Raw genomic sequence first — 288,358 nt, forward strand, 5'->3', positions numbered from 1 at the left:
GCGCGCTCCCGGTAGTGCCAAGTTAAACACAAATGTCCCTCAGGCAGGCCGGGTCCCAGGACCGGAAGGAATCTCCCTCTGAAAACGGTGCGGCCGAAAACCTGCCACTCTCACCTCATTCGACACAGGGTCTGGTTACATCTCCTGTCACTCAGGGCCTAAGGGGGTGGGGCCTGGAGCTCTAGCCAATCATTGGTCCAGTATAAAAACTGTCCAATCAGGAGCGCAGCCAGAGAGGAAGAGGCGGCCTCTACAAGCTGGACCGGTCTTTGTCTCCTAGCGACCAGGCTCTGGGTTCAGTTCCGGTCTCCATTGTTTCGTCTCCTCTGCTCCAAGATCTCCTGGGTGACTCTACCACGGCCCCGTTATCCTGTGACCTGCGAGTACTGGGAGATCCCTAGGGAGGACTCCAAAACATCCAGAGGCTGGAAAATGGTGAGTGCGAAGGCTTGGTGTCCGGAGAAGGAAGAAGAGGCTGTTTGAATCTGGCGGGAACCGGCTGCGGTGGGATCCGGTCTTCCTGGTCAGCTCGAGTTTGTAGACCCGGGATTGCTCCGGCACGGCTCGGCCCTCCGTTCCCTCGGTCGCAGTTTAGGAACTCCGCCAGCAGCCAGATCCTGAGCATCTTGCCCCAACCATGAGCGTGAAGTGCTCCCCAGCCTAGAGCCCTTTGTGGGCATCTCTGTGGGCAACCTTGAGTCTCCTTCATATTGTGTGGGCATGATTGGAGGGAATAAGGGGAAGGAATCCCCACTTGGGGTCCGGAGTTTTTTCTTGAAAAAAGTAGTGGGCCCTGGGCGCCTCCAGTTCCTTCTTCCTCCTCTTAAAAATTAAATTGATGATATTTTTTTGAGATGGTGTCTCACTCTGCCACCCACGTGGGAGTGCAGTGGCACTTTCACGGTTTACTACAGCCCCCAACTCCCGGGCCGAGGTGATCGTTTCACCCCAGGCCCCAAGTAGGTGGGACTACAGGCGTGCGCCACCACTCCCAGCTAAGTTTTGTATTTCTTGAAGAGACAGAATTTGCTATGTTGCCCGGGCTGGTCTCGAACTCTTGAGCTCAAGTGATCCAGCCGCTTCTGGCATCCTAAAGTGCTGGGATTACAGGCTTGAGCCACTGCCCTGGCCTAAATTGAGGTATCTTTAAAATGTTAAGCCGTGATATAGTTTGGATGTGTTTCTCAGCCAAAATCTCAGATTCACATGTGATCCACATGGAGGTGGGACGTGGTGGGAGGTGATTGGATTATTGGGGCGGATTTATCATGAATAGTTTAGCACCACCCGTCTTGATACTGCCTCTCCAATAGTAAGTTTTTGGGAGATCTTGTCATTTAAAAGTGTATACCATACTCATCTCCCTTATTCTCCTTGCCACCTCCTACTTTGCCTTCCACCTTGATTTTAAGCTTCCTGTGGCCTCCCAGGAAGCAGATGCTGGTGTTTGCTTTCTGTACAGCCTGTGGAACCATGAGCCAATTAAACCACTTTTCTTACAGATTACCTAGTTCTGAGATATTTCTTTATATCATTGCAGGAATTAATACAAACCGTTTATTTGCCCAAACAGCAGTTTATGAATCAGAGAGCATCCAGTTACGGTTTGTTTGTGGACTCAAAGGTGGGACTGGAAGAAAAGGCCTTTGTAAGAAGCATGAGAAAGCAAAGCATATTAAATAATTGATTGGGTACAGTTAGATATTGCATTTGCATGCATCAGGTGGAAATGTCCTGGCTTTGTAGTCAGAGCTTTATTGGCAGTTTGTGGTTGGTTAAACTAACTTTTGTTTTTCTCTAAGTAATTCACAAGAAATGTCTCTGACATAGTTAGGTTTCCTCATGTAGAATCCCAGGGCATCATGACCATTTCAGTCAAATTGCCAGCTCTTTAATGCTCCACAGTGGGGGTGATTTTCCTTGCATTTTTCAAATGTTATGGCAAGCAGGGTTTCCAAATCCATACTTGTTCTCCCAGTCTAACTGTTCCAGGGCCTGTAGAAAATTCTAAATTTCCAATTTCTTTCCCAAATTCTCAGTTGCCACCTATCTCTCTCCAAATTACAGCATTATCAACTATTAGTTCTCTATTTAGTAATAAGACAGACAACGGTATTTTAATTGTTCATTTTCATTTCACAGAGTGGTGGTTGGCTCTTATTTTTCCGTTTGTGAACATTTCACACGAAGAAAAGCAAAGAATAATTGCCTGATACTCTACTGTAACAAATCTTTGCACCCTCTTAACCTTGCCGTGGCACACACACCTTAACAGAATGTCTTTGGGTTGAGGTTGCTTTTTTGGAACCTTTGCAGGGTGACATGTCCTCAGCCACTCTTTAACTGGTTCTGGGTTTTACGACTGTCTGGGGATGACCCAAGATGCTCATGGTGGCCCTGTCTCTTGGAGTATCTAGTCGGTATCAGCCCTTAGGTCTTCCCCTCCCAGAAGAAAGCCTGAGGTATTGGGTGGAGCCACTTAAGGGAGCAGCTAGATGCCCTGGAGCTGAATGCAGTTTCCTGATACTCACTTCCTCTAAAAAGCTAACTGCTTGAATATTAAGATTTTTTGGCCAGGTGCGGTGGCTCACACCAGTAATCCCAGCACTTTGGGAGGCCAAGGCGGGTGGATCACGAGGTCAAGAGATCGAGACCATCCTGGTCAACATGGTGAAACCCCATCTCTACTAAAGATACAAAAAATTAGCTGGGCATGGTGGCGCATGCCTGTAATCCCAGCTACTCAGGAGGTGGAGGTTGCGGTGAGCCGAAATCGCGCCATTGCACTTCAGCCTGGGTAACAAGAGCGAACCTCCGTCTCAAAAAAAAAGATTTTTTTCCCCCTCAGCCCCAACTTCCATTTCTGTCAGACACGGTTCTGGTACTGAGGAGAAGAGGCACACATGCATCTTATCCTCTGGTTTCTCTCAGGCTTGTGAAGGGAGAATAACTCTCCCAAAGTGCAAGGAAAACTCACCCTAATGAGGTAGTATGTGAACCTGCAAAGCAAAATACTCATCAGGCACAGGGAGTAAGGACAGTGGCTTCTGAGAGGGTGGTGATTAATTACCTTAGCAGGCTGAGGGTGGGAGAATCTCTCAAATGATTGACACACAAGTCCAATATGCCTGTGTTCTGGTCAGTACCACCTCTCCTTGTGTTTGTCACCCTGAATATATTTGTTCACTTACTTCAGATTTTATTAACTGTGTAATGTAGTTTATCATTAAAGCTTGAAAGACAAAAGACACAAATGTTTTTTAAGAGGAGGAAAAGGGATAGATTTCAGAGAAAATATCTCGTTTTATATTCCATTGGTTAAAAATTTTCAGCCGGTCACAGGTTGCTCACACCTGTAACCCCAGCACTTTGGAAGGCCGAGAAGGGCAGATCACCTGAGGTTAGGAATTCAAGACCAGCCTGGCCAACATGGCCAAAACCCGTCTCTACTAAAACTACAAAAAAATTAGCCAGATGTGGTGGCATGCACCTGAAATTCCAGCGACTTCAGAGGCTGAGGCAAGAGAATTGCTTGAACCCTGGAGGAGGAGGTTGCCATGAGTCTAGATAGCGCCACTGCACTCCAGCCTGGGTGACTGAATGGGACTCTATTTAAAAAAAAATATATATCATTTTTATTTTGCAGAAAGAATGTAGACAGATTCTGAGGTCTGTTCTATTTTAGCGTGATTTCAAACAGAATCCCAGGGCTTAGCTTTGGAAATCCTACCTGAGAAAAAAATAGAAAAAAATGTTTCTCATTATGGCTGAGGGAAAATAAATACATTTCTGAAAAAAAAAAAAAAAAATTAACACATGAATTACAAACATTTATGAAAACATCAGTTTCTCTCTTGTGCATGGGTAGAGAATTTTTGACAGTGGGACCTCAGTTCTGTTGTCTGGGTTTCAGTTTAATGCTAGATTTGGAATGAAACTTGACAACTACTAGAAGTTTCACATATTAATTGTTTACTATATGATTTGTTACAAAAATAATAATTAAATGACATGTTTATTGCCTGGAAAAAGATAGGTACTTTTTTTTGTTGAGGTGTAAAATATAAGGGCATTACAATTTCCTGCCCTTCTGTAACAAATACTGAGTTTGAGTACTTCTGTTGGATTTACTTATCACTAGGTATTTTTTTTTTTTTTGAGACGGAGTCTCTGTCACCAGACTGGAGTGCAGTGTTGCAATCTAAGCTCACTGCAATCTCCGCCTCCTGGGTTTGAGCGATTCTCCTGCCTCAGCCTCCCAAGTAGCTGGGACTACAGGCAGGTGCCAACACGCCCAGCTACTTTTTGTATTTTTAGTAGAGACGGGGTTTCAACATGTTGACCAGGATGGTCTCAATCTCTTGACCTCATGATCCACCCACCTCTGCTTCCCAAGGTGTTGGGATTACAGGTGTGAGCCACCATTGCAAGTGGTGTTTTCTTCATGAAAACCAAGTGAATATTCTTGACTTGAAAGTGGAGACATGAGGTTAGAGAATCCAAGCAAACGTCCATCCTAATTCTGCAAAAGGTGGTCATTGAAAGCCAAGTTCATTTTTCCCAGGAAGTCTTCACTGCAAGTATCCCAATCTGTTTATGTCAACCATGGAATGAGCTTTTTATGCAGAGTCCTGGAAAAATTGGGATCCACAGGGAAACTGGTGAGATTTAGGATGGAGGTAATGAGTGTGATGCCTTTTCTCAGGGTGTAATTGTCATTGTCCTGGGCTATTTCTAGATAATGTCAAATAAAGTAACTTTAAGTTAAGGTTAGAAGTAACTATTCTAAGGAAGTATTGCAGTAGGAAAAAGAACCAAATATGAGACCTGCCAGCATCTCAAAGTTTGGGTAGAAAAGCGTGTTTTTTTGTTTTTTTGTTTTTTGTTTTTCCTAGAGAGAAGCAAACAAGATTAAAAACAAGGTGGGCCGGGCGCGGTGGCTCAAGCCTGTAATCCCAGCACTTTGGGAGGCCGAGGCGGGTGGATCACAAGGTCAAGAGATCGAGACCAACCTGGTCAACATGGTGAAACCCCGTCTCTACTAAAAATACAAAAAAAAATTAGCTGGACATGGTGGCGCGTGCCTGTAATCCCAGCTACTCAGGAGGCTGAGGCAGGAGAATTCCCTGAACCCAGGAGGCGGAGGTTGCAGTGAGCCGAGATCGCGCCATTGCACTCCAGCCTGGGTAACAAGAGCGAAACTCCGTCTCAAAAAAAAAAAAAACAAAAAAACAAGGTGGGAGGGAGAGGCCAGGATGGAGGGTGGCAATATCAGCTTTGAAATCAGAATATATTATCCTGAAGTCAGCCTGTTCTTAGGAGGAGCAGGAGGGGTTGTATTTTGATTCAGGCTAAGGTGAGTCAAGAGTCCAGGAGCCTGGGGTAAGGAGAGAAACTTAAGCAAAGTTTGATTAATAAGTGTTTTGTTCTGACCAATGAAGAATTAGTTCAGCTAATTGTTCATGAGGCAAAAATAAAAATTTGCAGTGTCTGTGTCTGGTTTTGTCATGGGTAAATAGGGAGCATAATCTACGTCATAATGGGAAGGGTGTGTTTTTCAGTAAGTTGCTCTTGCTGAACACAAATGATGGGGGATTTCCTTTGTTACATCTTTCTACCAGGGTCACTTACTCGTCCCGTCTTCCCCCACCACTCTCCCTTGGTCTATGCATCTCTTTCATCTGGCTCTTCCTGAGTCGTGTACTTCATATCAGCTGGCAAACAAGTCAAACATTTGACTGAGTAAGTACTGCGGGTGGTTCTAACAAGTCACTGGACTGGAGGAGTTACAGGAGCCCCTGATTTATAGAGAGTTGCTCACAAGTATAGGTGGCCCCCAGACTAGCATCTGTAGTGGGGGCAGTTTGTGGGACTGAGCTCTGAACTTGTGTGGTCTGTGCTAACTCTGGGTGATAACAGAATTGAACTGATGGACAAATTGTTGGAGAATTGGTTTGCATTCAGCAAGCTCCACACACTTGCTGCCAGAAGTATTTTCAGAAAAAAGCCATCAACGGTTAGCACATTAAACTGACTCCAGGTGAGTTTTGTCACTGCTTAGAACTGATATCCTGAAGGAGAGAGCATTTTCGCGCTGTGAGAAGTGGACAGTAGGGAGTGTGGAGCTCACAGAATTTCATTTCCCAGCCGCTCAGTTTTTCTCCACTCACCATCTAGGAGTGAGCCACCCTGGGCTACAGTGAGAGTGGACATCAAGCTCGGAAACATGTTTAACCAACTCTGTGGTTTCTTGTGAAATATGAATATAAGAGGCTGCTTCCCTGAGCTCTTGTATTCACATTTCCTTTTTTACAAAAATAAAACCTTACTGCCATATAATTCCAGTGTGTCCAAGTATTTAAAAATTTTATGATTAGAGTGTAAGATTTTTATTTCATTGGTTGAAAATCTGCGTGGATTGTGTGATATGTGAAAAAGCAAAGATAATCCTTGGAATAAGTTGTTTGTTTTGAGTTTAAATAAGAATGTAACCTTTTATAGAATCACTAGGGGAATAAACAGGGCTCCTGCAGTTCTGGTGTTTTTCTGATCTCATCTACCTTCTGCACCCACAGGTGACTGACCAGTTCTGACATTTTTTTGTTGCTTAACTATTTATCATAAGCAGGGGTTTGCTTGCTTTTACCTTTTCTGAGTTTTCAGTAACTTAATGTTATCTTTAACATTCATTAATATTATGCTGGAGAGGTTTTTCTTGTTGTTGTTTCTTTTTCTCAGTCTGTTGCTCATATGTTTCTGTTTAGGCCTTAGCTCACTCCGTTGGCTTACCGTTTAACCCATTTAGGATTTGAGTTGTTTTAATTTAATTTTTTGATGTTGGCAATGTTATTTTTAGTTTTATCCCCAAGTGCTAATGCTTTATACATTTGTTAACCCAGAGAAAGAAACTAAAGCATAAAATAGAATTTTAAAGGGTTTACTTTAGCCAACGTGTGGTGACAGGTGCCTGGAAGTAACCAGGATATGAGCCCTATTTGATCTTTGTTACATGTAGGTTTTTAAAGACCAAAAGAGTGGGCCAATACAAAGTTGTTTGTCAGGAATTTTTATTGGTTCACAGAAATAGTGCTGATTAGTGGTTTACTCTAAATGGTTGAACTGTAGGTTATCAGTTATGGTGCACAGCATGTAGCATTGTTAGGTTCTTTTATAACTACTTTTTGTGTCAGTCTGGAATTCACATAGCAAGCAGCTGCAAGAAATGACAATTTAGCTCAGTGGTCTGGAGGGTGAGTGGGACATGACTGCAATCTTATTCCTTTGCTTCATTGGGCCTGATAATTTACAGGGGCTTGCTTTTCTTCAAATAAAATAGATTTTTATTTCCTTTTTTTTTTTTTTTAAGACTGAGTCTAGCTTTGTCACCAGGTGCCAGGCTGGAGTGCAGTGGCGCAAGCTCGGCTCACTGCGATCTCTGCCTCCCAGGTTCAAGCAATGCTCCTGCCTCAGCCTCCCAAGTATTTGGGACTACAGGTGCTCACCACCACACCCAGCTAATTTTTGTATTTTTTAGTAGAGATTGGGTTTTACCATGTTGGCCAGAATGGTCACACTCTCTTGACCTCATGATCCACCTTGGCCTCCCAAAGTGCTGGGATTACAGACGTGAGCCACCATGCCTGGCCAATTTTTATTTCTTCTTTTTCTGTTTTTGATCAAAATCTTTAATTTTGAAAGCATCAGTGATCAAAGTCTAAGTGTTAGGGTGTCTCTCTGACTGGGAAGGCTCCTTCCCTGACAGTCCTGTCTCACATTGGGTGGGGAGAAAGAGGAGACATCTCAGTGAGAAATGTTCAAAGTGTCCAAAAAGCCAAATTATGATGGCATCACAGAGTGGCAAAAATAAAACGACAGTCAACTCGTTGATTTACAGAGCTGCTGTGGCTTGTTTTTATCTTCTGTAGTCTTTGTAATATCATGATTTAAATGTTTTGGGAACAAGTTAAACATGAAGAAATAAATAGCATTATAAAAGGAGAAATTTGTATGCCAGAAGAATGACAACAACAACAAAGCCATTTCATCACGGAGCAAACTAAGTACATTGGGGAGAAAACAAAATCCAGGTTCTTAGATATGTGGCAGCCAAATGGCCTCTTTCCTAATTTTTTTTTTAGGTGAGTTTCTACTTCATAGGAAGCATTATGTATACACTGTAAAGAGGTATTTGCAACCATTCATACACCTCTTTGCCCACCTAATATATGACCTAAAGCAGTATGATTGTCTAGTACAGTCTCAACTAGTGAATCAGCCTTTTCGTTGAGCTACAATGAATGCAACAGTTTCATCAGTGATGTTTTTTCTAAGGTTATGGAAATATTCTTAATTATGTGTTCATGGGAAGTGACCATCTCACCAAGGGAAAGCCATTTTCCCAGTAAAATAAAACTGTTTTCCTGTAAGCCAAGCAGATAATTAGCAGATTTCCTCAAAATAGAATCCCCATCTAAAAGAGATAGGTGGCCATCCCTGGGGAAATGTTTGAGAGAATGTGTCCAGTGCTGGGTTTCTTCAGAGCTATTCATAGATAGAGGGGTGACCAAATACTCGAAAAGACATTGCCCTTCAATTTAGCAGCACAGGTATTGGCCAAGAATATCTAATATGATTCCTTCCAACAGGTTTGGAGAGAGTCTTTTATTTTATGGCATTTCCAATAGAATTTGTAGGTGGGAAGTCAACAAGAGAAAATACAGAGGGAGAACATAGAGTTAGTAGGAGTTTAGGGAGAGAGAAATTCAGTTGACTGAGAAGCTTATGTGGAAAAACCACAGGCCTCAAGCTAACCTACATAGACAGTCTGAATATCGGTTTTAAGCATATGGACTTTGCAGAGCTCTTAACATTTCTTAAAATTAGATTTTAGCCAAGTAAATAAGTAACATTTATTTACCAGTCTTTTTCTTTCTAAAGTTTACATCAAGAAGAAATTTTGAAGATGGGACTTTTGTTTACTGGAGGTCTAGGTTAATCACTGTTTAAAGCTTTTTGTCTTTGAAATTTTTTAGTAAATGACTTTCTTCTAAACCACAGTCTATGATTTTATTTAGCACAGGAGAGAAGGCTAAGCAAACAAAACAGTAGTTTCCATCACACTCTAAATACAAACCAAAATTTTAAATTAAAGGCATACCTGAACTAGTGATTCAAAACCAACAGAAATAAATATGCATGAGGCCAATTCCAAGAAATCCTGTATGGCTTTAACTAAATCTCCAAAGAGATAACCAAAAACTGAAGCTCTTTCATAATCAAAACTTCTTCCAAGAACTGCTTGCTGCTGGTGGGGTGCAATCTGTATTTTCGGACCATATTTTCCAGTGTCTCAGCTTCTCAGTTTAGCATCTGCCCACAAAGGCCAGTCAGAAAATTAAAAGAAATGGTGGTAAAACAGGATAACAACAGCTGTTTATGGGCCTGGAAAAGGTTACAAATATGTACTCCAAAAGGTTAAGAGTCACTCAAATAATAGAAAACAGTTGTCAGGAAAGTCAAACAAGCAGTTTGAGCATTGAAAGAGTTTTCTTGAGAAAGTAAAAGAAAAACCCTCTGAAAATATGCTTTCGATTTTTTTTTTAATAAGGATTTAGCCAGGCAAAAGAGAAAGTAGATGTTCCATTAAATTTAATTCTAAAACGTGCCTTTTCCAATTGTGCATGCAAATATATTAATTTAGAAATGTCAAAAGACCTCCATTTTTGCCATTGCATTTTGGGGTCATCTCAAGTCAGTTTGGTTTCTTTACCTAGGCATTTGCAAGATGGAGCTCCATAGGTATTATACATAGATTTAGCTCATGTTTTTAAGGGATGTTACCCAGAAGGGAAAGCACAGTTGTGATGATCAGTTTTTTTTATAATTTAAAAAATTTTCAAAGGGGATCACGGCCAGAATAATGTACCAGATCTAAGTGTGCTGTGTATGAGCATCACTCCTCAAGGAGTCACCTGGGAGTTGCTAATCACGGTGCTGGGTGCCCAATGCTTATGTATCTTCCAGCTTAGCTAAAAGTCTCTGCAGGTGTTTTTCTTTTGGGGAGGCCCTGTGAGACTGGTACACACTACTGAAAAATATTCTAACACCTCTACAAAGTCTCCAGTTGCCTAGAGCAGCTAGATGAGTCAGATGGAGAAATTGCCTCTTCTCTTTGGGGTGAGAGAGTACACTGTCATACACTATTTGGTTTGAAACTAATGGGAATTGGTCATAAATAAAAAGTTCAAATTAGAAGCCATCAAAAGAAGCCACATTTTAGAAGCATGTTATGTAATTTTATGTCACAAGAAGTGAAACCACCAGTGCTAGTCTACTAATATTATGACCCAGACCTCCTGTCTTGAGGCAGAAGTAGAGAAACCCTTTTTTTTTTTTAATTTTGAAACAAGCAGTTTGAGCATTGAAAGGATTTTCTTGAGAAAGTAAAGGAAAAACCCTCTGAAAATATGCTTTCACTTTTTTAAAAAAGGATTTGTAGCCAAAATTGGAAACCTTTTTTTTTTTCCTAGAAAGCAAGGGTTGAAAAGAACAACTCAAGCAAAGTCTAGACCTCTCCAAATAGTCGGGAGATCTGAGTTTCGGAATACTTTAACCCTTACACTTGACAACGTACTGGGAGCCAAAAGAATACAAAGGGTTTTTATTGGCGAGTTGCTGAGTCCATCAGGGGTGTTGGATGGTTGGAAGTGTCTCTCTGAATCCTGCTCACAGAACCAAAAATAACCTAAAAAAAGAAGCTGGGGCAAAACATAGAATTTTAAAGAATTTACCTGAGCCAAGGTGAGGACAGCTGCCTGGAAGACTCAGATACAAGTTACCTCAGGTATGAACTTGGCCCTTTTTAATAAGGTTTATAAAGTCAAAAGCAGGACAAGGAGTGGGCCAGTGTTGTCAGGAATTCTCGTTGATTTGTAGAAATAACATTGATTAGTGATTAGCTATATGTTGTCGAACTACCAATCTATAAATTATATTGTCTAATATGCAGAATAGTAAGGTTAATATATATAGCTATCCATGGCATCAGTTAGTCTAGATTCCAAACAGCAAGTAATCAAGAAATAATTATTTGGCTCAAGGATGTAGACGAGGAGTGGGTGGGACGTGACTGCTGCCTCATTTCTGTGCCTCTTTGGGCCTCATAATTTAGAGGTTGCCCACATTTCTCAGGTAAAACGGTTTTTATTTATTACGTTGTTAAGAGATAGTGTGTTCCCGGCATAGAGGTGAGAGGGATAATCACAGTGATTAAGTGTGAGAGCACAGGGCCAGATCATCATGTGTTCAAATCTTGACTCCAGCTCTGATTTCTCTGAATGTCTTTGATTGAGGCTCTTAGCCTTTCCACCCATCAACTGCTTCATTTATAAAAATGTGTTGGGATTATGTGAAAAACAAGCATGTAAAGTGCTTAGAACAATGGCTAGCCCATCAGAGGCACTCAGTGATCCTATAATTGCTATTATCATTTAATCTCTGCCAGATTCAGACATTTAAGAGTAGAGACCACAAGTAAAAATTTCACACCCAAAGAAATCCGATAGGCAGGTTGCATGATTGCATGACTGGCTGGCTGATCTAAGGAGACAGAAGTGCACAGCTCGCCAATTTGTAACACTGTCACTAAATTAACAGTGCTCAAAGCAATAGTTATTAATTAACAAGCGCTTGCAACATGTATAAAAGTGCTCTGTAAACTGTTAAGTGGCCTACAGATAGTAGGTATTATTATTAATACTACCTGCTACAGTTTAGGGTATGTGTAGGGGGCAGGGATGTTGAAATTTACCTAAGCTCATTTAATGAGAAAGTGCTCCTGTTGGTGGAGGAATGGATCTTTGTAAAACTTCCTTTTTTTTTTTTTTTTTTTTTTAATTGAGACAGATTTCAGGTTGGAGTGCAGTGGCCTGATCACAGCTCGCTGAACCCTCTGCCTCCTGGGTTGAAGCGATTCTCCTTGAGGGGCAGTAGGAAGTTCTCTCAGGCTCTTGAGAAGCTGGGACTACAGGTGTGCACCACCATGCCCAGCTAATTTTTGTATCTTTTTAGTAGTGATGGGGTTTTGCCATGTTGGCCAGGCTGGTCTTGAACTCCTGACCTCAGGTGATCCACCTGCCTCGACCTTCCAAAGTACTGGGATTACAAGGGTGAGCCACTGCATCTGGGCTAGTGTTAGTGTTTGGACGTCCCTGGTCTAGGCCTTGGGGCCATGGGGAAGGGAGGGAGGAATGGCCTTTGACCCTGTGGCAAAGTAGACTTGAGCCATAATTGAGAGGCTGTAGGTCTAGCTCAGGGGTCTGAAACATGGGGCTGGGGCTTTGGGGTTTGTTCTTTCTTTAGTTAAGGCAATTCAGGGATAAAAGAGGAAGGTGTTTTGGTAAATAGAATGTGGGAGTCTCGGTCTGGGTTACAAACTGGCCCAAGACAAAAGTGGCCAACCAGATGTCTGCCTGCCCTGAGAGTGGCCAGTGGCTGATGGGAGCAGGGAAGCTGAGACCTGTCCACTGTTTTTCACACTGGGCTGGGCTTTACCACCATTCGAGTGGTGACCTTGAGGGTTGGTCAGACTCCTGCATGGAGTTGAGAACATTAGCTCTTAAAGCCTATTTGGGCTTTTTCACTTATAAAATTCCCAGTTCTTGATACCACAAGCTGTTGGGTGGAAGTGGTGGTTACAGATGACCACAGACATTTGTGTCGGGTTTCCATCTGCACCGCCTGTGATGTGGCACATAGACTTCGTAGCAGAATCTGTTGAATGATTGTGTGTAGGTGAGGCTAACATGAAGTCACTTCTCTTGTGCACGCTGATAGGAAGCCAGGCTAGATTGGGCGCTGCTCCAGGCAGCTGACAGCAAACCTGCTCCCCATGCCTTCCAGGCCTGCACTCCCCATTCCCTCTGCTCAGTGGCCCCTTGGCTCTTCTTTCTGTCATCTGCACAGGCAATACGTTATCTTGCCTCAGGGCCTTTGCATCTGCTGTTCCCTCTGTCTGGAATGCTCTTTCCAAATCCTTCATCCTCTGGTGAATCCCTGTACCTCTTCATATCTCAGCCGGGGCATTACTTCCTCTGAGAAGCCTTTCCTGACAAACCAGCTCAGCTTCTCTGTTACCGCAGGCAGGGATGGACACCTTTTCCCCTTAGCCTTTTGTAGTTTTCTCTTTGTGGGGTTATTTGATTGATACGTCTTCCCTAACTACCTAGAGTAGGTCCGCAAGGGCAGAGACTGTGCCTGTTTCATTTATCCTTGTTTCCCAGGGTGCAGCTGACAAGCAGGTTCTCAGTAATCACTGTTGAAGGTAGAGTAGGGTGAGCCACCTTATGAGAGGCGGTAGGAAGCTGTGGCAGGTTCTTGAGGAGAGACACCTTTAGATAGTCTGGGTGCTTACACAGAGTGCTTGGAGCTGGGTCCTAGCTAGGAGATGGTCTCTGTGATATGGGCATGAAATGATCAAGAGGACCTGGCTTGAGATTGTTTGAGGAAGAGCAGAAGGGGCTGATGGAAGTATGTGGAATAGGTGTTTGAACTGGTGAGGGTCTGGGTGGAGACAGGGAGCAGGGGGAAGAAGCAGGTGGGGTGTGTGCAGCCAGCAGGTGGAGCCCACCTTCAGGGAGCCAGGACAGAAGTGGGGGTGGCCAGTGGATGCAGCCTGGTGGGCCATGGCTGTGTCAGTTGAGGCAAAACCCACCACTTTGCAGGAGACCGTCCGGGCCACATGAAACCCCACATGTAGATACAGCTGAAGACTGGCTCTGGGGCACCATCAGATTTTCTCTGCTGAGCTTCTGGGTGCTGCCTTGGGACCGAGATGAATAAATCCAAGCCCCACCCTCCAGGTCAGCTCAACTGCAGCTGGGCACAGAAAATTAGGACACGGTGTGACAAACTCATGGAAGTCAGGTGGCACCCATGGTGGTGGATGAATCACCTCCAGTTGGCTGGAAATAAAGAACTGGAGGAAGAGGGCATCTGACCTCCTCCCCCCGACCCCCACTCTGTTCCAGCAGTACTGGAGAAAGCAACTGGATACAGCCTCTTACACTGGCGGCACACTGCTCGGCCCAGCATCCTGTCCCGCTCCTCTGCACTGGCCCTTCCTCCCAGCTCCATCTTCACAGCTTCCTGTCCCCTACTCAGCTGACTCAGAGCCGTGCTTCCCTGGTTCTGATAACCTAGTCTCCCAGAACAGGAAGCTGCGGGACACCACCCTGCCTGCTGTCACCAGTGGGTGGCCCTGGGCAGGTGGCTCTGGGCCCTGGGGAGAGATGTAGGGTGCAGATCTTAAGCAGTAGTAAGGGAGTGTTGTGGGACCACTGATGGCATCTTCGTCCCTGTGCTTGTTTCTAGATGTGGAACCTGAGAAGGAGAGAGGTAAAATGATTGGTCAGATTCCTAGGGAGAACAGGCACCTGGATTAGACCAGAGACTCCAAAGCCAGCCTTGTGTTCTGTGGATGCCACACCCTGGGTTCCTGGGAGGCAGGAGGAACTCTGTCTCTCCTGTTCTCTGGCGTGCCCCCTGAAATCTGAGTTCCAGGCACATAGTCCGTTGGTTAAAGGCTGGGTACTTGGAACAGCAGCCAGGAGCACAGCCTGCCTCACCAGCTGCCTTTGAAGGTAGTTGACGGATGGGAACATTTTGTCTCTCTGGCAAAGAAACAGGCACACGGCCCAGAGCCACCAGCCCAGACCCACTGGCTGGTGACAGCAGTCAGGGCACCACTAGGGATGGGGTCCCACTGCCTGCTCACCTCCACTCATCAGAGGGTGAAGAGAAGACTTTTCTCATGTGACATCAACAAGGCTCTGTCATTACGCAAATCATATCAAACTGGCTTTTCTTTCTTTCTTTTGAGACAGGGTCTCATTCTTTTGCCCAGGCTGGTGTGCAGTACCATGATCTCAGCTCACTGCAGTCTCTGCCTCCCGGGTTCAAGCGGATTTTTCAGCCTCTGCTTCCCAAGTAGCGGGAACCACAGATGTGTGCCAGCATGCCTGGTTAACTTTTCTATTTTCAGTAGAAACTGAGTTTCGCTGTGTTGCCCAGGATGGTTTCTAACTCCTGAGCTCAAAGCGATCCACCAGCCTCGGCCTCTTAAAGTGCTGGGATTACAGGTGTGAACCACCATGCCCAGCAGGCTTTCCTTCATCTGAAGACTATGTGCTTTTCAATTTTATTTTTTCCAAAGGAAGAGAAAACTGCCTTTATTTCATACTCTTCAAAGGGAAAAGATAAAACAGGAAAAAACTTGATGAGGCCCTCACACTGAGAATATTTAACCAGGACTGTATAGTTTTGGGGATGGACTGGCCCTTTAAATTTTCCCCACACCCTCCAAATGGCAGTGTTGTAGTCAGAGGGTCCCAGACTGATTGACCTAGGTGAATGTTCTTGCAAATGTTCCTCCCTTTGAGTTTTTTCTTTGCTAAGAACTAGAACACTCTGTGTGCACAGTACACCCCTGTGCTGGCTTTGGAGACTTTCTCCATGGAGTTGAGGATTCTGGAGTGGAGGGGCAGACCCTGCAACTGCCGAATGAGCCAGGTGAGGCTGTTGATCAACAGGTGCAAATTGTTATTTTACTTGCTCTCACCAGGCCATGGAGTTGGCATTTCCTTTTAGGCCAGGCTCTGAGTTGGCATTCATAGTCAGTTGACTTTATTGATTAAATTCATTGTTGTTGACTCTTAGCTGCTAGAAAACATCCTTTAATTCACAACCACGTAAGAGGGTTTTTACAGGTGTGTTCCTACCTGCTGTGTGTAAAATTGTACATTAAAAAAATGACAACTGAGACTAAGAATTGGTGAAATACTGTTTTTTTAGTTTTAGAGACAATGTCTCTGTTATCCAGGCTTGTGTGCGGTGGTGCCATCATAGTTCACTGCAGCTTTGAACTCCTGGGTTCAAGCCATGCTCCCATCTCAGCCTTCTGAGTAGCTGGGACTACAGGTGCACACCACCACACCCAGCTAATTTCTTTTTTTTTCTTTTGTAGACAGAGTTTCACTCTTGTCACCCAGGCTGGAGTGCAGTGGTGTAATCTTGGCTCATTATAATCTCTGCCTCTCAGGTTCAAGTGATTCTCCTGCCTCAACCTCCTGCATAGCTGGGACTACAGGCACATGCCACCATGCCCAGCTAATTTCTTGTATTTTTAGTAGAGACAGGGTTTTACCATATTGGCCAGGCTGGTCTCGAACCCCTGACCTCAGGTGATCCACCCACTTTGGCCTCCCAATGTGCTGGGATTACAGGCGTGAGCCACCGCACCCGACCTAATTTATTTAATTTTTGTACAGATAGGGTCTTGCTGTGTTATCCAGGCTTGTCTTGAATTCCTGAACTCAAGGGATCCTCCTGCCTTGATCTCCAAAGTGTTGGGATTACAGGCATGAGCCACCACCATTACTGGCCTGAAATACTGTTCTATCCTAGATGTTGGAAGCTGCTTAGCTGAGGAGTTGAGAGAGAAAATGGGTAACATATGTACTGCAGTATAGCCAACATTTGGTGAAGTATTATATACTTTCTTGGTTGACAAAGATTATTTGACAGGGCAGGATATAAAAACTGTGATTTTATGCCTGCAACACACTTAATCAATTCACAGCCTTGCCTTTTTTCCTTCCCCACCCACCACCATTCTTTGTAAGTACAGCCTGTCCCTCTGTCTCTATAATGATAAAATAATAGCCATAATAAGAGATGAAATAATGGCTCCCCATTGCAGAGTGTGGTTCACCTGCACATTCTCATTTACTTCTTACACAAATCCTCAGGCTGGGTGATCTTATTGCAACTTTACAGATGGGGACACTGAGGCACAGGGAGGTTTGCTAGCTTGTCCTCACTGCTGCTGAGCAGTGGAGCTGTGTCTCTTTGCTCTCCCCTGCTGACAGCACCTCTCTGAACTCAGCCACCACCCACGTCCCTCAACTTCTGAATCTTACCCATCCCCTCAACAGATATTTACTGCAGGCTTGCTTCCAGGAGGGCACAGCATGACCCCTCCACCTTCCAGGCATTAAGAACATAGTGAGAGGTGAGGGGCCAGTCATCACAGCCGACTTTTCTGTCAAACCAGCTTCAAGAAGGATCCCTTGTCTAAGCTCGCGGTTTTGGAAGCGTGTGGGCAGGAGAGACTTGCTTGAATTGGGGAAACCTAGGAGCATCTTAGAGGAGGGGGGCTGGCCTGCAAAGGGCAGAGGCCCCATGCACAGGGAATACAGTCACGCACCGCGTAACCACGATGGACCGCATGTAGTGCGGTGGTCCCGTAAGATTAGAATGCTGTATTTTTCCTGCACCTTTTTCTATGTTTAGATGTGTTTAGATACACAGAGGCTTAGCACTGTGTTATAGTTGCCTGCAATATTCAGTACCGTGCATACTGCCCAGATTTGTCGCCTGGGGGCAGTAGGATGGACTGTGGTGGATTGGTGGTCAGAGTGGTGGGAAAAACTACAGGGAAAGGACACAAACTTTCTGAAAAGTTGGAAGGTTCCGCAGAGCCCTCCGGGGGAGAATGGCTGAAGGCAGCTGTCCTATAACCCTGAGACTGAGGGGAAGGAGTAGGTCAAAGGGAATGAAAGGGAATATATCCTAAACAGGCTTGTTTACTTATGTTGACTGGGAACTGACCTTTGATCATCTGTGTGCCTGGAGTTCCATAAAAAGGGAACAATTAATGTTAATTACCTACAGGCTGTGTTCGCTCCAGACTTTCTCAGCATTATGCCTGCACTGAATAAAAAATAGCAGCTCCATCTTCTCCGGGTTACTCTCATACTGCATACTTGTGTCTGAGCACTTATTTCATCCGTCGGCCAGGATCTGCGGGACAGACCTGGCACTAGACCACATAGCCCAGATGTGGAGCAGAGCTGTTGTCTAGATGTGTGTAAGTTCACTTTAGGATGTACTCACCACAATGAAGTCACCTGCTGATTACTTAGAGCCAGGACAAGGGGGGAAAGGTGCCTGGTATGTTCAGTAGAGCTCTGCCGGCTGGGAGAAGGTGAGGCTTGAGTGAAGTATGTGTGAGTGTGTATTTGGGTGAGTACATGTACACGAGTGTGTGCGTGTGTGTGTGTGTGTGTGTGTACTGAAATCCTCCAGCCCAGCAAGGGAGGAGATGGCCAGGGAGCACTTTTAGGACTGGGCCAATGGCTGGGACCTTAGCCTGCATTGCACACCCCAAAGAGCCTTTCTGAACAAAGGAGTTTCCGTGGCCGTGGTGCAGTAGGGAAGTGGGTAAAGGCAGGGCCATTTGCGAGAAGACTGGGCCAGGCTCTGCAGAGGCATGTGCGGGACAAGCAGGGGGCTGGGAGCCTCAGGTGGAAGGTGGCCTCCCATTAGGACAGAGGTGTGGTCCCTGTCCTAGTCCTTGCCACCCCTGCCCAGGGGTTTGCTCTTCTGTGCTGGTACATGTGCCAGCTCACTGGCGTTGGTGCCCAGACCAGACTGTGATGCTCCGTGGTGGCAGCAGTCATCTTTCTGCTCACTGTGGGATCTGGGAGTCTCAAGGGGTGCCTGATGTTGAGAGGGACCAGAAAAAGAACAGCGTGCTGGGAGGCTGACGCTGCCACCTGCAGCGATGAGGAGGATGGTGGCGCGGTGCTGACCTGGCCCAGTGCGAAGGATCTTAGTGTCCTCGTCAGGGACCCACCACCCATGGCAAGGACCAAACCAGCACGAGGCCAGACCCATCCTGACCTGAGTCCCGGGCAGCATGCTCCATTAGGGGATGGCAAGCGAGGCCACAGAAGATGGCAGGAACATTGGAGTCGAAGAGTGGCTGATGCAGCAAAGAAATGTTGGGAAGGCTCAGAGTACAATTGGAAAGTTAGGAGACTGTGGGAAGTGGGCCCTCCTGTGAGGTGGTGGGTACTCCTTCCATGCAGAAGGCACTTACTGCTGAGTCATTGAGCCCCCTTCGGTTCCCTGAGTCTCGGGTGACTGCTATCCCATGCTCTCCAGGGAGACTGCTGATGGGTCTGACAGAGGAAACCGATGGAACAGGATGGGACTGTTCTTTGAGATGCCCTGGAGAAGTGATCAGGGGACACAGGTCAGCAGCTGGGAGGGCTGCTTGAAGGCAGGGGCTGCTTTTGCTCCTAAGCAGCATTTTCAGGAAGAAGGGCTGGGATCAGCTCCCCTTCTGCCTGAGCCCTGTTCTGTTTCCACCCCACCTGTCCTCTATGTGGCTGCACACGACCTTCCTGGAACCCTTTCCTGTGCCCATGCCCGTCGTTCCCTCCAGGACCCAGCTCCCCCGGTGTTACCTCTGGTGGAGCCTCCTCTTTTACTCTCTGTTGCAGGCTGCAGGGTTGCACAGCATTCTTGTGGTGTGGCGGAACTCAAATCCATGTCCGCCTGGCAGTGCTGTTGACCTCCACATGGGACAGCTTCTCTTAGTGAAGCAAGATTGGAGAACAGAACCAATAGGTGTAGGTGAAGCCGGGCAGTCTCTCCTGGAGACCTTTGGGGTCAGCATAGTCATGCATCCTCCCCAGGCCTGTGGATCAGGACGGGAAGCCTGCTGTAGTGACCTTTATTCTTCCACAATTTCATTTCTGGAATGGTGAGCTCAGTGGCTCACACCTCTAAAGGGCTGGTCAGGGTGGTCCATATTCCCATTCAGCGGAAGAAATTGCTGGCATCTCTGGCAGAGAAGAACATCTAATTGTTGGAAAGGGGAAGCTAGCTCATATTTTGGGTTTTATAAGAGTTTATTGTTTGTGAACCGCTCCTGTGATAAAGGATAGACAAAGGTAGACTTGATCTGCAATTTTCGGTTTGGGTTTGGTGATATAGGGGAAGAATTTTTGCTGATGCTGCAAAGCCATATTTTCAAGGTGCAGGTGTAATTTGTGAAGACTATCACACATGGCAAGGTATTACACAGAAGGAGGGAAAAAATGGGAGAACTGGCCTATTCGGAGGTGAATGTGTCTCAGGTCAGGGACGGTGTCCACTTTTACTTCTGAAATGTCATGTCTGAAGAACTTGCAAATGTTTACTTCTCTACGTGTGATGTTCCTGCCTAATCAGTTTGTTTCAACTATTTTCTCCTCTTTTTTTTTTTTCTTACGGTAGTCAAGGGACTTTGAGAAATACTTCTTTTTTATATATCAGAGCCTGCTCTCTGTTCTCTACATCTCAGTGTCTAGTAAGCCAAGAAAAGTCGTCACCATGAATTTATGAGACTGCAACATTACAAATGTTTCTTTTGAGGCTATTGAACACGAGAAGTTGTGGATGCCCAAAATTCCTGTTTGAGGTGGGATCAGGTCCTTGGATATCAGTGAGGAAAGAGACAATACACTGTTTAGTTTCCGATACCTCAAAAAAAATTTTTTTTGGGGGGGCCTCGATCAGAGGTAGGGAGGCTGAAGCAGGAAAATCACTTGAACCCGGGAGGCAGAGGTTGCAGTGAGCTGAGATCATGCCATTGCACTCCAGCCTGGGCAACAGGAACAAAATTCTGTCTCAAAAGAAAGAAAGAAAGAAATTATCTTATGGGATAATTCCAGTCACTCACATAAGTCAGAACCAGTTCTCTTTATTCTCAGTTTACGTAATGTAAAATCGGTAATTCTTTCTATGACCACTTGCTAAATATGTTGTTTTTCAGGGCGTGTTGACATTCAGGGATGTGGCCATAGAATTCTCTCCAGAGGAGTGGGAATGCCTTGATTCTGCCCAGCAGCATTTGTATGGGGATGTGATGTTAGAGAACTACAGAAACCTGGTGTTCCTGGGTGAGAATAACTTCAATATACAATTCACCTTCCACACAATTTGTTTTCTTCTGTTTTCTGGGGGTTTCTGCTTTGCATGAATGAGTTTCAGAATACTGCTTAAGAAAAAAAAGAGAACAGTTATCTGTTGAGGTAGAAGATACATTTTTCAAGATGTTTCATCTTAATAATCTTTCCCTTTTTTGAGCTGATTTGTATACGTCAGTGTAAATTAGTGGTAATATCAGAAATTTAGTGGCATATTGTTGCCCGCACCTTAAAATCAAGTTTCACCACCAATTTGTCATTAAGTATTACTGAGTAGTAGAGCTATGAACCCAAAAATTCAAAATACTTTCTAAATATCCTAAAGTTCCTATTAGGAAACAGTATATTGAGGTTAATTTTCTAGAATCTTCTATACTATTCTCTCTTGTATACTGAGCACAGTACTAGATTGGTAATTAGACTGGTCTAGCAAGAGTTATGTTCCTTTTTTAATAAAACAGGTCTTGCTGTCACGAAGCCAGACTTGATCACCCATCTGGAGCAAGAAAAAGAGCTCTGGAATGTGAAGAGACAGGAAACAGTAGCCAAATACCCAGGTAAGTGGAGCGAATGAGGCAAATGAGACAAATGAGAGTTTCCTGTGTCAAGGAGGGAGCCAGACTGAAACATGGTTTGAGAGGCTCTCCATCAGTAAAATCGCTTCTGAGTAACCTGCATTTCTTTCTCTTGCTTTCACATCAGGGCATCTCATGATGTGATTGTCTCATTCTCATTAACTTTCTAAGCACTGTACTTCCCCTTCAGTTATGGTTTTTGTTTGCTTGCTTGTTTTTTAGTTTATAGTGATAGTTTTACTCATAACTTAAAAGAATGTGTGATCTGAATGCACTTCCATTGCTTTGGGAGAAATAGTAATATCTGTATTTTGACAAACTGGTGTTAAAGAATTTTTAAGGTTGGTTTTGGATAATGTCTAAAATATATGAGAGTTTTGGTGATACTGGGATTTGGTTCAGAAATCCCAGGAACACCACAGAAAGATGAATCTTTCCCCTTTATAATTTTCTGTCCTACAGGGGTTTCAAATTGGATTTTATAGAAATTTATAATCAGTAATTTTACAAAACACTAAGCATGTCCCTAAATATAAGAAAGTGTAAAATTATGTTACTTGAAAATGTTATATGTTTTATATAAACTAATATTGGTAAATTAAACTGTGTCCCCAAAATGCCTCAACTGTAATATAGTTCAGTGTATCAGCTTCATACATTTATCAAACAGACTATGCCATTGAGGAGCTTAAAATATTGCTGAGCATATATTAAACTTCAATTTTAACTTTATTTTTAAATGACTGTAATTTTACAATATTGTTTTCGGATGAGGCTTACCAGGACTGTGTCATTCATATATATAATATGTGTGTGTGTAACATGCAAGTACATATATGTACAAGTGTATATATGTAGGTATTTGTAACATGTGGATGTTTTCACAAATAATAACTGAATACCTGTATTTATTGTATATAATGTATTGACTTTATATGTATATACATAGTGAGATGGTTAATACAATCAAATTAATGAATAAACATATCTGTCACCTTACATAGTTACCTTTTGTGTAGTGAGAACAAATAAGATCTGTAAGCAAATTTTCAGCATACATAAACTATAGTGATAAAGCTGTATATTAGGTCACAATAACTTGTTTTATAATTAGTAATTCATACCATTTGAACAGCATCTCTCATTTTCCCTGCCTCCAGCCAGGCCCTACCACCCATCTTTATACTCTCTGCTTCTAGGAGTTCAACATTTTTATTTTCTTCGTAAAAGTAGATCATACAGTATTTGTCTTTCTGTGTCTGGCATATTTCACTTAGCATAATGTTATCTGGGTCTATACATGTCAAAATGGTAAGGTTTTATTATTTTTTAGGGATGAATCATATTCTATTTAGTGTATATAGCATGTTTTCTTTACTCAGTATACAGAAACATTTTAGGTTTATTTCATATCTTGGCAATTGTAAATAATGATTCAAGGGACATGGAGGTACAGATGTTTATTTGAAATACTAAATTTATTGTATATGCAGAAATGAGATAGCTGGATTATATAGTAGTACTGTTAAATTCTTTTAAAGAACCTTTAGAGCAGTTTTCATCATGACACTAAAACATTGCAAGTCACCAGGAATGTACAGCATTTAAAAAAAAATACTCGTTAATACTTGTTATAACTTTTATTTTTGATAGTAGCCATTCTAATGTGTGTGAAGTAGTATCTCACCATGGTTTTAATTTGCAACTGCCAGATTGGTGATACTGAGCACCTTTCTCTATGCCTGTTGGCCAATTGTATGTTTTCATTGAAAATCATCGATAGAGTCTTTGGCTTATTTTTCAGTCTTGTTATTATTATTACAATTATTATTATAATTTTTGCCTTTGATTCATATGAGTTTCTTAAATATTTTGGATACTAACAACTTACCGGATATAGTTTTCTTATTTTGTTGTTCTCTTGGTTGTGCAGAAGCTTTTTAGCTTGATGCAGTCCAACTCATTTGTATTTGCTTTAATTGCACTTTTGCTGTTGTATCCAGAAATTAATTTTCCAGACGAATATTAAAGTTTCTTCATGTGTTTTCTTTAAAAACTTGTAGGGATTTATGTCTTACATTAGAGTCTTCATTTTATATTTAGTTAATTTTCAAATACAGCATCAGAAAAATGGTCTAATTTTATTTTTTTACATGTGGGTATTTAGTTTTCCCAGAAACAAGTATGGGAGAGACTATATTTTCTGCATTGCATATTCTCAGTGCTTTACCATTAAGGATAAGTCGATCTTATATTTATATAGATGGATTTGTTTGGGCTCTCCATTCTGTTCCATTGATTATGGTATGCACTGTTACGCACAGACCATCCTGTTTTTATTACAGTAGTCTTCAAATATAGTTTGAAATCAAAAAGTATAATGCCCCCTGGTTCTTATTCCTAAAACTGCCTTGGCTATTCAAAGCAAATCTTTCGTAGTTTCATATAAATTTCAGGATTGCATATTCTGTTAGATTAAAAAATGTTACTGGAATTTTGATAAGGCATGTATTAAATCTATAGATTACTTTAAATAATTTGACACAATATTTATCTTCTTAATCCATAAACATGAAATATTTTTGCATTTATTTGTGTCATCTTCAATTTTTTTATTAATATCTTAAATATTTCAATAGAAAGATTTTTCACCCTGGTTAAATATATTGCTAAGAAATTTATTATTAATGCTATTTCAGTGAGATTATTAGTTTTACTTTTTTATTTGGCAGTTTGTTGTTAGCGTATGGAAATACAAATGATTTGTATGTTAATTTTATATTTCTCTAATTTACCAAGCGTGTTTATTAGCTGAAAAAGTCTTTTGGTATACTATTCATGGTTTTCTATGTATAATATAATGCCATCTAAAAACTGACATTTTCACAGCTTTCCTTTCAGTTTGGATGCCTTTTTTCCCATTGAGACAAGGTGTCATTCTGCCACTCAGACTAGAGTGCAGTGGTGTAATCATGGATCACTGCAGCCTTAGCCCTTGGGCTCAAACAGTTCTCCTATCTTAGCCTCCCAAGTATCTGACAGTATAGGTGTGCATTTTCCATACCTGGCTAATCGATCCTCCCACCTCAGTCTCCCAAAGTGCTGGGATTACAGACATGAGCCACTGCATCTGGCTGGATGTCTTTTCAAAAATTTTCTTGCCTAATTGTTCTGCCTAGGACTACCAGTACTATGTTAAAACAGAAGCATTAAAAATAGACATAATGTACCCCTGTATTGGTTTTTGTGCAACTGAAAGAGCAAACACCTCTTCCAGTTTTATAGACTGGTTTCAGCAGGTAAGATCACCTTTTGATTGGCTAATAGGATCTCTTCTGGATTTGCAGCAGAGAGGGGTTGTACATAGGTCACATGGCTGTTTTGGAGTTTGTCTTTAGTGTGTAGTTACCCATAGCCTGGATAGTTGTTAATCCTGTCTTATTTCTTGGTAGACTGGACTGCTTTCAGGACTTTGATTTGCAGGGCCAGCGGCAGTTAGGTTAACATCTGGTGGGCCTAATATGAGGTGTGTGGATGAGGGTGAGCTTACTGAGTACCTGACAGGATTTTTGTAGGTCACTCTGTGGGCTTCTAGGTGAGCAAAACTGGCCATAGACTGTGGCTAAAAGTGTGGAAACTGAGTTACTGAATTCTTTCAGAGACCACAGTAAAAATAAGGTCTGCAGGCCTACCTCTATAATTACAAATAGGCATCTCCCTCCAGATCTCCACATGTGCAGGTACCACTGCTAGACCATGGCTGGAAGGAGCTGTAGTTAATTATAGTCACTGCAGAATTTTAAGTGGCGCAAGGTAGGTGAATCACTTACTATTCTTTAGCCGAGATCAAGGGTTTTCAAGTTTGCTGCATGAATGAAGGTGTGCCTTCTCAAAATGACTCCAGTCAGACTTCGGCTTTAGCAAATTTTAAAAACGCTCTACTTGAAAAACAAAATTATTATAAAGGTTTCTTCTTCAAGAAGGGGTCTCAGCGTATCACCCATATCTTAAACTGCTGGCTTTAAGTGATTCTTCTGCATCAGCCTACCAAGTTTCTAGGATTACAAGTGTGAACCACCATGTCTGCCAGTGTAATGTACTCCATGTAGTATTTCTTGTAAGACTTTTCTAGGGGTAATAAACACCTTTAGATTTTTTAAATTATAGAATGTCTTTATTTATTTTTTCTTTTTCTTGAGATGGAGTCTCGCACTGTTACCCAGGCTAGAGTGCAGTGGTGCAGTCTTGGCTCACTGCAGCCTCTGCCTTAGCATCCTGAGTAGCTGTGATTATAGGCATGCACCACCACACCTGGCTAATTTTCATATTTTTGGTAGACACGGGGTTTCACCATTTTGGTTAGGCTGGTGTCAAACTTCTGACCTTGTGATCTGCCCACCTCGGCCTCCCAAAGTGCTGGGATTACAGGCGTGAGCTGCAGTGCCCATTTTTTTTGTTTTTTTGTTTTTTCTTATTTTTAAAGTAAATTTCTCACTGATCCCCTTTTCTCTTCAGGTAACATCTCTACTACTTTTTGCTTCCTTCTTCAAATACTTTCTTAATGAAAAGATTGGTCTACTTGAGAAAATAAATTTAAAAAAAGAAAAAGGGGAAAAGAAAGCAATTATTGGTCTACTTGATAGTATCCAGTAAGTTTCATATTCCATGTTCAGGTTTCTCAATTTTTTTTTTTTTTTTTTTTTAGATGGAGTTTCGCTCTTGTTACCCAGGCTGGAGTTCAATGGCGCGATCTCGGCTCGCCGCAACCTCCGCCTCCTGGGTTCAGGCAATTCTCCTGCCTCAGCCTCCTGAGTAGCTGGGATTACAAGCACGCGCCACCATGCCCAGCTAATTTTTTGTATTTTTAGTAGAGATGGGGTTTCACCATGTTGACCAGGATGGTCTTGATCTCTTGACCTCGTGATCCACCCGCCTCGGCCTCCCAAAGTGCTGGGATTACAGGCTTGAGCCACCGCGCCCGGCCTCAAATTTTTGGGTTTTTTTAATGCCTCAACATTTATAATAATATTTCTTTAGTTTTCTGATTTACTTTTTCTGGTTTATTAAGCCTGTTGTTTCTGTAGTAAACTTTTCATCAATTGTGTTTTTTCAGCTTCACAATTTCTACTGTTTTTTTATAGTTTTTATCTTTTTGTTCACTGATATTTTTATGCGTAATTTTTCTTATTTTGTTTTCTTTTTGCTACAGAATATATTTAGTATCATTATTTTGAAATCTTTGTCAGATAGTTGTACAGATCTTTTTTTTTCTTAAGAAGAAGTTCTGGGGATTAATTTTGTTTCTTCAAGTGGGGTATGTTTTCTGCCTTTTTTCTTATGTCCTGAGATCCTTTGATGAAGTTTGGAAAGTAATAAACAGCTGTCTAATCTAATATTAAAAGACTTGCTTAAAGACTAGCTATAGCAATCATCCAGGCTATAAATTTTTAGTGTTTCACAAACATGTTCTCAGTTGTGTCTTTTTACTTTTATATGTTATTTCTAAGTTTTTTTTGGTTTTGTTTTGTTTTTTGAGACGCAGTTTTGCTCTTGTTACCCAGGCTGGAGTGCAATGGCGCGATCTCGGCTCACCGCAACCTCTGCCTCCTGGGTTCAGGCAATTCTCCTGCCTCAGCCTCCTGAGTAGCTGGGATTACAGGCACGCGCCACCATGCCCAGCTGATTTTTTTGTATTTTTAGTAGAGACGGGGTTTCACCATGTTGACCAGGATGGTCTCGATCTCTTGACCTCATGATCCACCCGCCTCGGCCTCCCAAAGTGCTGGGATTACAGGCTTGAGCCACCGTGCCCGGCCGTTATTTCTAAGTTAAAGAGATTTTCTTTTCATTTGATTCTATAATCTTTTGCTTTCCTAGTTGACTTTGGCATTGCGGTTTTTCTAGTATTGTGACAAGCACCTTTCTTCTCAGCATTACTTCATCATTGTGTTGGTTGTGTTGGACAGTCTGTAAGCTAAACCTGGTTACCTTGTGCAGCATAGAAAAATTCCAGGAATGTGTGAAGAGGGGAAAGAATAGCCATACGCTCAGTATGAATGATTTATCAGATAACACATATATATGAAAGCTTCAAAAGTGAGGGAGAAAACCAGAGTTTAAAATATGGATTGGAATGCTGTGTTCCAATGGAATTGATTTTTGAAAAGCCTATTTTTATTTCTCTTACTTTGATGGAGAACATTTTTCCGATGTATACTTACTGTGCTCTTAAATTCTGTAAGTCTTCTGTCCATTCAATAATTTGTTGATGCATTCACAGTGAGAGGCGAACTCCTTTTATTACTCTTTGAGTACTCTATTATAATCTTACTGCTCTTCCATTGCTTTAAGGTACATGGGAAAATTTACACCCATTTTCGGAGACCACTGTGTTTAGCTGTTTTAAAAGATCTTTTTGTTCCTTACATTAGATATCTTTGAGATGAGTAGGGGAAACGTTAGAATTTGGTTAAGAGATTCCAGAAGTACCAGGAACAAGTGTCATATGTTCTCTTTATAATTTCCAGTCAGGTGATCATGGAGAATATGAGACTGAGAACTTTCATCAGAGCACAAAGAATCTAATTGAGTACAAGAAAATCTAAATATCTATTTGAGATTAAAAGTATTTTTTTCTTAGTAGAAACTAAGCATAGGAGCATAGAGATTTAAATGCTGTATGACAACTCTGTGGTTGAATAGTTGATTTTATTTACTCTCTTCATAGATTTCTTAAAAACGCTAATATCATAGGTTACTTACAACCCTGTCCAGCATATAGTAAAATCCCAATTATTACCTATTTTTACATAACTATACTATAATTTTTATCTTCTTTTCTATGAAGATTAGTAGGACTATGTCCTATATTTTGTTCTTTTTACTTTCTGATTCACTGTATGCCAACTTTGCCTGTAATTTCAGAAATTTTGAGGTAAAGTGCTTGAATGTATATGTTATATAAAATGTATTATATAATTAATAGGCACCTCACATTCATTAAAATCTTTTATATGTTTGTTTACTGAATATGAAAAGTTATTAGCATTTTCACTTTTCTCAAACGATATTATGTAAATGATTATATACATTTGTTTCTAATTGTTCATTTTATGTTAGTGTTTTATACCATATTGTTTAATATTTATGTTGTTCATATTATTTAGAAATGTACTAGTTTGCTTTGCTTCTAAAGGTTGCATTATAACCTTTACATTTTGTATAAAAATAGCAGCAAAATAATGATGATATAATACAGAAGATAATTCAGTACTATTTAACTGCTTGTTTCTTCCAATTTTCTCATAAAAGTATTTATGAATGATACTAATGCATTTTCAATGAAATGGTATTGCTTTAATTGTACACTAATGATTCAAACTTCATGGGCTTCAATAGCAAGGACATGGAATCAACATAGGTGCCCAATAGTGGTGGACTGGATAAAGAAAATATGGTATCTATACACATAGATACCACGTATCTATGAAATACTACATAGCCATAAAAACAGGACAAAATTATGTTCTTTGTAGCAATGTTGATGCAGATGGAGGCCATTATCTTAAGTAAATTAATGCAGAAACAGAAAACCAAATTATGCATATTCTTCTTATTAGTGAGAGCTAAATACTGGGCATATGTAAATATAAAGAAGAAAACAGTAGACACTAGGGACCACTAGAGGAGGAACGAAGAGAAGGAGACAAGGACCAAAAAGCAACCTATTGGGTACTGTGCTCACTACCTGAGTGGTAGGAGTACCCCAAAGTTTAGAGGTACATAATACAGCCATGTATCATACCTACACATGGAGCCTCTGAACCTAAAGTAAAGTTGAAATAAGAAAAGCCACCAAAATATGTGCTCTTTATGAATGTGCAGTCATAGTTGAAAACTGTAGCTATTTAGAATAATAATTTTTTAGTAGTAATTATGTTTATTCAATTTTTTTGTTAATTTTTTTTGTTAGATTTTGTTCTGCCAATTTCACATTCCTGTGTCTCATTTTAGAGCAGGCTATGTCACATTAATTGTGTTTTCATTTTTATTTCTGTATTAAATTTTACATGCCAGTATTCAGCTCTGTACAAATTAAGACAATGCTTGGACAGAAGTCAGATATGAATCAGCCGTATGTCTATTGCCAATATAGTTATTTTTGTGTTTGTTTGCCTGTATAAATATGCCCCATTTTATGACTTATATACTTGCTTTTTTTTTTTTTTTTGGTTGGTGGTCAATGGTTGTTTTATTTTTAATTGTAAAAAATACATAACAAAATTTATAATCTTGAACATTTTTTATAATTTTGTTATGTTAAATATATTGTTAGCAGCACATCACTAGAACATTTTTATTTATGTAAAAGAAATATGCGGGCCAGGCGCGGTGGCTCAAGCCTGTAATCCCAGCACTTTGGGAGGCCGAGGCGGGTGGATCACGAGGTCAAGAGATCGAGACCACCCTAGTCAACATGGTGAAACCCCGTCTCTACTAAAAATACAAAAAATTAGCTGGGCATGGTGGCGCGTGCCTGTAATCCCAGCTACTCAGGAGGCTGAGGCTGAGACAGGAGAATTGCCTGAACCCAGGAGGCGGAGGTTGCGGTGAGCGAAGATCGCGCCATTGCACTCCAGCCTGGGTAACAAGAGCGAAACTCCGTCTCAAAAAAAAAAAAAAAAGAAATATACAATACACATGAATCCACTGCTTATTTTTCCCATTGACTGGCTCTTTACAAATGTCATTCTGTTTTCTCTTTTTACGTGAATAACTACTTTAGATATTTCATGTAAGTATATTCCTACAGTATTTTTGTGTGTGTGACCAGCTTATTAAATTTAACATAATGTCTTCCAGATTTGTCTTTATGATAGATAATATAAAATTTCCTGCTTTATAAAAGCTGAGTCATATTTTGTAGTCTTTATATTTCAAATTATATTTATTCATTTATTTGGTATAAGGAGTTTAAATTACTTTCACCTATTGACTTTTGTGGCTAATGCATCAATAAATTGTGTGCAAGTAACTCATTTGACCATTATGCAAGAGTTTTTAATCTGTGCTTCATTCTATTTCATGCCTTTGGTGTTCTGCCTTTATACCAGTACTAATGTGCTTTGTTTATTTTAGCTTTGTTTTGTGTCTGGAAATTATTAAGCATAATGCCTCTGATATTTTTCTTTCTTTCTTTTCTTTTTTTTTTTTAAGATTGTCAAGCTTTTCATGGTCCCTTGAAATTTCATATAATTTTGTGGGTGTGGTTTTTTTTGTTTGTTTGTTTGTTTTTCTATTTTCAGAAAAATAAAATTGGGAATTAAAAAGGGTTATGTTGAACGTCTGGGTCACTTTGGGCAATATGGAAATCTTCACAATATCATGTCTTCCAACCCTTGAACAAGAGCATACTCAAGAATGTGTTTTTTAATTCTCATAGTTTGTAAGTTTTTTAGTTTTCCTCCTGTCCCTGATTTCTAGCTTCATTTCATTCAGGTTATAAAAATAGTCTAAAATTTTAATTTTAAATATTTGTTAAGACTTGTTTTGTGGTGTCACAGATGGTCTATCTAGAAAATATTTCATGAGTTATTAAAAAGTATGTGTATTCTGCTCTCTGAATACATTTGTTAAATGTAATTGCTTTATAGTGCATTCAAGATTTTGTTCCCTTATTCATATTTTTTCTTGCTTAATTATTCATTATTGAAAGTGGATTATTGAAGTATCTACCATTATTATATTGGTGCCTATTTGTTGTTCCAGTTCTGTCAATGTTTGCTTTATGTGTTTGGAAAAACTAGTGTCAGATATATTTATAGGTTCTCAATGAATGAAGCGTCCTATAACTTAATATCCTACTTTGTCTCTTGTGAATTCTGATGTAATTTATATGAAATATGACAGTTTTTGATTTAATATAATTGTATCTCATCTCATTTGGTTAAGACTTATATGGAATGTTTTTTCTATCCTGCCATTTTCATTCTATTTTTTAAATTGGATCTGAAGTGAGTCTCTTGGAGACATGGTATAGTTAGATAGTGTTTTTTAAAAAAAATTTTTTAAAAATTCTTTTATTCAGTATATGTGTTTTGATTAGTAAGCTTAGTACATGAATATTTAAATTCTTTTCTGAAAAAACGTACTATTACCATTCTTTTGTTTTATTTGGCAGTTTTAGATATTTTGTCTCTTTCTTTCTTTGTGTAATAACTAGTTGATAGTGGGATGCCTTGGCTCCAACTTAACTTTTTGTTCGTCTTCATTGGTATTTTATATGTGGTAAAGATAGAGATTACAGAAAATATCTTAAAGTTACCATTGATTTTTAAACTGGTAACAATTTATCGTCTGTTGCACACAAAAATTTATACTCATTACATCTGCTTTCAACTTTGTTATCAACATCACTAATAATATACTTTATTGCATATACATTAACAAAATTTTAATTATTTTTATGCTTTTATCTTTCTAATTTTTCTCCTGTTTAACAAATCAAGGACTAGCTGAAACATATCTTTTAAATGTTAGAGTATAATTCAAAGTGTTTTTTGAACCTTGATAATACTACTACACATTTTCATAGTTGTGTATATACGTATGTTTTCCAGAGAGTTATGTATTTTTACATGATTTGATGTTCTTTAGCATATCTTATTTTCAATGAGAGAGACTTCCTTATGCATTTCTTGTAGATTAGTTCTGTTGACACACTTATCTACATTTTGATTATCTTGGAGAGTCTATTTTTCTTCATTTTAAAGAATACTTTTGCTGGACATAGTATTCTTGTTTGGAATTTTAGGTTGTATATTATATTATCCAGCTTTGTTCTTGCCTGAAAAATTTGTTTATACATCTGCTGGTAATCTGGCAAGAGCATGATATAAATGACACCTTTCTCTTCTCTTCCTGCATTCTATATTCTCTTCTTGTCTTTGACTTTCAATACTATGTTACATTTTGTCTTTTTAGGGATCTCTGTGTTAATCTTAGTTGAAATTTGCTGAGCTTCTTGTTTTTGTTATATATATATATTTTTTTAAATGTTGAAGTGCATGTCAGTCTTATTTTGTACTTCTGCTTCACAATTTTTATTTTTTTGTTAATAGTTTTATTTTTGTTATTTCATTTTGTTTTCTATGTTCCCATTTCACTCAGCGAACGTCATTGAAATGACAATTTTAAATTTATTTTTAAAAAATAGATCTGGCTGAATTCACATTGTTTCAGGTAATATCTATATCTTTATTTTCCTTGTATTGATTTCTGGATACTCACTTTATTTCTTTGATTTAGCCATATAGTTCTGATGTTTTGTTTATGTTGTAATCTTTGGTTGTGATTTGTACAAAAAAAGCCACATGTCAAAATATTTATTACTTGGTTTTGACCTTGGGTAATATGGCACCAATTTTTTAGGCTAGAGATTTTCGAAATCCCTCAAACCTGTTCTGTGGATGTGTCTTCTCTGGGCTTTTGTGTTTGTTGTTCAGTTAAAGAAGATTCCCATGTTTCTAATTGAGAGCCTATAATCACTTTCTATGCTCATTGTCTGACTATGGTACTGAAGTCTCTTTTCTCTTTTAACACTCATTTACCTCGGCTGACCCAACCTGTCATTGAAAGTATACCACCATTCCTTTCAGCACTGTCATGGAACCTCAAAATTAGTCTTTGGCAAGGCCACAGAAAGCCAGAAGCATGGACACATGTGACACTATTTTCTTTATTTTTGGAAGGAGAAGCCAGGAGTTGGGAGTTGTATTGGGGATGAAGAATGGGTGTGGTTGGTAAATATAAAGTACTTTTCTTCCACTTCTGTATTGTTGTTGGCATTTTGCTTACTTGCAGTGCTGCAGATACTCAGCTAGTTTTCATATTTCTAAAAAAGGCATTTTGGTTAGTATATTTTTATTAAGTTTATATGTCTATAAAGAAATCAGAGTGTGTGGTATTTTATTGCCTCACTGTGTCAATGTGCTTAGTATAATTTTAGGTTTGTAAAGTATATTTACCTTAGTCAAATAAGTGAGATAATTTGTTACTGTTTTCTTAGCTGGACCCTTGTTTTTTTTCCCTGCAGAGATATTGCCAAGGCAGAACATAAAAGATTCATCTAAAAACGTAATACCAAGAAAATATGAAAGCTGTGACCTTGATAATTTATGCTTAAAGAAAGTCTGGCAAGATGTGAATAATTGCAAGGGGCAGAAAAGTAGTTATAATTACCTTCAGCAGTGTTTGTCACCCATCCATAGCAAAACATGCCAATGCAATAAATGTGGCAAAGCTTCTCAGTGTCACTCAATTCTTACTAAAGATAAGAAAATTTGTAGCAGAGAGAAACCCTACAGTTGTGAAAAATGTGGCAAAACCTGTAGGTCATTGTCATGCTTTATTAGACATGAGAGAGCTCATACTAGAGGGAAACGCTACAAATGTGAAGAATGTGGCAGAGCCTATAAACGCTCCTCAAAACTTAATAGACATCAGAGAATTCATACTGGAGAGAAACCCTACAAATGTGAACAATGTGGCAAAGCCTTTACTCGCTCCTCAATCCTTGCTACACACAAACTGATTCATACTAGAGAGAAACTCTACAGATGTGAAGAATGTGGCAGAGCGTTTACCCACTCTTCAGCTCTTACAAGACACAAGAGAATTCATACTAGAGAGAAACCCCACAAATGTGAAGAATGTGGCAAAACCTTTACCTACTCCCCAAACCTTATTAAACACAAGAAAATTCATACTGGAGAGAAACTCTGCAGATGTGAAGAATGTGGCAGAGCGTTTACGCACTCCTCGGCTCTTACAAAACACAAAAGAATTCATACTGGAGAGAAACCCTACTATTGTGAAGAATGTTGCAGAGCCTTTAAAAGCTTCCCAGACCTTACTAAACATAAGATAATGCATACTTTAGAGAGACCATACAAATGTGAAGAATGTGGCAAAGTCTGTAGGTGGTTCTCAGAATTTATAAAACATAAGAGAATTCATGCTGGAGAGGAACCCTATAAATGTGAAGACTGTGGCAAAGGCTTTATGTATCCCTCAGACCTTTCCCACCATAAGAGAGTTCATACTGGAGAGAAACCCTACAAATGTGATGACTGTGGCAAAGCTTATAGGTGGTCCTCAGGTTTTACTAGACATAAGAGAACTCATACTGGAGTAAACTATGCACGTGTGAAGAATGTGGCACAGTCTTTTCCCACTTCTCAACCCTTTTAACCACAGGAGAATATATACTGGAAGGCAACCTTAAAATGTGAGGAATGTGGCAAAGTCTTTAAGTGTTTCTCAGCCCTTACTAAACATAAGAGAATGAATAATGAAGAGAAACTACAGGTATTAAAAATGTAAAAAAGCCTTAAGCAGGTCTTCAATTTTTTTTTTAATATATCAGAACAAATATGATGTAAGTGGAATCACTATCAAAGGATATTTAACAAAAGACTTAGAGTATACAATAATTCTTTTATTATTTATGAACCTTACAAATAGAAAGAGAGGTACAGTACTTCTACTTACATTATAGATTTTATTATACACAGAAAAATTTAAGCAAGAGGAAAACCTTATAAGAGTTCCACAAGCTTTACTAATTTTTAAAAATAATAATAGCTCCCAGATTTATTGATTTTTTAAATAGCTTTTTAGTCTTTTTCAATTCAGCTCTAAATTTTGTTATTTATTGTATTCTACCAGCTTTGAGATTTATTTGCTCTTTCTTCTCTAGTTCTTTTACTTGTAATGTTAGGCTGTTAATGTTACAAGTTAATCTCTTTTTAATGTGTGAGCATTTAGCACTATAAATTATTGTCTTAACACTATAAATGATTGTCTTAACACTGCCTTAGCTGTTTCCTAAAGATTTTACTATGTTGTAATATATCTTTGTTATCATTAATTTTAAAAACTTCTTTCTTTCTGACTTATTAGGAGTGTTCAGTTTACATGTAATTATATGTTGTTGAGTGAATTTTCTTAGTCTTGATTTCTAATATGACTGCTATGGTCTGAGACGGCTATGAAATCAGTTATTTTGCATTTGCTGAGGAGATTTTTATTCCTGATTATGTGATTGATTTTATAGTATGTGTCATGTGGTGATAAAAAGAATGTATATTTGTTTATTTTTGGTTAGAGTGTTCTGTAGATGTCTATCAAGTCCATTTGACACAGTGCTGAATTTAAGTTCTTAATATCTTTGTTAATTTTGTGTCTCAGTGATCTATCTAGTATTGTCAATGAAGTATTAAAGTCCCTCACTGTTGTGTAAAAGTTTGTCTCTAAGAACTTGCTTTATTAATCTGGATGCTTTTGTGTGGGTGTATATATATATTTAGCATGTTGTCCAGTTACTCTTATGTAACGCCTTTCTTTATCTTTTTATAATCTTGGTTGATCTAAAATCTGTTTTGCCAAAAACAAGGATTGAAACTCTTGCTTTTTTCTGTCTTTTTATTTGCTTGGTAGGTTTTTCTCCATTTTTTTTTTTTTATTTTGAGCTTGTGTGACATACGAGACTTGAAGACAATAATACCAGTGGGTCTTGATCCTTTATGCACCTTGCCACTTTGTCTTCAATTTGGGGCATTTAGCTAATTTGCATTTAAAGTTAGTGTCAATATGTGTGTACTTGATTCTGTCATCATTATCTTAGTTATTTTTCAGACTTGTTTATTGTGTAAAACAAATGGTTTTGTTTTGTGGTTGCTTTATAATGTCACTGGTTTATGTACTTTAATTTGTTTGCCTCTGTCTTTCCTATTTAGTGCTGTCTTCAGCACTTCTTGTAAGGCAGGCCTGGTGGTAACAAATTTCCTCAGTGTTATCTGAATAGGGTCTTATCTCTTTTACTTCTGAAGCTTAATTTGTTCAGATATAAAATGTTTGGTTAGAACTTTTTTTAAAGTATGTTGAATATTGGCCTCTAATCTCTTTTGGTTTTTTGGGTTTCTGCTGAAAGGTTAATTGTTAGTCTGATGAGCTACCCTTTGGAGGTTACCTGGCCTTTTTCTTTAGCTACCTTTAACTCAATTTTCTTTCATTTCAGCCTTGGAGAATCTCATGTTTATCTGTCTTGGGGATGACATTCTTGAGGAGTGTCCAACTGGGGTTTTCCGTATTTCCCAAATGTGAATGTTAGCCTCTCTAGCTAGCTTGGGGACCTGATCTTGGTTGATATCCTAAAACATGTCTTTGAGGTTGTTTTCAGTCTCTCTGTCTTTCAGGTACACCATTCAGTTATAGATTGGGTCTGTTTAGATGATCTCACATTTCTTGGAGGTTTTGCTTATTCCTCTTGATTTTTTTGTTTTCACTTTTCTTGCCTGCTTTATTTGAAAAAGCCAGTTGTCAGGCTCTGGGATTATCTCCTCTGCTTGGCATATTCTGCTACTAAGGCTTGATTGCTTCATGGAATTTCTGTAGTATGATTTTTAGCTCTATGAGGCTGTTTATGTTCTTCTCTATATGTATTGTTTTCTTTTTCTGTCAGTTCCTAGAATGTTTTATCGTAATTTTTAACTTCCTTCTGTTGGGTTACAACTTTTGTAGCTCAATGAACTTTTTTCCTATCCTTATTCTGAATTCAACTTCTGTTACTTTAGCTATCTCTGCCTTACTCCAGTTCTAAAACTTTGCTGAGAGGTGATTTGGTCATTTGGAAAAAAGAAGCCACTCTGCTTTTTGAGTTCTCATCATTGTTGCACTGATTCTGTCTCATGTTTGCAGGGTTTATCTACATTTAAGCTTTGAGGTTGCTGAACTTTGGATGGAATTTTTTTTTCTTTTATTTGGTGGCCTTAAGGGTTTAATTGAGATATAAGGCAAATTCAGCAGATACGGTTTATTCCTGGGAAATTTTAAGGGGCCAATGCTCAATTCACAACTTCTAGGCTGCATGCTCTAACTCTAGGACACTTGTATTGAGTCCTGAGTTAACTCTCTGGTTCTTTTTTTTTTTTTTTTTTTTTGAGATGGAGTTTCGCTCTTGTTACCCAGGCTGGAGTGCAATGGCGCGATCTCGGCTCACCGAAACCTCCGCCTCCTGGGCTCAGGCAATTCTCCTGCCTCAGCCTCCTGAGTAGCTGGGATTACAGGCACGCGCCAGCATGCCCAGCTAATTTTTTGTATTTTTAGTAGAGATGCGGTTTCACCATGTTGACCAGGATGGTCTCGATCTCTTGACCTTGTGATCCACCCACCTCGGCCTCCCAAAGTGCTGGGATTACAGGCTTGCGCCACCGCGCCCGGCCAACTCTCTGGTTTCTTGATTTTGAAGTCCACTATGCTTGGGGGACTGAGGTGATGCAGCTGCAGCAGAGTGCTAATGGATGTGGGGTTTTGGTCTATCTGTGGACATTCATGTGATTGTTAGAGCCAGAGCATCTGGGTGGAAGTTGGGGTCCCCAGCTGGAGACTCTGGGTGCTGTTGTACTAGTGGTATTGGCTTGAGACAAAGTTTTGGCCAGCACAGGTTTCATGCCTTCTGTGTGTCCTGCTCAGTGTGTGGAAGCATCCCTCCCTGTTCTCTGCACAGTGTCAGCATAAGGGAAGGGCAGGGCTTGCTGGCTTTGTGCCAGCCAAGCCTCCATTTGCAATTGCAGTTGCTTGGGGTTGGGAGTCATACTGCATTCCCATGGGCTGGTGGGCAAGTAAAGCAAAACATGCCCATGGAGACATGTGCCATCAGAGTGATGTGGGAGTTGCTTGCCATGGATTCGGGGGAAGCTTCAGTAGAGGGGGGCACATGCATGCTGGTGCACAGCCATAGGGCCCACTTTGCTGGAGCTATTCATTAGGCAAGGTCCACCAGTGCAGAATGTATGGTATGGGCCCTTAGGGCTATTGAAACTGCCCTGTAAGCAGGTGTGGCCAGGCTGTGCCCGGGAGAAGCTATCATTCCAAGAAGTGCTCAGCTTGGACTGTCCTCTTCCGATGTGCAAGACCATCCTTCAGAGATCAGGTCCAACAGTTTTTCTCTGGCTAAAATTTGTTACGGGAATAAGTTGAGCTTAGAAGGATGGCCATGTCTGGCCATGGTCCTCTGCAGATACTCACACCAAATCCTCTGCTCCACATCACCTGGCTTGCTTCCTCACCACTTTCTTGTATTCTGGGAGTTACACCTCAGAGAGCCGTAGCTCAACAATCACTTACTGCAGTAAGTCCAGGATAAATGGCCTGTGTTTTAGGCCAATCAAGGGGTTGTTTCTGTCTGGTGATGAGCAGTGAAGTGTGAGTGGGACCCATTGGAGGTAGACTGGCCTTTCTTTGTGTTCACTGCATGTAGCTTGTTGGAAGTGTGGATAAGGCAATTTGAGTTTTGGCTTTTTCACTAGTTGGAGGGTAGCAAGGACAGTTCCATTACAGAGGCAGTGGCAGAGAGGCTTTTATTAGTTGCCCCTGGAGGCTCTTTCTAGGGAATTGCTAAGTTGCTAATAGCTCAGTAGCACCTGCGTTTGTTGGCTAGAGGCTCAGGCCTGGAGGACCTACCTAGTGAGAATATAAGAGATACATATGGGGTGATTAGAATAGTTTGGCTACTTTCCCATAGGACTGTTGCAATATGCTGGGTGTCCACTGTTGTTTCTAGTCACTTCACATTTTCCAGTACCTGCAGATATCACCAGTGAAGGCTGTAAAACAGAAAAAATAGCAACCTGCCCCTTTCTCTGGGAACTCTATCCTAGAAATGTATAGAACAAGTGCCAGACCAAAAGCACTTGTAAAAGGTAACTGGAGACTCCTGATGGGAGGTCTCATCCAGTGAGGAGAAGCAAGATTTGGGACCCCCTTAAAAAAGCAGTCTGGTCACATTTTGTAGGGCAGCTTTGTCATGTTAGGGTACCACTTCCACCTCTGGTTGACTTGGAAATCTTCCAAGCCAGAGGCTAGAACAGCCTGGTCACCCAAACAGCAAAGAAGGTAACTTATCTACCATGTGGGAGCTTTGTTCCAGGGAGTTTTAAGAACTCCTTCAGCTGGAGAGCACCAGTGCTTATTTCTGGAGATCCTAGTTGGGACATACACTGTCCGGTGAGGAGGAATGAGACTGAAAACCTTTACCAGACAGTCTGGCCATGTTTTTGTAGAGCAGCTGTGCTGTCATGAGGGATCCTTTCCACCCCACTCAGCTCATCAAAGCCTAAAAGCTGGAATGGCTAAGTTGCCACAGCAGCAAAGGCGGCAGCCCACTCCTCTGCCTTGGAGCCGCACCTCTGGGAGGTGCAGTGCTGCTACCGGTGACTGCCTGGAATTTTAATCCAGTGGGTCTTATCCTGTGGGGTGCTGTGAAAGTGGGGCTCATCCCTCTAGATTCCACCTCTTTCCTGTGGGTATGCACAGAGGTGTAACCTTCTGTTTTGCTGGAGTTGTGGCCATGTTTTCTGGGAAACCCAGAAAGCCAGAGTATCTAAGGCCCACAGGTCTCTGCACGTGTCTAGGCCTCTGCTCTGCTGAGACTCCACATATCTCTGCGTGTCAAACTGAAGGCCTTGGTAGAGTTGCTTCATGCAGTGTCTCCTGACCCAAGGGTTGCAGAGAGCTGTAGGAGAAGTTTGGGTTTCCACAGTGACTCATTCACTTGCTGCTTTATTGGGTGGGGAGGTGCTGTGTCTTCATTTCTTAGTATTTATACAAAATTTCATGGTCATTGGTTGCTACATCAGTGTTATGAGAAGTTTTTATTAGATGGACACGTTTCCATACTTTTCCATGAAACGTTAAGAAAACTGAAATATGAGACGCGTAACAAAATTCTAAATGGGAAGGCCCTTAGTGGATGATTTACAACAGTGTCATAAGTGAAAGAATAGCAGTGTGGTAAGTGTTCAGAATAATACACTTCTGCATTATAATAAGAGAAACATTTTGAATTTTAGAAGTAAATTGTTTTACCATTTGCATGTTAAGGTAATTAAAATACAGTGGATTTAAAAATGCTTTTAAATGACAGTATGTGAACTTAATTTGTTGTAATAAAAATTGTTTTAATATGGTATACCTGGTTTACATTGAATGTGTGTCTTGCCACTGATGTTAACCATCCCATCTTGCTCAAGGTTGGGTAAGATCATACCACTGCACTCCAGCCTGAGTGACAGAGTGAGACTCGGTCTCAAAAAAAAAAAAGACTGTATGTTAAAACTAGCAAGGCACATTCCTTGCCAGTGACTGCCTATGGTCATAAGGTGTTTATGGCTAAGGAAGCAGCTTAATAATTCCTGCAACGACAAACTCCTATGACACCAAAATGTCCAGATGTTTCAATATTGTATAACAATATATGCTTTTAAAAATAATCATAGTCAGGCTTTGATATGCTTGTGCCCTAAAATGCCAAGGACAGCTTTCTTTAAATCAACAAAGTAATACATTTTGTCAGCACACTCACAGGTAGACATAGCTGAGCTCTTACATAGGTAAGATCCCTATATAAGAAAAGTTTAAAACAAAAATGACACATTCTTTCTCTTGCCTTCTGAGTATGCCTTACTCTGTAACTGAGTAACTTTCAGTAAAGTCTTTTTCACTGCACTTTGTAACTCACCTTGAAATCTTCCTGTTAGAGATTCAAGAACCCTTTATTTGGTTCTGGATTGGGACCCTTAGCTGGCAAACATATATATGATATTTTCATTATTATTCATTAAAGGAAGTTTGAGTAACTTCTAACATTTTTTGTGAATAATGGTGTTATGAAGATGAGTGTACAAGTTAGTGTACAAATGTATGTTTGCTTTGCATACATACATACCTACCCAAAAATGGAATTGTTGAATTACATGGTAATTTCATTATTGTTATTTATAGAACCATCCATGCTGTTTTCATAGTGACTTCACCATTCTTACCACCAACATTACACAGGGGTTTCAATTTACTAAATTCTTTATGACATTTGTTATTACTTGTTTATTTGATAGTGGCCAACCTAATGGGTATTATGTTACATTTCATTGGGGTTTTGGTTTGCAGTTCTTTTAATTAGTAATTTTGACCATCTTTTCAAATGCCTCTCAGTCATTGAATACTTTTTTGGAGAAATTTCTGTTAAAATGTTTGTCCATTTTTAAATTGAGTTACTTTTTGTTGTTGAGTTATAGGAGGTGTTTATGAGTTCTCGATAGTAAATCTTATGAAATACATGATTCAATTTTTCCCATTTTTAGGTAGTATTTTTGCTCCAACAAATGTTTTTTTCGATGCTCTGAAGGTTAAGTTTGATTTAGCCCCATTTTTTTTGTTCTTTTCTTGTTAGTTATTCTTTTAAAGGCATATCCAAAAGAACATTGCTGAAACTACTGTGATAATTTTCACCTTATATTTTCTTCTAAGAGTTGTATAGGTATCTTTCTTACATTTAACTGTTTAATCCACTTTAGGTATATTTTGTATATGATACAAGACAAAATATCCAACTTATACTTTTTTTTTCATTGGGATATCAAGTTTTCTAATAGCATTTGTTGTTGTCTGTTCTTTTCCCATTGTTTTGTCATGATAACATTGGGGAAGATTATTTGGTAATATTCATGAAAGCTTATTTCTTGGTTCTCTATTTTACTCTGTCATCTATATTTATGTCTTGTTATTTTTCTTTTTGTGTGTGTGTGATGGAGTCTCACTCTATTACCCAGGCTGCAGTGCACTGGTGTGATCCTACCTCACCGCAACCTCTGCCTCCCGGGTTCCAGTGATTTTCCAGCCTCAGCCTCCCAAGTAGCTGGAATTACAAGTACCCACCACCAAGTTTTGTTAGTTTTTGTACTTTTGAAAAGAGGGGATTTTGCCATGTTGGTCAGGCTGGTCTTGGACTCTGGACCATATGATCTACCCGCCTCAGCCTCCCAAAGTGCTGGGATTACAGCTGTGAGACACCATACCCGGCTATATGTCTGTCTTTATGCCATTCCCACATTAGTTTTATTTCTGTAGTTTTGTAATCTGTTTTGAAATCAGAAAGTATAATATCTTTACTATTGTTTTTTTTTTTTTTTTTTTTTTTTGTTACCCAGGCTGGAGTGCAATGGCACGATCTCGGCTCACCGCAACCTCCGCCTCCTGGGTTCAAGCAATTCTCCTGCCTCAGCCTCCTGAGTAGCTGGGATTACAGGCACGTGCCACCATGCCCAGCTAATTTTTTGTATCTTTAGTAGAGACGGGGTTTCACCATGTTGACCAGGATGGTCTCGATCTCTCGACCTTGTGATCCACCCGCCTCGGCCTCCCAAAGTGCTGGGATTACAGGCTTGAGCCACCGTGCCCGGCCCTTTACTATTGTTTTTTACCAAAATCTGTTTTGGCCGTTTATGGTGACTTCAGATTCCAAATTAATTTTAGGGTTTAAAAATATTTCTGTGAAAACGTAACTTTGGAATTCTGATAAGGGTTATGTTGAATTTGTGCATTACTGTGAGCAATGCTGACATCTCACAAATATTAAAACTCCTGACTCTTGAACAAGACTGTGTCAAGAATACATTATTTAAAGTGCAAAATATTTCTGAATTTGCTGATTTGCTTCTATTTATTATTTGTAGTTTTAATCTGGTCATAAAATATACACTATATTATTTCAAACATTGTAAAAATATACGACTTTCTGTATCCTGAAGTATGTGACACATGCAGTTAAGAATTTGTGCATTCTGCTGCTGTTGACCCAGTAATTCTGTGTATGTTGGATCTAAATAGCATATAGAGTTGTTCCTTCTGTTTCCTTGCTGATTTCTAAAATTGTTTTCATATACATTATTGAATATGTCTTGAAATCATCTCATTATTTTGTTGCTAATTTCTTACTTTACTTTTGTCAATATTTGCTTCATATATCTAAAAGCCATCATGCTAAGTGCATATATATTTGAAACATAGATTCCTAGCAAATGGACCTTATTAAAACATTATAATATGATTGTCTCATTTCACAGAATATCTTTATTGTTACTTTCAGCCTATTTGACTCATAACTAAAGTGAGTTTTTTGCAGACAGCATAGAGTTGGATCTTGTATTTTAATCCATTCAGTATTTTATGTCTTTTAATTAGTGTGTTTATTTCATTTATACTTAAAGAAATTACTAAACAGGAAGAACTTGGTATTTCCATTTTGTCATTAATTTTCTGTTTTTCCCCCCGCTTGCTATATTGTCTTTTTCTCTCCTACTGCCATTTTTGTGTTTTGGTCATTTTTGTAGTGACATGCTGTGACTTTTTCACTTTCTTTTGTGTACATTTTATAGGTATTTTCTTTGTGATAACCATGAGGAATACAAAATACATAAAACATCTAAAGTTATAGCAATACATCCTAAACTCATAACTTCAATTGACACAAAAACTCAATCCTTTTCCATCTTCCACCTCACTTGCTATATGAATGTCATAAATTATATATTTTATACTGTCTGCCGAAAGATTTACACACATTTTTAAATGGTTTTGTTTCTTTAAATTCTATAGCAGAATTATGAGGGTTTTATGCCTGTAATCCCAGCTACTCAGGAGGCTGAGGCTGAGACAGGAGAATTGCCTGAGCCCAGGAGGCGGAGGTTGCGGTGAGCCGTGATCGCGCCATTGCACTCCAGCCTGGGTAACAAGAGCAAAACTTCGTCTCAAAAAAAAAAAAAAAAAAAAAAAAAGAATCAACTGTAATTAATATTAATTTACTAAATACAAACTAATTATAAAAATTAAATAGAAAATCCATTTGCATACCAAGTCCAATTTGTAATATTGTGATTATAGAGAAAAATACAACATACTAACTTAAAAGTCTAATTTTTAAATTTATATTAATACAAAAACATCATGTAGAATTTCAGGGATCATAAGTAGGTAAATAAATTTTTTTGAGACAATACTGTTTGAGATTATAAATTAACTACAATTAACTTCTTAAATAACTCTAAATTCTAAACTACAGAAATTAAAAATTTGTATATATAGATTGTTTTCAACTGCTCTTTGAAAATTAAAATTATGTAACCTGATTTTTTTTTTTTTTAAAGATAGAATCTTGCTCTTTCATCCAGGTTGGAGTGCAGTGGTGCGATCTCGGCTCACTACAACCTCTAACTCCTAGGTTCAAGTGATTATCCTACCTTAGCCTCCCAAGTAGCTGGAATTACAGGCACCCACCACCACACCTGGCTAATTTTTGTATTTTTAGTAGAGATGGGGCTTTGTCATGTTAGCCAGGCTGGTCTCAAAACTCCTGACCTCAGGTGGTCCACCCAACTTCGCCTCCCAAACTGCTGGAATCACAGCCATGAGCCACCATGCCTAGCCTGTAATCTTACTTTTTAAAATATAAGACCACCAAGAAAAATGAGGAATTTACTATGAGAAGTCTTACCTGGATTGTCATTTCAAGGACGATTTTTAAGTATCTTATTTTTATGTTCCAAAATTTGTTGTTGAATGCTATACATAATAAAATAAATGAAATTATTATTTTGAGAGTAATATAAAAAAATTTACCAAACATAAATTCTTAAAGCATTTCAGACAATATCAGAACTAATATCAGAATTCTAATGTCCCATACACTTTTAAAATTTTAAGCTCTACAAATTTATTAAGCTTCTGGGCCGGGCGCGGTGGCTCACGCCTATAATCCCAGCACTTTGGGAGGCCAAGGCAGGTGGATCACGAGATCAAGAGATCGAGACCATCCTGTCTCTACTAAAAATACAAAAAATTAGCTGGGCATGGTAGCACGTGCCTGTAATCCCAGATACTCAGGAGGCTGAGGCAGGAGAATTGCCTGAACCCAGGAGGCGGAGGTTGCGGTGAGCTGAGATCACGCCATTGCACTACAGCCTGGGTAACAAGAGCAAAACTCAAAAAAAAAAAAAAATTATTAAGCTTCTAATAAAAGAATAAAAACATAAACTACTCATAAAGAGAAGCATAGCTCAATAAATTAATTCTGGTCAGCTTAACATCCTGGAAAGTGTCCCACACTCAGAATAAGTCCTTGCTCTATAACCAATAGGTGTTTTGTTTTCAGACCAGTTGCTTCTCTTAGGCTCCATGACTCTTCTAAAAAATAAGGATTTTGCTATTTTTCTTCACTAAGCTGTGAGGAGGATGTAATGAGATAACATGTTTAAATATTCAGAAATAGTAAAGCAATGTAATAATTTATTCTTGAATTGGATTGCTGAAATAATTTTGAAATCTCAAAACCCGATGGATGTTTTTTCATAGGTTCTAATATTTGAATTTCAGTTTTTGGAAAATGATATTAAGTGCTAATTTTGATTATTTGTTCTATTCATTGTGGCTTGTAGTTCAGAGCATTTTTGCTAATTCATAAAACTAAATTTATGTATAAATATATTACCTCATCAAAATAGATTACCTAATTGTCCCCTATTACTGAGCTCATCAATCTCACCAAGGGCGGAAAGCTAACAGATGTCAAAACCTGGCTTGGACAACTACCATTTCTTCTCTGTCTACTCAAACTCTGAGCCAGCAGATCTGTGTTAGAGGGCTGGATCTTCTTGGTCCTCTCCAACTGACACACAAGACAAAACCCTGCTTGTATTGCTTTCTCAGTTCCATGAAACAGAGGCAAGGTTTTTCCTTATTTCCAAGTCATGTACTAACAACATATTTGCATGTAACATCCCATATGTTACTCAGCTCCATTCTCATTTCACAGATCACCTTATTTAAATGCTTCTTCTTCTTTTTTCTTTTTTAATTGAGATGAAGTCTCACTCTGTTGCCCAGGCTGGAGTGCAGTGGCATGATCTCCTCTCACTGCAACCTCTGCCTCCAGGGTTCAAGCAATTTTCCTGCCTTAGCCTCCTAAGTAGCTGGGACTACAGGCACATGCCAACATGCCCGGCTAATTTTTCATTTTTAGTAGAGACAGGGTTTCACCATGTTAGCCAGGATGATCTCAGTCTCCTGACCTCGTGATCTGCCCACCTCGACCTCAAAGTGTTGGAATTACAGGTATGAGCCACTGCTCCTGGCCCAACATGAATACTTTTATAATAATAATAACAATTTCAATATTGGGAGTTTCCTGTTTTGGTTTGATTCATACTGTTTCCCTGGAGCTAGTTAACAAATAGTCAAAGACATTCTAGAGATTGTGCAAAATATGGAATGTTCTATGAATTGGTGTGCCATCCCTGGGCAGCAGATACGCTTATCTGTTCTATATTGGTTCAATTTTAGAATATGTGCTACTGAAACAAGTATTAAAGCCCTGTTTTATACATGGGTACTCATGAGTCATGAATAAAGCTTAGCTCTGTTAAACAGAAATTACCTACTTTAGGTATATAGAATTCTACTGAATGACTTCCTGTGAGGTAGAGTTTTTAAGTATTTTAAAAACTTGTGGTAGAGATGCAAGTATCCTGAGAGATTTTCATTATTATGGAAACAGATCACTTGAGGGGCCAACTGCAAGTTGGTGCCCACTGCTTTACTGAAGGATAATGTGGAACCTTCTGCTATCTCGCAAAGGCTGTTACACAGGACATAGAAAAGTCTCAAGGTACAGAAGTAATAACAAAAGGGAAAGGGAACTCTGATCTCTTCCTACAACATTATTAGAACATTTCTGACTGTTGAGTACAATCCCAACTAATATTTGCTAAAGAAAAGATGAACACATGACTCAAAGGATAACTTACCGTGAAGGTCTAGGCTAAACCTAGCTAGGAGGTGGGCCACAAATAAGGTATTTAGTGTTGCAGAGGGTCAATTTACTATGTGTGTGGGTAAAGCCTAGAGGCCTTGGCCTCACTGCCAGAGCAGGGTGCTGGCAACAATGGCTGAGCATATGTACAGGAACCCACCGTAGCTGTGAATTGTGTGTATGAGTCACCATGAAGACTGAGGAATTTGAATCACTAAAGGCATCCTGGTGGCAAAGGTCAATCATTACCAGATTGCAGGATCAGTTACAATGAAAGCAATACAGCAAGTGAATCAATGGAAACAATGGAATGAATAGAGTGGATTTCTCTCCCTTCTTCTGACTTGTAAAGCAAGACTGTCTTCCTTGGACTTAGGAAACCCCTTAGCTTTTTGAAAAATTCAAAGCAGAAAGGCATAGGAGATAGCCCTGGAGGACAATACAAGATTTTCTTCTAAACTGGACATTTCAAGACCCAATAACTAATTAGAAAAGTCAGGCCAGGCAAGGTGGCTAGCAGTTTGGGAGACCGAGGCAGGAGAATCACTTGAGCTCAGGAACATGGGCAACATAGTGAGACCTTGTCTCAAAAAGAAAAAAACGTAAAAGATGTGACCCTATATATCTCTCACATATAGGGGTTATACTTGGAATAAAATGAACAGCGTTGAGATCCCTAGGGATAAAGTTTTTTAAAAGTCCCAAAAGAATCTTACACTCACTGCTGCTTATAACTGATCTAGCTTTCTGTTTGATTTCTGGCTAAAAAGTGGACTAACTTGTTGCCATTCCAAACTCCCTCAATAAAACTATGAACTGTCACCTAATGTATCGATGCAATATTTTGTAATTATTTTAATTCAGTATTAACTGGTCTTTTAACATAAGCACTTACCTTATCAAATCACAACAAATAGCATAATCTTCTGCAGTTTGTCCAAACATATCTTGACAAAAGATGGGAGAAGGCTGACTGTACTTGAAAAGTTATGATGTATGTATGGCAAGCATGAGGGTTGTTCTAAAATAATAAAGAAATAACTCCATTCAAGAACTTTAATAAAGATATTTAACTTGCAAGTTTGATACACTTTACCAATTATCTTGCCTTTTGGTATAGACACAATAACCATTTACGTGTTCTAGCTTATGCCCACAAGCATATTGGGTGCTCAAGTGTTCATCTTTGTAAATTACCACCAAAGCTAAAAGGCAGAGACAACAAAAAAGCCTCTTGTCCCACTGGGATATGACATAATACATGTGGCTAACTTACAGTTTTTTGATGTCCAAGAAACTATGCTGAGGTCACTTATCTAAAATAGGCAAAGATTTAGATGAAGATTTCCCCATTGCTTTCCTAGTCTGATATATTGTAATTCAAAGTCAGCTAGGGGTCTGATAAATAAGAGCTATCTGCAGACTGAAAAGAGCAATAATGATGATAATAATAATAATAGAAGTAGTTGTAAATTGAAAGTTAAAAAATTCAAAGGAGGAAGGCATAGGATGCCATAATAATGGTAACAGTAGTAGTTGTAAACTGAATGTTAAAGTCTACACTTTATAAAATTAATAAAATATGAAACCCTTTTGGCTAATATAAGATTACAGGACCAGGCTGGGCGCGGTGGCTCAAGCCTATAATCCCAGCACTTTGGGAGGCCGAGGCGGGTGGATCACAAGGCCAAGAGATCGAGACCATCCTGGTCAACATGGTGAAATCCCGTCTCTACTAAAAATACAAAAAATTAGCTGGGCATGGTGGTGCGTGCCTGTAATCCCAGCTACTCAGGACGTTGAGGCAGGAGAATTGCCTGAACCCAGGAGGCGGAGGTTGCGGTGAGCCGAGATCGCGCCATTGCACTCCAGCCTGAGTAACAAGAGCAAAACTCCATCTCAAAAAAAAAAAAAAAAAAAAAAAAAAAGATTACAGGACCAAAAACATCAGATTACAAATAACAGTCTATCAGAGAAAATGAATCCAACTATATACTGTTTTTATGTTGCTCAGTCCAAATAATTGCTTTTCTACCTATTGTGTTATTTTTCACTGTATGCCAATAATTATATGTTAACCTTCTTATTAATATTTCTGACTTGAGTGACTGTTAATCTAGAACAGTCAGGTTTTTATTTTTTAAAAAAAGAACTACTATACCTTTTGTAACTATCAACAGCATGTACATTTGCCTAGTTTTTCACTAAAAATTCCACCATTTGCTCTCTTGCAAATTATAGCAAGCAAAAATGGTGTTTCCCTCCTGTAAGAAAGCAAAAACAATTTGTAATTCATAAGATTATGTATTTCTCAACTGAACTAAAAATCTTCTATAAGATGCTATGAACTTAAACATACAATATAGAAAAAAAGTAAATGAAAAGCAGTCACTTCCTTCTCCCTCCTCTGTGCCTCCCCATACACTGCCTTGCAAACACCCCCAGATTGTTAACCAAATAGATTAGTTCATAGGACTGCTAAAACTAAATTATTAAAAGAATTACTATTGTATTCTCAGGGACTTAATGGATTTCAGTGTTTAAAACTGACATCCTGATTATGCCAAAGCTCTGTAAACTTAACAGACATACTGAGATAGTACATAATACAACTTCAACTGAAAAAAAGAGTTCAGAAACTGCTACTAATCTAATTGAGAAAACCTCACTTGTAATGATCATTTTTTGACACATAATCACCTGACTCGTGACAAAGGAACATGAAATAGTGAAAGGATCTGCCTCTACTTATTGAAAGATCACCCACAAGCAAATTCCTAGACTCTCTAAATGACAGTAAATAATTGATGATGAGAAGAAAAAAGGTGTTATTCCGTAAGCTGAGACATATTACCTATAATATTTCCTTTCACTTCCCAGTCACAGACATAGAAAAAGACAGATAAGTCAGGCTATTATTGGAAAGAAGAACTTTGAAGAAAGTAACCCCATCAAACGCCAACTCTTTTAGAGATTTCTTATGGTTTTGAGATATAGGAATTTATACACTGCACTCATCTATCTGTGGTTCTTAATCAGGAGTGTATTCAAACCTAGAGGTGTTTTCTGTTTGTTTGTTTTTGCTGTTGTTGTTAGAGACAAGAGTCTCACTATTTGCTCAGGCGGGACTCAAAATCCTAGCATCAAGCAATCTTCTTACCTCGGCCTCCTAAGTAGCTGGGACTGGTAACATGCCACTGTGAATGGCTTCAAAAATATTTTTAACCATACATGTTCAGGCCTTATTAGATCTATTACATCAAAATCTTCAAGAGAAAGCCTACACTTGTAGAGTTTTTATAAAATTTCCCTAGTTTCCTGTAATGCACAATTCTAGCTGAGAATTAGTGCAGCAGACAATCAATTCAGTTTCATCGCTCACCCACACAGCCAAGTCTTATCAGTTTGGGATGTGGCCAAAAAGAGAAAAGAGTGAGTCATTTATTAAAACTTAAGTTAATTTTCCTGAGTATGTGTAGAACAGGAACAAACTCAAAATCTCACTTGATTTTGCTATTTATAAGATCCTTATCTCCCACCTTCCCACCAAGACATTCAAATTTGAGAGGAGACTTACCTAAGTGGCTGTTTCTGCTAGGATGGGTAATAATATAATTACTAATTTGTTTCACCCTTTGCTTAAGTGCTTCTCACTTTGTCACCACCTATTCACTGCCATTCTGGTTTCCTCAGAGTCCTCTAAAACTTGATCTTTAGGCAAGTTTTAATCATTCTCTTTACCAAACGAAAAATGATTACCCCAAAGCCGAAGAGCACTTTGTGTGAATACATAAACTAAAAAACAACAAATTAAAAAACAAAACCTCTTCTTTGCCTTTTTCCTTCATTACCTAATTTCTAAGTGACCTGTATATTTCTGATTACTCTCCTTTTCCCTTCCAATTTTTTCCTCTTAAGCCTTGCTACTGAAAGATACATGAATTTTCTTAAGAAAATTGTCGGTACCACCAAGATTTCCATTTATGGTAAGCTGCTTTAATTTTGTTTAAGATAAAGCCTATTTCTAGGATAATTTTTTTCGTGTGTTTTTTCACACTAATTAGAAAAATAAAACAACCCTGGGGGTATTTGGAAAAAAAAAAGTTTTACCTTGCAAAAATTCACAAATAATTTCCATAAATGCACTAAAAACCTTCTTTAAAAGTGTCAATATTTAAAGTACAATCTGAGACAATTAAGTTATTTCAAAATATTTTCATTAAGGGAATGCTTGAGATTCCAAACTTGAAAAATCAACCCTTACCTATGTCAATGTTAGAATAAGTATTTTGAAAAGAAAATTGATTGATCTATACCTTGTTTATTGCTTCAATATTTGAATGGTGGGAAAGCAGTTTTTCTGCCAATAAAATCCCTTTATTACACACAGCATAATGAAGAGCAGTGTTGCCGTACACATCTTGAATGTTTCGATCGGCTCTATGTTCCAGCAGAAATATGGAACAAGTCTCTTCCTGGCAATGTACAGCCTATCAGTATTAGATAAAAAATTAGACTGTAAATTCTAAGCATTCAAAATACATATTCCACAGGTTTCACCAACTAGTTATATTCAAATGAGATAAATTTATTTCTATGTATTTAAATCAAATCCATTCCATGTTGAAAGAGTTAGCTACTATATACCTTCATTAAAGGCATCCTGTTTAGTCTGTCACCGATGTCAATCTGGCATTTTCTGCTCACTAAGAGACTGACCACTTCCACATGGCCATGGACACAGGCCAAATGCAGAGTAGGCCTATGAAAGTGAGAGGAGTTTTCAGGAAATTGTAATGCAGTATCTCAAAACCTATAATGACTCATGTCATAGTAAATATTGACTAGCATGTTATTCCTCTGTCTTCAAAACAAGTAATTTTCTTTTGAAGAAAGAACATTTATTAGCTCTTACTGCTCACTACCTTAATGAAAACAGCAGCCTATTCGGATAAAATGAGCTTGGTCTTTGGATTCAGTTCAACTAGGGCTTGAGTTCTACTCTGAACTCTGTCACTTACCAGGTATTGCTTAGGCTTTCTGTGCCTCAATTTCCTCATTAATAAAGATGACAATAGCAGCTGGTTTGCAGGACACCATTGTGATACTTAAATAAGACTCTATACAAACTATTTAGAACTCTTACCAGAACAACCAAAAACTCAATAATTGTTAGATTGTAGTTTTTTGAGACAGGGTCTCTCTTTGTTGCCAAGGCTGCAGTGCAATGGTGTATTTACACTTCACTGCAGCCTGAAACTCCTAGGCTCAAGCAATCCTCCTGCCCCAGCATACTGAGTAGCTGGGTCCACAGGAGTGCATTAGCATGCTCAGCTAATTTTAAGAAATTTTTGTAGAGTAGGAATCTCATTTTGTTGCCCAGGCTGATGTCAAACTCCTGGCATCAAGGGAACCTTCCACCTCAGCATTCCAAAGTTCTTGAATGACTGGTATGAGCCACAGATGTTATAATTATTACTAGTACTTGAAGAAATTTTAATGAAGTAAAATGATACAATTATTCCTATTTTGCAGGATGATTTAAAGATTAGGTCACATTTTAACATATCGGATACTGGAATGGCATTTATAATTAATAACTTTTTATAACTGTAATTGGTAGCATTTAAAAATAAACAATATAGAAAATAAGAGGGTATCAAACAATCCATAAGACCTTACATTAAGTAAAATAAAATACAGTATACACAGCAGGTCTAGGGCAGTTCTAGGCACTTAACTGGCACTCAAATATATTTTGGTTCTTAAAAAAGTACCATAGGAAAAGAGTACTGAAATAACAACATTTTTTTTTTAAAGAAATTACTTCTTACTTTGATTTTTGAAAAATGTGAGGCCAAAGAAAACTCATGATTGAAATAAACAGGTATGGCTTATTTTAGTCAACACTTAGCTTTACAGAATAAATGCAAATCAGACTTTCCAATGATTGATGTTAGTATTTAAGACTGAAATTTTCAAAAGAGTAGTTAGGGGTTATCTTTTACTATTTTCTACCTTCAGAAATGCTTTTGTTTGAAAGGCGGGAGGAAAAGCTTCAACGAGGTTAAGTCCTAATATTCCCATTTTAAATCTCTCATCTTGCTCAGGCAGAGCAGGTAAACATGAAGTATTTAAGTATGCAAGGGTCCTGAGAGTACAATTTGTCTGCTACATAACAGATATTCAGGTTACGTTTGATGAATAAATGGATTGAAAGAATGGATACAGTTGGGGAGTTTAATACCTAAAAATATAACTTCTATAAGCCAATATTTTTGTGATAGTAATTATATTTGCTATTTGTTATTTTCATGACTGTAATCTATCATTGTTCACATATATGTAAATCTATACATAAGAAAAACATATGTACATAATAAAATCTGCAAGCACAGATAAAAAGATTCCCTTTTTACTTCTGAAGCTTAAAGTTCAAAGATAACAACCCACAAAATAAAAATGATGAAAAATAGTGAGAAATTATTTTTATCTGTACAAGATTCATATTTCTCTTCCCAAGGATTATTCCATTAATAATAAATTTTACTAGAAGTTTTATACTCACTGCAGAAATCACAAATAAGAAAAAGGAACAAAAACTTTACTTAAAATACATATGCTTAGAAGTTACACATTTTATCCTATTTTGTACAGTTTTGGCTAACAAAAGACCATAGTATGTTTCTGTGTATGTACAAGCAAAGTATTTTTTTTCCTCACTGGCTATGACAAAATACATCTTATACATCAACATACTTCTATACTTATTGCCACCTTCAATGGTCACATATCCATTCTATGGGTTCTTGTTAACATAAATGCTGAGAAAAACAAAGTGCATGTATCTCTACTTTCTAAAGGTATTTTAATGTAATGGAATTGATGGGTAAAAGGCATATACATTTTAAAAGTGTGGTAATTACCACCAAATTATCTACTTGAAAAGTCATCAGCAACTTAAACTTTAAGCAGCAGTTAAGTATCACTGCGTTTTATTTTCACAAACATTGTGGATAGAAAACAGTCTCATTCCCCTTTTAAATTCTCTCACGAGAAACACTGTGGATTTTTTCCTATGTACATAAATAACTTGTGGATCTGCATATAAGTACTTTGTTCACTTTTAGAGTTCTTTTCTTGTGAATTTGATTTGAAAGCGTTCTCCATAAAATAAAGATGTGCTTTTCATCTGCATATAACTTATATATAAAACATTATATTAGTAATATATACAATTTGTTATATAATCAGTAATATATATTATATATAATAAGGAATAAATTCCCTGTAGGATGAAGATATACTTTTCATATGAATATAGATTTAAATATATTAGTAAAAATATAAATTTTTTCAAGTATGTTATCTTTCGTTAATTTTTTTCTGATACACAGGAGGTTTTAATTTTTAGTTGGCTAAATCAACCTTCAGAATGCCTGCTTGTGAAGTCATTCTTAGGAAGGCTTTTGTCAACGTAAAATGTACCTGTATGAATAAGAATTTTGTTTTCTTCTGGTACTTTTCTCATTTTGCATATGTAAAACTTTCAATCTGTATTCCATCAGGAGCTCATTTTTGTGTCATAAAATTTCATTCGTTTTCTTCACACAGCAGGCATTTTATTCACAACTCATCCTTTGCTACTCATCTGAAATGTTACCATTATCAGTCCCTACATCTATATCTTACATATATTTAACTGTTTCTAGATTTTCTATTCTGTTCCATGTATTTATCTATCTTTTCAGCTGGAAGTAAGTAATTATTTGTGGGAATTAACAGCACATTTTGATATCTAGAGGAGCAAGTCTTTTTTCACTCCATTATAAAAACTTTTCATGTCATCACAAAAGATAGCAAGTGTCATGCGAAAATGATAAAAGCTCGCTATTTTCATTCGGTTTATGTAGAACTGATAACCATAGAGCTCACATTTTGAGAAAACGGCGTCTTCCCACTCAAGGAACCCACCTCCCACTTCCAAGTTTCCCTCTAAGAAGCCCCAGTAAAAAAAAAACCTATCTTAAAAAAAACAACAAAAAATCCATCTACGTCTGTGGATTCGGATGTAAAACGGACACTACTGAAAATGACCTCGGGCGTTTCTGACACGGAAACGAGTTCCCACGTCGCATCTCCCCGTCACGTACGGGGCCGCGCGTTCTGAACGTGGATGCGCTTCACTCCGGGCGTTAATCACTCAGACTCTCTACCGAGCGCTCCAGGCGGGGAGCTGCTGAGGACGGAAGCGTCTCCACGGCCGCCGCCCAGGGACTGGGGTGCCGCGGGGCTGCGGGCAAGGCCGGCCTGAGGACCCCCCCGACCCCAGGCTGGGCCCCGCTACCTGGGCCTCCCGCCGCGGGCGCCCACGGCCGGCTCCGCGCGTCAGGCAGCGCTGCGGCTCCCCGGCGTCGCCCTTCAGGCCGCCCGTGGGTCTTCCTCAGTTCCGCGACCCGCCTGCTCCTCGGCGAGGCGGCCCCGCACCGCCAGGCCCGGGCGTCTCCCGAAGCCGCAGAGCCTCCTCAGACGCCCGCCGCCCGCTCCCGGGCGGCCCGTTCTCCTCGTGGCCTTTTCATCCCCACCCAGCCCCCCGATGTAGCTCGGAATCCGCGATCCAGCCGGGCCCACCACAGCCCTCAGCAGCGACACCCGCAGCCTCCGACGTCTCGGACAGCGCGAGCCAGGAAAACCGTTAGGCCGCGCTTGCGGCTGCGGCGCCCGCGCGAAACCCAGAAGCCGGACGGGGGGCGGGGCGCAGGCGCGGCTGACTCGCGGGTTCTCCTGGGCTCGCCTGGGACTTCCGGAAGCCGGACGGGCGGGGCGCAGGCGCGGCTGACTCGCGGGTTCTCCTGGGCTCGCCGGGGACTTCCGGAAGCCGGACAGGGGCGGGGCGCAGGCGCGGCTGACTCGCGGGTTTCCCTGGGCTCGCCTGGGACTTCCGGAAGCCGGACGGGGGGCGGGGCGCAGGCGCGGCTGACTCGCGGGTTCTCCTGGGCTCGCCTGGGACTTCCGGAAGCCGGACGGGCGGGGCGCAGGCGCGGCTGACTCGCGGGTTCTCCTGGGCTCGCCGGGGACTTCCGGAAGCCGGACAGGGGCGGGGCGCAGGCGCGGCTGACTTGCGGGTTTCCCTGGGCTCGCCGGGGACTTCCGGACGCCGGACGGGGGTGCGGGGCGCAGGCGCGGCTGACTCGCGGGTTCTCCTGGGCTCGCCGGGGACTTCCGGAAGCCGGACGGGGCGGGGCGCAGGCGCGGCTGACTCGCGGGTTCTCCTGGGCTCGCCGGGAACTTCCGGACGCCGCGGCGCGCAGCTCCCTGGACTGAGGGCCGCCTTGGTCCTGCTTCCGCTCCGCTCCTCTGAAGAGAGATCCGGGCGCCGGCGGGAGCCCGTCGAAGCCGCTGTGGGTGGCGCTGAGGGCCGGTTCCCGACCCGGTGCCGCAACTGCTGCCAGACCGCCCGGCTCGGCTGCAGCCACGGTGACGTCGGCCCGGTGCTGTGAGGCTGGGAGCGCCAGAGAAACGAAAGTATTTATTTATTTCATAATACACATTTTGTTTGTGTGTTTGTTTTTAACATCGAGGATATCACTGAGTCCTGGAGAAATGCATTCTCTGTTTATTAAAAACATTTTTTTTATTTTTAAGACTATAAAAAATGTATTTGTAGTCAAAAATAAAACTTCATTCATAATTCATCTTTTTTTTTTTTTTTTTTTTTGAGACGGAGTTTCGCTCTTGTTACCCAGGCTGGAGTGCAATGGCGCGATCTCGGCTCACCACAACCTCCGCCTCCTGGGTTCAGGCAATGCTCCTGCCTCAGCCTCCTGAGTAGCTGGGATTACAGGCACGCGCCACCATGCCCAGCTATTTTTTTTGTATTTTTAGTAGAGACGGGGTTTCACCATGTTGACCAGGATGGTCTCGATCTCTTGACCTCGTGATCCACCCGCCTCGGCCTCCCAAAGTGCTGGGATTACAGGCTTGAGCCACTGCGCCCGGCCCCATAATTCATCTTTTGCTCCTCTCACTATCCTAGTTTCTTTTTCTGATCTTTTCTTTTTCATATAATGAGATTACCACTCACTTAAATATTAAGATGCCTGGGAATAATTTTTGTCTATTCTCTTTACTTCATTTGTCCCTACATCAAACTAGTCACCAAGTCCTCTCATTTTTGTCTCCTCAAATTATCTTGACTCGATTCTCTCCTCTCCAGCGTTATAGAGGCTATCAATATTTCAAACCCTCACGATCTCTCATGTGAGCTCATTTCTTCTTAATTGAGTTTTTAGAGTCTACTCTTTCTCCCCAATACCAGATTCTTTCCTCTGCCTTCAGCACCATGTTTCTCAAATGTAACTCTGTCTTGTCAGTCTCCTGTTTAAAAGCCAATGTTGGCTTTCCATTTGGTGCTTTCAAAATAAAGTTTAAGATCTTGCCCTTTATGGTAGACTAAAGATGGCCACATATACTTTGATATTTTTCTCACTGAGAAATGGGGTCTCTGTTCACTCCCATTAAATACGGAATGGGCTCTGTGACTGATTTAACAAATTATGACTGTTATTTTCTGGACCCAGAAATTAAGAGACTGGCTGTTTGTACTTTCTGTTTCTTGGACCAATTACTCTGGGGATACTCCCTCTATTAACCCAGCCTGCGTGATATGACAAGTCCAAGCCATATGTGGAGGGGGCATGTGTATGTGCTTCAGTTGACAGCTCCGGCTGTGCTTGCGGCATTAATTGCCAGCCATGTGACTGAGCAATTTTGAACCTCCAGCAGAATTGACTGAGCTTTCAAATGAACTGCAGCCCCAGTCAGCATTTCACTGCGACATCATAGATCTCAAAATAGAACCACAGAGCTGAGCGTCATCAACCCAAAGAAACAGAACAGGTAATAATGAACTGCGGTGCCTCCAAAAAAATAATAATGAACTGTCGTTTTAAACCACCGAGTTTTGAAGTGGCTTGCTATGCAGCAATAGATAACTGAAAGAACCTGGCTTAAAATGTGCCTTGTGATCCTTTTTGGCTTGCTCTTTTAAACTTGCCAAGCCAGTCTTTCAACTATCAGTTCCCATTACCCTCGTCTAGGAGACCAGAGGATGCAGGGTAGAAGGGAGAGGGGATAACTATGTACAGACAGAGGACTTCAGACATCTCAAGAGGGTTCCTTTTAGCTGACTACTGCCCAATGCATGCTTGTGAAAGAATTAATGGATTCTGTGGAAGGAGCCACCTGAAGGGATTACCGAGATCCATCTCCAGTGCTCCCTCAGAGCTGGTAATAATGATGTTCCTATTATCCAGAGATAAATGCTCCTTATGTGCTATCAAAAATGTCATAATTCATGAGACATTGTGTAGAGTATTACAAAGTGGAGGAAAATAGCCCTAGATTAAATGATCTGATCTCAACGAAGAAAGCTTACAAGCAACTCTGATACTGACGACAGAAATAAAGACACGAGAAACAGAAAAGCAAATGAACAATAAGCAGAAGAAATAGTAAATAAGTATCAGAGTGGAAGCCAATGACACAGAAAACAAACAAGTAGAGAAAACTAGTAAAACCAAAAGCTAGTTTTTTGAGAAAATCAATAAAATTGATGAACCTCTAGTCAGAATAGTCAGGAATAAAAGAGAGTAAACATAAATTGCTAGTATCAGGAATGGGATATGACATTATTACAGGTTCTACAGATACCAACCTAAGGTAATAAAACTTACTAATCTGATTAAACTCATCCAGCTGTTTTTCTTTTCACTCTCCTTCCCCATTCTCTTCTCCAGTAACAAGCTATGCTTTCTGCTGTCTCTGAGCACATGCATTTTCCCCTGTCTATAATTATTTTCTTCTTAATATTAATTTTGCTAACTTCTACTCTCTTTCAGGTCTCAGCTTAAAAGTATTTTCTTTCAGGAAGTTTTCCTTGGCCACTCATATCTGAGATAAATGCTGTTTATGTGCTGTCAAAGCACTGTATGTGTCTTCCTACGCTTATCACACTATATCATCATTGTCTGTTTACTTCTCTGTAACCCTTAATGGTCTGAAAACTCAATAATAAGAAGAAATGCTTATTTTGTTCCTTATATTGACTCTTCAATAGGGCAGAGACACCTAATAGTCTGTTTATAAATAGTTGTTAGAGTGATTATTTAAATTTTACTCTATTCAAACCTCAAATCCAATGCACTCTAATTCTTAGCACAGGTTATTTTAGGCAGTAAGCAAACAGTAGGTACTTGATTCTAACTTCTAGTTACTGATACTGAAAACATGATTTTCTCTTTCTTAAATTGTCTTTATTTTGTATGTATTAATATTATCAATCTATTATCCAAAAGTGAATGAAGCAGTAGTTTATTTGTAGACTTTTGTTACTATTTGTAAACGATCAGATGGAAGCAGAGATTTCAATTGGATTATAATATTTTATTCTATCTAAGAATATATAATTGAGAAATACATTATACTTTATGAAATTATTTTTGCCTTAGCATTCTTCCAAAGTTCATTTCCTTTGGCTTTGTTCTTTTGACCAAAGCCCATTCTAGAATCGGACACTAAGCAACTCCTATTCTGGGTGAGAGCCCTTTGCCATCATCACTTATAGATTAATTTTTGTGTCAGTTCTCGTCCATTTAAAAAAACCTTTGATGAATCTTAAATGAAGACCAGCCTGTCTCTGCTAACCACAACCTCCTTGGCAATTTCTTTTTTATTATATAGATATTTTTCCTTTCTCCTCATAACTTTTTTTTAATAATTATGTAAGTCATTTTGTTTACTGCTAAAAATTTTAAATATGCATAAAGTTAGAAGAGGAAAATAACATTCAGAGATGAAGCTCTGTTAACATTGGGTGTATTTTTCATACCAATATACTGTCTATTGTTTGACTCTCTCCTTTGCTGTGGTTATTTCAAATATTTTCTCCTTGTCTTAACTTTTGCCCTTAAATTTTAGTTCCAATTTTTTAAATATAGTTTTCTCTTCTGTGCACTAAAATCTGTTCTATTTGTTTCACTATTTCTATGCTTAGAAATTACTTTCTCACATAGAGTGCACATACTTACCAATTTTAGTCTTATTTTTTAAGGTTTTAGTTTTTATAGTTAACTCTGTAGTATGTATGTAACTTAATTTTCTGAATTTATTAATTTTCCAGCAGTCAGTATTCTTGAAATTATACTCAATTGTGTCCATTCTTTCCACTGACTTGCAGTATTTCACTACAGAAATATTTAAGTCTTTTATAGATTAGTACCTGTTTATAAGTTATTCTATATGTTTATGTGATTGTTTATATTATACTAGGATAATACAGTTAGTTATTGTAGATTGTCAAATATTTCATATAGGCAATTCTCCTATTTCTTTTTTCTTTCAGATTTTATTAGCTGTTTTAACATGTTTTATGTTTGATAAACTTTGGCCTAATTATATCAAGATTCACATGATCATTTTGGGATTTTGATATTGCTTTATTACTATATATTGATTTTGAAATAATGGACATATACATGAAATATCTATTATTCATATTATAATGTTTATATATATTTATTCAGTCTTCCTAAAAATATGCTATATCTCACAGAACTTTCCTGTTACTTATTTATCTTACAGATCCCATGTGTTTTGGATGAAGTTACTTCTAGGTAAGTTTTTTTATTGTTGCTACAGTAAAAGTTAGCTTTATTTCTTTTTTTTTCTTTTTTTTTTTGAGACGGAGTTTCGCTCTTGTTACCCAGGCTGGAGTGCAATGGCGCGATCTCGGCTCACCACAACCTCCGCCTCCTGGGTTCAGGCAATTCTCCTGCCTCAGCCTCCTGAGTAGCTGGGATTACAGGCACGCGCCACCATGCCCAGCTAATTTTTTGTATTTTTAGTAGAGACGGGGTTTCACCATGTTGACCAGGATGGTCTCGATCTCTCGACCATGTGATCCACCCGCCTCGGCCTCCCAAAGTGCTGGGATTACAGGCTTGAGCCACCGCGCCCGGCAGCTTTATTTCTTTATTTTTCCATTTAATATTTGAATTCACTATAGCTTGTTGATTGAAAAAATATTTAAAACATACTTGGTTTATTTCAATATGTATGTGTATGTGTATGTGTGTATATATATATATATATTTACAAAACAAAACAAGTGATATAAGCAGTAGACTTTATTCAGAGGAAGAAGTCAGTGCAGGGTCCCATAGTTGACTAAAGGTATAAGAAAGATAAAGTATTTAAAAATCAACAGAAAAGATAGGACTATTTGTGAAAATTCAGGGCAAACAAATATAGAGATGAGCAAGGTGTATTCAGGCTCAGCGAACAAAGCACCTAACTTTGTAAACTCTTGGAGAGAGTTGAGGTTAGAAAGTGCTAAGACTGTAGCAAACCTTGGATGCTAGCTAGATAAGGGTGATGATTCAAACAGCATTATAGTCACAGAAGAAGAGACAATCATGGCAGCAAAACACATGTTCTTGAGGAGAAAGTAGTATGCCCAAAGTATCACTTTTGAAAAGTAATCTTTAGGTGATGAAGTGATTTGGATTTTTGTCCCCTCCGAATCTCATGTTGAAGTTTGATCCCCAGTGGGTGGGGCCTAGTAGAAGTGTTTGGGTCGTATCCCTTCCGACGTGTTTGGGTCGTATCCCTTCCGACGTGTTTGGGTCGTATCCCTTCCGACGTGTTTGGGTCGTATCCCTTCCGAAGTGTTTGGGTCGTATTCCTTCCGAATGGTGTAGTGTCGTTCTCCTGTGGTAATGAGTGAGTTCTCATGCTATTAGTTCATGTGAGAGCTTGTTGTTCAGAGTTTGGCATGCTTCCTCCTCTTGCTCCCCCTCTTGCTGTATGACACACTGGCCTCCCTTCCTCTCCTGCCGCAATTGAAAGCTTCTCCAGGTCCTCACAAGAAGCGGAGGCTGGTGCCGTGCTTCTTGCATGGCCTGCAGAACCATAAGCCAAATAAAGTTTTTTTGTTTATATATTACCCAGCTTCATTTATTCCTTTATAGCAACACATACCAAACTGAGACAGGTGATGTTTAGGTTTGGTATATTAGTCTGTTTGAGCTATCATTACAAAATGCCAGAGACTACGTGACTTAAACAACAGAAATTTATTTTCTCGTGATTCTGGAGGCTAGAACTCCATGATCCAAGTGCCTGCAGATGTGATTCCTAGTGAGGGCTCTCTTTCTGGCTTGGAGATGGCTGCTTTCTTACTATGTGCTCAAATGACCTCTTGTTTGTGCTTGTGGAGAGCAAGTGAGCACTCTGCGCTCTCTCTCTCTCTCTTTCTCTCTCTCTCTCTTTCTCTCTCTCTCTTTTGTGGGCAGGGGATGGATGGCGCTTCACTCTTGTTGCGCAGAGTGGAATGCAATGGCCCAGTCTTGGCTCACTGCAACCTCCACCTTCTGGGGTCAAGTGATTCTCCTGCCTCCGCCTCCCAATTAGGTAGGATTACAGACGCCTGCCACCACGCCCGGATAATTTTTGGATTTTTAGTAGAGATGGGGTTTCGCCATGTTGACCAGGCTGATCTTCAACTCCCAACCTCAGGTGATCCACCTGCCTCAGCATCCCAAAGTGGTGGGATTACAGGCGTGAGTCACGTACCCAGTCTGCTCTCTCTCTTATAAGGACACCAGCCCTATAGGATTAGGTCACCATCTTCATGGCCTCATTTAACCTTAATTATTTCTCACACATTCTTTCTCCAAATGTAGTCACGTTACAATGAGGGTTAAGGCATCATCAACATTTGATTTTGGGGGAGACTCAAACATTAGCTCCACAACTTTTGATTTGCAAAAGGGAGAGTCTAGAAAGATACTGGCTAGATTGACAGCAATGAGGAGATAGGGAATTAAGGGAAATGTTGAAGAAGGATATGGAAAAAAAGATCATCACAGTTAACTGTTGAATTATTTTGGGAAGCCAGAAGAAGGAATTCAATTTTTAGGCTTTGTTTTGAATACATCACTGTGAATATGCTTATTAATTCATCTCACCTGGAACTCATTTTCCCTGGAGGGACTGTGAGATGACATTATAAAAACTACCCACTGGGTAGATTTCAGTTATAACCTGCTTGGATGCTTTTTATTCATTATATCATACCAACTGTTTGCACTCATATTGTACACATCAGAGTATAAAGTTTAGAGAATGGTCCTATGTTCTACTTAAAATGATTTTTATAACTTTCAGGAGAGTATTCTCTATTTGTATATACTTTAATAGTTGAACATGATAACCCTTTTGGCATCAGTAACTTAGAACTGTCTTGAAAAGAATAAAAGATGTTCACAATAGCAAAGACTTGGAACCAACCCAAATGCCAATCAGTGATAGACTGGATAAAGAAAATGTGGCACATATACACGGTGGAATACTATGCAGCCACAAAAAAGGATGAGTTCATGTCCTTTGCAGGGACATGGATGAAACTGGCAACAATTATGCTCAGCAAACTGACACAAGAACAGAAAACCAAATACCACATGTTCTCACTCATAAGTGGGTGTTGAACAATGAGAGCACATGGACACAGGAAGGGGAACATCACACACTGGGGCCTGTTAGAGGGTGGGAGAGCTAGGGGAGGGATAGCAGGGAGTGGAGGGATTGGGGAGAGATAACATTAGGAGAAATACCTAATGTAGGTGACAGGCGGATGGATGCAGCAGAAAACCACCGTGGCATGTATGTAACAATCCTGCATAATCTGCACATGTACCCCAGATCTTAAAGTATAATAATAATAATAATAATAATAATAATAGAATAGGAGGCTGAGTTTGGGTTGGTTGGGCTTTACTGAACTCGGGAAAGATAATATTGATGTTGTAAACATTGTTTTAAATATTATAGAAGCCTTAGAATAGAATCAAGGGGAAATTTTTTGATAAGGGTAAGACAGGATTTTCATGAAAATGGGAGATCATTCATTTTAAAGTTCTCTATAATCCAAGGACTAGAAAACTTTGTCTATAAAGGCACACACAGTAAATAGTTTAGGTTTTACTAGCCATAACATCTCTTCCAAATTCCTCAACTGTGCCATTGTAGTGCAAAAATAGCCATAGACAATATGTAAATTAATGAGTATGGCTGTGTTTTAATAAGATGTTATTTACAAAAATAGGCTTTGGATTGGCTTTGGCTCAAGGACTATAATTTCCTGACCAGTGGTCTTACCGGTTATGCAGAGTATTTTATAAATTCAGTCACTATTGGGATCACACATTGAGTTAGATGAATGCTTTGAAAGATTAAAGTCCTGAGAAAATTTAGGTAGTTTATTTTTCAATAACCTAAGAACTTTCTTCTACTATATTATTAGATGCTTGGCACCTTGAAGGTACAGATTGGGGTGGTATATGAACTTGAGAAATTATCCAAATATTGTTTTGGTCACCTCTTTTTTTTTAGATTATTTTTCAAGTTGACAAATAAAAATTTAATATATTTATGGTGTACAACATGGTGTTTTGGTGTGTGGTTAAATTTCAGAAATCGTACTTTTTTCTTTTTCTTTCTTTCTTTTTTTTTTTTTTTGAGATGGTGTCTCACTCCATTACCAGGCTGGAGTGCGGTGGCACGATCGATCTCAGCTCACTGCAATCTCCGCCTCTTGGGTTCAGGTGATTCTTCTGCCTCAGTCTCCCAAGTAGCAGGGACTACAGGCTCACGCTACCATGCCCAGCTATTTTCTGTATTTTTAGTAGAGACAAGGTTTCACCATGTTGGCCAGGATGGTCTCGATCTCTTGACTTCCTGATCTGCCCACCTCAGCCATTCAAAGTGCTGGGATCACAGATGTGAGCCACCATGCTCAGCCTAATCACACTTCTTTTTGACATCAGCAGCTAATCAGTAACCAAGTGGACTTATTTAAATTTAACTTATATTTTACTAATCTCAAATGCTTGTGTCTTTAAGATAACCTTCTCAAATCCGCTAATTAGAAAGAATACCTCCCTATTTGGCATTATATTTGCCCCATAACTATTTATGACATTAAAGGATCATTGTGACATAGAGGTTATGAACATGGGTTTTGGTTTTATGATGTTCTGCAAGTTACTTGAACCTCTATGGACTTCACTTTCATCAACTATCAAATGGTGGTAATAGCTCCCATCTCGTAAGAGTTTTGTGATAAAGGCATGAGTTAATACACGTAAGTAAAACATTTAGAACAGTGATGACACATAGTAGCTGCTTAATAGAGTATCATCATTAGAGTTTTCCTATTATACTATAAGTTCTTTGAAGGCAAGGGCTATATTTTGCTCTTTGACTTTAAGGCAATTTTCATGGAGGATACTAATATTCAACACATGGTGGTTAATATTATTACTGTTATTGTCATTGTTTGGTACACTTTTTGTTAAATCAAATAGCCTACATTCCCCCTTAATTCTTCGCAGAAGTTGTTAGCTTGTGGTAGAGTTCACAGTGTAAAGAGAAACAAGGTAAGAAAAGGAACATTTAAATAAATCTTACAAATTAGCTCAATTACCCATGAGCATTTCCCAAGAATAGTTTAAGAATCTATGAGGAAGGAAGAGTATCCACCTAAGCCATCTCAAGGTCTTCGTGGCTCAATATATTTGTTGGCATTGCTGCTTTTCATTTTTCTCAGTCTAATGAGCAGAGTAATAGCTGTATTTAGTCTGACTTGAGTCAAAATGTGTGAGAAAGGAAATTTATTATATAGTCTCAATATCTACTAATGCCTTTTTCCTGTCCCATGATGCTGGTATTCCTGCTACTGGACCATCTTGATTACTATCTCTGATACTTATTAACTTTAATTCTGAGCTGATTTCATAGCCCCTGGTAATTTCTTAATGAAATTACCGAGGTTCTTCACTTTTTCTTTTTCTCCCTGTAACATTCAGATTCAGTTTTTTCCCTCAGTTTGTGTTAAATTTCACTCTGTATTTGCATTAGTGCCTCAAACTTCACCTGATATAGATGTCTTTGTCAAGGCTTAAAGATTATTCACAGCTTTTTATTTGTTCTCAAGTATCAATGTTTTTTTCTTTTTCATTGGACTATTTCTTTATTAGAAAAACTTCCTTGGACTATTCCTAGGAAATTATAACAGTCTGAGCAATTAGGAGACTCCAGAGCTTTTAAAAAGCTGGTTGGTCAAGAATCCCAGGAATTCTGTAATAGGCAATCTTAGTACTGATTTTTCTTAAAATGTGCACATACTCCCTTGGGTTTATTATTCACGGTTTTATAAAAATAAATATTTCTACTTTGAGTGCTAAACTTAGAAGTGACCTTTGAATAAACAGTGATGTTCTACAGCTCAGTTTATTTTCTTGTCAAGGTCTTTAATAGTTCTTTTTGTGTGCGTGCGTGTGAGTGCAATTCACTATAATTGAGACTGTCAGGATCCTTTCGTAAAGTCATCAGTGTTTAGAACGTACCTTGAAGTGATAAGATAAAAGAGAAAAGGGACTTCGTATGTGTTATTTTTCATGTAGTATGTAGATTTTTTAAATTAAATCAAATGCATATCACACACAGCCTTATGAATGCTATTGACCTTTCTCTGGTCTTTCTTTTCTTTTCTTTCTTTCTTTTTTTTTTTTTTTTTGAGACGGAGTTTCGCTCTTGTTACCCAGGCTGGAGTGCACCGGCGCGATCTCAGCTCACCACAACCCCCACCTCCTCGGTTCAAGCAATTCTCCTGACTCAGCTTTCCAAGTAGCTGGGACTACAGGTGTGCGCCACCATGCCCAGATAATTTTTTTTTTTTTTTTTAGTAGAGACGGGGGTTCACCATGTTGACCAGGATGGTCTTGATACCTTGACCTCGTGATCCACCCGCCTTGGCCTCCGAAAGTACTGGGATTATAGGCGTGAGCCACCGTGCCCGGCCTTCTTTTGCTTTTCATGTAGGCAACTATGGTTCTATTATTTAATTAATAGGAAACTGAGCAGGTTACTTTGCTTCTCTGAGTCTTACTGTCATTTGTCTGCAAAGTAAGAATAATGACATTGGGCTGGGTGTGGTGGCTCACGCCTGTAATCCAAGCACTTTGGAGGCCAAGACGGGCGGATCGCCTGAGGTCGGGAGTTCAAGACCAGCCAGGCCAACATGGTGAAACCCGGTCTTTAAAAAAAAAAAAAAAAAAAAAAAGATTTAAAAAGAAAAAAAAAAAGAAAGAATAATGACATCAGAAGTGCCAAGTGGGCCAGGTGCTGTGGCTCATGCATATCATAATCCCAGCACTTTGGGAGACTGAGGTGGGCGGATCACGAGGTCAGGAGATCAAGACCATCCTGGTCAACATGGTGAACCCGAGTCTCTACTAAAAACACAAAAATTAGCGGGGCATGGTGGAGCATGCCTGTAGTCCCAGCTACTCAGGAGGCTGAGGCAGGAGAATTGCTTGAACCCAGGAGGCGGAGGTTGCAGTAAGCCGAGATTGTGCCATTGCACTCCAGCCTGGGTAACAAGAGGGAAACTCCGTCTCAAAAAAAAGAAAAAAAAGTGCCAAGCGGCTTTTGTTGCATAACAACCACAGCATATCCAAGGCTTATAAGAATACACATTTATTCTAGCTTACAAGTCAGCAGGTCAGCTGGGGTGAATCTAGTCTGGGCTCTGCTGGGCTTGTCTTCAGGCTCTAGGTTGTGTCCAGGTCTGCTCCACATGTCCCTCATTCTTCTGGGCCAGTTTTCTGGGACATGTTCTTTTGTGGCAGTGGCAAAAGCCCGACTATACAAGCATATTCCAAGTCTTTGCTTTCATCATGTCTGCTAATAACCCATAGATCAAACCAAGTCACAAACTTCTAAATCAATGGGCAAGGAAGTGTTCCTTCTACAACCTGGGATGGGTTAGTAGCAAGACTCCTTTTGATTTTGACCTACTGCGCATTCCATAACCTTCTGCTAAGAAAAGCTGTATACAATGCTTTTTAGCAACTGTTGACTTAGAGTAATGAGGTGTCATTGTACTTTATTATAGTGGGAGGCTAAAAATCAGGAGTATCTATTACAGTTTAGGATGTTTAAACTACTCCTTGGCTTAGCATAAGACTTTAAATTCAAGGAGAAAGCAAACTAAGGAAAGAGGATTATGCTTGAGCAGTCTTCATGATAAAATATTAGTAATTAGTTTGAACAAAATCCCATAATAGTTTTTTTTTTCTTTTTGCAATTTGCAGGAAACCAACTGGCAGATAGATAAAAAAAATTACTTTACTCAGGGTAATTAGCAAGAGATTATAAGGTTCTGCCTATGTTCTCTCAAGAGTACAAAGATCATGCCCTGCTTTTCGAAGAACTTTATTCTGCTCAATACCTAATCCACCTAAAATAACTGCAAGATCTGACAGCAACCTCACCACAAACATTGAACCACACTGAATACCTGGGAGACCACAACAACAATGCTTATTTAATGATGAGAGGGAGGAGGAAAGAAGAAACAGTGTTTTCCTTTTCTTTCATTATTAATTTATTTTGCTACATTTCTTAGCCCTCAGTTTGCGTTTTTCTTCATGTAGGTATCACACAGTTCCTAAGAATTAAGAACTACATGTTTATGTAATATTATCTAGGACTATGAACGAAAATATTATTGTGTCTTTAAGTCTAGAGCATTTCAATTAATTTCTAATCAAAGATGAGTCAGGAAAAAAGTTCACATAATGTTTTGATTGAAGGACACTGAGACCTTTGAGCATAATACTGAGCCACCATTCCTGGCCTGTCTCTTTTTTAACGTATAAAATCCTGAGAATAGTTATGTCATGACTTAATTTTTGAATTCTCAGTTATGGAACTTATTTTTTCAGTAGAATGATTTTTTTCTAAGTGTTTATTATGTTTTCATTTTTATAGACAGTCATATTTGGAAAATTTTTGTAACTTATTCTGGATATTTGTAGACACAAAGTTTGCTTCCATTCCATCTTGATTATCAAATGCTCTATGTTATGTACATGCTGATTTGCTTTTTTATTTAATGAGAATCAGAAGTGTTTGATTCCCAACATATGAAACCATTTGAGAAAGAAGAAATGTCTAATAGGATTGTGGAGCCCTGAATATGCTCAACCTGACATTTCACAGAGTGGGTGTGAAAGCAGAGCATGATTCCCCACCAGATAGACACAGTTTTGTTTAGGGATTAAGACCTGAATTCAAGTTCAAGCTCTGTCACTTTGTTTGTGTTTTGTAAACTACATGGGTAAGTTATTTGATATTACTAAGACACAATTTTTTCATCTGCAAAATTTACCCAATGACATTACCTATATTATCAGGTTGTTGTGGGCAGCATCAATGGGATAATGTACATAAAATTATATGGAGTTAATATGCAGTAAACTTTATTTTTAAAAAAATTTACATATATATATATATATATGTATTTTATTGCACTTTAGGTTCTGGGGTACATGTGCAGATGATGCAGGATTGTTGCACAGGTACCTACACAGCAATGTGCTTTGCTGCCTCCATTTCCCCCTCACCTATATCTGGCATTTCTCCCCATGTTATCCCTCCCCAACCTCCCACCCCCTGCTGTCCCTCCTCTATTCTCCCACAACAGACCCCAGTGTGTGATGCTCCCCTCCCCATGTCCATGTGTTTTCATTGTTCAACACCCACCTAAGAGTGAGAACATGCGGAGTTTGATTTTCTGTTCTTGTGTCAATTTGCTGAAAATGATGGTTTCCAGATTCATCCATGTCCCTACAAAGGACACAAACTCATCATTTTTTATGGCTGCATAGTATTTCATGGTGTATATGTGACACATTCTCCTTGTCCAGTCTATTGTTGATGGGCATTTGGGTTGGATCCAAGTCTTTGCTATTGTAAACAGGGCCGCAATGACCATACGAGTGCATGTGTCTTTATAATAGAACGATTTATAAACCTTTGGATATATACCCAGTAATGGGTTTGCTAGGTCAAATGGAATTTCTATTTCTAGGTCCTTGAGGAATCGCCACACTGTCTTCCACAATGGTTGAGCAAATTTGCACTCCCACCAACAGTGTAAAAATGTTCCTATTTTCTACATCTTTTCCAGCATCTATTGCCTCCAGATTTTTTAATGATCATCATTCTAACTGACATGAAATGGTATCTCAATGTGGTTTCGATTTGCATTTCTCTAATGACCAGTGATGATGAGCATTTTTTCGTTTGTTGGCCTCACATATGTCTTCTTTTGAAAAGTGTCTGTTCATGTCCTTCGCCCACTTTCGAATGGATTTGTTTGTTTATTTCTTGTAAATCTGTTTGAGTTCTTAATAGATTCTGGATATTAGCCCCTTGTCAGATGGGTAGATTGCAAATTTTTTTCCCATTCTGTTGGTTGCAGGTTCACTGTAATGATTGTTTCTTTTGCTGTACAGAAACTCTGGAGTTTAATTAGATCCCATTTGTCTCTTTTGTCTTTTGTTGTCAATGCTTTTCATATTTTAGTCATGAAGTCCTTGCCTATGCTTATGTCCTGAATGGTTTTTCCTAGGTTTTGTTTTAGGGTTTTTATGGGGTTAGATCTAATTTTAAGTCTTTAATCCATCTGGAGTTAATTTTAGTGTAAGGTGTCAGGAAGGGATCCAGTTTCTGCTTTCTGCACTTGGCTAGCCAGTTTTGCCAACACCATTTATTAAACAGGGAAGTCTTTCCCCATTGCTTGTTTTTTTCATGTTTGTCAAAGATCAGATGGTTATAGATGTGTGGCATTGACTCCAAGGCCTCTGTTCTGCTGCATTATTCTCTATCTCTGTTTTGGTACCAGTACCATGCTGTTTTGGTTACTGTAGCCTTGTAGTATAGTTTGAAGTCAGGTAGCATGAGGCCTCCTGCTTTGTTCTTTTTACTTAGAATTGTCTGGCTATGCAGGCTCTCTTTTGGTTCCAAATGAATTAAAGTGTGTGTGTGTGTGTGTTTTTTTCCAGTTCTGTGAAGAGGGTCATAGGTAGCTTGATGGGGATAGTGTTGAATCTATAAATTACTTTGGGCAGTACGGTCATTTTCACAATATTGATTCTTCTTAACCATAAGCATGGAATGTTTTTCCATCTGTTTGTGTCCTGTCTTATTTCTTTTCTCCTCTCTTATTTTCCTTGAGCAAGGTTCTCCTTGAAGAAGTCCTTGTTAGTTGTATTCCTAGCTATTTTACTCTCTTCGAAGCAATTGTGAATGGCAGTTGGTTCTTGATTTGGCTCTCTTTGAGTCTGTTATTGATGTATAGGAACGATTATGATTTTGTATCCTGGGACTTTGCTGAAGTTGCTTATCAGTTTCAGGAGATTTGGGGCTGAGATGATGGGGTCTTCTAAATATGCAATCATGTTGTCTGCAAATAGAGACAATTTGACTTCCTCCTTTCCTAATTGGATGTCCTTTGTTTCTTTTCTTGCCTGATTGCTCTGGCTAGAACATTCAATATTATATTGAATAGGAGTGGTAAGAGAGGGCATCATTGTCTAGTGCCAGATTTCAAAAGGAATGCTTCCAGTTTTTGCCCATTCATTATGATATTGGCTGTGGGTTTGTTGTAAATAGCTTTTATTATTTTGGGATACATTCCATTGACACCTAGTTTATTGAGAGTTTTTAGTATAAAGTGCTGTTGAATTTTGTCAAAGGCCTTCTCTGCATCTATTGAGATAATCGTGGTTTTTGTCTTTGGTTCTGTTTATGTGGTGGATTACATTTACAGACTTGCATATGTTCAACTAGCCTTGCATCCTCAAGATGAAGCCAACTTGATTGTGATGGATAAGCTTTTTGACGTGCTGTTGCAATTGGTTTGCCAGTATTTTATTGAAGATTTTTGCATCAATATTCGTCATGGATATTGGCCTGAAGTTTTCTTTTTTTGTTGAGTCTCTGCCAGGTTTTGGTATCAGGATGATGTTGGTCTCATAAAATGATTTGGGAAGGATTCTCTCTTTTTGGATTGTTTGGAATAGTTTCAGAAGGAGTGGTACCAGCTCCTCTTTATATGTCTGCTAGAATTTGGCTGTGAACCCATTTGGACCTGGGCTTTTTTTAGTTGATAGGCTATTAATTGCTACCTCAGCTTCAGCCCTTGTTATTGTTGTATTCCGGGTTTTGACTCCTTCCTGGTTTAGGCTTGGGAAGGTGCAGGTGTCCAGGAATGTATCCATATCTTCCAAGTTTACTGGTTTATGTGTATAGATTTGTTTGTAGTAATCTCTGATGGTAGTTTGTATTTCTGTGGAATCAGAGGGGATATCCCCTTTATTGTTTTGTATTCTATCTATTTGATTATTCTCTTTTCTTTTTTATTAACATGTCAAATGGTCTATTTTGTTGATCTTTTTAAAAAACCAGCTCCTGCATTTATTGATTTTTTTAAGGTTTTTTTGGGTCGCCATCTCTTTCATTTCTCCTCTGATCTTTGTTATTTCTTGTCTTCTGCTAGCTTTTGAGTTTTTTTGATCTTGCTCCTATATCTCTTTCAATTTGATGATAGAGTGTTGATTTTAGGTCTTTCCTTGGTTCTCATGTGGGCATTTATTGCTATAAATTTACCTCTAGACACTGCTTTAAATACATCCCAGAGACTCTGATATGTTGTGTTTTCATTTCCGTTGGTTTCAAAGAGCATGTTTATTTCTGCCTTCATTTCATTGTTTATCCAGTGGTCATTCAGGAGCAGGTTGTTCAGTTTCCATGAAGTTGTGCAGTTCCTAATGAGTTTCTTAATCCTGAGTTCTAATTTGCTTACACTGTAGTCCGAGAGACTGTTTGTTATCATTTCCATTCTTCTGCATTTGCTGAGGAATGATTTACTTCCAATTATGTGGTCAATTTTAGAGTAGGTGTGATGTGGTGCTGAGAAGAATGTTTATTCTGTGGATTTGGGGTTGAGAGTTCTGTAGATCTCTATTAGGTTTGCTTGGTCCAGATCTGAGTTCAAGTGCTGGATATCCTTGTTAATTTTCTGTCTCATTGATCTGTCTAATATTGACAGTGGAGTGTTTAAGTCTCCCACCATTATTGTGTGGGAGTCTGAGTGTCTTTGTTGGTTGTTAAGAACTTGCTTTACGTATCTGGGTGCTCCTGTATTGGGTGCATATATATTTAGGATCGTTAGCTCTTCTTGTTGCATGATCCTTTTACCATTATGTAATGCCCTTCTTTGTCTCTTTAGACCTTTGTCGCTTGAAAGTCTATTTTATCAGAGACTAGGATTGCTACTCCTGATTTTTTTTCTCTCCATTTGCTTGGTAAATCTTCCTCCATCCCTTTATTTTGAGCCTATGTGTGTCCTTGCATGTGAGATGGGTTTCCCGGATACAGCAAACTGATGGGTTTTGACTTTTTATCCGATTTGCCAGTATGTGTCTTTTAATGGGGGCATTTAGTCCATTTATGTTTAAGGTTAATATTGTTATGTGTGAATTTGATCCTGCCATTTTAATGCTAGGTGGTTGTTTTGCCCATTAGTTGATGCAGTTTCTTCATTGTGTTGATGCTCTTTACCATTTGATACCTTTTTGGAGTGGCTGGTACTGGTTGTTTCTTTCTATGTTTAATGTTTCTTTCGCTAGCTATTGTAAGGCAGGCCTGGTGGTGATGAAATCTCTCAGCAACTACTTGTCCATGAAGGATTTTATTTCTCCTTCACTTATGAAGCTTTGTTTGTCTGTATATGAAATTCTAGGTTGAAAGTTCTTTTCTTTAAGGATGTTGAATATTGGCCCCCACTCTCTTCTGGCTTGTAGAGTTTCTGCCTAGCAATCTGCTGTGAGTCTGATGGGCTTCTCTTTGTGGGTAACCCAACCGTTCTCTCTGGCTGCCCTTAGCATTTTTTCCTTCATTTCAACCCTGGTGAATCTGATGACTATGTGCCTTGGGATTGCTATTCTTGAGGAATATCTTTGTGGTGTTCTCTGTATATCCTGGACTTGAATATTGGCCTGCCTTACTAGGTTGGGGAAGTTCTCCTGGAAGATATCCTGAAGAGTGTTTTCCAGCTTGGATTCATTCTCCCCGTCAGATTCAGGTACACCTTTCAAATGTAGAGTAGGTCTTTTCACATAATCCTATATTTCTTGGAGGCTTTGTTCATTTATTTTCACTCTTTTTTCTTTGATCTTGCCTTCTTATTTTATATCATTAAGTTGATCTTCAATCTCTAATATGCTTTCTCCTGCTTGCTCAATTCAGCTATTGAAACTTGTGTATGCTTTGCAAAGTTCTCTTGTTTTGTTTTTCAGCTCCATCAATTTGTTTATGTTCTTCTCTAAGCTGTATATTCTAGTTAGAATTTTGTCAAACCTTTTTTCAAGGTTCTTAGTTTCTTTGCTTTGGGTTAGAACATGTTTATTTTTAGCTCAGATAAGTTTGTTATTACCCACCTTCTGAAGCCTGTTTCTGTCAATTCATCAGACTCATTCTCCATCCAGCTTTGTTCCCTGGCTGGTGAGGAGTTGTGATTCCTTGGAGGAGGAGAGGCGTTCTGGTTTTGGATGTTTTCATCCTTTTTGTGCTCATTTCTTCCCATCTTTGTGAATTTATTTACCTGTGGTCTTTATGCTGGTGACTTTTGGATGGAGTCTCTGAGTGGACACCTTTTTGTTGAAGATGAAGTTACTTCTTTCTGCTTTTTAGTTTTCCTTCTAACAGTCAGGCCCCTCTGCTGTAGGAATGCTGGAGGTCCACTCCAGACCCCACTTGCCTGGAGATCACATGAAGCAGTTGCAGAACAGTAAGGGTTTCTGCCAGTTTCTTCTTCTGTTATCTTCGTCTCAGAAAGATACCCATCAGATGTCTGCCTGAGCTCTCCTTTATGAGGGCTTTCTTTGGATATACAGGGGTCAGGGAGCTGCTTTATGAGACAGTCTGTCTCTTATAGGAGCTCAAGTGCTGACCTGTGAACTCTGTTGTCCCATTCAGAGCTGCTGGGCAGGTACGTTTAAGTCTGCTGCAGCAGAACTTATAACCACCTTTTTTTCCCCAATGCTCTGTTCTGGGAAGGCGGGGCTTTATTTATTTATATGTTCCTGATGTGCTGATGCCTTTTTTCAGAGATGCCCTGCCCAGCCAGACACAGTCTGCCAGCAGAGGCATTGCTGAGCTGTCATGGGCTCTGCCCAGCTTCTATGTGAACTTCCTTGTGGTTTTGTTTATAGAGGTATAGTTAGAACTGCCTCAATAATGGCGGTCTGCCTCAGTAATGGTGGACTGTCTCAGTAATGGCGGATTGCCTCGGTAATGGCAGACTGCCTTGGTAATGGTGGACTCCCTTGGTAATTGCGAACTGCCTTGGTAGTGGTAGACTTCCTTGGTAATGGTGGATGCCCTTCCTCCCACTGAGCTGGACTGTCCCAGATCCAGCTGCACTCGCTGCAAAACTCTCAATCTAGAGTGTTTCAGATTCCTGATCTTTGTGGGGTGGAACCTGACAAGCCAGATCACCTGGCTCCCTGTTTCAGCCCCCTTTTTATCAGTTGAATAGGCGGCTCTGTCTCCCAGGTGTTCCAGGCACCAGTTGAAATGGCTGCCCAGATTTGAGTGAGTTTTTATGTGGAGACCCGGTGTTCCAGCTGAAACAGCTGTGCTGGAAACTCATGGCACTTTTCAGCCCAGGAATCTCCTGGTCTGTGGGCAATAATAACTCATTTGGAAATGCAGCGATCACTCACCCTCTGCGCTGTTCTTGCTGGGAACTGCACTCCAGAGCTGTTCCTATTCAGCCATCCTGGATCGCCCTTCTAGTATTGTTCTTTTTTCTTTCTGTAGTCCCAGTTACTCAGGAGGCTGAGGCAAGAGAATCTATTGAACCTGGGAGGTGGAGGTTGCAGTGAGTTGAGATCATGCCCTGCACTCCAGCCTGGATGACAGAGAGACTCCATCTCAAAAGGCACACATTTTATTATTAATAGATAAGAATAAGAGGTATTGGCATATACTGTACTGAAAATCAAATGCTGTGGTGATGAAGGGAAAGGAAGAGGTCAATAATCTAAAAAAATACAAATTAAAAAAAAAAAACCCTGGCATACATGGCTAGAAACAGAAACAATATTGTCATAGTCAAACAAAGAAATTGATGTTGAACACTTTTACCTTTTAAAAGTTAGAGTTGAGATTGGATTCTTTAGTCATTGTATTTGTGAGGGTTCTCCAGAGGGACAGGACCAATATGATAGATATACATATGAAAGAGAGTTTATTAAGGAGTATTGACTCACACAGTAACAAGGTGAAGTCCCACACAACAGGTTGTCTGCAAGCTGAGGAGCAAGGAAGCGAGTCCGAATCCTAGAATCTCAAAAGCAGGGAAACCGACAGTGCAGCCTTCGGTCTGTGGTTGAAGACCCAGGAGCCCCTGGCAAGCCACTGGTGTAGGTCTAAAAGTCCAAAACCTGAAGCTTGGAGTCCAGTGTTCAAGGTCAGGCAACATCCAGCATGGGCAAAAGATGGAGGCTAGAAGACTTAGCTAGTCCAGTCTTTCCATGTTTCTCATCCTGCTTTTATCCTAACCACACTGCCAACTGATTAGATGGTGCCCACTCAGATTGAGGATGGGTCTGCCTTTCCTAGGCCACTGGCTCAAAAGTTAATGTCCTTTGACAACACCTCATACACACATCCAGGAACAACACTTTGTATCCTTCAATCCAATCAAATTGACACTCATTATTAATCATTACAGTCATTAAAGTAAATTGATTATGTTTCTATGTTAAATCCATGAGCCACAGTGTAAAACAGTAAAGTTAAATTTTGCATTGGGTGCTCATGGTCATAAATATGGCAACAATAAAAACTGGGGACTACTAGAGGAGGAAGAAGGGAAGAGTTGCAAAAAAACAAACCTGCACATGTACTCCCTGAATCTAGAATAAAAGTTGAAATTATTTTAAATCTATCTATAATTTAAAAAGTAAAATTTTGGCTTTTTAAAAACTTTTATTTTAGATTCAGGGATATATTTGAAAGTTTATTATATGGGAAACTCATGTCACAGGGGTTTATTGTACAGATTATTTCATCACCCAGGTACTAAGCCTAGTACCCAATAGTTATTATTTTCTGATCCACTCCCTCCTCCTTCCCTCTACCCTTATGTAGACCCAAGTGTCTATTGTTTTCTTGTGTTCATAAGTTCTCATCATTTAGCTCCCACTTATAAGTGAGAACATGTGGTGTTTGATTTTCTGTTTCTGCATTGGTTTGCTGAGGATAATAGCCTCCAACTCCATCCATATTTCCACAAAGACATGATCTTATTCTCTTTTATGGCTGTATAGTATTCCATGGTGTATACGTACCACATTTTCTTTCTCCAATCTGTTATTGCTAGACATTTAGGTTGAGTCCATGTCTTTGCTATTGTGAATGGTGCTGCAGTGAACATTAACATACATGTGTCTTTATGGTAAGATGATTTATGTTCCTTTCAGTATATACCCAGTAATGAGATGGCTGTGTCGAATGGTAGTTCTGCTTTTAGCTCTTTGAGCAATCACTATATTGTTTCCCATAATGGTTGAACTAATTTACACTCCCACCAACAGTGTATGTGTTCCCTTTTCCCTGCAACCTTTCCAGCATTTTATATTTTGACTTAATAGTAGCCCTGTTACTGGAGTGAGATGGTATCTCATTGTGGTTTTTATTTCATTTCTCTAATGATTAGTAATATTGAACTTTTTTTCACATGCTTGTTGGCCACCTCTGTGCCTTCTTCTGAAAACTATCTGTTCATGTTCTTTGCCCACTTTTTAATGGTGTATTAATCTGTTTTCAAACTGCTATAAAGAACTATCTGAGACCGGGGCCAGACATGGTGGCTCTCTCCTATAATCCCAGCACTTTGGGAGTCTGAGGTGGGTAGATTGCTTGAGGTCAGCAGTTCAAGACCAGCCTGGCCAACATGGTGAAACTCCATCTCTACTAAAAATATAAAAATTAGCCAGGTGTGATGGTGCTCACCTGTGTAACCCCAGCTACTGAGGAAGCTGTGGCATAAGAATTGCTTGAACCCAGGAGGCATAGGTTGCAGTGAGCTGAGATTATGCCACTGCACTACAGCCTGGTTGACAGAGTGAGACTCTGTCTCTAAAAATACATAAATAACTACCTGAGTCTGGGTAATTTATGAAGAAAAAGGGCTTAATTGACTCATATTTCCATGGGCTGTACTGGACGCATAACTGGAAGGCCTCAGGAAACTTACACTCATGATAAAAGGTGAAGGGGAAGCAAGCGCCTTCTTCCCATGACAGCAGGAGAGAGAGAGAACAAAGGGGGAAGTAACACATACACATTTAAACCATCAGATCTCAGGATAACTCACTCACTGTTATGATACCAGCAAGGTGGAAATCTGCCCCTATGATTCAGTCACCTCCCACCAGGCCTCTCCCCTGAGAAGCAGGGATTACAATTCTAGATGAGATTTGGGTGGGGACAGAATTAGATCCCACTTGTTAATTTTTGCTTTTATTGCAAGTGCTTTTGGTGTCTTTGTCATGAAATCTTTGCTTGTTCCTATGCCCAGGATGGTATTGCCTAAGTTGTCTTCCAGGGAGTGTATAATTTTGGGTTTTATGTTTAAGTCGTTAATCTATCTTGAGTTGATTTTTGTATATGGTATAATGAAGGGTCCCAACTTCAATCTTCTGCATATGGCTAGCCAGTTATTCCAGCATACTGGAATAACAAAAGACTTATTGAATAGGGAATCTTTTCCCCATTGCTTATTTTTGTCAGCTTTTTTGAAAATTAGGTGGTCATAGATGTTTGGTCCTGTTTCTGGGCTCTCTATTCTGTTCCATTGGTTTATGTGCCTTTTGTATCAGTACCATTCTGTTTTAGTTACTGTAGCCCTGTAGTATAGTTTTAAGTCAGGTAACATGATGCCTCAAGTTTTGTTCTTTTTGCCTTAGCTATTCATGCTCTTTTTTGGTTCCATATGAATTTTAAAATAGTTTTTTTTCTGGTTCTGTGAAGAATGTCATTGGTAGTTTGATTGGAAAAGCACTGAATCTGTACATTGCTTTGGAAAGTATATTCTGTTGTTTTTGGGTGGAGAGTTCTGTAAAGGTCTATAAGATCCACTTGATTCAATGTTGAGTTCAGGTCCTAAATATCTTTTTAAATTTTATTCCTCAATGATCAGTCTAATACTGTAACTGATGTGTTGGAGTTTCCCACTATTATTTTGTGGGAATCTTGGTCTCTTTTTAGGTCTCTAAGAACTTGTGTTATAAATCTGGGTGATCTGGTGTTGAGTGCATATATGTTTAAGATAGTTAGGTCTTCTTACTGAATTGAACTCTTTACCGTTATATAATTCTTTTTCTGTCTTTTCTTTTATCTTTGTTAGTTTAAAGTCTGTCTTGTCTGAAATTAGCATTTCAACCCCTGCTTTTTTCTGTTTCCATTTGCTTGGTAGATTTTCCCCCCTCTCTTTGTTTTGAACCTGTGGGTGTCATTATGTGTTAGATGGATCTCTTGAAGACAGCATACCATTAGGTGTTGCTTTTTTTATTCAGCTTGTCACTCTGTACCTTTTAGGTAGGCCATTTAGCTCATTTACATTCAATGTTAATATTGATATGTGTGGATTTTATCCTGCTATTGTTCTGTTAGCTGGTTATTATGTTGGCTTGTTTGTGTGACTGCTTTATAGTGGCACTGGTTTGTGTTTTTAAGTGTGTTTTCATATTATCTGTTAGTGGTCTTTCCTTTCTATAATTAGTGCTTCTTTCAAGATCTCTTAAAAGGCAGGTCTGGTGGTAACAAACTCCATCAACATTTGCTTGAACATCTGAAAAGAATTTCCTTTTCCTTCACTTAGGAAGCTTAGTTTGGCTGGATATGAAATTCTTAACTGAAGATTTTTTTTCTTTAAGAATGTTGAATATAGGCCCCTAACCTTTTCCATCTTACAGGGTTTTAGCTGAGAGATCTGCTATTAGCCTGATAGAGTTCCTTTTGAGAGCTGTGGGCTGAGTAAATGAGCCTAACACCTTTTTGAATCCCACAAAGGAATCATGGAAACTAACCTGTTTTACCAAGACTCCACATAGCTCTGTGTGTCAAACTAAAGGCTCTGGTGGAGTGGGTTCATGAGGAATCTCCTGATCTGAGAGTTACAAAGATCCATGGGAGAAGTGTGAGTTTCCACGGTTTTTAATTCACTTACCACTTCCCTGGGCAGGGAAGGTTCCCCTGGCTCTGTTTTGCTCCTGGGTTGGCCATCATCCTGCCTTGCTTTTCTCCATTCACCATGGGTTGAACTGTTGCCTTGATTAGTCCCAATGTCTGTACCTGGATATTTCAGTTGAAGGTGTTGTATTACTTTTTTCACTCCTCTTTGTGAGAGCAGCATACACTAGGTGCTTCTAGTAAGCCATTTTGGCCAACCTCCCACCCCCCCGCCCCCCCCCCTTTTTTTTTGAGTTGAAGTCTCGCTCTTGTCAGCCAGGTTGGAGTACAAAGGCATAATCTTGGCTCACTGCAACCTCTGCCTCCTGGACTCAAGTGATTCTCCTGCCTCAGCCTCCTGAGTAGCTGCCACCAGACCTGGCTAATTTTTGTATTTTTAGTAGAGACAGGGTTTCACCATGTTGGCCAGGATGATCTTGAATTTCTGACCTCAAGTGATCCACCTGCCTCAGCTTCCCAAAGTGCTGGGATTATAGGCATCATGAGCCACTGCACTTGCCCCCCAACCATTGTTTTTTATTTATTCAGAAATTTTGGTAGATTGATTGCATTATAGACCTCATTTTTTTCATACTTTTCTGTATCCATACCATATGGTAGTGCTCACCCACACTGACTCAGGGCTTGGTCTCGGGGATGGCTATCTGGGATGGTCTTGGCTGAGCAATTAGGCTTTCCTTTATGCTTCTTGCATTCTCCAACATTCTAGCCCAACATGTTCTCATGGTGGAGGCAGGGGGTTCAAAAGAGAATGCAGAAATGCACAAGGCCTTTTCAAGTCTCTGCTTCCATCAGATTTGTTATTGTTTAATTGGAAGCCCTTTTATTTTTTATGCATGGCATTTTCCTGGAAATAATTTGGTATAATAGAACTTTAGAACACAGATTCTATTTTTCTATGGGAATAATGCTTCTGACTTTTCATCTTCCACTTGATATTCAACTCATTGATTGTGTATCATTCATTTGAAATCCATTTCCAGTGGATCCTCAATTTAACCTGATTAAACATGCCCTTTACAATCTGACCCTCTCCTATTTCACCACTGTCATCTGTCACTACTCATTTTACATTCTACATTCTAGCCACCTATTATTGACAACAATTCCCCAGGCACGCAATGCTCTTCCTCATCGCTCGGCCTATTTATATACTGTTTCACTTCTCTGGAAAACTTATTGCTCCTCCAAAGCCCAATTTAAATACTCTCTCCCACTGTTCTCTTATTTTCCCAGGGGCTGGTTGCCCCTTTTGTGCCCTTCATTGTAGTTCAAATAAACTTGTATTATAATAATTATTGTATTTGTGTTATTTATTATAATTGTATAAATATAAATACAATTATTTATGTCTGTCTCCAAAATTAGTTAGTATATGAAACCCTAATGAGGTTTTTAATCACCATTTTATTTCATCCCAAATAGCAAGGACAATGCTTCTTGTTGAAACTATATTTGTTAAAATATGACTCAGAATTCAGTGAAAAAAATGAATAATTAAGACACTGTTTTAAAAGTTAAGATATAGGCCGGGTGCGGTGGCTCAAGCCTGTAATCCCAGCACTTTGGGAGGCCGGGGCGGGTGGATCAAGAGGTCGAGAGATCGAGCCCATCCTAGTCAACATGGTGAAACCCCGTCTCTACTAAAATTACAAAAAAAAAATTAGCTGGGCATGGTGGTGCGTGCCTGTAATCCCAGCTACTCAGGAGGCTGAGGCAGGAGAATTGCTTGAACCCAGGAGTTGGAGGTTGCGGTGAGCTGAGATCGTGCCATTGCACTTCAGCCTGGGTAACAAGAGCGAAACTCCGTCTCAGAGAAAAAAAAAAAAAGTTAAGATACAAGAATTATAAGCTTCCATTTAATTGAAATGTGAAAGATTTAGAACAAGAAGAAAAATTAAAGATCATTTCGGCAATCATTATTTTATATATGAGGAATCAGTTTAGCATTATTTCTTTAGTTAAACTGATTTGATGCTCAACATTAGAGCCTTCATGCTATGGCCTATTTGGTTCCTCTCCTGCTTACTGGGATCTGAGCCTTGAGGCTATATTTCCAGAATCCACCAAGTTTTTATTTTTATGTTTTGAAGTTTCTTTTTTAAATTATACTTTAAGTTCTGGGATACATATGCAGAACGTGCAGGTTCGTTACATAGGTATACATGTGTCGTGGTGGTTTGCTGCACCCATCAACCCATCATCTACACTAGGTATTTCTCTTAATGCTATCCCTCTCCTTGCCCGCCAACAGGCCCCAGTGTGTGATGTTCCTTTCCTTGTGCCCATATGTTCTCATTGTTCAACTCCCACTTACGAGTGATAACATGTGATGTTTGGTTTTCTGTTCCTGTGTTAGTTTGCTGAGAGTGATGGTTTCTAGCCTCATCCATATCCCTGCAAAGGACATGAATTCATTCTTTTTTATGGCTACATAGTATTCTCAGGACATAAAGACATAAACCTTCCATTCAAACCGTAGAGATGTCTGATGTGATGAGAATTGATAAAGCATTTTATCTGAGGCTTAAAAATGACATATTAACAAACATCTGAATTATTTTGTATAAAAAGAAGAGGTCATTTGTCCTTGCAGAGAGAAAAAATGCAGCTTAGTAGGAGAATAATTTGGGAATCTTTGTAGAAAGAATAAAATTTAAAGCTAAGAAAATAGGTTATGATTTATTAACCTGATCTCCTAATCTTACTTTTCAGAAGTTGCTTTGAATGACTTTTGGCTATTTCAAAATGTGTACCTCAGAAGATTATAATTTACCACCTCTGAAGTTACTCAAATGAATTTGCCACAGGCTCTCAAAGGCAATTCCAAAATAGGAGTTTCAGAAATTATGAGTAATGGAGGTTTTGTGTAGCTTCTCAAAGGAAGAAGCCAGGGCTTACTTATATAGGTCTGACACAAGTTTCAAGAGCTTTTTCTATTTTTTTTAAACAACATATTTAAAATAATCACATAATTTTGTGTTAAAAAGTGAGTTTTTTTGTTGCCCAATTCACAATTTAAAATATGCCCCCATAGTGTAAAATGACAATAGATTGGACAGTCAATGGAAAAAAAAAAGAAATGTGGCATTATAATTAAGGGACAATAAACATGTATATATACATATCACATAGTATCCCAGGTCTGGGAAAATCTTTACCCTCTAGCCCCACTGCCCATTCTTTACTTGAAAGCCTTTTTAAATATTGTTGCAAAGAAATGAGACAATATGTGATGAGACATATCTAGTGACAAAAGTTTAATTTCTTGAGTATCCTTTTAAATCTTAATACAGTCTTAATACAAAGAAATTCCTTCTTTTGAGATGAAATCTGCTTTCTTCTTGCCTCTACCCATTGTTCTCCGCTCAGCTTCCTACCACCCTACCAACCAGATTCTCTCCCTTTGCCACACTCTAACCATCAGAGTTCTGGTGATTACTAAAATGACCACCTTTCTTCTTTAGATTAATCATTTCCATTCCTTTAATGTCTTTATACAAAATGATCTCAAGCCACTTCATTCAGGATGTGTTTCCTTAAGGCAATCTCAGGTTCTCTACATTCCTCTCAAATGTGTGTATCCACAAGTATTTTGAAATTGAAAAATGTTCACTACCTTTTTTTTTTATTATATGATGCCATAGTAATGGAATATGATGTATTAGAAGGGCTTCTCATCTGTCTAGGGGAGGATGTTTTTGGTTATTTCTCCTTTTATGTTTGTCTCTCTCCATTGGATTATTAGCTCTCTGAAGGGAACAGTTTTTTTGTTTTTGTTTTTTTTTTTTGGCCATTACTCTCGTATTCCCCATGCCTAGCACAGTGCCTGTGCTGTGTACAGTTAGTATTATATAAACATCCACTGGTTTAACAGATGAATGGATGAATGTTAAGGTCTGTGGCATAATTATGATTTTAATTCAATAGTAAGTGACTTTGACTTTCAGTTGGGCTCGGATACAAACCGGTTCATGATAGTAAATCTCATAATCTGTTTTTTTCCAAGAGCTATAAAATCTAATATGACTTTTTTTTTTTTTTTTACAAAGAAGAAAATACCACATATCGAGAGATCAAAAGGATATATCTTGGAGGATTAGGTGATTTTAACTTGTGAAGTAAACAAGTTATTGATATCCTTTTTTCTCTTGCAGATGTTTTTATTGGTCTGTCACTTTGGAGTGACATAAAGTATGAGATAATCTTTTAGCTAATCTGAAATAGCCTTGATGCCATGTTCTCGATATTTTAATCAATATTATGGATGAGTAAAATTATGAGAGGCTGATCAATGTACAAATAGCATGCATCTGGAACATGCTGTGAGTACACTGGAATCTTAATCACAATTAATCTCACAGGTTGTCAAAATCACACATAATTTCCTCCTTTTTAATCTAATGCCTAGAAAAGACACAAAAATAAGCCATAATTATATAGCCAGACCTGAAAACTCATGGCAGGCCAGAAGCTATGAAGACATCTACAAGATGGGAAGCAGATGGAAAGCTGCATCAGTCAGCTGGGTTTTCACAGTAAGCTCTGAAGACCATTTTAGAAATCATGCGGAGCACCTGTGGGAGAACCGGAGACCCTGGTCCCATAAAATGGCACACAATGAAACAAGTGAAAGAGATTCGAGGCCTAGGAATGGTTTGCTAAAGCTCAAAGGGGAAGCAAATACTATCTTAGACTGCATTAATTGAGTAAGGGAAGTGATAGCCCTGTTTTCCTATTGATGTATGGAGTTCTATATTTTCTATAAGGTGTCATTATTTTAAAAACGTGATTAAAAGCGAATATATCTCAAAGAGTAGCAGCTGAGATGGAGAGAAAATTTTAGATTTTCTCATTTGAGAAAGAACTAAGGAGATTGAAATAATGGTTCTGAACTCAGTGGATACTTTGGTATCATTGGAGAGTTTTGTTTATTTTTAATGCACATATGGACACCCCTCCTCCTATGGATTCTTACTTCTTGGATCTGGAATGAGTAGAGTATATGCATTTTAAAAACATCTTTACAGACGGTTCAAATTTACACCTCTTGCTGAGAATCATCACATTACAAATAGCTTAGAAAATAGTACTAAATAGGATATAATGATTATCTACAAACACAAAAATGCAAAATTTCTATTCACTGAATCCCCTGGGAAAGCCACTTGATCAATTCCATCCTGAAATTTTTTACAATTTCTAAATTAATAGCTAACTAGATGTGGGCCAAGGGAAAAGGCTTTTGGGTAACTAGTGGGCTGGGTTAAGGTTAGGGTTAGGGTTAGTATTAGAATTAGAAGCATTATGTCTTTTTCTCTATATTCTATAACTAGTTGCTAAGAATGAATTTTTTTATCCTCTTTGCAATACCCATTCACCACTCTTCTTGTGCCAGGGTAGCTCAGGCCCCTGGGGGTGATATGGGTCTGAACAAGGACTCAAAATGGGACTAGACCTTAGATTATGCATGGTTTGTAATTTAGCAAAGATACCATACTCAATATCTTCTTTATTTAGAATTGCTCTCTCATTATTGCCACAGCAGCATCAGTTCTGCAAACAGACTTAACCCATTGAGAAGTTAAGTCACTCCTCTGTCCTGCAATCTCAGCCCACTCGGTGTTTGAAAGGTAAGATAATTTTCTGCTTTGAAAAAAGTCTGCAAGATTTCCTTTTCATTAAAAAGAGGTTGAAGTTAATCACCCATGCCCTCAGTTCCTTCACTCTGTCCACTATACTTTACTCTCCAAATTTGGTAGCTCATGGACAAATGGGAAATTATTCTGGTTGTGTTTTTAATGATCTGACCTTGAATATGAGGAAAGGTAATACAGGGAATTTAGAAATTTTTCTCCTAAATAGTGTTATGATTTTCTCACCTAGGGAAAGGGTGGCAGAGATCATATGATGTCTAGCTTAGAATGTGGGTCTATTTTGGCTTAAAACGTACAATGGTTCAAACATAATTTTATTCTAGCATCTCAGACTTACCTAGAAGTTTGTTTCACTTGCTTGAATGTTACCACACATTGTCTTCCTAAATAAGCCAACATAGTCAGGTTCATAGTGGTCTCACAGCCCTGAAAGAAAGGAGCCAGTAAGATCAGACAGGTCTACTTCTCATAGGTAGAGCAGAGGCAATGTTGGGAGAGGATGGAGCTGTGATAAGGACATGGAATGGACACCTCACATTTGTGTCTTCAGAAGGTAATCTGGGATTCAAACATACCCTGCCTAGAAGAAAAACACATAGCTAAAAATAAAGTGGGCAGACAACTTGTGCAGACAACTAGTTGGCCAAAGCATGTTTTATGTCCTCTCAGTCAACAGGCCCATCTATCCTAAGGAAGAAGAAATCCCTGAGCACCCACTTTAGAACCAAGAAGATGAGAACAGATAATAAGTATCTGGTTACTTTTATCTTTTCCATTTTTGTCTGCAGCAGACAAATAGGCTCTTCTCCACTGCTCCCCTCCTTTATCTTGGCATTGGTATAAAAGATTTTTATAATGCATGACTTAATTCTTCAGTCTGTAAAACTAACCTCCTATTACTTTTTTTTTTTTTATTGCATTTTAGGTTTTGGGGTACATGTGATGAACATGCAAGATTGTTGCATAGGTACACACATGGCAGTGTGCTTTGCTGCCTTCCGTCCCCTCACCTGTATCTGTCATTTCTCCCCATGCTATCTCTTCCCACCTCCCCACCCCCCGCCCCTCCCCCATTTCCCCCCAACAGACCCCAGTGTGTAGTGCTCCCCTCCCTGTGTCCATGTGTTCTCATTGTTCAACACCCGCCTATGAGCGAGAATATACGGTGTTTGATTTTCTGCTCTTGTGTCAGTTTGCTGAGAATGATGGTTTCCAGGTTCATCCATGTCCCTATAAAGGACGTGAACTCATCGTTTTTGATGGCTGCATAATATTCCATGGTGTATATGTACCACATTTTCCCTATCCAGTCTATCATCGTTGGGCATTTGGGTTGGTTCCAGGTCTTTGCTATTGTAAACAGTGCTGCAATGAACATTCGTGTGCACGTGTCCTTGTAGTAGAATGATTTATAATCCTTTGGATATATACCCAGTAATGGGATTGCTGGGTCAAATGGGATTTCTATTTTTAGGTCCTTGAGGAATCGCCACACTGTCTTCCACAATGGTTGAATTAATTTACATTCCCACCAACAGTGTAAAAGTGTTCCTATTTCTCCACATCCTCTCCAGCATCTGTTGTTTCCCAATTTTTTAATGATCGCCATTCTAACTGGTGTGAGATGGTATCTCAATGTGGTTTTGATTTGCATTTCTCTGATGACCAGTGATGATGAGCATTTTTTCATATGCTTGTTGGCCTCCTGTATGTCTTCTTTTGTAAAGTATCTGTTCATATCCTTTGCCCATTTTTGAATGGGCTTGTTTGTTTTTTTCTTGTAGATCTGCTTTAGTTCTTTGTAAATTCTGGATATCAGCCCCTTGTCAGATGGGTAGACTGCAAAAATTTTTTCCCATTCTGTTGGTTGCCGATTCACTCTACTGACTGTTTCTTTTCCCGTGCAGAAGCTGTGGAGTTTGATTAGGTCCCATTTGTCTATTTTGGCTTTTGTTGCCATTGCTTTTGGCGTTTTGGTCATGAAGTCCTTGCCTACACCTATGTCCTGAATGGTTTTGCCTAGATTTTCTTCTAAGGTTTTTATGGTATTAGGTCTGATGTTTAAGTCTTTAATCCATCTGGAGTTAATTTTGGTGTAAGGTGTCAGGAAGGGGTCCTGTTTCTGCTTTCTGCACATGGCTAGCCAGTTTTCCCAACACCATTTATTAAACAGGGAGTCCTTTCCCCATTGCTTGTTTTTGTCAGGTTTGTCGAAGATCAGATGGTTGTGGGTATGTTGTATTTCCTGTGAGGCCTCTGTTCTGTTCCATTGGTCTATATCTCTGTTTTGGTACCAGTACCATGCTGTTTTGATTACTGTAGCCTTGTAGTATAGTTTGAAGTCCGGTAGTGTGATGCCTCCCGCTTTGTTCTTTTTGCTTAGAATTGACTTGGCTATGCGGGCTCTCTTTTGGTTCCATATGAAGTTTAAGGTGTTTTTTTCCAGTTCTGTGAAGAAGGTCATTGGTAGCTTGATGGGAATAGCGTTGAATCTGTAAATTACTTTGGGCAGTATGGCCATTTTCACGATGTTGATTCTTCCTAACCATGAACATGGAATGTTTCTCCATCTGTTTGTATCCTCTCTTATTTCGTTGAGCAATGGCTTGTAGTTCTCCTTGAAGAGGTCCTTTACGTTCCTTGTTAGTTGTACTCCTAGGTACTTTATTCTCTTTGTAGCAATTGTGAATGGCAGTTCGTTCTTGATTTGGCTCTCTTGAAGTCTATTACTGGTGTATAGGAATGCTTGTGATTTTTGCACGTTGATTTTGTATCCTGAGACTTTGCTGAAGTTGTTTATCAGTTTCAGGAGATTTTGGGCTGAGATGATGGGGTCTTCCAGATATACAATCATGTCATCTGCAAATAGAGACAATTTGATTTCCTCCTTTCCAATTTGGATACCCTTTATTTCTTTTTCTTGCCTGATTGCTCTGGCTAGAACTTCCAGTACTATATTGAATAGGAGTGGTGAGAGAGGGCATCCTTGTCTAGTGCCAGATTTCAAAGGGAATGCTTCCAGTTTTTGCCCATTCAGTATGATATTGGCTGTTGGTTTGTCATAAATAGCTTTTATTGTTTTGAGATACGTTCCGTCAATACCTAGTTTATTGAGGGTTTTTAGCATAAAGGGTTGTTGAATTTTGTCAAAAGCCTTCTCTGCATCAATCGAGATAATCATGTGGTTTTTGTCTTTGGTTCTGTTTATGTGGTGAATTACGTTTATGGACTTGCGTATGTTGAACCAGCCTTGCATCCCCGGGATGAATCCTACTTGATCATGGTGGATGAGCTTTTTGATATGCTGTTGCAATCGGTTTGCCAGTATTTTATTGAAGATTTTTGCATCTATGTTCATCATGGATATTGGCCTGAAATTTTCTTTTCTTGTTGAGTCTCTGCCGGGTTTTGGTATCAGGATGATGTTTGTCTCGTAAAATGATTTGGGAAGGATTCCCTCTTTTTGGATTGTCTGGAATAGTTTCAGAAGGAATGGTATCAGCTCCTCCTTGTATGTCTGGTAGAATTCAGCTGTGAACCCATCTGGACCTGGGCTTTTTTTGGGTGGTAGGCTCTTTATTGCTGCCTCAACTTCAGACCATGTTATTGGTCTATTCAGGGTTTCGGCTTCTTCCAGGTTTAGGCTTGGGAGGTTGCAGGTGTCCAGGAATTTATCCATTTCTTCCAGGTTTACTAGTTTATGTGCATAGAGTTGTTTGTAATAATCTCTGATGATGGTTTGGATTTCTGTGGAATCTGTGGTGATATCCCCTTTATCGTTTTTTATTGCATCAATTTGGTTATTCTCTCTTTTCTTTTTTATTAATCTGGCTAGTGGTCTGTCTATTTTGTTGATCTTTTCAAAAAACCAGCTCCTGGATTTATTGATTTTTTGAAGAGTTTTTTGTGTCTCTATTTCCTTCAGTTCTGCTCTGATCTTAGTTATTTCCTGTCTTCTGCTAGGTTTTGAGTTTTTTTGATCTTGCTCCTCTAGCTCTTTCAATTTTGATGATAGGGTGTCAATTTTCGATCTCTCCTTTCTTCTCATGTGGGCACTCATTGCTATATATTTTCCTCTAGAGACTGCTTTAAATGTGTCCCAGAGATTCTGGTATGTTGTGTCTTCGTTCTCATTGGTTTCGAAGAACATCTTTATTTCTGCCTTCATTTCATTGTTTATCCAGTCAACATTCAAGAGCAAGTTGTTCAGTTTCCATGAAGCTGTGCGGTTCTGAGTTAGTTTCTGCATTCTGAGTTCTAACTCGATTGCACTGTGGTCTGAGAGACTGTTTGTTATGATTTCTGTTCTTTTGCATTTGCTGAGGAGTGATTTATTGCCAATTATGTGGTCAATTTTAGAGTAGGTGTGATGTGGTGCTGAGAAGAATGTATATTCTGTGGATTTGGGGTGGAGAGTTCTGTAAATGTCTATTAGGTTTGCTCGTTCCAGGTCTGTGTTCAGGTCCTGGATATCCTTGTTGATTTTCTGTCTGGTTGATCTGTCTAATATTGACAATGGGGTGTTAAAGTCTCCCACTATTATTGTGTGGGAGTCTAAGTCTCTTTGTAAGTCATTAAGAACTTGCCTTATGTATCTGGGTGCTCCTGTATTGGGTGCATATATATTTAGGATCGTTAGCTCTTCTTGTTGCAGTGATCCTTTTACCATTATGTAATGTCCTTCTTTGTCTCTTTTGATCTTTGTTGCTTTAAAGTCTATTTTATCAGAGATGAGAATTGCAACTCCTGCCTTTTTTTGCTCTCCATTTGCTTGGTAGATCTTCCTCCATCCCTTTATTTTGAGCCTTTGTGTATCCTTGCATGTAAGATGGGTTTCCTGGATACAGCACACTGATGGGTTTTGGCTTTTTATCCAATTTGCCAGTCTGTGTCTTTTGATTGGGGCATTTAGTCCATTGACATTTAGGGATAGTATTGTTATGTGTGAATTTGATGCTGTCATTTTGATGCTACCTGGCTGTTTTGTTGGTTAGTTGATGCAGATTCTTGATTGTGTTGCTGCTTTTTTACCATTTGGTGTGTTTTTGGAGTGGCTGGTACTGGTTGTTCCTTTATATGTGTAGAGCCTCTTTCAGGAGTTCTTGTAGAGCAGGTTTGGTGGTGATGAAATCTCTGAGTGCTTGCTTGTTCACAAAGGATTTTATTTTTCCTTCACTTATGAAGCTGAGTTTGGCTGGATAGGAGATTCTGGGTTGAAAGTTCTTTTCTTTAAGGATGTTGAATATTGGCCCCCAGTCTCTTCTGGCTTGTAGGGTTTCTGCTGAGAGATCTGCTGTGAGTCTAATGGGCTTCCCTTTGTGGGTAACCCGACCTTTCTCTCTGGCTGCCCTTAGAATTTTCTCTTTCATTTCAACCCTGGTGAATCTGACGATTATGTGCCTTGGGGTTGCTCTTCTTGAGGAATATCTCTGTGGTGTTCTCTGTATTTCCTGGATTTGAATATTGGTCTGCCTTGCTAGGTTGGGGAAGTTTTCCTGGATAATATCCTGAAGAGTATTTTCCAGCTTGGATTCATTCTCTTCATCACATTCAGGTACACCTATCAGACGTAGATTAGGTCTTTTCACATAGTCCCACATTTCTTGAAGATTTTGTTCATTCCTTTTTGCGCTTTTTTCTCTGTTCTTGCCTTCTCTTTTTATTTCATTGAGTTGGTCTTCGACCTCTGATATCCTTTCTTCTGCTTGGTCAATTCGGCTGTTGAAGCTTGTGCATGCTTCACGAAGTTCTCGTGTTGCGTTTTTCAGCTCCATCAATTCACTTATTCTCCTCTCTATGCTGTCCATTCTCGTCAGCAGTTCGTCCAATCTTTTTTCAAGGTTCCTATTTTCTTTGCGTTGGGTTAGAACATGTTCTTTTAGCTCATTGTAGTTTCTTACTACCCATCTTCTGAAGTCTGATTCTGTCATTTCATCACCCTCCTTCTCCATCCGGTCTGGTTCCCTTGCTGGTGAGGAGTTGTGATCACTTTTAGGAGGAGAGGTGTTCTGGTTTCGGGAGTTTTCATCCTTTTTACGCTGGTTTCTACCCATTTTTGTGGGTTTATCCACCTGTTGTCTGTCTCTGTCCCAGGGAGTTGGAGCTTTATGAGTTTCCGTTGCACTACTGCCTTTTTTGATTTTTTTTTTCAGGTCAGACCCGCCCAGCTAGCAGCACGCCTAGCCTCTGCCTGCCCGCAGGGGCTTTGCTGAGCTGCTGTGGGCTCCGCCCAGCTGCCCTGAGCTCTTCCCTGTAGTCCTTTTTATATGGGCGTAGTTAGAACTGTCTGGGCAATGGTGGCCCCGTCTCTGTTATGGCGGACTCTCTCTGTTGTGGCAGGTTGCCTCGGCAACGGCAGCCTGCCTCCGTAGCGGTGGAGAGTCTCAGTAATGGCGGAAGCCCCTCCCCCACGGAGCCGGACCGTCCCGGTTCAGCTGTGCTCGGTTTGAAGGGCTCAACCCAGAGGGTTTCCAATTACTGTTTTTGTTTTCGTTGTTGTTGGGGGTGGAGGGGTGGGACCAACCGAGCCTGATCACCTGGCTCCCTGACTCAGAGTCTTTTCTTTTAAGTTGAACGACCCCGCGTTCTGGTCGCTTGTTGAAAAGGCACCGGGATCTCCCGTGCTGCGACTCACGGAGTCGGCTCGAACCGCGGCGCCGGCTCCTGGCGGATTTTTTGCCTAGGAATCTCCTGGCCTGACTCGCTATTTCAGATGAATGGGCTATTCTGCCGTCTCAAGGCTCTGCTCGCCAGCTAAGAGGGCTCCCAGACCAGTGGCTTTTTTACGGAGAACGGCAGCAACAGGGAGTGGTCACAGCAGCCGCGCGGGCGGAATCAGCTCCGCGGGGGCCAAAACAGCCGCACCGGCTGGGACTGCGACGCTGGCGACCCCTCTGCCTGGGTATCTCCTGGTCTGTGGGCAATAAGAGTTCGTCTGGAAATGCGGCGTCCACTCACCCTCTGCACTTTCACTGGGAGCTGAAGTCCTGAGCTGTTCTTAGGCGGCCATCTTGAAAGTCCACTCACCTCCTATTACTTTTAAGAAAAGTACCAATAGTGTTTTTTCCTCAACTCAAGATGAATTTAATGGGATTCTCAAAGGCCTGTTTATATTTTAAGTCTCTCATTATAAAAAAAACTAAACCTCTTAAAATTTATGAAGGAAATTTCAGACATGGTGGATGCAGATGAAGCTATTTTGGAACACATACCTGTCTCAGTGCTCCTACATTTTATACCAAGAGATGAAAACACTCCTAAGTCCAGATGATGCCACTAAGAGCAGACTTTGTATTAAAATTCCCATCACTACTGAGCTTTTCCAAGCTGTAACTCCTCTATGCACAAAAGGAGTTAATGACTTTGATTTTGTATCACCAGCTCCATTTATTTATCGACATTTTTACCCTGAAAAATCTATTTCATCACTTCTAAATGATTGACAGAGCACTCTCCTATCAGTAAGATCATAATGCAGTTATTTCATGCTCGGGCCTTGGAGTAATAGGAACCTAGGCTTGAGTTCCAACTACTGCATTAATTAGGATGAACTAGAGCAATCTACTTAACAATATCGATTCTCAGATTCCTTACCGTAGAAAAGAAATGATGTCCAACCTTGAAGGAAAGAGACAGAGTACCTATTAAGTGCTTGTTGTAGAGGAAGCAACAAATAAATGATGGCTTATATTTTGATGGTCACCTAACTTACTAACAGAGCAATCTTCTTGTTTACTTTTTTCATCAGTTAAGCCGAAGCATTAAAAGTCATAGCAATGATAAAAGTTACTGATGGTCAGGCATGGTGGCACACGCCTGTACTCCCAGCACTTTGGGAGGCCAAAGCAGGTGGATCACAAGGTCAGGAGTTCAAGACCAGTCTGGCCAATATGGTGAAACCCTGTCTCTGGTAAAAATACAAAAATTAGCTGGGCATGGTGACAAGCGCCTGTAGTCCCAGCTACTCAGGAGACTGAAGCAGAATTGCTTGAACCCAAAGGGCAGTTGCCGTGAGCCAAGAGCACACTACTGTACTCCAGCCTGGGTGACAGAGCAAGATTCTGTCAAAAATAAAAAGGAAAAAAAAGTTATTGACAATGTCAATGTCAACTAAGAAGAGGTGAAAAGTCAAACTGTAAAGCAGTAAGACAAGCTGTTTATTGGAGTCTTAGAAATTGCAATTTGGGAGACACAGATTTAGCTGGAAGCCAAATTGTGTTCTGAAGAGAGGGAAGAGCGTAAAGATTTTTTTACAATGAAAGCTCAGAGTAATTATACAAGTTATTTTGAACGAATTATCACTGGTAGGGGTAGCTGTCTTAGCATGAGTCCATAGTTCATTGGTTGTTGTTATTGAGGAGCTGCAATGCTAGAGAAGTTCATCAGTTTCTAGGATGTTGTGGTCTGGTGATTTGGCCCAGTTTAAAAGTTCCAGGCAAGTTTCTATAATAGGTTTCTGTTTTGTTTTTTTTTTTTTTTTCTCCCATGATTGCATGTCTTGCAGAGATTCCTTAGAATGGCTTCTTGACTCCATTTTAGAGCTCTGAACCTGAGTAATGACATTTTGTATATCACATTGCACAATAGTAATTGTGATTTAATTATACTTTTCCTACAGTGATAAATTTATGTGCATCATCTGGCATATAATAAATATTCTTATCCCCATGTTTCTGAGGGGGAGAGCAAAGCTGAAAATTAAAGCTAAATATTCTAAGTATAATTTATACTAACACTAACGTCCTCATCCAAAATAAATCCTCTACTCTGTTTTTGAATTTCAATTTTTCCTTTCTCTTTTCTTGATTAAACTTGGCCTTTTTCACAATGAGTGCCATAGAGATCCAACTCTGAGATAGTAGTAGAAAAGATAACTTTATGGGGTTGGTATTACCTGGAAACACATTTTGTTTATAGCACTCACTTTATCCCAGGGCATTCTAGATAGATAGAATGAGGGCCATCTCAGGCCACTGGCTTTTCAGGTATTCATTAATTCTGAAGAAAGCTTCAGGTTGGGGTCATTAGTGCTTAATTACAGTTTGTGATTACTGGCACATTCTTCAGTGACCTTATGCTGTGTGTTGGCCTATTTGTTCACAAGGGAATCCATGCAGCTGGAAATTTTGGCTGACTAGAAAGTTTAAATGGGGATTTTTTTAGCTTGAATTGAAGGCTGTTCTTGCTGAAATATCAACACATTTTTCTCCCATCTGGATATAGTTAATCACGGTGCTTTCTTTTATATACTTTTTAAAAATAAGTTTTGCTTTTGAGGTGTGCTTGAACTTATCAAAATGTGGTTTTAAAGCAGAGCTTCAAGCAGAATTGCCAAGTCTGACTGACTGACTCCAAGTGACAGATGAAAGGAGTTCACAGACACTGGTGTTTTGCTTGTGAGAGCATGGCTAGGGCACCCCACGGCTTACAGACCCCAGAGAGGAAGCCCAGCTGTGCAGCCCCAATATGCTAGAGATGCTTGTATTTATTTTAGAACAGATTTAATGACAAAGGTCTTGAGCAAACACTATTTGTGAATAATTAACGTTGCTGACCCCCTGAGTAGAGGGCAGTCATGTGGGTGAATGATCAAAGGTCGTTTTTAGGACAACATGAGGAAACAAGCTATTTAGATAAACTCCTCTACATTCCCTCGTTATCTGCCCTCTGCCATGGCATAAGAAGAGCCTCCTTTAGCTCATTCTTTCCAGAAGCTTTTGAAAAATCTCCTGGCCTTCCAAGAAGGTTTGCATCTTTCCCATAATTTTTTTCACCACTCTGGCCAATCTCCTACACAGAAGTGATTCTCTATCATTATTTACTCTTTGTGGGCATAACAGGGGAGATTTTCTCATGAACATGTCAGCATCTTCAAACCTGTAATTGAGGCAACATCTCAGACTATGAAGAAATTGTAGGAAATTTAAATTTCATGAAGAATCTAATAAAAATGTTGTTCTACACTCATAGGAAAGGAGGCCTGATCTAATAGCAAAGATAACTTGGCTAGAAAATCATAAATTCGGCTGGATTCTATGCTGAATTGCAACCAATTCCTTGGCAAAATAGTTTTACTTCCTTATTCACACATTATTCATGCCACAGATACTTATTGAGTGCATCCTTTGAGCTACACATTGAGGAAGATATTGCCAATACAAAACTCTGTGAAACTGGGATAGTGCTTTCTCTTTCATGATCTTATCTATGATAACTTCGCAGTGTGTGACAATACATCAAACAATGAGTGTGACTGGGCTCCAATGAAATTGTGTTTGTGGACAACAAAATTTGAATATCATATAATTTTTTGAACATTGTAAAATTTTTATGTTGAGTTTTTTCAACTATATAAAAGTGTGAAAACTATTCTTAGCTTGGGGACTGCACACAGGTAGCATCTGGATATGACCTATGGGCTGTAGTTTAGCAACCCATGATGGATGACATAAACAAAATAAACAGTGGTGTGATCACTGTTAGTAATAGATCTTCTGGGTTTTATGGTAGCATATGGAACTCTTGAGTTTCTGGGTATTGCTTAAGGAAGTGATAACTCCTATTCTGGAACCACAACAAGAGAAAAGAGGATCCTGTTAAAGCCAAAGAGAAGAGTATGTACAAGGGCCCAGAGGCAAGAGAATAAAGTATGAACAGAGTATAAGATGGGAAATAGTGAGAAATGTGCACTCTATAGAGGTAAGCAGGGGCCATATTATGAATAGCCTTGTATGTCATATAAAGGATTTTGGAGCTGTAGGAAGCCTTTGGAAGGTATTAAGTAGTAAGCAAGTATAAGATTAAATGTGCAGTTTAAAATATCCCTGTGGATGCACATGGAGAATGAAATAGACATAGTTGTGTTCAATATAATTTTACCTACAAAAACAAGTGGCAGGTCAGATTTGGCCTGTGCGTTTTATTTTGCTAAACCCTACTCAAGAGCCTGACAGCCTGATTACAGTCTTATTTCCTAACTTACGGATTTGTTTTTGTGTTTTTCTGTTTGTTCATTTTGGCAAAATACTAAAATTCTTTAGTATCTTGTTCTGGTGAACTCTTCTTTTCCTCCAAGGAAAAGTTTGACAGAAGTCCATAAATCTAAAGGAAGATTGGAAAAACTTAAAACTTCCATTTACTATGTTTAAAGAAAGCAGTAGCTCTGGGTAAACGTTAGGCTAAAGCTATTTTATTTCATTTTATTCAATGCTATTACCACCTTTCCCCAGGGAATCTGTCCTTCTGTAGGGTAATTTGCCCCTTTACTAGTTTTGATATTTCCTTTTTTTAATGTCTGGGTCCTGTTTTCTAGCTCATGCTGTTGAGTTTCCTGTGTGACATTGACCACATTCACTTGAGTTGTAAGATGATCAGCTAGTTCATTTGAAATCCAGGCTTAGTTTTTTAATTTCAGTAACTTCAAATCAAGTAGAGAAGAAGGAGAGATGAAGAAAGACTGGTTAATAGATACAAATATATGCTTAGATAGAAGAAATAAGACCTAGTGTTCAATAGATCATCAGAGTGACTTAGTTAACATTAATCGGTTGTATATTTCAAAATAGCTAGATGAGAATAATTTGAATGTTCCTAGTATAAAGAAAAGATAAATATTTAAGGTGGTGGACATCCCAGTTACCCTAACTTGATTATATGAGTGTATCCAATTATCACATCTATCCCCAAAATGCACATCTAATATGTATCAATGGAAAAAATATTGAAGTAGAGAATGGCAAGAACTGTTTGCCAGATTATTTAATTTTAAAGATATTTTGCTAATTTTGATACAAAAAATAATAATTTTTCAAGTGATGAGATCCCAAAGACGGTAGAGTTCAAATACATATGAGAAGCAAAGTGACATAAAATGACAGGTTCACATGAAAGCACTAATAAAGATGATTATGAGAAGACTCTATAGAAGTAAAGGCTTCTTATTTATTAGAGGATTTAGCACAAAAATCCAAGATTGAAAGTTTTGGCTATAGGAATAGATATTAGAGGTTTGAAAAGTCATGAACTTATTATTGATGTTCTGAAAAAATTTCGCAATTATTATTTTTTATTTTAGAAAAAAAATCCAAGCGATCTCTACAAAGTACATTAGTATGTGTAATGTATAGCAAAAAGATTCCTGAACTGTAGTTGATAAGACCAGGGTTACAGTCTGCCGCTCACTAGCAGCTGTTTGTCTTTGAGCAGGTGATACAATGCCCTGTGAGATAAGAAGAAAGGGGATATTATTGCATTACTGTCTTGCCTTAAAATTTGCTCCCTACCTCTGCCACCTCATCATTCCAGAGCAGACATCGAACATCATTAAGGGTATTTTTTCCAAACATTAGTCAATGTGCATACTTAAAACATTAGTATACTTACAATACTAATATAACAAACAATATTATATTAGTATAATTATGCTAAAAACAATTACTCATATGTTAATCACTCAAAAAATTTAAAATAAATCATATATTGATTGAAAGGCTTATATTATATAGATGAAATTCTTCCAAAATGTATCTGTAGCTTTTAATCTCAGTCAAGGTTCTAGCAAGTAAGTTATTTTTCCATTTGTGGTACCAAGAACTGCAAAAGACTGTTACCCCTAGCCTAACAAATGAGAAAAAGTTAGATAAGATATAAAATCATAGCTTTTATTATAGCCATCAGAGAGTCCTGAGGTCACAAGACAATGAAGAAAACTCAATTCTGAATAGTAACAGATCCCTTAGTATAGAGTGGACTGACAAAAACCTCTTCAGCATTTGCAGAGGGTAGGCAGAATAACAGTTTTCATAGAAACATGTCAGAAAAAAAAAATTAGCTAAAACTATAAATGCTTTTTAAAGGTTAAGAGTAAGCTAAGATTTCAGTTTGGATAAATGGAAAGCCCTAAACACAAGGAGAGTTTGCCCTAACTCACAAACTGTTCTCCATGGGCCTCTACTAGCTCCTCACAGAGAGAATGAGTGCAAGGCAAGAGACAGGGAAACCCCCTCACCCTTGGCCTGGAGTGGGAGACGTGCAGGAGCTAACTAAATGTCACTGGGCGACAGGCAAAAACGCTGTCCACTGCTGCAGATGCTTCTTCCATAGGGAACAAAAGGCTTCAGCAACTGGAGCAGGACAGAAGACACTCTTACCATCAGGAATGCTGTAGAAAAAACAGAAAAACCTCTTGGGTCAAAAATCATACACCAGTACAAAGCAGAGATATATTACCACTTGTGGAGGACCAGAAAATCATCTCTTGCCTGACACTTGATTTTTAAAAGTTTGGGTGCTATGGGAAAGAGAAGGAGAAGGGATGCTAAAAATACCTAATCCACAAAACCCATATGAGGAAGCCTTGTCTTAGTCTGAGGTTGAACCAGGAGAACAAGAACCTTCCTCATCCCCACCATGCAGCCAACACTAAGTAACCAGCAGAAGCAACCTGCTGATGGAAAAGGGTATAGACTCCTTCTGTGATTCAGGCATTTGGGAACTGCTGAAATAGAGGGATAGAAAAGAATGCTCGAAGCCCTCCAGCAGCCCCAGCCTCTAAGCAAAAGATGGCAGCCCAATAAAAGATGGAAGGAGTTTGAAGACTGATTCACTGAGGATAATGACAGCAACAAAAAAAGCCAAACCTAACTCAATTATTGACTAGATTGAGTCAAACTCTCCCTGTCCTAACAGCCTGAGAGAACTCATTTCTGGGAATAAATACTATTTGCCTCAGACTCTACTGCTGTTTGGTATGTTGCATTTAGCATCCAGTCAATAGTTAGGTGACTCACAAAAATAAAACCAAAGATTCATTGTAAAACGATAAAGTAATTTGCAGAACTAGACACAGAGATAATCCAGCTATTAGAACAATTAGACAGGAGTTTAAGATTACCATAATTAACAGGTTAAAATATCTAAAAAATGGTAAACAATATGCATGAGTGAATAGGGACTTTCAACAGAGAGATAAAATCTTTGAACAACAAATAAAATATTAGAAATTAAGAAAAATGATCTAACAGGTGAAGATTTCCTTCAATAGGTTGATCAGAAGACTGGGCATAGTTTAGGAAAGAGTAGACTTGAAAGTAGGTTAATGGAAATTATACAAAAAAAAAAAACCCACAAAGAGAAAAACAATGCTAAAAAATAAGAAATAATGATAATAAAACAAGGTTGAGCATGGTGGTTTTGCCTGTAATCCCAGCACTCTGGGAGGCCAAGGAGGGTGAATCACAAGGTCAGCAGTTTGAGAAGTCTGGCCAAGATGTTGAAACCCTGTTTCTACTAAAAATACAAAAATTAGCTGAGCACAGTGGTGGGCACTTGTAATCCCATCTACTCAGGAGGCTGAGGCAGGAGAATGGTTTGAACCCAGGAGGTGGATGTTGCAGTGAGCTGAGATCATACCACTGCACTCTGTAACACCCCTGAGTTGTGGGTCAATATCAAATGATCTAAAATATTAACTAATTGGGATCTCAGAAAGAGAAAAAATATAGAACTAAGCAGAATAAATATTTGTATAAATAATGTCTGAGGATTTTTCAAAATTAATGGAAAACAGATCTATGTTGTTCAAAACAGATCATTCTACAAATAACAGATATTTGAAGCTCAGAGTATCCAAAAAGAATGTAGTGTAAACATATCTGTATATGTCACAGACAAACTGCTGAAAATCAAAGATAAGAGATTCTTGTAGGCAGCTGAAAAATTGTGAACATTTTAAACATGCTGTCTGTAAGTAATTCACTTTATATAGGAACACACAATGTCTCAGTCCATTCAGGCTCCTATAATAAAATACTAGAACCCAGATAGTTTAAAAACATGATAAATTTATATCTCACAGTCTGGAAGTTGGGACATTCAAGATCAAGGCATCAGCAGATTCAGCGTCTGGTGAGGGCCCACTCTCTGGTTTATAGATAGCACACTCTAGGTGTTTCCTCACATTGCAGAAGGTGCTAGCTAGTTCTCTGCAGTGTACTTTATAAGAGCCACTGTTTTGCATTGTTGTAAAGGAATACCTGAGAGTTGATAATTTGAAAAGAAAAGAGGTGTATTTGGCTCACCATTCTACAGGATGTAGAAGCATGGCACTGCCGTCTGCTTGGCTTCTGGTGAGGCCTTAGCAAGTTTTTACACATGGAGGAAGGTGAAGGGGAGCAGTTGTGTCACATGGTGAGAGACAGAGAGGAAGAGAGAGGATTGGAGGTGCCAGCTCCTTTGAACAACCAGCTCTTGTGTGTGAACTAATAGAGCAAAACCTCACTCTTTACCAAGGGAATGGCACCAAGCCATTCATGAGACATTCATGCCCATGACCAAAACACCTCCCACTAGGCCCATCTCTTACATTGGGGATAATGTTTTGGCATGAGATTTGGAGAGGACAAACATCCAAAACATATCAGGCACTAATTCTAATCATGTGAGTTCTACCCTCATGAGTTGATCACCTCCCAAAGGCCCTGCTACTAATTCCGTCAACTTGGAGGTTAGGATTTCAATGTATGAATTTGGAAGGGAAAATTATTAAGTCTGTTGAAGAATAGGTCAGTAAAAAGTAAAAATATAGATTATAGTCTATCTTTATAGATTATAATATGGATTATATTCTAATCACTAATTACAAGAATACTGGAGTGGCTCTATTAATGAAAGACATAATAGACTTCAAAATTAAGAATATTACCGGGGATGAAAAGGGACATTACATAATGATAAAGAAATTAATTCATCAAGAAGACATAACAATCTTAAATGTTTATGTACCCAGTTACAAATCTTTGTATATATGTATATATGTATGTATATATGTATCCCAATGTATATATGCATATGTGTGTATGTATAGAGATGTGTGTGTGTGTGTGTGTGTGTGTGTGTGTATCACAATGAAATGCTCAAAAGAAAAATAGGTAAATCTACAAAGATAGTTAAAGATTAACATTTATCTGTCTACTTAATAGAAAAGGTAGACAAAAATCAGTAAGGCTATATGATACCTGAACAAGATAATTAACCACTTGACTAAATTAACATTTAGAGAACAATTATTTTAATAACAGCAAAATACACATCTTGAAAGTACATATAAAATATCTCCTGAGATATTTGATATTCTTGGCTATTGGATAAAGCACACCAAATTTCTTCAATGGACTTATGCTAGAAATAAATAACAGAAAAATATATAGAAAATCTTCATATATTTGGAAATTAAACCACATATTTCTAAACTATTGTATTAAATAATTTATAAGGGTCATTAGAAAATAATTTTAATTTATTGAAAATCAGAATATATTATACTTTGTTATGCAGCTAAAGCAGCACTTGAAGGAAAATTTATAGCATAAAATGCTTATATTTGAAAAAAAGAAAGATTTGCTGTGATTTATCTTAATGTGCTAAGGTTCCACCTTAAGATGATAGCAAAATAAAACAAACTAAATTCAAAGCAAGCAGAATAAAGGATATAATGAAGTTAGGAGCTAAATTAAAGGTAATTTAAAAAATAGACAAAATCAATAAAATCAAATGCTCTTTTCTTGGAAAGATCAAATTGATAAACTTCTGGACACATATGACAAATATCAGCAAAGAAAGTTCATCACTATAGATCATACAGATCTTGAAGATAGTAATAAGAAAATATGAATATCTCTATTATAATAAATTTGATGGCATAGATTAAATGGACCAATTTAAAGAAAGACACAGTCTACCAAAGCTAATTCAAGAGAAGGAAGATAACTTAAATAGCCCTCTATCTGGTAAAGACAATCTTTGCACAAGGACACTCCAAAAAGAGATGGCTTCATTGATTAATTTTACTAGACATTTACATGGTACATCAATTATTCTAGATAATAGAAGAAGGAATGCTTCCAATTCAATTTAGGAAGCAAATATTATCCAAAGACCAAAATATAGACAAAGACATTACAAGAAAAGAAAACTATAGGTCAATATTTCTTACAAATATAGATGCAAAAGTCATTACAAATAACATGACAAAGTGGAATCCAGCAATAAATAAAGATAATGCATCATAACCAAGTAGGATTTATCTGAGAAATGCAAGGTTGGCTCAACATTCAGAAGTCGGTATGTATAATTTGTTCAAACAGACATAAAATCTACCAGGTTACTCTTAGAAATTGTTAAACTGATTCTAAAATTTAATTGGAAATTGGAAATGCCAAGAATAGTCAAATCTTGAAGCCAATTATTGAAGAAAAAGAAAATCAAAGACTAACAATGCCAGATGGCAGAATTATAGTAAATAAGACAATGTAATATTGGGACCAGGACAAATCAAAAGAAATGAATATACAGATGAGAAAAATAAGTTTGGATCTTTACCACATAATATAAACAAAAATAAATCTCAGTAGTCTGAAATTTGAAAGTTAAAATTGTGAGTTTCTTTAAAAAATGAAAATTATGTTACTGATTAAAATGGACAAAGATTTACTTTAAAATATAACTTAATTTTAAAGAAAAACCAAATTGAACTAGTAAATTAAGAATTTCTGTTCATGAGAATACTTCATTAAGAGAATAAAAATATATGTCACAGAGTGGGAGAAGATTTTTTGTAACACAGATATCTGACAAACGATTTTTACCCAGAATATATTAAGAATGTCTTCCAATTAATAAAAGAGGTCATGGGGGGAAGTCAGAAAACACAGTATTTAAATGGGCACTTTATGGGATACCAATTGGCCTTTAAACATATGAAGAGAACCTCAACTTTATTAAGAATCAGCAAAATTCAAATTCAAAACTGCAATGTGACATCACTACCTTCTGGGGAAAATGTAAAAGATGGAAAATACAAACTGTTGGTGAGGAAGTGAAGCAACTGAAAATGTAAATTGGTATAACCACTTTGAAAAAATATTTGGTAGTATCTAACAAACCTGAATATATATATTTATATTTATACATTTTATGACCCAGCAATTGGACTCTTATCATATTTCTAACATAAGTGCATACATTTGTTTATCAAAAGACATATACAAAACAAGGTTTGTAGAAGTCTCATTTATTATAGTGAAAACTACCCAAATATCCAACCATAATAGAATGATGATTAAATATTGGTATGTAGCAGTATAATAGAGCAGTGTGAATTTTAAAAACTCTAATGATATGCAGTTAAATGGATGGTTCTCAAAAATATAATGCTGAACCAAAAAGCAGAGATAAAAAAATACATAGTTTGTGATTCCACTGATATAAATTTTAAAATGGGGCAAAATATTTTTTGCAGCACTAAGATTCTAGATGGGTATTACTTTTGAGGGCAGATGGTAAGAGGTGGTCACAGATAAACTTCTGTAGTATTGATAATTTTAAATTTCTTGATCTGGATGCTGACCGAATGGGTATGTTTACTTCATAAAAATGCATTAAACTGCACACTTGGAATTGTTGTTCTTACTATATTTATTCCAATATTTAAAAAAATTATATCCAACATTCTCTATTAAATTTGGAAACCATGAACAATATTCATGAAAGTTGAGATTAAAAAGAAACACATCTCTATGTGGGCAGAGAATAGTAAAACTTTTCAAAAAATGTGAAAAAAAATTTCTGCCATCAGTCAAGATGAAGAAACTGTACCTAAAACAGCTGAAAACCCAAACAAAATCTATGAAACAGAAATTTTTTAGAGATTGGACCGTAGACAGCATGGGACAGTTATACCTGAGAGAGGAAAAGCAAAGTGAACACTATGATTGTACCAGGTAACTAGAGTGTTTCCCAGCTGCAGCATGAAGAGAAGATCCCAGGTGGAGCCTGGTAGTCCTCAAGTTGAGGAGACAGAGTTGGGTATCCTCAGAAACCAGGATATAAAGTATATAGAGAATATCCAAAGTCAATTTCTAAAGATGAAAACTACAATGTTTAATATAAAAAATGCATTGGATGAGGTTAACAGCATATTAGACAATTCAGAAGGAAGATTAATGACTTGAAGATATATAAATAGGACCTATAATAAACAATATTAAAAGACTAAAAACATATGAGTAGTATATCAGTGATATATGTGACAACTTTAATTGTACAAATGTCCATCTAATTGGAGTTCCCAGAGAAGAGAGAAAAAAAATAGTGAAAGCACAGGCCATGCTCTAATTAAATGAGAATACCTGAAGGTGGCATCTGGACATCAAGAGTTGGACAAGAATGGTAACCCAGTGACGGTGGCTTTCCAAACCAGGACACATGTTGTTGACCAAAATGGAAGTGAAATCTGACAATGATAGGTTTTGGGAAGGAGCAGAACCTGTGACATGAAGAAGAAAGCCAAAGTTTGGGAATTTGTATGAAGTCAGTCTTTTGTGAGACTTCTCAAGGAGACTGCAGAGCATTGATCTGATTAATGGTTAAGAGGTGATTATTTTTGGTTCCATATGAAGTTTAAAGTGTTTTTTTTTTCCCGATTCTGTGAAGAAAGTCAATGGTAGCTTGATGGGGATAGCATTGAATCTATAAATTACTTTGGGCAATATGTCCATTTTCATGATGTTGATTCTTTCTAACCATGGACATGGAATGTTTTTCCATCTGTTTGTGTCCTCTCTTATTTCATTGAGCAGTGGTTTGTAGTTCTTTAAAAGGTCCTTCACGTCCCTTGTTAATTGTATTCCTAGGTATTTGATTATCTTTGTAGCAATTGTAAATGGGAGTTTGCTTGTGATTTGGCTCTCTGTTTGTCTGTTATGGGTTTATAGGAATGCTTGTGATTTTTGCACATTGATTTTGTATCCTGAGACTTCACTGAAGTTGCTTATTAGCTTAAGAAAATTTTGGGCTGAGATGATGGGGTATTCTAAATATATAATCATGTCATCTGCAAATAGAGACAATTTGACTTCCTCTTTTCCTAATTAAATACTCTTTCTTTCTTTTTCTTGTCTGATTGCTCTGACCAGAACTTCCAATACTTTGTTGAATAGGAGTGGTGAGAGAAGGCATCCTTGTCTTGTGCCAGTTTTCAAAGAAAATGCTTCCAGTTTTTGCCCATTCAGTATGATATTTGCTGTTGGTTTGTCATAAATAGCTTTTATTATTTTGTGATATGTTCCATTGATACCTAGTTTATTGAGAGTTTTTAGAATAAAGGGCTGTTGAATTTTGTTGAAGGCCTTCTCTGGATCTATTGAGATAATCATGTGGTGTCTGTCTTTGGTTCCGTTTATGTGATGGATTACATTTATAGATTTGGGTATGTTGAACCAGACTTGTAGGGCACGCTGGGAGCCCGATTAAGGCTAAGTGCCCCACAGGATTGTGGGGTGAGCCTTATACTGTGCTGAGGCGCGGGATCCTAGAAATAAAGAGACAGGACACAGAAGTACAAAGAAAACACAGCTGGGCTCAGGGGCCCATGCCACGTATAAGCAGAGTCAGGCGAGGCTGGCTGATGAGGTGGTGAAGCCCCGAATGTCCAGAAGCGTGAGTATTTATTGTGTATAGGTTAGGGGGCAGGGCAGTGAGTGAAATCATCTTTAAGGATAGTGATAGGGTCGTGAGCAATAAAACATGGGGTCCTTGTTTTGCATCATTTGTAATAGTTTCAGAAGGAATAGTAACAGCTCCTCTTTGTACCTCTGGTAGAATTTGGCTGTGAATCCATCTGATCCTGGACTTTTTTGGGTACGCTATTAATTACTGCCTCAACTTCAGACCTTGCAGGTTTCAGTTTTTTACAATAAAACTTTCTACCATGTTTACTAAGTTTTGAGTTACATGGTTCCATATAGATACCTAGATCAGGAAAACACATCTGTGTCCTGAGTGGAAAATGAAAGGACCATTCTTTGTCAATGAGGGTACGTATTTCCCCTGTACTTGGAAAATTTCAGCTAGATGGGTTTAAGAAAATGTGCCTCTGAAAGAGAAATTATGACCTTCCTCTGACCTTTATTATTCATTTAACATTTATTGAGCAAGTCTTTCATATTGCTCAGAAAAGAATAAGGAAAATCTGAGGCAGTAGATGGAGTTTATTCTGAATCTCAAAACTCTTTTGATTTCATCCTTCAGGGGTTTGTGAGGAGACATTGATAGTCCAGTGATGAAGTACAAAGCACAGGACTTTATCATAGAAGATTAAATCACTGAAAACTATGCTGAAATCTACTGAGTTCTCTTTTTTTGGATGAGAAAAGTGGTATTTCTAAAGGCAAAGTAGAGAAGGGTAAATTTCCTTGTATTAATTACAAATTAGGACATCAACATTAAATAGTTCGAGTGCACTTAAGATAATAGTGAAGTTAACAGAAATGAAGTGACGAAGTTTCAGAAGTTCAGATAACCAGCCCACAAGAGCAGTACCAATCCCTTTCTTTTCTTTTTTAGCAAAATACTTTTGACCATTCATTTTCATTTAAAAACTGCAAACATATGGCATTACCCATTGCTCGGCAGGCATTTTCTTAATTGGAAAATAAGTGTGCCTTTCTTTTAGATTCATCAGGCTACTCGAGAAAATGTTTTACCAACCGTGGATGTTCACTTCTCTTTCTCTTTATTGGAATAGAAAATTCTATGTTAACAAACCCTGTTGCATTCGTGAGCCAGCAATTATGATTTCTAGCTTGGTTAAATATTTGTGCCAAAGGTGAGAAAGGGGAAATTTCCTAGAATTTGAAAAGAACGCTTTTAAAGTTTTCATCATATTCATTTCAAAGGAAAAATTGTATGACAAGATTAAATAATTAGAGAGACTCCCACATTTATAAGTGGTGCATTGGAAATAAACAGATCTTTTTCAAGATGCGGAAATAGCCTTCCACTCTCTCTCTTGCCATCTAGAAATGGGTTCAAAAGGAGATTCTTTATCTCAGTGATGTGCTTAGGTGTTTAGAGGACAGGCACTAATCAGGAAGGTTTCTGGCTGTCCAACAGCCCTTTTCTTTCATCTCCTAGCAGCCTTTGGGGAGGATGTGAGTAGAATGATCCAGTGCTGGGACATCTTGGACAGTATAACCTAGTATGTAGTTGCACATTTCTCCTTAACCTCATTACCATTGCACACCAGGAGAATTGCATACTAAAGAGCAGATGCTATAACCCTTCTCTTCCAATATGACCACAGGAAAATTAATCCAGGTAGTTTGCTTTGAAGGAACTTTTTGAAGTGCAAGATATGAACATGAAAGATGAAGGTCTTACAGCACAAAGAAGAGCTATTACATCTGCCACCCTAGAACTGAAAATATTTGTTCAAGGTCAGTGTTTTTGTGATCGATACATGGGTCATTTTTATTTTCAGTGGCTGTCAGCCCGAGACTACAGGACTTGTGGTCCTAGTAATGCAAAGTTGCATTATATCTCCATTTTAAGATACACAAAACCATTGCCTTATTTCTCCACCTGCTTCCTTCTCCTCTCATTAAATAGTGCATGTTATATGTTATGATACAATTCTGGGCAATAGTGGACAGAAAGTAATTACAGTAGTCTGAAGAGATTGCTTAAAGAGACTGGTCATAGTGAAACCAATGTCTAAGGTTTCCATCTGCCTGTCTAGCCATCTCTGAAGTACCCCTAGGAAAGGCTTTGGACAGTGTGAGAGAACGTAGAATTTGGGGTCAGCCCACCTAGGTTTGAGTCTTAACTCCACCTGCTACGGTCTTTGTGGCTTCAAGCAAATATTTTTATCTCTCTGTGTTTCAGTTTTTCTGTGGAATGGGTGAATAATAATAGCTACTTCTTAGAAGAATTGTGAGGATTAAATGATCTAAAACACGCACAGCAGTTAAAACAGTACCTGACACATAGTAAGTGCTGTATGAGAATTTCCTATCATTATTACCAATTCAGTTTCTTTTTAACAGCCTGACTTTCAAATGTTTTATGAACTTCTTGAGATTGTGTGCAAAATTAAGTGTGGCTGCTCAAATATAAAATTTCCTGGCAGAGTATTTTTACTGTTTATCAAAGTCATTTATAAGTTTTAAAAGTTTGGGAACTACTGTGCCAGATTCTGCAGGGTCTCCAAACATGAAGAGCTAGTTTCTATTATTAGTAAACTCAGTGAACCGATATGAGTTTTGACACAAACAACATTAGATCTTTAAGTAAAACAATCCTTAAGCATTTATTTACAACATACATGAAAGCCATTGGTGAAATACGTTCATTTTGTTTTCTACAGCTTTCTTCGCAGCATTTCTAAAAATACGCAATTATAAACAGCAGCTACCTAGTGAGGTCAATGGGCCAAATGAATCAAAGAGAGCATCCACACTGAATACCACAATTTGAGACTTCCCCCCAGCATTTGGACTGGCCTGCATTAATGCAGACAACCACTAGATGGCAATGTTTCCATGAGAATGAATAAAGGCATTCTGTTGTTATCCTTGAAGCAGAGATTAATTGACTGCCATAAAAAGTTAGATGAAATAAAATGTTCTCCTTGCTCTTCAAACTAAGATAAGCTAATAACTTTGGACACAATTTTACTCCTCTGCAATCACCAAATGTCCAATTACATATCCTTCCTGCCTGGACCTTCAAAACAATATAAAACTGAATGAAGGCAATGAAAGAAGTCACAGGAGGATTTTTGTAGAGCTACCATCAAGTTCAGAAACAAAGCAATTCAATACATGTCGCCAAGATTTCTAAAGACAAAGACTTAGTAATGTTCTTCCCATATCATCCTCTATGTCCCCCACCCTTTTTTAATTTTAATTTTTCACTTTATTTGAGACATTAAAAAAAAATATCTGTATGAAAACACACTTTTAGCTATTTTCGTTCAAGTAGCCTTGCTTTACTGGACAAAGAAGATCCTATTCTAATTGTAAGACGGCCAGGAATACTTCTATGTTTTCAGATGTTCTGTTTTTACCGTTTATCTGAGCACATTTTAGATTATGTGCCTCAGCTATCAGATACAGACAATCAGGAGAGCCACAAAGAGCCATCTAAAGAGGCGAGAAAACACAATGGAAAAAATTAAATAACTAGAACATCTAAATGAGTGAGGATGCTGAAGGCATTAAGGTAGGGAAAATACGAGCACATGGGCTTCTTTATCTCCCTTTCCTTGTGGTTTCGTTTAGTACACGTCCCTTTTCCTCCCGAGAGCAGAGAGCAAAGCAAATGAGACATTATATGATTCCATTGCATATACACTGAAACTTCTCCAACATCAAGTATCGCTTTCCTGGGAATATAAAGTCTGCCGTGTGTACTAAAGAACCAAACCTAGGATGTTTGTCAAATATATGCTTGAGGTAAAACACAGAGATTGATTAAGGTGGAAATGTTTTTCTAATAAAACAGTAGGAAAAATCTGTTCCAAGAATTCAGTCATCTCTGGTTATTTTCAGAGCTGAAAGCAGATGGCCTCAGAGGCTGTGCTGGACACTGGTTCAGAAATGTAACACAAGGTTAACACTAACATATGCTGTCATTCATGGCTTACCAGAGGTCCAAGAAATATATGAATTTATCCCAGTAAGACCCTTTTCTGAAATATTTTCTTTGTGCATTTTCTAAAAGTTAATGTAATCAAGGCTTAAAATGGCTCGGGAAAATGAGCCATTTTATTTCCTTTGGACCCACCGGGAAACTTCCACAGAACTCAGTCTCTTTTCTCTGTCTTTTAGTTTTCTCTTACATGTTGAAAGTAGAAGTGACTATTTGTCAATGACAGTTTGTTAGTTTTATTCAGGCAGTATTTCTGTGTAATAGTCTAAGCATTGAAAAATGTAATTCCTCATTTTAAAAGCAATAGAGATAAATTATTAATCTAAATCTAGGATGGTAGATTTAAAAATATCCATCTAATTAATGTTATGGTGAGGCTTAAAGACAGCAATTGCTAGTAAGACTAACCATTTCCAAATATTTTCCCTTGCAGCCTGTCACTGATATCTGAAATAAACCAATGAGAGTCACAAAAGAAATACCTTTGCCATAAACAGAGAAGTCCATTTATCAAATTACTATGATTACTGTCTTAGTATGAACTCATTTATTTTTCTCTTTTTATGGAAAAGATGACAAAAAATGGTGTAGTATGTAGGGTTCTTCCTAGAGAAGGTGGTTCTGGTTGATCTCTCAGGATAGTGAAAGTCTTAAGAAACACTGGATTTTTGGGACTGTGAGAGAAATAGAAGCATCCAACAATTAAGATCATACCTAAAGATTTAGTAATAAAGTATTATGAGGATGTTTTCTATACTGTTTTTAGTTTTGCATTGGGAAGATCCTAAGAACCGGGTATTGGTTCCTGTAAATAATGCAGGTAGCTCAGAGAAGTGCCATTTTTTTTTTTTCTAGTGGGAAATGTGGAATGACAAGGAAGGAGGTATGGATGGAGTTACTGATATGATAGTACATTGAGTTTAGCACATTGCTCGACCTACAGACTACTATGCTACGGGTACTAGGGAAGATCAGCTGCCTCTCTTCCTCTTTTTCTCAATTGTGCATCCCATGCATAGGAACAGGGTAGTTTCAGAGGCAGGTGAGTGGTTTTGAAGAATCATTTTACCATGTACATGCTGTGTTAACCTTGAGAATTTTCCTTAGCATTTCTAAACTTCAATCTCCTTTTTAAATTGGAAAAAAAAACACTATAATCTGTCCAAACAAGTCAGAGAGTTGTTTTAAGTTGACAACAACTATGTGTAAATGAGCTTTGTGAACTGTGATGGGTTTTACACAATCTCCTAAGTACATTATTTATATAAATAATGTAATGATATGATTTCATGCTCCTTTAGGTCATGAAATCTGATGTAATTGCAGGCAAAAATACATCTGGTATTTACTAGGTTAGAAAGCATAAAAATGTGTGTAACAAGATTAGAAAAGGGTTACTTCTCCAAGAAAGGGAAGAATAAAAGAAAGAAATGCTGTGGGATTGTATTGGACTCCTGACAACGGCACCAACTTCCCAACGTGATATTAATAGATTTTGAAGGATGGAGTGAGTGCTGAAGTTGTGACAGTACCCTTCTGGTGTTTTATTTGGAACTGAAAGAGATAAGGCAATATTTAAAACGTATATCCTTAGTGCTCATTTTGCTCATGACCCTTTCAAAACATTTGCAATCATTCATTTTGATGGCCTTTCTGATGTGGCTAAATCTTTGGAGTTATTTTGATTAAGATCTTGCAAGGTTGCCAGACAACTAATTGTGGTGGAAAACAGCCAAGGAGCAGGGCCAGAGTACTGCACAGTGTGGACTGTTTCTCCAGCCTATTAGTTATCTGCATTCCTAACCATTTCAAAAACCTCTTTTAAATGTGAACAAATATTTGTCTGCACTCTTCTCTTTTTTCAGTTTTTATGTCTGCGTCATGTGTCTGTGTCTCACTAGATCGCCATCTCCTCCCAGGAATAGTCTGTGTATTTTCTTTTCTTAAGACTGCCAGTAGAATCTAAGTTGAGGCACACAGGTCTTCCTCGACCATGGATCCTTTTGGTTGCAGGGAAAGGAAGTTGGGTTGTGGATAGGACTAATCTCCTTACTAGATGTACACATTTTACAATTATCTTTACAAAATTTGTTCCTTATCTTCTCATGATGACCCAAAAGAAGAAAAGAAACTTAGCTTGTTCCCACATGAATTCATGCATCAAGCATTATTGAGTGCATATTGCATGCCAGGCCCTGTGTTAGCAGCTAGAGTGACCAAACAAATGTGACAAGAATTCTCTCTTAGAAGAACAGCTGAATAAGGATTTCAGAGAATGAGAACCACAGAGAAGGAGAATTCCAATTGCATAAAGTCATGGGAAGGGATACCCCATCTGCTGGGCTTTAAGATTAGCATGTATTTGCGCTTCATTTGTTTTTCCTATCCTGGCTATCTTTTATTTTTTGTTAATTCTTTTGTAATTTGCACACATTGTATGTATTTGTAATGTACAACATAATGTTTTGATACATTCTGATGGTTGTGACTCAGGGTGGGCACTGGTTAGCACACAAATTGCATCATTAATTCCATGTTAGTCTATTTTAGATAAACAGAAATAAAGCGAAGGAGAAAGATGACTTGGAGTTTGTGTGAAGCAAGTGAGACATCTACATATAGAGAACGTCAAGACATGGAATGACTAATCTCACCTAAGTAGGAATCTCCCTCTTTGTGAATACATATACCAATGTATGTAGAAGCCTATTCGTTACAGTATCACTTAAAACAGGAAAATATTGAAAACCACATAAGTATCGAACATATGAGAAACCACAGAAATATCTTCTTATCGTTTCTTCATTTCTTAAGGCTATTTTGGGGGGATACTTTTTTCTCAACTTCTATTCATTTTAAGAACTATTTTTATATTAATACATTATATATGTTGTAAATATTTTCAGAGTTTATTTTTTGCATTTAATTGATTATTTCCTTTGTTTTTTATATGTGATAACCTAATTTTTAAGAAGTTGTACTTATAAGTCTCATACTTTCGGTTTCTGCTTTTGGTGTCATGCTTAGAAAGACCCCACTGCAGTGCCATATAAAATGTTTATTTTCTCCTACAGTCACTATGGTTTAATTTCTTTATATATAATTATTTAATCTTGATATAACTTATAATGATAAAAAGTAGTAATTTAACATACCCCTCCCACCCCACAAGTAGTTAGGCAATTTTCTCATTTCCACTTGTTGGAAGTATCTCTTTTATCACAAGCTTCTGTTTCAGACATGTGTGTTTTTCCACTAGTACACTATTTAAATATAGTTCTGTAGCACATTAATTCTGATAGATATTATCTCCTCTTTATTATCCACCTTTATGTATTTCTGCTGTAATTTTTATTTATCCAATAACAGAAGAAACTAAAATGTCAAAAAAGTCAATAAAAAGGCTTTAGTGATAAAGCACCAGAGCATCTCTTGTAAAAAAGAGAAGCAAGAGCACGAAAGACTTTGTTGCATGATTTCAAGGATGATGAAGGTTACCTAACTGAGGTATCCAACTTGGATTCAACCTTAGTGTCTCTAGACTCCGTCAACCCAGTTAATCCTGTAACAACTGCTACTTCAACAGATTTGGAAAGCAATTTATTAGCCTACAGAAAGCTGCCATATAACAATCAGAACCAAAATAACTACGGACTGCCCAGATATTCTGTTAAAATAGGTAACATTCATACAGGTAATTCACATTTGGGCAGAAGGTACTCAAACCATGACTTTCATGATCAACCACTGGTAATGAGATATTTCTGTCTAAAACAGCAATGTACTTCTAGTGATCACATGGTACCTAACATGTAAGGCAGTTCAGGCCTGCTTTTAGGGGTGCACTATTCTTTCTCTTCTTTTTTCAGAGTAAAATTTTGTGGCACAAATATTACAAATGGACTTAAAAAAATCAGAGATACAGGAGCATATGAAACTGAAAAGACTTATTATCTCACCCTAAAACCCAAGGGTGGAAGTATTTGTTGCTTGTTACACATCTCCTTTTTAATAATCTCATTATTAAAATTATTTTCAAAGCAAATAACATAGCATAATCTCAAAGTTATAAAATGCTAATCTTATTACTTTTTCATATAAAAGAAAACAATGAGATTGAGTCTTCCAACACCACTAATCTTACTATCTCAGATTAATATATTTAAATTTAACTTTATACAAGAGCCAAAAGCTCCATTAGGATATTCTGACAAGTTGATTATTCCACCTCTATTTGAATTTTGCAGAGTCTGAAAACCTTTGTAAGCTGGCCCATTTTGCTCCCTAATTTTATTAGGTCAAAATATCTCTCCCTATAACTTCTATGGTTTTGTCCCCTGGCACCCCACAGAACACATCTACCTAGTCTTTGTTAAGTCAGCACTTTAAACATGTGAAGAAAGCAAGCTTCCAAAGATCTACAAAGATCTCCAAGCTGACCATTCTCACGGATCTCCGGGAGCTTGCTGTCCCCAAATGATGCTATTCTCTGGACTTTTTTGGCTCCTTTTCAGGTTTATCAGAATCTGGAGTTCCAAACCCAATGAATCATTTTTAAAAACCTACTGTATTTCTCTTTGCATTCCCAGTGTCAAATAGAGTTCAACATGTACATAGTAGGTTTTTATTAAATATTTGAGAACATAACTGAATTCATGAGATACTTTTGATTGCTTTCATGACAATTTTAACAATTATACAAACTCGGTTCTGTGTTCTGACCAGAGCAAAATTCTTTCACACATATGGCTGCATTCCTTGAAGTGCGTGAGAAAAAAAATCATACATGAACAGGTTAAATAAATTTTGGCTTACAATTTGCTTAGGAAACTTCAAAAGTTATACCAATTTTATTTTATTGTTACTGTGTTATGGTTCTAGGAGCCAAAGCAGAAATTTGGTGTGTGGCAGCTTCATGTATCTCACAAAGGAAGAGCTCATTTGAGAAGTTCCTGCAATGTCCCAGGGCATGGACATGTGTGCTGGTACTAAAGTAGTGTCTCTTTGTGTAATGACCTGCCAGTTTGTTTTTCAGCTGCAGGTTTCTTTTGTTAGTGTTTCTGCCATTGCCAGAGGCATTTCTGTTGAATCTGGCATCTGTGAGTAAACTTCCTCCAAAACAAAGCTAATTTAGGTTTTGTAGTTTTTGAAGTCCTTCTAGCTTTTTCCACTTTTGGTTTTATTTCATCCCTACATTGCTATTGTATTGATGTCATTTTTAACTGTTTTTTCCCCAATGATTTATTTTTCCTAGTGTATTTTTTTTCTTTTGAAATTAACCTTGAGCATATTTCATGAATTTTATTAAGGACACTTTCTATTAATACCCTATAACTTTTCCAATTCTCTTCTGCCCTCTTCTGATTATCCCACCTCAACTCCTTGGTGTAAGTTGCATATGAACCTTCCTTTGTCTCTCTCTGAGAACTGGATATCTACGTTACACACTCTCATCACTACCATAGCAGTATATTGTGGCCTATTCTGAGTAGGATGGAAGCCCTTTCTAGGAAGTGAAAAAGAATTATCCTCAGTAGTAGGAACATCTCAGAAACAAGTGAAGGTCCCCCAAAATTTCTATATGAAAAAATTTAAGTGTGATTATCTGGTTGAAAGAATGGAAGGAAGAGTGTAGGTATGAGGGGTTATGTTGAAGTTGTTTGTATATAAAGCAAACTTTCTACTTAGAATATATCTTTATTGAGGGGAGGAGGTGATAAAGATTATTGTGGCAATGAAAGCCACCTTTATTAACTCTTTGATCTGGTCCTCTTGTGCTTTCATTCCAGATATTAGGTGATCTGACAGAGATCCCTCCTGATCTTGGCATCTCCTTTCAATTTCTATTTGTTCTACAGAATCTCTCTTGTTTTATGACAAGATTGGGATGATGCCAGTAACTCAGCGGTGGAAGTGAGAACTTGGGAAGGAGCAAGAGTCATGCCTGCTTCCCCACTTCCTGCCTTCCAGCTTCCTTCTCTCTTCTTCTTTCTGAGATACTCCTGACATGCAGTATGGTAAAAGGGAAGTTACATTACTTTAATAGGTAACAGGTAATGGATTAAAAAATTAGATGGAATGAATAAGAGCTAGCATTTGCTAGCACAAAAGGGTGACTGTAGTAAAAAATAATTTAAGTGTTCATTTTGAAAGAACTAAAAGAGCATATTTGGATTGTCTGTAACACAAAGGATAAATGCTTGAGGTGAAGGATACCCCATTTGCCCTGCTGTGGTTATTACACATTGCTTGCCTTTATCAAAATATCTCTTGTACCTCATAAATATATGCATCTACTATGTTTCCACAAACAGTAGAAAAAAAATTTAAAAAGAAAAAAATGAATTGACACTTGTGTTGGGGATCTGGCCATGGCACCTAGGAGTATGAGTAATTGAACATCTTTGAGGCTCAGGTACTTTTATCTGGGAAACAGGAATAATAAATTTTTAAAAAAATTTAATTAGTTAATGGGAGGGTTGAAACAGATATTGTATGCCGAAGTTACCTTTGCATTAAGAAATGCTGAACAAATGGTATTCGTCCTCCTCCCCTACAAAAATTGAAATGATGTAACAATGTGAGAAATATAAAGAGTGCTATCTTCTTTCCGGCTGAATTGAATTCATTTCCATTCAAAACATTCTTTAATTAGGTTGCCATAGCTAATGGAAATTTGGTGAATGGAGAGGGAAATCTGGGATTATTGATGGTGAGTCTTTGCATTAATTTGCCTGCACTTGGACTGTGGTCATAATTTAATACAAACACTTCCTAACAATACAAACATCAATATGTAAGAACAATTTTCAGAAAGTGAATCTGTGATATGATAGAGTTTTGTGTGGTGTGTCTCTGTGTAAGCACATGTACCCATTCAAGCAACAATCATCTCTTCCCTTTCACCCAAATACGGTATGTGTTTCTTTGTTCTCTATGTGAAAGACTTTTGACCGACTACGTCAGAGGCATACAGGCACATAATGAGACATGAGTACACGTAGTGGTGCAAAAGGCTGTGTTTGCCATAAAGATACTATAAAGAAGGGTGCAGCACATTAGCAACACTACTTTTCCTTATGTCTGAATATCTAGTTTTGAATCCTAGCTCTACTATTAATGTGCTATATGACCTGATAAATCACCACCCTGAGTTTGCTTTCTCAGCTGTAAAATAAGATTTTAATTTTTTCAATTTCCAACTTGTAAAGTTTGGGACAGATGTCACATAATATACATGGAAGAAATATGCGGATTTGTAAATAAAAGTGCTATTCATAATCAAGTTATTATTAATTCAGATGGGAGCGTAAGTTCCTTAAGTGATGAGCTGGCCTTGCTCTCCCAGTGGCAGAGGCCATGTGGACATGAACAAGAAATTTTAGGTGAATGCACTGTCCCTACTTGTTCTAGCAGCTGGCGTGGGAACAGCTTCCACCCACTGAGATTCCCCATTCCATTTACTTTGACATTTATATAGTAAAAGGAATGGTGACAGAAGGAGGAATATCAGAAATAAGAAGCTTCCTTCCGAAGCTCACAGGGTCACACATTAGTATTTTATCACACAGAACGAAATCAGGAAAAAAAAAAAACCAGTGTGTTAATTTTAACACATTTTAATTCAATCCTGATACACTATTTTGTTGTTGTTGTCAGCAGAAATCTTTTAGGATTGCATTGACCCCTAAAAAAGAGATAGTCACATACAAGTATATGAAAAGTGAGCCATCAGGTAAATGGAAAAACATCGTTCTAATGTGTTCTTTCTCTTCATGTGAAACTGATTACTTCGTTCTGTTGAAGAGCTACCGCCAACCTTGTCAGATGAGACTTTGCCAATTTTTGTGCAAGAGTAAAAGTAAGCTTGAACTCAAAATGATGTGGATAATCTTAATCATAGTTGGCATTTACTAGAGTGCGTGTGGAGGACAGAGATATTTTACACATGCATTCAGTAACTTCAAAATGAGCATGCCTTTGGATGAATTTACTTTCTTCTCAAATATAGTTTTATTAGATTGAGGAAGATATGCATTTATGAGATTTGAGGAAGATTTGCATTTTTTTTTTTTTTTTTTTTACTGTGTATGAATCTGGGTATGTTACTTTTGCTCAAATGTATGAAAGAACACTGAGTTCTCATTATGATCCCTTATAGGTAACCATGGGACTTGCACGCAATCAGGAATGCAAGTTTTGCTCATTGACCTGTAAAATCCAGGTCCAGGTCAAAAATACAATGAGGGCCACAGATGGCTGTGAGGACTCTTCTCACATGAGGAGATGGACAAAGCCGTAGTTCTGTTAGGGAAGGGGAATTCATACACCAAGCGCTCCAGGGACAAGATATCAACCATGTTGCTGAGAGCAGTTTTGCCAGTCCTAGTCTGTTGTTTTTACAGAACTGACTGCATACGGGTGATGTTTACTCAGGACCATCACATAGTTCAGCTACATGAAGGTCAGGTTTAGAAGACGGGCTATAATGTTACCAGCATTAGTGTCCCTGTAAAGCAAATGTGTACAAACGTGAAAAAATGGCCCAAAAGGAGGATTTGTTCCTCCCTTCATGTCATTCTTTTTCATTTTGTATGTACTTTCTGGGAGTGCACACTGTAACAATAAATCTCATGACTAAAGACGTTCTGGGGCTACACAGTGTAAGCAATGTGGGAAGATGGGTGCTTACTTTATAATATGTAGCTCTAGGATTTGCACAATCTCACACTGTCATCACTATTGTACAGCAAATGGATAGAACCTCAAAATAAGATTTTATTAGAGTATGAATATGCCCTGGGAGAAAATCATAGCCTCTTCAAAGTGGAAGCCTTGGGGGTCAGTGCTGCTTGTGTCACACTGTCTATGGAATCAGAAAAGTTACCTTAACCATCCCAACATGACAATCTTTAGAATATATAAAATGAGGTGAATTTAAATTACCATACCACCAAATCCATCTAAATTAGAATCTGAAATTGGTAATGCATCTCCCTAAATTTCTAATTCATTTCCATAATGTAGTTTACTCATAACACATTCTAAACCAGGCATGATCGGTATGATCTGTCTCATCCAATTTCCTTGAGGTTTTAAAGATTCTGTGTAAAAATACAAAATATTTACTGGTTTCCCTGGGCTTACCTTTCAATCTTCTTACTATTTACATATTCAGAAAGTTTGGTTAACTCTGGTATAAGAGTGATGCAAGATAGAGTTAAATCCAATTTCTCTCTATTCCACAGAAACTGGTAGATATGGCAGCACCCAGCTATGTGAGTAGGAATTCCAGGTGGTGTTCCTTTCATTAAGCAGTTATGGCTTGCCAGCATGTCTCTTTTTTTAAGGTGGATGCACTAGGCTGTTCTTGAATTGCTATAAAAAAAATAAAGGAATATCTGAGACTGAGTAAATTATAAAGACAAGAAGTATAATTGGCTCAAGCCTCTGCAGGCTGTGAAAGCATGGTGCTAGCATCTGCTGGGCTTCTGAAGAGGCCTCAGGGAGTGTTTACTCATTGCAGAAGGCAGGTAGGAACAGAAATGTCACATGGGGAGAGCAGGAGGAAGAGAGAGAAGACAGGAAAGTACCACACTCTTTTGAACAATCAGATCCTGCAGTAACTCACTCATTATTGTGAGGACAGCATCAAGCCATGAGGAATCTGCCTGCATGACCCAAACACCTCCCACCAGATCACTCCTCCAACATTAGACACCACATTTCAACATGAGATTTGGGGCGGGGACAAATATCCAAACCATATCAGTGAGATTAGAAACACATACTGATGTCTTTAAACTGGATCCTGAAATAAGGGTTTCACCTGATCCACGTTTGTTAGTGTGAACTCTAGTTCCATGGACTGCAGCCATAATTGCTTGGCATGCGATAATCTAATAGAGCATATGAAGCAAAAGACATGAAGAAAGCATAGCCATAACAGCCTCACCATCTTTGGTTGGATATTCACTGTGTGTAAGGCACTGTCCTAGCCATAGCAGATCTTAGTACCATTCACAATAACCCCAAGAGGCAGGTAGTTCAGTTATTTTCATTCTATGTATGAGAACTATGAGGCTAGCTTGTTTAAATAATGTTCCCGTGATAAATTGCAAGGTGGATAGCGAACACAAATAATCTGATTGTATACCCAGGTCCTTGGCCATCATCTATTTTGGCTTTTTTCCTTTTTCTTTTTTGCCTCCAGCCTTCAAACATTTCAGTGTTTGATCTTTTTGTCTAATAATCTGGCTACGCATCTGTCTGTCTCAAATAGATTATTAGAGAAAAGAAATGTAGAAATTAGTAAACTGGTCATCCGCTATTTCCTGGTGTAAAGTACCTACTCAAGCATTAACAAAAAGCCAAGTAAAACAAAGCTAAACAAACCCAACATATCAGACTGAAATCTTAGCCTTGAATCATCGATCAAAGAGGACACATTTTGTGCTTCCACATGTTTTCTTTCATCCTGAAGCTTCCTCTTCCAGGAGAAGCTTCCTGAGGAGCTGTACAGATATGCAATTTAGAAAGAAGAATAAAATATAAAATTTTCTAGGAAGAGAGTATATTTTTTAGGAAAGCCTTCTCAATTTAATACATGAAAGCCAGTTTGGATCTTGATGAATTATCAACATAATTTGCAATTAAGATATTTGAAAAAAATCAAATAACTCTTGCATAGGAAGAAATGTAATATAGTGATCAAAATCATGGAGTCTAGCAGCCTGAACTCAAATCCCAGATATGTCATTATTTGTGTGGCCTTGACAATTCATTTAAACCATATAAGACCTTGTTTCCTCCTTTATAAAATGAAAATAATCATACTTATATTTCAAAAGGTATTGAAGAATTTAACCACATGTTTAAAGTTCTTAGCAGAGTTTACATGTAATAATGAACAATCAATATGTAGTGGCCATTGTTACATGGAACTTTGAAGATATCTGGGATTGTAATAAATCAGGGTCATAATTATATACATATTTATTATAGCCATGGGTTTGGGTTATTTCTTTAGGGTTTATCATGTAGTAAAAGAAACAAAACAGTAAGAGTAAATCAGTTGGGGTGAGAGGATGAGAAGTGAACAGCTCATGAGGGAGATGAAGAGGTGACTGGAGAAAGGAAAACCAGAAGCTTAGGAAAGAGAGAATTTACAGGAAAACGAGAGTAACAACACCAAAAGAAGTCCAGCAGTCTAGTGAGGTGAGAAAAAAAATAGTCCTTTGATTTTAGTAGTTATGAATGTTATGATTACTTGAAAACTGTGGATACACTGGGGTCTGTTGGGGGGAATTAGGGGAGGGACGGGGGGGTGGGGAGGTGGGGAGAGATAGCATGAGGAAAAATGCCAGATATAGGTGAAGGGGACGAAGGCAGCAAATCACACTGCCATGTGTGTACCAATGCAACAATCTTGCATGTTCTTCACGTGTACCCCCAAACCTAAAATGCAATAAAAAAGTAAAAGAATAAAAAAAAAAAAAGAAAAAAGAAGAAATAGTGTTCTGAGTGTGGCAAGTGAAGTTATGACACTTGAGAAGCAGGAGGGTTGGCAGCTAAAGGGGTCACAGGAAAGGTTTTGTTACGTTGTTGTTGTTACTGTTAATTTTGTTTTCCAAGTGGGAAAAATGCATGTGCTGAATGGCAACGGGCCAGTATTAGTAAGAGGGCAGTGTAAAGTAGAAAGTGGGTTGCTAGCCCTTGAGGGGACTGATGGGCTCAGTTTCATTTATGTACTCCTTTACTGTTATTCTACAAGCCCAACCATTTACTTTTTTTTTTTTTTTTTTTTTTTTTTGAGACGGAGTTTCACTCTTGTTACCCGGGCTGGAGTGCAATGGCGCGATCTCGGTTCACCGCAACCTCCGCCTCCTGGGTTCAGGCAATTCTCCTGCTTCAGCCTCCTGAGTAGCTGGGATTACAGGCACGCACCACCATGCCCAGCAAATTTTTTGTATTTTTTTAGTAGAGACGGGGTTTCACCATGTTGACCAGGATGGTCTCGATCTCTTGACCTTGTAATCCACCCGCCTTGGACTTCCAAAGTGCTGGGATTACAGGCTTGGGTCACCGCGCCCGGCCCTTATTTCTTATTAGACACCAAAATCTGTGCTGGAGACATTGTGGCAAACCAGACATATGTTATTCTTATTGTGATAGAGCTTCTACTTTATACTCTGGGTTTTATTCTGAGTCCGTTGAGAAGAAGTTACTGAAGAATTTTAAGCAGGGAAATGGTGTGGTTGTTACACAGCATTATTGAAGCAATAGTTGGTACTACATAGAAATAAAGTAATATGTTAAAGTCCACCACATGGGAGCAATCAGAAACATGTAAAAATGGGCCTAGATGGAACTCATGGTCTAATAGGGAGAACCTGGCATCTTTGTCCTAGTTCTTTCCTCAGTCTGGGTCCCCCTTTCCCTCAATATTTGCAAGGCTGGATTCTTTTTGTGATTTATTCCAGGTTAAACTTCACTCTCTCAGAAGAGCCTTTTCTAACCTTCAGCCTAAAGTAGCTTGCAAGTTGCCCTCTATCACTCACTTTTAATCCTTTAGATAGAACTGATAAAATCTTCTAATTTTTATTTAAATATTTAGTATGTATTTGTTGTCTCTCTTTTTCTATTAGATTCTAAGTTCCATGAAAGCAGGCATTGTGTGAATTTCACCTGCATCTGTAATAAGCCTAGCACATCAAGTAAGTGCTTGATAAGTGAATATTATGAAGAAATGCATAAAAGCATAATATGATGTAGCTGCAGAAACAGAGATAAGCACCAAACACTATGACAACACAGAATTTAAAAAAGTACAACAGAGAAGTATATCAGGGGACGTTCTATCTCAGAGAAACTAGACTTGTGTTCAGTTCTTAACTTGTCAAACTGCCAGTAAATAATAAATAGTGGAGATGGGATTTGGGCTCAAATTGAAGTAGGTGCAGATTCCACACTCTTTACACTCCTCCATACTGTCTTTCTTTTCCCTTCTCCCATGGACAGGGTAGTTTTTACTAGCTTCCTAAAGACAAAAGATCCAACCACCCCCTCACTCCCCGGGCCACTTCAGCTTAAATTCAGAAGAATTAGATACCCTGAACAGACACAATATCGAGCAGCAAGATTGAAATGGTAATTTTAAAATTACCAAAAAAAAAAAAAAAAAAAAAGTCAAGGACTAGACAGATTCACAGCAGAATTCTAACAGACATCCAAAGAAGAATTAGTACCAATCCTGTTGACACTATTCCACAAGATACAGAAAAAGGGAATCCTCCCTAAATCATTCTATGAAACAAGTATCACCCTAATACCAAAACCAGGAAAGGACATAACCAGAAAAGAAAACTACAGATCAATATTCTTGATGAACATAGATGCTAAAATCCTTAAGAAAATACTACCTAACCAAATCTGATGACATATCAAAAAGGTAATCCACCATGATCAAGTGGGTTTTATATCAGGGATGCAGGGATAATTTAACATACACAAGTCAATAAATGTGATACACCACATAAACAAAATTAGAAACAAAAATGTACATGATCATGTCAATACATGCAGAAAAAGAATTTTGACAAAATCAAGCATCACTTTGTGATTAAAAGTCTCAGCAAAATTGGCATACGAGGAAAATACCTCAATGTAATAAAAACCATCTATGACAAACCCACGGCCAACATAATACTGAATGGGGAGAAGTTGAAAGCATTCCCTCTGAGAACTAGAACAAGACAAGAATGTCCACTCTAACCACTCCTCTTCAACACAGTACTGGAAGTCCTAGCTAAAGCAATCAGACAAGAGAAAGAAAGAAATGGCATCCAGATCAGTAAAGAGGAAGTCAATCTGTTGCTGTTTGATGATAATATGATTGTTTACTTAGAAAAGCCTAAAGACTGCTCCAGAAAGTTCCTAGAACTGATAAAAAGATTCAGCAAAGTTTCTGGATACAAAATTATTATACACAAATCAGTAGCTCTTCTATACATCAACAGCAACCAAGCTGAGAATCAAATCAAGAACTCAATCTCTTTTACAATAGCTGCAGTAATCAAGGAGGTGAAAGACAGCTGCAAGGAAAACTACAAAACATTACTGAAAGAAATCATAGATGACATAAACAAATGAAAACACATCCGATGCTCATAGGTGAGTGGAATCAATACTGTGAAAATGACCATACTCCCAAAAGCAATCTACAAATTCAATGTAATTCCCATCAAAATACCACTATCATTCTTCATAGAAAGAAAACACAATTCTAAAATTCATGTGGAACCAAAAAAGAGCCTGCATAGCCAAAGCAAGACTAAGCAAATAGAACAAGTGTGGAGGAATCACATTAGCTGATTTCAAGATATACTATAAGGTCATAGTCACCAAAACAGCATGGTGCTTGTATAAAAATAGGCACATAGACCAAGGCAACAGAATAGACAACCAAGAAGTAAACCCAAATACTTAAAGCCAACTGATCTTCAGCAAAGCAAACAAAGCATAAAAAGCATATGTTGGAAACTTAATTCTCATGCAGTAGTATGGAGAGATGCGGCTTAATGAGAAGTGATTAGTTCATGAGGGCTCTGCCCTCATAAATGGATTAGTGCTTCTATTGTACTAGTGGGTTTGTTATCATGGGAATGGGTTTCTCTATAAAAGTATGTTTGACCCTCTTTTTGCTTGCACTCTTTTTTTTTCTCTCTCTCCCACTTACACACACACACACACACACACACATACCCCTTCTGTTTGTTCTTTTACCATAGATTGACAGAGAAAAAAAGCTCTCTCCTGACACCAATGCCTTGATCTTGGACTTCCCAACTTGAAGAAATGTGAGCTAATAAATTTCTGTTTATTATAAATTACTCACTATGTGCTATTCCACTGTAGCAGTACAAAACAAAGAAAAATTCTAAGTGTTACACTTTCCACCTTCCAAGCCTCCTTTTGTTATTCCCAACCCCTCATCAATAGATTTTATACTTTGAAAAATTTTGTTAAAGTTGCATTTATTTAGTATAATTTCCTCTTTTTTTTTTTAAGTGTGTGTATAAATGCCAGTGAGAGCCCATCCTCAGTCTGAGATAAACAGTGGTATATGTGACTTGAACTATAGCAGAGTATCGGCCTCTGAAGGTTTAAACACTCATAGAGGTGTATGACACAGTGACAGTCATTTCACCCAGATTTGTATTTGCTTTGAGCGTTGTGCAGTTCATGAACGAGCTTGTAGGGAGCCTGGGTGTCTGCCCAGTCCCCATCTCCAGGCAGCACTGTTGACCCCTACTCTTCATTAACCATTTGATGACTCTTATAAAGGAATTAAAAACTTTATTTTTCATAAATTCATTGTATTTGAGGTTAGTATTATTATCCTGATTATGCTATGGCGATATATTTTAGAGGTTTTTGGGTGTGTGTATGAGAATTTGTGTTAATAGCTATAGTCTGGAGCTAAAAATTAAGGATCTGTAGGGGTGCCAGTCATTTCCAGTTATAAAACATGGCACTTCAGGAGATATATACTATGATGTATACATGGAGTGAAGTTTCTGTGATCACCTTGGGATTGTTAAAGGTGTGATATAACTTTAGCCAAAGCAAAGAAAGTTGTCATTTTAATTAGCCCATACGGTCTCATTATATGCAAATACAAATGATTCCTAATTGAATTTTTGAAATATTTAAAGTAACTTAAGATTTCTATTACTATCTTTGGGGACCCTTAGGTAGCAAAAAATTTCAGGTTGGAAATAACTGCTGCCCTCATAGGGATCTAATTAATGTTTTTTGAGTTAATGAAATAATATTTTGTTTTTAAAAAGTTCAATAAAAATTTTGATGTGGCAAAATGAAATATTGGCACATGAAGATGTACTATTTATGTGAGAAAAAGAAAGGAAAAAAGAAAGGAAGAAAGGAAAGAAAAAGAGAAAAAGGAAGGGAGGAAGAAAGAAAAAGAGAGGAAGGAGGGAAGAAAGGAAGGAAAGAAGGAAGGAAGGAAGAAGGTATCTGGAGGTTGAAAATTTATTAGTACAGTAAGGTCTGCCTTTGGGGAACATTTTGAAATTGCCATAGTATAACTACAAAGGAAGACTAAAAAAAGTTAATACCGTAATTTCCCATGGAAATTCCAACCTGAATAAAGAAAACCATTGCTAATTATAATTAAAAGCCACCTTATCTAATTCCAATTTCTGCTAGGTACTTGCAATGTATAAGATGCCTGCCAAAAATGCTGGCTGAGAGGAAACAATATTCATGCCAGTGTTAAAATACCTTGCCAGATTTCAGAGGTAATTTTAGGTCACCAGTCCCATGCCAAATACCTTCCCATTTTAGAAAGACTACTAATACATTAGGCTGGGGGACATGGGAGAAAGGGTTTACTAAGACTCCATCTCTATTAAAGCTCCTCCGGTAGGCATTACTTCAAAGTTAGATTTCTTTCTGTGTTTCTCCAAAAGGCTGAAATGCAAATCTGATGGCTAATGACAACTCATTTAGCAGAATAACTGTTGTCTGATGCTCACAGGGAGTGAAGCAAGCATTTTCTGATGTGTGACATACCCTCTTTTAACATCCACACTGCAGAGTATCTTTACTAAAATGAGCATTAGAATAAACCACATTCTATTAATGAAGAAAAATTTTATACTATAAATTAATGGCCTTTAAAAATGTGAGAGAGCAGAAGGAAATTGAGAAATAGTATAATGCTTTATTCTTTGTGTTAGGTGAATTGATTCCTAAAACATTAAAATCTATGGGGTATCTATGCAGTAGGATTTTTGAACCTCAGATACATCAACATAAATCCCTATTTACATTCATTTGAAAATTCATAGGATGATTTGTTATGAGAAATATGGCTTTTTTAGGCTGCCCATCTGTGTGCAAGCACACTCTAACACACAATAGCATTTGTATGATTTAAAATTTAAATAGCAGTAAGTCTGGATTCTGAATAGCTTTTTATGTAAATGCTAATAAAAATGCTAAAATGGATTTATTATTATTATTATACTTTAAGTATTTTACTTTAAGTTCTGGGATATGTGTGCAGAATGTGCAGGTTTGTTGCATACGCATACATGTGTCATGGTGGTTTGCTGCACCCATCAAACCGTCATTTACATTAGGTATTTCTCCTAATGCTATCCCTCCCCATGCCCCTGACCCCACCAACAGGCCCTGGTGTGTGATACTCTCTTCCCTGTGCCCATGTGTTTTCATAGGTAAACTCCCACATACAAGTGAGAACATGCAGTGTTTGGTTTTATGTTTCTGTGTTAGTTTGCTGAGAATGATGGTTTCCAGTTTCACCCACATTGTGCAAAGGACATTAACTCATCATTTTTTATGGCTGCATAGTATTCCATAGTGTATATATGCCACATTTTCTTTATTCGGTCTATCATTGATGTGCATTTTGTTGGTTCCAAGCTTTTGCTATTGTGAATCATGTTGCAATAAACATATATATATATATATGTGTACCTTTATAGTAGAATGATTTATAATCCTTTGGGTATATACCCAGTAATGGGATTGCTGGATCAAATGATATTTCTATTTCTACATCCTTGAGGGATTGCCACACCGCCTTCCACAATGGTTGAACTAATTTACCACTCCCACCAACAGTGAAAAAGCATTCCTATTTCTCCAAATCCTCTCCAGCATCTGTTGTTTTCTGAATTTTTTAGTGATCACCATTCTAACTGGCGTGAGATGGTATCTCATTGTGGTTTTGATTTGCGTTTCTCTAATGACTAGTGATTATAAGCTTTTTTTTTCATATGTTTGTCGGCCACATAAATATCTTCTTTTGAAATGTGTCTGTTCATATTCTTTGCCCACTTTTTGATGGGGTTGTTTGTTTTTTTCTTGTAAGTTTGTTTAACATCCTCATAGATTCTGGATATTAGACCTTTGTCAGATGTGTAGCTTGCAAAAATTTTCTCCTATTCTGTAGGTTGCCTATTCACTCTGATGATAGTTTATTTTGCTTTGTAGAAGCTCTTTAGTTTAATTAGATCCCATCTGTCTATTTAGATTCCAATAACTTTTCTTGCAATTGCTTTTGGTGTTTTAGTCACAAAGTCTTTGCCCATGCCTATGTCCTGAATGGTATTGCCTAGGTTTTCTTCTAGGGGTTTTTAATTATTTTATTGTTTTTATTGTATTTTGTTGTCTTGCGTTTAAGTCTTTAATTCATCTTGAGTTAATTTTTTAATGAAGTGTCAGGAAGGGGTCCAGTTTCAGCTTTCTGCATGTGGCTAGTCAGTTTTCCCAATACCATTTATTAAATAGGGAATCCTTTCCCCATTGCTTGTTTTTGTCAGGTTTATCAAAGATCAGATGGTTGTAGATGTATGGTGTTATTCTGAAGGCCTCCGCTCTGTTCCATTTGTCTATATATAGTTTTGGTATCTGTATCACGCAGTTTTGATTACTGTAGTTTTGTAGTATAGTTTGAAGTCAGGTGGCTTGATTCCTTTAGCTCTGTTCTTTTGGCTTAGGGTCTTCTTGGCTATACATACTTTTTTTTGGTTCCATATGAAATTTAAAGTAGTTTTTTGTAATTCTGTGAAAAAAGTCAATGGTAGCTTGATGGGAATAGAATTGAATCTGTAAATTACTTTGGGCAATATGGTCATTTTCACAAAATTTATTCTTATCCAGGAGCATGGAATGTTTTTCGATTTGTTTGTGTTCTCTATGATTTTCCTTGAGCAGTGGTTTGTAGTTCTCCTTAAAGAGGTCCTTCACATCCCTTGTAAGTTGTATTCCTAGGTATTTTATTCTCTTTGTAGCAATTGTGAATGGGAGGAATAGGAGTGTACTCATGATTTGTCTATCTATTATTGATATATAGAGATGCTTGTGATTTTTGCACATTGATTTTGTATCCTGAGACTTTGCTGAAGTTGCTTCTCAGCTTAAAGAGTTTGGGGCTGAGACAATGCGATTTTCTAAATATACAATCATTTCATCTTCAAACAGAGGTAATTTGACTTTCTCTCTTCCTATTTACTATTTCCTTCTCTTGCCTGATGGCCCTGGCCAGAACTTCCAATACTATGTTGAATAGGAGTAGTGAGAGAGGGCATCCTTGTCTTGTGCTAGTTTTCAAAGGGAATGCTTTCATCTTTTGCCTGCTCAGTATGACACTGGCTGTGAGTTTGTCATAAATGGCTTTTATTATTTTGAGGTACCTTCCATCAATACCTAGTTTATTGAGTGTTTTTAGCATGAAGAGGTGTCGAATTGCATTGAAGGCCTTTTCTGCATCTGGTTTGAGATAATCATGTGGTTTTTGTCTTTGTTTCTGTTTATGTGATGGATTACTGATTTATTGATTTGCATATGTTTATTGATTTGCATATGTTGAAATAGCTTTGCATCCCAGGGATGCAAAAGCTGATTTGATCATGGTGGATAAGCTTTTTGATGTGCTGCTAGATTCAGGTTGCCAGTATTTTATTGAGGATTTTCAAATCTATGCTCATCAGGGATATTGGCTTAAAATTGTCTTTTTCTGTTATGTCTCCACCAAGTTTTGGTATCAGGCTGATGTGACCTCATAAAATGAGTTAGGGAGTAGTCTGTCTTTTACTACTGTTTGGAATAGTTTCAGAAAGATTGGTTCCAGCTTATATTTGTACTTCTGGTAGAATTCAGTTGTGAATCTGTCTGGTCCTGGGCTTTTTTTGGTTGCTAGGATATTAATTACTGCCTCAATTTCAGAACTTGTTATTGGTCTTTTCAGAGATCAAACTTCTTCCTGGTTTAGTCTTGGGAGGGTGCATGTGTCCAGAAAGTTATTTATTTCTTCCAGATTTTCCAGTTTGTTTGCATAGAGGTGTTTATAGTATTCTCTGATAGTAGTTTGTATTTCTGTGGGATCAGTGGTCATATCCCCTTTATCATTTTATTGTGTTTATTTGATTCTTTTTTTCTTTTTTAATAGTCTGGCTAGCAGTCTATCTATTTTGTTAGTCTTTTCAAAAAAACAGCTCCTGGTTTTATTGATACTGTAAAGGGCATAGAGATATAAAATGTCTCTGTCTCTTGAATTTGTTTGCTCTTGATTTTCTAGTTCTTTTCATTGTGATGATACAGTGTTGATTTTAGATCTTTTAAGCTTTCTCCTGAGGGCATTTAGTCCTATACATTTTCCTCTAAATGCTGCTTTCGCAGTGTCCCAGAGCTTCTGATACACTGTGTCTTGGTTTTCATTGGTTTCAAAGAACTGATTTATTTCTGCCTTGATTTTGTTATTTACTCAGTAGTCGTTCAGGAGCAGGTTGTTCACTTTCCATGTAGTTGGGCGATTTTGAGTGAGTTTCTTAATCCTGAGTTCTAATTTGATTGCACTGTGGTCTGAGAGACTGTTTGTTATAATTTCTGTTCTTTTAAATTTTCTGAGGATGTTTTACTTCCAATTATGTGGTTGATTTTAGAATCAGTGCTATATCATGCTGAGAATATTGTATATTTTGAGGATTTGGTGTGGAGAGTTCAGTAGATGTCTGTTAGGTTTGCTTGGTCCAGAGCTGAGTTGAAATCCTGTATATCCTTGCTAATTTTCTGTCTCATTGATCTGTCTAATATTGACAATGGGGTGTTAAAGTCTCCCACTATTAGTGTGTGGGGGCCCAAGTCTCTTTATAGGTCTTTAAGAATTTGTTTTATCAATCTGGGTGCTCCTGTATTGGGTACATATATATTTAGGATCGTTAGCTCTTGTTGTTGCATTGATCCCTTTACCATTATGTAATACCCTTCTTTGTCTCTTTTGATCTTTGTTGGTTTAATGTCTGTTTTATCTGAGACTAAGATTGCAGCCCCAACTTTTGTTTTTTTAATTTGCTTGGTAAATCCTCCTCCATCCTTTTATTTTGAACCTATGTGTATCTTTGCATGTGAGCTGGGTCTCCTGAATACAGCACACCGATGGGTCTTAATTTTTTATCTAATTTGCCACTCTGTGCCTTTTAATTGGGGCAGTTAGCCCATTTACATTTAAAGTTAATACTGTTATGTGTGAATTTGACCTGTAATTATGATGCTAGTTGGTTATTTTGCACATTAGTTAATGAAGTTTCTTCATAGAGTCGATGGTCTTCACATTTTGGTTTATTTTTGCAGTGGCTGGTACCAGTTTTTCCTTTCCATATTTCATGCTTCCTTCAGGAGCTCTTGTAACACAGGCCTGGTGGTGAAAAAATCCCTCAGCATTTGCTTATCTGTAAAGGATTTTATTTCTCCTTCACTTATGATGCTTAGTTTGGCTGGATATAAAATTTTGAGTTGAAAATTATTTTCTTTGAGAATGTTGAATATTGGACCCCAGTCTCTTCTGGCTTGTAGGGTTTGTGCAGAGAGCTCCTCTGTTAGTCTGATGTGCTTCCCATTGACGGTAACCTGACCTTTCTCTTTGGCTGCCCTTTTTTCTTCATTTCAATCTTGGTGGTGAATCTGACAATTGTGTGTCTTGAGGTTGCTCTTCTCAAGGAGTATCTTTGTAGTATTCTCTGTATTTCCTGAATTTGAATGTTAGCCTGTCTTGATAGGTTGGGGAAGTTCTCCTGGATAATATCCTAAAGTATGATTTCCAACTTCTTTCTGTTCTCCCCATCACATTCAGGTACACCAATCAAACATAGGTTTGGTCTTTTCACATACTCCCATATTTCTTGGAGGCTTTGTTCATTCCTTTTCATTCTTTTTTCTCTAATCTTTTCTTCATGCTTTATCTCATTAAATTGGTCTTTAATCTCTGATATCCTTTCTTTTGTTTGATCTATTTGTCTATTGATACTTGTGTATGCTTCGTGAAGTTCTTGTGCTATGTTTTCAGCTCCATCAGGTCATTTATGTTCTTCACTAAACTGGTTATTCTAGTTAGCAATTTGTCTGACCTTTTTTCAAGGTTTGTAGCTTCCTTACATTGGGTTAGAATAAGCTTCTTTAGCTCAGAGGAGTTTGTTATTACCCACCTTCTGAAGTCTACTTCTGTCAATTTGTCAAACTCATTCTCCATCCTGTTTTGTTCCCTTGCTAGTGAGGAGTTGTGATCCTTTGGTGGAGAAGAGGCATTCAGGATTTTGGAATTTTCAGCCTTTGTGTGCTGGATTTTCCTCATCTTTATGAATTTATCTACCTTTGGTCTTTCCTGTTGGTGAACTTTGGATGAAGTTTTTGCATGGTCATCCTTTTTTTTGATGTTGATGCTATTTCTCTTTGTTAGTTTTCCTTCTGACAGTCAGGCCTCTCTTCTGCAAGTCTGCTGGAGTTTGCTGGGGCATCCACTCCAGACCCTGTTTGCCTGAGTATTACCAGCAGAGGCTGCAGAACAGCAAAGATTGCTGCCTGTTCCTTCCTCTGGAAGCTTCGTCCCAGAGGGGCTCCCACCTGATGCCAGCCAGAGCTCTCCTGTATGAAGTGTCTGTTGACCCCTCCTGGGAGGTGCCTCCCAGTCAGGAGGCAAGGGAGTCAGTGACTCACTTGAGGAGGCAATCTGTACCATAGCAGAGCTCTAGCGCTGTGCTGAGAGATCCACTGATGTCTTCAGTACTGACAGGCAGGAACATTTAAGTCTGCACCCACAGACACCCCTTCCCATGGGTGCTCTGTCCCATGGAGATGGGATTTTTATCTATAAGTGCCTGACTGGGGCTGCTGCCTTTCTTTCAGAGATTCCCTGCCCAGAGAGGAGAAATCTAGAGAGACAGTCTGGCTACAGTGGCTTTGGGGACCTGTGGTGGCTCCACCCAATCCGAACTTCCTGGTGGCTTTGTTTGCACCCTAAGGGAAAATCACACACTCAATCCTCAGTAATGGCAGACGCCCCCTTCCACACCAAGCTCAAGCATCCAAGGTCAACTTCAGACTGCTGTGCTGGCAGCAAAAGTTTCAAGCCAGTGAATATTAGCTTGCTGAGCTCCGTGGTGGGTGGGATCCCTGAGCAAGATCTGTTGGCTCCCTGGTTTCAGCTCCCTTTCCAGGAGAGTAAAGTGTTCTGTCTTGCTAGTGTTTCAGGTGCCACTCGGGGGAGCAGGGAACAACTCCTGCAGCTAGCTCAGTGTCTGCCCAATTGGCTGCCCAGTTTTGTGCTTGAAACCCAGGGCCCTTGTGGTGTAGCACCCAAAGGAATCTCCTGGTGTTTGAGTTGTAAAGATCATGGAAAAAATGTAGTATCTAAGCCAGACAGCAACGTCCCTTACTGCAGGGTCCCTCACAGCTTCCCTGGGCTGGGTGGGGAGTTTCTTAACTCCTTGTACTTCCTGGGTGAGGCAACACCCCACCCTGCTTCTGCTCACCCTCCATGGGCTGCACCCCCTGTCTGAGCAGTCCCAGTAAGATGAAATGGATACCCCACTTTCTGCATTGGTCTCACATGGAGCTGCAGATGGGAGTTGCAGACTAGAGCTGTTTCTATTCAGCCATCTCTCCTGGGAATCCAGAAATTGATTCTATGATATCATTTTGACTATCACATTTGATTTTTTAAATGAGATTTTGGATACTAGTTTGATTTGCTTTTAAAAAAATTTAAACTCATCAAAATAGGACTGGAGATGAAAGGATACCGATTACTGACATTTCTGCTGCTCCACTTGTTACACTGATTTGATCTGTAAACAGAACCCTGTTTTGTTTAGCTCCTTGAGCAATAACTATTACAAGCATTTCACAATATGTTAAAAGAAATATTTTCATTCAAATTTTATATTTTAGGGAAGAGTAATTTGTTTAGGAATTTACATTTTGGAGAAAAAATTGCTTCTTTTTTTTTTTTTTAAGACATAGGATTCCTTTTTGTAGTAATGCACAGTTGGCTGCATGAGCATAAACAAATATGAAATCACATACTGAGAGAGCCTACATTGAGAAAGCAAAATAAATTCAATACATAGACTGGAAATATCATTCTATGTCATTCTCTGAATGAAAGAATATGTTTTCTTGTGTCAGAATTGCCCTGGTTAAAAACAAAAAAAGCCTAGACTGCTTCTCTAGGCTCTTAATAACTTCTCTTGCACTGAGTCCTCATTCATAAACCTGAGAAAGTTATGTGTTTTTCTACCTTTCACTGTCTCATTCTTATTTACTCTAGAAAAATATGTTTTTAGAAAATTTTTAATACAAATAATTTGATATGGCCCTTGCTAACAATATAACATCCTCCTTTTTGGAAACCACTAAAAAAAAAAACAAAACAAAAGCAAAACAGTAACAACAAAAAAACCTTCCTGTGTTCTCTGTCCTGGTGGGAGATCTTTTCTGGGCTTCTTCTGAGAACAGATTCACTCCTTGATTAAGAATAAAAGCCTGGAGAAACCAAAGTCAATAATGTGTGGCAACAGTATCCCTTAAAGAAAGACTTTTTCTTTTTTCATTTGCAGGAAGTAATTGACTCTTTCTTTGAAGTAAAGCCTGTTTATCATGTTATCTCTCTTGTTTTCATAACACTTCTTTTAAGAAAAAGTTTTATTTTGTTTTCTATTGACAAATAATAATTGTATATATTTAGGGGATACAACGTGATGTTTTAATGCAAGTATATATACATTGTGGAATGATCAAATCAGGCTTATTAACATATTTATTACCACAAATATTGATCATTTCTTGGTGGTGAGAACATTTGAAATTCTTTTAGCTATTTTGAAATGGAAAATTTATTATTATTAACTGCAGTCACTATACTGTGCAATAGGTCACCAGAATTTATTTCTCCTGCTTAGCTGAAACTTTGTACCCTCTATTAACATCTACTTTCCTACTCAACATCCACTCCCCTGACCCTAGCATGAAAACAGTTATGCAGTGACATCTTATTGTGATTTTAATTTGCACTTCTCTGATTAGACTTGTTGAGCATTTTGTCATGTATCTGTTGGCCATTTTTATAAATTTCTTTTGAGAAATATTTTTTCAAGTTCTTTGTCCATTTTTTAATAGGGTTGTTTATTTTCTTGTTATTGAGTAGTCTAAGTTCTTTGTACATTTCAGGTATCAGCCCTTTATCCAGTGTATGTCTTACAAACATTTCTCTTAATCTGTGGGATATCCCTTTACTCTGTTAATTGTTTTCTTTGGTATGCAGAATTTTTTTTTTAATTCGATGCAATCCTCTTAGTCTATTTTTGCTTTTGTTGCCTGAGTTTGTGATTTTAATCTATTCTTTTTTTAAGCAGTGAGACAAGAGTCCATATTTACTCTTTTGTATGTGGACGTTCAGTTTTTAAATGTGTGGGATTTTTTTTTTTTCTGGGCTCTCTATCCTATTCCATTAATCCATAGGTTGTTTTTATGCCAGTACCATGCTGTTTTGGGTACTGGAGCTTTGTAATATGTTTTGAAATCCAGTAATTGATGACTACAACTTTGTTCTTTTAGCTCAAAATGGCTTTGACTATTTAGGACTATTTTGGTTTCGAATAAATTTTAGGATTGTTTTTTCTATTTCTGTGAAGAATGACATTACATTTTGACAGGGATTATATTGGATGGGTAGACTTCTTTGGGTAGTATGGCTATTTTGACAATATTAATTATTCTAATCTATGAACATAGAATACTTTCCATTCATTTGTATTTTTAAAATTTATTTTATTAATGTTTTGTAGTTTTCTGTATATGAATTTTTCACCTCTTTAAAATACTTCTAAGTGTTTTGTTTTTGATTCTATTGTATATGAGATTGTTTTCTTAATTTCTTTTTCAGATAGTCTGTAGTGTATAGAAAAGCTACTGATTTTTGTAGATTGATTTTATATCCTGCAACATTACTGAATTTCTTTATCAGTTCCAGTGGTTTTTTTTTGGTAGAGTCATTAGATTTTCTTTATATAAGATATGTCATCAACAAACAGAGACAATTTCACTTCTTCCCAAGTGAATTTCTTTTATTTTCTTTACCAATTGATCTGGTTAGGACTTCTAGTACTATATTGAATAGATTTGGCAAAAGTGGGCATCTGTGTCTTATTCATGATCTTAGAGAAGAAGTCTTCAACTTTTTCCCTTGAGTATGATGTTAGATGTTGGTTTGTCGTATATAGACTTTATTGTGTTGATTTTTTTATACTTAATTTATCAAGAGCTTTTAATCATAAAATGCTGTTGAATTTTGCTAAATTCTTTTTCTGCATCTATTGAATAATCATGTGGTTTTTGCAACTATGTTCATCAGGGATATTGGCTTGTATCTTTCATTTTTTGTTGTATTTTTTTCTGGGTTTGGTGTTAGGGTAATAATGACTTTACAAAATACATTTGGAAGTACTTTCTCTTCTGCAGTGTTTTGGAAGAGATTAAGAAGGATTATTACTAGTTTGTTATAATTCAGCCATGAAGCCATCTGGTCTTGGGCTTTTCTTTGATGAAAGACTTTTTATTACAGATCCAGTATTCTTACTGGCTATTGATCTGTTCAGATTTTAGATTTCTTCCTAACTCAGTATTTATAGGTTTCATGTGTCTAGGAGTTTGTACGCTTCTAGATTGTCTGATATTTTGACATATAGTTGTTGATAGTAGTTGCGTATTATCCTTTGAAATTTTTATTATCAGTTGCAATGTCTTATTTTTTATTTAAGATTTTGTTTACTTGAGTCTTCCTTTTTTTTTAGTCTGTCAATTTTGTTTAGCTTTTCAAGAAAAAACTTTTAATTTCACTGATTTTGTATGTTGTTTTTCTAGTCTCTCAATTTCTTTCTTTCTGCTCCCAACATTGTTATTGTCTTTCTTTTGGTATCTTTGGGTTTAGTTTCTTCTTCTTTATCTAGTTTCTTAAGATGTAACATTAAGTCATTTATTTGAGTACTTTTTTGATGTCGGTGTTACTGCTACGATCTTTCCTCTTTTTTTGTAAATTGCATTTTAGCTTTTGGAGTACATGTGAAGAACATGCAAGATTGTTGCGTAGGTACACACATGGCAGCGTGATTTGCTGCCTTCCTCCTTTTCACCTATATCTGGCATTTCTCCCCATGCTATCTCTCCCCAACTCCCTACCCACCGCTGACCCTCCCCTATTTACCCTGACAGACCCCCGTGTGTGATGCTCCCCTTCCTGTGTCCATGTGTTCTCATTGTTCAATACCTGACTATGAGTGAGAACATGCAGTGTTTGATTTTCTGTTCTTGCGTCAGTTTGCTGAGAATGATGGTTTCCAGGTTCATCCATGTCCCTACAAAGGACACAAACTCATCGTTTTTGATGGCTGCATAATATTCCATATGTGCCACATTTTCCCTGTCCAGTCTATCATTGATGGACATTTGGGTTGGTTCCAGGTATTTGCTATTGTAAACAGTGCTGCAATGAACATTCATGTGCATGTGTCCTTATAGTAGAACGATTTATAATCCTTTGGATATATACTCAGTAACGGTATTGCTGGGTCAAATGGAATTTCTATTTCTAGGTCCTTGAGGAAGTGCCACACTGTCTTCCACAATGGTTGAATTAATTTACACTCCCACCAACAGTGTAAAAGTGTTCCTATTTCTCTGCATCCCTTCCAGCATCTGTTGGCTCCAGATTTCTTAATGATCGCCATTCTAACTGGCATGAGATGGTATCCCAATGTAGTTTTGATTTACATTTCTCTAATGACCAGTGATGATGAGCATTTTTTTATATGTTTGTTGGCCTCATGTATGTCTTCTTTTGTCCGTGCCCGGCCATGAACCACACTGAATTTCTTACGTTACTCTGAACTCAGGCCTTGTTATACTTCATCCCTTGTCCTTGCACACATTCATCCCTTGTCATACTTTTCCTTGTTTTTCTAGCTAAAACAAGAAGAGAATTTGAAGGGTCAATGCACTTGCATTTCATTAGTGCTACATGACAGATTTTTTTTACACTCCTTTTGTAGGTACACCTTTTTATCTCTCAATTCTATCTTTGTCGTTATTGATACTGGACAACTCTCTGGCCTTTTTGGTTTTGTTTTGTTTTTGAAAGCATAATCTTTTTCTAAGTTCCCTTATAGGTCCTTTATTTTTATTTCCAAATGCCCCTTTCCCTCTGAAGCTAACCATTATTTTTCACAATCTTGGTACTGGCCCCATCTGCCTCTCTGAAGGACATTATGCTCATATTTATCTTCCTCTCTTTAGAATCAATTTTTATTTGCTTTTTCTTGCTCTCAGTATAAAAAATATGAGTTTTTCATCTAAATAAACACAGACTTTTCACAGATCTTCTCGTACTTTGTAGCTGTTTTATATGCCTTGTATCATTCTTTTTAGCAACCCAAATGCATTTTGACTACCCATTTCTGTTGCTCCTGCCTGTACCATTGAATTGAACCCAGTATTTACAATGTCGTTATGATGCACTTATAATCAGATTTAAGAGCTTCTGCTTAGTCCTCTTGCTTTTTTACATCTCAGTGATATTCTGATTATGTTGGTAATTTCAACTGTTTTCCAAACTTTGCCTTCCCATTACTCTCATTGATGTAGAGTGATTCCAGTTTCTCGTGTGGTTCATCTTCCCTCCATCACCAGGTCTCCTTTCTTCTTCAGTACCTCAACTGTGGGAAATCCCCAAACTTTATTTCCTGAGCCTCTATTCTTAAACTCTATTTTGTAGAAGCTACTATCCTCTATTTTTGTCTTAAATCATCACCTATAAGTCAATTGTTCCCAAATCTTAATCTTTTGCCAAATATTTCCATCAGGCTCTAACACTTTAGTTCAAGCTACCTGCAAGAAAACTTTTCTTGAAATTTCCTAAAAACTAAAAATTTAGTGTGACTATAGCCAAACTTCTCATTTTTGTCCTTAATAATGTCCCTTTTGTTGTCATCCTCATTTCAACTTGGGCCACTAGTACTCCTCAAAGTTCAAATGCTTGTTATTAATGACAAAGCCCAGTATATTTTCTGATATGTTTCCCTTTCTGTTTTCATTGCCTTCTCCTTCAATTTTCCTTCCTACAGGAAGACTTCACAACTTCTGTGTGAATTTAGTTGCCTACTAGCTATATTTTCTCTTTAATATCTTCCAGTTTTCCAAAACGATATCTTACTTTTCTCTCATTTTTAAAAAAAATATTACCTTTCTCTAACTCTGTTTCCATTTAGTAACCCTTTTATGTAATCGGGCCCTTGTATTATAAATAGACTATTCAGAAATCTGTTGACTAAATCAAAACGGCACTATCAGTAATCATCCCCTACTGCCTCCTACAACTGGCAGTATTTTTTACTGTCTTTTTACACTTGCTATATATAAGAAAGTTAATAATGTTTGTAACACATCTCAGAAAAATAAGTACAAACATAGCTAGCAGGCAGGCTACTAGGTAAACAGAGAGATGAAAATGATAATATACAGCTGAATAGGCATCTGTTGGTGATGGACATAATCTCCCTGGCACTTAGCTTTATTCCTCTCTATGGAAGTTTATGGGGAGCAGGTTTGTGAAAAAAGCTTTTGTTCTGTCTTATTCTGTTATGGTACTGTCTGGCTTAGCACTCATGTGGTTTCCTAGAATTTTATAAATTTTATTCTTTCAGTTGCTTCCATGAGAATAGAAGCTATAATACCTCTCATCTTGGCTAGAATATCTAGCTTCACTATAAGAGAAAAGCCCAAACCAAAACAAAACAACTATAATTTATTGACTAAATTTTATTCAAGGCAATTTTGTATACTAATTTCACATGAAAATTTAGACATTATATAGGCAATTTGAAAGTAGAAATTTAAGACAAATAAAGTATAACTGGAAACATGTACTTAGTTTTTTTCTGTTTTAAATTTGAGCCCTTTGGCAAGAATTCAAGTTATACAGTTTTTTTTTTGTTTTGTTTTGTTTTTAATGAAGCCTAAGTAGTCTTTAGTCTAAATGATCTTAGATCTAAATGTGTTTACATATGATTTTTAAAACTTAATAACTACATAACCAACTAAAAATTTAGCGAATTCTGAAAAAAGTCAATACCACTCATACATTATTTTTAAATATTCTCTTCTAATATTTAAAAAAATATTTATGTGTTTTGCATGCCTGTAATCATAGTGTTTATGCTTTTTTTCTGTGGAATTAAAAAAAAAACACAATATCACAACTATTTCCCCTGCATACACTGCATAGCTTCCATGCTTCTGTGATGTTTTTTAACAACAGGGTCTAAGGATTGAGCAGGGTAAAGTCTAAGGACCCAGAGCTAAAGCATTTCCTTTCCTTGATAATAGGCCAGCTGCCCATTAACTTCCCAGCTTTTAGCTTACAGTCACACACTATTGTATGATGTTTGTTCTAAAATTGTTAATCTACAAAGAATAATTAAGGCTCATTGCCTTGAGATTTATGAAAGTAGAATTGGCTTTATATGAGAGATTCTTCTAATGTAATGCAGACAGAAAAAAATCAGGAGTAATGCTTTTATCTGTGAAATAAATTGTCAATTTAAAGATCCTCATGCTGAGAAGGAAACATCCAACCATTTCAGTATATAGAGAGGCAAGAAATTTGATCTTTTTCCCTTGACATTTCTGTCATATTCAGCCATCATCCTGGCTATCAGCACCTTCCCCATTGCTTAAAAATCCTGTTTGATCTTGTTCACCAATTACTGCACCAGCAGCTCTACCTCTCTGTTAGTTTGAATGAGCTAAAATCAAGAGGAAATGGACCTGGGTTAACTAAACACTTAGTTCTCTTTTTAGTGTATGATAACTTTTACTTTCCCCTTGTATTGAAAAAATATTATTTTGTTTGCCCTATTTATTTGCTTCCCACCTCAATGCCCAGTACTTTCCATGTGTTTGAAATTATGTTTTGGCTATGATTTGAGGGTTACTTTTATAGAATGTTATTTTCATTTTTATTATTCATTATTATTTCTCGTTTTATCATTAAAAATTCTATTTTTAAAAAGTGATTACATCTATGTTTAGTTTTTTTTTATTATTGTATTTTTGGTTCTGGGGTACATATGCAGATTATGCAGGATTGTTGCATAGGTACTCACATGGCAATGTGGTGTGCTGCCCCCATCCCCTCGCCACCTATATCTGGCATGTCTCCCTATGTTATTACTCCCGAACCCCAGCCCCCTGCTGTCCCTCCCTTGCCCCCCAATAGACCCCAGTGTGTGATGCTCCCCTCTGTGTCCATGTGTTCTCATTGTTCAACACCCGCTTATGAGTGAGAACATGTGGTATTTGATTTTCTATTCTTTTTTTTTTTTTTTTTTCTTTTTTTATTGCATTTTAGGTTTTGGGGTACATGTGATGAACATGCAAGATTGTTGCATAGGTACACACATGGCAGTGTGCTTTGCTGCCTTCCGTCCCCTCACCTGTATCTGTCATTTCTCCCCATGCTATCTCTTCCCACCTCCCCACCCCCCGCCCATCCCCCATTTCCCCCCAACAGACCCCAGTGTGTAGTGCTCCCCTCCCTGTGTCCATGTGTTCTCATTGTTCAACACCCGCCTATGAGCGAGAATATACGGTGTTTGATTTTCTGCTCTTGTGTCAGTTTGCTGAGAATGATGGTTTCCAGGTTCATCCATGTCCCTATAAAGGACGTGAGCTCATCGTTTTTGATGGCTGCATAATATTCCATGGTGTATATGTACCACATTTTCCCTATCCAGTCTATCATTGTTGGGCATTTGGGTTGGTTCCAGGTCTTTGCTATTGTAAACAGTGCTGCAATGAACATTCGTGTGCACGTGTCCTTGTAGTAGAATGATTTATAATCCTTTGGAAATATACCCAGTAATGGGATTGCTGGGTCAAATGGGATTTCTATTTTTAGGTCCTTGAGGAATCGCCACACTGTCTTCCACAATGGTTGAATTAATTTACATTCCCACCAACAGTGTAAAAGTGTTCCTATTTCTCCACATCCTCTCCAGCATCTGTTGTTTCCCGATTTTTTAATGATCGCCATTCTAACTGGTGTGAGATGGTATCTCAATGTGGTTTTGATTTGCATTTCTCTGATGACCAGTGATGATGAGCATTTTTTCATATGTTTGTTGGCCTCCTGTATGTCTTCTTTTGTAAAGTATCTGTTCATATCCTTTGCCCATTTTTGAATGGGCTTGTTTGTTTTTTTCTTGTAGATCTGCTTTAGTTCTTTGTAAATTCTGGATATCAGCCCCTTGTCAGATGGGTAGACTGCAAAAATTTTTTCCCATTCTGTTGGTTGCCGATTCACTCTACTGACTGTTTCTTTTCCCGTGCAGAAGCTGTGGAGTTTGATTAGGTCCCATTTGTCTATTTTGGCTTTTGTTGCCATTGCTTTTGGCGTTTTGGTCATGAAGTCCTTGCCTACACCTATGTCCTGAATGGTTTTGCCTAGATTTTCTTCTAAGGTTTTTATGGTATTAGGTCTGATGTTTAAGTCTTTAATCCATCTGGAGTTAATTTTGGTGTAAGGTGTCAGGAAGGGGTCCTGTTTCTGCTTTCTGCACATGGCTAGCCAGTTTTCCCAACACCATTTATTAAACAGGGAGTCCTTTCCCCATTGCTTGTTTTTGTCAGGTTTGTCGAAGATCAGATGGTTGTGGGTATGTTGTATTTCCTGTGAGGCCTCTGTTCTGTTCCATTGGTCTATATCTCTGTTTTGGTACCAGTACCATGCTGTTTTGATTACTGTAGCCTTGTAGTATAGTTTGAAGTCCGGTAGTGTGATGCCTCCCGCTTTGTTCTTTTTGCTTAGAATTGACTTGGCTATGCGGGCTCTCTTTTGGTTCCATATGAAGTTTAAGGTGTTTTTTTCCAGTTCTGTGAAGAAGGTCATTGGTAGCTTGATGGGAATAGCGTTGAATCTGTAAATTACTTTGGGCAGTATGGCCATTTTCACGATGTTGATTCTTCCTAACCATGAACATGGAATGTTTCTCCATCTGTTTGTATCCTCTCTTATTTCGTTGAGCAATGGCTTGTAGTTCTCCTTGAAGAGGTCCTTTACGTTCCTTGTTAGTTGTACTCCTAGGTACTTTATTCTCTTTGTAGCAATTGTGAATGGCAGTTCGTTCTTGATTTGGCTCTCTTGAAGTCTATTACTGGTGTATAGGAATGCTTGTGATTTTTGCACGTTGATTTTGTATCCTGAGACTTTGCTGAAGTTGTTTATCAGTTTCAGGAGATTTTGGGCTGAGATGATGGGGTCTTCCAGATATACAATCATGTCATCTGCAAATAGAGACAATTTGATTTCCTCCTTTCCAATTTGGATACCCTTTATTTCTTTTTCTTGCCTGATTGCTCTGGCTAGAACTTCCAGTACTATATTGAATAGGAGTGGTGAGAGAGGGCATCCTTGTCTAGTGCCAGATTTCAAAGGGAATGCTTCCAGTTTTTGCCCATTCAGTATGATATTGGCTGTTGGTTTGTCGTAAATAGCTTTTATTGTTTTGAGATACGTTCCGTCAATACCTAGTTTATTGAGGGTTTTTAGCATAAAGGGTTGTTGAATTTTGTCAAAAGCCTTCTCTGCATCAATCGAGATAATCATGTGGTTTTTGTCTTTGGTTCTGTTTATGTGGTGAATTACGTTTATGGACTTGCGTATGTTGAACCAGCCTTGCATCCCCGGGATGAATCCTACTTGATCATGGTGGATGAGCTTTTTTTTTTTTTTTTTTTTTTTTTTTTTTATTTTATTGCATTTTAGGTTTGGGGGTACATGTGATGAACATGCAAGATTGTTGCATAGGTACACACATGGCAGTGTGCTTTGCTGCCTTCCGTCCCCTCACCTGTATCTGTCATTTCTCCCCATGCTATCTCTTCCCACCTCCCCACCCCCCGCCCCTCCCCCATTTCCCCCCAACAGACCCCAGTGTGTAGTGCTCCCCTCCCTGTGTCCATGTGTTCTCATTGTTCAACACCCGCCTATGAGCGAGAATATACGGTGTTTGATTTTCTGCTCTTGTGTCAGTTTGCTGAGAATGATGGTTTCCAGGTTCATCCATGTCCCTATAAAGGACGTGAACTCATCGTTTTTGATGGCTGCATAATATTCCATGGTGTATATGTACCACATTTTCCCTATCCAGTCTATCATCGTTGGGCATTTGGGTTGGTTCCAGGTCTTTGCTATTGTAAACAGTGCTGCAATGAACATTCGTGTGCACGTGTCCTTGTAGTAGAATGATTTATAATCCTTTGGGTATATACCCAGTAATGGGATTGCTGGGTCAAATGGGATTTCTATTTTTAGGTCCTTGAGGAATCGCCACACTGTCTTCCACAATGGTTGAATTAATTTACAGTCCCACCAACAGTGTAAAAGTGTTCCTATTTCTCCACATCCTCTCCAGCATCTGTTGTTTCCCGATTTTTTAATGATCGCCATTCTAACTGGTGTGAGATGGTATCTCAATGTGGTTTTGATTTGCATTTCTCTGATGACCAGTGATGATGAGCATTTTTTCATATGTTTGTTGGCCTCCTGTATGTCTTCTTTTGTAAAGTATCTGTTCATATCCTTTGCCCATTTTTGAATGGGCTTGTTTGTTTTTTTCTTGTAGATCTGCTTTAGTTCTTTGTAAATTCTGGATATCAGCCCCTTGTCAGATGGGTAGACTGCAAAAATTTTTTCCCATTCTGTTGGTTGCCGATTCACTCTACTGACTGTTTCTTTTGCCGTGCAGAAGCTGTGGAGTTTGATTAGGTCCCATTTGTCTATTTTGGCTTTTGTTGCCATTGCTTTTGGCGTTTTGGTCATGAAGTCCTTGCCTACACCTATGTCCTGAATGGTTTTGCCTAGATTTTCTTCTAAGGTTTTTATGGTATTAGGTCTGATGTTTAAGTCTTTAATCCATCTGGAGTTAATTTTGGTGTAAGGTGTCAGGAAGGGGTCCTGTTTCTGCTTTCTGCACATGGCTAGCCAGTTTTCCCAACACCATTTATTAAACAGGGAGTCCTTTCCCCATTGCTTGTTTTTGTCAGGTTTGTCGAAGATCAGATGGTTGTGGGTGTGTTGTATTTCCTGTGAGGCCTCTGTTCTGTTCCATTGGTCTATATCTCTGTTTTGGTACCAGTACCATGCTGTTTTGATTACTGTAGCCTTGTAGTATAGTTTGAAGTCCGGTAGTGTGATGCCTCCCGCTTTGTTCTTTTTGCTTAGAATTGACTTGGCTATGCGGGCTCTCTTTTGGTTCCATATGAAGTTTAAGGTGTTTTTTTCCAGTTCTGTGAAGAAGGTCATTGGTAGCTTGATGGGAATAGCGTTGAATCTGTAAATTACTTTGGGCAGTATGGCCATTTTCACGATGTTGATTCTTCCTAACCATGAACATGGAATGTTTCTCCATCTGTTTGTATCCTCTCTTATTTCGTTGAGCAGTGGCTTGTAGTTCTCCTTGAAGAGGTCCTTTACGTTCCTTGTTAGTTGTACTCCTAGGTACTTTATTCTCTTTGTAGCAATTGTGAATGGCAGTTCGTTCTTGATTTGGCTCTCTTGAAGTCTATTACTGGTGTATAGGAATGCTTGTGATTTTTGCACGTTGATTTTGTATCCTGAGACTTTGCTGAAGTTGTTTATCAGTTTCAGGAGATTTTGGGCTGAGATGATGGGGTCTTCCAGATATACAATCATGTCATCTGCAAATAGAGACAATTTGATTTCCTCCTTTCCAATTTGGATACCCTTTATTTCTTTTTCTTGCCTGATTGCTCTGGCTAGAACTTCCAGTACTATATTGAATAGGAGTGGTGAGAGAGGGCATCCTTGTCTAGTGCCAGATTTCAAAGGGAATGCTTCCAGTTTTTGCCCATTCAGTATGATATTGGCTGTTGGTTTGTCGTAAATAGCTTTTATTGTTTTGAGATACGTTCCGTCAATACCTAGTTTATTGAGGGTTTTTAGCATAAAGGGTTGTTGAATTTTGTCAAAAGCCTTCTCTGCATCAATCGAGATAATCATGTGGTTTTTGTCTTTGGTTCTGTTTATGTGGTGAATTACGTTTATGGACTTGCGTATGTTGAACCAGCCTTGCATCCCCGGGATGAATCCTACTTGATCATGGTGGATGAGCTTTTTGATATGCTGTTGCAATCGGTTTGCCAGTATTTTATTGAAGATTTTTGCATCTATGTTCATCATGGATATTGGCCTGAAATTTTCTTTTCTTGTTGAGTCTCTGCCGGGTTTTGGTATCAGGATGATGTTTGTCTCGTAAAATGATTTGGGAAGGATTCCCTCTTTTTGGATTGTCTGGAATAGTTTCAGAAGGAATGGTATCAGCTCCTCCTTGTATGTCTGGTAGAATTCAGCTGTGAACCCATCTGGACCTGGGCTTTTTTTGGGTGGTAGGCTCTTTATTGCTGCCTCAACTTCAGACCATGTTATTGGTCTATTCAGGGTTTCGGCTTCTTCCAGGTTTAGGCTTGGGAGGTTGCAGGTGTCCAGGAATTTATCCATTTCTTCCAGGTTTACTAGTTTATGTGCATAGAGTTGTTTGTAATAATCTCTGATGATGGTTTGGATTTCTGTGGAATCTGTGGTGATATCCCCTTTATCGTTTTTTATTGCATCAATTTGGTTATTCTCTCTTTTCTTTTTTATTAATCTGGCTAGTGGTCTGTCTATTTTGTTGATCTTTTCAAAAAACCAGCTCCTGGATTTATTGATTTTTTGAAGAGTTTTTTGTGTCTCTATTTCCTTCAGTTCTGCTCTGATCTTAGTTATTTCCTGTCTTCTGCTAGGTTTTGAGTTTTTTTGATCTTGCTCCTCTAGCTCTTTCAATTTTGATGATAGGGTGTCAATTTTCGATCTCTCCTTTCTTCTCATGTGGGCACTCATTGCTATATATTTTCCTCTAGAGACTGCTTTAAATGTGTCCCAGAGATTCTGGTATGTTGTGTCTTCGTTCTCATTGGTTTCGAAGAACATCTTTATTTCTGCCTTCATTTCATTGTTTATCCAGTCAACATTCAAGAGCAAGTTGTTCAGTTTCCATGAAGCTGTGCGGTTCTGAGTTAGTTTCTGCATTCTGAGTTCTAACTCGATTGCACTGTGGTCTGAGAGACTGTTTGTTATGATTTCTGTTCTTTTGCATTTGCTGAGGAGTGATTTATTGCCAATTATGTGGTCAATTTTAGAGTAGGTGTGATGTGGTGCTGAGAAGAATGTATATTCTGTGGATTTGGGGTGGAGAGTTCTGTAAATGTCTATTAGGTTTGCTCGTTCCAGGTCTGTGTTCAGGTCCTGGATATCCTTGTTGATTTTCTGTCTGGTTGATCTGTCTAATATTGACAATGGGGTGTTAAAGTCTCCCACTATTATTGTGTGGGAGTCTAAGTCTCTTTGTAAGTCATTAAGAACTTGCCTTATGTATCTGGGTGCTCCTGTATTGGGTGCATATATATTTAGGATCGTTAGCTCTTCTTGTTGCAGTGATCCTTTTACCATTATGTAATGTCCTTCTTTGTCTCTTTTGATCTTTGTTGCTTTAAAGTCTATTTTATCAGAGATGAGAATTGCAACTCCTGCCTTTTTTTGCTCTCCATTTGCTTGGTAGATCTTCCTCCATCCCTTTATTTTGAGCCTTTGTGTATCCTTGCATGTAAGATGGGTTTCCTGGATACAGCACACTGATGGGTTTTGGCTTTTTATCCAATTTGCCAGTCTGTGTCTTTTGATTGGGGCATTTAGTCCATTGACATTTAGGGATAGTATTGTTATGTGTGAATTTGATGCTGTCATTTTGATGCTACCTGGCTGTTTTGTTGGTTAGTTGATGCAGATTCTTGATTGTGTTGCTGCTTTTTTACCATTTGGTGTGTTTTTGGAGTGGCTGGTACTGGTTGTTCCTTTATATGTGTAGAGCCTCTTTCAGGAGTTCTTGTAGAGCAGGTTTGGTGGTGATGAAATCTCTGAGTGCTTGCTTGTTCACAAAGGATTTTATTTTTCCTTCACTTATGAAGCTGAGTTTGGCTGGATAGGAGATTCTGGGTTGAAAGTTCTTTTCTTTAAGGATGTTGAATATTGGCCCCCAGTCTCTTCTGGCTTGTAGGGTTTCTGCTGAGAGATCTGCTGTGAGTCTAATGGGCTTCCCTTTGTGGGTAACCCGACCTTTCTCTCTGGCTGCCCTTAGAATTTTCTCTTTCATTTCAACCCTGGTGAATCTGACGATTATGTGCCTTGGGGTTGCTCTTCTTGAGGAATATCTCTGTGGTGTTCTCTGTATTTCCTGGATTTGAATATTGGTCTGCCTTGCTAGGTTGGGGAAGTTTTCCTGGATAATATCCTGAAGAGTATTTTCCAGCTTGGATTCATTCTCTTCATCACATTCAGGTACACCTATCAGACGTAGATTAGGTCTTTTCACATAGTCCCACATTTCTTGAAGATTTTGTTCATTCCTTTTTGCGCTTTTTTCTCTGTTCTTGCCTTCTCTTTTTATTTCATTGAGTTGGTCTTCGACCTCTGATATCCTTTCTTCTGCTTGGTCAATTCGGCTGTTGAAGCTTGTGCATGCTTCACGAAGTTCTCGTGTTGCGTTTTTCAGCTCCATCAATTCACTTATTCTCCTCTCTATGCTGTCCATTCTCGTCAGCAGTTCGTCCAATCTTTTTTCAAGGTTCCTATTTTCTTTGCGTTGGGTTAGAACATGTTCTTTTAGCTCATTGTAGTTTCTTACTACCCATCTTCTGAAGTCTGATTCTGTCATTTCATCACCCTCCTTCTCCATCCGGTCTGGTTCCCTTGCTGGTGAGGAGTTGTGATCACTTTTAGGAGGAGAGGTGTTCTGGTTTCGGGAGTTTTCATCCTTTTTACGCTGGTTTCTACCCATTTTTGTGGGTTTATCCACCTGTTGTCTGTCTCTGTCCCAGGGAGTTGGAGCTTTATGAGTTTCCGTTGCACTACTGCCTTTTTTTGATTTTTTTTTTTTCAGGTCGGACCCGCCCAGCTAGCAGCACGCCTAGCCTCTGCCTGCCCGCAGGGGCTTTGCTGAGCTGCTGTGGGCTCCGCCCAGCTGCCCTGAGCTCTTCCCTGTAGTCCTTTTTATATGGGCGTAGTTAGAACTGTCTGGGCAATGGTGGCCCCGCCTCTGTTATGGCGGACTCTCTCTGTTGTGGCAGGTTGCCTCGGCAACGGCGGGTTGCCTCGGCAACGGCAGCCTGCCTCCGTAGCGGTGGAGAGTCTCAGTAATGGCGGAAGCCCCTCCCCCACGGAGCCGGACCGTCCCGGTTCAGCTGTGCTCGGTTTGAAGGGCTCAACCCAGAGGGTTTCCAATTACTGTTTTTGTTTTGGTTGTTGTTGGGGGTGGAGGGGTGGGACCAACTGAGCCTGATCACCTGGCTCCCTGACTCAGAGTCTTTTCTTTTAAGTTGAACGACCCCGCGTTCTGGTCGCTTGTTGAAAAGGCGCCGGGATCTCCAGTGCTGCGACTCACGGAGTCGGCTCGAACCGCGGCGCCGGCTCCTGGCGGATTTTTTGCCTAGGAATCTCCTGGCCTGGCTCGCTATTTCAGATGAATGGGCAGCTCTGCCGTCTCAAGGCTCTGCTCGCCTGCTAAGAGGGCTCCCAGACCAGTGGCTTTTTTACGGAGAACGGCAGCAACAGGGAGTGGTCACAGCAGCCGCGCGGGCGGAATCAGCCCCGCGGGGGCCAAAACAGCCGCACCGGCTGGGACTGCGACGCTGGTGACCCCTCTGCCTGGGTATCTCCTGGTCTGTGGGCAATAAGAGTTCGTCTGGAAATGCGGCGTCCACTCACCCTCTGCACTTTCACTGGGAGCTGAAGTCCTGAGCTGTTCTTAGGCGGCCATCTTGAAAGTCCAACTCCTTGATTTTCTATTCTTGTGTCAGTTTGCTGAGAATGATGGTTTCCAGATTCATCCATGTCCCTTCAAAGGCAAGAACTCAACATTTTTTATGGCTGCATAATATTCCATGGTGTATATGGATGACATTGCCATACAGTGCCACTATGAACATATGCGTGCATGTCTTTAAAATAGAACTATTTATAATTCTTTGGGTATATACCCACTAAATGGATTGCTGGGTCAAATGGAATTTCTATTTCTAGGTCCTTGAGGAAGCTCCACACTGTCTTCCACAATGGTTGAACTAGTTTACACTCTGACCGACAGTGTAAAAATGTTCCTATTTCTCTACATCCTCCCCAGCATCTGTTGTCTCCAGATTTCTTAATGATCGCCATTCTAACTGGTGTGAGGTGGTATCTCAATGTGGTTTTGATTTGCATTTCTCTAATAATCAGTGATGATGAGCATTTTTTCATATGTTTTTTGGCCTCATATATGTCTTCTTTTGAAAAATGTTCATATCCTTCTCCCACTTTTGAATGGGTTTGTTTGCTTTCTTCTTGTAAATCTGTTTTAGTTCTTTGTAGATTCTGGATATTAGCCCTTTGTCAGATGGGAAGATTGCAAAAAATTCTTCCCATTCTGTTGGTTGCCAGTTCACTCTAATGATTGTTTCTTTTGCTGTGCAGAAGCTCTGGAGTTTAATTAGGTCCCATTTGTCTATTTTGGATTTTGTTGCCAATGCTTTTGTTTTAGTCATGAAGTCCTTGCCTATGCATGTGTCCTGATTGGTTTTGCCTAGGTTTTCTTCTAAGGTTTTTATGGTGTTAGGTCTTGTGTTTAGGACTTTAATCCATCTGGAGTTAATTTTTGTATAAGGTGTCAGGAAGGGGTCCAGTTTCTATTTTCTGCACACTGCTAGCCAGTTTTCCCTACACCATTTATTAAACAGGGATTCCTTTCCCCATTGCTTGTTTTTGTCAAGTTTATGAAAGATCAGATGGTTGTAGATGTGTGATCTTGCCTCTGAGGCTTCTGTTCTGTTCCATTGGTCTATATCTCTGTTTTGGTACCAGTACCATGCTGTTTTGATTACTGTAGCTTTGTAGTATAGTTTGAAATCAGGTAGTGTGATGCCTCCAGCTTTGTTCTTTTTTATTAGAATTGTCTTGGCTATGCGGGCTCTCTTTTGGTTCCATATGAAGTTTAAGGTGGTTTTTTCCAGTTCTGTGAAGAAGGTCATTGGTAGCTTGATGGGGATAGCATTGAATCTATAAATTACTTTGGACAGTATGGCCATTTACACAGTACTGATTTTTCCTAACCGTAAGCATGGAATGTTTCTCCATCTGTTTGTGTCCTCTTTTATTTCTTTGAGCAGTGATTTGTAGTTCTCCTTGAAGAGGTCGTTTACATCCTTTGTTAGTTGTATTCTTAGGTCATTTATTCCCTTGTAGCAATTGTGAATGGGAGTTCACTCATGATTTGCCTCTCTGTTAGTCTGTTATTGGTGTATAGAAATGCTTGTGATTTCTGCACATTGATTTTATATCCTGAGACTTTGCTGAAGTTGCTTATCAGTTTAAGGAGATTTTGGACTGAGATGATAGGGTCTTCAAAATATACAATCATGTCAGGTGCAAATAGAGACAATTTGACTTCCTCCTTTCCTAATTGAATACCCTTTATTTCTTTTTCTTGCATAACTGCTCTGGCTAGCACTTCCAATACTATCCTGAATAGGAGTGGTGAAAGAGGGCATCCTTGTCTAGTGCCAGATTTCAAAGGGAACGCTTCCAGTTTTTGCCCATTCAGTATGATATTGTCTGTGGGTTTGTCGTAAATAGCTTTTATTATTTTGAGATATGTTCCTTCAATACCTAGTTTATTGAGAGTTTTTAGCTTAAAGTGCTGTTGAATATTATCGAAGACCTTCTCTGCATCTATTGAGATAATCATGTGGTTTTTGTCTTTGGTTCTGTTTATGTGGTGGATTACATTTATAGACTTGTGTATGTTGAATCAGCCTTGCATCCCTGGGATGAAGCCTACTTGATTGTGATGGATAAGCTTTTTGATGGGCTGTTGCAATAGGTTTGCCAGTATTTTACTGAAGGTTTTTGCATCAATTTTCATCATGGATACTGGCCTGAAGTTTTCTTTTTTTGTTGAGTCTCTTTTGGTATCAGGATGCTGTTGGTCTTATACAACAATTTGAGAAGAAGTCTCCTCTTTGCATGTCTGGTAGAATTCAGTTGTGAACCCATCTGGACCTAGGCTTTTTTTGGTTGGTAGGCTATTAATTGCTCTCTCAACTTCAGCCCTTGTTATTGTTCTGTTCAGGGTTTCAACTTCTTCCTGGTTTAGGCTTAAGAGGGTGCAAGTGTCCAGGAATTTATCAATTTCTTCCAAGTTTACTGGTTTATGTGCATTGGGTTGTTTGTAGTAATCGCTGATGGTAGTTTGTAGTTCTGTGGAATCAGTGGTGATATCTCCTTTTTCCTTTTTTATTGCATCTATTTGATTCTTCTCCCTTTTCTTTTTTATTAATCTGACTAGCAGTCTGTCTATTTTGTTGATCTTTTCAAAAAACCCACTCCTGGATTTATTGATTTTTTGAAGGTTTTTTTTTGCATGTTTATCTCCTTCAATTCTGCTCTGATCTTTTTATTGCTCTCCATTTGCTTGATAAATTTTTCTCCATCCCTTTATTTTTAGCCTATGTGTGTCCTTGCACGTGAGATGGGTTTCCTGAATACAGCATAATGATGGGTCTTGACTTTGTATCCAATTTGCCAGTCTGTGTCTTTTGATTGGGGCATTTAGCCTATTTACAGTTTAATGTTAATATTGTTATTTGTGAATTTGATCCTGCCATTTTGATGCTAGCTGGTTGTTTTGCCCATTAGTTGATGCATTTTTAAAAATTGTATTGATGCTCTTTACCATTTGGTATGTTTTTGGAGTGACTAGAACTAGTTGTTCCTTTCCTTGTTTAGTGCTTCTTTTTCAGGAGGTCTTGTAAGGCAGGCCTGGTCGTGATGAAATCTCTCAGCATTTGCCTGTCCATAAATGATTTTATTTCTCCTTTGCATATAAAGCTTAGTTTGGCTGGATATGAAATTCTAGGTTGAAAGTTCTTTTCTTTAAGGATGTTGAATATTGGCCCCCACTGTCTTCTGGCTTGTAGGATTTCTGCTGAGAGATCCACTGTGAGTCTGATGGGCTTCCCTTTGTGGGTAACCTGACCTTTCTCTCTGGCTGCCCTTAGCATTTTTTTTCTTCATTTCAACCTGGTGAATCTGATGATTACGTGCCTTGGGGTTGCTCTTCTTGAGGAGTATCTTTGTGGTGTTCTCTGTGTTTCCTGGACTTGAATCGTGGCCTGCCATGCTAGGTTGGGGAGGTTCTCCTGGATGATGTACTGAAGAGTGTTTTCCAGCTTGAATTCATTCTCTCTGTCATATTCAGGTACACCTACCAAATGTAGTTTAGGTCTTTTCATATAATTCCATATTTCGTAGAGACTTTGTTCATTTATTTTCACTCTTTTTTTCCCTAATCTTGCCTTCTCATTTTATTTCATTGAGTTGATCTTCAATCTCTGATATCCTTTCTTCTGCTTGGTCAATTTGGCTATTGAAACTTGTGTATGCTTCACGAAGTTCTTGTGCTGTGTTTTTCAGCTTCATCAGGTCATTTATACTCTTCTCTAAGCTGTTTATTCTAGTTAGCACCTCATCTAACCTTTTTTCTAGATTCTTAGTTTCTTTGCATTGGGTTAGCATATGTTGTTTTAGCTCTGAGAAGTTTGTTATTACCCACCTTCTGAATCCTGTTTCTGTCAATTCATCAGATTTATTCTCCATTCATCTTTGATCCCTAGCTGGTGAGGAGTTGTGATTCCTTGGAGGAGGAGAGGCGTTCTTGTTTTTGTTGTTCTCATCCTTTTTGCACTGGTTTCCTCCCATTTTAGAGGCATTATCTACTTGTGTTTTTTTTAGTTGGTGACTTTTGGATTGGATGTTTGAGTGAACGCCCTTTCTGTTGATGTTGAAGCTATTTCCTTCTGTTTCTTAGTTTTCCCCTTACAGTCAGGCCCCTCTGCTGCAAGACTGCTGGAGGTCCACTCCAGACCTTGCTTGACTGGGGATCGTCGTCATAGGCTGCAGAAGAGTAAGGGTTGCTGCTGGTTTCTTCTTCTGTTATCTTTGTCCCAGAAGGGTACTCACCAGATGTCAACCTGAGCTCTCCTTTATGAGGTGTCTCTTTGGGTATATGAGGGTCGGAAACTGCTTGTGGAGACAGTCTGTCACTTATAGGAGCTCAAGTGCTGTTCTGGGAGCTTTGTTGTTCCATGCAGAGTTGCTGGGCAGGTACTTTTAAGTCTGCTGCCATGGAACTCATAACCACCTCTTTTCCCAGGTGCTCTGACCTAGGAAGGTTGGCTTTATTTATAAGTTCCTGAAGTGCTGCTGTCTTTTTTCAGAGATGCCCTGTCCTGCACAGAGTAGTCTAGTCACAGTTTGCCAGCAGAAGAATTGCTGAGCTGCCACAGGCTCTGCCTTGCTGCTGTGTAAACTGCCTTGGTATTGGCGGACGGCCTCTATAGTAGCGGGTGCCCTTCCTCCCATTGAGCTGGACTGTCCCAGGTTTAGCTGTGCTTGCTGCAAAACTCTCAATCCAGAGCTTTTCAGATTGCTTGTTTTGTGGTAGTGGTACCCACTGAGCCAGATTGCCTGGCTCCCTGTCTCAGCCCACCACCTTCAGTTGAATGGATGGCTGTCTCTCAGGCAGTCCAGGATCCAGTTGAAACAGATGCCCAGATTTTTGTGTTTCTGTGTGCCAACCCATGGCACCAGCCATGCTGAAAACTCGTAGCACTTTTCAGTCTGGGAATCTCCTATTACTATTCAGACATCTTGGATCCTCCGTCATTAGCTCCTCCTGTATTTAGTTTTAATTAAAATATGTTTACCTTCATTCATTCATCAATTTACACTATTTATTCATTGATTGTGGCCCTCTTTTTTGACAGGAAAAAACAATTTGATTACTTTTATTGAGTTGCATTGAAATGGAGTTATGCAGCATATCTTGTTGATAATATAAAATACATTTTCTAATAACTACTTTTTATTTTTAATATCTTTAAGAGCTCACCAATTTTGTTTCCTAAACTGTGTATTGAGATTAAGTTGACATTGTTTCTATTTAAAAAATAAAGTGCTTATTTTTTACTGGTTAGTTGTCATAATGTTTCATTGTACTTACTGGTGCTGATAACTGGTGTATAAATATGTTTTAAAATTTGGGCTTATTTAATTGTCTTTTGCTTGTTCAAGGGTTCTAAATCTTACTTTTTTTCTTAGTTTTTTCAGTCCTCATTTTCATTTATCTTTTTTTCTGACCTGTATATAAAGACAAACAATTATTTCATTTTCTCATTCTTTTTAATCTTTTTTGCAAAATTCTTCCTTTTTAAAATATTATTCCAGAGATACAGACTTACACAGTTATTTTGATCTAATAATGACTGATCAATTCCCTAGCTCTTTACTGTCAGTTTATTACATTTTCTGGCTCTTCAGTGTCAGTTTATTACATTTTAAATCCAGAGTATACTGGATTGAGGCCAAGTAAAGCATTGTTGTGGTATTACTATTTTTCACTTCTCTGGCTCACTGTGGCCGTTCTCCTGATGATGTGTTCATGTTGTGTTTTGCAGGTGAAAATGTATTTCTTCACAAGAATATTTTAAATTTACTGCTAGCCATTATTTACCACTCATTAGAGATATTTGCCCTTTGCCTAGTAAACATTTGTTGAAGATGCTTCTGTGAATAATTATCTCTTCCTATACTATTTAAACTCAAAGTTAATCATGTACATCTAATCAACTGAGAATAAAATACCATTTTTTAGAATTTGGATTTCATCATGGCAATGAGTAATTTTTTGCTAAAGGAAGATTTACTGGGACAAGAAAGCATGATCAGTCTAATTTCATCAAATTTATATTTTATGTCTGAGACATTCCATTCCTTAGGATAATAGTTTCCCAGCCTACCCACTCAACGTATTTATGATATAACTTATATATGCCTAATAATTGCACAAAATTTCTTTTAATTACATTAATTTTGGTATTGTATGAATTGATTTCCACTTCTGTTTCCCTAACAATTGAGTTTGATTTAACATAACTTGGCATGCATCCACAGACCAGAAAACATTTACATCACAAATCAGAGATTAATAGTCATAACAAATTTCATTCTATTATATTAATTCACACTTCCACAGTTTATAAAAGCACCTATTTTCCCATTTTCTTGTCAGTACACAGCGTCTTATCTGTTCTTGTTGTAGCAGCCTGAAGTTAGAGATCTCTCCATGTTTTCTCCCTTGGTCTCTCTGTGTCTCCACTATGCAAGTAATACTTAAATACTTTATTACCTTAAAAAAATTCAAACAATACACACATATGTTAGTAAAATACAAATTTCTCCTTCGCTCTTTTTCTGGGGCTACTACTCTCAACAGTTTATAGTGAGTGTTTTGTAAATTTATTTTAAAACATGTTTTGTTGATATATACGTTTGTAATTTTTTTACATATACAAATTATATACATTCTTCTTTTTTCTTTGTTTAAAAATATTGTAAGGACATGTCTATGTTTAATATTTGCATGTATATTATTATGTTACCTTTAGGGTAACTTTTAGTTTGTTTTCATTTTTTTCTGTATTATAACCTTTAAATAAATGTTCATAATTGGTAATGCTGGAGCAGAAAAATAAAAATATATCTAACTTTATTTGATGTTGCAAAATGTATAAAAGGTTTTTTATTAATAGTGTAGGTCACTTTTTCTACATCCTTATTTATTTTTAACCTGGTTTATTTACCAATTTCAGAAAGAGAATCTGAAAATCTAATTTATTTTTTACTTTGTGGATTTGTCAATTTCTCCATAATATCAATTTTGCTTCATACATTTCAGGACTATGTTTTCAGCAGTACACATCTATGATTATATTCTTTGTGGGCTTTTTTATTACAATTTTATGCTCTTTTGTATTCATCAATAATTTTTATATTTATTTTCTCTAATATTAGTATATTTTACCAGTCTTTTGTTTTCCTTTGGTTAGTTTTCACTTAGAGTCGTTGCTGTATTAGTCAGCATTCCCCAGAGAAATGAAACCAATGGGATATATATAGATCTATGAGGAGATTTGTTATGATAATTGTCTCACATAATTATTGAGTCTAAGAAGTCTCACAGTATGCCATCTGCAAGCTGGAGATGCAGGAAAGCCAGTGTTATAATTCAGTCTGAGTCCCAAGGCCAGAGAAGTGGGAGAACTGATGGTCTGAATTCTGGAGTCTGAAGGGTGGAGATCCAGGAGAGATCCTTAGATATCTACGATATCTAAGGGTGAGAGATCATGGCTTAAAAAGAGCTCCCAGCTAAAAAAGAGAGTGAAACAATTTCCCCTGCCTCTGCCTTGTTGTTCTACTTGGGCCCTCAATGGATTGGATGATACCCACTTACATTGGGGAGGGTGCCTCTTCTTTACTCAGTTTACTAACTCAAATGCAAATCTGTTCCAGAAATACTCAGAAATAACATCACATCAGATATCTGGACATCCCTCAGCCCTGTCAAGTTGACATATAAATTTTACCCTCTCATCTTTCTTCTTTATCAACCTCATGTGTGTAGAACTAGATTAATAACAACTTATAGATACTAGTGCAGTCATCGTTGATGGTCCTTTCCATTTTATTTACATAATTTTTACAATAACTATTAACAATCTTTTTTTTTTTTTTAGAAGGAGTTTTGCTCTTGTTACCCAGGCTGGAGTGCACTGGCACAGTCTTGGCTCACCACAACCTCTGTCTCCTGTGTTCAGGCAATTCTCTTGCCTCAGCCTCCTGAGTAGCTGGGATTACAGGCACGCGCCACCATGCCCAGCTAATTTTTTGTATTTAGTAGAGACGGGGTTTCGCCATGTTGACCAGGATGGTCTCGATCTCTTGACCTCGTGATCCACCCGCCTCGACCTCCCAAAGTGCTGGGATTACAGGCTTGAGCCACTGCGCCCAGCCACAATAATCTTTTGTGTATATGCAAGTGTTATTGTCAAGTGTGTATAAGTTAAAGTATATACTTTTTAGGGTTAGATTTATCATTTATTATCAAACTATCTTTTTGATACTTTTCAACACTTTTGACTGGCTTCTTGTTATAACAAATTAGTTCATCACTGATTTTTCCCTAAGAATGTGACTGATAAAGAGCTCTCTTCAGGAGCAGAAGTGCTAGTTTTGCCATTTTGCTTTTCTTTGCTTGTGCTCTATTATTTGTAGTCTGTTTTCTTGCAGAAATATTTGAAAATCATTTGATCATTTTTGTGAGGATTAGAAAAAATGCATAATTTTAGCAATCCACTTGACATGATAAATCAAAACATGAAAGAACAAATGAGTAATTTGTCAATATTTTGTGGTTGAGAAAATTGTATTATTCTCATGGGATATTTTATCTCATATATGATTAATAAGCATTTGACATGCAAAACTGATGATGCTAGTGTCCATTTGTATATTACAAATACATGCCTATGTAAAGTATAATTTAAAAATTTATTTTAAATACAAATTACTTTTATTTAGTTTACTTTATTTTCCCTGTTACAACGAATTAGCTAATGTAGTGATTCTCAAAGTATGGCCTACAGACATCTGGAGGCCTCTGAGAACCTTTTTTGAAGGTCTATGAAATCAAAATCATTTTCATAATAATACCAACTATGATTTGTATTTTTTGCTGTGTTGACATTTGCACAGATAATGCATATACCACAGTAGGGCAAACTGCTAGATCTGAAACATGAATCAAGGCAATGTGAAAAAAAGAAAAACTATACTGGTAGACATTATATTCATTCTTGTCAAGCACATACAGAAAAAAAATGCAAGTTTTACTTACAAATATCTTGGAAGAAGCATTAAATTATGAATTTTTACTAAATCTCGATGCTTGGGTACATGTCTTTCTCATATGATGTATAAGTAGGAAGTATGCATACAGCACTTCCGCTACATTGTAAGTGTAATTGTATGGCTGTGGCATTGTCGAGAGCTAAACTGGCCCCTTTTTTCATGAAGTGGTATTTTTTTCTTGAAGTAAGCTGGTTATTCAGACTTGGGAATTTGGCAGACATTTTCTCAAAAAAGGGTGAAGTGAGCTTGTCACTTCAAGGAACAAAACTGACAGTATTTGTGGCCAATGACAACATTTGAGCTTTTAAGTTAAAATCAGAAGTTTGAAAATGTGCATCCACCACTGTAAACTTGACAGCTTCTCAATACTTAAAAAGACAGGGCCAGCTACATAATTTGCAGGGCTCGGTGCAAAATGAAAACGTGGAGCTCCTTGTTCAAAAAGCAGGAAAAAAGTACCACTAAGGTACTAAAACATAAAGTTTTTTTTCCATTCCATGGTCTCTCTCCTGACTTGCCATGGTGTTTCATATTTGCTATTTAACGTTGCTCTAAGCCAAAAAGAATAAAATTATATATTATTAGCATTAATTTACTGTTTAAATTGCAAAATGCCAGTTTTACATGCAAAGATAAAAACATTTCATTTAGATGCAGAATCACAAATTTGAACAATTTGTATTTCATAGTTCATATATGCATATTTTTGTTAATTCTCACCAGAAGGGTAGAAATCATGCACACCCTTAATTAGCTGTTTTTATTTCATTTCTTGACACTTGCACATTCTGTCAACACTATATTTAGCTTACTTATGAGTAAGGAAGGACTGAAAAAAAAGGCTCTAGAAGTTGCCCTGTTTTCCCTGTTCTTATTCTCATCATTTTCAGTGAAATTGTTGGCTATTATAGGAAAGAAACACCAGTAACAAAGAATATGACATAATTACCTGTCAGTCCATCTTTCTCAGAGTGTCCTGCCTTCTTTCTACATTAGAAACAAGTTCTGGTTTCACTGAAAAGTGTGACCTCTGAGGACTGTTAGCACTCCCATTTAGTTATAAGCTTAACAAGGTAACTGCTATAGTTTGAATGTTTGTTCCCTCCAAAAAACGTGTTAAAACTTAATTGTGGCCGGGCGCGGTGGCTCAAGCCTGTAATCCCAGCACTTTGGGAGGCTGAGGCGGGTGGATCACGAGGTCAAGAGATCGAGACCATCCTGGTCAACATGGTGAAACCCCGTCTCTACTAAAAATACAAAAAATTAGCTGGGCATGGTGGTGCACGCCTGTAATCCCAGCTACTCAGGAGGCTGAGGCAGGAGAATTGCCTGAACCCAGGAGGCGGAGGTTGCGGTGAGCCAAGATCGCGCCATTGCACTCCAGCCTGGGTAACAAGAACGAAACTCCGTCTCAAAAAAGAAAAAAAAATTAATTGTCATTTTAGCAGTATGAAGAGGTAGGACCTGTAAGAGGTGTTTAGGTCATGGATAGACTATACCCTTATCACCGGATTGAGTTCCTTATCACGAAAGTGGGTTTACTCCCTACTGCTCTCTATCTCTTGTCCTCTCTTGCTCTTCTGCCTTCCACCATGGGGTGGACTCATCAAGAGAGCCTCACTAGACACTGGCCCCTTGACTTTGGACTTTCCTGCATACAGACTGGTAAGCTAATAAATTTCTGTTCATTATCGATTGCTCAGTCTGTGATATTCTATTACAGCAACACAAAACTGACTAAGACACTTACCTTGTACTTGCTGTGAATCTCACTGAATTCCCACACATTATGGGTTCACTAGAACTTTGTGATTGTGGGGTGTTACGAACAGTAAATGCATCTGTACACTGTGAATTTATATAAAGTTTTTGGAAAGCAAGATGTCAATACTATAAAAAGACATTTAAAAATCTTATCTTAATTCAGGAGTCTAATTCGTGGAAATGTAGCATAAGGAAATGTTGAAATAAAAGTAAAAAGCTATATGTACAAACCTGTTTTTTATTGTATTAATTATTCAGTATTGGTGGAAACTAGAATAAATCATTGTCCAATGAAGTGATTAAGTATCATGCACTCATTAAAATAGAAAAAAAGCATATGTAAAATCATGGTAGCATGCTCAGTAAGTCAAAATCTTAATGATAATTAGCACACACTGGGATTAGAGCTGGACAAAATTATTAATGCTTTTGGATAAATATCATTAGGAAGCACATGAAAAATAGAAAAGTTATGCCAGGTAATAGGATTATATTTAATTTGTTTCCATTTTGCTGAACATTCTTTAATATTGCTTTTTTGTGGTAAAACAAACACATACACCAAAACTTTAAGAGGTTTTCTGAAATAATTACAGTGTAATGAATGGCATTTCAAATTGAGACTCAGGTTGGAGACCTGGCTTTCTCATTTACATGTGTGTGATTGTAGATCAGTAACTTAATTTTGTGAACCTTAATTTCGTCATCATTTAAATAAAAATTTCCACTAGCTTTTTAGAGCCACGAGATTAATTAATTAAGATGACGTATGTGAAAGTGCTTCTCTTTTTTTTAGCTTATAAATTAAGGGACATGTGTGGGTTTGTTATATAGGTAAACTTGTGTCATGGGGGTTTGTTATACAGGTTATTTAGTCATCCAGGTATTAAGTCTAGTATCCAATAGTTATTTTTCCTGATCTTCTTCCTCCTCCTCTCAGTGGTAATTTAATAGGAATAGCATTGAATCTACAAATTGCTTTGGGCAGTAGGGCCATTTTAATGATACTGATTCTTCCTGCCCATAACCATGGAACGTTTTTTCATTTGTTTGTGTCATATCTGATTCTTTTGAGTAATGTTTTGTATTTCTCCTTTTAGAGATCTTTTCTTTCTCTGGTTGGCTATATTCCTAGGTGTTTTATTCTTTTTGTGGCAATTGTGAATGGAATTGCATTCCTGGTTTGGCTCTTGGTTTGACTGCTACTGATGTATAGGAATGACAATAATTTTTTCACATTGATTTTGTATTCTGAGATGTTGATGAAGTTGTTTATCAGCTTAAGAAGATTTTGAATCAAGACTATGAGGTTTTCCAGATATAGGATTATGTCATTTGCAAACAGGGATAATTTGGCTTCCTCTCTTCCTACTTCATGGGCTTTATTTCTTTCTCTTGCCTAATTTCCCTAGCCAGGACTTCTAATACTATGTTTGCATAAGAGTTGTGAGAGAGAGCATCTTTGTCTTGGGCAGGTTTTCAAAGGGAATGCTTTCAGCTTTTTTGCCCATTTAATATGATGTTGGCTGTGGGTTTGTCATAGATGACTCTTACTATTCTGATATGTTCCTTAAATACCTATTTTATTGAGAGTTTTTAACATAAAGTGTTGAGTTTTATTGAAAACCTTTTCTGTATCTATTGAGGTAATCATGAGGTTTTGTCTTTAGTTGGAATCACATTTATTGATGTCCATATGTTGAACCAATTTTGCATCCCAAGGATGAAGCCTACTTGATCACGATGGATATCTTTTTGATGTGCTTCTGGATGATTCAGTTTACAAGCAACTTGTTGAGGATTTTTGCTGTAATCTTCATCAGGAATATTGGCCTGAAGGCCAGGCACAGTGGCTCATGCCTGTAATCCCAGCACTTTGGGAGGCCAAGGCGGGTGGATCACAAGGTCAAGAGATTGAGACCATCCTGGCCATGGTGAAACCCTGTCTCTACTAAAAATACAAAAATTAGCTGGACTTGGTGGCACGTGCCTGTAGTCCCAGCTACTCGGGAGACTGAGGTGGAAGAATCACTTGAACCCAGGAGGCAGAGGTTGCAGTGAACTGAGATTGCACCACTGCGCTCCAGACTGGTGACACAGCAAGATTCTGTCTCAAAAAATATTAATAATAAAATAAAAGAATATTGGCCTGAAGTTTTCTCTTTTGTTGTATCTCTGCCAAAGTTTAGTATCAGGATGATGCTGGCTTCATGGAATGAGTTAGGAAGGGGTCCTTCCTTCTCAATTCTTTGGAGTAGTTTCAGCATTAATGGTACCAACTCTTCTTTGTACATCTGATAGAATTCAGCTGTGCATCCATCTGGTCCTGAGCCTTTTCTGGTTGGTAGGCTGTTTATTACTAATTCAAATTCAGTGCTTCTTAGTGGTCTGTTCAGGAATTAAATTTCTTCCCGGCTCAGTCTTGGAAGCGGGTATGTATCTAGGAATTTATTTCTTCTAGATTGCTTAATTCATATACATATATTTATTCATAATATTCTCTGATGGTTGATTTGTATTTCTGTGAGGACAATGGTAATACACCCTTTGTCATTTCTGATTGTGTTTATTTTTAATCTTCTCTTTTTGTCATTAATCTGGCTAGTGGTCGATCTACACTATTACTTTTCTTCAAAGAAACAACAGCTTCTTAATTCCTGGATCTTTTGAATGTTTTTTCATGTCTCAATCTCCTTCAGTTCAGCTATGATTTTGGTTACTATTTGTATTCTGCTGGTTTTGGGATTTGTTTGCTCTTGGTTCTCTAGTTCTTCCAGTTGTGATGTTAGGTTGCTGACTTGAGAACTTTCTAACTTTTTGATGTGGGCATTTAGTGCTACAAATTTTCCTCTTAACAGGGTCTTAGTTGTGTCCCAGAAATTCTAACATGTTATATTTTTGTTCTCATTGGTTTCAAAGAACTTTGTGATTTCTGCCTTAATTTCACCATTTACCCAAAATTCATTTAGGAGCAGGTTATTCAATTTACATGAGATTGTATGGTTCTGAGTGAACTTCTTAGTCTTGATCTGTAAGTTGATCAGGCTCTGTGGCCTGAGAGATTGTTATTATTTCGGTTCTTTTGCATTTGATAAGGAGTCTTTTATTTCCAATTATGTTGCCAACATTAGAGTAAGTGCCATGTGGTGAAGAGAAGAACATATTATTTTGTTGTTTTTGGATGAAGAGTTCTGTAGATATCTAACAGGTCCATTTGATTGAGTACTGAGTTTTGGTTCTGAATGTCTATAAATTTTCCATCTTGATGATCTGTCTAATATTGTCAATGGGGTGTTAAAGTCTCCCACTATTATGTGGGAGTCCAAGTCTCTTGGAAGGTCTACAAGTACTTGCTTTATGAGTCTAGGTGCTTCTATGTTAAGTGCATATATATTTAGGATAGTTAGAGCTTCTTATGGAATTGAACTCTTTACTATTATGTAAAAGCTTTTTTTAAAATAAACATCTTTGTTGGTTTAATGTATTTTTGTCCAAAACTAGAGTTGCAACCCTTGCTTTTTCTGTTTTCTATGTGCTTGGTCGATTTTTCTTTATGCCTTTATTTTTAGCCTATGAGTGTCATTGTATGTGAGGTGAGTCTGTTGAAGACAGCATACCAATGGGTCTTGGTTCTTTATCCAACTTGCCACTCTGTTTCATTTAACTGTGGCATTTAGTTTGTATACTTTTAAGGTTAGTATTGATGTATGTGAATTTGATTCTGTCTTCATGATGGTAGCTGGTTATTCTGTAGACTTGTTTATATGGTTGCTTTATGGTGTGGTCTGTGTACATTAGTGTGTTTTTGTAGTGGCTGGTAGTGGTCTTTCCTTTTCATATTTAGTACTTCCTTTAGGGGCTCTTGTAAAGCAGGTCTAATGGTAATAAATTTCTCAGCATTTACTTGTCTGAAGATGATCTTATTTTTCCTTCATGTATGAAGCGTAGTTTGGCCAGATATGAAGTTATGGGTTGGAACTTCTTCTTCTTCTTCTTCTACTTCCTCTTCTTCTTCTTCTTCTTTTTTTTTTTTTTTTTTTTTTTTGACAGTGTTAATTATTGGCCTTCAATCTCTTCTGGCTTGTAGGGTTTCTGCTGAGAGGTCCACTGTTAATCTGATGGGCCTTCTTTGTAGGTGACTTGACCTTTCCCTCTATCTGTCTTTAACATTTTTTTTTTTCACTTCAACTTTGGAGAATCTGAGAATTATGTGTCTTGGGATGATCTTCTTATGAAGTAACTTACTGGGGTTCTCTGTATTTTCTGAAGTTGAATGTTGGCCCCTCTCTTGAGGCTGGGGAAGTTCTCATGGATGATATCTTGAAATATGTTTTCCAAGTTGGCATTCTTCCCATTTCTTTCAGGGACACCAGTGAGTTGAAGATTTGGTCTCTTTACATATTCTCATATTTCTTGGAGGTTTTGCTGGTTCCTTTTCATCCTTTTTTAACTTATTTTTTTTCAGGCTGTCTTATTTCAGAAAGCCAGTATTCAAGCTCTGAGATTCATTTCTCTGTTTGTTCTATTCTGCTATTCATACTTGTGATTACATTCTGAAATTTTTGTACTGTTTTTCAGCTCTGTTGAATCTGTTGTATTCTTTTCTACACTGGTTACTTTTTTCTCTCAGTTCCTGCATTGTTTTATCATAATTTTTACCTTTCTTGCATTAGGTTTCAACATACTCCTATAGCTCAATGATCTTTTTTCTTACCCATATTCTGATTTCTATTTCTGTCATTCCAGCCATCTCAGCTCAGTTCAGAATCCTTGCTGGAGAGGTGATCCACTTACTTGGAGAAAAGAAGGCCCTCCAGCACTTTGAGTTTTCAGAGTTGTCTTGCTGATTGTTTCTCATTGTTGAGAGCTTATCTACCTTCAATCTTTGAGGCTACTGGCCTTCAAATGGGTTTTACTTCTTTTATTTTATTTGATGACCTTGTGGATTTGATTGCAATAGAAGGTGAATTCAGCCAACTGGCTTTCTTTTTGAGAGATTTTATGTAGCCATTCCTTAGCTCCCAGATCCTGGACTGTGTACTCTAACTCTGGGGCACTTGTATTGGGCCTCGAGCTTGTTCTCTGAAGCCTTGAGGTTTGGAATTAACTGCACTGAGGGAGCTGAGGTGTAGCAGCTATGGCAGAGTGCTAATGGGTTCCAAAATAGCACCTGCCTCCCTGCAGGCATGTACCACAGTCATGGAAGCAAGGAAGCAATGCAGCTGGGTGGGCAGGGGCCGACGATGGAGACTGTGTGCATTGTTGTGCTGGAGGTGGTGCTGGCTTGTGGGTGAGGTCCTGGCAGATTCGGGTCTGGGTGCCTTGTCTGTGTCCCACAAGCAGGAGTGATTTCTCAGGGTGGGGGAGGATCTGCCATTCTTTGTGCAATGTTAGTACAAGGGAGAGGGTGAGACTTGCTGTCTCTGTGCCCATCAGGGCTTTGTCTGTAATGGCAGGGCTATAAGAAAAGTGTGGGAAGATTGAACTGCTGTGCCTGGGTGGGGCAAGGAAAGCAAAACCTACCTCTGCAGACAGGTGCCAGCCAAGCAATGTGGGGAGTTTCCATGGTCACAGGGGAAGCTACAGTAGGGGGACGGATGCAGTTTGAAGTGCCACCATAGGGGTAGCCTCTCTGGAGCTCTCCAAAGGTCATGGTCTACCAGCACAGAATCTATGTTCAGCCCTCTAGAATACCCAAGACTGCCCTGCAAGAAGGCATGGCCAGGCTGGGGTCACAGGAGAGGACAAGAGACCAACAGGTGTTTAGATTTGACCAGCTGATGGGCAAGACCACCCTGCAGAGATCAGGTCCAACAGTTCTCCTAGGGCTAAAATCTTCTGTTGAACTTAAGAAGATGGCTGTCCCTGGCCACACTCTGCTGTAGATGCTCTCACATCAAACCTTCTGATCTCCACATCAGCTGGCTTGCTGCCTCTACCACTTCTCTAAGCAGCTTTATCTGCCAAATCGTGTGACAGTGGTGGCTGAGGGGTCTCCTCCTGCCAGGGTTCCAGAGGCCTGTGGAAAGAGCGGGTTGCTCCTTGCCAGTTCAACTTACCCATTATCCTGGTGCTGTTGTGGTAAAAAAATGAGCTCTGGTGCTCAGTGGCCCTGTGCAGGGTTTCCAGCTTCCTCCCCCGTCAGCCCAGTTTCTGGGTCTTCCCTCTGTCCACTCTCAATGCCGTCCCTCTGAAGATCTGTTAAAAGCATGCCAACTCTCTCAGGCCCTGTGAGGGAGCTGTTCCACCTGGCTGTGTCCTCCCCCTTTGAAAGTGTTTCTTAAAGTCCCTGAAGCATTGGTATTCAGTATATTTTAGTTTCTTCTTTTTTTTCTTTTCAGTATAGTTTCTTCTAAAATTAGGGAGACTTTCTTTTTCCATTTCGTGTTTTTAAAATGCTAATAAACTTTGCCAAAAGGCTTAACATACTGGATGAGAGAAGGTTATACACTTTGGGGACTTTACTTAATAACTCCACTTACTGTTTTCAACAGTTCTGATTGCATATGCTTGAATGATTTTAAGTAGTGAATCCATTTTTACCTTCAAAGGCCATTTATTGTCCAGTAGGACAATGAAATAGATTCAAACATAGGTGGGTATTTAGTTCAGGCAAAAAGTTTTGCTTTATCGAAAAGTAACAATCTTCAATAAACTTCTACAAGGTGTCTTTTGATTTTAAATTCTTTAAATATTTTGCATTGTACAAATAGTTGCAAATGATTAAAATTCTTTGGTGTTATTTGCAAGATTCTATGGAAACATCTATAATCAACATTCTGTTGTAGTGGAAATAGCAAGAGAAAGGAATCTGAGACAATTGTGTTCTTGTAAGTTCAGCATCGTTTCTTTCCTCTTCATCTGTAAAACTGGGAGTTGTATTACCAATTATTTAAGCTCTCTTAATTTTTCAAATTCTATGATCTCATGGCTATCTATTATCTATCATCATCATTGTCTATCTATCTAATGGCTATCATATATTTCTTAACGTAGATTAAGAACTTAGTAAGACGTGGTTTTGTTTTGTTTTTAGATGGAGATTTGCTCTTGTGCCCCAGGCTGGAGTGTAATGGCGTGATCTCAGCTCACTGTCACATTTTCCCTCTGTATTCATGTGATTCTTCTGCCTCAGCCTCCCACGTAGCTGGGATTACAGGCAGGCACCACCATGCCTGGCTAATTTTTTGTATTTTTAGTAGAGATGGCATTTCACCATGTTGTCCAGGCTCCTCTCCAACTCCTGACCTCACATGATCCACCTGCCTCGGCCCCCCAAAGTGTTAGGATTACAGGCGTGAGCCACTGCAGCGGTCCTAAGAGGCAGTTTTTACATCCCTTATCAGTCAACAGTGTGTTCACAAATACTGTTGTGGATCTGAAGTAAACCCTGCTAAAAAGGCCACATAATTCCCTTAATATATTATCTTGTAGGCTAAATTTCCTCCTTCTAGATCTAATAAAGGAAAAAGTTATCTATCTCATTTTTGTAGATAAATTGATGATATTATAGCATAACCAAAATCAACCTTTCTTTGGGAGAGGAGGGACTGATATTTATTGAGCAATTATTATATTTCAGGCTTTTTTAAAAAAACACTTTACATACATCATTTATATCTAAAACCCAAAGTAATATTCTAGGCACATACCATTTAATATATAAAGAACCTGATACCCAGAGAACATACTGTATGGTCACACAGTTAAACAGCAAAATGAGAATGTAAGCCCAGATCCACCTGTGTCTAGTGTCTGAGCCCTCATGCAATACGCTGCACTGCTTTGTAAGAGAACTCTACTAAGGAAGGTCTCCCCAAATGTCTCTCTTTTTTATAATAATACATTTATAGTTATTCATAGGTGGTCTTTTTACAAGCAGAAATAAAAATGTCTGTTTTAGGTTTCAGGATCTTCAGTTTGCCCAGGTAAGAGAATGAAAACAGAGAAAGAGGAAGCTTTATGACAATTTTTCAAAAGGCACCAGAAATTGGAACATCTAGACTAGAATGAATAATTGGAGCAAAGGAGAATAAGGGGTGGGGGAAAGGACAACAAAGATGTATTGAGAAACTATGCATGTTGAATTGTTACACAGAACAAGACAGAAAAAAAGATGTTTTCACTAATGATGACTGATAGTTGGCAAAGATTTTTGAAAAAAGATAACCTATTCTCTACAAGTCAAGTAACAGAAGCAAGTCCAAATTTTAACAGAAAAATGTTACTATGATAGAGCGTACTAGTATGAACATCACAGACATAACTGTCTATTGATGTTTCCTGCGACTAAAGCAAGATATTACTGGAGTTGCACGTTCATCACTTTCTGAACTAGATGTCAGAGATCTTAAAACACTCCAAAAGGAAAAGTCCCATCTTTATATTGTGAAAGAGATAAAGTACACACCAGGAAATGTAATTCTCTTGAGGATTCTTCCCAAAGGATTTGATAGAGCATAGCATTTCTTATGTGATTTTAAATAAATATCCGTCACAGACATTTTAGCTTTTGGATCCAAATCAAACATAATTCCTTGTGTTAAATACATGTCAGAACAAAAGAGATTGGAATGCAGTTCACTGCCATGAACCTGAAGCTTGACAGCAGAGCAGATTTCAATCAGCAGTCTGCAAATTAGTCAATGACACTTCTGTGATACAACTCAGTAAGGTATAAGACGGTGAAGGCAATGGCCATGAATTTGGTTCACATGTGGAACTGCGTTTTGGAAGTCATAAACTATACATTTAACTCAATTCATCTTCTTTGGTTCCCAGCATTGAATTTTTTCTTCCTAACCCCAGGGACAGGTAGCCAGTTTTCTTACCATCGTTTCTGGAGATACTACTACTTTCTATTTCCTTACTTATAGACAATTGAGACGTGACTGTAATTTTGTTTTAAACACCTTGGTTTAGCCTTGCTGTCTTTTTTCTACATGTTACCTTGCCACTTGAGATGTTACTTAGTTATTTAATAGTGATAGAAAAAAAATGAGATGTACGCTAGTTATTTCTTTTTTGCATAATACATTACCCCAAAACTTAGTGGCTTAGCGCAACAAACATTTGTTTTCCTCACAGACTGTAACCATCTGGAGTGGTTTGGCTGAATGGTTCTGTCTCAGCGTCACTGACAAGGTTGTAATGAAGGTGCTGGCCAGGTTTGGAGTCATCTCAAGCTCAGTAGCAGGGGAATCTGCTTCCAAGCCCAGTCATTTTGCTGCTGGTAGGTTTCAAATCCGCAGGCTTACTCATAATATGGCAACCACTTTCTTCGGAGCAAGCAATACGATAGAGCAAAATAAAATAGGGTTTGAGAGTGAAAAGGGTTGAATTAAACATTTACTATCAAACCAAAATGACACATTTTATTTCTATAAGTTTAAATCTCATGCCCATTTTGTGTGGTCATAGGTCAGAAGTGTCAGAATTACAGACTTTTTTGAGTGATGAGAAAAATTAATCATTGTAAATTGCCCTCAGGTAAATGAGTACAATAATGATAGCTGTAGAATATATAGAAATTTGATAACAAAACATAATAAATAGGATATAATATAATGAACTATATTAGAAATTAACAACGTAACAGTGTAACCATGACAAATCTGTGGCCTTAAAAACATTTTTTTAAATGAAAGCCAGTTGAAATTTGGGAACTGAGCATTTAAATTAGAAAGACAGAAAAAAAAGGTCAAATTTGTGGAAAAAGAGAATAATAAAGTTTATAAGAGAAACTAGTAAAATAGAACAAAGCAATGAATATTTGCTGGCTTTGTTAAATAAATGCAAGAGTCATTCTTCTAAATGAAAGGAGAAACTGATAAACCAAACTACCAGCAAATATAATAATGATTTATACAGAAGGATATTTATTGTGAAAGAGGGATACAATAGGGTAAGACGTGATATGTCTAAACAAAGAATACTCTGAATAATGTTTTGTGAAGAAAAGTAGCAGGACTTCTTACAACTCAAGCAATCATAGAAATGCTTTTTTTTGAGATGACCATTGCACTTTGGCATGTAACAGAGTACTTTGTGCTTTCTTCTTATTTTAATATATAAATTTTAAAATAGATGATTATGTAACAGTTGAAATTTAGTAAAATTAATATTCATCAGTGATTTTTTAAAACCACCAGTGCATGGTGGTAGAGAATACAATAATCACCTGACTCTGTGGCGCAATCAGTTGGTGCATTTGGCTGTTAACCATAAGAATACAATGATCACTTGTATTGCTGGATGCTGCTGCCCTGATTCATACTCAGGTGCCAACAGTTTACCTGTTATTTCTTTTGTACCATCAGTGCAAATGTTAGCACAGTGAAAAGACAGATGATAGCTTTTTCTTCTTCTTTTGAAAATGACTTTGACCTCATGAATTGCTTGAAAGACTCTTGGGCCCATCAGGGGTCTGTGGACCATACTTTGAGAATTGTTGGCCAAAGAAATGTTTGACTTTGCACACAAAGAACCAGTATTTCCATAGCAACTTAAAAAATTTTTTTTTGCCATAGCAAAGATCAGAAATAATCATCCCCTAGAAAGTGGATAAAAAATTGAACGGTACTTGAACCTGAATCCAAATGCCTAAAAAAATGGAATGATATAAAGAAATTATATACAGCACTAAAAATCAGTAAGACATAGATGCAAACATGAGATGTGAAAACAGAGAAAGATTCATGCAGTATGTCACTATGTGAAGTTTAAATATTTGCAAAACATACTATGTATTTTTAAGGCATAAAAATGGGTAGTAAGTGTCTATAGAAATGTATTGGAATAACAGTTACTAAATTCAGGACGGTAGTTACCTGTGTAAGATAGTGAAGGAATTACATTTGCAGAGGAGATACATAGAGGGCTTCAGATGGACATGTACTGCTTTATTTTGTAACCTGATGGGTGGTCGTAAGGGATTTATTATATCATTCTCTGTAGCTCTTTCTATTCTGAAGAATTTCATAATAAAGAACAGCCTGTCTATAATTCAAAAAAAAGAATACTCTGTAGTATTCATAAATAATTCTTGAAAAATAATCCTTTCTTATGAAAACAGCAAATAATGCCAATTTAAACATTTTGATAACATGCATCGGTCTGATTATTTTGACTATCAGGCAGTATTCGATTGGAATTGTCCAATCAAATAGTATTATTATAGTTAAATAATAGTTGTCTCCTCATAGTATAAATTTTATAAAATATTTAACTTTACACTTCTGCTTCCTATAGTGGCAGGTTAGGTAACTCAGTCCAAATATCCCCTGGAAGTCAAATAAAAAAAGTTTGTCAATATATTAAAATTTTACTTGAAAGCAATAGGGAGATAGCCGAATAGTAAAGAATTTTCAGGCTAGCATGCATTGAAAGATTGAAAATCAGGGGAATTTGAGTTAAATTTCACCTAGGGGTAAGTAAGAAATCAACAGGGGGAGCTGAAAGAATAAAAGGATAGATGGCACATTTGATAGCCTCTTAAGGCTAGAGTCAAACCTCTGGGTGCCAGGCCCACAAGTGAAAGCCCTGATGCATCTTCCTTATACTGAGTTGGAACTCTGAAGTGCCTCACCGAAGAGTAACTGTGATACTGCAGAAGGCAGGCTTTTGCAGGGACTGCAGTTCAGCTTTGTTGGCATCTCAACTTTCAGTAATCCCAGATGGCCAGGTACTTTGAATATAAAAATTTCAACACTTTCAGGAAAAACAAAATATTTCCATTACTCAAACTATTTCAGCAAAGTTTTGAAAATATTAGTGTGCATGGATAGAAGTATGGAAACAGTAAGCATTACACACTGCTGGAGGGTAGAGGGAGAGGGGCTGGGTTACAAAACCACTACCCATTGGGTACTACGCTTGCTACCAGGGTGACGGGATCCATACTCCAAATCTCAGCATCAGGCAATATTTCCATGTAACGAATATGCACATGTACCCCTGTAGCTAGCATTAAGGTTGATATTTTTAATGAAAATACAATATTTAAAACATGAAATCAAAATGCTAGTTATATAATCAGTAAAAATAACATGACTGGAAACTAGTATCAATAATGATAATAACAGAAATAGATACACTGGAGGAAGTTGTAAATTCCAGGTTTTAAAATAAGTATGCTTACTAAATTAAGAAGTTAAGGGCAGGAATAAAATAATTTGATCTTGAAACTGGGAAAACCACATTGAAATTCTGTAACGGAGAAACATAAACACCAAAGTTAAAAACTCGAATGGTGGAATTAACAGCAAACTAGAGAGAATTTGTGAATTAGATTACAGGTTACAAATAAATTTCTAATAACGAAACAAAATTATATAAGCCTGGAAAATATAAAAAAGAGGAAAAAAAGATAGAGAATATATAGGTCTGCTTATTTGTAATTTAATCCCAGAATAAAAGGGAAGAGAGGATAGGACAGAAATGATAGAGAATATAATTACAAAGAATTTGTTTTTAATTGAGGAAAAGCATCAAGCTTAGAAGCCTACAAATTCCACAAATCTCAAGTAGAGAAATTTAAAAGAAAATCACATGTAGGCTTATGATAATTGCAATATTGAAGCCAAATTCAAAGAAAAAAATTAATATGGGTTATATGAATAAATTAATTTGAGGGAACAACAATTAGAATAGCCAAATTTTCAGCATAAACAATAAAGACAGGAAGGAAAAGAAATGATATTTTCAAAGTGGTGAAATGAAATAATTTTTAACCTATAAGTAAAATTTATTAAAAGCATTCTTCAAGAATGAGAATAAAATAAAGACATTTTCTGACAAAAGTGAGGAAATTTGTCAATGTACCATCTCTAAAGAAAATGCTAAAATATTTTTTCAAGCAGAAGAAAATAATCTCAGATATAGCTTAGAAATACAGGAAGAAGTATAGTGCATCAAGAAGAGTACATAGAAAAGTAAAGGTGAACTAATAGTGAAAGTATAAAACGTTAAGAAACGTGTATTGTGGAGTTGAATTAATATTGAAAGCATAAAACAATAGGAATGATGTCATATAGAATTTAAAACATTAAGATAATTAAAATGTACGACTTAGTGGCATAAGCTTTTGGAAATGGATAACTGGAGTTAAAAATGATTCTCAGGCCCTTCCTTCAAGAGGAAAGAAAATAAAGAAATTAATGAGAATTTGACCTTCTGACTTAGAAGAGTGGGTGCCTAATATGCCAATTTATCCTACAAATAACAGCTATAAAATCTGAAAAACAAATCAACAACAATAAAAACTTAGAGGACTCTGAAGGCTTAACCTTGGTGGTAGATTTTGGATTGGAGTAGAAACTTGTAACAAGTGACTGGAATAAAATGAGTTCCCTGGATTTTGTGACTCTTCCCTGAGAGCGGCCATCGGCATTGCCTTCAAAGCAAAAATAAATGCAAATTTGTGATAGAGAACTTGGTCCTTCTGGCCAAAGCTACTCATCAAAGAAGACCAAACAACCAAGGCTACCAGAAAATAAAGGAAGGTACCCAGAAAGCTGAGGCCCAGAGAAAGTGAACCCCAAGTCTCATAGTTCAACTCAGCCTTTCACCAGATGACTCTTGAACCTGTTATGTATAACACAAATTGAAAATAGCGTACATCTAAAGTTTTAAGAATTGATCCACGATCTGAGCCACCTCCCACCACAGGCATGAGAATTGACAATACAATTCTAACCAAGTGAATTGCCTGCTGAAACAAAACAATACTCCTTAAAACAATGTAATACAATACAGTGTCTATACAACATAACATTCACAACTCCCCGGAGACAATCTAAAATTACTTGTATGTGTGTGTGAGAAAAATGCGGCTTTATTGCAAAGAAAAGGGCAAACAACAGATGACAAATTAGAGATAACCTAAATTTTAAAATTACATAGAGCATAGTGGAGGGTGTGTGGATAAATGAAATTACTATTTTGCAAGGTTTCTACGATATTAATACTATGAGTACACTGAGAAAAATAGAGTGCACATAATAATCCCTAGAGCAACCACTTGAAAAGAAAAAATGCAAATAGATATAGTTAAAAAGCTGAATTCTAGAGCACTACAAATAAAAGAAGACAAGAATGAGGAGAGAGGAAGAAATATTATACACAGTGAACAAGTAATAAAATGGTAGACCTAAATTTAACCTAATCAATAATGCCATTAAATAATGTTTTAAAACACTCTGATTAAAAGGCAGAGATTATTAGAAATAAAGGAAGATGGAACTAGATTCTATCACAAAGAGAAGGACATTAATATAAAGAAACAAGTTAAAAGTAATTGATATGTATTATAAAATAATATTCCTTATATTATTAATGCTTATATGTTAATAACACTTTGTCTTTAAGTCTATTTTATCTGATACTAATATAGTTTCACTAGTCTTATGCTTACATTTTCTTATTGCATGATATATCAAACTGATGTGATAGAGCTGGAAAACTCCCTTTGAGAATTTCACAATACAATTCCAAATGCTAAAAGCAGACTAGACCGTGTTGAGGAAAAGGTCTCAGAGCTTGAAGACGAGTTCTCCAAATTAACTTGGTCAGACAAAAATAAACTAAAAAAAAGATTTAAAAAAGAATAAACAAAACCTCCAAGCAATGTGGGATTATGTAAAGAGACCAAATCTCTGATGCGTTGGCATCCCTGAAAGCAAGGGAGAGAAAGCAAGCAACTTGGAAAACATATTTTAAGATATTGTCAATAAAAAAATTCCCCAACCTTGCTAGAGAGTCCAATATTCAAATCCAGGAAATGAAGAGAACCCCTGCAAGATATTATACAAGATGACTATTCTCAAGACACAGAGTCATCTGATTCTCCAAGGTTGAAATGAAAGAAAAAAATGTTAAAGGCAGCTAAAGAGAAGGGACAGGTCACTTACAAAAGCAATCCCATCAAGCTAACAGCAGATCTTTCAGCAGAAATCCTGCAAGCCAGAAGAGACTGGGGACCTAGATTCAGTATTTTTAAAGAAAATAAATTCCACAAAAGAGTTTCATATTCAACCAAACTAAGTTTCATAAGGAAAGAAGAAATAAGATCCTTTTCAGATAAGCAAATACTAAAAGAACCACCACAGATCTGCCTTACAAGAGGTTGTGAAGGGAGTCTTAAATATGGAAAGGAAAGATCATTACCAGCAACCACAAAAACACACTTAAGTACATAGACCATTGACACTGTAAAGCAATTACACAATCAAGTCTATATAATACCAGCTGAAAACATGATGACAGGATTAAATCTGAACATATCAATATTAACCTGAATGTCAGTGGGCTAACTGCATTATTAAAGGGCACAGCATTGCAAGCCGGATAAAGAAGCAAATTCCATTTGTGTGCTATCTTCAAGAGATCCATCTCACATGCAATAACATGGATAGGCTCAAAATAAACAGATGGAGAAAAATCAACCAAGCAAATGAGAAATACACAACCATAAAAAAGAATGCAGTCATGTCCTTTGCAGTGACGTGGTTGTAGCTGGAGGCCATCATCCTGAGCAAACTAATCAGGACAGAAAACCAAATACTACATGTTGTCGCTTATAAGTGGAAGCTAAACATTGAATACACATGGACACAAAGAAGAAAATAACAGACAGAGAGGCCTACTTGAGGGTAGAGAAAGGGAGGAGGGTGAGGATTGAAAGACTATCTATTGGGCACTATGCTTATTACCTTGGTGACAAAATAATCTGTGCACCAAATCCCCGTAATGGGCAATTTACCTAATAAGCCTGCATGTGTACCTCTGAGCCTAAAATGGAAGTTACAAAAAGAAAAAAAAAAACTATTAAAAAATTTGTAGGAAAAATGAGTCAAGTGAATTCAGTGTTGGACCTTTTGATGATTGCTATTAAAATTATGTAAATCTGTGTAATTTAAGTAGACATTTTGCCAAATGTGGTTTTCAGTGAAGGCTTCCAATATTGTGGTATTTTTGTTTTTATCTTACAGGATCTTTTTGAGTAATAAAAATAATATTTTCAAACAACTACAAAAATATATCAGTAAACCTTATAGGATCTAAACAACACTATTAGCCTTCTTGATCGAATTGGTATTTATAGAACAAGAATTTGACAACTTCAGAATATACTTTTTCACTCTAAATCCATGTAATGTATTATCAAGATAAACCAGGAACTTCAGTCAGAAATGAGATAGATGTCATGACTTGATGTTTAAGAAGAATTTATTAGCACCAAACAATCACTTTACAAATTGATAAAACCTATATTTACATTTTGAAATATTTCCTAATATATTAAACTGTTCTTAGGAAAGTGAATTAAATATACTTAAAGTGCCACAGCAAGACCTGTAATCATAGCTGTTCTTTTTTTCTTTTCACACACAACCTCATTGTTTAATTTACAAAAATATAAAATTCTAAAGTTGGAAAATAAATAAAATAGAATCAATTTTACAAGCATTTTGAAATGGCACTATGTGATCATATGAAAGCTTATTTATCTTAACATCTAAGAAACACATAATTCTGTTTTAAACTTTCTCCTGTTCTCAGCACTTTTAGCCTTGAATGATATGCTCTTGGCAGATTTTATTTTGTGATCACAAAACTTACTGCTTTAATCTCATATTTCAAAATATGATTTGGAGAGAAAATTAATCCTGTTCAAAAAGTATTCTCTTTCCACAGTCACTGCCACTATTTCTTTAACATTTCCTAAAGATCATTGTTCAGATTTCCCTATCATATTGCTGATTTTTCTGCTTTTTTTTTTTTTCACTGCAGGGAAAGGGAACATTCTGCAAAGGTTTGCTGGTCTCTTCTGTTCTCCTGCAGATGCAAAAGTAGAAAGCTGATTCCTTAAGCTTCTGAATCTCTAGGCTAGCTCCAGATTCTTATTTAGATACAAACACTCATGGCTTTCAGAGACCCAAAGAACCATAGAAAAAAAAGCACTGAGGGATTAGAAAATCTTTTTGAAGGCTACAGTCCCTATTTTGAAAATGAGAATGAAAACACTATCATCACCACCTCTGAAAACTGTACCCACCCCCATCAATGTGCAGTGTTTTAGTATATCCAATTTCTGCTGGAGACAAAACCCATATGCATATTAAGACATAGGCTCAAATTCAGTGTCAAAAGCCTTACATGATTAGCCCAATATTAAGAAATGCATAAAAGAAGGTCCTGACATTTATTAGGCACCAAAAATGCTTTTCCATGTACTTTACGATTCTCCAAGATGATATTAGAAACTTTTTTAAAATATATGTTTAATATCCTTCTTTTTAAAAAGGATAAACTGGGTCCAAAGATGTGAAGTAGCTTGCCCAAATATACACAAAGAAATCAATCTGACCAGTTTTTGTTCCACTCATAGTCATCAGTTGCAGACTTCTCAAATAATTTTGGACCAATTTTGTTTGGATTTATTTTCCTAAAACTCTTCAGCTTGCTGTTGATCTTTAAAGGATTGCAGTTGTTGCTTTTATTAAAATCATTTAAACCTTAGCCTAGGGATCTATCTCCCCCTGTAGAACTATCACAACAGAGGCAGGATTTGACTTACAGCAATTAAAGCAGGCCAGAGCGTCATCTCTTCAGTAGCTAAATGTTATTATCAGTGGAAGGCAGCAATGTGGCCACTGCTCGTTTCACCCACTCAGAGACTTTCAGCTTAATCCACAGCAGTGGGCAAAAGGATTGCTCGGTTTAATTGGTTCTGTAGACTGCATTATTTAAGGAATAGCAAATGTTGTTTGGGGCCTACGTGAAGAAAAAAGAAAAACAACTCTGCAAAATGGTAATACAACAATTTCCTATTCACTTCCCTGAAGTATTGAGAGATTAATGATTCTGTGCCCATAACATAGTTATACTCCTAAAAAAACATAGTTGATATGAATGCCAAAACCTTTTTCTAGTGTAGTTTGCTGCTTTTACTAGTGGAAACAGCCTAAGACTTAAAGCTAAAGTTGTAACCCTGAGTCCTGGTTCTGCCTATAATTACTTATGAGACTTTAGGCAAGTTATTTTACCTCTCTGGGTTTTTCTTTCTACATCTTTGAAGTGAATATTGTTATACTTGGTTATCACAGGGTAATTTGGAGAATTAAATGCATAAAAGCACATAATATCACATCGTAATCCATAAAAGAGTGTACAAGTAGTGGTTGTTTTATACTCATATATCATTAAACATTTAATATCACGTCCATGCAGTAATATGCCAGTAGTTCCCAAAGTATACTCTACAGATACCCAGTGCCATAAACATTCTCTGAAAAGTGAGTTTAGGATCTTTTTGGCTCTAATATATGCATTGCTACAGTTCAAATGTGTTCTTCAAAATGTATGTGTTGTAAACTTGATTTCCAAAGCAACAATGTTGGAAGGTGGGGCCTTTCAGAAGGTGTTTAGGTCATGAGGATTCTTCTCTTATGAACTGATTAATGCCTTTATAAAAAGGGATTGTGGGAGTGGCCACTCTCCTCTGCCCTTCTGCGTGTGAGGACACAGTGTTCATCTTCTTTTGCTTGTCCATCATCTCCCACACAAGGATTCAGCCAGAGAGCTCTCACCAGATACAAACTCTGTGGTCTAGAACTTCCCAGCATCCAGAACTGAGAATTTCTGTTGTTTATAAATTACTCAGTCTGTGGTGTTTTGTTACAACATCACAAATGAGCAAAGATAGTCATCGAGCCTTGCTAAATGCTCTTCTCAATTAATAATAAAATATGGCTCATAATTTTCTGTTTTAAGAAGCTCGTAGTCATACAAAAGGCCTTATTTAATCCTTTGTATTCAGGTTTAATTTCAACAGTATAAGTGTGGTTTTTCCAAGACAGGTCATTCTCAGACCCCTTTATTTTCTTGCATTTTTCTCTTGAGCCTCGGCCTCTACGATGGCACCTCTTTTCAAGGTAGATACATACAGTACAAGGAATAATGATAAAGATGAAATAACTTGGTATTTCCTAGTCTCAGAAGAAGAATTAAAAAGAGCAACTAAAGCTGCAGTCTATTGATTTTTTAATTCAAGCAGCTCAATTTATTGTTGGATTCTTTTTACAGCATTTTCAATAATTTTCTCCATAGCCATTCATGAGACTTTTCTAACTTCCCTCATTTTCTCAACTCACTTCAATCTAAGGTGTTTACATGATAAGTCTGAAGAATATTTATTTTTGTGGTAAAGATCTTTTTGTCCTCCTTTTAGAAATATACTCCTGCTTCTGAAACTAACCGTGCAACCTTTCAAAGGTGAAGGACAGAGCTCAAAGGCCAGGACAGATGGTTTTTGTTTTTTTATTGAAAAATCAATACTCTATTTGAACATACTATGGACATGCCATGTGTTTACTGTTTCTAAAGTTGAATTACATGTCTCTGCTTCTTTGTACAATGTCACATTCAGCATTCTACAAACTTGGACAACTCCAGCTGGGACATACTCCAATCCTAGAGTCATAGGCTCTTAGAGATAGAAGTCCATTCGTCTTATTACATTATCTACTTAGAAAGATGTTGCATATTTTCAATGCCTTTTAGTGTCTTTCCTCTGAGATCCCCTGAAGTTTTAAAGAAAGTGCCTATTTTGAGCTATGACTAAAAAGCTGAGAAAGTGGACTCAAATTTTGAGATTAAATTCAGCTAATACATAGACCCACACTAGGCAGGCCGTATGTTGATTCCTTAATTTACATATTTACTTATTTCATTAAACATTAATCTCTTTTTTAAAGCACCATTTTGTGCAAGACCCACAGGAGAATTGGCTTTTACCTAGATCAGAATAGCCTATTTCCTGCACATTTGATTCCCTTAGGCCCATCCTGCTCTTTGGGATAAATTAGGCACAGTACTCTTTCTACAGAGGTCTTCTCTGGATTCTTTTCGGCATAATGTTCCTGAAATGCTCAGTCACAGCTGACATGCAAGAAACAAAAACGACCACCTCTGACCTAGCCAGTAATGGCAATAATATCTGACAGCTACCGAGCTGCTGTGGTAAGCATTTAATAGAGTTTATTTCAATGAATTTTCACAATAATCCTACAATGTAGGTACTATTATCATTCCTTTCTTGCAAATAAGGAAATTGAGCTCAGAAGAGTTAAATACTTGACTACAGTCATGCTGCTATTTAATAGTATAGCTGGGATTGAACCCACACAGAGTCTAGAGCCAATACACTGGGAGATCGTGCTGAGAAAGTTTTTTAGATCCAAGATTATCAACAGAAAGACCTACTAGTTCATATAGAGGTGGCACTGATGAAAATGCAGTTGACTTAAAAATCTTGAGTTCTACTTTCAATTCTGACATTCAAACTGCGTGTTTCTTAAAAATTACAGTGGTAACAAATTATCTCTATAATGAGTTTTTTTTTATTGCATTTTAGGTTTTGGGGTACATGTGAAGAACATGCAAGATTGTTGCATAGGTACACACATAAATCAGATAATGCATATCAGAGAGTTATGATAGTGAATAATAAATACATAATGGAAACAATACACATGAAATTGGTCTTCTTTTTTCCTAAAGTCATAGGGGATGAATGAAGGTTACTTATTTTTCTCTTCCTTCTTCCTTAGTTTAGTAAACAAACTTTCTCCCTCTGGACATTTTTTTGGGTTGGCATAGTTTCTGCTCCTTGTTGGGATAATGGGAAAGAGACTACCTTGTGGAAGATGGCAGTAAGATTTGTCATCTTTGTAGGAAAAGCCACAATCACTATAATGGATTTTTTTCCTCTTTTGTGTAAAGGCTTGATACCTGTAAAATATATATTCTTCTGCGGTGAGTAGAAGTTGATGTTTGTCTACCATTTACATTTTAGTGTAAATTGGAACTTCTGTGAGATTATCTTTTGGAGGCCAAGATTAGAATGCCTTCGTTATTATTAAGAACTTGGGTGGTATCAATATGAAAGGAAAAAAAGAGAAATTATAAGTGGTAGAGAGTCAAAATAAACCCGTCACCCACATCTGGTCATGCCTGAGTTGGTCCCACATCCATAGCTGCCTGGCCTGAAGATGCAGATGAATGATTACAAAATATACACGTATGTGTGGTGGATATAACTGTGGTGTACAGTACAGATATGAATGGTGTGGCATTTTAAGGTTGGAGAGACAGAAAGAGGAGCCTCAGTCTGGGGTTCTACTTAAATCAAATATACTTCAAAATTATGCCTCATTTTGAGTCTGACATCATTTTCAAATGCTAGCTGCCTATTGCAAAGCTTCTGGAACAGTCTTGGGGTATACCTATGGGAAATGACTTAATATTGATAAGCATTCCTTTATCTCATTAAGATCCATTTATAACCCAGTGGTTTAGAAGTCCTTCTAAAGGCTAGTTTCAAACCTAGTAAATGTTAAACTTGTTTATGAAAGCAACACTCATTTTTATACAAATCATTATTAGTCATAAGCCTTGTCCAAGTAATGAAGTGGTGAAGTCAATGAGGAATACTCAGTGCTGAAGGAAGAGTTGGCAAATAGGGCTTAAGTTGAGATAACATGAGTTCAAATGCCAGGTTTTCTATTTCAAATCAGTGGGAAGCCTATATCATTTAACTCTGTGAATATTTATTTGTTAAAAAGATATTTATGCTTTCTTTTTTTTTTTTTTCCTGATGGTTCAGAAGACTAAGTTAGAACAGCATGCATGTGAACATGCTTGGTATACTAAGATGACATGTTCTGGTCCTAGCTAACTGTACTTGAAATTTCCTGTTCTAGTCCAGAGGCATCTGGTATAGAAATACTGTATCAGATATTTCTATAATGTCTTTATGACCTGGTGGCTTTCTAGGAAAGGGGGTTTTACCTGGTAGCTGAATTCAGAAAGCTTGTGATCGGTGCTAGTATCTTAAAGTCATGTCTTAACAGAGCACCATGAAGCTCAAGTTCCATGTCTGATGTCCCTGTTCCTTGACATTAGGACCACCACTCATTGTCTGTGGGAATGTGGTGGTTCTTCTATCTTCCTGCTAGGATAAGCTATATTACGGAATGAAGATGCTGAACTGGAATTCAGGAAATTCAAGTTGCAAATTATAGACAGCCTTCTGGATGTTTAATATTTTACTTACAAGATGTGGAATAGGGAGGAATGATGACAAAAATGCTCTTCAATCTAATTTTTAACTCTCTGACTCTCTTTCTCTTTGATCTTGGTACCTTTTGATCTTCCTAACTCCCCACCTTTCTACCTTTCTTGATATGTCTAAAAAAACTGGGCAATATTTTTCTTTGTTTTGTTCTTTAAGATCTTGAGTTTCTTTAGAGAAAGGTCACTATATCAATGTGAAATAGAATATTATGACTTCTAAGCCCATCTTGTTGCAAAAATATTATATTGTGGCTAAGACTACACAGAGTCTTCACATTTCTTTCCTGTGATGCCATGTGTGAAAATACAATTATTCATTTTAATTATGTATTCAAGTACAAGAATGCTCCTCCAAATGAGAACTCCCCTAATGAGAATTATTGTAGTTTTAAAAACAAGCCTTTTCCATGCCAGTTATGCTATTTTCCTTTGTTGATGATATTCAACATTTTCTACTCTAGAGGTCAGTATAATGTTAAAAATGATTTTTTTTTTAAATCCATGGTAAGATCTTAAAAACAAAGTCCTTAAAACAAATCTCACATAAAATAGAAAAACAAAAATAAAAAGAAATCTCTAACCACAGAAAGGTACTTGTGAAATGATGATCATCCAAAACAGAAAGTCCAGGGAGAATTAAATAATGACTGAGGTTGGTAGATGAATCAGGTGCACAGAATATTTCTTCAAAGTTATATAATCTTGGGAACAACAATATATAACCAGTAGAATGTGGGAAATAATACAAGAAAAATACAAAACCAAAGAAAGCCATGATGGAGCATCAAATAGAGTGGGAACAAATATTTAAGGACATTTTGAGAAAGTCAATTTTTTGATTCTAGAGGTGCTTCCATCATACTTATATGACAGTAAAAGGAAAATAGAGAAAGAAAATACCTGCCTGTACATTTGAGGTATCTACACTTTATAAAAATCACTGGTCAATTCAAATCCTTATTCAACCCTACCTTTTCATGCTTAGCTAATTACCTTGCTTCCTCTAGAAAACCAAAGTCATAGCTGTAATATCCTCCAAATCTTTCTGAAGTATATTCTGTGAGTTAGTTTATATCTGCCATCAAACTCACTGCCTTCCTCTCAGTACCAGAGGAAAGGATGCCCCACTTCTTGTTTAAATCCAAACCCTGGCCATGTCTGAGACCACATCTCCTCTCCTGCCAAGATTTGCTGCATTAGATACTCAGCTCCTTCAATCAATATTTCATTTTCTCCTACTCTCACCTCCCCAACTGTTCATTCTCCTCATACAATAAATATGTTTGAGCATTGCTTACCCCCAAAAGGGAAAAGAAATTAAAAAACAAAAACAACAAAAAAGAAAAATACTGTGTTTGCATCTGCATTAAGCAACTGTTTGATCTTTCTGCTTTGTTCCTCCAAATCTCTAATAAGAACAGTTTATAATTTCTTCTAATTCACTCTTCAGTTTACTGCAGTCTAATGTTTGGCCTCACAACTCCTCTGAACCTTGCCTTGCTGAGTCACCAATGATCTCCTAACTGATCAATCCATGGATGTTTTTAAATCCTTGATTTATAGGACTTTTTTTTTTTTCCTTTGCCGTGGCACTTAAATCATTTGTCTTGAACTTTCTAATCCCCTTTCTTTGGTGACATTTTATTCTCCTTCTATCTATACACTGGTGGCCTTGCTGAACTTGTTCATCAGCTGACCCTTTATTTATGATAACCCTCATATCACTCCTATATTTGAAAGTCCTCAGTAGCTCCCCATTACCAGATAAAACCAAACTCCTTAGCATGGCACAGCAGGGATTCTCTAAACTGGCACCTGCCTAAGTAGTACTTGACCAATAGAGAGAGGTAAATAAAAAGAGTTCTAAGATTTTAACATTTGCAACTCATCTGGGTCTTAGTGTTTCCATTTGTTTATTCAAGTTTGGACCAGGCATTATAGTTGTTTTTATTTTCTTGGAGAAATTAAGACTCTGAATATTTGGTTGGTATAATGTCATAAAATATAGCTATAGTGATTCAATCTAATCTACCCTCTTAATATGGGAAATGTTATATTTTTGTATATAGGTCTTTTGGGAGGTACTTACTTCTTTTAATGAGACACGATTAAGTTTTGGGTGTGGAATCTCTTTTTTTTGTCATTATCATGATAGTCCCAATATTTTCTTGAAAAATAAAAGACTAATAATGTTGCATTTATGGAGCCTTACATTTGGTTGAATCTTGAAAATGATTATTTACATTGTAGCTTTTGTGTATTGCTTGTAATCTGTCACAACTACTCATCTCTGCCCCTGTGCAAAAGCCACCATTGGCAATATATGAAAAATGAGAGTAGCTGTGTTTGAAAAAAACTTTACAAACACTGAAATTTTAATTTTATATAATTTCAATATGTTATAAATTTGATTCCTCTTTTGATTTCTTTAACTGTATAGGAAAGAAAAAAAAAAGAAAACATAGTCTTGCAGGTTGTACAAAAATAGGCAGGAACCAGGAGGGTACTGAGTCAGTGGCCTGGAATCAAATCTGGACTCTAAAATATGCCAGGACTTTGATAAAACAATTCACCTTTCTGAGTTTTTTCCTGGACTTTAAAATGGAACAGATAATATCGACTACACAGTGTTCAGTGAGGATTTAAAGATAATACATGAAGATATGCCAACACGATATATTTCCAATAATAGAAAAATTCATATCTGAGTTATTTTTGTCTTACCTAAAATCATGGTAACATCTGGTAGAGAGAATAAATATTCACTCTCCTCTAGCATATATAGCAATAGAATAGGCCTTTTAAATATAATTAAACCCATTATGTTTTCCTTAACATTCATTGGGTTTTGCTCTTCTGAATGTCCCTCAACATTCACACAGTTATTTCATATTTTTTATTTTTTTCATTCTGTAATATTCTCCCATTTCTTTGGAGAACAGTTTACTGGGTGATGTGTGAGATGTGAAGCACAAGTTACTGAGAAGCTTTATAACTTCATTTTTGTTTTAGAGCAGTGGAATGGTCAACTGTAATACTTTCTCTACTTTGAAAGGTTTTCTCCTATATTTAAAAAATAATTGTAATTTTTATCACTTTTTGAAACGTTTTCTGATCGTGTTAAGCTTTTAAAATAAATTTCTAAAAGTATCTTGAACAAGCACTTCATTTAAGAACAATGGAATAGCAAATGGAATGGCGCCATCTGATCTCTGAGTTTCTTTTTTTTTTTTAATTGCATTTTAGGTTTTGGGGTACATTTGAAGAACATCCAAGATTGTTGACTAGGTACACACATGGCAGTGTGGTTTGCTGCCTTCCTCCCTTTCACCTATATCTGGCATTTCTCCCCATGCTATCTCTCCCCAACTCCCCACCCCCTGCTGTCCCTCCCGTTTCCCCCCAACAGACCCCAGTGTGTGATGCTCCCCTCCCTGTGTCCATGTGTTCTCATTGTTCAACACCCGCCTATGAGTGAGAACATGCGGTGTTTGATTTTCTGCTCTTGTGTCAGTTTGCTGAGAATGATGGTTTCCAGGTTCATCCATGTCCCTACAAAGGACACGAACTCATCGTTTTTTATGGCTGTATAGTATTCCATGGTGTATATGTGCCACATTTTCCCTGTCCAGTCTATCGTTGATGGGCATTTGGATTGGTTCCAGGTCTTTGCTCTTGTAAACAGTGCTGCAATGAACATTCGTGTGCACGTGTCCTTATAGCAGAACGATTTATAATCCTTTGGATATATACCCAGTAACGGGATTGCTGGGTCAAATGTAATTTCTATTTCTATGACCCCTGAGTTTCTCTGAAAATTACAGGGCACTACTTACTGGGAGCAAACTATTACACTTACTTCTGAGTTTCTGTAAATCTTATGGAGCACTCACTAGGTAGGCTTTGCTCCACCTTCACTTTGTTTTCCTTGTCTCTTACTCTCTTTCCTATCATCTTTCCTCTAGATCATAATAGTTTAACTTATACTCATGTCCTTAAAGCAATAATTGTAGTTAGACAAACCCCTGGCTCAAAGCCAGAATATTTCACAAAGCTTTCTTTCTTCAAACTACAGACACCCTAGTGACTCTGTCCAGAAATGGTTGTCGTTTGCACCGCTGTGTTTTCAGTGGCTTCAGAGAAACTAAAACATTTGGAAAGGAGAGAGAAAAAGGCAATCAAAAATTGAGGCTCAATGGCTTTTGGATTTACACCTCCTCCTCAACCCTGAGCATCAGACTCTCATAGCCGGCTGCCAATAAACTTTTCCAGCTGGAAGTTCAAATATTTGATTGTTGTGTATCTTGCTATGTGAAAGGCCCAGTATTCATCACAAGCATTCTAAACTCCAGTCACTCACACACTATCTCTTGTTTGCAGAACCTCTCTAGCAATTTCTTCACTGTCTGCCTCCGCCTCGCTATCATTTTCTTTTTCTATCCTTTTCTGCTGGAGTAGCACCTAATATTTCTGCAAAGCCTTCCCTGACCTCGGCCCTCTAAGGCTCCAAATACAAATTAGATGCCCTATTGGATGTTTTACCACATTGTATGGCAAACATTGGTTAACTGGGCAACGCCCCTACTGTACTGTGAACCTGGATGGCCAAATTGTGTCTTTTATTTCCAAGCCACTAAATCCAAGCACAGACCAGACCCAAAGCTAGACACTTGTTATTTCTAACCTTGATATTTTTCCTGAGTCCATATAAATGACATATTCAGAGAGGTAATTGCATTAGTGTGTTAATGATCCCTTCATCACAGGACAGAGGCCCGGTTCAAATGCACTTTCTAATTGCTCGATTTGGACAAACCACTCATTTTCTCTGTGCTTCTGTTGATTCTTCTAAATAAAAACAATAGCACTTACTTTGACCTAAAGGTAGATCTATTTATCTAAACAACAGATTACATGCAAACGCAAGATGTTTTCATTGTCATCTGATAATTTTTTTTTCTTCTAAGAGAAGAGAATTAGGGAGGGGGTTGTGTTGTGAAAGATACACACAGGTTCTTTTAGAGCTGGAAGAGAAATTGAAGTTAAATCTGCCAATGTCTAAAGTTTACAGATGGGAAAAGTGAGATCCAGTACAATACGAGCTTGCTGGAGTCCTGTGGACCATGGGTAGCAAAGCCAGAAGTGCTTTCTGGCCAGTTCCCAGACTGCTATAATAGCTGGTTGCTTCTCCTAGCAAGATTAGCAATGAATCCTAGACAAATAAATGTTTAAAAAGTGCCAGTGATTCTATACCTGCCAACCAATTTCCAGGGCTAGAAATCTGGCCACTCAGGGAGGGGACAGTCTTGTGGGGGAATCTTACTACTGAGAAGCTTCCTGACATGGAGGCACCATTAACATTCAGATTGTTTTCACAGAGGGTAGGCTCTGTTTGGTCTGCCAAGGGGAGAAGGAGGAAGCAGCAAAATTCTGATTTCTCTTATTTCCACCTATTCTTTGTGTCATGTTTACAATGCAGGGGGTGAATAAGACAGACTGGCATCTCTCCTGATGCCACCTCCCTCCCTGGAGCCCCCCGCCAAGACTCACTGGCAGTCCTGTGAGATGAAGATTTTATGCCGGTATCCTGGCCAGCTTCCATCTGGCCAAAGGTATTTTATCTAAATATTTCCGAGGCGCCTATCTCTGCAGTATTGAAGTGCTCAATTAGATATGGCCTAAGTCTCTGTAGCTATCAGTGTGCACTGCTGAACAGCTGCTGCATTCCAACAGAGGGTGAAGTCATCTCTATATATAGATCATGGCAAGCTGTTTGGAACTGTGGCAGATTTAAGCAGGCAAATGCACACCTGAGTTACAAGTCAGTCACTTGCCCATAGTGACAGAAGGGTCTGGAAAAATCCTTCCTACCTTAAGGGGCAACTAGCAAGAAGACCACAGGGTGTCTTTTTCAGCTATATATTTTTTTTTGTACTTTACAGATTCCGTTTTTTTTTTTTTTTTTTTTTTTTTTTTTAATCAACTCCACAAATAGTAAAAATCATGGTCTGCAAAACTGACTTTATTTTCTGCCACAATTTTCTCTTAACTTGTGATTATTTATTGATAAGAAGTTTGACATATATTAGCTGGTATTCAGGGGAATATTGTTACGCATTAAATAGCACTGTAGGAATTAATTCATTGTGTACTTGTTCCTTAATGTCTGTCTTCCCTAATAGACTGTAAGCTTCTTGCTCTGGCACAGGAGACTGGAATAAATATGTAAGTTATGACAATTTATAATCTTCTTGGGGGTGATGCATTGGTTCCTACTAAAAGACCATAATTATTGCTCCTTCCAAAGTGATTTGGAAATCTACTAAACTTTTGGGTTAGTTCTGGGAGATATATTGTTATTAATGTGGTAACTGATACCTGTCATTGGAAGGATCCTGGAAGGTCATCTAGATCTCTACCTCATTTGAATAAACATAAGTTGCTTTGATTTGGGTACAGGAGGACAGGGACAGGACAAATAGCTAATTGTGCAAAGACACCTGGAAATGACCCAACCACTGATGACCTGTGTTAATATGGAAAATATGGAAAACTCACAGAAGCACAGTGGGCTGAAGTTCTAAAAAAAACCAAAAAATGGAGATAGCAATCCCCACTCGAATTCCATCCCTTTAAGTGTTAAAGGGAGGATCTCCTTCAGAAATGAGTATGAAAATGCTACAGAAATTATATCATACTCAGAAATGAGAAGCATGTTTTTATATTCATTACTCCTGTATTATCTGTCAGAAAAGGTCAGATGGTCACAAGAGCATTCCAACTCGATCAGCTACAGGCAACAGCTCCATGTCAGCTATTTCTCCTGGAGCACTTTTAATGGTGTATCAAGTAAACAGGCAGGTGAGAGAGATTCCTGGGGAAGTCCAGTTTCTGGCTTCTGGCATTGCAAATGTGGAAAGTAAAAAGTTCTTCAGCGTTTCCTTTCTGGTTAAACAATAAACAATAAATGTTAGAAATAATAGTTTCTTTTAAAGACTAATTCCTTTCAGAGCTTTTTTTTTTTTTTTTCTAATAACTTTTTGTTAACCTTTATCTTATGTAGCTGTTAGAGATAAAAGAATAAATGCATGCTACGTCCTTGTATTTAAGGTATTTGTTCTGGACATGCTCAGGCACGTCCCAGCTCACAGCCTATGCGTTTTCCTTATTTAGAAATGTGATTACTTTTCTAAGTTGTTTTGCAAGCAACTTCTTCTTTTCCTTTGTTCTCCATTGCTTTACTTATTAAAGAAAGTTTTAAGTTATTAGCAAATCAGGTTGAGCTTAGACTGTGAAGTCCAGCTCCAACCAACAGAGATAGGAGACAGCAGTAAAGACCTAATGCATAAAGGATAAATATTTCTGCTTTTCCTTTGTTCATTGTACTCTTGTGGCAGGATTGCTGACAGGTAGCACTCTTTCTACGGAAAGTAAAAATTACCTTGCTGAGAAATTTATATTCAACTGCTACTTGTTTTATGGTACCAAAAATTTACCTGTAACACAAATCACCTGAGCAGACAGTCACTGAGACTTCCTCTCAGCTTCCTTCACTCTGTCCCTCAGCAGGTAACGACTGCATCTCATTTCATGATATCGGAAGCCATCAAAGGTCAAAAAGCACCTAAATGAGGAGCACTGGACTAGAACATTCCATTTAAGACCAATGCCCTGCTTATCCCACAACTCTTTTATCAGTTATTAAACCTACAGCATGTCTGTGGGAAGATAAATTACTTCATGGGGTTATATGCTGTCTTTGCTGTCAGGACTCAGATTCCTGTATGATGAATTTATAAACTGAACTTTGACTTCTATGAAGCAAGCAAAATGCAAATCCTTGCCTACTGCTGATTTGTGGGACATGCCTAGTTTTTCATTGATTGGTCATTAAATTGATCCAGGGTGATGTAAGCTCTTGCTACAAGAAATGTGAATTTAGGAAAGACTTCTGTAGGTGAACAACTTCCTTAAATCGGTTATAAAATTCTGCCATGGGTCATGACACTCTAATCTGTGTAGAGAATAACCCAAAGTAGGTGAATGCCTTGCTAGTGTTAATACTTCTTTTTTAAGTTCCCTGAAGGTATAGGTGACAGCATGTAAGTCCTCGTTGTCCCTTAATTTTTCTCATTCCCACCTCTGTCGGTATTGAACCTATGTAGGTTTTTCCAAGTCACCTAAATTGCCAGTCTGACAGCTAGCTACTCACAGGCAAGAGGGGGAGGAATTGAGCTGACTACCTATTAACTTCAGTCTGAATTAAATATTTCCATATTGCTTGAAAATTCAGAGTTCTTTCTTATGCATTCCCCTCTGGGTTTCCATGCTCTCTATATAAAAAGGCAATGTGACAAATTCTTTTGCCAAGGCTTGGATGTTGGGAACTCAGTTTTTATTTAATCATGGTGCTGAGTTCCTGTCTGGCCTTGGATATGCTATTTTACATTTCAAATATTCTATCTGTAAAGGCTGAATGATAATTCTTACCGATCTCACAGGGAGTTTGGGGATGATGGATTATTTAGTGTTGTAAAGAGTTTTTGGACACACTGAGTACTAAATAACTGGTATTAATAGACTTTCTCGGAACTAGTTAAGGGTACTGCAAAATATTGAAGCTGAAACATTGGCCGGCTGACCTGTTTTGGCATCAGATCTCCTGAGGTCCTCTTTCCATAGCACTCACTGAGTGATGATTCTCTGTATATGTAGTAATAAAAAGAGTCTGGGCCATTAACTTGGGTTGTTGAAATACTGGAGTTCTTTATTTCTTGTCTTATTTTATTTTATGAGAACACAATTCTAAACCATCATATTAGTAGAGATTCCATTATATAATAAACATGCCTCAAAAGAACTATTTTATTATGAAATGTGCTAGGATTTTTCTTATGATAGCTGATGGTTGGGGTAAGAGGATTGCTGGTCAATGCTAAGTTTTGAAAGCAAGCTAATTGTCTTTGAGGTTTACCTCCTCTGTGATGCTGACTGAATCTCTGACATGTCCTCCTCTATTTGGATAGATTATTTTGTATAGATTATTTTGCTTGTTGGCCAAACATGTTGAATTTCTCTGATGAGTCAGGTCCTAGGTTAGGGCACAAATATAAAATCTGTATCACTCATGCTGTCTCTATTACAAAGGACTTTATAATATTAGGATAAACATTTAGTGATAAATGAAATACAAGATGAGACATAGGGCCAGGCGCAGTGGCTCAAGCCTGTAATCCCAGCACTTTGGGAGGCCGAGGCAGGTGGATCATGAGGTCAAGAGATCGAGACCATCCTGGTCAACATGGTGAAACCCCGTCTTTACTAAAAATACAAAAAAATTAGCTGGGCATGGTGGCGCGTGCCTGTAATCCCAGCTACTCTGGAGGCTCAGGCAGGAGAATTGCCTGAACCCAGGAGGTGGAGGTTGTGGTGAGCCAAGATCATGCCATTGCACTCCAGCCTGGGTAACAAGAGTGAAACTCTGCCTCAAAAAAAAAAAAAAAAAAAAAAAAAAAAAAGAGATAAGCAGGGTATGGTATGAATGTAAATAAGGTAACTATTGCCTCAAGGAGTCAGGAAAGATTTCCTAGATATTGGAGGCATTTAAATTGAGAATTTAAAGAGCACCATTTGCCAAGTAAAGAAAATGGATGAGAAATGGAACATTTCTCTTTGCATAGGGTGAGGCATGAATACTGAACGTTTTGGCTTTACTACACTATTTACTGACAGGAAATGAGAGTGGTGCATAGATTTACCTACTGAGTTCCACTTAGGCATTCTGTAAGGGGCCCTTTTAGCTTTATTGATCATGAACTAATATCTCTTGCACGAAGGGCTTCTCTTTTGGAAGTACTCTGCAACACAAGCTTAAATGGCTTTTCAAATGAGTGGAGAAAAAAAGACAGTGGCTCTTGAGGGTCCATTCCCCATAATAATCCAGAATTGCTCTTGGTCATTATCCCTGTCCCTTGTGCTTCCAAATGCTGTCTGGAATTGTGAGAAACCCTCTTCACATTGGATGGCGGCTCCTCAGGAAGCCCACATTTCCTCCAATAGAAAGGAAGTACTTTCTGTGGGCTTGCTGAGGAGCCACCATTCACAACGAGGTTACTCAATTTTGTGTATTAGTGCAAGTAGCAGGGATTCATAGAGGGCTTGGAGATTATAGGTGATCAGTTTTTTTTTTTTTTTGATGAAAGACATGAGACAGCTACCAAGATATTATGTCATTCTCTTTGGGATTCATTAGTCTCTAAGGGCCAGATATAGGAGAGTCTTTTTAGGCAACCTTCTGCTACTTGCAGAGGGATGTAACATTTTGAATATGAACTAGGGCTTCATTTTATTCAGCTTATTTTGATTATACATACTATGCCAATTACTATGCTAGGTATTTTCACATATTATCTCATTTCCACATATTTATAATAGCTCAGTATGTTTAGGTATTATACTGACCTTATAATCTTATAAATTCTTAAAGACAACATATTACTTATCTAATTTTCTCCTTATTGTTGGTATTGGGGATGGATAATTTTCAAAGTGGTGTTATCCATCTACTTGGAAATTGGAGTTGGTGTTCTGCTCTGAAAAATCCTGGAATCCTTTCCTTTTCTGGCATTTTAGATGTCTTTAAAATGTACCACAGAATCCATTTTCTTTTGTTGCTGTTTTTGTATACTTCTTCACTTTATGACTGTAAGCTATCTATATCAGTACATTCACTTCATCTTATATTCCTTGTAATATCTAACAAGACACATAGTAAGTATACTGTTTCAAAGTTATCAGCATGATTTTGAAAGAACATTATGGGAATTAGATATTAGGTTGTCAGATAGGAGTGTGAGGCTGAGTTTTGCCAAACCACCAAAAGGTTCTAGTTTTCTGTCTTGCATAGCAAATTACCACCAACTTAACGACTTAAAACAACATAGATATATTATCTCTCAGTTTCCATGGGTCCAGAATCACACATGGCTTAATCGGATCCTCTGTTTGGGGTCTCGCAAGGCTACAGGCAATGTGTCAGCCAGACTTTGTTTCTCTCAGAAGTGTGGGGTTCTCTTCCTAGTTCACGTGGTTGTTGGCAGGATTCAGTTCCTTATGGGTGTAGTACTGAAGTTCCCCTTTCCTAGCTTGTGGTCAGCTGGAGGCCACTCTCAACTTCTAAGTCTGCTCACAGTTTCTCACCACATGACTCTCTCACAGGCTCTTCCACAAAATCTTAGCTTAATTCTTCCAAGACACAAAGAGAATCTCTGCAGTCTACCAGTCTACTAAGACGGAGTTGTATATATTGTAACACACCTATGGGAGTGACTGTCCTTTCACCTTTGTCATATCTCATCAAGTAGATGAAATTCACAAGTTTATCCTGCACTTATGGGAGGGATTATATAAGACCATGCATATTGGGGGTTATTTAGGTTATGTCTGCCACTTTCAGGGTTAGATCTAGAATAATGCGTATATCCGCCTAATGAGCAAATGTCCTTAACTCCCATTTGCCTGGGCTTGATATAACCTAATATAACAAAATAACAGTTGCATTAACGGTTATAGACATATAGGTGTCAGAAGAGAAGATAGTCATGCTTAAGTAGATTGTTTAAAAGGAGCTTACGGGGGCTGGACCTCAAATTCAAAGCCATCAAGTGGGGGTAGAAAAATTCCTATTAATAAAGATATAGGAGCATTGTTCTCGAATCTGAAAATGATATATATTATAGCAATTATATTCCAGGACAGAATCACAGGAATTAAAAAATAAAAAAGATATTGATGGGTTGAATATACACCAAAACCAGTAAGATACAAATCAATGGAAATAAATGAAACATCCCCACAAGTATGCTTAGTTTGTTCCCTACTTCCCACCATTAACCCCAATTCTAGTCCCCATAAAAGATTATTAATAAAATAAATATGGATAAGATTAATTTTTGGAAGAAACATTGGTGTCAAATGTATGAATGACATTACAAAGCATCTGATAAATAGAATTGCAGTGACCAGATAAAGGATTATAAGACTCTCTCTGCTACCTGTTCTGATTATACCCCTCATCTGGAGAACTCTGCTGGGACTAATCCAAAGAAAACCACATCTAAAGAGGAATAAACCAAGCTTCCTGCATTGGAGGCATAGAAGAACTAGGGGGGTCATTAGTGGAAATGATATATGAGATGTGTCCTTGAAAAATGTCTGAGAAAAATTAGGATATGTTGTCTAGAGATTGAAAATGATATAAAATATTTGAACAGTTGCAGGTAAGGAAGTAATTGGTTCATTTGGGCTGACCCAGGGAATGTTGACCAGGTAGGTTGGTTTTTGATGGGAGCACTCATCAGAGGGGTGTTCAGGTAAAGTTTTGGAGGCTATTGAAACACAGATTACTGGAATGACAAGAAAAGTCTGTCTCTTTTGATGCCAAAGTTTTTTAATTTCATGAAAACAAAAGGCCCTGAAGGGTAAGCTATAAACGAAGGAGCTTGAATCTACTAGAAAAAGAAAACAAAATAAAAGAGAATGACAAATGAGATTCAGAAGAACCTTTCAGATTTGGAGGAAATGTAGTCCTGGAGCACAGACAAAGATAGATGATGAGTGGAGTCATCTGGAGAAATCTGTTCAGAGAGCAGACGCTTACCCAGACAGGACAAAGCCAAGTACAGGGTGGTTTCACAAGCGGAATCCAAAATGCTACCAATGACATTTGGCTTTAAGAGAAGTATCTCTAACCAACGAATAAATAATAAATTTTCCTTTGCTAGAGACTACAATTGCCGAAAGTAATAGCCCTTGAATAAGCAATAGTGGAAAATAAAAGGAAAGGTAACAATGATTGTAAAACCCAGACCTCTGGGTACATATAAGAGAAAATTTGCATACAGCTCATTTTTCAAGTTTTCCTGAATTGTTATCAGATGACCTGTATACATTAAAGAACTAACTGGTCACATTTTTCATGAGGGACCACTGAGGAGTGAGCAACACGACCCTGTGCAAAGATTTTTGAAGGAGTGGTCTCTTGTCACCTTTCTAGTGGGAAAGGGAGAAACCCAGCGAGAGAACCCTGTTTGATGACTTCTCTTGGAAGGTTTTCCCATGATTTTCTGGAACCACAGAAAAGCAGCTAATGTTACGTGTCATGTCAGAAGAAGGGACAATATCTTCCCATGATTTTTTAATTTAATTTGGCTTAAAAGTCCTTTCAATTTGCTACCATAGTGCCTATGCTTGCATACATGATGGCTTTTATCACACTGGACTTTTGGCTTGTCTGCCTCTTTCCCGTGAGAGCTTCCTGGGGGCAAAAAAAAAAAACAAAAACAAAAACAAAAAAACATGTTATTTTATCTCTAGCCCTAGCATTTACCATGTATTTGATGCACAAGAAATGTTTTCTAAATAGATTAATAGCGTTAACACATCAGAATTCTATAACTTCAGATCTTTTAAGTTGTGATGTTCCTATCAGAATACTCAATACAAAGAACCTACTGCTCTGACCAGAAAGAGCGTTATCAACATTAGAGACATAGAATCCCAGAACTTACAGGAATTCGCATCTATAATTAGACATGAGGTTAACAAATATTGCAAAAACGTTGTCAGAAAATTCTTAACAATTCATGAAGAACTCATTAGTCTATTCAACAGACTACTGAGTTCAACAGACAGCCTACAGGATGCCAGAGATTTCTGATGCATAAAACAAGACTCCTGTCCAGGATATGCTTTCAGTCTAAAAGGAGAGACAAATATGCTTAACAGATAATTCCAGAACAGTGAATAAAATGTGCATGTAGATTTGCACAAAAGGTTTTATTTGAAAATAGGGCAAAGAACAACCAACTCAGTCTGGAGTTGGAAGGGGAGGTAGGTAAGGCTTCACAGAGTTGCTGTTAAATGTCATTACCTAATAGGAAGAGCATTTTATGTGAAGATGAGAATGTGCAAGCAAAAATGCATGTGAAAATGAGAACATGCAAGAGGCATAAAGGATCATAGAGTGGCAGTAGGCATTAGGAGACTGCAGGGTCCGTGTGGAAAGAAGGATGGGACAGGAAAGTGTCAAGAAATAGGTGGTGGTGTTCTTTTTGTGCCATTCTAAAAAATTGGGGCTGGGTAAAAAAGTAAAAGCCTTCATGATAGATAGTCTGAGGAAGAACAAAACTTTTTAAATACAAATGCAGTTCAGCTGCTGCTCCCCAACTGATTTAAAAGTTCAAATTTGTACTCCTTAGATAACAAAGCAAAGCTTTTTTTTTTTTTTTTTTTTTTTTTTTTTTTTTTTTTTTTTACCTCTTTGTATAGAACCTGTTGTGGCTAATGTGAATAGTAGAACTAGAGGTTGGATTTACTGAATAATTATGAAAATAATCAGTTTTCTGTCTTCCTCTGGTCTTGTACCCCAAGAAAAGAGAAGCAAATCTAGAAAAGCCCTTAACTTCACCAGTACTACTTTGCCATACATTTAGAACCCAGAATTTCTTTCCTTTTTCTTCTCTGTTTATTGATAAATACTGATTTTCAGTGCCTACATGCTAGACATTTTACTTCGATAATCTCATTTAATTCTCATCTCTCTCCGTAAGATGGATTCTATAATTTGGGTCTCATTTAAAACTTTAGGGCATGTGAAATCCAGAGAAGTCAAATAAATCACAAAAGGATAGCCCAAGGCACAAGGGTCAACAGCCAAAACATGAGAGACAAAGAAGCTTCAGGTATGGCAAGCAATGTTTCAGGATTTCCTTATGGAAAGGAAGCACACTCCAGGCTCCAGTGCAGAGCAAAGAAAAAGGGCTCTGGAGGAGTGCCTGGAATATTCACAGTTGTGTGTGACTTGTTTTGTCTTTACATTTTTTTCTTTTTTTCTTTCTTTTCTTTTCTTTCATTTCTTTTTCTTTCTTTTTTCTTTCTTTCTTTTCTTTCCTTCTTTCTCTTTCTTTTTTATTCTTTCTTCTTCTTCTTCTTTTTTTTTTTTGAGACAAGGTCTCATTCTGTTGCCCCGGCTGGAGGCCAGTGGTGCCATCTCGGCTCACTGCAACCTTCGCTACTTGAGGCCTGGTGATCCTCCCACCTGAGACTCCCAAATAGCTAGGACCACAGGTATGCACCATCACACCCGCCTAATTCTTTTGTAATTTTTGTAGAGATGGGGTTTCATCATATTGTAGAGATGGGGTTTGATCACATTGCCCAGGCTGGTCTCGAACTCCTGGACTCAAGTGGTCCCTCTGCCTTGACCTCCCAAAATGCTGGGATTACCGGCGTGGACTTGTTTAGCTTTTGTGCCTCACCTGCGGCACAGGACAGGGACAGAATGAGGAATGAAAATAATAGAATGGATACATTTAAACACCCAGCAAACATTAGCGTATTAGTCAGGGTTCCCTGGTGAGACAGAAGCAACAGGATATATGTATACATGTAAGGGAGTTTACTAGGAAAAATTGACTCACACAATCATAAGTTAAAGTCCCCAATAGGCGATCTGCAAATTGAGGTGCAGGAAAGCCAATGGTGGATCAGTCTGAGTCTCAAAACCTCAAAAGTAGGGAGGTTGACAGTACAGCCTTCAGTCTGTAAGCAAAGGCCTGAGCGCCCCTGGCAAACCACTGGTGTAAATCCAAGAGTTCAAAAGCTGAAGATCTTGGAGTCTGATATTCGAGGGAAGAAAGCACCTAGCACCAGCAAGTCTGCCCATTCTACTTACTTCTGCCTGTTTTGTTCTGGCCTCACTGGCAGCTGATTAGATGGTACCCACCCAAATTAAGGGTGGGTTTGCCCCTCCCAGTCCAGTGATTCAAATGTTAATCTTCTTTGGCAACACCCTCACAGACACACCCAGGAACAATACTTTGAAGCCTTCAATCCAATCATATTGATACTCAATATTAACCATCACAGTTAGGTTTTAATTTTTTTGCTGATATGTAATGCTCATTTTTTAGGAAGGAAAATTTAAGACAGAGGTATAAAGTTCTAATTATTAAATTGTATGAAACTATGAGCAAAACTTTGAGAAAGTTCGAAGAGGCTGGAGTAAAGTAGAGCATATTCTGAGAGTCACTGTCATGACCGACATGGACAAATGTCTTTGTATATAACATGGGTCCACAAACTAAGCCATTGGGCCAAATACAACCCATGACATGATTTTTAGGGCCCCCTAGTTAAAAATAACTTTTAGATTTTTAAAGGGTTGTAAAACACACACACACACACACACACACACACCCCACATAATATGAGACAGAGGCTGTATGTCACCCACAAAGCTGAAAATACTAGTTGGCACTTAATAGAAAAAATGTGCCACCCCCTGGTCTGTATAACAGCCTCTTGTAGAGATCACATGGCTTATACCCACCCATCCAGCCTGACTTGATATAAGCCTTCCCATTCCAGGGCTTGTTTCTGCTCTCACTTGTTCTACAGTATTGTTTCACAGCCCATAAAGCAAATCAGCAGACTCCATTTCAACTCTTAATGGATTGTGGGGACATGAAAACCTCTAGTGCAAATGAGGCCCTTTCTGGGAGTCCCTGCAGAATGAAACAGCCTGTGGAGACCAAACCACCATCCTTTCGTGCTGTGAGTTAGCACTTCACCAAGACCTTTAGAAGTTTTAATTGCTGATTCCTTTTCCTAGAGATAAACAGTAACTGGTGCTGTCAATTTGCCACTTCTAACAGTACTAAAATCATGAAGAATTCATAGGAAGCTGCTGTAAATGTCATGCATTTTCAAAGAAAGCCTTTAAATCAATTTTTCGAAGTAATGTATACAAATCAAAACTCGAGATTTACACAATATTCTTTTTCATTGATCCAGAAACTATTATTGATGCTTACTTCTGTTTTGAAACGCTAGTTAATAATTATATATATCAATAGTTCAGAAGTCAAAAATGATTTAGAAACTCATCGCTCATTTTATGCTTATGATGATAGTCAGTATTACCACCTTATATTTATATGAAAGTCGATAGTTTTTTTGAGCATTTCATAGATATATTTCATTGAATTCATATAATGATAATAAATATAATGACCCTATTAGTTATGAATGGGTCCTAAATCTTTCTCTTCAGTAGAGGAAAACTGTACTTACATTAAAAAAAAAAAAAAAAAAAAATCCAAGGTCATCAAGCCAAAACATGGCAGAAGAAGGAAAAATAAAATTGTTTATCCTTCTGACCTATGGTATTTTTACCATGCCAACATAATACTTGCCTAATATATAAAGACTTAATGTTTACAAATTATCATTTCAGAATTATAATGATTAAAAATGCATAAGGCCTATAATAAAATGTTTAAAATGTTTTAAGTGATAGCCATTACTACTCCACAACCTTGAGCAAATTCCACAGGCCTAAAAGATAAAAAGTAGATTGTAAACATAATCCAGGTAAACCTATTCCAATTATTTGTCCCCAGTAAATATTTTTCATTCTGCCACTTCAGTCCTTCAAAAGATAGAAAAACGATCCTTCATTACTTCCCTGGCTGGGTTCCTTCTGAGCTAGTCATCTTTCTCACAATCACCTAAGTTTGTGATCCTAGCTTAAGAGATACCTTTCCACTAAACTTCACAAACCATTTTTATATCCTGTCAAATTCCTTTGCAATTAGTTTTTGAGTTGACTGCTCTGTTCCGTGTTTAATGGAAAAAGCAAATATAAAATAAATTATCAATTCAAAAGTTAAAATGAGAATTATTATATTACTATTTTAAAGGCTACCCAATTAATTAAAAATAAAATTTTCAAAAAATATTCTAGTAATCAATTGATATTAACAAAGATACACTTGAAAGACAAAACACACGCTCCTTTAGCTTGGAGAAGCTTGTCATTACCCACTTTCTGAAGACTGCTTCTGTCAATTTGTCACACTCATTCTCCATCCAGTTTTGTTCCCTTGCTGGTGAGAAGTTGTGATCCTTTGGAGGAGAAGAGGTGTTCTGGCTTTTGGTGACTTTAGCCTTTTTGTGCTGGTTCCATCCCATCTTCATGGATATATCTACCTTTCGTCTTTGAAGTTGGTGACCTGGACGGAGTCTCTGAGTGGACGTCCTTTCTGTTGATGTTGAAGCTATTTCTTTCTGTTTGTTAGTTTTCCTTCCAACAGTCAGGCCCCTCTGCTGCAGGTCTGCTGCAGTTTGCTGGAGGTCCACTCCAGACACTGCTTGCTTGGGAATCACTTGTGGGGGCTGCAGAACAGCAAGGACTGCTGCCTGTTCCTTCCTCTGGTAGCTTCATCCCAATAGGGTACCTTCCAGCTGTCAGCAAGAGCTCTCCTGTATGATGTGTCTCCCAGTTAGGGTGTCAGGGAGCCATTTGAGGAAGCAGCCTGTCCCTTAATGGAGCTCAAGCACAGTGCTGGGGGATCCGTTGCTCCCTTCAGTGCTGCCAGGCAGGGACATTTAAGTCTGCTGAAGTGGAATCCACAACTGCCCCTTTTCCCAGGTGCTCTATCAAAGGAAGTTGGGGGCTTTGTAAGTCCCTGACAGGCTGCTGTCTTTTTGTTCTGAGATGCCTTGTCCAGCAAGAAGGAAATCTACTTGACAGCAGAGGACTTGCTGAGCTGCCATGCTGAGCTCTGCCCAGCTGCTGTGTAAACTTCTGGATGGCTCTGTTTACACAGACAATGTTAAAACCGCCTACCAGAGCCACAGCAATGGCAGGCACCCCCACCCCACACCAGGAGGTCAAACGTCCCAGGTTAAGCTCAGACTGCTGTGCTGGCTGCAAGAATTTCCAGCCAGTGGATCTTAGCTTTGCCAGTCTTTGTGGGGGTGGGACCCACTGAACCAGCTTGCTTGGCACCTTGGCTTCAGCCCCCGTTTTCAGGGGAAATGAGCTGTTCTGTCTTGCTGGTGTTCCAGCTGCCACTTGACTAAAAAGGCCACCCAGTTTTGTGCTGGAAACCTGGAGTGCTGGTGTTGTAGGTGCTGGAGGGAATCTCCTTGTCTGTCAGTTGAGCAGACCATGAGAAAAGTGCAGTATCTGAGCTAAAGAGCTGGAGTGACCAGAAAAGGCCCTAATGACTTCCTTTGGCTAGGAGAGATTGTTCTCTGGCCCCTTGCACCTCCCAGGTGAAACTATGACCTACCCTGCTTCCGCTTGCCCACTGTGGGCTCTTCCCGCTGTCTAACCAGTCCCAATGAGATGAACCTGGTACCTCAGTTGGAAATGTGGAGATCACTCATCTTCTGGCATGATCTCGCTGGAAACTACAGACCAAAGCTGTTCCTATTTGGCCATCTTGGTGAAAGCCTGACAGAGTATGTTCTAACCCAATGCAAGGACACTAAAAACCTTGGGAAAAGGTTAGATGAAATGCTAATGAGAATAACCAGTGTGGAGAAGAACATAAACAACATGATAAAGCTGAAAAACACAGAACGAGAACATTGTGAAGCATAGACAAGTTTCAATAGCCAAATCAATCAAGGGGAAGAAAGGATAAGAGAGATTGAAGATCAACTCAATGAAATAAAATTAGAAGGCAAGATTAGAGAAAAAAGAGTGAAAAGAAATGAACAAAGCCTCCAAGAAATATGGGATTATGTGAAAAGACCAAATCCATGTTTGATCGGTGTACATGAAAATGATGGGGAGAACAAAACCTAGTTGGAAAACACTCTTCAGGATCTTATCCAGGAGAACTTCCCCAGCCTAGCAAGGCAGGCCAACATTCAAATACAGGAAGTACAGAGAATGCCACAAAGATATTCCTTGAGAAGAGCAACTCCAAGGCACATAATTGTCAGATTCACCAGGGTTGAAACGAAGGAAAAATGCTGAGGGCAGCCAGAGAGAAAGATTGGGTTCCCACAAAGGGAAGCCCATCAGACTCACAGCAGATTTCTCTGCAGAAACCCTACAAGCCAGAAGAGAAGGGGGCATATATTTGACACCCTTAAAGAAAAGAACTTTCAATCCAGAATTTCATCTCTAGTCAAACTAACCTTCATATGCAAAGGAGAAATAAAATCCTTTACAGACAAGAAACTGCTGAGAGATTTCATCACCACCAGGCCTGCCTTAGAAGAGCTCATGAAGGAAGCACTAAACATGGAAAGGAACAACCAGTATGAGCCACTGTAAAAACATACCAAATGGTAAACACCGTCGACACAATGAAGCAACTGCATCAACTACCGGGCAAAACAACCAACTAGCATCAAAATGGCAAGATCAAATTCACACATAACAATATTAACCTTAAATGCAAATGGGCTAAATGCCCCCATCAAAAGACACAGACTGGCAAATTGGATTGCAATCCTAGTCTCTGATAAAACAGACTTTAAACCAACAACAAAGATCAAAAGAGACAAAGAAGGGCATTATATAAAGGTAAAGGGATTAATGCAACGAGAAGAACTAACTATCCTAAATATATATGCAGCCAATACAGGAGCACCCAGATACATAAAGCAAGTTCTTAACTACCTACAAAAAGACTTAGACTCCCATGAAATAATAATGGGAGACTTTAACACTCCACTGTCAATACTAGACAGAACAATAAGATAGAAATTTAACAAGGATATCCAGGACTTGAACTCAGATCTGAAACTTGTGGACTAATAGACATCTATAGAACTCTCCACCCCAAATCCACAGAATATACATTCTTCTCAGCACCATATTTTGCTTATTCTAAAATTGACCACACAATTGGAAGTAAAACACTCCTCAGCAAATGCAAAAGAATGGATATCAACAACAACCAGTCTCTCAGACCACAGTGCAATCAAATTAGAACTCAGGATTAAGAAACTCACTCAAAACTACATAACTTCATAGAAATGAAACAACTCAGTCGTGAATGACTACTGAATAAATAATGAAATAAAGGCAGAAATACAGATGTTCTTCAAAACCAATGAGAGCAAAGACACAACATACCAGAATCTCTGAGACAGTTATAAAGTAGTGTCTACAGGGAAATTTATAGAACTAAATGCCCAACAGAGAAGAGAGGAAATATATAAAATTGACACCCTAAGGTCATGACTAAAAGAACTAGAGGAGCAAGATTAAACAAATTTGAAAGTTGGCAGAATGCAGAACTGAAGGAGATAGAGACACATACACACAAAAAAAACCCTTCAAAACAATCAATAAATCCAGGAGCTGGTGTTTTGAAAAGCTCATCAGAATAGACTGACCACTAGCTAGACTAAAAAAAAGAATAGAAGATTCAAATAAATGCAGTAAAAAATGATAAAGGGGATGTCACCACCAATCCCGCAGAAATACAAACTACCATCAGAGATTATTATAAACACATCTATACAAATAAACCAGTAAATCTAGAGGAAACGGATAAATTCCTGTGCACTTACATCCTCCCAAGACTAAACCAGGAAGAAGTTGAATTCCTGAATAGCCCAATAACAAGGTCTGACGTTTGAGCAGCAATTAGTAACATACCATCCACAAAAAGTCCAGGACCTGACTGGTTCACAGCCAAATTTTACCAAAGGTACAAAGAGAAGCTGGTACCATTCCTTCTGAAATTATTCCAAACAACAAAAGAGGGAATCCTCCTTAACTCGTTTTATGAGACCAACATCATCCTGATACCGAAACTTGGCAGAGATGACTGAAAAAGAAAATTTCAGGTCAGTATCTTTGATGAACATTGATGCAAATATCTTCAATAAAATACTGGCAAACCGAATCCAACAGCACATCAAAAAACTTCTCCGTCACGATCAAGTTGGCTTCATCTCAGGGATGCAAGACTGGTTCAACACACTGAAATCTATAAATGTAATCTATCAGATAAAGAGAACCAAAGAAAAAAACCATGTGATTATCTCAATAGATGCAGAGAAGGCCTTCAACAAAATCCAACAACACTTTATGCTAAAAACTCTCAATAAACTAGGTATTGAGGAATTGTATCTCAAAATAATGAGAGCTATTTATACAAACCCACAGCCAATATCATAAAAACTGGAAGCATTCCCTTTGAAGACTGGCAAAGGCAAGGATGCCCTCTCTCACCACTCCTATTCAACACAGTATTGGAAGTTCTATCCAGGGTCATCAGGCAAGAGAGAGAAATAAGAGTATTCAAATAGGAAGAGAGATGTCAGATTGTCCCTGTTTGCACATGACATGATTGTATATTTAGAAAACCTCATTGTCTCAGCCCAAAATCTCCTTAAGCTGATAAGCAACTTCAGCAGAATCTCAGGTTACAAAATCAATTTGTGAAAATTGCAAGCATTCCTATACACCAATAATAGACAAACAGACAAATCATGAGTAAATTCCCATTCACAATTGCTACGAAGAGAATAAAATACCTAGGAATACAACTAACAAAGGACATGAAGGACCTCTTCAAGGAGAACTACAAACCACTGCTCAAGGAAATGAGAGGACACAAACAGATGGAAAAACATTCCATGTTCATGGGTAGGAATCAATATCATGAAAACGGCCATACTACTCATATTAATTTATAGATTCAATGCTATCCCCATCAAGCTACCTATGACTTTCTTCACAGAATTCGAAAAAAACACCCTTAAACTTCATATGGAACCAAAAAAGAGCCCACATAGCCAAGACAAGACAATTCTAAGCAAAAAAAAAAAAAAAGAAAGAAAAAAGAAAAAAGAAAAAACACAAAATTGAAGGTATCACACTACCTGACTTCAAACTATATTAGAAAGCTACAGTAATCAAAACAGCATGGTACTGGTACCAAAACAGAGATATAGACCAATGGAACAGAAGAGAGGCCTCTGAAAAAACACCACAGAACTACAACAATCAGATCTTTGACAAACCTGACAAAAACAAGCAATGGGGAAAGGATTTCTTATTTAATAAATGGTGTTGGGAAAACTAGCCATATGCAGAAAGCTGAAACTGGATCCCTTCCTTATGCCTTATACAAAAATTAACTCTGGATGGATTAAAGATTTAAACATGAGGCCTAACACTGTAAAAACTCTAGAAGAAAATGTAAGCAATATCATTCAAGACATAGGTATAGGCAAGGACTTCATGACTAAAATACTAAAAGCAATGGCAACAAAAGCCAAAATAGACCAATGGGATCTAATTAAACTTCAGAGCTTCTACACAGCAGAAGAAACTATCATTAGAGTGAACCAGCATGCAACAGAATGGAAAACAAATTTTGCAATCTACACATCTGACAAAGGGCTAATATCCAGACTCTATGGAGAACTTAAACAAATTTCCCATTGAAAGGTATGAACAGACACTTTTCATAAGAAGACATTTATGCAGCCACCAAACATAAAAAAAAAAGCTAATCACTGGTCATTAGAGAAATGCAAATCAAAACCACATTGAGATAACATCTCACGCCAGTTAGAATGGTAATCATTAAAAAATCTGGAGACAACAGATGCTGGAGAGGATGTGGAGAAATAGGAACACTTTTAAACTGTTGGTGGGAGTGTAAATTAATTCAACCATTGTGGAAGACAGTGTGGTGATTCCTCAAGGATCTAGAAATAGAAATACCATTTGATCCAGCAATCCCATTACTGAGTATATACCCAAAGAATTATAAATTGTTTTACTATAAAGACACATGTACACGCATGTTTGCTGTGTCACTGTTCACAATAGCAAAGACCTGGAACCAACCCAAATGCCCATCAATGATAGACTGGATGAAGAAAATGTGGCACATATGCACCATGGAATACTATGTAGCCTTGAGAAAGGATGAGTTTATGTCCTTTGCAAGTACATGGATGAAACTGGAAACCGTCATTCTCAGCAAACTGACACAAGACAAGAAAACCAAACACCACGTTTTCACTCATAAGTGGGTGTTGAACAATGAGAATACATGGACACAGGGAGGAGAACATCACACACCAGGGCCTGGGGAGTGGGGTGTTAGGGCAGGAGGAATAGCAGCAGGTGGGAGGATTGGAGAGGGATGACATTAGGAGAAATACCTAATGTTGATGACGAGGTGATGGATGCAGGAATTCACCACCATGGCATGTGTATACGTCCGTAACAGACCTGATGATCTGCACATGTACCCCAGAACTTAAAGTACAATAAATACATTTTTTTTAAATGAAAAAAAGTTGAGCTTTAATGTATCTAAACTTAGTAGGGAAAATGTTAAAGGAATGGTTAACATGCTGGCTGCAAAATAAAACATCCCATTTTCAACTGTATATTAAAAAAAAGAAAGAAAGAAAAAGAGCAGCCTGGAAACGTAAGAAAAGAAAGAGAAAAACATTTGTAGGTGAGGCATTTTTTGTAGTCCTGATTTTCAGACAGAAGAATGTTCATAATACTGGTCTCCACATTTCTTGGATATGATCAATAGGTGAGTTTAAAGAAAATAAGATAAACTCAATTCCTCTTGAAGTAAATTATGGTTGCTGTGTTTCATGAACCATTATTTTTAAATAAATGTTACTTTTCTGAACAAAACATTTTCAATGTATAAAACTTAGAAAACAGAAAAACATAAAACAATTACTATCATTAATTATCTTATTAGTATTTTGTTATTTTTTCTAGTATTTTGTTAAAAATTATGTATACATAATATTTTTATATTTCTGTTTTATATATTTATATGTTATATATATGTTTTTATATATTATGTGTGTGTGTGTGTGTGTGTGTATATATATATATATTTGTTTTGTTTTGTTTTTGCTCATACTGGATTGAGAGAACTACCACTGAGGTTTTTCTAGCCAAATGGCAAACCTTTATCCAAACTAGCCTGACGCGACACTCAGTACGCGGGACTAGACTCTGGACCAGACTGTAGACTGCCCAAAATGGAGAAGAGACCCTCAGAGCACGGCTCCATAACACATGCCTACCAGCGCCATGACAGTTTACCATTGTCATTGCAACACCCAACCGTGACTGCCCATTTTCTAGCTAATTCTGAATAGCCTGTTCTTTAAGCAGGAGCAGTCACAGTGCTCTAACCCTGCCACTGCCTCAGTAAAGCTGTTTTCTTTTACCACCAGCCAGCTCTTGAATTCCTTCCAGGAGGAAGTCAAGAATCTGCCTGCATCAAAAGCAATCCAGTTTTCTCTGGAGGCTTTGAAAAAAAGAAAAAGAATTAAGTCATGTGATGGTACACGGATGAAGCTAACAGTTAGCTCCCACTTGTTGGATCCTCAAAACTGTCTTTTGAGTCTGATTCATCAGCCACCCTCTCTGTTTCCTCCTTCTCCTCCCTATGCATGATGTTGTTTGGTTTAAGCTAGGTAACATTTTTTCTTATGTAAAATATTCAAAATGTGATAGGCTGGGCATGGTGGCTTATGCCGATAATCTTAGAACTTTGGGAGGCCGAGATGTGTGGATCGCTTGAGGTCAAGAGTTCGAAACCAGCCTGGCCAACATGGTGAAACCCCGTCTCTACTAAATATATATATATCTGATTGTGACAGTGAGCACCTGTAATCCCAGCTACTCCCAAGGCTGAGGCAGGAAAATCCCTTGAATCTAGGAGGCGGAGTTTGCAGTGAGCCAAGGTCGTGCCACTGCACTCCAGCTCGAGTGACAGAGTGAGATTCCATCTTAAAAAAAAAAAAAAAGTAATATGAATGTTGCATTTTTCCTTGACTTAGACTCATGTCTTCATCTAAATTTGGAATTCTTACTGTATGAACACCTTGTGTGTTTCATCTTTTTATTTGCATAATGAAAATGTTTATAATCTACATATCTCAAAAGGGTTTAGTTACATTCAGTGAAAAAAATGCTTTGAATCTTTTGGAGAAATGTCTTATTATTACTTTGTGTGACCAATTGCTGTAGGAATTACTTCTACAATTTTGTGTTCCTGATTTAGCATACAAATTTAAAATATAATGTAGTCATATTAAGATATGATTCAGATATAGGTGATGAAAGGCTGGAGGCAGCAAACCACCTTGCCATGTATGTACCTATGCAACAATCCTGCATGATCTGCATTTGTATCCCAGAACCTAAAGTACAATAAAAAAAAATTTTTTTTTTAAAGATATGACTCAGAAACTCAGAAACATGTTTTCCTATTTTCTGGGGTTTTGTTTCTGTCTCCCGTGTAAAGAAAAGAATGCTACAATTAAATTATCTACTCAAAGGCATATGCCATTGAGGTATTTGTTGAGACTGTAGTCAGTGGATATGATACAGCATTCATCTTGAATTCAGCCATTATATATATCAGTGCAGCTACCATATTTAGTCAAATAACTAGTAGAGGTAACAAAAATCCAATCACAAAATAAATTATAGGATACATTTTCAACAAATTTTCAGATTGGTGTTTTTAGATAATGACTGCAATCTGATATGAAACAGAAAGGGAATCCATAAAAATCTAAGAAAAACATAAAGAAATCAAGATTAAATGAAAGACAATCCCAGGTGAAAATGTACGTACAGATACGTATCCACATCACTTATTTGCATAGAAAATGGAGATAGATTTAGGATGAGGTGGCATCCTTTGGTGGTATGTTTTAGACTCAAAGTTGTAAGACTACGGCAAGTTAAATCCCTTGTATCTGAATTTATACTTTGCTTTGAGCCCTGGGGCTTGGGCAGTTCTATTGCCAGGAACTCTCCTGTTGCTTTAAATCTCAATTCACCTCCCCTTTCATTCTTATTCTTGTACTGAAGTTCTAGTAACTGGAGTTTTTGTCTCCTAGCTCATTATCTGAGGCCTTGTTCTATACCTTCCTGATATTCAGTCCCTATTAGACGTACTCTAAAAGCCTCTGTCCCTAACGCGAGCCCTGCCCTTCCTCATCCAGATGACTGTATTTCTGCTGCATGTTTATCACAATAGAAGCCCCCTGCCCACCCACACAAAAGGTCTTCTAAGAACAGCGTTGCCAGCCTAGTGTCCACTGATTCTTCACAATGAAGGAGTCTTGCAATTTTATCTTGAGTTTTTTGTTGTTTAATTTTGTATGTCAACTTTCAGGCCAAACTGTGTCTAATAACAGTTACAAACAATTGCAATTAAGTGCCACGTAATGACATTTTGGTCAATGACATACCTCATGTACAACAGTGATCCTGTAAGATCTTAATATTGTACTTTTACTGTATGTTTTCCGTGCTTAAATATGGTTAGAAACACAAATGTCATGTTAAGATTGCTTATGGTATTCAGTGCAGTAACATGCTACATGGGGTTATAGCCTGGGAACATTTGTACCATGTAACATAAGTGTGTCATAGGTTATACCATCTGAGTATGTGTAAATACACTTTGTGTTATTTGTGCAATGACAAAATTGCCTGATGATACATTTCTCAAGACATGCTTCTGTTGTTAAATGGCACATAACTATACACACAGTTCAATACTTAAGACAGATTCAGTGTCTTCTTTCTAGTTTGATTTTGAGTTGTCTCCACATACTCTATCCAGCAGTTATGAATAAGACACATAGCTCTTTGAAATGTGATATGGTTAAAAAAAAAAAGAGAGAGAGAGAGAGAGAGAGAGAGAGAGAAGAGGGTAGAGGGAGGAGAGAGAGTTTTTAATCCTCTGGCTTTAATTATGACCATGAAAATAAATGACTTAACTACTCAGAATAGACTATTATGACTGCCTCTTCATTCAAGGCAATGCAATAATTTCAGCTTTGCAGATAGCAAGGTAGATAGACAGCAGATAGGTAGACAGATAGATGCATACATGCATATAAACATACATCATACATAAATACATAGAAAAATAGGTTGATTTTTTCGGGTAGATGAATGGACAGATAGATGATATATAGACGACAGCTAGATACACAGAAAGGTATAATCAAGGATGTTGGTGTCTCTGACTTCCTATCAGTTCTGCTCATTTCCTGTGCTACACTGTTGCCTCAAAAGTTGTGTTTGCAATGATTCTTAAACTATTTAGTAGTTATCCTAGTATCCACAGAGGTGAAAAGCAATGAACAACATTGATCTGATTTTTCTTGAGTTATAGGTTCTTTTCTGTTTTTATGTACATACTATACACAGATATGCATTTGAAATAGTTTAAGAATCATTTGAAAGTGAAATGTTTGAAAATATTTTGAACTTTACATGAAATAGAAAGCTGGTAGCATGGTGAAGCCCAAGGAGATCTAGAATTTGAGTCAAGACCCTTGAGTTATTCCGGCATTACTACTAACTAGCATTATGACCTTTATACTTGACTAAAGGAGTTTTCTCATTTATAAAGAGAGTTATCCTTAAAATGTTACATAAATTTTGACATTCTATGTTTTCTACTAATTGATTAATATTCTAAAGTGTCATTATAAGACTTCACAAATGAAATAACCTGAATCATATCACTATTTCAGGATCTATTTTAAAATATGTTTGATTTTGTACACATTAGTTGTATTTTGTGTTAATTGTACTCTACTTTCCCTGAATATAATCTTGGTGTGGAGCTGGGGTTGTCCATCATGCAAAAAAGAAATTTTAAATTTAGATTTGACTTTTTAAAATATGCTATCAATTAGAATCACACAATGCTACATAATGATATTTCCAACAGATGTTATGAATAACATAGAACTATAACTACTGAATATTCAAGCACATATAGTGCAAATCTTGCAAAATTCTTAGTGACACTTCAAAAAAAATTAGAATGTTTATAAGAAGCAATACAAATTAACATGAATTCTTTGTTCCAAACACTACAGAAAGAAATATAAGACTCTGTCTGTTTTTATAGTATGTGTATAAACTGTATAATAAGCTGATGTCTTTAAGGTAAACAGAAAAGTATATGATGTCAGTAGCATCTGCATGTCAATTTTTTTTCTAACACTAGTAATGAAATTTCACTACTCCATTCACATTCTCTTAGTCAATCTTTCTTATGGCAGAATTATGAACACAGATTGCATTCTTGGGACAAGGAAAAACATCATCATTTAGGAATGCAATCAAATTCATGACTTTCTAAGTGCATCATGTTCTAACCAACCCAATTAAGTAGGTAAAGGAGAACTCAGGATAGAATATACCCTTGACATTCACAGTGGTGCGTGCTGAGATTGCGGTAAATCCCTAGATTTATACACACTATTATTATTAAATACATTTTTTTTTCACAAAAAGCAGTGAAGTGAAAGAAAAAATAAGTATTGTTTATTTTGCCCTCCTCTCTTTGAAGTATGGAATTCCTATTTATTCTTCATCTCCCAGCTTTTCCATGGAGAAATTTCCTAGTCAATGACTAGTTTAGATCTCACAGTTTTATAAAAATTATCTAATCTTATAATTATCATAGCTTGTTATAAATTTCTTAATAGCTGCTCCGGAGCCTCAGTTTTCTTAAATTCATGATCAAGTCAGCACTGTTCTAACACTCGTCACAGAGTTGATTAGTAGGTTTTTTTTTTTTTTCTTTTTTTGGATGAACAAATGAATGACTCACAGTATGTATGTGATTTATTTATATCCTTATGGAAATAGTGATAAGTAATAACAAATAAAATTAAGTTGAGCTGCACTTACTGGGCAGTAGCTAGGTCCACTCACTGGTAACTGATTTACATCTGAGCATCAGTCTTAGTACACACAGTATTTTTCAGAGTTTTGACCAAAAATTTTGTAAAATTGTACAAATCATGTTCCTCGTTGAGAGCCCATGAATAGTTAAACCTGTGATCATCATGTGTCAGTATCTACAACCTATCATATGAAAGCATGGTTTCACCATTTACTAGTTTTGTGGTCATAAGCAAGTTTTTCACCCTCCAGAGACCGCAGTTTCTTTTTTCTTTTCTTTTCTTTTCTTTTTTTTGAGATGGAGTTTCGCTCTTGTTACCCAGGCTGGAGTGCAATGGCTGCGATCTCGGCTCACCGCAACCTCCGCCTCCTGGGTTCAGGCAATTCTCTTGCCTCAGCCTCCTGAGTAGCTGGGATTACAGGCACGCGCCACCATGCCCAGCTAATTTTTTGTATTTTTAGTAGAGACGGGGTTTCACCATGTTGACCAGGATGGTCTCGATCTCTTAACCTCGTGATCCACCCGCCTTGGCCTCCCAAAAAGACCGCAGTTTCTTCACCTGCAAAACGACTATTATAATTCTATGTTTACATCCCACTTGTTGTTGTTCTCAAAAATTGAATAAATTAATTTGTATGAAAATTTCTTGAGGAGCACTCTACAACTGCATGATGTTTGCATAAACTGTGATTAGAGCATGATGCCATAGTTATTTCAAAGAGAGTGATAGCTGCGATGTTGTCTGCTTGAAGAAAGATAAACAAGCCTCTGTTATTTCATAGCTATTTCATTCCAGTTTTCAGCAGACTACTAATGATTACAGTCAATGAATCTATAAAGAAACTTGTGACACATACCACATGATACAGGTTTACCTGGCTGAGAGCCATGCGAAGAGGCTGAATTTGTCACAGACTTGCAGTTCCAAAGGTTTCAAAGGAAGGAAAACTTCCTTAGAAATACAATACTACTGTTCATACTCAAGCCTGTAATTCCAGCACTTTGGGAAGCCGAGGCAGGTGGATCACGAGGTCGGGAGATCGAGACCATCCTGGTCAACATGGTGAAACGCCGTCTCTACTGAAAATACAAAAAATTAGCTGGGCATGGTGGCGCGTGCCTGTAATCCCAGCTACTCAGGAGGCTGAGGCAGGAGAATTGCCTGAACCCAGGAGGCGGAGGTTGCGGTGAGCCGAGATCACGCCATTGCACTCCAGCCTGGGTAACAAGAGCGAAACTCCGTCTCAAAAAAAAAAAAAAAAAAAGACTGTGGTATCTCCCATGGCATCAGTTTTTTACTAAGTAGAATGCTTTTTAAAAATTATTTGAACATTTTTGCAATAAACTCAAATGCAAAATCCAATTTACTGTATATACCATAATCAAATCACTTTTCAAGTGAGTGCCCCAAATTTCAAGAGGCTTTGAAAGCACTACCAAAGTGAAATGGAACAGGTGAAGTTTTTGATGTCAGCATGGGAAACATTTTCATTGTTTTTTTCAGGCACAAATAGAGGTGCATTATAATATGTAACTTCCTAAATATATCCAGGTTAAACTCATGTCGTTTAAGTCACCAGGATGACTATAGCTTAGTATGTATCAAACAGTTTGAGAAAGACATCAAGGAGCATAAGTTCCCATAGATATTAGAGTCAGAGTTCTGTTTAAATGGCTTTAAAAACTATCTGTAATTTCTTAGGTAAACTAATTAAACTCTTGCGGCTTTGTGTTGTTTTGAGAAAAAATGCCAGGTATGGAGTCTGTACTGTGTTCATCCCATAGCAGGAGCTGTTGTTAATTGTGTGTACTCTGGGTCAGGAATCATCTTTACAAATACCCCATGTCCTGCATCCACTTGCTTGTTAGACAAAGGCATCTACCACTAAACCAAACACCCGAGCAATGTAACTTATTATTGCCATACTAATCTATCATTAAAATATTACATCTTTAATTATAACATTGGTGCTATGGAGTGTGACACAGTAGTGGCTGAGGCGCGAATTCAACTGAATGCTAAGGCATAAGAGACCAGGTAATGCATATGACTTCAGGAACCTTGGAAATGTTCCTCATCCATAGACAATCCTGGATGCTTTTGCTTACCATTTTTGTTAGCATTTAAAACTCAACTGATAGATTCAAGTATTCCTCTTGAGAATGCAAATACCCTGGGAGGATGTCCCTGCAGAATGTTTTCAGTACAAATCAATAATCTTAAAGCTGGGCACAGTGGCTTATACCTGTACTCCCAACAGTTTGGGAGACTAAGGTGAAAGGATCACTTGAGTCCAAGAGTTCAAGGCTAGCCGGGGACTCATCTCTACAGTGTGTGTGTGTGTGCGTGTGTGTGTATTTTAATGAGCCTGGTATTATGGAACATACCTATAGTCCCAGCTACTCACACCATTCACTCTAGCCAACAGAGGGACACTTCGCTTCAAAAAGAAAATAAAAGAATCTTACAGCAGGATTTGATAGGAACGTCAGAAGAGCTATGTGCTACAGGTATATGGCCATATGGTAGGAAGAGGGGAGCCTGCCTACTGGAGCATCAGGGCAAAGTACAGGAGGCTAGACAGGCAATGGAAACTCACTTTTCCAGCAAAGCCCAGTTAATGCCTATTACCAATAGTCCTCCAATTTCATAGCCATGTGACCTGGGAGACATTATATCCTTTTTTTGTGTCATTTTTCTTGTCCTTAGAACGGGAATAATAATGCCTATTCCATAGGTGATTGTGAGAATTAATCAATATCTCTAAGATGATGAGAATTTTTATGGAAAGTTATTTTTGACAGCAGTTGTGAAGCCCTCAACATGCCCTCTTTAAGAACTGTTCTCACATCGAAATTACTAGGTAAATAAAGTCCTGTTTATCTTTAATCTTTGATTTCCAAGGCTCATTACTTTTGTAACTACGTTTAAGAAATGTTAGCAGATAATAGTAGACATCAGTTCATTAAAGTGAGTGATATCATAGAGATAAAACTTTTAAGGAACATCCTCTGCTAATTTATTGATCTTTGTCAGGCATTATGTAGTTACCAGATTTAGCTAGCCATACACATTTTTTTTTTTGAGATGGAGTCTTGCTCTGTAACCCAGGCTGGAATTCAGTGGTGTGATCTGGCTCACTGCAACTTCCACCTCCCAGATTTAAGTGATTCTCCTGCCTCAGCCTCTTGGGTAGCTAGGACTTCAGGCGTGTGCCACCACATCTGGCTAATTCTTGTATTTTTAGTAGAGATGAGGTTTCATTATGTTGACAGGCTGGTCTGGAACTCCTGACCTCTGCGATCTGTCTGCCTTTACCTCCCAAAGTGCTGGGATTACAGGTATGAGCCACCACACCCTGCCCACATTTTTTTAAGTGAATATATTTTGGTATTTGATAGCAGGTCCCCTACACTTGAGCAGCTGTCACCTTCTTAATTAAATATACTGAGACAATTCCTTCCGTTGTTTTTGGGAAAGAGTTTGTAGTACATACTGATGAGAAGTCATTAACTCGGCTTTTCAGGTGGTGTGATGGCCAAAACAGTCTCTTAAACAGAAAGATCTGTGTTCGTTGTTACAAAAGCCTAAAAATCAAATTGTCAGAAAGCAAGATAGAAAAATTAGCCAATGGTTAATATACATAACTTGGACAGAGCAAATCGACAATACAGCAGAGGCTGGTGCCTCTTCCTTCTTTATCTTACAGCCCCCTAACAATGAAACAAGAAAATGCACAACTAAAGTAGTTCAAACATAGCAAATCCTACCATTCAAATAGAGTAGAAAGGTATATATAGACACATGAAGCAATGAGGGACAAATTGTTGAAATTATATATGTATTGCAACTACTTTTAATATACATTAGTTGACATATATATAAAATTCCATTTTGGGTGGCTTTAATGATTTTTGTATCTTCTAAGTTTTTATTTATTCACTTATTCATTGAATCACCCATTCATAATGAAACACTTATTGATCTAGAAGCTGCATGTGGTAATGAATATCCTCAAGGAATCCACAGACTGTGAGAGGAGAGAGACATACTAGATAGATAAAAAAAATTCAAGGTGATTAGTGATAAAGAAAAAGTACAAACAAAAGTTGGTTCATAACCATCTGATCTTTGACAAACCTGACAAAAACAAGCAATGGGAAAAGGAGTCCCTGCTTAATAAATGGTGTTGGGAAAACTGGCTAGCCATGTGCAGAAAGCAGAAACTGGACCCCTTCCTGACACCTTATACAAAAATTAACTCCAGATAGATTAAAGACTTAAATATAAGACCTAACACCATAAAAAACCTAGAAGAAAACTTAGGCGAAACCATTCAGGACATAGGCGTAGGCAAGGACTTCATGACCAAAACACCAAAAGCATTGGCAACAAAAGCCAAAATAGACAAATGGGACCTAATCAAACTCCACAGCTTCTGTACAGCAAAAGAAACATGCATTAGAGTGAATCGGCAACCAACAGAATGGGAAAATTTTTTGCAATCTACCCATCTGACAAAGGGTTGATATCCAGAATCTGAAACAGATTTACAAGAAAAAAACCAAACACACCCATTCAAAAGTGGGCAAAGGACATGAACAGACACTTTACAAAAGAAGACATACATGAGGCCAACAAACATATGAAAAAATGCTCATCATCACTGGTCATTAGAGAAATGCAAATCAAAACTACATTGAGATACCATCTCACGTCAGTTAGAATGGTGATCATTAAAAAATCTGGAGACAACAGATGCTAGAGAGGATGTGGAGAAATAGGAAAAATTTTACACTGTTGATGGGAGTGTAAATTAGTTCAACCATTGTGGAAGACAGTGTGGCGATTCCTCAAGGACCTAGAAATAGAAATTCCATTTGACCCAGCAATCCCATTACTGGGTATATATCCAAAGAATTATAAATCATTCTACTATAAGGACACATGCACATGAATATTGATTGCAGCACTGTTTACAATAGCAGAGACCTGGAACCAACCCAAATGTCCATTGATGATAGAATGGACAGAGAAAATGTGGCACACATACACCATGGAATATTATGGAGCCATGAAAAACGATGAGTTTGTGTCCTTTGTAGGGACATGGATGAACCTGGAAACCATCATTCTCAGCAAACTGACACAAGAACAGAAAATCGAACACCGCATCTTCTCACTCATAATTGAACAATGAGAACACATAGACACAGGAAGGGGAGCATCACACACTGGGGTCTGTTAGGGGGAAATAGGGAAGGGACAGCTGGAGAGGGGAGTTGGGGAGAGATAGCGTGGGGAGAAATGCCAGATATAGGTGATGGGGAGGAAGGCAGCACATCACCCTGCTATGTGTGTACCTATGCAACAATCTTGCATGTTCTTCACATGTACCCCAAAACCTAAAATGTGCTAAAAAAAAAAAAGGCTGGTTCATAGCAGAAGGAGGACTCTGCCTTGGGCTAGATAGTAGCTTTGAGGAAGGCTTTGTTGTGGAAATGACATCTGAGCTTTTGATGTCCTGTTCCACGGAATGGTTTACACTGCAGTCTTCTGACTTTGAAGTGGGAGTTGGTCATTTCTGCTTGCTTCTTGATTTTTATTATTTGCCTCTAGTTTGAACTGGATAACTGTTACTACCACAGCGGGTAGAAATCTGTAAGAACTTAATACCTCTGGTATCCTCACTTCACATTGGGGAGGTGGAAGGTGAAGTTCCAATTGGTGAAGGATTTGCCAACAGGTAGTAGAATCAGGGCCACATTAGCTAAGATTTCTTGTCTGTCACTCCAAAACTCTTTGCCTTCTTCCATGCTGTTTTCAACTTTTCCCTTTGGTTTTCTGAAAAGCAGGTTTTGGTAAACAATCTAGAAACAACATATAGCTCTTTGATAGTTTTTTGTTTGTTTGTTTGTTTTTAAACGTTGAACAATTTCAAATCTTGCAGAAGAATTGTTTTTTCTTACCTTCACTGCTTTTATATTAGGAAAGTATAGATTCATTCATTTTTTTGACTGTCGAAATTTTTATACAAAGAAGGTAAGGCTAAGAGAGCAGATGTGATGTGTTCAATGCCACACAGTAGTCAATGAAATGTGTTTCCAAGCTGGGAAGATCTTTATCTAAGATCTGCACCTTTCAACTTTATTCTCCTGCCTGTTTACATCAAGATGAATTGCGTGGTTTCTGCTATTAAGGATTTTATAATCTAGTAGAAAGACACAAATAAGCAAACATAATACAAAGAAAAGATATAAAATCTCCCATCATAATCCATCGAGAGAGAAAGGAAGAATTTCTATAAGGGTTCAGGGAAGGAATGTATATTTAGAATTGGTTTGAGGAAAACATGGTGCTTGCACTGATATTTTAGGAATATATGTCATTAAGACATGTAGATGGCATGAAAATGGTAAAAGAGATTCTAAAATACTCTAAACAGAGTAATTGTATGCACAGAGGTCTTCAGTTATGACATGTGTGAAATGAGAAGCTCATTTTGAATGACACTCTGGTATACATAAAGGATGTGTGGAAAACATTGGTAGACGAAACAATGGAACAAATTTATGGATAGAAGAAATAATGGGACAACTTCCTGACCGTGCAGGTAAAAATTTGGACATTTTGTCATATGCCATGGAGAGGCTGATAGCTAGACAGAAGAGTGGAGTAATCCAAATTGAGCTAGATTTTTTTGTCTCTAAAATAAGTCATTTTACCTAAAACCAATTTTTTAAAGATAGTCATTTCAAAAACTATTTTCTGGGATCTACTTTTTAAAATAGTTTGGTTCATCCAATCAATATGCATTTTAAAATATTTTTCCTGTTTAGTTCTGTTTTTCTTTTGAGACAGGGTCTCACTCTGTAATCCAGGCTGGGGTGTAGTTGGACTGCAATCACACCCAACTGCAGCCTTGACCTCCCTGTCTCAAGTGATCCTCACAGCTCAGCCTCCCTAGTAACTGGGGCCATAGGTGTGTACCACCACACCCAGCTAATATTTTATTTTTGTGTAGAGATGAGATCTTGCTATGTTGCCCAGGCTGCCCTGTTAATTTTAAATTTACGTTTCAAGCTAATATTCTCAGAAGGACTCAAGTTGTGTTTATAGCACACAAGGAGACAGTGAGTCAGCAATTATGGTATCAAGTCAACTAAGAATTGTAATTTGGTCCACATTATTTTATCTGCATTTAACTTAGTTTTTTAATGATAAAGAAAATAAGAATCACAATGTTATTCATTTATTAAATTATAATCTTATTATCTAATTTTATGAGGCAGACAGAATGAAAAGAAAGTATGTGGTTCTTTGTGGATGATAATAAATAAGAAGAAGCATTTACTGAGTGCCTTCTATAATACGGTCTTGTGAGATAAACCTCACCTATGCTGAAACTGGTTTTCTTGATAATCCTAAAAAGTGGTATTATTGTTCTTGTTGCAAACAAGGAAATGGAGACCCAGGAAGTTAATTGATTTATCCAATTCACACTGTCAGTGAGTGGCAGAACTGGGACTAGCATCCCCATGAACCTGGTTTCAAAGTTATAGCTTTAGTCACTTCTTCAACCAGCCTCATAGCATCACATTGTGTCTTCTGTGTAATGCATACAGTTATCTTTGTAAACACAGGCTATTTTAAAAAAGGCTGAATTCTGTCTAACAACCCAATTTTTACCACTTTTTATATGTTTAAATTCCATGTAAAGGAATCATCTTAGTGTATAGCCATAGTCAGATTTTATTTGACTGTTGTCACTGTAAATTTCTAATAAAACAGAAGGCAGAAGTAACTACAAGTTTATAATCTTTGAGAGATGTCAGTATATATTTTAAAACCACTTAACTTGATGTTACAAGAAACTTTAGATTGAGTTTGAAAATATACATATTGTTATGCCCTGTGGCATTTTCTGACCTGTCATGATGCCACTTAGTTTGAAAATTGCTATTCATAGATGTTGAGAATATTTCTGCTGAATAAAGAGGCCATTTTGGAAATGTGTGGAGGTTAATATTATGCACATGAAACTGCTCAGCTTTCTCACACCCTGTCAGATCTGAGCAATTATTCTACCATCTCGCTGCCTGTCCCCGCCCCCACACCATTTCCTTAAATTGCTATGGAAATTAAATCGTGAAAGACACTCTTCTTGCTAAGATGCCTCCTTCAGAATCCTCTCTGCTTTGCCCAAGCTAATTTGGAATAGAAAATCATCCCACATTTCCATGGAATTTAGCAAGGCCTGGGGCCATCCCTGAAAGGCATAATATGCCTAACATCTGTGTTCCAGCATCATGTTGCATCAAAACAATTTGTGATGCTCAAATGAAAGTAAGCATCTTGTTGTATTAACTAAAGGATTTAACAAGTGAACTACAGTCACTTTCTATTCCCTCGTCCATAGACACATCCCATAAAGACAGTCATAATTGCAACGTGGCCAATTCACATTACATTATTTCATGATCACATTGATATCGTAAATATATTTTCTATCATTTTGTTCATTTTTTTCCTCCACTGGGTGTTATGTATAGCACAACCGAGGATACCAGAGATTATTTTTAAAGTCTTCATTTGAAGAGACTAGATGTCTAATTAATGGAGTCAAGAAGCTTACTGAGAACTTGCAGGACCTACCTCTTTGCCAGTTCTCGTCAGCTTCAGAATCCAGGTTATTATCAGGCCTGTTCTGTGGCCATTATAGGCAGCCAACAGTGACTTAATCCAAAGCATTGAAATAAGCATTGGAAGTGTTGAAATAAGCACTGGAAGCCGAACATTTGGGTAGACCACTTTTCATCACTAATTTTGTAGGCAAGGCACTGTTTCTGAAGTTTTGGAAACTCTCAAATCTGCTCCTTTTACGGTAACTGGCAGTACATTCAAGTTTCTAAATACTGACATGATCTTGAAACTTTAGATACAGACTCCATATAACATACCCCTCTGCCTCAGACAACCCAGGTACCATATGTAAGACAGAGCAAAGCAACTGTTATCTAAATATTAAAGATGTCTGTGAACATAGAGAAACTGGGACCATCAGACTCTACAGCTACATAAGATAAAGAGTTGTATCAATGAGATGTTGAGTGTTGTGTACAGAGGAATTGAGTAGTAATGGAACAGAAGGGAGAACTTAGGAAAGTAACTCAATTTGGACAATGAAAAATTAGAGTATAGGATGAGGCAGATTTTCCCAATTGTCCCTCAAAACCAGTAACTGTCAAACATTTGGCAGGTGCAACACTTCCTTTTTTTTTTTTCTAGATGGAGTCTTGCTCTTGTTGCCCAGGCTGGAGTGCAGAGGCACAATCTTGGCTCACTGCAACCTCTGCCTCCCAGGTTCATGTGATGCTGCTCCAGCCTCCAGAGTAGCTGGGATTACAGAAGCCTGCCACCATGCCCGGCTAATTTTTTTGTAGTTTTAGAAGAGATGGGATTTCCCCATGTAGGCCAAGCTGATCTCGAACTTCTGACCTCAGGTGATCCATACACTTTGGCCTACCAAAAAGCTCAGATTACAGGCATGAGCCACCAAACCTGGCCTTTTGAGTACAACAATTTTATACAAAACCTTTCTTCCTATGGGAAGGTGGTGGAGTTAGGTGCTCTCTGAGGTCCAAGTTAAAAGTTTCTAATTTTGGTTATGACTAAAAAATAATGTTAGTTTCCATAAATACAGTGTAAAGAAAAGTGAGGTTAGGTAATTGTTCTTTACGTTTGCAGCTTAAATCACCAGTAATCATTTGATCCTGGTAGTTTGGAAATAACGCCCCTTAAATTATTAAATTTTGACCTTGTAAAATTAGACCTTAGTTTATTTAAGGGTTCTTCTTTCCAGTTCAGCTGGATTCTCCATAGTCTTAATTACATCCATTATTCTTTCTTTTTGTATTTACTTTCATTATGTTCTTAAGCAAAACACACCAAACTTCAGTGCACTTCAATACTCGCATTTAAGTCCATTGAATGCAATGAGCTAATAACAAAGATAAGCCAGGCTGGTGTGGTGGCTCACACTTGTAATCCCAGCACTTTGGGAGGATAAGGCGAGCGGATCACGAGGTCAGGAGTTTGAGACCAGCCTGGCCAACACAGTGAAACCCTGTCTCTACTAAAAATACAAAAAAATTAGCTGAGTGTGGTGATGGGAGCCTATAATCTCAGCTACTTGGGAGGTTGAGTCAGGAGAATCGCTGGAGCCCTGAGGCTGAGATTACAGTGAGCTGAGATCATGCCACTGCGCTCCAGCCTGGCTAGGTGACAGTTTAAGACTCTGTCTCAGGAAAGAAAGGAAAGAAAGGAAGAGAGAAAGAAAGAAAGAAAGAAAGAGGAAGGAAGGAAAGAAAGGGGAAGGAAGAAAGGAAGGAAGGAAGGAAGGAAGAAGGAGGGAAGGAAGGAAGAAAAGAAGGCAGGCCAGCCAAATTGTGACAACTGATAATTCACTCTCCTTTAAGTCTCTCTCCTATAGCAGTCTCCCATTCCTAATCAGAGAACTTTCATAATTGCATCTGTCAGGCTTTCAATAATAGTATGAAAATAAATGCTCATTTTCTTTCTGGAAGACCAATACATGCTTTTATTCTATAGTTGGCAAATGTTTAGCAGTGGAGTTTTCAGCCCCTGTGAAGACCTTTTCCGTCAAATGCTCACTGTTGGGTAACTGAAGTGAGTCCCGAGCAGCCAAAATTTTGAGCTAATGAGCACTCCAGGGTTTGTCATGCTGGTGTTCATCCAGCAAGATGATTACAGAGGCTCATGATTTATGATTTCACAATCGGGTCTCTTAAACTGAAATTGAAAACAAATGTGAATAGATTTTACCACTTTTTTTGGTAATTACACAATGAACAAGAGACTTGTGAGAGGTTTTGTTCTCTCTGACACAGCGTTTTTTGATGATATTTCACGGGAATTGTGTTAGGGAAAAAACCCAAATATCAAGGTTTATACCTACTTTCTTATAGCTAGAAGAAAACCTTTTTTAGCAGATCTGAAAAGACTATAACTAGAATGGAATGAGGAGCATAATAAAGAGAGTTGTTATGTGGAATCTTAGTAATGGAACCAGTTTTATGTTATTTATTAGTAAATATTAATGGCAATTTTACAATTATTTTCTCATTTTTTTCTTGATTACCGTGACTTTTTCTTGCTGTGAATATCCAAACTGAGACTTATTGCCTAATTATTTTTCTTAATTTCTGTCATTTTAAAAATTTTGACTTGAGTATATTTATGTTACCAAAAAATTCTGAAATTCATGTTTTATTTCATATTTGAGGGTGCAAGGTAGAAGAGGCTGATATCTGCAGTCTATTTTAGCTTTCTGACTAATTAGTTTTGTATATTTGGGAAAATTATTTCAACTCCCTAACCCTCAGGTTCCTTAGCTGTAAAATAAGAAGTTTGTAACATAAGAACCCTAAAAGTTTTCTGAATGCTTACAATTCATAAGTCTATGTTGAAGAGTTTTGTTTCACTCTACAGTATTTTATGTATGACATGATGGAAACCCCATAGCTTAAAAGTAATTATAAGCCTTCTTCCAGTGGGTAGAAGGTTTACAAATACATAAAACAGGAGACATGACAAACTAGAAGAGAATGTGAATGCCCAGCCTTTTCTGTCCTTCATGAGTAAACTTTTTTTTTTTTTTTTTTTTTTTTGGTATTAGAGTCAAGGATAAATTCTAACTATAATGAGAATCATTTCCTTGCATTAATTAATATATATTATCAATTGAGACTTTTTAAAATAAATATTTCTCATTTCAATATTATGGTATAATGAAAAAAATATTGGATGAGTTTTTCCCAAATTTGTTGCTTATGTTAGGGAGTGCTGGGGAGGGAAGAGCTTGGTCCCTGTCAATAAGGAAGTGGGGAAGGGAAGCGTTGGGTGGAGGCTGGTGTGGTCCCTGGATGGGGCTCCACACCCACGGACCTCGGTAGGACAGGCCCTTCTGCCGTGGCGCCCAAAGGTGGGCATTTCCCGAGACCACCCTGGTCTGCCATGCCCCCATCCTGGGCCTCTCAACACCGCCCCCGCCCCCGGACCCTAGCAGGCAGGCAGAAGCTGCTGGGTAGCGGAGGAACACATGGGCCGAAGAAGGTAAGTGGCTGGAGATCGGGAAGACGCTGAGGGAAAAACGCCCGCGGGGGAGCGCACTGACAGGCAGCGGACCGCGGGGAGGCCGTCGACCAGCAGAAGGACGTGGCGTCTGGCTGGGGCAGTGGGAGGACAGCCTGGGCCACCGACTGGCCCAGCTCCAGGGGAAAACCACCTTCCTTGTGGCTCCCGCCTCTGCTGAGAGCTACTTAAACTCACTTCTCCAAGCCCAGGTGTGACCCGATTCTTCCAGTGCCCCAGGCAAGAACCGGGGGCACAGAAAGCCCGTGTCCTCGTAACACGGTGGAGGGTCTAACTGAGCTGGCCAGCACAAGCCGCCTGTAGACAGCGAAACCGAAAGTGCACCCCTCGCACACCCCCGCTGGGGCTCAGGAGCTGCGCACATTCGCCCCCAGGCGCTGCTGTGCGGGGAGCCCCACGGCCTGCCCGTCTGCGCGCCCCCCACGGCCTGCCCGTCTGCGCGCCCCCCACGGCCTGCCCGTCTGCGCGCCCGGCCTGGAGCTGCCAGCGGCGGGGCACAAACCTGCAGAAGCGAGCCACGCCCCCATCGCACGCCCTACCAGGGGACAAGGGGACTTTTCTTGTTTCACTTAAAGGCCTATGTGAACTCCACTGAATCACTCAAGCAGTTCTCCTTTATAAAATTAGCAACTGCGAACTTAATTACCTCTGAGGTTTCTTACACTTCTGAAAAGTTTATGTTCTGACTTACAAGAGTGTGTGTGTTACATCTGTAGTCTGGATCTGGAAGCCAGGAAGACCTCGGCTAGCATCCTCGGTGGTGGTGGTGTTGTAAGCTGTGCGAACTTGGTCAGAATACTGAAATAACAAAGGTCACCACTGGCCCTCTGTTTTATAGTTAGTAAAGCTTAAGTAGTTTAACGAAATAAAAGTCATCACTCAACAGTCAAGTGCACGTATTCCTAGTAGGAAGGCTGCCCATCGTCTGCGTACGAGTCGAGGAATTTACTCCTTCCACCTTGTAGCTCTGCGGTCCAAATGCCATGGAATCCTCTCCATTCAAATCCAGGGAAAGACACACGGCAGAGAAGCCTCGTTTTCTTCGTTACAGTTTTGCCCTGAAGGTAGTCTGCATCAGGGCAAACTTCCACACTTTGTTCACACTTTGCTATTGAGAATCAATATATGGTTATTCTTCAATGCAAGGAAGGTTACGAAATGTAGCCCATGACTCACCAATGGCTTAGAACCATTCCAGAAAGAAAAACGTTTTGTGGACAGCTAGTAGAGGGTTCCATATATTTTCATTATCCACTTTTCGCTTCTCCTGATTAGAATGCTATCTTTCAAATCTTAGCAGAGGAATGAGAAGAAACGTGAAAAGAACTCTAGCAGGTAGAATCACTGCATTCTCAGATATCACATTCTGAATGGCCTATATCAGATCTTGGTAACTGGGCATATATTAATATTTCATAAATACTTGAAAAATACTGTGGACCAGAAGTATTTAGGGATACTGCAAATAATAACGTTTTTCTTTGAAAATGTTTCTGACATATCATCCATTTTATTGTTACAACAAAAGAATTTCTTGATTCATAATTTCACAAATCATTCTGCATCTTTATACTTTTTTTGTAAAGTTTGCTTTTCATCCATGTACTCTTGGAAGTAAACTGACAAATAATGCTTCAATTTTGTATGAATAAACTCAGAGGCATGGTACATGATTATTTTCAGATGTTTCTGAGCCAAAGCTGTGTTGGTGCTTTATTTGATTTCTTGCGGGGGGGGGGGGGGATGTCACAACATAATAGGCTTCAAATATATATATATATTTTTTTTTTTTTTTTTTTGAGACGGAGGTTCGCTCTTGTTACCCAGGCTGGAGTGCAATGGCACGATCTCGGCTCACCGCAACCTCCGCCTCCTGGGTTCAGGCAATTCTCCTGCCTCAGCCTCCTGAGTAGCCGGGATTACAGGCATGCGCCACCATGCCCAGCTAATGTTTTGTATTTTTAGTAGAGACGGGGTTTCAGCATGTGACCAAGATGGTCTCGATTTCCTGACCTCGTGATCCACCTGCCTCGGCCTCCCAAAGTGCTGGGATTACAGGCGTGAGCCACCGCGCCCGGCCCGCTTCAAAGATTTTTATCACATTTCTTATGGATTACTGCATACAAATAAAACAGCCTTTAGCCTTCAGCTTTGTGCTGTTTTCAGGGAAATACAATATCCTTTATTATTCCATGGAAGTTGTGTTTTAATTTCTCATTATTGTCCACATTGTAGTTGCTGTGGCATCTATTAGTAAAAGTCCAGATGGCTGAAATATAATTGATAAAAGCCTATCTGAAACATTTCCTCTCAGAGGCAAGCTTTACTCTTAAATACATATCTAAATATTAGGAAAAGTCAACTCCCAGCCTGTATCTGCTTTCAGTTGGAACATACCATGCTCTTTTTGCCAACTGTGGGACTGTCATTCTTTTCTGTATTCATTCATACTGCCACTGGCAAACTGATCCTCTAAAAAGAGACAAGAAGGAGGAGGGAGATGCTTCCATGCTGACTTCTCCACTGCTAGAACTGCCAGCAGGAACATGTTTGATTCAATTAAATTAAACAAGCATTTATCGAACACAGTCACTGGGGTAAATACTAGCAAGAAATAAAGAATAATACAACATGGCCTTGTCTGTAAGGAGTTCATTCTAGGTGAAGTGACAAACATGAACAATTACACTCTTCTGTTAAAAGAGCTATAATATGAGTGCTATAGAAGATTACTGTCAAATACCAAAATGTGAAATAAACAAAACCCCAACACTATTGGCACAGTTGAGAATATTACTACACCCCCAGCAGCATGGCAAGGCCAAAAGTAATAAATGTTGGAGAGGATTTGGAGGAAGAAGAACTCTCATACGTTATTGATGGGAGTGTAAAATGACACAAGGACTTTGTGAAAAGGTATGTCTGTTTCTTTTAACATACAACTACTCTAACACCCAGTAATTCTCCTTCAAAGCATTTACTCAAGATACATGAAAAAACATATTCCTAAAAAGTCTTCTACAGGAATGTTCAAAGCTCCTTTGGGTACACTAGAAGTCTCTCATTCGAGAATGGTTAAACAATGAATTACTACTATTCAGCAAAGAATAGCAATATACTATTAGTACACCCAGCAGTATGAATGTCCCCTGAAAGCATTTTGATGAGTGAAGACAGCCTTGTACAAATGAATCCACAGTGCACTAACCCATTTATATGAAGTTCTAGAACACGCAAATATAATCTGCATGGAAAAACATCAGCACTGTGGGTGACTCTGGGTGCATGGAGGTGGAATTGGCTGGGAATAGACATGAATAAACTTTCTGGAGTGGTGGGAACGTTCTACATCTTGATAGAGATTCGGGTTATGTAAACATGCACATTTGTTGAAATTCAGTTAATTTACATGTCAAATTTTTGCATTTCATTGTATATAAATTTGATCTCAAAAAATTTTCTTTTGAATAATACAACATGGCCTTGTCTGTAAGGTGTTCATTCTAGGTGAGGTGACAAACTTAAACTAACAATTGTAATCTGTTAAAAGGGCTATAATATCAATGACATGGAAGATTACCTTCTAATACCAAACTGTAAAACCAAACCCAACACTATTAGCACAATGAAATATTACTAGACACCCAGCAAATATTACTACACATCCAAATGAACATTAAACTTCTATTAATGAAATTCATAACAAAGTTTTTAGTGGGAAGCAATTTACATCAGAATGCATTAAAAATAAGATTAATGAAAGGATTGAGTCGTAAATAGACATGATAGAACAAATAGAGTTAAATATTCGTGGTATTATATAGTGGTGCATATATAGGTGTTCAATAAAACATTTTTTCAACTTCATTATATGTTTAAGCATTTTTATCAAACAATAGTTGTCATAAAGAGAGAGCAGAAATGTTCCCATTTTTTTCCACCTACTTTAGTGAGTCTCTCATGAGAACTAGTTCCATCCCTTTTGACCTTTTTGTCTTCAATCCTTTTCTCTATTGTCTTTGTTTCAATATACAAGCTTGCTTATCTTTCCAGCATTTAAAAAAAATTATCCCGAAATCTGGTGTCTATTCAAACTACTTTTGTTTTCTCTTAGTAAAATTTTTGTTAGAGTGAAAAAGTACCTAAATGTGCCTTTGTGCTAGCTTCCCGTTCTCACCCCCAGGCGGTTTGGAGTTCATCTTTATTATTCACTGAAGCTGCTCTCTCCACTGTTTCTAATAACCACCTAATTGCCAAATCCAATGTTCCTTACTCACTCCTCATCTGTTGCGTTTGAGGTCACAGCAACAAGCTGAGGCAGCTGGTTTGGCTCAGAATGTTATTATGGTTATAAAATGACATAACCCACTGCATTCTGCTTCCTGTGACAGACAAATAAATCAACAACTAAAAACTGCGCATGGAAGTTACATTTGAGTATCTCCTAGACACATTTTTTCCTGCTTCTCTTCTTCCAATATTTGCCACTGCTGACCATCTGCTACTGGAAAACCACTCTTCTTCCAGTTTCTATGATTTAGATTTTAGTTCCTAATCTTCCTTCTTTATTTCTCTGTTTGCAGGCCACTATTAAGCTTTCATTGGATACCCCCGTCCTTCTTTGTTTAATTTCCACTTTTAAGTGAGTACGTTTCATTATTTTAATGGCATCTACAAGTATTTTTAAAATAGTGTAAGATATTAAGAATTAAGGCTCCCGACAAAGCAGATGTGGATGGATGTGGGTGGGGCTATCCACCAGCAACCCTAGCCTACAGGTTGGAAAATATTGTAGGTTACTTTTGGACTAAAGATAATTCTGCTTACTGCACTGAAGGATGATTTTTAAATATCACATAAGATTACGTTTTTAAAGTTTGATATTGAATCTAAATATTTAAAAGATACAGACTAAAGCCAAACTACTCTGGTGGCAAAAGGATGGGAGAGGATGAGAGGATCCACCTTTGCCTTTGACTCTCCAGAGTTCTTCACTGTTGCCAAGGGAGGTTCTGGGGGTTTTCTCCAGTACTCTGGGACAATGCTCTTTAAAATTTGTGTGCCTATTAATAACCAGAGAATTGCATAAAGATTCTGATTCAGCCGGGTGCGGTGGCTCACGCCTGTAATCCCAGCATTTTGGGAGGCCGAGGCGGGTGGATCACGAGGTCAAGAGATCGAGACCATCCTGGTCAACATGGTGAAACCCCGTCTCTACTAAAAAAATACAAAAAATGAGCTGGGCATGGTGGTGCGTGCCTGTAATTCCAGCTACTCAGGAAGTTGAGGCAGGAGAATTGCCTGAACCCAGGAGGCGGAGGTTGCGGTGAGCCGAGATCACGCCATTGCACTCCAGCCTGGGTAACGAGTGAAACTCCGTCTCAAAAAAAAAAAAAAGATTCTGATTCAATAAGTCTGGGGCAAGGTCTGGGAGTCTGCACTTCTAGCAAACTCTCAGGTGGTGCCTGTGCTGTGGGTCCACAGTCCCTGGATTTTCTCTTAACTTCAAACTAAGTTTGAAGTTAAGTTGTAAACTTATTATATTCTAGAGAACATTGCAATTGTTTCATCCTTTAGGGGATCATTATTTGTTTCTTTGGAGAGTAAGAAAGATATTTTATTCTTTATCACGCATGCTTATTCCTGTACAGTGTTTTTAATTTTGAATATTCCACTTGTAATTGTACATTGGCCAGGTAGAATGATCAAGGAGATTGGGTCTTAAATATTATTTCAGTAATCAAAGTTAGTAAATACGAGAGGATGACCTGGAGCCAGCAAGGAATAAGAACAAAAGTGAAATCAAAATTTCTCAAGACAACTCAAACCGTATTTGGACCTGGTCACCTGCAGTCTCCGTCACAGGAAAGCACCATAGAGGCACCATGAATAGACAGTTAGTGACTCCACCTAGTTGCAGATATTTCTTCTCTGTCTTACTATGGAAACCAAGATAATCTGTTTAGTGGAGAATAACTCTTGCAAATAGACTCCACAAGTCAGAAGTAGGGCAAGTGACACCAGAATAGTGAAATCAGTAGAGCTGGTGGATTTTATATACATGTTAGAGGGTGATCTAGTTTGGCTCTGTGTTCCTACCCAAATCTCATCTTAAATGTACTCCCATAATTCCCACATGTTGTGGGAGGGACCCAGTGTGAGATAATTAAATCATGGGGATGGTTTCCCCCATTCTGTTTTATGGTAGTGAATAAGTCTCATGAGATCTGTTGATTTGACAAGGGAAACTCATTTCACTTGGTTCTTATTCTCTCTCCTTGCCTGCCACCATCCATGCAAGACAGGACTTGCTCTGCCCTGCCTTCCACCATGATCCTGAGGCCTCCCCAGCCGTGTGGAACTGTAAGTCCTAGAAACCTCTTTTGTAAATTGACTAGTCTTGGGTGTGTCTTTATCAGCAGCCTAAAATGGACTAAACAGAGCAAGGGCTTTTTCACCTCCTAATCCTAATAGGATTGTTCCCCAACTTGACATCTTTCTCTTCTTTTTATACAGTATGAACTTTTCTCTTTTATCAGCATCTCCATTTAAAATCCTACATATAATAGATGACTTCCATATCTGTATCTTCCACTTTGGTCTTTCTGAAGTCTCTGCTTCTATTCTAAAAGTTATTTATTTATTTCTATTATTTATTCTTTTATTCATGAAATGTAAATACACAGACTTAAGTAGAGAGAGAAAATATAAACCAATCCTTAGGGTTTCTGTGGAGGAAATGGAAAACTCAGTTATTATAATTCAGTGTGTAATTGTCAGTCCCTAGTTTTCTAGCCTTTTGAAACTCACACTTTCTTTCAATCTCTAGACAAAGTGGCTTTGGCCCTTATTACACCCACTATAGGATGTTTAGTGATGCCCCTGCCTTCAATTTTTGAGCAGTTCTATGGCTATCTCTTAGGCCTGATTAGTGCTTATACCAAATTCCTTCTTAATGTCAAATTCTCCATCCTATGATATCATCTTCCCTCCTGCAGCTCCTGTGTTGTTTCCACATATCTTTGTCCTGGGGATAGTTTACTGCCACTTTTATTTCATATCCTGAAGCTCTATGAACACAGATCTTGCTAGTAATAGACTTTTTACACAAGAGTTAGCGATAATGGAAGGGAACTAGAGAGCCAGAAGAGGACACAGTGAGACACTGGTACTTTGTAGGCATTTACTCACTGGTGTCTTTCTCCATACATCACAGGCTGCTAGCCCACGGTCAGGGGCCTCCTTTGGCTCACGGAACTTTCCCTTTCTAGAAGTCAGCCCGCAACCACCACTTCTCTCATCATAGCCCAAGAAGAGAAATAGAACTTCTTTTCCTATTTTCCCTCTCCTGACCTTGCACCAGGGATCTGAATGGCAAAAACCACAAACGTTTTTCTCTGCTATCACACCACAACGATCAACATAGAAGACTTCTGTGACTGAATGTATGGGGATTTCCCCCGTACTAACAAGCAAGCAATGAATTCTGCAGTGGATACTAGCTAGGTATCCTCCAGTTCAATTCTGACATTACCTACTTTGAGACAACATTGGATGCCACAAGTTGCGGGCTCAGTCTTACCAGACTGCCCATCACAAGCTGCAGCTTGTTTCAACTGTGCTTCTGACCAATGGGCCATAAATAGGGGATTTCACAACCTTCTTCACATGTTTCATTAATTTGATAGACCAGCTCACACAACTCAAACAGTTACTTAAATTTCCCAGTTCATTGTAAAGGATATGATATTTGAAAGGATACAGTTAAAGAGATGCCTGTGGTCAGGTATGGGAAGGAGCATGGTGCTTCAATGCCCTCCTGGGGTGCACCACCCTCCAGGAACCTCCACATGTTCAGCTATATGGAAGGTCTCTAAACTCTGTCCTCTTGGGCCTCTTATGGGGATTTTGCTGGACAGGCATGACTGAGAATTGTGACAGGACAAAAGGCACGTGATCTCACATAACAGGCTGAGTAGGGAAACCCAGCAAGGCCTGTCCATTCAGGTTCTTTTTGGCTTTTCTGTATAGCATTCCTTCCTCCAGGGTATGGAGTGGGACCCTTTCTGAAATAAAGCTCTTCTGACCCCACAATCAGACAAGGTAGATCACAGCCCGCTCTAGGATGGAAAGGCAGAGAAGATTAACATTTTGCTTTGGGAGAAAAGTAGCAGGTGAAAGGAAGGCACAAGAAGGTCAGAGAGAGAGATTCTCTTTTCTGAGGCTAAAGGCACCCAATATTATAACAGAAGAGTGTGACAAGGGCCATGGGAGTTTTGAGCCAGGAACTGTGGACAAAAACCAATATTTACATTATAATATCAATGGGCATCTCTTTCACAATCATTAAAGTTCTATTAAGGTGGTTGCATTAAAAAAAAAAAGAGGACTTTTTTTTTCCTAATAAGAATTTCTTTTTTAGGCAATTACTTTAAACTTAGTATAACTTTTTTCTAACCCCGTAAAATGTGTGAAAAATGTTTTAAAAACAACAGTAAAAATGAAAATTCAATAGCTTCCCATGACAGAGGGAAATCTCAGAAACATTATATTTAGTATTAAAGGAAAGTTAGAGAAAGAGGCTATTTCTTTTTCTAAAACTAAAAATTAATCTAACATTATATTGTATAGTCAGACATACAGATGTGCTACAATTATTTTAATGTTTATCTTGAAAAAATACCTTTGAGTTGCAAAACAGGACAGTGTCATCTCTATGGGTGGGGAAAGGCAGTAGGATGACTTGGGGCAGGAGACTGCAGGTGGCTTCAGCGCTGATGGTGATCTTCTAGTTCAGTGGTTGGGTAGGACTAATACGGTTTTATTGGAATGCTTCATAAATGCTGCATGGAGTATATAGGTTCTTTCCAAAGTGATATGATGAGGTTTTCACAGAGTTCTCTGATCCCACAGATATTAAATTCAGATTTGGAACAGCGGATTAGAGGAAGCTCCAAGGGAGGATGGGTTTTGAGATACTAGTAAAAGGCCAAAGCCATTTCTAGCCATGTGGAACTCAAACTCATATTTCATTTTCCTTCAATCCAAACAAATTTCTCCTATCAAATGCTGTCTCCCTAAAACATCACTAAAGTTAACCATTCTAATAAGACAAAGCTGTTTGTTGCTTGCTGTGGTAGGAGAGAGCATTACTCCAACAATCTTAGTGGCATCTTAGAGGGTGGAAGAATGCCTTTGGGATATTTATTGAGATTCTGAAGTTTGCTGCAAGACTGATCTTTCAATGTGGAATTGGGGTATGGGGAAGGCATGCTTGGTTAGGATTAGGGAAAGATCATGATTAGTAGTGTAGAACCGGTAGACACAGAAAGATGAAGATTTTGTTGCAAAGGTTCGCAGAATCTCAGAGTGTAAACCGTTGTTTGATCCTTTCTATTGAAGACTTGAAGTTCCTGCAATATGCAATTAAGTAATTTATAACATTTATTTTCTTGAAATACTAAGGCTTTGTTGGTGAGGACAGTGGAATACTAAAGTCATGTCAGTATAGATAGTAGGCTGTGTAGATGGTTTCAATTTAATTCATATTCCATCTATGTTATTCAAAGATCTCATTAGTTATCCAGTGAGGAGAAAGAGATTAAATTTAGAATCAGAAATTTTACATCAGCATCTTGGTTCTACCTTTAGCAACTTTGATGAACCTCTTTAAATTTCTATTTTGATACTTGCAGAATGAGAGGGCGGACCATGTTTCCCTTTAAGGATGAGCTCTGGAATTACATGGAGAAAGATAATTAGCATTAAATTATATTTTACCCTAGGTCCCATCCACCCACCACCTCTAAACCACTCAGAAATGCAGCCCTGAATGCAGACACCACTTCCAAAATGGTGTAATGTAAGTAAATTTCACATTACAATGTTGAAAACTTTTAAAATCATGATAAAAATTATGAAAAAAAATTCCATCTACTTAAAATTTGGAGCAAAATGAATCCAGAAATTGATCTTGGATTTAAATTCCACCTGAAATTTGGCATTTCTGCCAAATACACACTGCATATTCAATATTATAATTGAAATTCTGTGTCTCTCTCTTCTTGATTTGCGAGTGTGTGTGTGTGTGTGTGTGTGTGTGTGTAAGTGGAGGGGCTCTAGGATTCAGAATGAACTCACTCTGCTTCAGTCATGCTTGACGGGAACTGGTGATTCAACTGTTGCAAAACTTTGAAAGTGTTCATTAATTCAGGCTTAATTAATGCAGAAAGACAATTAAAACTTTTATGGAGTATATGTCATTAACATGAATGCCATGCATTTATTATACTATAGAATACCGAGATGAATACAAATGAATTCCAATGACCAAAAAACTTGGAGAGTTAGCTGTAGATGTACAATATGCCTCAAGTTACTGAATGTACCTTATGTTGCAATGTACCTCATGTTACCAAATGAGATTTGAAACTACATTTTATATCAAATCCTAGACTTATATACCAGGTTCTTGCATTCAGCAGAGCCAGAAGTTTGCCATGGCAACTGCTGCATCCTTTTTTCATATATAAAGCAACAGACTAACAAGAAAGAACCATTCTCAGATGCTCTTCCGATTCATATACAGCTAGATTTTTGTTGCTGTTTATCTAATGCATAATTTAGATAGTGTCCAAAAACTTTGTTTTTGTTTGACATTTGTAATCAGCATGCTGATATTATGTCCTTAAGAACATTGTACACAATTTTCACAATTTTTTATTGTGACAAAATACATATAACATAAATGTATCAATTTAATCATTTTAAAATGTCAGTTTGGTGCCATTAAATGCACTCGCATCGTTGTGTAGCCATCGCCGTCACCAACTTCTATCTTCGTAACACTTTTCATCTGGTAAAACAGAACCTCTATACTCAGTAAACAACAACTCTCCATTCTTCCCTCCCGCTAGCCCTTGATAACGATCCTTCTACTTCTGTATCTATGATTTTGATTAAGTACTTCATATAAGTGGAATCATACAGTATTTGCCTTTTTTTAACTGACTTATTTCACCTAGCGTATTGTCATCAAGATTCATCCATGTTGTAACATGTGTCAATATTTTCTTCCTTTTTAAAGCTTCATAGTATTCCATTGTGTATGTATACCACATTTGGTTTATTCATTCCTATGTTTATGGACACGGGTTGCTTTCACATTTTGGGTATTGTGAATAATGCTGCTAGGAACATAGATGTACATATATCTCTTGAAGAGTGAATTCAATTATTTTGGGCATACACTCAGAAGTGGAATTGCTGCATCATATGGCAGTACAATTTTTAATTTTTTGAGGAACAACCACACTGTTTTCCAAAGTAGTATTACCATTTTGTATTTCTACCAACAGTGCACAAGACTTTCAATTTCTTTGTATTCTCACCAACACTTGTTACTTTCTGCTTTTTTGATAATAGTCATTCTAATGGGTGTGTGGTGATATCTTATTGTAGTTTTGATTTACATTTCCCTAATGATTAGGAATGTTGGTCATCTTCTCATGTGATTCTTGCCCATTTGTATATCTTCGTTGGAGAAATGCCTTCTGAAATATCTGAACAAGTCCTTTGTTTATTTTTTAATCAGGATGTTCATTTTTCTGTGCTGAGTTTAAGAGTTCTTTAAGTATTCTGGATATTAATCCCATATCAAATATATAATTTGCAATGTTTTCCCCATTTTCTGGTTTACCTTTCTAGTCTGATACTTCTCTTTCATGTGCAAAATTTTGAAGTTTTTCTCAAAGTCTAATTTTTTTTTTTTTTTCGAGACGTAGTTTCACTCTTGTTACCCAGGCTGGAGTGCAATGGCGCAATCTCGGCTCACCGCAACCTCCGCCTCCTGGGTTCAGGCAATTCTCCTGCCTCAGCCTCCCGAGTAGCTGGGACTACAGGCACTCACCACCGTGCCCAGCTAATTTTTGTATTTTTTTTTTAGTAGAGATGGGGTTTCACCTTGTTGACCAGGATGGTCTCGATCTCTTGATCTCATGATCCACCTGCCTCAGCCTCCCAAAGTGCTGGGATTACAGGCTTGAGCCACTGCGCCCAGCCCTCAAAGTCTAATTTTTTAATTTTGTTGGGGTACTTCCTTCTATACCTAATTTATGGATAGTTTTTAATTATAAAATAATTTTAAATTTTGTCAAATGCTTTCTATGCATCCATTGAAATAATAACATAATTTTATGCTACATTGGTTAATGTGATGCATTAAAATAATTAAGATTCTGTTAATGTCACATGACACATTTATTGATTTGTATATATCTAGACCTATTTGTAATTCAAACATAAATCTCACTGGATCATGATGTAAGATAATTTTGTTGTGCTGTTGAATTTTTTTTGGTACTATTTTGTTGAGGATTTTTGCATATGTGTATACCAGTAATATTGGCCTTTCATTTTCTTTTCTTATAGCATCTTCTTCTGGCCTTAGTGTTAGGATAATGCTGGCAATGTAAAATATGTTAGAGTCTGAGAAGCATTACAATTAATTCCTTTTTAAATATCTGCTAGAATTGGAAAACTTATAAGTATGTGCAGATTAAACAACACATATGTACAGGGATGTATTTTTAATTTGTATGTATTTATGAGTTTTTCAATTTTCGTCCATTATTGATTTCTTGTTTTACACTATTGTAGTCAGAAAACATAGTTGATATGATTTCAATCTTCTTAAAATTTTAAGACACATTTTGTGTCCTGACGTATTATCTATCCCAGAGAATATTCCATGTGCACATAAAAATATTGTGTGTTCTGCTGTGGTTGGATGAAATGTTCTGTACACATCTGTTAGGTTCAGTTAACCTATAATATTGTTCAAGTCTTTTCTTTTAATAATTTTCTTTCTAATGAATTCATTGTTTGAAGTGGGGTATTGGAATCTTCTACTATTAGGATATTACCCTCTATTTCTCATTTTTTTTCTGTTGTTTGCTTTATTTATTTAGCAAGAGGATATAAATATATACATATGTATGCATTCATCACTATTGATAGTTAATTCATCACTATTGATTGATAATCTTTAATCACAATGATGTATGCATACATACACATATATTTATATCCTCTTGAAGTATTGACCTCTTTTTATTATATAATGATTTATTGATCTTGTGACAGTTTTTTATTTAATTTTTATTTTGTCTAAGTATAAGCACTTCTATTCTCTTTTGGTTACCATTTACATAGAATATGTTTTCATCTTTCCAGTTGTGTCCTCAAAACTAAAGTGTATTTTTCATAGGTGGTATATAGCTGGACACTGGTTGCTCTTGCTATTTTTTAATCCATTCTGCTACTCTGCCTTTTGATTGGAAAATTTGATTTATTTATGTTTAAAGTAATTATTAATAGGTTATGATTTATTACTGTCATTTCATTGTTTTCCTATTGTTTTGTAGATGCTTTGTTTCTTTCTTCCTTTTGCTTTCTCTCTGTCTCTCTCTGTCTCTCTCTCTGTGTGTGTGTGTGTGTGTGTGTGTGTGTATGTGTGTGTGTGTTATTTGAGGACTTTGTTTATAGTGATATGCTTTGATTCTTTGTCTTTTACATAAAGATTACAGGTTTTTTCTTTGTGTTGCCATGAGGCTTACATAAATATCTTACAGTTATAGCAGTCAATTTTAACTGTGACCACATACAATAACTCTATCTTAACTTCTCCCCTCAAATTTATGTCATTGGTGTCACAATTTCATTTCCTTATGTTGAATATCTGTTAAAAAATATCATAGATATCATTATTTTTAATACTTTTGTATTTTAACTTTTATATTGAATTGATTTATACATCACCACTATAATATTAGAATATTCCAAATTTAAGTATATTCTTATTTTTACAGGGAATTCTTGACTTTCATATGTTTTCATGTGGTTAGTAAGCATCATTTTATTTAAACTTTCATTTCCTTTAACATTTCTTGTAAGTCAGGCCTAGAGATGTTGAACTCCCTCAACTCTTGTTTTCCTGGGAAGGTGTTTCTCTTTCTTATTTCTGAAGAACAGCTTTATTAAGCATAGATTTCTTGGTTGACAGTGTTCTCTTTAGTACCTTAAATGTATTATCCTGGTTCTCACTGGCCTGCAAGGTTTCTGCTTAGAAATCCATTGATAGTATTGCTAGGGTTCCCTTTCGTGTGATAAGTCATTCTTCTTATTTATTTATTTATTTATTTTTGGCTGCTTCTAATATTGTCTCTTTGTCTTTGACTTTTGAGAATTTGATTATGTGTCTCAGTTAAAATCTCTTTATTTTTAATTTATCCTGGTTTTTTAGGTTTCTCTCCAGATGTTCACTTTTATCTCCTGATCTGTAATGTTTTCTGTATTTCTTTAAGTAAACTTTTGCCCCCTCCTCTTTATCAGCCTCTTCTGAGATTTCTATGATGTGAATATAGGTTTGCTTGATGGTATCACAACACAGGTTTTCTTGATGGTATCCCAACACAGTATCCCAACTCTTTTTTATTTGTGTTTCTTCTTGTTCCTCTGACTGGGTAATCCCAAATGATCTGTCTTAGAGCCCACTGATTCTTCTGCTTTCTCAAGTCTGCTGTTGAAACTCTGTTTATAATTTTTTTTAGCTCAGTCATTGTGTTCTTCAGCTCTACAATTATGGTTTCTATCTCTGTTGAACTTCTAATTTTGTGCATGTATTGCTTTCCTGTTTTCATTTCATTGTGTATCTTTGTTCATTTTTAGCTCATTGAGCTTCTTTAAGATAACATTGTTAATTCCTCATCAGGAAGTTTGTAGAACTACACTTTTTTTGAGTTTGATTACTGGTGTTTTAGTTTCTTGGGTGATATTATATTTCCCTGATTATTCATATTTATGGCATTACATTGGTGATTATGTATTTGAAAAAACAGGTACCTCTTCCCGTCTTTACAGACTGGCTTGAACAGCACTACTCCAGCAAACTCATTCAGAGATTCTGGGCAGATGAACTGGCAGAGTCTATGGGTAGTTTTGTTGCTAGATTCCTTGGGAAGACTGGTCTGGTGCCTGGATCAGCAGGAGACTGTGCTTGGTGCCTGTGTCTACAGGGGCTGGCATAATGCCTGAGTCCATTTGGCATGTCTGGAGCCTGGGTGCACTAGGGTAGATGTGGCATCTAATTGGCATGAGTGAACCCAGCACCAGGGTCCATGAGAGATATCATGTCATTGAGGTGGGTCTTGGACCTGAGTCCACAAAAGTGGTTCTGGAACCAGGTGAGGTGAGGGCTGTCCTGTTGTCTGGGTCGGGCTGAAGTCTGGAGCCATGGAAGCATGCGTAGATACTGGGGCCAGAGTTTAGTTTCACGCTGTATTTACTGGGACAGATCTGGTGCTGGGGTCTGTGGCAAAGTTAACTGTTTATTTCTCCTTTCCCCGTGCAAGGATGTCTCTTGTTATACTGCAGTATGTGGGCTTGAGGAAGGAATAATTCAGGTAGTACAAAACTATTCTTTCTATCCTCTTCAATGTGTCTTTTCTTAGTTCAGTGCTGTACCTAAGTGCCATAATCTCTCATTTGGATTCCTTAGCTTTTGTAAAGGCACTTTTGAGCATAACTAGTTGTTCAAATTAATGTTTCTGTGAGGAAAAAACACTGAAAACTCATTATGTCATCTTATGATGTCACTTATTTAATCTATAAACCGTTTGAAGATAGGCCTGAGTTTTATATTTTTATATCTTCATATAAATGGCACTAGATCTCACATTTTTTTTTCTTTTACATTTAGTTAAATTCTACAGAAGTTTGTGTTGGCAACATACTATGTTAGGAAGAGCCAAGACAAATGGGATGGTAATATTTGAGAAGATTGACATTTAAAAAATAAAACAAAATACACTAGAGGAAAATATACATGTGGAGGCAAGTACAGTAAAATAGTTTGCAAAATTGGAAGGTTTCTAAAACTAAATGCATTGAATAAATTAGAGATCTGTAAATTGGGTATGTCAGCAAGTTTAGGTAAAGAATATAGTTATATCACTGTTTTTTTTTTTCTTTTTTTTTAAAATGGAGTCTTACTCTGTCACCCAGGCTGGAGTGACTCTTTGAATGCTGTTTTTGCTCTGGTTCTGAAGAGGTTAGCCAGAGGAGCTGTCTAGGTGGGATCCAAAGGAAAGTACTAATGAGCAGAAGGTAAGGCAATGTTGTATTTCCTTCTAGGTTGCTGAGACTAGACCTCCATAGAAGCACAGTCTAATAATAAATCACTAAAATTCTCCTGAGTTTTACTTTACTGAGTCATTCATTAACCTCAGATTTAATAGTAGGGAGATGAAGAGTCATATTGTATCACAGAAGCTGGCAAACTGTGACCTGCTTGCCAAACATTGCCTGCAGTAAACACATAAGTCAAATTTTGTTAAAACACAATCACACCTATTTGTTCACATCTTGTCCTGTGCTTTTCTAATACTACAACAGTAGAGTTGAGTGGGAGTGAGCAAGATTGTATGGCCTGTAAAGCCTGTAATAGCTATCTGGCATTTCACAGAAAAAGGTTGCTGGCCCCTGTTCTAGTCTTACATATTTCTCTTTTCTTCAACAATGCAGACAAAATGCTGCAATCCCATAAAAGTGATGAAATAATACTTAATTTCTAGTTCATATATTATCTGATGTTTTACTGTATGTCAGTTTGTTGACAAATAGTAGTTCATGAAAACTCTGTATTACACATAAGAAGCCACAAAAAACACATCCTAGGCTATTTCATGTTGCAATTGCAAGGTGTTTTGATGAAATGAAGATCATCCAGGTGCAGTGGCTCACACCTATAATACGAGCACTTTGGGAGGCCAAGATGGGCAGACTACCTGAAGTCAGGAGTTTGAGACCAGTCTGGCTGGCATGGTAAAACCCCATCTCTACTAAAAATACAAAAATTATCTGGGTGTGGTGGCATGTGCCTGTAATCCCAGCTGCTGGGGAAGCTGAAGCAGGAGAATCGCTTGAACCTGGGAGGCGGAGGTTCTAGTGAGCCAAGATGATGCCACTGGGTGGCACAGTGAAACATCATCTCAAAAAAAAAAAAAAAAAAGGAGTATTACAGGGAATTTTTACAAATCAATGTAAGAATTCACAGCTAAGGCAGTTTGAGGGGGTAATTACCAATAGATAATTGATAATTATCTATTTTTAAATGTATTATTATCATCTATATTAAAGCAAGGTATTCAAGTATAATTTTCTTATCCTAAATGTTGTGACTTTTTTTAGTGACAATGTTATTTTTATATTTAGTTTCATAGGAGCTTCCCTACCTTATGTAATATTTATTTCAAGTATAAATGTAAAGGGCCTTCATAAAAGTTCAGCAAATTTTCAAGAAATAGCATTATATCCCTACTGCTTCACCTTCTGAACCTTCACTGTCATCTATATCATAAAGTTATTGTGAGGATTCAGTTAATCTATACAAGATGCCGAAGACATTGCTTGACAAGCTCTGGCATTCAGTGTATAGTAGCTAAGTTTTTTGTGTTTTATTTTATTTTACTTTTTTGCATTTTATTTTTGTTCAAACATGTTATATAGTGGAATAAATACACATAAGAAATGATATGTTGACTAGGAAAACAGCTTCAGGGTAGTTAGTTGGCTTCTAGGGAACAATTTCTAGGCGGCGATTTCAAATCGAAAACTTAGTTTAATGTCTTTACCTTTTCCCATTTCTTTCTGAGGTAAATATGGAAAGTTGCCTGTCCCTTGCAAGAGGGTTGGAAGATTAAAATATAAAGCAAGATACGATTCTAAGTAACATAGGAATATTAGTTCCTGAGAGCATGTAATTTACATACGCCTTTGACGGTCTGTATTTTCAAACATGTGCAGTAGAATTCCTGCAGGGCACTGTCACAGTGTCTGTTTATTGCAGGAGCAAACTTGTTTACCAAATTCTCAAATGAAAAACAAGATGTTCTCGTGCGGGATTTCTGAGAATTGCAGTTCCTGTTTCAGCCTGAACCTCAGATTTTTCCACCCACACGGAGTTTGGAGAGTCTTACAACATGAAGTTCAAAACAGAAACATTAATCGCCTCCACTCTTTAATGCCTGTTTTTTCTCCACCACAAAAATGTTTACCCAGGCTGAAGTACTTTTTCTCCTGAGCCCAGACTTGATATTCACTTCGTCGATTCTGCTTGTTAAATGGTTTCTTAAAATTCTTGGGTAAATGTGGGTATGGTTGCATAAAAGAAAAATCACTTAAAGGATGAGCTGGAAATTAAGTGATAGTGCATAAACGCTTTGTTATCTTTAAGGCTTGTCTTTTGGTGCATAGGGCCAAATAAATTGCCAAGGCAAAAAAAGAAAGAAAACCATCTCTGATTTAGTGCCCAAAAGTTTTTATAATGCTTTGAGTCTTCCAGTTGCTATAAGCACTTTCTGTAGCTTTGAAGCTATTTATCAGGTTTTAATTTACCCTTATATTTAGACTGACATTCCCATTAAATTAATAAGGGGATGTGATATGTAATATGCCAACCGTACACTATGTGAGGGTATTGTCACTCAGGCCTATAAAGTACCTAACAGCCAAGCATACTCACTGCAGATATCTCATAGAATGTTACCTGGGAGGCCGGGCGCGGTGGCTCACGCCTGTAATTCCAGCACTTTGGGAGGCCGAGGCGGATGGATCACGAGGTCAAGGGATTGAGACCATCCTGGTCAACATGGTGAAACCCCGTCTCTACTAAAAATACAAAAAATTAGCTGGGCATGGTGGCGCACACCTGTAATCCCAGCTACTCAGGAGGCTGAGGCAGGAGAATTGCCTGAACCCAGGAGGCGGAGGTTGCGGTGAGCCGAGATCGCGCCATTGCACTCCAGCCTGGGTAACAAGAGTGAAACTCTGTCTCAAAAAATAAAAAAAAAAAAAAATAATAAAAAAGAATGTTACCTGGGAGAGTAATATATATTCTTTCGACATTCATCCAAGTAGATAAGCTCTGTAAAGAAAGAATGTTCAGAAGCAAAGGGTTCTTCACTGGAAAAGACGTACCAATAAACATATAAGAAATGAAGACAAGATATGAAGATTTTAGATTGTCTGAAGAAGAAGTGTTTATATGCAAAAGGAAAATGTAAAATACAATGACTCTCTTATTGTGCAATATTCCTTACATAAAAATAAATCCACTTGCCATTAATGTATTTTTCTAATGTAGATATTAGACATATGATTCATAATTTTCTAGTAGTCATTAGTCAAGTACGATCATTTTCTGCCAACTCATCCTCTGAAAGAAGGCTGTTCTCCAATAGGTCAGCTTTCTCCAGGTCTCAGTTAACACATCGCCAGTGCTATGGTGCCTTCTCTCTGAAACTCATTAGCTGGATTGTTTTGTACCTCCAATGACTTTTCCTATAGCACCATTAAAGCATCAACTATTCTATATTGTGATTCATTTGTTCATCTATCTTGCCATCAAGAAAGTAAGCACATCAATGGTAGGAAATGTGTTTCATTCACTTCAGTTTATCTTTTGCGCTTCCGCAGGGCCCAGCACATGTCAGAATGTTTCTTGAATGAATGAATGAACAAATGAATGAATACTATGCTGAGCTCATTTTGATAACATCGCATGCATGTAGGAGATTATAAACAAGTAAATGCAACTTGGCACAAATTGTAGTCTTTTATTCATTCAATCTGTTAAAAAAAAAAAGCACTAGAGTTTCCAGTATTGAGAGAGATGGACAACAAGCAAGTAAATAAATAAACATGCATTATATACACAGTGACACATATATAAAGGTAAAGTGTAGGATGCTAAGAAATAGAAAAGCCTTGTGGACCTACTTAGATTGCACGGATGAAGAAAGCCTCTCTAAGACTATACTTAAGCTGAGACTTGAAGGAAGAAATGCATCGGGCACTTAAAATCAGAGCAGGGAATGTTGGGCAGAGAGGGAACAGCTAGTGAAGAGCAGTGACAAGATGTGAATTTTAGTCATAATGTAGGGGGTGGTGGATGATCGTTGGTGTTCAGTCCAGGAAGTTTGTTTTCTTTGTTGTTGTTCTTTTGTTTTTTGTTGTTGTTTTGAGACGGAGTTTCACTTTTGTTGCCCAGGCTGAAGTGCAGTGGTGAGATCCCTGCTAACCATAATCTCTGCCTTCCGGGTTCAAGCGATTCTCCTGCCTCAGCCTCCTGAGTAGCTGGGATTGCAGGCGTGTGCCACCATGCCTGGCTAATTTTGTATTTTTAGTAGAGACAAGGTTTCTCCATGTTGGTCAGGCTGGTCTCAAACTTCCAACATCAGATGATCTGCCCACTTTGGCCTCCCAAAGTGCTGGGATTACAAGTGTGAGCCACCGTGCCCTGCCAGAATTCTGTTAAGACCTCTAAGAAGCAATGCTAAGTAGGTGGGTGGCATGGAAGTTCAAAGGTAATGTCTGAGATAGCAATTTTGAATTCATTGGCACATTGAGGGCTCAGGACTAAGCCATAATTTAAATATAAACTTTGGTTTAGATGTGGATAAACACTCACATGCTGAGTGCCTTTCTCCTGCTGCACACTGTGTTAGATGCCTAACATACATTAATTATCCTTACTCAGTGCAGCTTTACCAAGGAGAGCTCTATCAGTACCATTTTGCACATTAGAAATTGGAGAACCAGAATGCTAAAATAACTAGTCCAAGGTCACACTGCTAGTAAGTGCCGGAACTGGAAATTGATCCAAGGTCACACTGCTACTAAGTGCTGGAACTGGAAATTGAACACAAGTATGTTAGTCCCAAGACACATATGTCCATAAGCACAAGGTTCTGTCTCTGAATCTTTTATATTCTTTATGCACCTGATATTTTCATCTATATAACCTCACTTAATCCTTTCAACTTTATGGGAATGAATTATTTTCCAAGTTTTTCTTTTTAAGAAATCACAGTCACATAGGTCCAGTAATTTATTTTAGGTGAGGTGGCTAGGTCTCAGGGAACAGGATTCATACCTACGGCCCCGCACCTCCAGTGTGTCACAATGCCTCTCTGGCATTAAGAGAACAGTAAGATCTTGCAGGTGTTTGCAGTAGTGGGTGTCTATGCTGGATATCGATGCAAAAGCTTCTTTGGGGTCCAAGGATTCAAAATAATCCCAAGGATTTGTGGATTAGAACAATAGGGAAAATTTTTCTTGATTCCTTCTCTAAGAAGCAGTAAATTTGTCAGGACTCTTATTTGAGTGACACTAAAAATAGAATCTTTCCAGGAGTCAAGAGACAAATGATTCCAGTATCTGGGCCTCAGTATTCTGTAAAATGAGAAGTTTTTTTTTTTTTTTTTTTTTTTGAGACGGAGTTTCACTCTTGTTACCCAGGCTGGAGTGCAATGGCGCGATCCCGGCTCACCGCAACCTGGGTTCAGGCGATTCTCCTGCCTCAGCCTCCTGAGCAGCTGGGATTACAGTCACGCGCCACCATGCCCAGCTAATTTTTTTGTATTTTTAGTAGAGACGGGGTTTCACCATGTTGACCAGGATGGTCTCGATCTCTTGACCTTGTGATCCACCCGTCTCGCCCTCCCAAAGTGCTGGGATTATAGGCGTGAGCCACTGCGCCCGGCCCAAAATGAGAAGTTTTTATTTAAAAGGTCCTAGTGTCTTCCCCACCCTGCCTGAAAATGTATGCAATTCAGATATATCTTACACACTTTCTTAATTTGCTGGAGACAGTATTCTGTTCCATTTGGGCACAGATCCTGCAGATGAGCCCCAGATCAATTGCAAAACAATTACATGAATCACGATTAGGACATTTTACTTGAAAACTACCCTAATTTCCAGGTGACTCTATTCTCTTTGCCTGCTCAGAACATACTGTACTGATGAGATGCACACAGCATTATGCAACTAATTTAGACTGTAATTACCGTTAATTTCATCCTCTTATTCCTGCAAAAGCAATGCTGAAGTTCAAAAGACATGACTTTAGTCTACGTCTATGCCACAGTTCTGTAAATTTCCAGCCCTGTAATATGGTGAGAGATTTTGCTTAAAGGGAAGTTTAATTACCTTAGAAAACCTCAAGGAACTGTCAGATGCCAGACATTGGTTCCCTGTTTCACTCAAAACAGCACAGAGGGATTTAAAAAGGAAGAAAGTAGAATGTTATAGGCAGTTGCTACCTAGCAGGATAAATAGACTTGACTCCTTTTCCAGCTGAACTGTAAAAATTATATAATCTCTCCCTTGACAGAGATTCACCAACTTAGTCTGGCAGTCTTTGGATGGCCTTGAACTTAGGGTTACTGGCAAGGATAAATAAAAATTGCATGTGGTGTGGATTGATCCTCATTCCAAAGCCTTGCTCAAAGGAAGGAGGAGATACTTCTATCAAGGAAAAATAATGCAACTTTTCAAGGACCATTTTCAATGAAGAAAGATCCTGATGTTGATCAAGTCAGAGGCTTCTGCAGAGTTATGCAGCAGAGAAATTTGTAATAATACTTACAATACATTTTAAAGTATATTTGAAACTGAAACTTAAAATGACTGAGATAAATATTAATACTTTGGGTACATAACTTACTAAATTTCTTTATCTCTCTTTTGAGGATATCACATCTAAGCAGCACAATTTTCACTGTAGTATTGAAAGTAGAGTTGGAAATAGATGTGAGGACTCCCTTCTCTTTGAATGCTTAGCCTAAGCATACAGTTAACTAATATGCATCCTTTTCCGTGGCTAAGAAACAGATTTTTAAGATTGTACAAAAATGTACACATGGTGGTTTCTGAATGTAATTACTATTTAATATGCATATGCACTGGAACTATTTTAGGCACTAGCTCCTTCTGTCAATCTTTCATCACTTCTGCTTTCATAAAAGATCCATTCTGGATTACCTTTGGCTTCACATTAAATATTCACAGACATAGGTACTACTGTGTTAGTTGCATCATGTATAGAAATACTTGTCGTTTAAATCTTAATGAATGCACACAAACAAAAAAACATACACAGTACATAGACACTGTTTATAGCCAATGTTTATGGAAGTGGTATATAGCAACACCATTATGCAGGACAGAGTTTAAGGTAATCTGACTATTGTTTCATGGTCAGTAAGTGGTGGAGCCATTACCAGATGGAGCCTGTGAGTGGGTCTCTCTGGCTCGCATGGCTTTAACCACTGTGATGCAATGTTTCTCATACAGTGTGTAATCAGATCTCCACATCAAGATAAACACTCTGTCAATTTTCTTCCTGCTTTAATTTCAGTAACATTTATTTAATGCATACTTAAACAGATATAAATGTAGAGGGAATTCTCTTGAAATCCTCCAGTGAAGTTTTCTTACTCTGCCCCATCAAAACTGCTCTTGATAATGACATTGAATACCTTCATGTTGCTGGAGACCAAGGTCATTTCTTAATTCTCATGTCACTTATATTTGGAATCAGCATTTAACATACATAGTTTATTTGTCCATTCTCCTTAGAACACTTTCTTCACTTGGCTTTGAAGACAGCACACACTCCTGATGTCCCTCTTACCTCACTGGTGGCCTCGCAGTCTCCGGTACTATGAATCCTTTTCTTCCAACCACTTAACGTTGAAGTTCCCAGAACTCAGAACTCAGCTGTCTTCTCTTCCACATCTGTCCTCACCTCTAAGTGTGTGTACAAGCCACTGATTTGTGAAATCGTTTCAAACATATGCATCCAACCCAAGCCTGTGTCCTGAATTCCAGACTTGATTATTCACCTGTCCGCTTGGCATTCCCACTTAGATTTAGGGTACACAACTCAGACCTAAGTCCAGACTGACTCTCTTCACCCCAGACTTGTAGCCTTCATCATCTCAACCAATGACAACTCCTCCCTCCAGTCACTCAGGCCTTAAACTAATCCTCTTGTAGTCTCATCTCCTGCATGTGATCCATCAGGAAATCATACTGGTTCTACTTTTAAATATTCCTAGAATTAAAGCACTTCTCACTCATTATCCTGTTGTCACTTTGGTCTAAGAAGTCATCATTTCTCACCTTCTTAGTGGTCTTATATAACTTAAGTCAGGTCATGTACACATCTGCTCAAAATTTTGCAAGAGTGTTCATTTCTCTTACAGTAAAAGTAAGGCCATTAGAAAGATTTGGACAGATTGATGTTATCTTCCCTTCTCCTTCCCAATACTGAGCCAGTTCCATCCTGCTCTCCTACTATTCTCTTTGTTCATGACTCACTTGCCCTAGCCACACTGGTCATCACCCTATCTTGCAACATGCTGGGCATGTCTCTCTCCGAGGGCTTTTGATCTTCCTCTGCTTGGCATCCTCTTGGCTTCTTTCCTCACCTTTTTAAACTTACCAAACCTCACCTTCTCCCCCCGATCTTCCTTACCCTATTCTAAGATGACATTTTATTCGACAGCATTATTGCCTCTACTATAGTATGTATCATACCTGTGAATAAAAAAAGTTTCTGTTTTATTGCCTAAGATTCACAAAAGCAAGGGCATTTTCTTGTTTTTATTGCTTGTTGATTTAGTCAGGTACCCCAGGCCAGGTGAAATAAATGTTCATTCATAAAATGATTCATTTGAAATACTGGCACTAAGTATGTGATAAAAGTTATTTATGATTTCTTGGCTTTTATAAATGGGAATGTTTTGGAGGTATCTTACCCCTTGAGAAGCCAAGCAGACTTAGTTTGTAGATAACAATATTTTTCTAAAAAGTGAATCTTAAAATGCAAAGTATTACAGGATTGTTTGTTTACAAGAATATTGACCAATGTTAGGGTTTCAAAATAAGAGAATTTGTCAAAGCCCCCATATATCTACTTCCACCTTTTTCCTCTCTTCAGAGTAAGCCCATCTCATCTCATCATGCCGGGAATTTGATGAGATTGTATGTTCTTCCTTCTCTTGTTAGCACGAATTCTCATAAAATGGTGTAATATACTAATTTTTAAAGAAAACATAAAATTCGGATGAGTGTTAATTTTGTCTCCGTTTTCGGAGCCATTCACTTTTAAAGGGGAATTGAATGTGGACTATGGAGGCAGTACAGAGAGACTGTGGAGAAGAAGGAGTCTTCCCTTCTAGGCAGAGTCTACTCTGCTTAGATTATCAAATCACCTTCTCCCAAGACCCATCCAGAAAAGCAGCATTTACGAGAACAAATAGGCAAGCATTTCTGGGGCATTGTTTACAACTTTATCTGAATTTCATGCAATATTTTTCTTTTATATGTAAATTTACCCTGCTATGTCTGCTTGAGAAAATCACCTAGATGAAAGAAAATGAGTGGCCACCAATTCTAAGCAAGATGGAAATTATGTTAGTTGGCAGTAGAAAGTTATCTAATGGCAGAGAAAGTGGTCATGTCTCCTGAAAGATGCTTTATAACGTCCTTAAATCTATCACACTTTGGCAAGTGAACTCATCATACTGCTAACTGCCTGTCACCTGGGAACAACTTAAACATCAATTGAGATTAAAATTTTAGAAGCTGTTCATATTCTGAGGAACACAAAAGCAGTTGCCAACTGTTTAGTAATGCAAAAAGAACCTAACCCAAAGATAATAAATGCAAATGCATCTTAGCTCATGTCCTAGCAAACTGATAACATTTTTTCATGTGACTCTATCACCATGGTAACTACAGTATAGGAAGTCTGTCTCATGTTCTCAGTAGTGCAGACATTTAAGAGCAAAACCAAAGTCCTATTATTTATGAAGCTGTAGTGAACATCAACAACTCAGGAAAGCATTATGCTTAGTTATGGGTAAATTGTTTCTAGGGAATACTGAAACTTCTCTTTACCTTTCTTCTAAGCTAAATTTTAATGAATCATCCCTTAAAATAAGGCATAGAGTTGGGAGGTGTTTTATACAAATACAGTCATTTCAATTCGATACTCGTGAGTTTCTGTCATGTTCCAGGAATCTTATCAAGTGCTGGGGATGCAGTAATAAATGGCGTGGTCCTTATCCTCAAGAAACTAAAAACATAGTGAGAGACTGATATAAATTTAATAATTATAATCCAATATAATATTTTCACCAATAAAAACATATTCATGATCTAGTGGTAGTATATGGAAAGAGAAATAAACCAAAACATTAGAGACGGTGTCACAGAGGGGGACAAAAATGATTATATTTGGAAGAATCTGTGGAGTTTTATTTTGTTTTGGGTGAGTTGCCTTTTAGTTTCGGAAAGAAAGCAAGAAAGCAAGAGAGAGAGGAAGAAAGAAAGATAAAGAAGAAAGAAAGAAAAGAGAAAGAAAGGAGGGAGGGAGAAAGGAAGGAAGGAAGGTAGGAAAAAGAAAAGGAAAGGGATGAAGGAAGAGGAAAACACAAGATGGGAAAGCCACAGAAGTTAAAACTAAAAGTTACGGTGATGAAATATGTATAGAGGCGCAGAGCATTTACAGCATACCAATTATATGAAACATGTGCCAAGTACCTTGATACATCCAAAGATGAATGAGATGTGTTCCTTTTATTCACTTTTGCATTTTACTGCAAGAGATGTGGAAATAATTACTTTAAAAGGCCAGGCGGAATAGCACAGGACGATAATAGTCAGAAATGTAAATTGTGGTGGGATTACACTATCTACTGTAAGCTGAAAAACAACTATGGACAAGGATAGATAAGGCTGGTATACTAGAAGTAAAATGATAGTATCTGCTTAAGTCTAAGCTCTTGATACCTTGGATTCCAAAGAGCCTTTCTGCTTGTGTTAGACACACACACACACACACACACACACACACACACACACACACACATTCATTGTATTCACGAGCTCCTCCAAGCCCAGGAATTCCTTCTTACCGTCCACATTGCTGCCTTCTCATTAAATACCTGACATTTCTGGACCTTCTTGTTCTTACGTCTTAGTTCCCACTATTTTCTTGTAGCATTTGGATTTGTAGTTGACCTATTTCATGATCAAGCTCAGAGATCTCCAAGACTACTGATAGCTACGATCCACATTTGATGTGCCATGGGTATCTCTAAAAGATACTACCTCTAAAAAGAATTCTGGACCCCGTGCTAAAGCCCAGCAGTCATTTTTGGGGACAAAGAATAACATGATATAGGAAGGTAACATTATTTTGTACTTTCTTTTTTTTTTTTTTTTTTTTTTTTTATTTATTTTTTTTTTTATTTTGTACTTTCTTACAAAGATTATTTGGTATAGTTTTGTCCTTTCATCTTTCCTTCCTTTTCAATTAACTTATTAGTAACTTTTTCAAAAATAAAACATTTGCTCCCTCACAAAACTTAATGAATCAAAAACTTGAGAAGTATTTCCAGACATGCATTTGAACATACTAAATGCTGTGCAGACTATTCTGATGCCATAGAATACAAGAGGGCTACCTTAACAGCCACAATATATCACCCATTAAAATAACAATCACCAAGACTGAAACCTAAACCAATATGAGTGTGATCACATAGACTCACCAGTTTAGCTCAACTTTAGTTTCACATTTGAATCACTGCTAGTTTAAAATAAAACATGCCAATCTGATTATTTGATTAATGTTAAATCAAATTCTGCAGGATGACTTCTGGGTTTCACACTTTAAATAGCTCTAATATGCAGTCAGGATTGAGAACCACGTATCACTGAACCTCTGTTTTTTGAGCAGTCTAGTGATTACCTGGGGACCTAATTTGAATTGACTTTTTGGGTGGGTCAGATACAGATATGAGAAGTTTGCAGGACCAGAATAGATTCTTTTGAGATAGAAAGAGAAAGAAGAAAAAAAGTAAGAAATAAATAAATAGAAAGAATGAAAGAAAGAGAAAGAAAAAGAAAACAGAAAGAAAGAAAGAAAAAGAAAGAAAGAAAAAGAAAGGAAGGACGGAGGGAGGGAGAAAGAAACACATCTTTTCCCTTTCTATCACAAACACATCTTTCACAAACATTACTGGATAATTGGATGGGAATTTATTAAAGTAGCCCAAACGGACTAAGAGAAGCAACAATACTTTTATGTACCAGGCAATGTTATTATATCAGTCCTGCCCATCTTTTAAATGTATAAGACATGTAAGAGACTATATAGAATAACAGAAATAACTTTTATTGAGAATATAGAAAATTGTTTATAAACCTGATACTCTCTCTTCCTGTGACTTTGGGAAGTTATTTAATTGTTGCATCTCCATGTTTTAAAAGGAAGGTGTTGAACTATGACAGCTAAGCTTTTTTGGCTCTATAATACTAATTAAAGACAATATCAAAAATACATATTTATCTGTAAACTACTGGTATTGGAAATGGTTCCTAAATTCTTGAACTTTTCAGTTTCCATCATCAAATAATTCTGAATGCTAGTCTATTACAATTTCACTTTTCCTGTTTCATTAGCCAGATTGTAATTTAAATTTGGTTGCTCAAATAGGAACTTAATTTAAATTCAATCAGACATTTATTACATAATATACCATTCAAATGTCATCTACTTATTTAAAACATATTTAATGAAGTTTGGCATCCAAGTAATTACTGCAATATATTGCTTAAACTAGAAAATATGTACATGTAAATCAACTTTTTTTTTTTTTTTGAGCTGGAATCGCACTCTGTCACCAGGCTAGAGTGCAGTGGCATGATCTCGGCTCACTGCAACCTCTGCTTCCTGGGTTCAAGTGATTCTTCTGCCTCAGCCTCCCTAGTAGCTGGGACTACAGGCATGCGCCACCACATCCACCTAATTTTTGTATTTTTAGCAGAGTTGGGGTTTCACCATGTTGGCCAGGATGGTCTTGATCTCTTGACCTCATGATCCACCTGCCTCAGACTCCCAAAGTGCTGGGATTAAAGGTGTGAGCCACTGTGCCCAGCCTAAATCATCTTTTAAAATAGAATTATGGCAATTAGACTTATCTCTTTACATTTACTTTAAAAAGACTTTTATTCATCTAGATATTAATCGGTCCAAACACGTCTGTTTTATAACATTTAAAACCGATATTTATATAACATTGTTACCAAAATCTGGTAGTACTATCAACATGCTCTGTGGAGAGAAATTATGACACAGGACAGACTCTGTTTTCAAAGTCAAGTCAGAACAACTTGGATTCAAAGCCCAGATTTGATGTTTACTAGGCAAGTAAACTTAAATATGATTCTTAAATCACTAAGTCTCTTTTTTCTTATGAATAGAGATATTACCTCTAACCTTACAGAGTTGATAGTTGCACATTAAATAAAATTTTTGTGACATATCCAGCATACCTAGTAGACCAAAAAAAGGGTGTAGTTTTATTATCTTTATAATTGTACAAAATCTACACTAAACAAAAACAATGCTAAACTTAAGGACAATGGCTCCCAGCCTCCCCAGTATCTATTGTTTCCTGACTTTTTAATAATCACCATTCTGACTGGCATGAGATGGTATCTCATTGTGATTCTGATTTGCATTTCTCTGATGATCAGTGATGTTGAGCTTTTTTTATGTTTGTTGATCACGTAAATGTCCTCTTTTGAGAAGTGTCTGTTCATATCCTTTGCCTACTTTTTAATGGGGTTGTTTGGTTTTTTCTTGTAAATATGTTTAAGTTCCTTGTAAATTCTGCCTATTAGACCTTTGTCAGATTGGTAGATTGCAAAAATTTTCTCCCATTCTGTAGGCTGTCTATTCACTCTGATGATAATTTCTTTTGCTTTGCAGAAGTTCTTTAGTTTAATTAGACCCCATTTGTCTATTTTGGCTTTCGTTGTAATTGTTTTTGGTGGTTTTTTTTTCATGAAGTTTTGCCAATGCCTATGTTCTGAATGATATTGCATAGGTTTTCTTCTAGGGTGTTTGTGGTTTTGGGTTTTACATTTAAGTGTTTGATCCATCTTGGGTTAATGTAAATTAGTTCAACCATTGTGTAAGACAGTGTGGTGATTCCTCAAGGATCTAGCACCAGAAATACCATTTGACCCAGCAATCCATTTACTGAGTATATGTCCAAAGGAATATAAATCATTCTAATGTAAAAACACATGCACACATATGTTTATTGTAGCACTATTTACAATAGCAAAGACAGGGAGTCAAGCCAAATGCCCATCAATGATAGACTGGTTAAAGAAAATTTGGTACATATACACCATGGAATACTATGCAGCCATAAAAAGGAATGAGATCATGGCCTTAGCAGTGACATAGATGTAGCTGAAAGTCATCATCCTCAGCAAACTAACACAGGAACAGAAAATGAAACACTGCATGTTCTCAATCACAAGTTTAAATAGAAGTACAAACTTACATTAACCCAAGATGGACCAAACACTGAAATGTACAACCCAAAACCATCAAAACCCCAGAAGAAAACCTAGGCAATACCATTCAGGACATAGGCATTGGCAAAAATGTCATGGAAATCTTAATCATAAGTGAGAGTTGAGAACACATGGACACAGAGGGGAACAGCACACACCAGGGCCTGTTGGGGGGTAAGGGATGAGGGGAGGGAATTTAGAGGCTGGGTCAGTAGGTGCAGCAAATCACCATGACACACATATACCTATGTAACAAATGTGCATATTCTGTACATGTATACCATTTTTTAAGAAGAAATAAATATAAATTTTAAAAACATATCAATAAAACTTATTAACTATTAAAATATAAAGAAAACAGCTGGCTCATGATGGTTAAAATATAATTTTTGATGTGTGTGCACTTGTGTGTGTGTTCAATTCATTTATTAATTACTTATAGTACATGTCCAAGAAATATTTATGAATTGATTATTCAGTCTGACTTATAAAAATCTTTGAGCTCATTATCCCATAGTTTTATTTATTTGTTTTTTTTTTTTTTTTTTTTTTTTTTTTTTGAGACAGGGTCTCAGTCTGTCACCCAGAGTGGAGTGCAGTGGCGTGATCTAGGCTCACTGCAAATTTCACCTCCCATTTTCAAGTGATTCTACTGCCTCAGACTCCTGAATAGCTGGGATTACAGGTGTGTGCCACCATGCCCAACTAATATTTGTATTTTTAGTAGAGATTGGGTTTCACCATATTGGCTAGGCTGGTCTTGAACTCTTGACTTTAGATGATCCACCCACCTCGGCCTGCCAAAGTGCTGGCATTACAGGTGTGAGCCGCTGTGTCCAGCCGTGATATTTATATATAGTGATATTTCTCAATGCAAATAAAACCTCTACATTGCTTTGCAATTTGGATTTTCATAAAATAGTTTTTCACAAAGTAAAACACATCTAGTATTTTTTTCTTTTTTTCCTCTTTAAAGTACCAATGAACTGGTTTTACTTACCATTGTTTTTCCCTTTGTCACAAAATATTTATTTCATATGCAAAATACATTCTCTCCTCTGAGGGATCTTAGATGTTTTATTATTATTATTATACTTTAAGTTCTGGGGTACATGTGCAGATCATCTAGGTTTGCTACATAGGTATACATGTGCCATGGTAGTTTGCTGCATTCATCACCCCATCATGTACATTAGTTATTTCTCCTAATGGTATCTATCCTTTAGCCCCCACCCCTGCTATTCCTCCCCTAGCCCCCCGCCCCCGACAGACCCAGGTGTGTAATGTTCCCCTGCCTGTATCCATCTGTTCTCATTGTTCAACACCCACTTACAAATTTAATTTCCAATTTCTACTTCCCATCCATGGAAAATGCTTCACTACAATTACTTGATTTCTGAACACCTATCCTAAATACTTTTCCTGAATTATTGAATTAGTTTATCATTCTAAGTGTATGGATAAGAGGCAGAAATTTTTGAATTACTTTCTCATTCTCAGAGCATGGAAGAGAGGCAGAAAAATTTTTTTAATCAGGTAGCCCCTTTCCTCTGAAATCAAAACATCCTTTTGGGGAATAAGAATTACATTGCTCTCTCGTACAACCACTATGAGTCAGCATAGAGAAGACAAATAGAAAAAGAAGTAATTTGACTTCTGGAATCCAGTCACTATATACATAGGCAAATTAAAACTGAATGAAAAATTAAACATCTAATCAATTGCCTGTTTCATATGAAACATGTCAATTACTATGTCCTGACACATTCTATTTCAGAGAGATATCAAAATTAACTGATAACAGCTTTTATTAATTTCTGTTAATTAAATTAATTCAAAAATGAATAGAGTTCATGCTATTTGTTTATTCATATATCACAAATGTATGGAGCTTTTACTAAACTGTTAAACTGTTACTATAATGCAAAACAATTAGTCTAAGCTGGAGAGTGGTGGTTGGGTTTTGGAGTGAAGGAGCTGAAAATATAAGACCTAATCTTTGTCCTTCTAGAGTCTTGTGGTGGAAAAAAAACCATATAACTGCAGAAAGACATATCAAGGGAAACAAAACATACAACAAATAAACAATACAACTTGGATAACCATATGATGATGGACACACGGTTTGTAGCTGATGGAGTTGGAGCTCAATGTTCATTTGTAGAACCCAGGAAGATAATACTTGCAAGGCAATTTGAAGCCAGGCTGTGTAATCCCTTAAATCACTCACAGTTAAAAAGCCCAGTCTTCAAGAATAGGCTTTAGTAATCAGAAGAAATTACCCTAAGTATAATTAAGTGCAGAAAGAACCATATCCTTTTTTCCTGTAGATAAGGCAACTGACTGATCGTCAGCATTTTGCAATAGTTAATATTGAAGTTACACACTAACTCAGGCCAACAGCCAACCTTCATGCCTGCATATAGCTTGAAATAATCCTGAACTGTTTATTATTTCTAGAATTCAGTTCATTCCTCTGTCTGTAATGCCAATAATTGCATTCCTAGAATTCAGTGTTTACTTTTTAAAAATAAACTAGCTCTCCATATTATGTTGATGTACGTAGGCGACAGACTGGGGTATTTGGGAAATGCCAGTCTTTTATATACATATATGTTTCACACCTACTGCATAAACACATACACAAGACTTGAATAGATAATTGCTAAAAGTATAAAGTTGTATCTGAAATTCCTGTAAGTAAATAATTTTTCTAGAAAAGATTGAATAATAATACCTTCCAGAGCCATATCTCCCAAGAATGTTATGTTTCATACTTCAAATACTGTATTATCCACTAATTCTTAGGCATTTGACAATCTTCTGATTAAATCTTTCTCTTTCTCTCCTTTTGGTGGGATCTAAATTAAAATATTGACAGAAACAATTTCAGAAGGGAAAATGGAAAATTATATAGGATAGTCCAAGCTGCCTGCATGTCTGTGCACTTGCATGATTAACTTGTCTGTTTAACTTGTGTGGTACAAAATAAGTAAGAATTTTAAGCACCGTTTTACTCCAAACTATGACTTTGGCAAGGCAGAGAAAAAGGATTTTACTATGTAAAGTGGTAATGTTTTATTTGGTAATATTTTATGTTATCATGTAACTACTTGCAATATAATTGCATACACTCTTGTAATAACTTCTTCAGGACAAAAAAGGTCATTACTAAATCAGATTAAAAGCACCCGATCCTTAGCATCCTTAAGAATAAACACATAAACTACTAGTTATGTATCTATATTAACTCATCCATTTGTTCTTTCAACAAACATGTAACCAGGGACTCTGGTGTGCAGGAATTATTACATAGACCAAGCCTGTAATGAACGGAGATATGGGCCATAAGTTTCAGCAACTGATAAATACAAAATATTAGATTCAAGAAAACCAAGGAAGAGTCTATGGGACAACAGCATGTCTTGGCAGTAATTTCAAAGATTCTAGGTCTCCACTGCAGCCTGGCCACTCTCAATTAAGAAAGCAGCAGAGCACACAAAAAACATAAGTATGTGAGGTGACAGGTATATTAATGAGCTTGATGTAATCAGTGTGTAATGTATACTACTTATGTCTAACCTCACATCGTGCTCCATAAATATATACAATTATTATTTGTCAATTAAAATAAAAAATAAAAACAAAAAAAGCCCCAAACAAGGAAATAAACAGAAGACACCGAACTAGATATTATGTGATCTTGGACAAATGGTTCAACTCTTCTACTCCCTCAGTTTCCTTGTCTGCTGAATTAGAAAAATCCCTTAACTCATAGTTGTAAGAGGGATAAAGTTGGATACTACATATGAAAGCAGTTTGTAAATCATGAAATATTCCTCAAATATAGATTGTTGTTTCTAATCCTGTTTTATCTTTAAAATTGGTATTGAGGAACTCAAGGGACCAAATCTCAGCAGGCATCAGATATGTAGAAAGAGTCACCCTTTGTAGGACAAAGTGAAGCAAAGTCTGTCTTGGTGAGAGTAGAAAAGTGGGCAGCATTGTGAGGAAGGACATATAGATGACAATTCTTACCATGCTAGAAAATAAGTATTCACAAAGCAACGTAGAAGCAGAAGGCAGAGAATCAGTTTATCAAACCTGTTTTGTTTCTTTATCAGTAGTGACTTGGAAGACCTATCAGTTTGTCAGTGCATTCATTGAACTAAATGCAAAAAATCCTCCCTTCAGACATAACAAAAGCATGAACGAAATCAGTATTCTGGCAGTATTAGTGGCATTTGGCTTGACAAGCTGTGTGGGAAGCTACTTGTCAAGGCCCCGTGATAATGAAAATGGCTCTCTTCACATTACAAAGATATTACTTATCTCCTATAGTTTGAAAAGCTATAAAAATTCTTACACTTTTCCTATTTACATTCTAGTCTTCAACATACGTTTAAGTGCATGACATTTTGTTTCTGCTATTCTTGTCAGAATATAGGAAAGGACGTGTGGGTTGCTGTTACTTTTTGTTTTAGGAACAAGTCAAAACGTGGTTGCCTGTAACTTTAAAATACTTTGTAAAACTTTAAACTTCTTAGCTGTGACTGTTGACCACGTTTTCCTCATTCTTGAGACAATGAGAATACATTTCAGGTGTATTTACTATGACACTGATCAGGAGGCTTCCAGATATCAGGCTTCTGTGAAATCAGAGTCTCACCAGGAACAGGGGTGGAAAAGGGCACCAGCTAGTTTATTTGAAAGCCTAAGAAACAAAGTGTAGTTAACGTTTCTTAAAAGCAAGATCAAAGGAATGAACCCAGGAAAGGAGCTTTACTCTTAATGTCTTCTGGAGTATTTTCTTTTTTTAGAGGAAGGCTTTTTGTTTCACGTGGCTACCATTCCTATATGGGTGAGACTTGCACTGTATGAAAGAATTATCATTTAACTCAGCACATCCCAGATAATCTTTGTACAAATTGCTACTGTTTCTTAATAATCCAAGCTGTGAAAATCACTGGCAGAAATCAATACATAGGTAAATAAATTTTAAAAATATTATTTAATAAATCTTGCTTAACTCTACCCATTTTCTACAAGAATAGTAAACTCAGTCATGAATGCACTAAGGTTTTACTAAAGTAACTACATCTTATTAGATGCTCACTAAGTGCTAGCTAACTCAATACATTATTTGTCGTTACTTATTGCTGCACTGAATCCTAAAAACATACATGTGGGGCAGCACAAGATAAGGACACAGGAATTGAGGACAGAATTTGAGCAAGTTATCTAGGGTCATGCAGCCTTCTAATAGTAGACTAGTAATCTGAACCTAGGTTGCACTGACAAGACGAAACCTCACATTAGCATCTGTATGGACTTATAAGAAGATTATAGCAAACTCTGCTAACATTATTCTGCAGAGCACACAATTTTAAAACAGTAACTCATATAGATAAATGTAAACCCTTTCAAGTTGTTAATATGAGTTAGAATTTTAAAATTTACATTGGTATCTAGACATACACACATACGATTTAAACAAATACAGATAAATGTTCCATTCTTTTGCAATATCCATTCTTCTTCCTTTCACAGAGACAGTGATTATCGATGTATATAGTGTTCCAGTCCATTGTTTTATTTGTAAATCCATAACCAATTAAAGCATATTTTTGTTTGTGCTCTTAATAATGTTTACACAAATATCATGTTTCCCTGATTTTGTTTTGCAACTTTGTTTTAAAATTTTTATTTCACCTTACATTTCTGAGATTTCTCCATATCCATTATTATTTTAACTGTTAAATAGTTACTACTGCACGGTGTAAACACTCCACTAAAATTTTTAAATTTCCTTATTGTAGCCCTATCTGTTTTTTTTGTTTTTTTTTTTCCAATTACAAGCAGCTGCAGTGAATATCTGTTTATGCACTTCCTTGTTCATCTTTGTGTTTCTCTAATGCATGTAACTTGGAACCGGAATCATTCGGTCACAGCATAGGTAAACAAATTTTGACTTATTTAAAAAGTCTTACTTTGCTCATTTTCTATAAGAAAAGAAAACTTAGTCACGAATGCACTAAGGTTTTACGAAAATAACTACATCTTATTAGATGCTCAGTAAGTGCCAGCTAACTCAATACATTATTTGTACAAAGATTATCTGGGATGCACTGAGTCAAATGGTAGTCTTTCATACAATGCACTTCTCATCTGTGTAGAAATGGTAACCATGTGAAACAAAAAGCATTCCTCTAAAAAAACAAAATACTCCAAAAGACACTAAAAGTAAATTTTAAAAATTACTAGATATTGCTAAATTGCTCTTTAAAATGTGTAAATTTGTACTGCTGCCATTATTTTACAATCTGATGATTGTGATATGTTATCTTGGATTTTTAGCTTTCTTTTTTCTTGGTAAATAGCTAGAGATGGAATGGCTGGGTCACATGGTCCTTGCACATTCAACTTTTTAAGAAACTGCCAACTGTTTTTCAAAGTGATTGGACCTTTTTACATTCCCATCGGGAATATAATTTCTCCACACTTCCCCTAGTTTCTCGGCACTCTCACTGACATGAGATATGGCAGTAATATGTAGTAATATTAAATTGTAGTTTTAAGTTGCCTTTTCTGATGGCAAATGATATTGAGCATCTTTGTGTATTATTTTAGAATTTATTTTTCTTTGACATTTTACCTGAGACCATTGTAGATTCACATGCAATTATGGGGAATAACATGAGGAGATCCCTTGTATTATTTGTCCAATTTCCTTCAGTGATAATATATTGCAAAACCATAATACAATAATGCAACTGGGATACTGATATTGATATAGTCAAGATAAAGGATAGTTCCATTATCACAAGGATCTTTTGTGTACCATTTTATAGCCAGACTGACTTTCTTCTCATTCTCACCCCCTCAACAACCACTAGTCTGTTATCTCCTCCTATAGTCTTTTTGCATTTCAATAACATTATATGCAAAAGCTAATAGATGCTGGACTTGATACCTGGGTGATGAAATGATCAATGCAGCAAACCACCATGGCACACATTTACTTTTGTAACAAACCTGCACATCCTGCACGTATACTCCTGAACATAAAATAAAAGTTGGAAATTTAAAAAAACAAAACAAATAAATAATAAAATAAAATATACTAAATTCAAAAGGTAACAATACACATTGCAGAAGAAAAACTAAACTTATATGGATGAAATCACACAGCATGTAATTTTATATTAATTTATTTCATTGTATAATAATTTTCAGGAGATCCACCTAAGATAGCACATGTATCCACAGGTCATTCTTTATTGCACATTATGAATATGATACAGTTTATTCCTTCATCAGTGAAAAGAAATCTGGGTTTCCAATTTTGAACTATTATGAATAAATCTGCTATAAACATTTGTGCATAGGTTTTTATGTGAACTTAAATATTTGCTTCTCTGGGATAAATGCCCAGGAGTGCAATTTCTGGGTCAGATGGTAGTTGCATGTTTAGTTTTGTAAGAAACGACTGAAGTGGCTGGGTTTGGGGGTTTGGGTCTGTAATCCCAGCTCCTTGGGAGGCTGAAGTGAAAGGATTGCTTGAGGCCAGGAATTTGAAACTCGCATGAGCGACAGGCATTCAAGAATGCTTTGGGCTATGATTGCACCACTACATTCCCACCCGTGACAAGGCAAAAAAATAGCTGCAAGATGGCTGATGAGACGCAGCCAGGAGGAACGTCAGCCACAGAGGGGACATCGGGAAGACTGGCACGCTCCTAGCAGATCTTCAGAAGGAAGGCACGGAGAGTAGACCAACAAAAAAACCAGATGCTGTGCTGGAGGAGAAGGAAGCTGCGAATGCAGCACAGGGCTACTGTGTACCAGCACTCATTCCTGACCACAGTGATTCCAGGGGAATAAGTCAGTTTAACCAGCAAGAAGCAATTCACTCTTCCAACAGACCTCTGGAACCCAAGGAGCAGACCATTCCACACCAAGTGTACTTGAGTTGGCAGGGAGACCAGCGTTAGCAAAGTGCAGGAGCGTCTGTAGTGGAGCGGAGCGAGGATTGCCAATCCCTGAGGCTCACATTGCTCCCATAGCAGACTTTCGCCCTCTAACTGTTGGACCTGAACTCTGCACGGTGCCCTTGCCCGTAAGACAGGGGTGGTCGGACCTGAATATCCCTTGCTTTTCTGGTGTTTCCCAGGGCCCCAGCCTGGCTTCATCTGCTTGCAGTGCAGCCTCAGGTGCCTGAAGATTAGTGGTGGGGGCTACCTTTTGGGTGCCTGCATCATAGCTCTGCACTGGCAAATCATACCTGACTGCCAGAGAGCTCTAGCAGAGCAGTCCCTGCAGACACTCACCAGCCCACCAGCACCCTCCCACCACTGCAGCCTCCCCCATGTCGCTTTGCCTGCAGGCATTCACCCAACAGCCACCCCCTACACCACTTTGTTGGCATGTGTGTGTGTGGTGGACCTTGCCTCCTCTTCCTTGCCAGCACATGAGGGCCTGCACCCTACTGTGCCAATGTTGCCAATGTGAGTGCACCCCAACCCCTCTTCCCCCACTGCATCATCACTGGAGCACCGGTGAACACAGAGCCCGCCCTCAGCTGCCAGTGTCCTGCCTCTGGCCCAAAACTGTGTGACAGTAGGCATGGAGAACAGCAGATCTGCCACCACCCTCAGTGGCCATCATTGTCAGTATGAATGTGCACAGAGGACGCACACAGTCCAACACCCCCCAGCACACTTCCCCCATGCTAACACCATGACTGGCACACCTGTGTGCACAGATGCTGGTGGGGGCCCCTTGTCCAGCCCCTGTGCTGTGTTGCCACTGCCACTGCTGTGAATTTTCACACAGGGGCTGGTACCCTGCCACCCACCAGCATCGCATTGTAGCTAACACATTGTGTGCACTCTGACAGCTGCTGTTGTTGCTGCTGCTAACACATGTAAACAAGGTTGGATATTGCTGCCACCATCCTATAAAGCACTTTGGCTGGCCCAACCCATCAGAGTGTCATGACCAGTGATGTGGTAGCATTTCCACCCTTCCAGCACAGCAGGTTCCTAACTTCTAGGGACCAGAGAACAATGGCAAGTCTGGATTCCAATCCCTCAGAATTACAGTAGCCCAAGAGGCTTGAGCTGAGCTTTGATCCCCTAAAATCTTCCAGAAATGAAGCCAGTTGGCTGAACCTACTTTATACCACAATAATACTCTCATGGGCATCAAGTAAGATAAAAGAAAAAAAAATCAAGGACAGCAGCTTCGCAGATTAAAGAAACACCAACCCACAAAAATAAAAAATAAAAAATAAAAATAAAAATAAAACAGGGCAAGAACTCTGACAACTCAAAAAGCCAGAGTGCTTTATTTCCTCCAAATGGCTGCACTAACTATCCAGCAAGGGTTCTGAACAGGGTTGAGGTGGCTGAAATTACAAAAATAGAATTCAGAATATGGACAGGAGTAAAATCATTGAGATGTAGGAGTATTCAATGTTGAAACCCAATCCAAGGAAGCCAAGAATCACAACAAAACAATACAGGACCTGAAAGACAAAATAGCGATTTTAGAAAAGAACATAACCAATGTGATGGAAGTGAAAAACACACCACAAGAATTGCATAATGCAATTGCAAATATTAACAGTGGAATAGACCAAGCTGAGGAAAGAATTTTCAAGCTTGAAAAATGGCTTTGTAAAGCTGGGTGTGGTGGTTCATGCCTGTAGTCCCAGCTACTCAAAAGGCTGAGGCAAGAGAATTGCTTGAACCCAAGCGGCAGAGGTTGCAGTGACCTGAGATTGTACCACTGCACTCCAGCATGGCAACAGAGTACAACTCTGTTAAAAAAAAAAAAAAGAAAGAAAAAAGCAAAAAGAGAAAAAAAATGGGCTTTCTCAAATAAGACAATCAATTTGGAATAAAAAGATGAGAAGGAATAAATAAAACCTCTGTGAAATAGAAATTATGTAGAGATTACATCTGCGGCTTATTAGCATCTCTGAAAGAGATACAGACAATGGAAGCAATTTGGAAAGTATACTTTATGCTGTCATCCATGATAACTTTCCCAACCTAGCTAGAGAGGCCAACATTTAAATAGAAAAAATGCAGATAACCCCAGGAAGATAATTTATAAGAAGATCTTCACCAAGATGCACAATTATCAGATTCTCCAATTTCAAAATGAAAGAAAAAGTATTAAAGGCAGCTAGAAAGAAAGGGTGTGTCACCTACAAAGGGAAACCCATCAGACTAATAGTGGGATTCTTAGCAGAAACAGTACAAGCCAGATGAGATTGAGGGCAAACATTAAACAATCTTAAAGAAAGGAAATTCTAACCCAGAATTTTATATCCAGCCAAACTAAGCTACATAAGCAAAGGAGAAATAAGATCTTTTTTAGAGAAGCAAATCCTGAGGAAATATGTTACTACCAGACTTGCCTTATAAAAACTCCTGAAAGAAGCACTAAATATGAAAAGAAAAGACCATTATCAGTCACTACAAAAATACTCTTAAGTACACAGACTAGTGATACTATTAAGCAACCACACAAACGAGGCTGCAAAAGAACCAGCTAACAACACAATGAGAAGATCCAATCCATACATATTATGTAATATTAACCTTAAAAATCAATGGGCTAAATGCCCCAGATAAATAGGCAGAGTGTCAAGCTGAATAAAGAAGCAAGACATAATGGTGTGCTGCCTTCAAGAAACCCATCTCTCACACAATGATACATATAGCATCAAAATGAAGGAATGGAGAACAATCTACCAAGTAAATGGAAAACAGAAAAATGTAGGAGTTGCAATCCTAATTGCAGACTAAACAGACTTTAAACCAATAAAAATTTTAAAAGATAATGAAGGGTATTACCTAATGGAAAAAGGTTCAATTCAACAAGCAGACCTAACTGTCCTAAATATATATGCACCCAATACAGGAACACTCAGATTCATAAAGCATGTCTTAGAGACCGTCAAAGAGATTTAGACTTCCACACAGTAATAGCGAAGATTTCAACACTCCACTGACAGTATTGAGGCAGATAATTAAAGATATTCAGGACCTGGACTCAACATGAGACCAAATGGAACTGATAGGCTTCTATAGAACTCTCCACCCAAATCCAACAGAATATACATTCTTCTCATTCCCACATGGCACCTGTGCTAAAATAGACATAAAAAATGCTCAGCAAATGCAAAATAACCAAAGTCATGCCAACTACTCTATGAGACCACAGCATAATCCAAACAGAAACCAGGACTAAGAAAATCACACAAAACCATGCAATTACATGGAAATTAAACAACCTGCTCCTGAATGACTATTGAGTAAGTAATGAAATTAAGGCAGAAATCAAGAACTACAAACCACTGCTCAAGGAAATAAAAGAGGACACAAACAAGTGGAAAAACATTCCATGCTCGTGGATGGGAAGAATCAATATTGTGAAAACGGCCATACTGCCCAAAGTAATTTATAAATTCAATGCTATTCCCATCAAGCTGCCATTGATTTTATTTATAGAATTAGAATAAACTACTTTAAATTTTATTTGGAAATTTTAAAAAAGTACATATAGCCAACACAATCATAAGCAAAAAGAACAAATCTTGAGGCATCATGCTACCTGACTTCAAACTATACTACAAAACTATAGTAACCAAACAGCTTGATACTGGTACCAGAACAGATATATGGACCAACAGAACAGAACAGGGACCTCAGAAATAACACCACACATCTACAACCATCTGATCTTTGACAAACCTGACAAAAACAAGCAATGAGGAAAGGATTCCTTATTTAATAAGTAGTGCTAGAAAAACTGGCTAGCCATATGCAGATAACAGAAACTGAACCTCTCCCTTACACCTTATAAAAAAATTAACTCGACTTAAATATAAAACCCAAAACCATAAAAACCCTAGAAGAAAACCAAAGCAATACAATTCAGGACATAAGCATAGGCAAATACTTCATGACTAAAACACCAAAAGCAATTGCAACAAAAGCCAAAATTGACAAATAGGATCTAATTAAATTAAAGAGCTTCTGCTCAGCAAAAGAAATTATCATCAGAGTGAATAGGCAACCTACAGAATGGGAGAAAATTTTTGCAAGCTACCCATCTGACAAAGGTCTAATATCCAGAATCTACAAGGAACTTAAACAAATTTGTAAGAAAAAAAAAACACCACATCTAAAAGGGGACAAAAGACATGAATAGACACATGAAAAGATACTTCTCAAAAGAAGTCGTTTATGGCCAAAAAACATGAAAAAACTCATCATCACTAGTCATTAGAGTAATTCAAATCAAAACCACAATAAGATATCATCTCATGCCAACCCAAATGTCCATCAGTGACAGACTAGATAAAGAAAATGTGGCACATATACATCATGGAATACTATGCAGCCATAAAAAATGAGTTTATGTCCTTTGCAGGGACATGGATTAAGCTGGAAGCCATTATTCTCAGCAAACTAACACAGGAGCAGGAAACCAAATACCATATGTTCTCACTCACAAGTGAGAGTTGAACAGTGAGAATACATGGACACAAGGAGGGGAACATTACACACTGTGGCCTGTTGGGTGGTGGGGGACAATGGGAGGCAAAGCGTTAGGACAAATACCTAATGGATGTGGGGCTTAAAATCTAGAGGACAGGCTGATAGGTGCAGCTAATCACCATGGCACATGTATATCGATGTAATATGTAGTTGGTATGACTTTGGTTATGGAATAAACCTGTACATTCTTCACACGTATCCCAGAACTTAAAATAAAAATAAAAATAAAAAAGAAGTTCTTTGAAAATAATGGAAACAAGGATGCTATATACTAGAATTTCTGGGACAAAGCTAAGACAATGCACAGGGGAAATTTATCGTGCTAAATACCTGTCTCAAACTAACAACATAACATCACAACTGAAAGAACTATAAAAGCAAGAACAAACCAATCCCCAAGCTAGCAGAAGACAAGAAATAACCAAAAAAAAAAAAAAACAAAAAAACAAAACTGAAGGAGATTGAGACACAGAAAACAACTAAAAAAAAGGTGAATGAATCCAAGAGTTGTTTTTTAATTTAAAAAAAAAGAAAAAGAAAAGACAGATCACTGGCTAGTATAATAAAGAAGAAAAGAAAGAAGACTAGAAACAAACAAAAAAAAGTTATCACCACTGATCCGAGGGTAATAAAAATGACTATCAGAGACTGCTATGAATACCTCTATGCATGCAAATTAGAAAATCTCAAAGAATTTAATAAATTTTTGAATACATACTCCCTCCCAAGAAAGAACCAGAAATAACAAGCTCTGAATCAGTAACAGACTATCTACAAAAAAAAAAAAAAAAAAAAAAGCCCAAGATCAGATGGATTGGCAGCTAAACTTTACCAAATATACAAAGAAGAGATGGTACCATTCTGAGACAAGGGTTACCACTGCAGAAGTCTGGCTTGCAGACCCTGACTCAATGATGAATGAATAAATGCACTCTCACAGCATTCAGTGATTCAAGTGGGCTAGGGATGGTCGTTGGGTGCTTTCAGAGGGCAAAATGCAACCAATCAACCCAGACCCTCTGTCCATCACACTTTTATTCATAACAGAGGTTCTAAGTTAACACACTTGTGGATAATTAACATGGTTAAAAGAGTGGTTTTATGACCAATAAAACTTTAGGTTCTGGGGTCCAGATTAAATGCTATTAACAGGTAATTGTCCTTTGATTCTCCCTGGATAGACCATCCGCACAAAATTAACATGTGTAAACAGAGTGGAGACAAATGAGTGTGGGGTAAGGCCTTTGATTGTCTCTATCTCTCCCTAACTTAATATAATCCACCTTCAGCCTGCCCCAATAAAACCTTTCAGCCTTCCAAAAGGTTTGAGGTTATAATCTATAGCTTTCCCTAAACATTTTCCATAATATTTTGCCAACCACCCTGAGTGAATCTCAACATCATCCTCCTGAAATTATTTCAAAAAGTGGAGGAGGGATTCGTTTCTGACTCATTCTATGAGGCTCACATCATTCTGATACCAAATCCTAACACAGACACAGCAACAAAAGAAAAAGATCAATACCCTTAATGAACATTGATGCAAAAATCCTCAACAAACTACTAGCAAACCAAATCCAGCAGCACATCAAAATGCTCATTCACCATGATCAAGTAGGATTTAACCCTAGGATGCAAGGTTGGTTCAACATACATGAATAAATAAATGTGATTCATCATATAAACAGAACTAAAGACAAAAACCACATGATTATCTCAATAGATGCAAAAAAAAGGCATTCAGTAAAATTCAACATTCTGTCAATGTTAAAATTCTCAATAACCTAGGTATTGAAAGAACATATCTCAAAATAATAGCCATCTATGACAGACCTGCAGCTGACATCATACTGAATGGGCAAAAGTTGAAAGCATTCTCTTTGAAAACCAGCACAAGACAAGGATGCCCTCTCTCATTATTTCTATTCATAGTATTGGAAGTCATGACCAAAGCAATTAGGCAAAATAAAAATATAAAAGACATCCAAATAGGAAGAAAGGAAGACAAGCTATCCCTCTTTGCAGATGATGTGATTGCATATCTAGCAAACCCATAAATCTTAGCCCAAAAGTTCTTTTGGCTGATAAATTTAGTGAAGTCTCAGGATACAAAATTGACACACCAAAAAATCACTAGTATTTCTACACATGAACAACAGCCAAGCTGAGAGCCAAATTTGGAATGCAACTTCATTTACAATAGAATAAAATACCTAGGAATGCAGCTAATCATGGAAGTGAAAAATATTTACAATGAGAATTGCAAGACACTGCTCATATAAACCAGAGATGACATAAACAAATGGAAAAACATTCCATACTCATGGATAGCAATAATCAATATCATTGAAGTGGCCATATTGCCCAAAGCGGTTGTAGATTTAATGCTATTTCTATCAAATTACGAATGTCATTCTTCACAGAACTAGCAAAAACTATTCCAAAAATTCATATGGAACCAAAAAAGAGCCTGAAAAGACAAGACTATCTTAGAAAGAACAAAGATGGAGGCATCATGTTCTGAACTTCAAATTATACTACAGGTCTACAGTAACCAAAATAGCATGATACTGATATTAAAACAGACACACAAACCAATGGAACATAATAGAGAGGCCAGAAATAAGGCCACACATTCACAACTATCTGATCTTTGACAAAGCTGACAAAAACAAGCAATAGGGAAATGAATCTCTAGTCAATAAATGGTGCTGGAATAACTGGCTAGCCATATGTAGAAGATTGAAACTGGACTTCTTTCTTACACCATATACAAAAATCAACTCAACTTGGGGAAACACTTAAACGTAAAAACGTAAACTATACAAAACCTGGAAAGCAACTTAAGCAATACCATTCTGCACACAGGAACTGGCAAAATTTTCATGACAAAGGCACCAAATGCAATAATGACAATTGACAAATGGGATCTAATTAAACCTAAGAGCTTCTGCACAGCATAAAAGACTATCAACAGTGTACATAACCTACAAAATGGGAGAAACTTTTTGAAAACTATGCATCCAGGAAAGGTCTAATATCCAGTACCTATAAAGAACTTAAACAAATTTATGAGAAAAAAAAACTCTTAAAAAATGAGCAAAGCACATGAACAGACACTTTTCAAAGGAAGTTATACATGCAGCCAACAAGTGTATGGAAAAAAGCCAACAAATGGGATCTAATTAAACTCAAGAGCTTCTGTACAGCAAAAGAAACAATCATTACAGTGAACTGGCAACCAACAGAATGGGAAAAAATTTTTGCAAGCTACCCATCTGACAAAGGGCTAACATCCAGAATCTACAAAGAACTAAAACAAATATACAAGAAAAAAACAAACAACCCCATTAAAAAGTGAGCAAAAGATACGAGCAGACACTTTTCAAAAGAAGACATTTATGTAGCCAACAAACATATGAAAAAATGCTCATCATTACTGGTCATTAGAGAAATGCAAATCTAAACCACATTGAGATACCATCTCATGCCGGTTAGAGTGGCAATAATTAAAAAATCTGGAGACAACAGATGCTGGAGAGGATATGGGGATTTTTTTTTTTTTTTTTTTTTTTTTTTTTTTTTTTGGTCTGTGCCTGTTGGTATGTCCAGATTGTTTGCTTCTTCAGCCCAAATTCTGGAATATATGGGGCAAAAGAGAAGACCTGGATAATTTATCACCATTTCTGTCTTTGTCAGCTCAGGCTGTTATAACAGAATATTATAAACTGAGTGACTTAAACAACAAACATTTATTTCCCACAGTTCTGAAGGCTGAAAGCCTGAGATCAGGGTGTCAACATGGTTGGATTCTTGGCGAATGCCTGCTTCCTGGTTGATATGTGGCTGCTTTCTCATTGCATCTTCACATGGCTGAGAGCAGAGAGAGAAAGCAAGCTCTTTTATTTCCCTTCTTAGAAGGGCACTATTCCTATCATGACAGTTCCATCTTCATGGTTTAATTACCATTCAAAGTTCTCATCTCCAAATACCATCATGATGGGGATTAGATCATAGTATATGCAATTTGGAAGTGGGGGGACACAAAAATTCAGTCCACATTTCTGTTCTCAGGTACTGAGGTGCCTGGCTAATCTGTCTTCTTCCTTCTACCTTTCAGAGTCCTTTTAAGTTTCTTCTCTATGTAACTCCCAGAGTACCCAATTGTATTTATCAGGGTAAAAAGGGAAAAATTCATCTATTCTATCTTCCAGAGGTGAAAGTTCCAATTTACGTGTGTGCATTTGCTATTTATATGGTAAATGTTTGGTGAAATGTTCAAATCTTTTACCATTTTTAATTCATTAGTATTCCATTGTTTGTTTTTTAAGAATTCATTACATAATCTGAATACGAGTTATTTGTCTTATATATGTTAGCAAATTTTCTCTCAGTCTGTGACTTATCTTTTCATTCTCTTAAAAGTACTTTTTGAATAGCAGTTTTATATGCTGATGAAATTAATTCTCAATTTGTTTTGTACATGTCATACTTTTGGTGTTGTATTAAAGAAATCTTAGCCTAATTTAAAGTCAGGCTAATTTTTTTTTCAAAGAAATTTTAATGGTTTTAGATTTTGCACTTAGATCTATTATCTATTTTAAGTTTCCTTTTTGATATGGTGTGAGGTATAATTTGAGGGTCATTATTTTATATTGATATCCAAGTAGTCAGTATTATATCTATTTTCATTATTTCAAAAGTTAATTACCCATAAATGACAGTCTACTTCTGAATTCTCAATTTTGTTTCATTAATCTATTTTTCTATCTTGTTGCCAATAGCACACTATTTTTTATTACTATACGTTATAATAAATTTTGAAATCAGCTGTTAGCCAGTCAACATTGTTCTGTTTTTCAAAATTATTTTTTGACTATTCTCTCTTTCATATTTCCATGTGAAATTTAAAATTAAATTGTCTATAATTTTAGTTACCACTTGTTTTTATATACATAATCAAATATACATGCATATAGAAAGACAAACACATAGTCACAGAAAGAAGTTTAATTTATATTTACCATCAATATAAAATTGTTTTTTTATTTACTATCATAACTTGAATTTGACACTTCTTTTCTGAGTTTATTTTTCTTTTTACAGATATAAATCTTTTGGTAGTTCTTTCTGTGACAGTCTATGTATTATAAAATATCCTAGTACTTAAATAACAGGATATGTTTTTATTCATTCTCAAAATATAATTTTGCTTTACATAGAATTTCATGTTGATGGCTAATTTTAATTTGCATTTTGAAGATTTTTTTAACTCTTTTTTGGAGATATTTGCTACAGGCAGGAAATCTACTTAATACTATATCATCAGGGTCTAGAACCCACCCAGCAATTTGAATAGGAAATATTTAATATATAAAAGGCTTAATTACCACAAAAAATGGGAATATCAAATAATTGAATGGTTAGAAGAATATAAAAAATATGGGAATAGTGAATATAAGATATATTTGCTAACATTGGGGCTGAGATAGGAACTCAGCAAAGAGGCTTTCCTTTACCCTCAGGGTTGAGATCCAGACTTTGTTGAACCGGGAAACTACTGACTCACTAAATGAGATGTTTTGGTAGTGGCATGATGGTAGAACTTGCCAGAAATGCACCCTCTAAGTTGTAGAAGAAAGCTGCTCAGGGGAGTCACAGCATCAGTGACACTCTGCTATGGACCATATGTATAGTAAAGATTTAACCTTACCAAAGAGAAGTCTGGCCTTTGCCCTTGGCTTATGGGGGATGTATTCTGTAAAATTTGGTATGTCCTGCCTGAACAAAGTATCTTACCACATCATAGTCTAACAATGTGGTTCATAGTAGAAACTTTGGGCCATGTGGTATCAGCTTGACTTCTGGAGGAGCTAAAAACTAAGGTGGTTAACTATGTCTCTGTTACTGAGCTCCAATAAAACCTGTGGACACCAAAGCTTGGGTGAACTTTCCTGGTTGGCAATTTTCCGAGCATATTTGTACATATCATTGCTGGGAGGAGTTAACATGGACATGACTTCACTGGGAAAGGACAACTGGAAACTCTGCTTCATGTATCACTTCCCTTTGCTGATTTTAATCTACATGCTTTTGCTGTTGTTTGCCATGTATTAGTCCACTCAGGCTTCTGTAAGAGAAAGCCATAAACACTGTGGCTTAGAGATAACAAAAATTTATTTCTCACAGTTTTGGTGGCTGGGAAGTTCAAGATCAAGGCACCAGCATATTCAGTGACTGGTGAGGGCTCAGTCACTGGGTCATAGATGGAAGGCTATCTTCTCACCATGTCCTCACAAGGTGGAAAGGGTGAGGGATCTCTCTAGGGTCTCTTTTATAATGGCACTAATCCACTCGGGAGGGTTCTACCTCATAACATAATCACATTCCAAAGTCTGTACCTCCTAGTACCATCACATTTAGAGATCAGGATTTCAACCTGTGAATTTGTAGGGGGAAAAAATTAAGTTGATGGCAAATTATAATAATTAGTATAGCAGCTTTCAATGAGTTTTAAGAGTCCTTCTAGTGAATTATGAAACTAATAATAGTATTGGAGACTTTCAAACTTGCAATTGGTATAAAAAGTAAAGGTGGTCTTGTAAATTGTTCCCTGGCTCTGCATCACCCAAGAGGGATGCCAAAAGAAGCTGCTGGCTGCTGGCTGCTGCTGACAACTGGATACTGCAGAAGCTGGGTGCTGGTGAAGTTTTCAGTAGCATAGAAACCCAGTACTGGAGAAGCGCCTTCACTGAGCTGCAAAATCTGGGATCCAAGCAGGGAAGATGTAGCTGATGCAGGAGTCATGTTCCGGTGAAGTAACCCATGTTTGTGGCAGGATGTGGGCATGTACTGCCTGACGGGAGAGTACACGGAACTAGAAATAAAAACCTCTACTATTTGGTGTCTCTCCAGTATCCCTTACTGACAAACTTTAGCCTCATTTCAGTGGACAAAGTCAAAAATGTAAATGGTCAAACTACGTTTTTGCATAGCAGGTAATAAAGGGTAAAGTTGGAGCTGAGCAATAATAAACAGAGAGCTGTCATTGTAAGATTTTAATTTCTGTCTAGTGTAGGCATCTGTTTTCTTTGATGAGTTTTAAGGTTTTTTAAAAAAATCGTCTACTGTTTTACTATAATGTTTCTAGGCTCCTTCTCATTCCTATCCCTTCTTTTCTTTCTTCTTTCCTTGTTGACTCTTGCTTGGCACAGGATGGAAAGTTCAATATGAGGATATATGCTTTCACTTAACTCAAAAAATACATAGGCACTATCCTTTTACTTCAGTCTTTTTCTTTCTATTTATTTCTTCTAGGACTGCTATTAGAAGCATTTAAGGCTTCTCTATCTTCAATGTCTCTTAAGTTTTCATTTATTTTTTCTAATTTTTTAATCTCTCTGTGATGCATTTTGAAAACTTTTCTCACTTCTTGATTCCATTTACTTTTTTTTCCCTATGAGCTAGTCTACTATATGTAGTCAAGCAATATTCATGACCACTTTTAATTGAACTTTGAATTGGTTCATTTTCAAACCATCTACTCATATTTATATATCTAATCTTGTTTTCTTCAATGCCAGTCCTTATTTACCTATTAGAGATTTTAAAAACACAATATATTCACTTTTTGGTTTAAGCCTGCTAGATTATTGCTGTGGAATGTTTGTAGAGCATTTTTCTTTCTTATGTGCTGTATTATTTTTGTTTTCGTGTTGGGTTTAAAATACCTTTTTTTTTCAGTGTTGAAAATTTCTTCAAGATAATTACTGATTTTCTTCACTCTTTACTCATGGAAGCTGATGTTGTCAACAAGCTCTTATTCTTATTTAAAACTTAGTTTGAATCTCCAGTTGCAAGTATAGAGCAGTATTTTTCAGTCTTCTTTTTTTCCCCATAGACAAATCAATTTATCTGAATGCATGTGGGAAACTCCAGTCATCAAATATCTAAACTTTCTTTATGAAGAAGGAGAGAATGCAGCTAAGATTATTTTCCACATTATCTTTTTATCTTTAGTAAATTCTAAATGCACATCCTTCTTTGCATCACAATTCTAAGGAAGACTTGTGATGCAAAGGAGGATGTGAACTATTTTCTAAAGATTATTGAGTATTTTGCAAAAAAAGTTTGCTAAATATGTATATATGCTTAGTATATTGACATAACTGAAACATTCTGAAATCCCTGGATGACAGGCATCCCACTGAAATATGTGCAGATAATTATTCCTAGGGAATCACTTCAAGACAGGCAGTTTTTCAGATGTAAAGTGTTCAATTTAAAATTAAGTGTTGAGGGAATAGATGTGCACAGATATTTACAGAATATTTTACATATGATATTACAGAAGAGTTTATAGAAGATGTTAATGAAGCTTTATTTCTCAGTGTTACATATTAGAGAAGGAATAATTGCAGAAAAAAAATCTGCAGAAATGGTGTGACCAAAATATTTAACTAAAAAAAATTAAGCTTTTATTTAATCTATTACATTGATATGTTTTTCTCATTGGTGCTTTGTGTGAACATTGTATTAATAATTCTGCAGTCTGTTTACTTAGAAAAGCTGATGGCAAACATGTACTGTTATATAGCCTTGGGACAAGATAAAGAGGCAGGTGCTTTTTTCTGTCTGACAATGAGGAAAGCTTAGTCTCAGTTTGAGAATTACATAATAAAAAGACACATTTGGTCATTAAGTATGAGACTCCTAACTAGAAAATTAGTTTCAACTGGAAATATTTTTAAAAACACAATTTAGATATCAGCTTCATAATCTTCCAGTCTAAGTCATAATCCCTTGATTGGACCAGGGTAATAGCTTCCTGTTTTCGGTTATGATATGTATTCTTTCCACATTGCATGATCTCTCTTCCAAGAAAAATACTATACAGAATTGGGTGTTTATTATCACAGTTTCATGCATTTCTTGATAATTTTTTATACCTATATTGATACCTATATTATATGTAGTTTTGCTAGATATGTTTTAAAATTTGATTTGTGAAGCTTTTTTTTTGCTTAATATTATGCTTGCCAGATGTATTTATGGTGACCCATAAAAGTTTACCCTTAATTTTTTATTTTTCTGCTGTATATTATTTTTATGAGTATAACATAATTTATTCCCATCCATGGTGTTTCTCTACTGTCAACAATGCTGCAATAATTATTCTTATTCATATACCTTTGTGTACTTATGCAAGAGTTTCTGTTCATATATACCTAGAAATAAAATTGTGGAGGGGAAGCATGTGTATATCTTAAAATTATCTGATCTTGCAAAATTGCTCTCTAAAGTGGTTTTACCGATTTATTTCTGACAGTAATATATGAGGACCATTACTCAACATTCTAACTAAAATGTGATATTGTCAGATATTTTAAGTTTTGCTAATCTGATGGGGACAAAAATGTAATCTTACTTTGGTTTAACGGAATCTCCTTGAATACTAATGAATAACATATAACATAAATGGATAATCTGTTTATTGGCCATTTTGTTTTTCTCTTCCATGAACATCTGTTTAAGAGTTTTTGGGCTATTTTTCTTTCACTACGTTATTTTTACAAATTTTAAAAATATTTTTCTCCTAGTTTGGGACTTGCCTTTATACATTTTATAATATCTCTTGATGCAAAAATGTTCTAGAACATTTTTGCATCAAGAGATATTATAAACATTGCATAAAGACAAGTCCCATACTAGGAGAACATTGCATAAAGACAATAAATTAAATTAAAATTTAATTTATTTTAATTCTTTCTGTGTCTTGTTTTCTAAGGTATTCTGAGGATAGATAAGTATTTCAATTTGAAGGAAAAATGTATTCATTTCTTCTTTTACTTCCTTTTAATCCCACTGGTATTGATATGTATGTGTATGTGTGTGTGTGTGTACATGTGTGCACACACGTGTGTGCGTGACAGAAGAATTCAAATATATATGTTTTCCATTATGGCATTCACTGAAAAAGTAAAATGAATACTAACATTTCATTTTTATATAATTATTAATTAACCTTTGTAAATATGTCATCCTTGCACAAAAGGTAGAATTTGCTCTTGAATTACTACAGTTTTAGTATATTGCAAGTAAAATTTAGAAATGGAGTAAAACACAAACATATCAAATGTGGGCATTTCTAACATCATCTTGAAAAATGATGAATAGTATTTTAGTCAGAAAATCCATGTTTATTCCAAATATTTTATCTAATCAGAATTATTGTAACAACATAAAATGTAGAAACATTGCCTCTTAGACCATATCTCCCCATTAAAAATTGCTTCAGTCCTGATCTCCATTAAAAATTGCTTTATTCACTTTTTAAATAATTAAGATAAAGAAATATTCTGTAATTCACAAAGATATTTACCATTTCTGATGTTCTCTGTCTCCGAATATCTGATTTTCTCTCCATTTTCATATATATATATATATTATATATATATATATTTGGCCAAAAGAACTTTCTCTTAAAATTTCTTCCAGTGTAGGTATATTGATGGTTAATTCTCTGAGTTTTCTGTTAAATAAAATGTGTTAATTTATTCTTCATTCTTGATAGAAATAAGGGAGGACACAAACAGATGGAAACATTCCATGCTCATGTTTAGGAAGAATCAATATTGTAAAAATGGCCATACTACCCAAAGTAATTTATAGATTCAATGCTATTCCCATCAAACTACCACTGACCTTCTTCACAGAACTGGAAAAAAAACCACACCTTAAACTTCAAATGGAACCAAAAGAAAGCCCGCATAGCCAAGACAATCCTAAGCAAAAAGAACAAAGCTGGAAACATCACACTACCTGACTTCAGACTATACTACAAGGCTATAGTAATCAAAACAGCATGGTACTGGTACCAAAACAGAGATATAGACCAATGGAACAGAACAGAGGCCTTGGAGGCAACGCTACACACCTTCAAACATCTGATCTTTGACAAACCTAACAAAAACAAGCTACGGGGATAGGATTCCCTGTTTAATAAATGGTGTTGGGAAAACTGGCTAGCCATGTGCAGAAATGACCCCTTCCTGACCTTATACCAGATGGATTAAAGATTTAAACGTAAGACCTAACACCATAAAAACCTTAGAAGAAAACCTAGGCAGTACCATTCAGGACATAGGCATAAGCAAGGACTTCATGACTAAAACACCAAAAGCAATGGTAACAAAAGCCAAAATAGACAACTGGGATCTAATTAAATTCAAGAGCTTCTGCACAGCAAAATAAACAATCATTAGAGTGAACAGACAACCAACGGAATGGGACAAAAAATTTGAAATCTACCCATCTAACAAAGGGCTAATATCTACAATCTACAAAGAACTAAAATAAATACACAAGACAAAACAAACAACCTCATCAAATAGTGGGTGAAGGATATGAACAGACACTTTTCAAAAGAAGATATTTATGCAGCCAACAAACATATGAAAAAATGCTCATCATCACTGCTCATTAGAGAAATGCAAATTAAAACCACATTGAGGTACCATCCCACGCGAGTTAGAATGACGATCATTAAAAAATCTGGAGACAACAGATGCTGGAGAGGATGTGGAGAAATATGAATGCTTTTAACTGTTGGTGGGAGTATAAATTAGTTCATCTATTGTGGAAGACAGTGTGATGATTCCTCAAGGATCTAGAAATAGAAATATCATTTGACCCAGCAATCCCATTACTGGGTTTATACCAAGGATTGTAAGTCATTCTATTATAAAGACACATCTACAAGTATGTTCGTTGTGGCACTGCTTACAATAGCAAATACTTGGAACCAACCCAAATGCCCATTAATGATAGACTTGGTAAAGAAAATGTGGCACATATATACCATGGAATACCATGAAGCCATAAAAAAGGATGAGTTCATGTCCTTTCAGGGACATGGATGAATCTGGAAACCATCATTCTCAGCAAACTAACACAAGAACAGAAAACCAAACACTGCATGTTCTCCCTCATAAGTGGGTATTGAACAATGAGAACACATGGACATGGGGAGGGGAACATCACACACTGGGCTCTGTTGTGGGGTGGGGGTCTAAGAAAAGGATAGTAGGGGGTGGAGGATTGGGGAGTGATAACATTAGGAGAAATAGCTAATGTAGGTGATGGGGAGACGGATGCAGCAAACTACCATGGCATGCGTGTACATATGTAACAATCCTGCAAGATCTGCACATGTCCCCAGAACTTAAAGTAAAATTAAAAAAAGAAAAAGAAAGAAACACATTTTATAAGGCTGTAACAGACAGCAGTTTCTTAGATCAATCTGGGCAATGTAAATTCAAAACCTTTTGAAAAAGCTTCACCATTCTAGACACTATTAAGAACTTTTTGATTCATGGCAAGAGGCAAAATATCAACATTAATGGGAGGTTGGAAGAAGTTGATTCCAATCCGTATGGATAACTCTGAGAGGTTCAAAACTTTAGTGGAGGAAGTAACTACAGATGTGGTAGAAACAGCAAGACAACTAGCAGTGGAGCCTGAAGATGTAACCAAAATCCTGCAGTCTCCTCATAAAAGTTTAACAGATGAGTAGTTATTTCTTATGGACAAGAAAAGAAAGTGGTTTCTTGAGATGAAATCTATTCTTAGTGAAGATGCTGTGAACATTGTTGACATGACAACATGAATGGTACATAAAATTAGTTAATAAAGCAGTGTCAGGACTTAAAAGGATTGGTTTCAATTTTGAAAGAACTTTTACTGTAAGTAAAATGCTATTTAACAGCCTTGCATACTACAAACTAATCTTCTGTGCAGGAAGGGTCAATCAATGTGGCAAAATTAATTGTTTTATTTTCTAAAATTTCCACTGCCACTGCAATCTTCAGCGACCACCACGTTGATCAGTCAGCATCCATGAACACTGTTGAGACAAGACTCTCCACCAGCAAAATGCTAAGACTTGCTGAAGGCTCGATAGCATTTTTTTCTAACAACAACATTTTTTTTTAGTTATAATAACTACATTATAATGCTAGTACACACTTAATAGATTACAGTATGGTATAAATATAACGTTCATATGCACTGGGAAACCAAAGAATTTGTGTAACTCACTTTATTGCTATATTCACTTTATTGAGGTGGTCTGGAACTGAACCCACAATATCTTCAAGGTATAATTGTATTTTACATGTTTTTCTCCTTTTTTCCAGATAAGATAGATTAGTTTTTTCCAGAACTTGACCACGTTCACTAAACTTTTAGCTCACTGATCTTTTTTTTTCTCTATAAGACCAGCTAGTGAAATGTAAATTTCTAATATTGTACTTTTTCTTTCCAAAATTTCTATTGGGTATTTTTAATACACATTCTATTTTTATGATATTTTCTACATTTTCCACTTATTACAAGTGTATTTTTCTTTACCTTATTGAACATTTATTTAAAGCACCTACTTTGAAATTATTGTCTGATAATTCTCACTTCTGATCATGTCAGAGTTGAATTTGTTATCTTTTCCTCTGACAAGGGCTTATGTTTTCTTGTGCATAATTTGGATTTTATATTAAACATTATAAATGTTATGCTGTGTAGACTGTAGATGTATTCTTCAGAACATTAATGGTTTTTGTTTTTGTGGGCAATTAACTTGGTCAGATTCAGACTGCAAACTCTGTCTCACGTGCACCGATGGATTTCAAATCTTGGTTCCATTTTTTTATACTCAGGTGGTCACTGGTCCTGTTCCTCATGCATGTACAATTCAGGGATCAGTCAGAGGCTCAAGCAGAGTTTATACACACAATTTGGTGATCCCCTTTTCTAAATCTCTCCTTTCTGCGATTCCCTCCCATTCTCTATTATCTCTGGTTATCAGCTTCATTACCTGATTTCTCTGGACAGAAAGATAGAGGGTTTTCTATTAGAATATCAGAATTTCTGATACTAAGCCAAGTCCATCAGAACAGAAAACATATACCATTTCATTCCCTATTTCTTAATGACAACTTCCTTTCAGAATCTGTTTACCTTGTTTCTCCTCCAAAGCCCAAATGATGTTTTAATATTTTGTTCAGAGTCCAAAGTTGTTACCAGCAGAAAGGCTGTTGGAAGCTCTTTGAAGCTTACTTGGCTGGCACAGAAGGGCATCAACATTTGTTATAAACCATGATGAAGCATTGATATAATAAGGATTTTAAAAATCAAATTGAAATTATTAATTCTTATTCTTTCTAGATAGGAATATAGTCTCTTGGCAGGCTATTTATTTATTCTGGAAAATCCTACATATTTTCAAAACATGTCTGAAAATCTTCATTTTGGAATTGTCTTGAGAGCCTGTGATATATTTTTTAATCTACTGAGACTTATCATTTATCTAAATATTAAGTGTCTTTTACCTCAAGAGAACATAGTCAAAAATAGTTGGCACTAAATAAATACATTTATAGTTATAGACTGAATTGTGTTACCCCAAATTCATATGTTGAAGTCCTAACCCCCAATATGACTGTATTTGAAGATAGGGCCTTTAAAAGAGTTAATTAAGTATAAATGGGGTCATGAGGGTGAAGCCCCAATCCTCTGATAGGACGTGGTTCCTTATGAGAGGAGGAGGAGACACTGGGTCTGTTTCTCCTCATGCACACACAGAGAAAAGACCATGTGATCACACAGAGAGAAAGTACCGTCTGCAAGTCAGAAAGCAAAGCCTCACCAGAAACCAATCTTGCCACCCCTGAGCCCTTGGACTTCCAGCCTCCAGAACTGTGAACAATACATACCTGTTTAGACCATCCCATCAGTGATCATTGTTTAGGGTCGCTGGAGTGGACTTTGTTACGATTACCTAACTTATATCAGGTTTTGGAAGTCAAAGCCACTGTAAGTATGTAAGACAGCAACAAAAAATACATTTAGGGAAGGTGATAGAAAATACAAAAACATTTTGCATTATGGCAACATAGTTAAGTCAGCAGAGCATGCTAGTGAAGCACATTTAACAGGCACAGTCTCCGTTATGACTGATCTGGGCATTGGAGAAAAGAAGCAGCTTCATTATTTTATAATTATATCTTCTACATTATTTATCCTTCTGGTATTACTTTGTTATACTACTCCAAAATGATAACTTCAATTTTGTTTTATACTGTGGAATGGTTGTTTAAAAGAGAGAGAGAGAAGTTTGTAGCTTCGCCAGTTTCAGCTCCTCTCAAACTTTCAACCTGTGTGAGTTTCTTAAAATATTTTAAGCAGATTATTTATTACCATGTTTAGAAACCCTTTGACCCTAGGGTGAAAAGATATTATTTATTAGGTTTAAATCTGCAGAACTGTCAGGAATCCACAAGAGAAGTTACTTATAGAGCTTAGAAGAGATAAGAAAATAATCACTCATTACTCTGCCATCTAGCAGCTGTGACCTCAGTGGTGGGTGTTTGTATGTGTGTGTGTGTGTGTTTAACTTTGCTAAAGGAATGGAACAGTAAATCACCAACAATAACAGAAGGATCAATACTCTCCCTCACCTCTTTTGTGAGATCTGGAGCATGGCCTGAATCTGTCAGATGGAATTAAAGGACTCAGAGTGTCAGAGAAGACGCCAACAAATGGACCTGCCTTACAGTTCATTAACAAAAGCCTCAGATCACTGGCATGGCCATTGTTCCCACTTTAAAAGGGGGACATTTGGGACCTGCCACCTTTTAAATAAAGGTGGCCTGGTTATTTACAGAAGAGATTAGTCGCATTTCTAACCAATAAAGTGCACACTAACTCAGGGATAACATTGAAGGAACTGTGGAAAGGAGGAATCATTGTGTTTTACCAGGAGGGGGTAAATAACATTTGATCAAATACAGATAGAGGAGGTTACTGTGAAATATAGGAACATGGCCCATGGCTTGCTTGAAAGTTTCCATCACGTGTGCAATCTTTCCCTTTAGCAAAGGCTAATGCCTAAGGCTTTTAGGGTTCTTTTGTCTTTGTACAACAACAACAGCACATCATGCATCTGGCCAATTGAACAGCGGGATACCACAGGGAGAGTTTCCATCCCAGCACCAGCTGTTGATGATTTTACGGCTACCAGCATGAGGATTGATAGCATCCATAAATTCACATCCAGCTAGTATATCCACAGATGCCATTCTTATTACTATCTTGAAACTTTGCTAAATTTTAGCTTGAGAAATATCCTGCAGCAGTGAATTCTGAAAGCTGATTATGCACCACATAAAAAAGTCTTTTTATCCATTTTCAATCTGCTGCCTTTTGAATTTCATCCAGTTTCTGTTCTTTCTCAAATTAAGGTGAATGGGAGCATGGTATATAATTAGGCCATGTTATACTATTTATTACTTCATTCACCTTAATCTTATTATCTCTGCAGACATACTAGGTCAATTCCAGCAAGATTTGAATAGAAAATGTGGTTAATATGAAATGAACTGAATATAACAAATAATATGTTTGTTTGAAATAAACTCTAAATTGAAAAAAAACTGTTATAGGAACTTTATTCTGTTATTAACACTGGCAGGCATTTTACAGGCACAGGGCTGATAGCACAGTATCTTTGTGTTTGTGAAAAGCTACAGAAACATGCGGACATAACTATAGATCCTCCATTCACTTTGCATTAATTATAGATGATTAATAGGTTATAAATTTTTAATTGTACAGCTGAAGGCTCCCAAAGAATGAACCTGTAGCAGACATTTGTAATATATCAAATGTGAGTTGTCAGCAAGTTTTAATCCTTGGCATTTCTAGAATAAAATGTTAGCCGGGAAATAAATTGAAATATTTTAAAGAACTATAGTATAAAGCATATAATAAATGCCTATATAGCCCCATAATAATAATAGAATATAGATTGTTCTTATCCTGAAAAATTAAAGCAATATTTTGTGCATAATGTACATTGTGTTTATTATATACATCAAACGCATATAATCTAGGGTTTCACATAATTCTTCTTTCATCTATAATAACATTTTAGATTATATGCTTGTGAGTAAGCTGCACTGTAGATTATCTGTGGAGTCCCAATGCTGATTTTTGAGCTGGTTTGTTTTTCATCCAGCAATTTTCAGCAACATTAATCTCATTCATTCTCTCTCTCTCTCTCTCTCTCTCTCTCTCTCTCTCTCTCTTTCTCTCTCTCTCTCTCTCTCTCTCTCTGGCTCTGTCTCTCTTTAACTTTCCCTACCCTTTTCCTTCTCTCCCTCCCTTCCTCCCTCTTCCCTTCCTCCCTCCCATATACTCTGTGTATAGTATAACAAAATGCAATACACTGGTTAGCTTATATACAATGGAAATTTATTTTTTGCAGTTCCAAAGACCAGAAACTCCAGATCAAGGTAACTGCAGATTCAGCATCTAGTGAGGGCCACTTCCTGTTTCTCATTGTAATCTCACATGAAGGAACAGTAAAGGAATCTCTCTGGGGTCTTTTTGATGAGGGCACTACTCCCATTCATAAGGCACCATCACGAATGAAAGATTAAGGCTGCTTAATTATGACTCTTCTTCTACCATTAATATTGTTTCTTTAAAAATATGTATAAATAAAAATCTGCCAAATGTTTTGTGTGTATTTCTCTATATTTCACATACTTTTCTTAGACTAAATTAATTCAATGGAAATTATCATGTTAAAGCATATAGCTATATTATATTATATATTATATTAATTATGCAAATGGAGGAGAACTTGTGTTGTGAACTATCCTCATTATATAGATAAAAGTGCTCATCTGGTTGGGGAAGGGGAATAGATTAATAACATGGGCATTTTCATATTATGACAAAATACGGGAAAAACACATCTTGCACAAGTTCAAATTCAAACTTGACCCTATGATAACTAATGTTCTATACTCTATATTGTTCTAGACTCATGGTGGAATTTTCCTCTTACATCTCATTATTGTCTAATGTTTGGATATATTATGCAACCTTGAGTGTCCAATATTTTCTCCAAGTTCAACTCTCTGGCTCTGCTAAATTATTTAACTTCCCTTTCCTTTACTATCCACTTTTTGTTCTGATATTTTCCTTTCTGCATGTCAATTCCTATACCATTTTCTGCACATGGTCAGCTGTCTTTGGGTGTCAGTTGTTTCTGAACAGAAGTCAGCGTTCCACTAAATTTTTGTTTCTTTTTATGCAATGTGTCATTTTTCTTTGGCTGCTTTCAAGATTTCCTCTTTATATTTGAATTTTAGTAGTGTGAGCGATGCACATGTAGGTATTTGTTTGTACTTACTCTGCTTGGAGCTTTCTAAAATCTTTGTACATTTAGGTCATTCACCAAATTGAAACAATTTTTGGCTCTTACATTTTCAATTTTTTTTTTTTCTGAACTCCCCTTATGACTCTAATAACACGTATTTCATATCTTTTGGTATCATCCCACAGACTCTTGAGGTACTATTTAATTTTTTAATCTTTTCTTTCTCATTTGCACTTTTTCAGATTTAGTTTCTATTGCTGTATGTTTGTTATTTTTTTTAAAAAATAAATTACCTATCTCAGGTATTTCTTTATTTTTTTAATCTTATTTTATTTCAATTGTTTCTGGGAAACAGGTGGTATTTGGTGACATGAATAAGTTCTTTAGTGGTGATTTCTGAGATTTTGGTGCACCCATCAGCCAAGGAGTGTACGTTACACCCAATATTTTGTTTTTTATCCCTCACCATCCCCTTTCCTCTGAGTCCCCAGAGTCCATTATATCATTCTTATGCCTTTGAAACCTCATAGCTTTGCTCTCACTTATAAGTGAGAATATATGACATTTGGTTTTCCATTCCTGAGTCAGTTCACTTGGAATAATGGTCTGCAGCTCCATCCAGGTTGCTGTGAATGCCATTATTTCATTCCTTTTCATTACTGAGTAGTATTCTATGATGTGTATATACCACATATTCTTTATTGACTCATTGATTGGTGGGCATTTAGGCTGGTTCCATGTTTTTGTAATTGCGAATTGTGCTGCTATAAATATGCATGTGCAAGTGTCTTTTTCATATAGCCTTACTTTCCTTTGGGCAGATACGCAGTAGTGGGATTGCTGCATCGAATGGTAGTTCTACTTTTAGTTCCTTAAGGAATCTCTACACTATTTTCCATAGTGGTTGTATTAGTTTAAACTCCCAACAGCATGCAAAAGTGTTTCCTTTTCACCACATCCACACCAATCTCAGTTATTTTTTTTATTTTTACATTATGGCCATTCTTGCAGGAGTAAGGTAGTATCTCATTGTGGTTTTGATTTGTATTTTCCTGATAATTAGTGATGTTGAGCATTTCAAAATATGTTTGTTGGCCATATGTATATCTTCTTTTGAGAAATCTCTGTTCATATCATTGGTCCACTTTTTGATGTGGGATTATTTGTTGTTTTTTTCTTGCTGATTTGAGTTGCTTGTGAATTCTGTATATTAGTCCTTTGCCAAATTCATAGATTGTGAATATTTTCTCCCACTCTGGGGTCATCTGTTTACTCTGCTGATTATTTCTTTTGCTGTGCAGAAGCTTTCTAGTTTAATTAAGTCTTATCTGTTTATTTTTGTTTCTGTTGCATTTGCTTTTGGGTTCTTGGTTATGAACTCTATGCCTAGGCCAAGAGCTTAATTGAGTCTTATCTGTTTATTTTTGTTTCTATTGCATTTGCTTTTGGGCTCTTGGTTATGAATTCTATGCCATAGACTCTACGTCTAGAAGAGTTTCAACAATATTATCTTCTAGAATTTTTGTGGTTTCAAGTCTTAGATTTAAGGATTTGATCCATCTTGGGTTGATTTTTGTGTAAGTGAGAGATAAGGACCCAGTTTCATTCTTCTATATGTGGCTTGCCAGTTATCCCAGCACCATCTGTTGAATAGGGTGTCCTTTTTCCCACTTAACATTTTTGTTTGGCTTGTTGATGATCAGTTGACTCTAAATATTTGGTTCTGTTTGTAGGTTCTCTATTCTATTAGCCTACATGCCTACTTTTACTCCAGTACCATGAAATGGGAAACTATAGCCTTGTGGTATAGTTTGAAGTGATGCCTCCAGATTTGTTATTTTTGCTTAGTCTTGCTTTGGCTATGCGGGCTCTTTCTTGGTTCTATATGACTTTTAGGATTTTATTTTTCTAGTTCTATGAAGAAAGATGATGGTATTTTCATGGGAATTGTATTGAATCTGTAGATTTTTTTGGCAGTATGGTCATTTTCACAATATTGACTCCATCCATCCATGAACATCGGATGTGCTTCCATTTGTTTGTGTCATCTATGATTTCTTTCAGCAGTGTTTTATAGTTTTCCTTGTAGAGATTATTCATCTCTTTGGTTAGGTATATTCCTAAGTATTTTATTTTATTTTGCAGCTGCTGTAAAAGGAGTTGAGTTCTCGATTTGATTCTCACCTTGATAACTATGGGTTTATAGCAGTGCTACTGATTTGTGTACATTGATTTTGTATCCTGAAACTTTACTGAATTCATTTATCAGATCGAAGAGCTTTTTGGATGAGTCTTTAGGGTTTTTTAGGTATACAATCATATCACCAGTGAACAGTGACAGT

General features: G+C 37.7%; 1 protein-coding gene, 1 long non-coding RNA gene and 1 other non-coding gene across 4 annotated transcripts; 2 read left to right on the forward strand and 1 right to left on the reverse strand.

The window, feature by feature from the left end:
* The first annotated feature begins 286 nt into the window (after positions 1 to 286).
* Positions 287 to 34,987, forward strand: LOC101032489 (uncharacterized). Its single transcript, XM_010335836.3, has 4 exons — positions 287 to 435; positions 20,663 to 20,789; positions 21,278 to 21,373; positions 33,486 to 34,987. Exons 1-4 carry the CDS (start codon positions 433 to 435, stop codon positions 34,640 to 34,642), a joined length of 1,383 nt encoding a protein of 460 aa, XP_010334138.3. The 5' UTR covers positions 287 to 432; the 3' UTR covers positions 34,643 to 34,987.
* An 11,554-nt stretch (positions 34,988 to 46,541) lies between these two features.
* LOC120368357 (U6 spliceosomal RNA) lies at positions 46,542 to 46,644 on the reverse strand. Its single transcript, XR_005582516.1, has one exon. It is a non-coding gene; the product is annotated as a U6 spliceosomal RNA (small nuclear RNA).
* A 14,090-nt stretch (positions 46,645 to 60,734) lies between these two features.
* Positions 60,735 to 235,022, forward strand: LOC141585514 (uncharacterized). 2 transcript variants are annotated; one of them, XR_012519064.1, is made up of 5 exons: positions 60,735 to 60,766; positions 170,151 to 170,295; positions 229,508 to 229,566; positions 231,230 to 231,287; positions 234,710 to 235,022. It is a non-coding gene; the product is annotated as an uncharacterized LOC141585514 (long non-coding RNA). The 2 variants fall into 2 exon arrangements; XR_012519063.1 differs by lacking the exon at positions 234,710 to 235,022 and having other exon boundaries at positions 231,230 to 231,476.
* Positions 235,023 to 288,358: the final 53,336 nt, after the last annotated feature.

This window comes from Saimiri boliviensis, chromosome 9 (genome assembly GCF_048565385.1).
Source record: "Saimiri boliviensis isolate mSaiBol1 chromosome 9, mSaiBol1.pri, whole genome shotgun sequence".
Classification (NCBI taxonomy): Eukaryota; Metazoa; Chordata; class Mammalia; order Primates; family Cebidae; genus Saimiri; species Saimiri boliviensis.

Bases quoted from the DNA above. Each gene is read 5' to 3' on its own strand.
- LOC101032489 (XM_010335836.3), top strand. The intron at 20,790-21,277 runs GTGAGAATAACT...TTAATAAAACAG, and splicing joins CAGAAACCTGGTGTTCCTGG to GTCTTGCTGTCACGAAGCCA. The intron at 21,374-33,485 runs GTAAGTGGAGCG...TTTTCCCTGCAG, and splicing joins AACAGTAGCCAAATACCCAG to AGATATTGCCAAGGCAGAAC.